General features: G+C 54.0%; 7 protein-coding genes, 1 long non-coding RNA gene and 1 other non-coding gene across 12 annotated transcripts; 6 read left to right on the forward strand and 3 right to left on the reverse strand.

The window, feature by feature from the left end:
- The first annotated feature begins 1,010 nt into the window (after positions 1-1,010).
- On the forward strand, positions 1,011-24,625 carry LOC119928156 (Golgi integral membrane protein 4-like). The gene is given in 18 exon segments (XM_038746138.1): positions 1,011-1,222; positions 1,385-1,638; positions 1,868-1,944; positions 2,105-2,343; positions 6,511-6,585; positions 7,383-7,432; positions 10,912-10,965; positions 11,733-11,883; positions 16,218-16,300; positions 16,687-16,818; positions 17,065-17,208; positions 17,982-17,999; positions 18,001-18,116; positions 18,945-19,108; positions 22,704-22,771; positions 22,956-23,099; positions 23,298-23,360; positions 23,698-24,625. Coding segments are annotated over 15 exon segments (1,566 nt in total). The 5' UTR covers positions 1,011-1,222; positions 1,385-1,638; positions 1,868-1,944; positions 2,105-2,156; the 3' UTR covers positions 23,815-24,625.
- Positions 24,626-39,074: 14,449 nt separating this feature from the next.
- On the forward strand, positions 39,075-42,412 carry FNDC10 (fibronectin type III domain containing 10). The gene has a single exon (XM_038746837.1). The coding sequence runs from the start codon at positions 39,486-39,488 to the stop codon at positions 40,170-40,172; it is 687 nt and encodes a 228-aa protein (XP_038602765.1). The 5' UTR covers positions 39,075-39,485; the 3' UTR covers positions 40,173-42,412.
- A 17,638-nt stretch (positions 42,413-60,050) lies between these two features.
- On the forward strand, positions 60,051-110,196 carry SSU72 (SSU72 homolog, RNA polymerase II CTD phosphatase). Its single transcript, XM_038746916.1, has 5 exons — positions 60,051-60,187; positions 78,776-78,919; positions 104,318-104,457; positions 107,486-107,604; positions 109,561-110,196. The coding sequence occupies exons 1-5, from the start codon at positions 60,108-60,110 to the stop codon at positions 109,660-109,662; spliced, it is 585 nt and encodes a 194-aa protein (XP_038602844.1). The 5' UTR covers positions 60,051-60,107; the 3' UTR covers positions 109,663-110,196.
- Positions 110,197-115,987: 5,791 nt separating this feature from the next.
- TMEM240 (transmembrane protein 240) lies at positions 115,988-121,637 on the forward strand. The gene is made up of 4 exons (XM_038746143.1): positions 115,988-116,072; positions 116,822-116,928; positions 119,802-120,010; positions 121,287-121,637. Exons 1-4 carry the CDS (start codon positions 116,016-116,018, stop codon positions 121,448-121,450), a joined length of 537 nt encoding a protein of 178 aa, XP_038602071.1. The 5' UTR covers positions 115,988-116,015; the 3' UTR covers positions 121,451-121,637.
- On the reverse strand, positions 117,404-124,555 carry LOC119928161. 2 transcript variants are annotated; one of them, XR_005451052.1, is made up of 3 exons: positions 124,502-124,555; positions 122,772-122,939; positions 117,404-117,904 (listed from the first exon to the last, which is right to left on the reverse strand). It is a non-coding gene; the product is annotated as an uncharacterized LOC119928161 (long non-coding RNA). The 2 variants fall into 2 exon arrangements; XR_005451051.1 differs by lacking the exon at positions 117,404-117,904 and adding an exon at positions 121,773-121,856.
- A 949-nt stretch (positions 124,556-125,504) lies between these two features.
- Positions 125,505-187,898, reverse strand: LOC119928159 (ATPase family AAA domain-containing protein 3). Its single transcript, XM_038746142.1, has 16 exons — positions 187,607-187,898; positions 180,125-180,201; positions 179,681-179,782; positions 175,138-175,197; positions 172,186-172,255; positions 170,503-170,668; positions 169,469-169,538; positions 149,640-149,795; positions 149,492-149,548; positions 148,578-148,703; positions 146,889-147,013; positions 143,502-143,553; positions 142,464-142,534; positions 134,725-134,892; positions 133,930-134,038; positions 125,505-127,126 (listed from the first exon to the last, which is right to left on the reverse strand). Exons 1-16 carry the CDS (start codon positions 187,812-187,814, stop codon positions 126,947-126,949), a joined length of 1,797 nt encoding a protein of 598 aa, XP_038602070.1. The 5' UTR covers positions 187,815-187,898; the 3' UTR covers positions 125,505-126,946.
- Positions 187,899-188,069: 171 nt separating this feature from the next.
- LOC119928673 (translation initiation factor IF-2-like) lies at positions 188,070-201,826 on the forward strand. 2 transcript variants are annotated; one of them, XM_038747144.1, is made up of 5 exons: positions 188,070-188,130; positions 191,610-191,738; positions 195,822-196,650; positions 199,974-200,150; positions 201,172-201,826. In XM_038747144.1, the coding sequence occupies exons 2-5, from the start codon at positions 191,735-191,737 to the stop codon at positions 201,542-201,544; spliced, it is 1,383 nt and encodes a 460-aa protein (XP_038603072.1). In that variant the 5' UTR covers positions 188,070-188,130; positions 191,610-191,734; the 3' UTR covers positions 201,545-201,826. The 2 variants fall into 2 exon arrangements, with proteins under 2 accessions (XP_038603072.1, XP_038603073.1); XM_038747145.1 differs by having other exon boundaries at positions 201,169-201,216.
- Positions 201,827-203,746: 1,920 nt separating this feature from the next.
- Positions 203,747-241,397, reverse strand: VWA1 (von Willebrand factor A domain containing 1). 2 transcript variants are annotated; one of them, XM_038746712.1, is made up of 8 exons: positions 241,348-241,397; positions 232,790-232,835; positions 231,128-231,378; positions 227,420-227,977; positions 212,004-212,282; positions 208,827-209,099; positions 208,324-208,593; positions 203,747-204,781 (listed from the first exon to the last, which is right to left on the reverse strand). In XM_038746712.1, the coding sequence occupies exons 3-8, from the start codon at positions 231,351-231,353 to the stop codon at positions 204,750-204,752; spliced, it is 1,638 nt and encodes a 545-aa protein (XP_038602640.1). In that variant the 5' UTR covers positions 231,354-231,378; positions 232,790-232,835; positions 241,348-241,397; the 3' UTR covers positions 203,747-204,749. The 2 variants fall into 2 exon arrangements, with proteins under 2 accessions (XP_038602640.1, XP_038602639.1); XM_038746711.1 differs by having other exon boundaries at positions 232,784-232,835; positions 241,348-241,396.
- On the forward strand, positions 225,949-226,021 carry TRNAK-CUU. Its single transcript has one exon. It is a non-coding gene; the product is annotated as a tRNA-Lys (tRNA).
- Positions 241,398-264,838: the final 23,441 nt, after the last annotated feature.

Genomic DNA, 264,838 nt, shown 5'->3' on the forward strand with positions numbered 1-264,838 from the left:
AAACATACTAACAAAATAAAATAAAAAGAATAGATATGCACAAGTAAAATAAATAAATAAATAAATAGAGTAATAAATATGTACAAACATACATACAGGACATATTTACAGTCTTAACCCCCATTTTACATATGAGGTAACTGAGGCCCAGAGAAGTGAAGTGACTTGCCCAAGGTCACCCAGCAGACAAGTGGTGGAGCCGGGATTAGAACCCATGACCTTCTGTCTCCCAGGCCCGGGCTCTATCCACTAGGCTTAGTGTCCCCACTGGCTCGGTCCAGGGGGCTGGGAAGAGGGGGGGTCGCTAAGGGGAGTGGGAGGGGAAGAAGACAGTGAGGATGCACATGGGAGAGCACGTGGGCAAAATCATGCACATGAATAATAGTGATGGTATTTGTTAAGCGCTTACTATGTGCAAAGCACTGTTCTAAGCGCTGGGGAGGATACAAGGTGATCAGGTCAAAGCCCTACTGAGAGCTCACCTCCTCCAGGAGGCCTTCCCAGGCTGAGCTCCCTTCTTCCTCTCCTCCTCCCCATCCCTCCCGCCCTACCTGCTTCCCCTCCCCACAGCACCTGTATATATGTATACAGATTTATTACTCTATTTTACTTGTACATACTCTATTTTACTTGTATTACTCTATTTTACTTGTACATATTTACTATTTTATTTTGTTAATACGTTTTGTTTTGTTGTCTGCCTCCCCCTTCCAGACTGTGAGCCTGCCGTTGGGTAGGGACCGTCTCTCGATGTTGCCAACTGGACTTCCCAGTGCTCTGCACACAGTAAGCGCTCGGTAAATACGATCGAATGAATGAATGAGTGTGCAGGAGGGCACACGTGGGAGAGCACTCCCCGGGCCGGGAGTGTAAGGGTGTGGGTGTGTGTGTGTGTGTGTGTCTGCGGAGCCCCTCCTCCTTCCCCGCCCCCTCCCCTTTGTCCAGCTCCGGGCCTGGGCCCGCCCCCCGACACACAGACCGACCGACTGAACGACAGACAGATAGACAGACAGGCAGGCAGAGAGAGGACCCAGGCGTCCGGCGAGGCCCAAGTTGGTCCGACAGACAGACAGACAGAGAGAGGACCCGGGCGTCCGGCGAGGCCCATGTGGGTCTGACAGACAGACAGACAGAGAGAGGACCCAGGCGTCCGGCGAGGCCCAGGTTGGTCCGACACAGACAGACAGACAGACAGAGGACCCGGGCGTCCGGCGAGGCCCAGGTAGGTCTGACAGACAGACAGAGGACCCAGGCGTCCGGCGAGGCCCAAGTTGGTCCGACAGACAGACAGACAGAGAGAGGACCCAGGCGTCCGGCGAGGCCCAGGTTGGTCCGACACAGACAGACAGACAGACAGAGGACCTGGGCGTCCGGCGAGGCCCAGGTAGGTCTGACAGACCGACAGACAGACAGACAGACAGAGGACCCAGGCGTCCGGCGAGGCCCAAGTTGGTCCGACAGACAGACAGACAGAGACAGAGAGAGGATCCAGGCATCCAGCGAGGCCCAAGTTGGTCCGACAGACAGACAGACAGACAGAGAGAGGACCCAGGCGTTCAGCGAGGCCCAAGTTGGTCAGACAGAGAGAGAGAGACAGAGAGAGGACCCAGGCGTCCGGCGAGGCCCAAGTTGGTCCGACAGACAGACAGACAGAGAGAGGACCCGGGCGTCCGGTGAGGCACAGATTGGTCCGACAGACAGACAGACAGACAGAGAGAGGACCCAGGCGTCCGGTGAGGCACAAATTGGTCAGACAGACAGACAGAGAGAGGACCCAGGCGTCCGGCGAGACCCTCAGACAGACAGACAGACAGACAGAGGACCCAGGCGTCCGGCGAGGCACAAATTGGTCCGACAGACAGACCGGCAGACAGACAGAGAGAGGACCCAGGCGTCCGGCGAGGCCCAAGTTGGTCCGACAGACAGACAGACAGACAGACAGAGGAGCCAGGCGTCCAGCGAGGCCCAAGTTGGTCCGACAGACAGACAGACAGACAGAGGACCCAGGCGTCCGGCTAGGCCCAGGTAGGTCCGACAGACAGACAGACAGACAGAGGACCCAGGCGTCCGGCGAGGCCCAAGTTGGTCAGGCAGGCAGACAGACAGACAGAGCGAGGAGCCAGGCGTCCGGCGAGGCCCAAGTTGGCCCGGGGGCGATGGGTTCGGGGGGCTGGCCCCGGCGACAGAAGGGGCTGCTGCAGAGCGGGTTCCTGTTGTCGGCGGCCTTGGGCCTGGTGGGCGCGGGGCTGCTGTACGACCACCTGCAGCGGAGGGCCCGGGCCGCCGAGGGCCAAGCCAGCCTGGCCCGGGGGCAGCAGGAGGCCATGGCGGCGCAGCTGCAAGGTGAGGGGACCCCCCGCCCCCCACGACGTGGGGCCCACCGGGCCGCTCCTTTAACTAGTGATGGCATTTGTTAAGCGCTTACTATGTGCCAAACACTGTTGTAAGCGCCGGGGGGGTGGGGGTGGGGTGGGGATAAGAATAATAATAATAATAATGATGGCATGTATTAAGCGCTCACACTGTTCTAAGCGCTGGGGAGATTACAAGGTGATCAGGTTGGCCCACGGGGGGCAGCGCGTACTATGTGCAAAGCACTGTTCTAAGCGCTGGGGAGATTACAAGGTGATCAGGTTGTCCCACGGAGGGCTCACAGTCTTAATCCCCATTTTAATAATAATGGTATTTATTAAGTGCTCACACTGTTCTAAACGCTGGGGAGATTACAAGGTGATCAGGTTGTCCCACCGGAGCTCACAGTCTTAATCCCCATTTTAATAATAATAATAATGGCAATTATTAAACGCTCACACTATTCTAAGCGCTGGGGAGATTACGGGGTGATCAGGTTGCCCCACGGGGGGCTCACAGTCTTAATCCCTATTTTAATAATAATAATGATGGCATTTATTAAGCACTTACTATGTGTAAAGCACTGTTCTAAGTCCCCATTTTAATAATAATAATGATGGCAGTTATTAAGCGCTCACACTGTTCTAAGCGCTGGGGAGATTACAAGGTGATCAGGTTGTCCCACGGGGGGCTCACGGTCTTAATCCCCATTTTAATAATAATAATAATAATGATGGCTTTTATTAAGCACTCACACTGTTCTAAACGCTGGGGAGATTACAAAGTGATCAGGTTGTCCCACGGGGGGCTCACAGTCTTAATCCCCATTTTAATAATAATAATGATGGCATTTATTAAGTGCTTACTATGTGCAAAGCACTGTTCTAAGCGCTGGGGAGATTACAAGTTGATCAGGTTGTCCCACCGGGGGCTCCCAGTCTTAATCCCCATTTTACAGATGAGGGAACTGAGGCCCAGAGAAGTGAAGTGACTTGCCCAAAGTCACACAGCTGACAATTGGCGGAGCCGGGATTTGAACCCGTGCCCGCTGACTCCCGAGCCCCGCTGCTTCTCTAATACAAGATCATCAGGTTGTCCCATGAGGGGCTCACGGTCTTCACCCCCATTTTCCAGATGAGGGAACAGAGGCCCGGTGAAGTGACTTGCCCCAAGTCGCCCAGCTGACAAGTGGCGGAGCCGGGATTAGAACCCACGACCCCTGACTCCCAAGACCGGGCTCTTTCCACTGAGCCACACTGCTTCTCTTTGATGCCCCTTCCCCAGCTTCCCACCCAGAAGACACACACTGGTTGCAGGAACTCCCAGAGGCGGCCCAGGGCTGGAGGGATGGGCCGGGGAGAGGGGTCCCCTTTGACCCGAGCCCCTTATCCACCGGTTGAGCCCTCCCTGTGATGGGCGGCCCCCCACTCCCCTCTGTGCCCTCCACCCCAATCCGATTTCCCTGCCCAATTCGACTAGGATCTGGTGGCCCCCGGGGGGGCGAGGCCCAATATCTCGGGATGTTGGTGACCGGGAGGGGAGAGGTCACCTGCACCTCCCCTCCCAGTTGGGGTGGCCGACCCCAGGGAGCCCCCCGTCTCGGGGGCCTGGGTCACCTGTGGTCACAGGTGAAGGATGACCAGCTGGTTCGGGTTTTAACTTTCATTTCCTCTCCTCTGCCCCTTCCAAGACTGGGGGAGGGAGGACCAAATTTGGGGGACAGGAAAGAAGGGGTGCCCGTGGCCAGCGGGCAGGGCTGTGATTATGCCTGTTTGCTCCATCCCCCTCCCCCCGCCCATCGGCCCCTAGTCCGCGGAGGGAGGGGGCACAAGACAGCTCCAGCCCCCCAGGAGGCAGCAGGGTGAGGCTTTCCCTTCCCATCTGTTTCACAGTGGGGGAAACTGAGGCTGGGGGGCTGGAGAGGGACAGCGACCCCAGGAGGGCCCAGGTGTCCCAGCTCCTTACCCCGCTCCCCCCACTCTGAATGGGCAGACCAGAGCCCCCCCCCCCCCTCAACCTACCCCTCACTCAGAGGAGTAGGTGGGCTCAAGAGATGTGGGAAGGGGCCCTAGGGTTATTTGGGATGATCAGTGAATTTTCCTTCCCCTAAACAGTTGGGATTCTGGCTTATTTGTCTTCACGCCTAGTCACTGTCCATATATGTGTCTAGGCGTGTGGGAGGAGCCCCCCCATTCTCTTGCCCTGCACCCTCATCCCTAGGATAGCAAATCCTTCTGAGCCCAGCCTGGACAACTTCTGTTTCTTAGAGAAGGGGGACTACTTGCGGAGCTAGAAAGAGCCCTCCTTCTCCCCACATTCTGTATAATAATAATAATGATGGCATGTATTAAGCGCTTACTATGTGCAAAGCACTGTTCTAAGCACTGGGGAGGTTGCAAGGTGACCAGGTTGTCCCGCGGGGGGTTCACAGTCTTAATCCCCATTTTACAGATGAGGGAACTGAGGCCCAGAGTAGTTAAGTGACTTGCCCAAAGTCACACAGCTGACGAGTGGCGGAGCCGGGATTTGAACCCTTGACCTCTGACTCCAAAGCCCAGGCTCTTTCCACTGAGCCACGCTGCATATGACTGATGTGTGTTTGTGTGTGCTCATGTGCATAAGTGGGGTTCATTGACACACCCAAGTCTCACTGGGGCTTTGGGCTGGAGGGAGCGGGTGGGGTTTGTCTGGGGGCTGGGGGTCTTGGGTAGCGTCGCTGGGCCATCTGGGACTCTAGGCTGGGGTCCAACAAGGAGACAGCGGGGCTGGTCTACAGACCCAATCTGTGTGCAGGGAAACGCCGCAGTCTCGTCCCAGATTCTTGGCAGGCCCTTCCTCGGACCGGACGTGTTGTTCTGCTTTCTGAAAAGGAACTTGTCTGGGGGACCAGCTGGCCCCCGGCCCTGGCAACCCACCAGCCTCCCCAGTCCTCAGCCAGTTTCATTCGGGGAGCCCTGAGGGGTTCTCGCGCCTGGCCCCCAGTTTGTCCTGCTTCTCCAACCAACTTTCCCCCACTTACAGGGCTCCAGTTAGGTCCATAGAAGGGGGCGGGGGAGAGGGGGTCACGGGCCCCCTGTTTTGGCCAACTCTGTGTTGCCATACTCTCAGACCATTGATTCCTTCCCTAGGTAGGAGGGGAGCACTAGCCCATTTCCTAGCTTGCCGCAGGCAAATGCAGTCTGCAAGCTTAGGTTATGGCCAGGTTCCCTTGGCCCTCTGTGGGATGGATGGGGCAGGTCATTTGGGGGCTGTGGGTGTGGGACACCCTCCCATGAACCTGTGCCTAAATAAGGGCCACCCTATTCAGTCCCGCCTCCCCATTCATTCAGTCATATTTATTGTTTACTGTGTGCAGATCACTGTATTAAGTGCTTGGGAGAGTACAGTGTAACAGAACAGATAGACCTGTTCCCTGCCTACATGGAGCTTGTCTGGGGGAAGAGCCCAGATCCTCCATCTGGTCTGTGGTCGGGAGGGCTCCCGGCTTCCAGCTGGGACATCGACCAAGTTGGAAGTCAGTGAAGTCTGTTTCCTCCCTGCCACCCTCCTCTTCCTGCCTTTCCCCTGACCCCATCCTTCCCACGCTCAGCTTCCAGAGCTGGGACCCCCCAGCTCTCTGGCTGTCCTCCGAGCCATGCCAGTTGGGGTCAGGGAGCAGGACATGGGTGACCGGGCATGGAATGTGTGTGTTTGTGTTGGCAGGGGCGCTTGTGTTGGCAGCGGCTCCTCCTTCCCCCGACTAAGTTCAAATATGCATCGTCCTCATTTTTCCAGCCCAGTGGGGACTTTCCCAAGTCCTGCCATGGGGGTCTGGCACAGGGAGGGTGATCTGAGGGTCTGCCCTCTCTGTTCCCGGGGTGGAGGTGGCGTCGGAGTCCCCTCAGCTCACCCTTCTGTGTTCCCTGTCCAGCTCTCGGCCAGAGGGGAAGGGGCCTGGGGTTGTCCAGGAAGGGAAAGTTCCTTCCCTGCCCCTTAGTTTCTCCATCTGGGAAATGGGTTTGCTTGTCCACGCCCACCCCTCATTCCCTCCAGCTTAGGGCTCGGCTCCTTCAACCCAGTCCCTGCCCCTCCTTCAGGGGTCTCAGCGGCCTGTGACCCCCACCCCCACCAACCCACATCCCTAGCTAACACTGACAGTCTGTCCCCCGGAGTCCACAGTGGTTTATGAGCACCGGTCCCGGCTGGAACGCTCCCTGCAGAAAGAGCGTGGGGACCACAAGAAGACCAAGGAAGGTCAGTGGGGCAGTGGGCGGGGTTGGAATGGGGGGGCTCCTGAAATAAGCCCCCAAACTCCACACTCCTGAGCCCCTGGGTGTGAGAGATGGGGTCCTGGGTAGTGGAGGTGGCTCCCTGGGCCGAAACCCCCAGGAGATACTGAGGCCGGGCCCGTTGGGCACAGATCAACAGAGCTACAGGCAGAAAAGTGCCAGCAGATCCAGAGGGCTTGGGCAGAGCCACAGACAAGCAAACATGCCGGGTTACTGGAGTTGGGGGATGGTGGGGGGGAAATCAGGGATGTTGGATGGTCTGTGTTGGGGTGCTGTGGAGAGTCAGGGGTGTAAGGTGGTCTATGCTGGTCCCTGCAGAGAGACACAGGGGTAGTCCAAGCTTCGTCACTGGAGGGAGAGTCAGGAGTATTAGATGGCCTGTGCTGGGTCCACTTCAGGGAGAGTCAGGGATGGATTCGGGAGAGTCAGGGGTGTTGGATGGTCCATGCTGGGTCACTGTGAGGGGAGTCAGGGATGGAGTAAGAGGGAAGAGTCAGGGATGGAGAAGGGGGGGACAGTGAGGGATGGAGAAAGGGAAGAGTCAGGGGGGTTGGATAGTCCATCCATAACCACGAGGATGGGTGTCCAGGCAGACAAGCAAACAGTTCCTTTAAACATGTCCAGTGTTCCTGTCAGAGATAAGAGGGCTGGGCTGAATGGGGCTGAGCTGGGTGGGTTAGGGGTGGTGGCGGGGGCGGTGCTGGGCTGAGGGAACTAAGGGTAGTGGAAACTTTATAACTAACTGGCTCATCCTGACACCAGATTTCCTGGTGTACAAGCTGGAGGCCCAGGAAGCTCTCAACAAGGAGAAGGTGGGTGGGGTTTGGGATTAAGTACGGGGGTCCAGGGGTGGGGGTGTGGGAGGAGACAGAGCCTTTGGGGGGGGGGGGGCATCTAAGGTTTCTGGGGAACCAGGGGATGGGGAGGGAAATTTAAATGTGGCAAGTAGAGAAGGGACTTCTAACCTCTGGAGGCCCAATGTGGAGAGTCCTGCCCAGGCCAAAAAATCAAGTCTCATGTCCCAGCCCTGACCAGCCCAACCTCACTCCCCAGGGGGATGGAAAGAATTATGGATGGAGTCCTGGCGCCGTGGGCTTTCCCCTGGGACCTCTGGGATTGGTCTCTTATATGAGGATGGACACGTGTGTCGTGGGCTGGCGTGGGTTGCGGGGAGTCATTGATGGAGGGTGGAGAGTCGAGGTTGTTAGATGGTCCCATGCTGAGTCAATCAATAGAACTGATTGAATGCCTGCTATGTGCAGAGAACTGCTCTTGGAAGAGTACAGTACAATGAAGACATGACCCCTGCCCTCAGGGAGCTTTTGATCTAGTTGGCGGAGACAGGTGCAAAATAAATTACAAATAAGAGAAAGACTTAATCGATGGTTTTTTTTTTGAGCACTTATTGTGTGCAGAGCACTGTACTAAGTGCTTGGGAAAGTACAATATAATACAGATGGTAGATATAATCCCTGCTCACAAGGAGTTTACTGTCTACAGGGGAAGGCCAGGATGTCGCATCCATAAGGACAGGGATAAGGAAGGCAGCAACTTTCCCACTATTCTCCCACGCCTCTTTTGGTGGGACTTTCAGAGTCAGAGCCTTGAGTTGGACAGAGCCCGCGTCTGCCCCAGAATGGCATTTCTGATGGCTTTAGCATAATCGTGGAGAGATGCCAGGTAGCATATTACAAGGTGAATAACTTGGGCAAACTGGAGATCTGGGGGTTGATGAAGAAGACATTGGATGTGTGGATGAATAACTGCTGAAATAGTAGAGGAAGGAAGTCTGCTAGATTCGGGAGTGACCTTGGGTAGCTTTGAGCCCATCAGCACAGAGGTGGTGCAGAACAAGTGCTTAGTACAATGCTCTGCACACAGTAAGTGTTCAGTAAATACAATTGAATGAATGAACTGTGACATACAGTGAAGAAAAATGAATCTGGAAAGGCCTCGGGGAGGAGGTGGGATTTCTGAAAGGCTGTGAAGATGGGGAGGGCTGTTGTCTGGTGGGGTTTTGTTGTATTTTTTTAAAAATGGTGTGTGTTATGTTCTTACTGTGTGCCGGGCACTGTACTAAACGCTGGGGTAGATGCTAGAAAATCAGTTTGGACACATTCCATGTCCCACCTGGGGTTCACGGTCTTAATCCCCATTTTACAGATGGGGTAACTGAGGCACAGAGAAGTTAAATGACTTGCCAGTGGTCACCCAGCAGAACCGGAATTAGAATCCAAGTCCTCTGACTTCCAGTCCTGTGCCCTTTCCACTAGGCCGTGTGCTCGTCTTGAAGAGGTTTAAAAATGTCTGTCTCCCCTGTGAGACTGTAAGATCGTTCTGGACAGGGGATGAATCTGTTTATTGTTCAATTGTACTCTCCCAAGTGCTTAGTACAGTGCTCTGCACACAGTAAACGGTCAATAAATACAATTGAATGAATGAATGAAAGGGAAAGAGGTTCCATTTGGAGGAAGTGAGCAAGGGATCAGAGGCCAGAGATAAAAGGAGGTGGCACAGTGAGTAGGTGGGCCACCAAAGTAGTTGGCAAGAGAGAGCTGGAGGGAGAGTCAGAGATGAAGCTCGTTGTGGGCAGGGAGAGTGTCCGTTTTATTGTTATATTGGACTCTCCCAAGCGCTCAGTGCAGTGCTATGCACACAGTAAGTCCTCAATAAGTTCGATTGAATGAATGAAAGAGGGGAGAGTTAGTGGATATAGCCTGGTTCAATCAATTGAATTAATTGATGGTCTTACTGCATACAGAGCACTTTACGAAGAGCTTGGGAGAGTACTTTTTAAGAAGATGACACAAAACTCTGCCCACAAGGGGAGTGAATGGAATAGAACAGAATAATAACAATTATGATATTTATTAAGCACTTACTGTGTGCTTTAACTTACTGTGTGCTGAATATCATGCTGAACCCTTAGGTAAATACAGGACGGTGATAGTGGACACAGCACAGGGCTCACAATTCAAGAGATAGAGAGATCGAGGATCTTACCTCCATTTTACAGATGATTTAGAGATCCAGAGAGGTAAAATCCCTTGTCCAAGGTCACCTGGCGGTCCAGAAATGGGATTAGAACCCAGATCAATCAATGGTATTTATTAAGCGCTTACTGTGTGCGTGGAACGTCTCTGCTAATTCATTCAATCGTATTTATTGAGCACTTACTGTGTGTGTACTCTCCCAAGTGCTTAGTACAGTGCTCTGCACATTTTAAGGGCTCAAGAAATATGATTGATTGAATGATTACAGAACACCATACTAAACTCTTATTAAGCGCTTACTGTGTGTGTGGAACATATCTGCTAAGTCGTTGAGTTGTATTTATTGAGCACTTACTGTATGTGTACTCTCCCCAGGGCTTAGTACAGTGCTGTGCACGTTGTAAGGGCTCAAGAAATATGATTGATTGAATGATTACAGAATAATAATAATGGCATTTATTAAGCGCTTACTATGTGCAAAGCACTGTTCTAAGCGCTGGGGAGGTTACAAAGTGATCAGGTTGTCCCACGTGGGGCTCACAGCCTTCATCCCCATTTTACAGATGAGGTGACTGAGGCCCGGAGAAGTTAAGAGACTTGCCCAAAGTCACACAGCTGACAAGTGGCGGAGCTGGGATTTGAACCCATGACCTCTGACTCCAAAGCCCGGGCTCTTTCCACTGAGCCACGCTGCTTTAGTACAGAACACCGTACTAAACTCTTACTACAGGTTTGGCAGACACGTTCCCTGCCCACATTGAGTTTTCAGTCGAGGGAGGAGACGGGCATTAATATAAATAAGTAATTTATACTGCATTATTTAGAGATAAGTACAGAAGTGCCCTGAGGCTGAGGGTGGGGTGAATACCAGATGCTCAAAAGTCAGAGCTAGGAAACGAGGGCTTAATTGGGGAAGGCCTCATGGAGGAGATGTGACCCTAAATCTTAGATTTCTCAACTTTTCACTTTCTCTTTCCACCAGGCCCTGCTGTCCCCCAACAGACAGAGTTAGTCCCCTAACTGCAAGGGAGAGGTGCACCCCTAACTCTGAAGGAAGTTGGGGGGTGTCCAGGAGTGACCCAAGCTTAAGCAGATCCCTGAGCCCTCTGAGCCCCCCAGAGCTGTCGCTGGGGCCATGGGGATTGAGGCTGGGGGATCTGAGGAGTGGAGAGGGCCCGGGGGCAGGCGGTCTGTCCGATGGGTGTTGGTGCGTTACGCCTCGTGGACTCGTATACGATGTCTGATAGATCTACCCTCTCTTTTTTCTTCCCTTCCCCTCTTTGCCATGGGGGCTGCAGCAAGATGCCATGAACCGTTACGGAGCCCTCAGCTCCCAGCACAAGATCCTCAAGGTGAGGGGTCTCCGGGGCACATCAGCCAGGGTGGAACTCCTGGGTTCCCTCCCTGCCACCCACTGTTGTGAAAGGGGCCTGCTTGAGGCGGGCAGAGGCAGAGGGAGCGCCCTGACTTGCTCGTGCCTAGCAAACCAACTACTGATTATAGAAAAGTTTTTTTTTTTGCCTCTATGGGATCTGGGACTGCTTCTTCCTCTGTTCCCATCTCCTTCCTCCAGCCCCTGCGGAGAGCAGGAAGGGACTGGGGGCCAGGAGAAGCCAGGGGGAGCAGCGGGTGGGGGGAAGGGCAGGGGCTGTGGGTCTGTTTCCCCCGGGAAGGGGTAGGGGGGAGTCAGTCCTGATCCCTTTGGGGCATTCTGAGGGTTGGGGTCTCATGGGGTGGGGGTGGGATGGGTGGGCACAGTGCCCATCTGGCCCTCTGCTTCCTTGGCCCTGCCAGCAGCCCGCTGAGTGGAAGACCGAGTGGGCAGTCACCATGACAACACGGAGGGCCCTGTCTGGGTCACTGACTCGACTCAAAGGGGCATTGGTGGCTGGGGGGTGGTGTTTGGCCAGAGCCCCAGCTGACGGAGCCAGGAGGCCCTAGGAGAGGGGAGGAAGGGGTGGGGGGTGTCCTGTCCCTGACCTCAGCTGGCCTGGGGGAGGGCAGGAACCAGGGTTTCCTTCCTTGTGGGGGCCGGGCAGGCTGGGGGAGCCGAGGCGCTGCCCTCCCCCCTGCTCCCCACCCTTCCGCCTCCCTCCCCCGTGACCCCACGCTACCCCAGAACCAGCACGAGGACGTGAAGAAGCAGCTGCGGGAGCTGCAAGGGCAGCACAACGGACTGAAGCTGGAGCAGCGCCGGACGTTGGAGAGCCACGGCCAGCAGCTGGCCCAGCTGCAGCGGGACCGGGACAGCGAGGTCGCCGGCCTGCAGGGTCAGATTCCTCCCGTCCCCCTCCGGCCCGGTCAACCCTTCCTGACCCCACAAGCTGAGCCACCTCCGCCTCCTCCATCCGTCCGCCCAGAGTGCCAGATCTTTCCCCCAGACAGCCCTACCTTCAGTCAGTCAATCAGTCATCCGTATTTATTGGGTGATTACCACGTGCAGAGCACTCCACCAAGCGCTTGGGACGTGCAGTATAACAGAGTTGGTAGATACAGTCCCTGTCCACGGTGAGTTCATAGTTTAGAGAGGGAGGTGGTCATTAATATAAATAAGTAAATGACCGGTACATTTATAAATGCTGTGGGGTTGAAGGAGGGGTGAATAAAGAGTGCAAATTCTTGTGCGAGGCTGTTACAGAAGGGTTTGGGAGAAGAGGAAAGGTGGGCTTAGTTGGGGAAGGCCTCCTGGAGGAGATGTACTTTCAATAAAGGTTTGAAGAGTGGGAGAGTGATTGCCGGCTGTGTAGGGAGAGGGAGTTCCAAGCCAGAGGCAGGATGCGGAAGAGGGGAACGAAGTGTGTAGAGAGTACTCAGGTGAGGTGGGAGCAGGCAAGGTGATTGAGGGCTTTAGAGCCGATGGTAAGGAGTTTCTGTTTGATGCGGAGGTGGATGCGCAACCACTGGAGATTCCTGAGGAGTAGGGAAATGTGGACCGAACGGTTTTGTAGAAAAATGATCCGGAAGCAGAGTGAAGTCTGGACTGGAGTGGGGAGAAACAGGAGGCAGGGAGGTCAGCAAGGAGGCTGATGCAGTAATGGAGGCGGGATAGGATAAGTGCTCGGTTTAACAGGTAGCAGTTTGGATGGAGAGGAAGGGGCGGATTTTAGTGATGTTGTGAAGGTTGGGCTGACAGGATTTGGTAACAGATTGAGTATGTGGGATGAATGAGAGATGAATCTAAGGTAATAGCAAGGTTAGGGGCTTGTGAGACAGGGAGCAATAAAAGTGACTCAGCATCTACTTCATTCATTCCATCGTATTTATTGAGCTCCTACCGTGCACAGAGCACTGTACCAAGCGCTTGGAAAGTACAATTCAGCAATAGAGACAATCCCTGCCCACACCGGGCTTACGATCTAGAAGGGGGAAGGCATATCAATGCAGAACACTACTCAGCCCTTGGGATAATAATAATAATGATGGTATTTGTTAAGCACTTACTACGTGTCAAGCACTGTTCTAAGCACTGGGGGGATACAAGGTGATCAGGTTGTCCCACGGGGGGCTAACAGTCTTCATCCCCATTTTCCAGGGAACTGAGGCACAGAGAATAATAATAATAGTGGTATTTGTTAAGCTCTTACTGTATGTGAAGCACTGTTCTAAGCGCTGGGGGGATACAAGGTGATCAGGTTGTCCCACGGGGGGCTCACAGTCTTTATCCCCATTTTCCAGATGAGGGAACTGAGTCACAGAGAAGTGAAGTGACTTGCCCAAAGTCACACAACAGACAAGTGACGGATCTGGGATTAGAGCCCATGACCTCCGACTCCCAAGCCCGGGCTCTTTCCACTGAGCCATGCTGCTTCTCTGATAATACAGTACGATAGCATTAGAGGACACAGTCCCTCCTCTCAAGGAGCTTACAGTCTGCCAGAAGAGACAGACGATCAAATAAATTACAAGTAGGAGGAAGTAGTAGAGTATGAAGATGTGGAAATAAGTGTTACAGGGAGTTTTCGAGTACTTAAGCGCTTAGGTGGCCCAGGAGGACCAAATGTCAGTTGGGTCAAGGCAGGGAGATCGATGGGTATCGGGGAAGGCCCTTTGGGAGAGATGTGATTTTTTTAGAAAACTTGAAAAGGGTGAGAGCATGATCTGTTGGATGTGAAGGGGGAAGATGGGAGCGAGAGATCAGTGGCAAGACAAGACTGAGGCGTGAGGGTAGTTTGCCTGAAGAGGGACAAGTGTGAGCTGGGGAGTAGTGGGGCAAGAGAGTGGATAAATAGGAAGGAGAGAGGTGACTGACGTAAAGCCAACGGTCAGGGGCTTCTGTCTCTTGCCGAGATGGGTGGGCAACCCACTGGAGGTTTCGAGGAGTGAGGAAATGTGGGCAGAATGATGTCATTAGAAAAATGATCCAGGCAGTAGAGTGAAGTATGGCCTGGAGTCAGAGAAGCAGCTTGGCCCTGTGGAAGTCCTTGTGGGAATCTGAGGACCTAGGTTCATTCATTCATTCAATCGTATTTATTGAGCGCTTACTGTGTGCAGAGCACTGTACTAAGCGCTTGGGAAGTACAAGTTGGCAACATATAGAGATGGTCCCTACCCAACAGCGGGCTCACATTCATTCATTCATTCATTCAATCGTATTGAGCGCTTACTGTGTACAGAGCACTGTACTAAGCCCTTGGGAAGTACAAGTTGGCAACATATAGAGACAGTCCCTACCCAACAGCGGGCTCACATTCATTCATTCATTCATTCAATCGTATTTATTGAGCGCTTACTGTGTGCAGAGCACTGTACTGAGCGCTTGGGAAGTACAAGTTGGCAACATATAGAGACGGTCCCTACCCAACAGTGGGCTCACAGTCTAGAAGCTTAACAGTAAGAAGCTTACAGTCCAGAGGGGAAGACAGACATGAACAGAGATAATGACATAATAATAATAATAACAATGGCATTTGTTAAGCGCTTACCATGTGCAAAGCACTGTTCCAAGCGTGCTGTGGGGCTGCTGGGGGCGGACGGGGGATGAATAAAAGGAGCGAGTCAGGGCGATGCGGAGTGAATGGGAGAAGAGGAAAGGAGGGCTTATTCTGGCCCTCCCTGGCTGGGGCCCGTTCTTTGCCCTCGGCATGCCCACCTGCCCCCGTATAATAATAATAATAATGATGGTATTTGTTAAGCGCTTACTATGTGCAAAGCACTGCTCCAAGCACTGGGGATCAGGTTGTCCCACGGGGGGCTCACAGTTCCAATCCCCACCTCACAGTCTAGAAGGGGGAGACAGGCAACAAAACAAAACATATAAACCAAATAAAATAAATAGAATAAATATGTACAAGTAAAATAAATAAATAAATAAATTCTAATCCCAGCTCTGCCACTTCTCTGCTGGGTGACCTTGGGCAAGTTACTTCACTTCTCCCGTGCCTTAGTTCTCTTGTCTGCACAATGGGGGTTCAATAGCGGTTCTCTCTCCTACTTGGACTGTGAGAGTCTTGCAGGACCTGATTATCTACCACAGTGCTTGGCACATAGTGAGCCCTTAATAAAAACCCCAATTTATATATGTTTTAATTTTTGAAGTGGAGAGAGACAGGAGGCCAAGCAACCAGTAAGGAGGCTGAGGCAGTAGTCAAACCCAGTTGTGACAAGGACCTGAACCAGTGTGGTGGCCATTTGGAAGGAGAAGAAAGGGCAGACTCTGGAAGTGCATTCATTTATTCAATCGTATTTATCGAGCGCTTACTGTGTGCAGAGCACTGGACTAAGCTCTTGGGAGGGCACAATACAATAACAAGCAGACATGTTCCCTGCCCTCAATGAGCTTACAATCTAGAGGAAGAATAATAGACTGAATATGGGGACTGAAAGAATCAAGGATAATATCAAATTATAGGCCTGCAAGTTCGGAGGATGGTGGTAGTGTTGATTGTGATGGGAAAGTTAGGTGGAAGAGAGGATTTTGGGAGGGAAGATGAGGAATTCTGTTCTGGACAAATTGAACTTGAGGCGCTGTCAATCAATCAATCGTATTTATTGAGCGCTTACTGTGTGCAGAGCACTGTCAGGACAGTGGATAGTGCATGGGCCTGTGAGTCGGAAGGATCTGGGTTCTAATCCTGGTTCCGCCACTTGTCTGCTGTGTGACCTTGGACAAGTCACTTCACTTCTCTGGGTCTCAGTTTCCTTGTCTGTAAAATGGGGATTAAGATTGTGAACCCCATGCGGGGCAGGGGCTGTGTCCAACCCGATTATCTTGTATCTGCCCCAGTGCTTAGAACTGTGCCTGGCACACAGTAAGCACTTAACAAATACCACAGTCCCTGTAGAAATAGCCCGGAGGTCAGAAGATTGGGGTGAAGGAGAGAGGTTGGGGCTAATGAGGTGGATTTGGGAGTCGAGGTGGATTTGGGAGTCATCTGGTTAGAGATGGTAATTGAAGCTGTGGGAACAAACAAGCTCCCCTAAGGATGGAGAATAGAAGGGACCCAATACAGAACCTTGAGGGACGCCCCCGGTTAGGGGGTGAAAGGCAGAGGAGGAGCCAGTGAAGGAGACTTTCCTAACCCTGTGGGGAGGATTCTGCAAGGCAGGTCCCCCTTGGGGTTTCCTGGGAGCTGAACTGGCCCCTGCGGCCCGTGTCGTCCCCCAGACTTGGTGTCTAAGCTGCGGGCAGAGAGCCGACTCCTGCGCCAGGCTCACCAGGAGGTGCACACCCAGCTGCTTGGAGCCCAGGTGCGGTCTGCAGGGGCAGCTAGCCAGGGGGGCCCAGCCCTCCTCTCTTCCCTCCCTCATCTTCCTCCTAGGGTGACTGAACCCTGTCTGTGGTAGTATGGGGCAACCCCGGGATGCAGAGCCACCATGCTGGGCCCCTGCTGGGACGAGGTTTCCTGGTGGAAAATGCCACTGATTCCAGCCTCGGCTCACCAGTTGCCCCCCCCACAGGGACCCCTGATCCATTCAATCTTTTTTATTGAGTGCTTACTGTGTGCAAAGCAGTGTACTAAGCGTTTGGGAGAACAATAAACAGACACGTTCCCTGATGGGGCTGGGGGACTGGATGAGGGGGCGGAGAGGGGGTCTCAACAGCCCCTCAGCCCCACCCCCTGCCCATTCCCCAGGCCCAGGTGGAGGAGTTCAGGCAGCTCAAGGAGGCCCTGCAGAAAATGCCGAGTTTCAAGGACCTGGGGCCGGGTCCCCAAGAGCCCACCTCCAGAGTGGGGGGCAGCCGGGCCCATCTGGAGCACCCCAAGGTAGCGGTGGGCTGGGCCCTGGGGTCTCTGGTGGGTGGGGGTGGGGGGGCAGGGGAACAGGGCACCTGTGACTCAAATGTCTGAGTTAGAAGCCTGAACTCTCAGCTTTGCTCCCTAGTTCCCGATTGAGTGAGGCCTTGGTGGCCTTGGGGAGACTGAGGCCCAGGCGGCCCATTGATGAGGGGCGGAGGGGTGAAGGGAAACTGCTGGCTGTGCCCGGGCCACTTCAATGTTCCATTTCCCCAGGTGATCATCTCCACTGCCAGGATTCCCCGTGAAGCCCAGGCCCCGGTGGCTCCGGCCAGGGTCCCCACCCGCCTGCAGGAGCCCGGCCAGGGCCGTGTGAGCCACCTCGCCAGGGTCGCCAACCCCCAACCCACCAGCCTCCTGGTATCAGCCCGCCCCCTCCCTCCCTGTTTGCTCTCTTTCCCTGATTCCCGATCGGGAACTGGATTTGGGATGGGCCAGAAATCCCTTCCTTTGCTGTGACCCCCTCCCCCTCTCCTCCCAACCCGTGCCCCCTTCTTGACCCATCCCCTAGGGCAACGGTCTGGGGTTTTATTCACCCCAACAGGGAGAAGGGATGGGTTCTCAGATTCCAGCACGGTGGTATAGTGGGTCAGAAGGTCATGGGTCCTAATCCTGGCTCCACCACTTCATTCATTCAATCATATTTATTGAGCGCTTACTGTGTGCAGAGCACTGTACTAAGCGCTTGGGAAGTACAAGTTGGCACCACTTGTCTGCTGTGTGACTTTGGACAAGTTGCTTCAATTCTCTGGGCCTCAGTTACCTCACCTGTACAATTGGGAATGAGACTGTGAACCCCATGTAGGACAGGGGCAGTGCCCCACCCCATTTGCTTGTATCCACCCCAGCGCTTAGTACAGTGCCTGGCATATAGTAGACACTTAACAAATCCATTATTATTATTGCACACACCCCTGCCCAGGGCGGCGGGACCAAGACCAGGGGTCCCAACCCGTGGGATGGGGGTCAGGGGCCCCTTCCTTCTCTGTGGCCCTTCATTCATCTCCCTGTCTCTTTGTTCCCTATTCCCCAGGTTGCAGTAGGGTAAGGGGATTTTAGGCGCCAGTGCTGATCTTCTGGGGGTCTTGCATCACCCTCCCTCCCTCCCCTTCCCACACCCCTTCCTTTCCCAGTCGGACCAGCGGGTGCAGGGGGGGGGCCGAGGCGTGGCTCCGGGAGACCGGGGCCCCCCCGTCGCTGCCTCCTGCTCCGGGCAGGGAGCCCCCGGTCCACCCTGCCTCCAGGACCCCACCGGTGCAGATGCAGAGGTGAGTGCCGTGGATGGGGAGAGCGATGGAGAGAGCGGTACAGGGCTGCCTGTCCTTACAGAGTCTTCTCCTGACCCCTCCTCCCCCCACGCACACCCATACACACTCCCCTCCCCTGGGGACCTGGGGGGGATGTCTCCCTGGCCTTTTCTGCTCACCAGGCCCGGGATTCTCCCTCTCCTCTTCACCACAGACAGAAAGAGCTTCCTGTAATCAAATCTGCATCCCTCCTACTGCAGTTTCTCCCAAATGAGGGTTCCTGGAGTAGCCACCAGGACAACCCCGTGTGGCCCAGTGGGAAGAACAGAGGTCTGGGTGTCAGAAGGCTTGGGTTCTAATTCTGACTCTGCCCTCTGTCTGCTGTGTGAGTTTGGGCAAATCACTTAACTTTTCTGGGCTTCAATTTCCTCGTTTGTAAAATGGGGATTCGATGCCTGTTCTCCCTCTCTTGAGACTGTGAGCTCCTTGAGGGGCAGAGAGTACATCCAAGCTGATTATCTTGAACTCCCCCAGTCAATCAACGGTATCTATTGAGCATTTAATGTGCAGAGCACCGTACTAAGCGCTTGGGAGAGTACACTATAACTGAGCTGGTAGACATGTCCCCTGCCCACAACGAACTTACAGTCTAGAGGGAGCTTACAGCACTTAGTACAGTGTTTCGCCAATAGTAAGTGCCCAACGAATTCCCCGATTATTATTATTTTTTATTATTATCTCTACAATCCTGGCAACCCAGCCCTCTGTCAGCCAGCTATTCGCCAGGCTGTATATCCTGGGCTTCCTGACCCACCATGCCATCCCTTCCCCCCGACCCCCCCAACAAAGCTGGCAGGACATTGTCAACAAAGTGAATGCCCAGATGGGAGAAGAGCAAGGCGGGCAGAATGGCAACGTGCCAGCAGCAAATCAGGACAAGGAGGTGGTGCATCCAGCAGTCAATCAGGGAGGAGACCCCAACGATGGAACGGATGAGGAAGAGTTGGAAATGGGTAGGTATCGGTTCTGCTTCTGTAACTGGAAAAAGCAGGATGGCTCTCCCTCCCCACCTTCCCCTGCCCCGTGCTCAGACTGCGGGGACTTGCTCAATCCCTCCCTTTATTCATCTCCCCTCCCAGCCCTACAGCACTTTCGTCCATTCATTCATTCAATCAATCATATTTATTGAGTGCTTACTGTGTGCAGAGCACTGTACTAAGCGCTTGGGAAGTACAAGTTGGCAACATATAGAGACTGTCCCTACCCAACAACGGGCTCACAGTCTGGAAGGGGGAGACAGGCAACAAAACAAAGCATGTGGACAGGTGTCAAGTCATCAGAATAAATAGAAGTAAAGCTAGATGCACATCATTAACAAATTAAATAGAATAGTAAATATGTACAAGTAAAATAAATAGAGTAATAAACCTGTACAAACATATATACAGGTGCTGTGGGGAGGGAAAGGAGGTCGCATTTATTTAATGCTCACTGTGTGCAGAGCACTGCACTAAGCGCTTGGAAAGTGCAATTCAGCAACAGAGACAATCCCTGCCCACGACGGGCTCACAGTCTAGAAGCACTTATGTCCATATCTTCCCAAGCGCTTAGTACAGTGCTCTGCACACTGTAAGTGCTCAATAAATATGATTGAATGAATGAATTTATTTCTGCTGATGTCTGTCTCACCTGTTAAATGGTAAGCTCATTATGGGCAGGGAAAGTGTCTGTGCATTGTTATATTGTACTCTCCCGATTGCTTAGTACAGTGCTCTGCACACAGTAAGTGCTCAATAAATATGATTAACTGACTGACTTGAAAGTAGGAAGTAGGTGTAATAGGCAAGAACTGGGCACGGGAAAAGAGTAAGCCCCAAACTTACCCCTCCCACAGCACTTATAAGAATAATAATAATGATGATGGCATTTATTAAGCACTTACAATGTGCAAAGCACTGTTCTAAGCTCTGGGGAGGTTACAAGGTGATCAAGTTGTCCCACGGGGTGCTCACAGTCTTAATCCCCATGTTACAGATGAGGTACCTGAGGCACTGAGAAGTTAAGTGACTTGCCCAAAGTCACACAATTGGCGGAACCGGGATTTGAACCCACGACCTCTTACTCTCTGTAATGTATTCGTTTATATTAATGTCTGCATCCCCCTCAAGACTGTAAGTTCGTTGTGGGCAGAGAACGTTCATTCATTCAGGTTAATTCAATCGTATTTATTGAGCGCTTACTGTGTGTACAGAGCACTGTACTAAGTGCTTGAGAAACTACAGTACAGCAGTAGAGGCAATTCCTGCCCGCAACAAGCTCACAGTCTAGATGTAGGGAGGCAGACAGTAATAATAATAATAATAATAGCATTTATTAAGTGCTTACTATGTGCAAAGAACTGTTCTAAGCACTGAGGAGGTTACAAGGTGATCAGGTTGTCCCACGTGGGGCTCACAGTCTTCACCCCCATTTTACAGATGAGGGAACTGAGGCCCAGAGAAGTGAAGTGACTTACCCAAAGTCACACAGCTGACAGTTGGTGGAGCCGGGATTTGAACCCATGACCTCTGACTCCAAAGCCCGGGCTCTTTCCACTGAGCCACGCATACAAATAAACAGACATCAACATAAACTAAATAAAATGACAGATATATATATGCGTATATATATATATGTATGTATGTATATGTATGTATATATATAAGTATATATATATAAGTATATCTTATAAAGTTAAGTACATCTTTCCACTGAGCCACGCATAGACATCAACATAAATAAAATGACAGATATATATATATGTGTGTATATATATGTATGTGTATGTATGTATATATATATATATATAAGTATATATAAGTATATCTTATAAAGATAAGTATATCTTTCCACTGAGCCATGCATACAGACATCAACATAAATAAAAAATATATATATATGTGTGTATATATATATGTATGTATGCATATGTATATATATATATATATATATACACACATATGCTGTGGGGTGGGGGTGGGGGGAAAGCAAAGGGAATGAGGGTGATGAAGAAAGGAGTGGGAGATGATGAAAAATAGGGCTTAATCTGGGAAGGCCTCCTGGAGGAGATGTGGGCGGAGACCATGTCTACCAACTCTGTTGTGGCTCTCTCCCAAGCCCTAGTACAGTGCTTTGGACCCAATAAGCACTCAATCAATCAATCCATCCATTGTATTAAATAACATCGATTGATGAAGTACTTTCTCTGTGTCAACCACTGGTCTTGGCACTGGGGTAGATACAGGGCTGGAAACGGTCCCTGATCCACATGTGGCTCACAGTCTAAGCAGGGGGAAGACAGGGTATTTTACCCCCATTTTAGAGATGAGGAAACTTAGGTACAGAGAAGTTAAGTAACTTGTCCAAGGTCACCCATTAGGCGAGTGGGAGAGCCGGAATTGGAACCCAATTTCTCCAACTCCCAGGCTCATGATCTTTCCACTAGGTCACGCTGCTTCTGAAGCGCGGCTCAGTGGCTAGAGCTGGGCTCAGGAGTCGGAGGTCATGGGTTCGAATGCCGCCTCCACCGCTTGTCAGCTGTGTGACTCTGGGCAAGTCACTTCACTTCTCTGGGCCTCAGTTCCCTCATCTGTAAAATGGGGATGAAGACTGAGCCCCACGTGGGACAACCTTGATTACCTTGTATCCCCCCCAGCGCTTAGAACAGTGCTTGGCACAAAGTAAGTGCTTAACAAATACCAACATTATTATTATTATTATTATCAAATCCCATAGCCCCACCCCTTGTGAGAGCTCACGTCAGTTGGTTTTCACCCAGGGAGGAACCTATAATTTTCACCCCAATAACTCCCTTCCCTCCAGCTTGTCTCATCTCTCTGTTGGAGGGAGGGGTGGGCTGAAGGCTACAGGATTTCTGGGGTGAGGTGCAAGCTTAACCTATGACCTGCTGAGATCTGTTAACTGAAATAATAATAATAATGATGATGGCTCTGTGGAAGGAGCACGGGCTTAGGAGTCAGAGGTCATGGGTTCTAATCCTGGCTCCGCCACATCAGCTGTGTGACCTTGGGCAAGTCACTTCTCTGGGCCTTAGTTACCTCATCTGTAAAATGGCGATTAAAATTGTGAGCCCCACGTGGGACAACCTGATCATCTTGTATCTCCCGAGCGCTTAGAATAGTGCTTTGCACATAGTAAGCGCTTAACAAATACCATTATTATTATTATTACGGCATTTGTTAAGTGCTTACTATGTGCAAAGCACTGTTCTAAGTGCTGGGGGGGATGCAAGGTGATCATGTGGGGCTCACAGTCTTAATCCCCACTTTACAGATGAGGTAACTGAGGCTCACAGAAGTTAAATGACTTGCCAAAGGTCACACAGCAGACATGTGGCAGAGCTGGGATTCGAACTCATGACCTCTGACTCTCAAGCCCAGGCTCTTTCCACTGTGCCACGCTGCTTCTCTGAAATAGCACTCAGCATCTCTGGACCTCCCTGAACACTGCCTTTAACATGGGTCAGGCCAATGCCCAGGCCCGGGGGGGGGGGAGCGGTCAGCATCTGGGTGACCGGTGACAGTGGGTGGGGGTGTCTCCACCTTTCAGATGCCGGGATGATCGAGAGAGAGGAGGACGTGCGTCCGCAGAAGGATCCTGCCACTCAAGAGCTCTTGGTGAGCAGGACCGAGCCTGAGATCTGGGTGGGCATCCTGGGGCGGGAGTGGGATACGGAGCGGGGAGAAGGGGAGGAAGAAGAAGGGGACCTGGCCCAGCGGTGCTGGCAGCTGCTCGGGGGCCGGGGCTGGACTCTTTGGGTGGAGGCTGGGGAAAAGAAGGCCCTCCACCCCACCCTACCAGAGGGCAGCCGGGCAGCCTCCCGCCTCCCCGAGCTGGGTGCCAGCGGAGGACCCGGGCCCCGCCCAGGACCCCAACAACCAGGGGGAGGATGAGTTTGAGGAGGCGGAACTGGAGAGGCCTGAGTTCGAGGGCAGGACTGGCAAGGTAACTGCGGTGGGGGGGCACCGAGGATCCCCAGGGGGTCATGGGCAGGCTGGGGGGTGGCGGAAAGAGCCTGTCTGATCCAAGTCCCTGGGGAGCGAGGGGGTGCTGAGGGTGTACCATATAACTTCGGGGGTCTTGGTCTGGGGTTCTGCACTGAGGCTGCCCCAGTAACTCCTCCCTTTTCCCCTCTCCCCCAAGACCGGCCCCCGACCGGAGAAGGCCAGAGACCTGCTAGACAACCATCGGGACAACCGTGAGCCGGTGAGTCAGTCTAGGGTTGGGGCCGGGCCAGGGTCGGAGGCTCGGGCCAGTGGCTTGGCTCTGCATTCATTCATTCATTCAATCGTATTTATTGAGCACTTACTGTGTGCAGAGCACTGGACTAAGCGCTTGGGAAGTACAAGTCTGCAGGGCCCAGACTGCTCCAGGCCAGCCGCGGGCTGCTCCCTCCCACCGCCCGACCCCTGGCCCCATCAGCCCCCGCCCCAGGACCACCAGGGACGTGCACATCTCAGGAACCTCTGGCAGCTTCCTGGCCGGGGTTAGTCTGGGGTGGGGTTTCTTTTGGTCACCATCCTGCCCCCACCCCTATCTCCAGGAGGACCGTGGTGGTGAAGAGGACGAGAGTGACGACCCACAGCTGGTGCCCCAGGGCGGGACCCGAGTGGCTCTCTCCAGGACCCGCTTCCGATTCCGGAAGGAGAGTTACTACTGACACACGCTCCTCTCCATCAGGGCCCTGGGGGCAAGAGGGAACTGTGCTCAGCCGGGGTCCTGACCACCTGGCCGCCCGGGAAAGGGGAGCTGAGATCTCCCAGACCCCCCAGCCTCCTTCCTCCATCCCTGGCCAAGTGCCTCGGCCCCCCACGGAGGGTGCCCATGCTGCTAGCCCAGTCTGCTTCCAGGTCGGAGACCCCAGTTGGCTTTCCCGCTCCCTGGCAGGGGCCTGTAACCCAAAGGGGCCGGCTTCCCCACAACCAGCGGTCCCTACCTTCCGCAGGAGCCGGACTGGACGGCGCTCCCCGCCTTCAGGGTTGGCTGAGATAGATGGAAACGGCCCCTCCCCTACCCCCCTACTAATTTCTCGTTGACAATCAGCGGCATGGGGAGTGACCCAGGCGGCCTGGCGAGCTGAGCTTGTCCTCCGTCCAGGGGGGCAGGGACCCGACGGGGGGCCCCAGCCCAATCCACGATGCGCCGGTGGGGACAGGGGAAGGCAGTGAGATTTATTTATTGCAGCTCAAGAAGGGCCGTGTCCTGGGCTCACTCTAAGGCAGATTCCTCCCTCCCACTTCTCCACTACTGTCAGTGTGAGGCTGAGCCCAGGCCGGCATGCTGCACCCCCAGCCCCCTTAGCGCTTTCCACAGCCTCTGCTCTCCAATTTACCCCAGATCCAGAAGGAGTGGGTACTGCCACTCCCCCATCTCCCCTACAGTCTGGGGGGCCTGGGCGGGGACCATGCTGAAGGTCCAAGGGGACATTGGACCGAGCGGGACCAGGCGGCCGGCCCTATTCCCCCTACGGCGGGGGCCGAGTCCGGGCCCAGCTCTCGAATCTGCACAGAAGTCTAGCCCCAGAGCCGGGCACACATCTGTTATTACCGATTTTTTTTTACACAGAAAATAAAGTTTTAATAATAATAATACTAATGATGGCATTTGTTAAGCGCTCACTATGGGCCGAGCACTATTTTAAGCACTGGGGTAGATACAAAGTAATCAGGTGGTCCCACGTGGAGCTCACAGTTTTAATCCCTATTTTACAGATGAGGTAACAGAGGCATGGAGAAGTGGCTTACCCGAAGTCACACAGCTGACAAGTAGAACCCACATCCTCTGACTCCCAAGCCTGTGCTCTTTCCACTGAGCCGCACTGCTGTTTTCATGTGAAACAGAAGAGATAATGATAATGGCATTTATTAAGCGCTTACTATGTGCAAAGCACTGTTTTAAGCGCTGGATCAGGGCCGTGGCAGCTCTGTGCGGTCCCTGCTGTTGATTGGGTGGTGGGTTGGGGTGGGCTGGAGGGAGAGCAAGGGAAGAGGCCTTCACTCAAGCCAGGAGGCCTGCCAGGAGGGGGAGAAGCAAGTGGGATGGGGCTAGGGGAGGGAATGGTAATAATAACGATGGTATTTGTTAAGCGCTTACTATGTGCCAGTCACTGTACTCAGTGCAGGGGTAGATACAAATCCCAGCTCCGCCAGTTGTCAGCTGCATGACTTTGGGCAAGTCACTTAACTTCTCTGTGCCTCAGTTACCTCATCTGTAAAATGGGGATGAAGACTGTGAGCCCCACGTGGGACAAGCTGATCACCTTGTATCCTCCCCAGAACAGTGCTTTGCACATAGTAAGCGCTTAACAAATGCCATCATTATTATACAAACAAATCGGGTTGGACACGGTTCCTGTCCCACATGGGGCTCACAATCTCAATCCCCGTTTTACAGATGAGGTAACGGAGGCACAGAGAAGTGAAGTGACTTGCCCGAAGTCACACAGGAGACAAGTGGTGGAACAGAGCTAAAAGGGTGGAGGGGTGTGATTTGGGGGTCTTTCCAGCCCTTGGTCAGAGACTCGGGATGAGGCTGGGATTCCAAACCAACTGTGGGCTGAACCTCTGTGGCTGGAAATTGAGTACCACTCCCCATAACTGGGGCACTGGGGAGATACTGGGCCCCCTCACCCCAAAGCCAGATCTGGCAGGGGGACATTGGCCCCCATTGTTCTCGGAGTTGGGTTCAGGACCCAACTCTGCCACTCCCCCATCTCCCCTACAGTCTGCGGGGCCCCGCGGTCTCCCTTAGTGCTCACTTACCTGTCCTTCATCATCATCATCAATCGTATTTATTGAGCGCTTACTGTTTGCAGAGCACTGTACTAAGCGCTTGGGAAGTACAAGTTGGCAACATAGAGAGACAGTCCCTACCCAACAGTGGGCTCACAGTCTAAAAGGGGGAGACAGAGAACAAAACCAAACATACTAACAAAATAAAATAAATAGAATAGATATGTACAAGTAAAATAAATAGAGTAACAAATATGTACAAACATATATACATATATACAGGTGCAGTGGGGAAGGGAAGGAGGTAAGATGTGGGGGATGGAGAGGTGGACGAGGGGGAGAGGAAGGAAGGGGCTCAGTCTGGGAAGGCCTCCTGGAGGAGGTGAGCTCTCAGTAGGGCCTTGAAGGGAGGAAGAGAGCTAGCTTGGCGGATGGGCAGAGGGAGCAGGGCATTCGTGGCCCGGGGGAGGACGTAGGCCGGGGGGTCGATGGCGGGACAGGCGAGAACGAGGTACGGTGAGGAGATTAGCGGCAGAGGAGCGGAGGGTGCGGGCTGGGCTGGAGAAGGAGAGAAGGGAGGTGAGGTAGGAGGGGGCAAGGTGATGGAGACTGTCCTTGCTGAAGGTCCAGGGGGGCATCGGACCGAGCGGGACAGACCCCCTCACTGCCCCCAGACTGCTGGCTCTTCAAGCTGTGCCTCCCTTCTCCCCCAAGATCCAAAAGTCACCCCCAGGAGAGGAGCTCTTCAAGTCTGATCAGCTGCTACAACCTCTCTTTCATTCATTCATTCATTCATTCATTCATTCATTCATTCATTCATTCAATCGTATTTATTGAGCGCTGTACTAAGCGCTTGGGAAGTACAAGTTGGCAACATATAGAGATGGTCCCTACCCAACAGTGTGCTCACAGTCTAGAAGGTGGGCTCACAGTGTTAGGCACTTACTCTGTGCCAGCCACTGTACTAAGCACCGGGGTTGATCCAAGCGAATGAGGTTAGATACAGTCCCATGTCTCACATCAACCAATCTGTCAATGGTATTGATTGAGTGCTTATTATGTACAGAATCCACATGGGGCTCACACTCTTAATCCCCATTTTACAGAAGAGGTAACTGCGGCACAGGGAGATGAAGTGACTTGCCCAAGGTCACACAGCAGACATGTGATAAGCAGCATGGCTCAGTGGAAAGAGCCCAGGCTTTGGAATCGGAGGTCAGGGGTTCAAATTCCGGCCCTGCCAATTGTCAGCTGTGTGACTTTGGGCAAGTCACTTCGCTTCTCTGCGCCTCAGTTCCCTCATCTGTAAAATGGGGATGAAGACCGTGAGCCCCCCAAGGGACAACCTGATCACCTTGTACCTCCCCAAGCACTTAGAACAGTGCTTTGCACATAGTAAGCACTTAATAAATGCCATTATTATTATTATTCTGTGGTGGAGCTAAGTTGAGATCCGTGATCCTCTGACTCCCAGTTTGTGCTCTATCCATTAGGCCACATCTGGTTGAGTCCTGGCCTGTTGGTAAGTAGCCCTCTGGGCCTTTGTGGGGTAAAGAAAGGGCTGTGTGAGAGCTTCTGGGAACGCCCAAGTAGAGGCATACAGATCCCAGCATCCCCCAGCCTGATTGAGGATGGGCAGTAAGCTCTGCACACAGTAAGTGCTCCATAAATACGTTTGAATAATAATAATAATAATAATGGTATTTGTTAAGCGCTTACTATGTGCAAAGCACTGTTCTAAGCGCTGGGTAGATACAAGGTTATCAGGTTGTCCCACGAGGGGCTCACAGTCTTCATCCCCATTTTACAGATGAGGGAACTGAGGCCCAGAGAAGTGAAGTGACTTGCCCAAAGTCACACAGCTGACAAGTGGCAGAGCCAGGATTTGAACCCACGGCCTCTGACTCCAAAGCCCGGGCTCTTTCCACTGAGCCACGCTGCTTCCCCATGAAGGATGAGCCTCTGGCCCAGTAACTGAGAGGATGGGTCTGGGCACCTGGCCCAGTATTTATTCACTCATTCATTCACTCATTCATTCATTCATTCATTCATTCATTCATTCATTCATTCATTCATTTATTCATTCAATACGAATTCAATCGTATTCTTTGAGCACCTCATGCGTCCACAGCACTGTATTCATTCATTCAATCGTATTTATTGAGCGCTTACTGTGTGCAGAGCACTGTACTAAGCGCTTGGAAAGTACAATTCGGCAACAGAGACAATCCCTTCCCAACAACGGGCTCACTGTCTAGAAGGGGGAGACAGACAACAAAACAAAACAAGTAGACAGGCGTCAATACCATCAGAATAAATAGAATTAGAGAACTACAAACATCATTAATAAAATAGAGTAATAAATATGTACGAATATACACAAGTGCTGTGGGGAGACTGTACTAAGTGCTTGGGAGAGTACAATACTACAATAAACAGGCATCCCCGGCCCAAATTGAGTTTACAGTCTAGAGGGGGAGACAGACATTAATATCAACAAATAAATTACAGATATAATAATTATGGTACTTCTTAAACACTTACTATGTGCCAAGCGCAGTTCTAAGCAATGGGGTAGAAACAACTTGGGTTGGACACAGCCCCTGTCCCACGTGGGGCTCACAGTCTCAATCCCCATTTTACAGATGAGGTAACTGAGGCTCAAAGAAGCTAAGTGACTTGCCCAAGGTCACACAGCAGACAGGTGGCGGAGCGGGAATTAGAACCCATGACCTTCTACTCCCAGGCCCGTGCTCTAGCCAGGACTGAAAGGATGGGTCCGGGGCCCTGGCTCTGTGGTTTAGTGGAAAGAGCCCGGGTTTTGGGAGTCAGAGGTCATGGGTTCTAATCCCGACCCTGCCACTTGTCAGTTGTGTGACTTTGGGCAAGTCACTCCACTTCTCTGTGCCTCAGTTCCCTCATCTGTAAAATGGGGATTAAGACTTTGAGCTCCATGTGGGGCAACCTGATCATCTTGTATCCCCCCTAGTGCTTAGAACAGTGCTTGGCACATAGTAAGCGCTTAACAAATACGATCGTTATTATTCTCTGTGCCTCAGTTCCCTCATCTGTAAAATGGGGATTAAGACTGTGTGCTCCACGTGGGACAACCTGATTACCTTGTATCTCCCCCAGTGCTTAGAACAGTGCTTGGCACATAGTAAGCACTTAACAAATACGATCGTTATTATTCTCAGTTCCCTCATCTGTAAAATGGGGATTGAGACTTTGAGCACCACGTGGGACAACCTGATTACCTTGTATCTCCCCCAGTGCTTAGAACAGTGCTTGGCACATAGTAAGCGCTTAACAAATAAGATCATTATTATTCTCTGGGCCTCAGTTCCCTCATCTGTAAAATGGGGATTAAGACTGCGAGCTCCACGTGGGACAACCTGATTACCTTGTATCTCCCCCAGTGCTTAGAACAGTGCTTGGCACATAGTAAGCGCTTAACAAATACGATCGTTATTATTCTCTGGGCCTCAGTTCCCTCATCTGTAAAATGGGGATTAAGACTGTGCGCTCCACGTGGGACAACCTGATTACCTTGTATCTCCCCCAGTGCTTAGAACAGTGCTTGGCATATAGTAAGCACTTAACAAATACGATCGTTATTATTCTCAGTTCCCTCATCTGTAAAATGGGGATTGAGACTTTGAGCTCCACGTGGGACAACCTGATCACCTTGTAGCTACCCCTGTGCTTAGAACAGTGCTTGGCACATAGTAAGCGCTTAACAAATACGATCGTTATTATTCTCAGTTCCCTCATCTGTAAAATGGGGATTAAGACTGTGAGCTCCACGTGGGACAACCTGATCACCTTGTAGCTACCCCTGTGCTTAGAACAGTGCTTGGCACATAGTAAGCGCTTAACAAATACCATTATTATTATTATTATTATTAGCTACAAGCACAGACTTGGGACTCTGGGCCCAGCCCTCACCCTAGACCCCAGGGCTCTGGCTTTTCCGCTAACTCTGTTCTGTCCTTCCCTCACCCATCCCTGGCGGGAAATCCTCCGGGAGGGCCTTCCCTTGGTCACCACACTCCTATCACTTCCCGCCCGGATGAGAGATCCTTGCTTCCAGAAGCAGGGATCCGGCGGGCACCCAAAGAGTGATGCCCGGACACTTGGGAATGCCAGAGCCTCCTCCTCGCCTAACACACGGCCAAGCCTCTCAGGATCTTGCCGTCCTATCCATCTCCCTGCTCCAAACCAGAGCGGAGATCCAGCAGACGCTCCTACCCCGGGGATCAGTCAGAAAGTGCTACCTACGGTCTGACCTCAGAGAAGCAGTGTGGCTTAATCATCATCATCATCATCAATCGCATTTATTGAGCGCTTACTATGTGCAGAGCACTGTACTAAGCGCTTGGGAAGTACAAATTGGCAACATATAGAGACAGTCCCTACCCAACAGTGGGCTCACAGTCTAAGAGGGGGAGACAGAGAACAAAACCAAACATACTAACAAAATAAAATAAATAGAATAGATATGTACAAATAAAATGAATAAATAAATAGAGTAATAAATATGTACAAACATATATACATATATGCAGGGATAATGGATAGAGCAGGGGCTTGGAAGTAGGAAGGTCATGGGTTCTAATCTCCCCCTCGCCAAATGTCAGCTGTGTCCCCTTGGACACTTCACTTCTCTGGGCTTCTGTTCCTTGGCCGGAAAATGGGGATTAAGAGTGTGAGCCCCATGTGGAACAGGGACTTTGTCCAAACTGATTTCCTTGTATCTACCTCAGCGCTTGGAACAGTGCTTGGCACCTAGTAAGCGCTTAAGATAAGTTCGTTGTGGACAGGGATGGTCTCCCTTTATTGCTGTATTGTACTTTCCCGGGTGCTTGGTACAGTGCTCTGCACACAGTAAGCGCTCAATAAATGCGATCGAATGAAAGTACCATTAATAAAAGAAATAACGGAGCAAGTTCCCCAGTGTCTAATAGGCACCTGTACCCATTTCATTAATTAATTCATTCATTCAATCGTATTTATTGAGCGCTTACTGTGTGCAGAGCACTGTACTAAGCGCTTGGGATGTACAAGCTGGCAACATATAGAGACGGTCCCTACTCAACAGCGAGCTCACCCATTTGCTGAGGGGGCATCTAGGGTGCGGGCCCAGACCCATCTTTGGTCCAGGAGGGAAGCAGCGTGGCTTAGTCAATCAATCAATCAATCAATCAATCAGTGGTATTTATTGAGCGCTTACTGTGTGCAGAGCACTGTACTAAGCGCTTGGGAAGTACAAGTTGGCAACATATAGAGACAGTCCCTACCCAACAGTGGGCTCACAGTCTAAAAGATAATCATATTTATTGAGTGCTGTGTGGAGAGCACTGTATTAAATGCTTTGGACATTACGATACAGGGGACTGGCTTAGTGGGAAGAGCCTGGGCTTGGGAGTCAGAGGTCGTGGGTTCTAATCCCGGCTCTGCCACTTGTCGGCTAAGTGACCTTGGGCAAGTCACTTAAGTTCTCTGTGCCTCAGTTACCTCATCTTTAAAATGGGGATTAAGACTGTGAGCCCCACGTGGGACAACCTGATTACCTTGTATCTATCCTAGTGCTTAGAACAGTGCTTGGCACATAGTAAGAGCTTAAGACTGTGAGCCTGTTGTTGGGTAGGGATTGTCTCTATTTGTTGCCGAATTGTACTTTCTAAGCGCTTAGTACAGTGCTCTGCACACAGTAAGCGCTCAATAAATACTATTGAATGAATGAATGAATGAAAGAATGAACAAATACCATCATTATCATTATTATTATCTTTTCAGTCCTGGATAAAGCCCGGGCTTGGGAGTCAGAAGGTCACGGGTCCTAATCCCGGCTGCTGTGTGACCTTGGGCAAGTCAATTCACTTCTCTGGACCTCAGTTCCCTCATCTGTAAAATGGTGATTAAGACTGTGAGCCCTACATTCATTTATTCATTCATTCAATTGTATTTATTGAGCGCTTACTGTGTGCAGAGCACTGTACTAAGCGCTTGGGAAGTACAAGTTGGCAACAGATAGAGACGGTCCCTACCCAACAACGGGCTCACAGTCTAGAAGGGGGAGACAGGCAACAAAACATGTGGACGGGTGTCATCAGAATAAATAGAAGTAAAGCTAGATGCACATCATTAACAAAATAAATAGAATAGTAAATATGTACAAGTCAAATAAATAGAGTAATAAATCTATACAAACATATATACAAGTGCTGTGGGGAGGGGAAGGAGGTAGGGCAGGGGGGATGGGGAGGAGGAGAGGAAAAAGGGGGATCAGTCTGGGAAGGCCTCTTGGAGGAGGTGAGCTCTCAGTAGGGCTTTGAAGGGAGGAAGAGAGCTAGCTTGGCGGATGGGCAGAGGGAGGCCATTCCAGGCCAGGGGGAGGACGTGGGCCGGGGGTCGATGGTGGGGCGGGCAAGAACGAGGCACGGTGAGGAGGTGAGCGGCAGAGGAGCGGAGGGTGCGGGCTGGGCTGGAGAAGGAGAGAAGGGAGGTGAGGTAGGAGGGGGTGAGGTGATGGACAGCCTTGAAGCCCAGGGTGAGGAGTTTCTGCCTGATGCGTGGATTGATTGGTAGCCACTGGAGATTTTTGAGGAGGGGAGTAACATGCCCAGAGCGTTTCTGCACAGAGATGATCCAGGCAGCAGTGTGAAGTATAGACTGCAGTGGGGAGAGACAGGAGGACAGGGACTATGGGGTGCAGGGACTGCATCCAATCTAACTTGTATGTATGTGTGGTATTTGTTAAGTGCTATGTGCCAGGCACTGTACTAAGCGCTGGGGTGGATACAAGCAAGTCATGTTGGAGACAGACCCTGTTCCACTTGAGGCTCACGGTCTCAACCCCCATTTTGCAGATGAGGGAACAGAGGCCCATGGATTTGCAATGACTTGCCCAAGGCCATATGGCAGACAAGCGGCAGAGCAGGGATTGGAAATTACTCTATTTATTTATTTATTTATTCATTCATTTATTTATTTATTTATTTATTTTACTTGTAAATATTTATTCTATGTATTTTATTTTGTTAATATGTTTTGTTTTGTTCTCTGTCTCCCCCTTCTAGACTGTGGGACTGTCTCTATATGTTGCCAACATGTACTTCCCAAGCACTTAGTACAGTGCTCTGCACACAGTAAGTGCTCAATAAATACAATTGAATGAATGAATGACCTCTGACTCATTCACTCAATCGGCGCTTACTGTGTGCAGAGCATTGTACTAAGTGCTAGGAAAGTACAATTACACAACAAATTCCAAGCCCCATTGCTTAGAACAGTGTCTGGTACATAGCAAGCAATTATTAATAATAATAATAATAATAATAATGATGATGATGATGGCATTTGTTAAGCACTTACTATGTGCAAAGCACTGTTCTAAGCGCTGGGGAGGGTACAAGGTGATCATGTTGTCCCACGTGGGGCTCCCAGTCTTCATCCCCATTCTACAGAGGAGGGAACTGAGGCCCAGAGAAGTTAAGTGACTTGCCTAAAGTTACACAGCTGACAAGTGGTGGAGCCAGGATTAGAACCCGTGACCTCTGACTCCCAAGCCCGGGCTCTTTCCACTGAGCCATGCTGAAGTGGAGACTGAGGCTCCGAGTGGGGCGAGGTTCATTTATTCATTCATTCATTCATTCATTCAATTGTATTTATTGAGCGCTTACTGTGTGCAGAGCACTGTACTAAGCGCTTGGAAAGTCCAATTCATCAACAGAGATGGTCCCTACCCAACCACAAGCTCACAGTCTAGAAGGGGGAGATGGACAACAACCCAAAACAAGTATGGTGGGGAGGGGAACCCCTCCATTCATTCATTCATTCAATCGTATTTATCGAGCGCTTACCGTGTGCAGAACACTGGACTAAGCGCTTGGGAAGTCCAAATTGGCAACATCTAGAGACGGTCCCTACCCAACAGCAGGCTCACAGTCTAGAAGGGGGAGACAGGCAACAAAACAAAACATATTCACAAAATAAAATAAATAAATGGAATAGTAAATATGTACAAGTAAAATAAATAGAGTAAGAAATGTGTACAAACATATATACACATATACAGGTCACACATATATAGTATATACACAGATAGTATACATATATACATATACATATATAGTATATATAGTATACATATATAATATATATATATATATATATAGTACTCCAGCCACCCCTCCCTCCCCTCCCACCTCCCCAGCAGCTGAAGCCTCAAAGCCCTACTGAGAGCTCACCTCCTCCAGGAGGCCTTCCCAGACTGAGCCCCCCCCTTTTCCTCTGCTCCTCCTCCCCTCCCCATCGCCCCGACTCCTTCCCTCTCCCTACCCCCTTCCCCTCCCCACAGCACTTTGTATATTTGTACATGTTTATTACTCTATTTTATTCATGGTGTGTCTATAGCTATAATTCTATCAATCAATCGTATTTATTGAGCGCTTACTGTGTGCAGAGCGCTTGGGAAGTACAAGTTGGCAACATCTAGAGACAGTCCCTACCCAACAGTGGGCTCACAGTCTAAAAGGGGGAGACAGAGAACAAAACCAAACATACTAACAAAATAAAATAAATAGAATAGATATGTACAAAAATAAATAAATAAATAGAGTAATAAATATGTACAAACATATATACATATATACAGGTGAATATAATAATAGAGACATAATTCTATGTCTCTATTCCGATGCTAGTGATGCCTGTCTGTTTGACTGTTGTGTCGCCTGTCTCCCCCTCCAAGGCTGTGAACCTGTTGTTGGATAGGGGCTGTATCTGTTGCCTAATTGTACTTTCCAAGCGCTTAGTCCAGTGCTCTGCATGCAGTAAGCGCCCAATAAACACGATTGAATGAAGAACAGTGCTTGGCACACAGTAAGCGCTTAACAAATGCCATCACTATTATTATTATGAGTGAATGAATGCTGAATTGTCCTTTCCAAGCGCTTAGTCCAGTGCTCTGCACGCAGTAAGCGCCCGATAAACACGATTGAATGAAGAACAGTGCTTGGCACACAGTAAGCACTTAACAAATGCCATCACTATTATTATCATGAGTGAATGAATGCCGAATTGTCCTTTGCAAGCGCTTAGTCCAGTGCTCTGCACGCAGAAAGCACCCAATAAACACAACTGAATGAAGAACAGTGCTTGGCACACAGTAAGCGCTTAACAAATGCCATCACTATTATTATTATGAATGAATGAATGCCGAATTGTCCTTTCCAAGCACTTAGTCCAGTGCTCTGCACGCAGTAAGCGCCCAATAAACACGATTGAATGAAGAACAGTGCTTGGCACACAGTAAGCGCTTAATAAATGCCATCACTGTTATTATTATGAATGAATGAATGCCGAATTGTCCTTTCCAAGCGCTTAGTCCAGTGCTCTGTATATATGCTTCCTGTATATATGCTTCCTGTATATATGTATATATGTTTGTACATGTTTGTTACTCTATTTATTTATTTATTTATTTTACTTGTGCATATCTATTCTATTTATTTTATTTTGTTAGTATGTTTGGTTTTGTTCTCTGTCTCCCCCTTTTAGACTGTGAGCCCACTGTTGGGTAGGGACTGTCTCTATATGTTGCCAACTTGTACTTCCCAAGCGCTTAGTACAGTGGTCTGCACTCAGTAAGCGCTCAATAAATACAATTGATGATGATGATGATGATGCTCTGCACGCAGTAAGCACCCAATAAACACGATTGAATGAAGAACAGTGCTTGGCACACAGTAAGCGCTTAACAAATGCCATCACTATTATTATTATGAATGAATGAATGAATGCCGAATTGTCCTTTCCAAGCGCTTAATCCAGTGCTCTGCACGCAGTAAGCGCCCGATAAACACGATTGAATGAAGAACAGTGCTTGGCACACAGTAAGCGCTTAACAAATGCCATCACTATTATTATTATGAGTGAATGAATGCCGAATTGTCCTTTCCAGGCGCTTAGTCCAGTGCTCTGCACACAGTAAGCGCCCGATAAACACGATTGAATGAAGAACAATGCTTGGCACTCAGTAAGCGCTTAACAAATGCCATCACTATTATTATTATGAGTGAATGAATGCCGAATTGTCCTTCCCAAGCGCTTAGTCCAGTGCTCTGCAAGCAGTAAGCTCCCGATAAACATGATTGAATGAAGAACAGTGCTTGGCACACAGTAAGCGCTTAACAAATGCCATCACTATTATTATTATGAGTGAATGAATGCCGAATTGTCCTTTCCAAGCGCTTAGCCCAGTGCTCTGCACGCAGAAAGCGCCCGATAAACACGACTGAATGAAGAACAGTGCTTGGCACACAGCGCTTAACAAATGCCATCACTATTATTATTATGAATGAATGAATGAATGCCAAATTGTCCTTTCCAAGTGCTTAGTCCAGGGCTGTGCATGCAGTAAGCGCCCAATAAACACGATTGAATGAAGAACAGTGCTTGGCACACAGTAAGCGCTTAACAAATGCCATCACTATTATTATTATGAGTGAATGAATGCATCTGTTGCCAAATTGTCCTTTCCAAGCGCTTAGCCTAGTGCTCCGCACACAGTAAGCGTTCAATAAATGACTCAGTGTAAGAGCCCGGGCTTGGGAGTCAGAGGTCATGGATTCTAATAATACTAATGATGGCATTTATTAAGCACTTTCTATATATATGTATATAGTATATACATATATATGACCTGCATATATGTATATATGTTTGTACATATTTATTACTCTATTTATTTTACTTGTACATATTTACTATTCTAATTATTTATTTATTTTATTTTGTTAATATGTTTTGTTTTGTTGTCTGTCTCCACCTTCTAGAATGTGAGCCCGCTGTTGGGTAGGGACCGTCTCTATATGTTGACAACTTGTACTTCCCAAGCGCTTAGTACAGTGCTCGGCACACAGTAAGTGCTCAATAAATACGATTGAAAGAATGAATGAATGAATGAATGAATGCACCTGTTGCCGAATTGTCCTTTCCAAGCGCTTAGCCCAGTGCTCCGCACACAGTCGGTGCTCAATAAATACGATTGAATGAAGAACAGTGCTTGGCATGTAGTAAGCGCTTAACAAATGCCATCATTATTATTATTATTATTATTATTATGAATGAATGAATGCATGTTGCCGAATTATCCTTTCCAAGCGTTTAGTCCAGTGCTCCGCACACAGTCGGCGCTCAATATTCATTCAATTGTATTTATTGAGCACTTACTGTATGCAGAGCACTGTACTAAGTGCTTGGGAAGTACAAATATGAATGAATGAATGCACCTGTTGCTGAATCAATAATAATAAATAATAATGGCATTTATTAAGTGCTTACTATGTGCAAAGCACTATTCTAAGCACTGGAGAGGTTACAAGGTGATCAGGTTGTCCCACGTGGGGCTCACAGTCAACCCCCATTTTACAGATGAGGGAACTGAGGCACAGAGAAGTGAAGTGACTTGCCCAATGTCACACAGCTGACAGTTAGTGGAGCTGGGATTTGAACCCATGACCTCTGACTCCAAAGTCCGGGCTCTTTCCACTGAGCCACGCTGCTTCTCCTAATTGTCCCTTCCAAGCATTTAGCCCAGTGCTCCGCACACAGTTGGCGCCCGAGAAATACGACTGAATGGAGAACAGTGCTTGGCAAGTAGTAAGCACTTCGCAGATTTCATCAATCAATCAATCAATCATATTTATTGAGCGCTTACTGTGTGCAGAACACTGGACTAAGCACTTGGGAAGTACAAGTTGGCAACATAGAGAGACAGTCCCTACCTAACAGTGGGCTCACAGTCTAGAAGGGGAAGACAGAGAACAAAACCAAACATATTAACAAAATAAAATAAATACAATAGATATGTACAAGTAAAATAAATAAATAAATAGAGTATAAATCCGTACAAACACATATACATATATACAGGTGCTGTGGGGGAGGGAAGGAGGTAAGGCGGGGGGGATGGAGCGAGGGAGGAGGGGGAGAGGAAGGAAGGGGCTCAGTCTGGGAAGGCCTTCTGGAGGAGGTGAGCTCTCAGTAGGGCCTTGAATCAATCAATCAATCGTATTTATTGAGTGCTTACTGTGTGCAGAACACTGTACTAAGCGCTTGGGAAGTACAAGTTGGCAACATATAGAGACAGTCCCAACCCAACAGTTGGCTCACAGTCTAGAAGGGGGAGACAGAGAACAAAACCAAACATATTAACAAAATAAAATAGAATAGATATGTACAAGTAAAATAAATAAATAAATAGAGTAATAAATCCGTACAAACATATATACGTATATACAGGTGCTGTGGGGGAGGGAAGGCGGGAGGGATGGAGAGGGGGAGGAGGGGGAGAGGAAGGAGGGGGCTCAGTCTGGGAAGGCCTCCTGGAGGAGGTGAGCTCTCAGTAGGTACTTGAAGGCCCATCTCATCATTATTATCATTCGTCATTCATTCATTCATCATTCATCATTATGAATGACTGAATGCATGCTTATGCTGTGCCGAAGCAGCTTGGCTCAGTGAAAAAGAGCCCGGGCTTTGGAGTCAGAGGTCATGGGTTCAAATCCCGGCGCCGCCAATTGTCAGCCGTGTGACTTTGGGCAAGTCACTTCACTTCTCTGGGCCTCAGTTCCCTCATCTGTAAAATGGGGATGAAGACTGGGAGCCCCCCGTGGGACAACCTGATCACCTGGTAACCTCCCCAGCGCTTAGAACAGTGCTTTGCACACAGTAAGCGCTTAATAAATGCGATCATTATTATTATTATTATCTGCTGCCGAATTGTGCTTTCCGAGCGCTTAGCCCAGCGCTCCGCCCGCAGTCGGCCCTCGACGAATGCGATTGGATGGATGAATGAACACATCTGTTGCCGAATTGGTCATGAATGAATGAATGAATAAATGAATGAATGAGTGGAGCCTCGCAGCCGGGAGCGGGTTAAGTCGGGCGGGGCCGCTCTCTCTGTCTCTGTGTCTCTGAGTGTCTCTGCGTGTGTGTGTGTGTGTGTGTGTGTGTGTGTGTGTGCGTGCGTGTGTGTGTGTGTCCGCCCCGCACTGGGGAGGGGGAGGCCAAAGGGGGTGGGGAAAAGGGGGAGGGCACTCGGCTCGTCTCTGGGATTGGCCAAGTCCCTTCCCCTTTTCCCCCTTTTTTCCCTTTTTCCCCTCTCCGGCCTTGGGCAGGAGGGCCGGGCCCATCCAGAGGGAAAGGACCTGCTGCTGCTGGCCCGGCCCCCCCCAGGCCTCCAGCCGGACCCCCACCGGACCACGGACCCCCCCCTCACCCCCCAGCCGGACCCCCGAGCCGGGAGGAAGGGTCTGCGGGGCTCGGCCCCCCACTCCCGCCCCACCCGAAGAGCCGGTCCTGCGGAGGATGCTGCGGAGGAGGAGGAGGCGGAGGATGCTGTGGAGGATGCGGATACTTCCATCATCCCACCGTATTGATTGAGTGCTTAGTTACCGCGTGCAGAGCCCTGCGCTAGGCGCTGGGATGCTGCGCGCATGACCTTCCCCTGAGCCCTCCCAGGGCCCTGCGCTGGGATGCTGTGCGCGTGACCTTCCCCTGACCCCTGACCCCTGACCCTTGCGGAGGGGCGATGCTGTGGCCTCCGGTGCTCCCCGCGCTGCTGGGCCTCCTGGTCCCGGGGGGCTGCGACCCGGCGGTGGGCCCGGCGGAGGCCGACCCCCCATGGTGCCCCTACAAGGTGCTGGGCACCGGGCCCGGGGCGGGGGCCTCCCGGCTGTGCTTCCGCGCCCCGCAGCGGGATTTCCGCTGCCCGCGCCGCGGGTGCCAGGTGTTCCGCTCGGCCGGCCGCTCGCTGGTGGCCAACGTCCTGCGCAACAGCAGCGTGCTGCTGCAGTGGGGCCCCCCGCCCGCCGCGCCCCCCGCCCGCCTCCGCGGCTTCGCCCTCACCTGCTCCTGGCGCGGGGCCTACACGCGCTTCCAGTGCGACCGCGTCCAGCTCGGCGCCGCCTGCCGCGACTACCTCGTGCCCGACCTGCACGACAGCGTGCGCTACCGCCTGTGCCTGCGGCCCCTGCTGCGGCCCCTGCGCGGCCGGCCCTCCCGCCCTGACCACCCGCCGGCCCCCGACGCCGACTGCGTGGAGTTCGCCGCCCAGCCCGCCGCCCTGCGGGACCCGGTGGTCGCCGTGACCGCCGTCGGAGGGGCCATCTGCGTCATGCTCGTGGGCATCTGCCTGCTCGTCGCCTACACCACCGAGAACCTCGCCCACCCGGCCGGACCACGCCGCCCCGCCGCCCCCCGGACGCCTAGGACCTGACCCGGGACCCGTCCTGGCCGGAGGATGGGGAGGGGGCCGGGACCCGGCCCCCTGACACATCACCCAGAACCTCGTGCACCCTGCCGGATGATGCCCCGCCGCACCCCGGATGCCCAGGACCTGACCCAGGACCTGCCCCGGCCGGCCGGAGGAGGAGGAGGGGGTGAGGACCCAGCCCCCTGACACAACACCCAGAACCTCGTGCACCCCTCCATAGTCTGCCCCACAGCACCCTGAGGGCCCAGGACCTGACCGAGACTCGCCCTGGCTGGCCGGAGGAAGGGGAGGGGGCAAGGACCCAGCCCCCGACACATCCCCCAGAACCTCGTGCACCCTGCCGGATGACACCCTGCTGCACCCCGGCCACCCAGGACCTGACCCGCACCGGCCCCTGGCCAAAGGAGGGGGAGGAGGGGGCAAGGCCCAGCCTCCCGACACATCACTGAGAAGTACACCCCCTCCACACCCCGGAGCTCCACTCCAGCTCTCCGAGAGCCCAGGCCCTGGCCGGAGGATGGGGAGGGGGTGAGTATCCAGCCCCCTGACGCATCACCCAGAACCTCATGCACCCTGTCATAGGCCGCTCTACAGCACCCCGGGAGCCTAGGCCCTGACCGGGATCCTGAAGAGGGGGAGGGGGCACGGGCCCCGCAACCCCCCCTCTGGAGGTACTCCCGCTGCCCCTCTGGGCACTCCCCGGCCCGGAGGATTCAGGCTATAGGATCCAACCCCCTTCCCGGGACCCTCCATCCCGACCTTCCCAGACAGGTGAGGCGGGGAGAGCTGCCTGGGGCTGTCAGGGTCCTCAGAAGCCACCCCTCCATCTCTTCATTCAGAAAAATCTAGCAGTTGTCTCATCGCTGCCACGGCCAGAGGAGGCAGAAAAAATGCCCGGTCAGAGCTTCCTATTTAGGAAAAGTCCCAGTACCAAGCAGGGCCAGGCAAGGATGCTCCGCGTATCCTGATCAGAGGAGTTGGCCGTCTCGACTTCCTACCATAGGTCTGCCCCTCTGCGGGCACCCCGGCCCTCAAACATTCCCACCCGGCCCCTACCTCACCCCAGCGTGTTTGTCTGATGTCCTGGTTTTTCCTTAGAGGAGCCCCGAGGCATTGTAGCAGCCCCAGGGGTCCTCGCTGCCTTTCCTGGGAGCTTTTTTTGGGTGGGGGGGGGATTTCTTCTGTTCCTGGGAAGAGCCATCTTACCTGTGTACAGCCCATAACCACGGTTCAGACTCAGTCCAGTCCGGGGCAGGAGCCCTGTGGGCGGGCAGGCCTTATGCCCGAGGAGGATCCCGAGTTTCCTGGAAGAAGAAGCCCAAGGCCACAGCTGGGAGCTTGAAGCGCATTCGGTCGGCGGTTGGTGGTCGGTCCATCGCAACCTGCAGCTGTTGGCAGAAGTCCGTGCGGGCCAAATCGGGGAGAGGGGCTGGGCTGAAGTATGGTCTCTTCCTCCTTTCAAGCGTGCAGGTAGCTCCCCCTTCTCTGCTTGCCCCTGGAGTCTCAGGTTTTTTTGGGGGGGGGCGGGCGGGAACGACCATATGGTTTAGAGCCAACCTTCAATGTCTGTGAATCTGTGCCTTAGTGGTGAAAGGTCTCCCAGTCATGCCCACCACCTCCTGCCCCCCACACCGACCCACTCCTCCAGGGGCTAAGTCTGCCCACATCCAACTGCCGCTCTTGATTTCCCATGGGACGGGCAATAAGATTCCAGAAGCTGAAGCTTCTGACCCTCCCGAATGGAGTCCCAGACCACCCCATTCTCCTGGGAGCCTTGGCTGTGAGTGAGTTGGTTGGGGGGTGGGACTCCAGAAGCCCTCCCTCCCACCCCTCTCGGGTTTTTGTCCCAAATCAATTAATCAGTGGTACTTATTGAGAGCTTACCAAGTGCAGAACACTGTACTCTGTCCCAAGCACTTGGAAGAGAACAGTCCAACAGAGTGGGTGGAAACGATCCCTGCCCACAGAGAGCTCACGAGAAGACATCACCGTGGGGGCCCGGGTCCCTTGGTGTTTTCCGAGTTCACGTGAGCCCGAGAAAGGGGGCTGCCGGGGGTGGGCCTTGGTCAGCCAGAATCAAGAGAGGCATTTCCACGCAGTGGAGTTAAGCGGGTTTGTCTCTCCTGGGAGGTGGGAATGGGACCGTCATCATTATTATTGTTAGAGTATTTATTAAGTGCTTACTCTGTGCTGAGTACCGTGCTAAGCACTGGGTAGGTCCAAATAAACAGTTCAGATCCTGACCGTGTCTCATGGTGTAAGTCGGGGAGGGCGGACCGATAGAGAAACGGGAATAAACGGTACCGTGTGAAAGCTACTAGAAACAGAAGTGAGAGAAGATGACGATGGTACGGGGCGGGGTGGGGGGGGGAGTCCTCGGGCTCTTGGCCTTGATCAGCCCCCTCCCGGCACTCCGTCACTGCAGGGATGGGTGTCGGTGGCAGTGAGGGGCTGCTCCGGACCCCCGGCGGGGGAGTCACCCGTCTCTCGCAGCTGATGTTCTGCTCCTTTTCCCTCACCCATCCTCCCTCGCAGGGACCCCCACTGCTGGGTTCTTGTGGGTCCGAGCGGTCGCACTCTGCAGTGGGGCCCGGAACCGGGGGTCCCCGAGTTCTCTGGGGAGGGGCCGGTAGCCCAGAGATCTGGGTGAAGCCAGTCGCACAGCTGGCTCCCGCCTCCCCGTGCCAACTGCTCCGTGGGCAGGAGTACGGAGGGCAGCTGCCGCTCCAGCTCCTCCTCTCCACGGTGTCCTCACCTGACGTCCTCTCCCGACGTCCTCACCCGACGTCCTCTCCCGATGCCCTCACCCGGCCTGCAGGAACTGCTCCTGGTGATGGAAGGGGAGTGGTTGTTGAGCGGCACCCAAGAGGATCAACGCCACAAGCTGGAAAGGACGTACCACCAACTCCCAAGTGGCCACCCTGATGGGGAGGAGATGGGCTGGGGGTAATACAAAATGGTGGATAATGAGGGATCAGGGAGGCGGCTGTGCCGGGAGAGGGCCAGCGGCGAAGACCGCCAGGCCTCGGCATTTGGGAGAACCAGGAGGAAGGGAAAGTTGGGACCTTCCGCGTGGATAAACCACAAAGAGGATAAACAACAGTTGGCTTTGGGGGAGTTGCCCCCCTGCCCCGCAACTCCCCATCTCCCCGAGGGCACAAGCAGCGTGGCTCAGTGGAAAGAGCCCGGGCTTTGGAGTCAGAGGTCATGGGTTCAAATCCCGGCCCCGCCAACTGTCAGCTGTGTGACTTTGGGCAAGTCACTTAACTTCTCTGCGCCTAGTTACCTCATCTGTAAAATGGGGATGAAAACTGTGAGCCCCCCCATGGGACAATTTGATCACCTTGTAACCTCCCCAGCGCTTAGAACAGTGCTTTGTGCTTAACAAATACCATCATTATTATTATTATCTAGCTTCCCTAAATACTGAAGGAGACAATTTCACTCCTCAGGGGAGGGGGGTGACTGAATATCAATTAAGGGTATCTACTGAGTGCACAATTTCACTCCTCAGGGGAGGGGGGTGACTGAATATCAATCAAGGGTATCTACTGAGTGCACAATTTCACCCCTCAGGTGAAATTAAGGGTCAATTAAGGGTATCTACTGAGTGCTTACCATATGCAGAGCACTGTACTGAGTGCCTGGGAGAATACAGTCCAGTTAATAGACATGATTTCTGCTAGTAATGCCGGGATTGGAATCTCCTCATCAAAGGGGGTTCCAGCCTGAATCAATCAATCATATTTACTGAGCGCTTACTGTGTGCAGAGCACTGTACTAAGCGCTTGGGAAGTACAAGTTGGCAACATATGAAGGCAACACCCTGAAGGTGGCTGGTCAGCTCAGAAATGCACCTCTGAGCCAGGGTTAAGGGTGACAGCTAGGTCATGGGGAGGGTAAGGGGAACGGGATCCCTTCCCAGCGTGGTTGGGGGGTGGAGAGGTCCCAGTTTGACTCTCGGGGCCTTAGAGCTGTTGGGCAGCGGAGAGTTGGTCTGCCCAAGGACCCGGATTTTCCCGCTGTGGGGTGGGCATTGGGGGAGCAGAGCCCGGACCCGACAGAGACGTGAGAGGAGCCCCAGAGCACCCACAGAAGCGGCAATTACTTCCCTGGTAATTGCACGGTGCCATCCTGCTGCCCCTGCTCTGCCCGCCCCCCGTCCCACCCAGCTGCTCTGCGGGCAGCTATGGAAACTTTGCAGACCGCCCATGTGGGGAGGGGAAAAAGTGGGGGCGGCAAGGGAGCCTAGCAGACCTCCCTCCCCACCCCCACCCCAGATCTGCAGTGCCCAGGGCCCTCCGGAGGGCCCTCGCCCTCTTCTGTCCTCGCAGCTGGAGCAGAAGTTTAACTCGGGTCACCAACGTGGGCCCATTTACATGCCCAAGTAACACTACTGGAGTGTAGAGACAGCCCATCTGGATGTTGGTGGGGAGAGAAAGGGTTGAATTCCAGCTGTGTGCAGCTGGAGAGTGGCCCCCTTTTCCTCCCAAGTTGGGGGAGATAGAACGTGCATGCCCCCTCCAAACACACATATGTGCGCGGGCACTCGCTCTCTCTATAGAGAACTGAGGAGATATAGGGCAGACGTGGTTCCTGTCTGCGGAGACCGACACACAGTCCTGCTGACCCTCTACAGAGGTTAAGGATCAACGCTCTCCGGCCCTCATCAAAAGGCCCCAACCAGGTTGCCGTCCTCCTCAGCCCCAGGAGCTCCTGGCCCCAGTTCTGGCCCTGAGCAGCCGAAACAGCCTTGAGCTGGGGAGGGGGAGAAATCTATGTCCCGATTAGTCCTGGGCCCTCCATCAGCACATGTTTGTTCTGGGATCCACAGGCAAGAACATCTCGATTTCTCTCCATCAATCAATCGTATTTATTGAGTGCTTACTGTGTGCAGAGCACTGTACTAAGCGCTTGGGAAGTACAAGTTGGCAACATATGGAGACGGTCCCTACCCAACAGTGGGCTCACAGTCTAGAAGGGGGAGACAGAGAACAAAACAAAATATATTAACAAAATAAAATAGAATAGATATGTACAAGTAAAATAAATAGAGTAATAAATACGTACAAACATATGTACATATATACAGGTGCTGTGGAGAAGGGAAGGAGGTAAGGTGGGCTGGGAGTGAGAGCCCCCATCTCGGCCCCAGTCCGCTGCCTTCCCTGGATTGGAGGGTCCTGTCCCTCAGCTGGGCCTCTGTCTGGCCCTCCCCACGTTCCCATGGTATCTTCCTTTTGACCTGATTATCCCTCCCACCTAGTAGTGTTGGTATTTATAAACTGCTTACCGTGTGCAGAACACCGTTCTGAGCGCTGGCAAAGAATACACAGGTCCCTGGCCCTCAAGCGAGTCATAATCTGGGAATGTAAGTAGAGCAGGGGGGACTGGAGGCAGAGACACCAGGAGTGGTGAAACAATAAAACACTAAAACGGCATAAAAGTGAGGACCAAATCAGTAGGGCGCCGTGGCTAGAATAGCAGAATTACAGGCTCCTCGTGGGTCAGATCTCGCCACCGACCTCTCGCCCACGTCCTGCCTCTGGCCTGGAATGCCAGCCCTCCTCACATCAGACTGACAATTCCTCTCCCTCCCTTCAAAGCCTTATTGAAAGTACATCTCCAAGGCACCTTCCCTGACTAAGCCCTACTTTCCTCTTCTCCCACTCCCTTCTGCATCGCCCCGACTTGTTCCCTTTATTCATCCCCCCACCAACCAGGCCGCACAGCACTTACGTACCTGAGTCTAATTTATTTATTTATATTAATGCTTGTCTTCCCCCTCTAGACTGTGAACTCACTGTGGGCAAGGAACCTGTCGGCTATATCGTTATATTGTACACTCCCGAGTGCTTAGAACAGTGCTCTGCACACAGTAAGCGCTCAGTAAGTACGATCGATTGACTGACAAGACCCATCCTTACCATTGGGACCGCTCCCGAGGTTTTGTGGCAGTCTCAGGCTGTGCCCTCTGTCCCACCGGGTTGGTGGGGTCTCCGCGATGGCACGGAGGAGACCCGGTTTCAGGTCCTGGTGAGGTAACGTGGCTGGGCGTCCCGTGGGGAGGAGTCCAAGAGCACCCGACAGCTGGTTTTATCCCCGGCCCGGTGTGCCCGAAGGCCGTCCGGAGAAGGAGCCTTCAGTGGTGGGAGGTGAGGCGGTGGGTATTGGAGAAGTGTGGCCTAGTGGCTAGAGCGCGGGCTTGAGAGTCAGAGGTCCCGGGTTCTAATCCCGGCTTTGCCACCTGTCTGCTGTGTGACCTTGGGTAAGTCACTTCGCTTCCTCTGAGCCTCAGTTACCTCATCTGGAAGATGGGGATTAAGAGCATGAGCCCCATGTGGGACATAGATTGGGTCCAACTTGATTACCTGGTATCTACCCGAGCGCTGAGAACAGTGCGTGGCTCTTAGTAGGTGTTTAACAAATACGTGGCTCAGTGGAAAGAGCACGGGCTTGGGAGTCAGAGGTCATGGGTTCTAATTCCGGCTCCGCCACGTGTCTGCTGTGTGACCTTGGGCAAGTCATTTCACTTCTCTGAGCCTCAGTGACCTCATCTGTAAAATGGAGATGAAGACCGTGAGCCCCACGTGGGACAACCTGATCACCTTGTATCCCTCCCGGCGCTTAGAACAGTGCTTCGCGCATAGTAAACGCTTAACAAATGCCGTCATTGTTGTTATTAGATACCGATTGCTTCTCTCGACCACCTCCTCCCCGCAAGCCCACTGGCAGCCAGCATCAGCCAGGCAGAGGGGTCGATAAATACATAAATGCTGTGAGGCTGAAGGTGGGGTGAGTAAAGGAGACAGGAATAAAGCAAATGTGAGAAGCAGCACGACCTAGATGGGCTTGGGAGTCAGAAGGACCTGGGTTCTAGTCCTGACTCTGTGTCACTTGCCTGCCAGGTGACCTTGGGTAAGTCACAATTTCTCTGTGCCTCTGTAAGATGGGGATTAAATCCGCAATCCCCATGTGGGACACGGAGTGTGTCCAACCTGATTACCTTGTATCTACCCCAGTGCTTAGAACAGTGCCTGGCATTCATTCATTCATTCAATCATATTTATTGAGCGCTTACTGTGTGCAGAGCACTGTACTAAGCGCTTGGGAGTACAAGCTGGCAACATATAGAGATGTGCTGTAGGGCCGGGAAGGGGGTAGGGCAGAGGGAGAGGGGCAGGGGGGGAAAGGGGGTTCAGTGTGGGAAGGCCTTCTGGAGGAGGTGAGCTCTCAGGAGGGCTTTGAAGGGAGGAAGAGGTAGGAAGAGGGAGGGAGGAAGAGGGAGGGAGGAAGAGAAAGAAGGAGGGAGGAGAAGGGAGGAGGAGGAGGGAAGAAGAGGGAGGAAGAAGGAGGGAGGAAGAGGGAGGAAGAGGGCGGGAGGAGGAGGGAGGAAGAGGGAGGTAGTAAGTGCTTTACAAATGCCATTAAAAAAACAAAATCCAAAAACTGTCCTGTTGGATGCACAAAGGAATGGAGGGTGGACTGGCAGAGTCAGTGGGGCTGGAGAGCGGTGAACCAGCAGAGTGGACGGGGCAGACCCGATTTGGGGTCTCCTTAGCCGCTCGGAAGCTCTTGGGTCTCGAAGTGAGAATCCGAGTAGGAACAGTGGCTTTCCCCCTTTATCATCATCATCATCATCAATCGTATTTATTGAGCGCTTACTGTGTGCAGAGCACTGTACTAAGCACTTGGGAAGTACAAGTTGGCAACATAAAGAGACAGTCCCTACCCAACAGTGGGCTCACAGTCTAAAAGGGGGAGACAGAGAACAAAACCAAACATACTAACAAAATAAAATAAATAGAATAGATATGTACAAGTAAAATAAATGAATAAATAAATAGAGTAATAAATATGTCCAAACATATATACATATATACAGGTGCTGTAGGGAAGGGAAGGAGGTAAGATGGGGGGATGGAGAGGGGGATGAGGGGGAGAGGAAGGAAGGGGCTCAATCTGGGAAGGCCTCCTGGAGGAGGTGAGCTCTCAGTAGGGCCATCAGCTGGGGTGAGGGGTGGGCACGGTCCCCCCGCCCCGCAATCACCCTCCCAGCTGGGAATCAGGGAGAAGAGGCCAGACTCCAGCTCCAGGCCCTCTCCCTGTCCTCCCAGCCCCTTTCCATTGCACTGCCCATCCTGCTGGGAGACCTTCTGCGTACTGAATTATTCATGCAGCTGCGGTGAGGGATGGGAGATGCTGTGAGCCTCAGGGAGGCTGGCGTGAAAGAATGAGGCAGGAAATCTCGCTCACACTTAGAGTCACAAGCATCCAGAGCTCCGCCGTGCTCACCTCATCTCTCTCAAGTTCTCCTGCAGGCCTCCACACGCACGGATGAGCCCGTCCACATATACACACACGCTATTCCGGATCCAGCTGAGCTATTTATAGTTCACCTTGCATCTCCTGACAAAAATCCCCCCGGATCTCCCTCCTTCCACACTCCCAACTGAAGGCCTGGGATCAGGCAGCAGAGCCACTGGGCTGGGGGCTGAGCCTGGGGTGGTGACGGGGCTGCTTGGGTTGTTTGTGAAGCCTGGAGTCAGAGGGTCAGAGAGGACCACCTCTCTCTCTCTCTCCATATCTGTAATTTATTTATACTAATATCTGTCTCCCCCTCTAGACCGTGAGATCATCGTGGGCAGGGAATGCGTTTGCTTAATGTTATATCGTTATTTAATGTTGCCAACTTGTACTTCCCAAGCACTTAGTACAGTGCTCTGCACACAGTAAGCGCTCAATAAATACGATTGAATGAATATATATATATGACCTGTATATATGTTTGTACATATTTATTACTCTATTTATTTTACTTGTAAATATTTATTCTACTTATTTTATTTGGTTTATAAGTTTTGTTTTGTTGTCTGTCTCCTCCTTCTAGACTGTGAGCCCGCTGTTGGGTAGGGACTGTCTCTATATGTTGCCAACTTGTACTTCCCAAGCACTTAGTACAGTGCTCTGCACACAGTAAGCGCTCAATAAATACTACTGAATGAATGTACATATATATGACCTGTATATATGTTTGTACATATTTATTACTCTATTTATTTTACTTGTACATATTTATTCTACTTATTTTATTTGGTTTATATGTTTTGTTTTGTTGTCTGTCTCCCCCTTCTAGACTGTGAGCCCGCTGTTGGGTAGGGACCATCTCTATATGTTGCCAACTTGTACTTCCCAAGCGCTTAGTCCAGTGCTCTGCACACAGTAAGTGCTCAATAAATACAATTGAATGAATGAATATACATATATATAACCTGTATATATGTTTGTGCATATTTATTACTCTATTTCACTTGTACATTTTTATTCTACTTATTTTATTTGGTTTCTATGTTTTGTTTTGTTGTCTGTCTCCCCCTTCTAGACTGTGAGCCCGCTGTTGGGTAGGGACCATCTCTATATGCTGCCAACTGGTACTTCCCAAGCGCTTAGTCCAGTGCTCTGCACACAGTAAGCGCTTACTATTCTATTTATTTTATTTTGTTAATATGTTTTGTTTTGTTGTCTGTCTCCCCCTTCCAGACTGTGAGCCCGCTGTTGGGTAGGGACCGTCTCTATCTGTTGCCGACTTGTACTTCCCAAGCACTTAGTACAGTGTTCTGAACACAGTAAGCGCTCAATAAATACGATTGAATAAATGAATGAATACGATTGATTGATTGATTGAATGAATGAATAAATACGATTGAATGAATGAATGAATATCGTACTCTCCCAAGCACTTAGTACAGTGCTGTGCACACAGTAAGTGCTCAGTAAATACAACTGATGACTTCTTCTGGCCCAGGCTCCACTACTCCCCTGAAATCTCACCTCATTGTCTCGGGAGGCTGGGGGGTTTGTCTCTTTCTAAACTCCCAGGGGTCTGTCTTCCTCTCCAGCTGTCTGCTTTCTGTCCATCTCTCTGGGGGGATGAAGGCTGGAGGCCGGGGGGATGAGGTGGGAGTTTGGATCCACGGAGGGGGAAGACAGGAGGAGGCATGAGGTGAGAAAGAGAGTCACATGGACCTGGGGTTGACCTGGAAGCAACGTTGATAGGGAAGCAGCGTGGCTCAGTGGAAAGAGCCCAGGCTCGGGAGCCAGAGGTCATGGGTTCAAATCCCAGCTCCGCCAATTGTCAGCTGTGTGACTTTGGGCATGTCACTTCACTTCTCTGGGCCTCAGTTACCTCATCTGGAAAATGGGGATGAAGACTGTGAGCCCCCCGTGGACAACCTGATTCATTCATTCATTCATTCAATCATATTTATTGAGCGCTTACTGTGTGCAGAGCACTGTACTAAGCCCTTGGGAAGGAGAAGTCGGCAGCATATAGAGATGGTCCCTACCCAACAATGGGCTCACAGTCTAGAAGGGGGAGACAGACAACAAAACATGTAGACAGGTGTCAAAACCATGAGAATAAATAGAATTATAGCTATAGCCACATCATTAATTAAGCGCTTATTATGCACCAAGCACCTCCCCAGCACTTAGAACAGTGCTTTGCACATAGTAAGCGCTTAATAAATGCCATCATTAGTATTATTATATGGGCTAATATGCCTCCCCTCCACACTCCCTTTCACCAGGGGAGGTCTCAGGCTGTCTCAGTGGTCCTCTGCCTGGACCATCAATCAATCATTCAATGCTATTTATTGTGCACTTTCTACGTACAGAGCACTGTGCTAAGCGTTTGGGAGGGTAATGATGATAATTGCGGTATTTGTTAAGCGGTTACTCTGTGCCAAGCACTATTCTAAGCACTGGGGTAGATATAAGCTCCTCAGGTTGGACACAACCCCTTATTCCACTTAGGGCTCCCAGTCTAGATAGGAGGGAGTTGGATTTAATTCCCATTTTACAGGTGAGGTTAACTAAGGCACAGAGAAGTTAAGCAATTTGCCCAAGGTGACACAGCAGACAAGTGGTAGAGCCAGGATTAGAACGCCGGTCCTCTGACTCCCAGGGCCGGGCTCTTTCCCCTGTGCCATGCTCTTTTTCAAATTCATTCAATTGTATTTATTGAGCGCTTACTGTGTGCAGAGCACTGTACTAAGTGCTTGGAAAGTGCAATGCAGCAATAAAGAGAGACAAATCCTGTCCACAATGGGCTTACAGTCTAGAAGGGGCGAGACAGACATTAAAACAAGTAAACAGGCATCAATATAAACAAGCAGAATTATAGATATATACATATATATCCCAGCTCTGGCACTTGTCAGCTGTGTGACTTTGGGCAAGCCACTTCACTTCTCTGTGCCTCAGTTACCTCATCTGTAAAATGGGGATTAAGACTGTGAGCCCCCCGTGGGACAACCTGATCACCTTGTAACTTCCCCAGCGCTTAGAACAGTGCTTTGCACATAGTAAGAGCTTAATAAATGCCATCATTATTAAAACAGTGCTTAGAACAGTGCTCAGCCCTTAGAACAGTGCTTTGCACATAGTAAGCACTTAATAAATGCCATCATTATTATTATATATATATAATAATATTATATATATATATAAGTGCCATGGGGTTTGGGAGGGAGAGCAAAGGGAGAGAGTCGAGGTGAGGTGGAAGGGGGAGCTGAGGAAAAGGGGGCTTAGTCTGGGAAGGCTTCTTGGAGGAGGTGAGCCTTCAGTAGGGCTCTGAAGGGAAGAAAAGTGATCATTTGGCGGATTTGAAGAGGGAGGGCATTCCAGGCCAGAGGTAGGACGTGGGCCAGGTGTCGGCGGTGAGACAGGTGAGATGGAGCCTCAGTGAGGAGGTTAGCAGCAGGTGATGGAGAGCTTTAAAGCCAATAGTGAGGAGTTTTGGTTTGACGTGGCTGTCGCAAATCATATTATTGAAGGCTTACTCTGGGCAAAGAAAGCACCGTACTTAGGACTTGGAAGAGTCCTCAGCACTTAGAACAGTGCTTTACACATAGTAAGCGCTTAAGAAATACCATCATCATTATTATTATTACTTGCCAGAAGGAGACAGATCCAAGCGTCAATCAATCAGAGGTATTTATTGAGCACTTACTATGACATTGAGTGCTGTGAGGTGGGGGGTAGGGTAAACCTGCCCTGGAGTCCCAGAAAAAGCTCAGAAAGTCCCTGGCTGGGCTGGGCATCCAGGCAACTGGGTTCTTTCTCCTTTAGGCCAGCCCTTCCCTGGCTCCAGGCCCCTGAGGTCTTCTCCCAGCAGGTCCTGCTGCTTTTCTTCACGGACTCCATCCTCTTCTGGTTCTCCTCTTATCTCTCCGGCCATTCATTCTCAGTCTCTATTGCGGGCTCCTCCTCCCCCTCCCATCCCCTTACTGTAGGGTTCCTCAAGGGTCAGTTCTTGGTCCCCTTCTGTTTTCTATCTACACTCACTCCCTTGGTGAACTCATTCACTCCCACGGCTTCAACTGTCATCTCTATATTGGTGACACCCAAATCTACATCTCTGCCCCTGCTCTCTCTCCCTCCCTTCAGGCTCGTATCTCCTCCTGCCTTCAGGACATCTCCATCTGGATGTCTGCCCACCATCTAAAACTCAATATGTCCAAGACTGAACTCCTTATCTTCCCTCCCAAACCCTGCCCTCTCCCTGACTTTCCTATCACTGTTGACAGCACTACCATCCTTCCCGTCTCACAAGCCCGCAAACTTGGTGTCATCCTCGACTCCGCTCTCTCATTCACCCCTCACATCCAAGCCGTCACCAAAACCTGCCGCTCTCACCTCCGCAACATTGCCAAGATCCACCCTTTCCTCTCCATCCAAACCGCTACCCTGCTGGTTCAATCTCTCCTCCTATCCTGACTGGATTACTGCATCAGCCTCCTCTCTGATCTCCCATCCTCCTGTCTCTCCCCACTTCAGTCTATACTTCACTCCGCTGCCTGGATCATCTTTGTGCAGAAACGCTCTGGGCATGTTACTCCCCTCCTCAAAAATCTCCAGTGGCTACCAGTCAATCCACGCATCAGGCAGAAACTCCTCACCCTGGGCTTCAAGGCTGTCCATCACCTCGCCCCCTCCTACCTCACTGCCCTTCTCTCCTTCTACAGCCCAGCCCGCACCCTCCGATCTCCTCACTGTGCCTCGCTCTTGCCTGTCCCGCCGTCGACCCCCAGCCCACGTCCTCCCCCTGGCCTGGAATGCCCTCCCTCTGCCCATCCGCCAAGCTAGCTCTCTTCCTCCCTTCAAAGCCCTACTGAGAGCTCACCTCCTCCAGGAGGCCTTCCCAGACCGAGCCCCCTTTTTCCTCTCCTCCTCCTCTCCATCACCCCCCCGCCCTTCTCCCTTCCCCTCCCACAGCGCTTGTGTATATTTGTACGTATTTACTACTCTATTTTATTAATGATGTGTATATAGCTCTGATTCTGTTTATTCTGATGGTATTGACACCTGTCTACTTGTTCTGTTGTCTGGCTCCCCCTTCTAGACTGTGAGGCCATTGTTGGGAAGGGACCATCTCTATCTGTGGCCAATTTGTACTCTCCCAAGCACTTAGTACATTGCTCTGCACACAGTAAGCGCTCAATAAATACAATTGAATGAGTGAATATATATGATACTAATATATATTTTAATACATTCATACATACATATCAAGCGCTTAGTACAGTGCTCTGCATACAGTAAGTGCTCAATAAATGCAACTGAATGAATGAATATATATACTTATATATTTTAATACATTCATACATACATATCAAGCGCTTAGTACAGTGTTCTGCACACAGTAAGCGCTCAATAAATACGATAGAATGAATGAATACGTACATGTATATTAGGGAAGCAGCATGGCTCGCTGGAAAGAGCCCGGGCTTTGGAGACAGAGGTCATGGGTTCAGATCCTGGCTCCGCCAATTGTCAGCTGCGGGACTTTGGGCAACTCACTTCAGCGCTTAGAACAGTGCTGTGCACATAGTAAGCGCTTAATAAATTCATTCATTCATTCATTCAATCGAATTTATTGAGTGCTTACTGTGTGCAGAGCACTGTACTAAGCACTTGGGAAGTCCAAGTTGGCAACATCTAGAGACGGTCCCTACCCAACAGTGGGCTCACAGTCTAGAAGGGGGAGACAGACAACAAAACAAAACATATTAACAAAATAAAATAAATAGAATAAATATGTACAAGTAAAATCAATCAATAAATAGAGTAATAAATATGCACAAACATCTATACATATATACAGGTGCTGTGGGGGGGAAGGAGGTAAGGCGAGGGGGAGGAAGGGGAGAGGAAGGAGGGGGCTCAGTGTGGGAAGGCCTCCTGGAGGAGGTGAGCTCTCAGTAGGGCTTTGAAGGGAGGAAGAGAGCTAGCTTGGGGGATGTGGGCAGAGGGAGGGCATTCCAGGCCCGGGGGAGGACGTGGGCTGGGGGTCGATGGCGGGACAGGCGAGAACGAGGTACGGTGAGGAGGTTAGTGGCAGAGGAGCGGAGGGTGCGGGCTGGGCTGGAGAAGGAGAGAAGGGAGGTGAGGTAGGAGGGGGTGAGGTGATGGACCGCCTTGAAGCCCAGAGTGAGGAGTTTTTGCCTGATGCTTTGCACATCGTAAGCACTTAATAAATTCATTCATTCAATCTTATTTATTGAGCGCTTACTGTGTGCAGAGCACTGTACTAAGCGCTTGGGAAGTCCAAGTTGGCAACATCTAGAGACGGTCCCTACCCAGCAGCGGGCTCACAGTCTAGCAGGGGGAGACAGACAACAAAACAAAACATATTAAGCAATCAATCAATCAATCAATGGCATTTACTGAGCGTGTACTGTGTGCAGAGCACTGTACTAAGCGCTTGGGAAGTACAAGCTGGCAACATATAGAGACGGTCCCTACCCAACAGTGGGCTCACAGACAACAAAACAAAACAGATTAACAAAATTAAAGAAATAGAATACTGATAGATTTATATTTATTTATTTATGTATTTATAGAGCAGATAATGCCATTATCAGTATTATTCTTATTATATAATACTAATAAGTGGGTGACGGCAGGGGTGGTGGCCACACCGGCTCCCTGTCTCCAGCCCAGTGGTCACTTAGCAAAGTCTTAACTGATGATGACGATGGCATTTATCAATCAATCAATCGTATTTATTGAGCGCTTACTGTGTGCAGAGCACTGTACTAACCACTTGGGAAGTCCAAGTCGGCAACATCTAGAGACGGTCCCTACCCAACAGCGGGCTCACAGTCTAGACGGGGGAGACAGACAACAAAACATATTAACAAAATGAAATAAATAGAATAAATATGTACAAATAAAATCAATCAATAAATAGAGTAATAAATACGTACGAACATAGTACGCCATTTTACTATTATTGGGCCTCAGTGACCTCATCTGGAAAATGGGGATGAAGACTGTGGGACAACCTGATCGCCTTGTAACCACCCCGGCGCTTAGAACGGTGCTTTGCGCATAAGTAAGCGCTTAATCAATCAATCAAGCAAGCAATCAACCGTATTTATTGAGCGCTTACTGTGTGCAGAGCACTGTACTAAGCACTTGGGAAGTCCAAGTCGGCAACATCTAGAGACGGTCCCTACCCAACAGCGGGCTCACAGTCTAGAAGGGGGAGACAGACAACAAAACAAAACATATTAACAAAATAAAATAAATAGAATATTTATAGATTTATATTTATTTATTTATAGACTAGATAATGCCATTATCATCATCATCAATCGTATTTATTGAGCGCTTACTGTGTGCAGAGCACTGGACTAAGCGCTTGGGAAGTCCAAGTCGGCAACATCTAGAGACGGTCCCTACCCAACAGTGGGCTCACACTCTAGAAGGGGGAGACAGACAACAAAGCAAAACATATTAACAAAATAAAATAAATGAAATATTTATAGATTTATATTTATTTATGTATTTATAGACTAGATAATGCCATTAACAGCATTATTCTTATTAACAGCGGGCTCACAGTCTAGAAGGGGGAGACAGAGAACAAAACAAAACAGATTAACAAAATAAAATAAATAGAATATTGATAGATTTATATTTATTTATGTATTTACAGACTAGATAATGCCATCATCAGCCATTATCAGTATTATTCTTATTTTATAATACTAATAAGTGGGTGACGATGGGGGCGGGCGGGGCCTTGCTCTTTGAGGCTGGAAAGGCCGGGCGCCGGCGCCCCCTGGTGGCCACACCGGCTCCCTGTCTCCAGCCCGGTGGTCAATCAATCAATCAATCGTATTGATTGAGCGCTTACTGTGTGCAGAGCACTGTACTAAGCGCTTGGGAAGTCCAAGTTGGCAACATAAAGAGACAGTCCGGTCTGGTCGCTTAGCAAAGTCTTAACTGATTTTTTATTTTGTTGGTATGTTTGGTTCTGTTCTCTGTCTCCCCCTTTTAGACTGTGAGCCCACTGTTGGGTAGGGACTGTCTCTATGTGATGCCAATTTGTACTTCCCAAGCGCTTAGTACAGTGCTCTGCACATAGTAAGCGCTCAATAAATACGATTGATTGATTGATTGATTAACTGATGATGTCGATGGCATTTATTAAGCGCTTACTATGTGCCCAGCACTGCTCTAAGCGCTGGGGAGGTTACAAGGTGATCAGGTTGTCCCACGGGGCGCTCGCCGTCTCCATCCCCAATTTCCAGATGAGGTCACTGAGGCCCAGAGAAGTCAAGCGACTTCATTCATTCAATCGTATTTATTGAGCGCTTGCTCCGTGCGGAGCACTGTACTAAGCGCTTGGCAAGTCCAAGTCGGCAACATCTAGAGATGGTCCCTACCCAACAGTGGGCTCACAGTCTAGAAGGGGGAGACAGACAACAAAACAAAACATATTAACAAAATAGAATAAATATGTACAAGTAAGAATAATAAATATGTACAAACATATATACAGGTGCTGTGCCTAACAAATACCACAGTTATATGTTAGACATGCCCGGAGGATTTCTGTGGAAAGATAAATTGGGCAGCAGAGTGAAGTATAGAATGAAGAGGGGAGAGACAGTAGGTTGGGAGGTCAGAAAGGATGCTGATGCAGTAATCTAGTCAGGATAGGATGAGTGATTATACTCACGTGATTAGAACCCATGACCTCTGACTCCCAAGCTCAGGCTCTTTCCACTGAACCACTATTATTATTATTGTCCTAACAAACCCTCCCACCTACCCCATTGTGACCTCATCTCCCTGGGCGGGACTTATTACCCTGATTATCCGGATTATCCTGGGGGCGGAGGGGGAAGTGGTATGGGTGGCCCCCCCAAACCATCCAGCATAATAATCATAATAATTATGGCATTTGTTAAGCGCTTACTATGTGCAAAGCACTGTTCTAAGCGCTGGGGAGCATACAAGGTGATCAGGTTGTCCCACGGGGGGCTCACAGTCTTCATCCCCATTTTACAGATGAGGAAACTGAAGCCCGGAGAAGTAAAGTGACTTGCCCAAGGTCACACAGCTGACAATTGGCGGAGCAGGAATTTGAACCCATGGCCTCTGACTCCAAAACCCATGCTCTTTCCATTCGGCCACGATAATGATGGCACTTTTTAAGTGCTTACTATGTGCTAAGCACTGTTCTAAGCACTGGGGGGGGGATACAGGTGAGCAGGTTGTCCCATGTGGGACTCACAGTCTTCATCCCCATTTTACAGATGAGGTAACTGAGGCACAGAGAAGCAAAGTGCCTTGCCCAAGTTCACACAGCAGACATGTGGCGGAGCTGGGATTAGAACCCATGACCTCTGACTCCCAATAATAATAACGATGGTATTTGTTAAGCACTTACTATGTGCCCAGCACTGTTCTAAGCGCTGGGGGATACAAAGTGATCAGGTTGTCCCACTGGGGGCTCACAGTTTTAATCCCCATTTGACAGATGAGGTAACTGAGGCCCAAAGAAGTGAAGTGATTTGCCCAATGTCACTCAGCTGACAAGTGGCAGAGCTGTGCCTCAGTTACCTCATCTGTAAAATGGGGATGAAGCCTGTGAGCCCCACGGGGGACAGCCTGATCGCCTTGCTCAGCCTGATCGCCTTGTAACCTCCCCAGCGCTTAGAACAGTGCTTAGCACATAGTAAGCGCTTAACAAATACCATCACCATCATCAACCTGATCACCCTGTAACCTCCCCAGCGCTTAGAACAGTGCTTGGCACACAGTATTCATTCGTTCAATCGTATTTATTGAGCGCTTACTGTGTGCAGAGCACTGTACTAAGCGCTTGAGAAGTATAAGTTGGCAACATATAGAGACGGTCCCTACCCAACAGCAGGCTCACAGTCTAGAAGGGGGAGACAGACAAAAAAACAAAACATATACACCAAATAAAATAAATAGAATAAATATGTACAACTAAAATAGAGTAATAAATATGTACAAACATATGTACATATATACAGGTCTTATATATGTATATTCATTCATTCATTCAATCGTATTTATTGAGTGCTTACTGTGTGCAGAACACTGTACTAAGCACTTGGGAAATACAAGTTGGCAGTATAAAGAGACGGTCTCTACCCAACAGTGGGCTCACAGTCTCGAAGGGGGAGACAGATAACAAAACAAAACATGCAAACCAAATAAAATAAATACTTATGTACAACTAAAATAAATAGAGTAATAAATATGTACAAACATATAAACAGGTCATATATATGTATATTCATTCATTCATTCATTCAATCGTATTTATTGAGTGCTTACTGTGTGCAGAGCACTGTACTAAGCACTTGGGAAGTACAAGTTGGCAACATATAGAGACAGTCCCTACCCAACAGTGGGCTCACAGTCTAAAAGGGGGAGACAGAGAACAAAGCCAAACATACTAACAAAATAAAATAAATAGAATAGATATGTACAGGTAAAATAAATAGAGTAATAAATATGTACAAGCATATATACAGGTGCTGTGGGGAAGGGAAGGAGGTAAGATGGGGGGATGGAGAGGGGGACGAGGGGGAGAGGAAGGAGGGGGCTCAGTCTGGGAAGGCCTCCTGGAGGAGGTGAGCTCTCAGTAGGGCCAAGCCCGGGCTCTTCCACTGAGTCACGAGGACGGGAAAAGGGATTCAGGCGGGGTGGAATTCATTCATTCATTCAATCGTATTTATTGAGCGCTTACTGTGTGCAGAGCACTGTACTAAGCGCTTGGGAAGTACAAGTCAGCAACATATAGAGACGGTCCCTACCCAAAAACGGGCTCACAGTCTAGAAGGGGGAGACAGATAACAAAACAAAACACGGAGACAGGTGTCAAAACCGTCAGAATAAATAGAATTATAGCTATAGCATCATCATCATCAATCGTATTTATTGAGCGCTTACTGCGTGCAGAGCACTGTACTAAGCACTTGGGAAGTACAAATTGGCAACATATAGAGACGGTCCCTACCCAACAGTGGGCTCACGGTCTAAAAGTCTATATGCACATCATTAATAAAATAAATAGAGTAGTACATATGGACTTCTTGGGGGAAGCTGCAAACAAATTCCAGATCTGAGTTCGGGGAAATATAAAGTTATTTCAGCACCAACATGATCCCAAATGCTCTTGTTTGGGCCTAAACATTGCGTCTGTTCCTCTGCCTCCTCCTTCTCCATACTGTATCCCTCGCCTCGTTGTCCTATCAGCCTCTCCCAGTTGCTACCTCTTTTCTTACGATTTCAACCAAGCGAGGCCGCCAAATTCGAACCCAGAGCTTTGGGGGCGCGACCAAGGGAGGGTCGGAGGACCCGGATGGAGGTGGGCCGTCTCCCGGCATCCTCCGGGCGCCGGGAGGAGGGGGGGACGTCGCGGCGCGGGGGGTACGTCAGGGACGTCGGCGCGCGTGGCCCCGCCCCGTGGCGTGCGGTGACGTCACCGGGGTCGGAGGGGCCGCGGCGGCCGCCATTTTGGGGGTGCGAAGGGCTGGCCGGCAGGCCGGGAGCGGGGCTGGAGTAGCCGCCGCCGCCATCATCGTCGTCGTCGTCGCCGCCATGCCCTCGTCGCCGCTGCGGGTGGCCGTGGTCTGCTCCAGCAACCAGAACCGGAGCATGGAGGCGCACAACATCCTCAGGTAGCGGGGGGAACAGGGCCCGGGGCCCCCCACGAGGCTCCCGCCCCCCAAACCGGGGAGACCTCGAAGCCTCCCCGCCGGGGAGGCGCAGGTCGTGGGTTCCAATCCCGCCCCCGGCTCACCTTGGGTAAGCCTCTCCGGGCCTCCCTGACCCCGCCCGGAAAATGGGGATGAAGGCCGGGAGCCCCATCACCTGGTGGCCCCCCCCCCCCCAGCGCTTAGAACAGTGCTTGCTACCTATTAAGCGCTCACTACTATTTAGAGAAGCAGCGGGGCCCAGTGGGAAGAGTCAGAGGTCGTGGGTTCTAATCCCGGCTCCTTCACTTGTCAGCCGGGCAAGTCACTTCACTGGGCCTCAGTTTCCTCACCTGTGAAATGGGGATGGAGGCTGGGAGCCCCACCGCCTGATCACCTGGTGGCTCCCCCAGCGCTTAGAACAGTGCTTGCTACCTATTAAGCGCTCACTACTATTTAGAGAAGCAGCGGGGCCCAGGGGGAAGAGTCAGAGGTCGTGGGTTCTAATCCCGGCTCCTCCACTTGTCGGCCGGGCAAGTCACTTCACTGGGCCTCAGTTTCCTCATCTGTGAAATGGGGATGAAGGCCGGGAGCCCCATCACCTGGTGGCCCCCCCCCCCAGCGCTTAGAACAGTGCTTGCTACCTATTAAGCGCTCACTGCTATTTAGAGAAGCAGCGGGGCTCAGGGGGAAGAGTCAGAGGTCGTGGGTTCTAATCCCGGCTCCTCCACTTGTCGGCCGGGCAAGTCACTTCGCTGGGCCTCAGTTTCCTCATCTGTGAAATGGGGATGAAGGCCGGGAGCCCCATCACCTGGTGGCCCCCCCCCAGCGCTTAGAACAGTGCTTGCTACCTATTAAGCGCTCACTGCTATTTAGAGAAGCAGCGGGGCTCAGGGGGAAGAGTCAGAGGTCGTGGGTTCTAATCCCGGCTCCTCCACTTGTCGGCCGGGCAAGTCACTTCGCTGGGCCTCAGTTTCCTCACCTGTGAAATGGGGATGAAGGCTGGGAGCCCCACCGCCTGATCACCTGGTGGCTCCCCCAGCGCTTAGAACAGTGCTTGCTACCTATTAAGCGCTCACTGCTCTTTAGAGAAGCGGAGGGGCTCAGTGGAAAGATCCTGGTTTGGGGAGTCAAAGGTCGTGGGTTCTAACCCCGGCTCCTCCACTTGTCAGCTGGGCAAGTCACTTCACTTGGCCTCAGTTTCCTCATCTGTGAAATGGGGATGAAGGCTGGGAGCCCCACCACCTGATCACCTGGTGGCTCCCCCAGCGCTTAGAACAGTGCTTGCTACCTATTAAGCGCTCACTACTATTTAGAGAAGCAGCGGGGCTCAGGGGGAAGAGCCCGGGTTTGGGAGTCAGAGGTCATGGGTTCTAATCCCGGCTCCTCCACTTGTCAGCTGGGTGACTTCGGGCAAGTCACTTCACTGGGCCTCAGTTTCCTCATCTGTAAAATGGGGATGAAGGCTGGGAGCCCCACCACCTGATCACCTTGTAGCTCCCCCAGCGCTTAGGACAGTGCTTCGTACATATTAACCGCTCATTACCATTTAGAGAAGCGGAGGGGCTCAGTGGAAAGATCCAGGGCTTGGCAGTCAGAGGTCGTGGGTTCTAATCCCGGCTCCTCCACTTGTCAGCCGGGTGACTTTGGGCAAGTCACTTCCCTGGGCCTCAGTTTCCTCATCTGTAAAATGGGGGTGAAGACTGGGAGCCCCACGGGGGACCACCTGATCACCTGGTAGCTCCCCCAGCGCTCAGAACAGTGCTTGGCCCGTAGGAAGCGCTTCACAAGTACCATTATTATTATTTAGGGAAGCAGCGTGACTCAGTGGAAAGGGCCCGGGCTTGGGAGCCCGAGGTCGTGGGTTCGAATCCCGGCTCCCCCTGGGTGACCTTGGGCCAGCCGCCTCACCTCTCTGGGCCTCAGTGACCTCCTCTGGAAAATGGGGGTGAAGACCGGGAGCCCCACGTGATACTTTGTATCTCCCCCAGCGCTTATTATAGTGCCCGGCCCATAGTGAGCGCTTAGCAAATACCACCATTATCGTTATTATTCATCCCCACTCCGAACATGGCCTCGGCGCGGTGGATGTTTTCAGCTGGTTTGGGCCAAGATGCAGCCAGGCCCGGTCACCGGGACTATGCTGGACTCCCCCGGACTCCCCTCTGGACTCCCCCGGCCTCCCAAACCCGCCGCATTTTAGTTGGCCGGAGGAGCTGCAGCCATGTTGATCCCAGGGGCGCGGCCTCGCCACTGTTAAACTCCATTAATCGATCAATTAATCAATCAGTCGTATATATTGAGGGCTTACCGGGTGCCCAGCACTGTCCTAACCGCCTGGGGACACCACAGAAGGACAACAGACACACACATTCCCTGCCCACAACGAGCTGACGGTCTAGAGGAAAAACAGCTCTGTCACCTGCATTTATAAAGCGCTTATTGGGTGCTGAGCACTGTACTAAGCGCTTGGGAGAGCACAGTAGAATAATAAGCAGACCGTGAGCCTGTTGTTGGGTAGGAACCGTCTCCATATGTTGCCGATTTGTACTTCCCAAAGCGCTTAGTACAGTGCTTTGCACACAGTACGATTGAGTGAATAAGCAGACACATTCCCTGCTCACAGCGAGCTTACGGTCTAGAGGAAAAACAGTTCTGTCAGCCGCATTTGTAAAGCGCTTATTATGTGCCGAGCACTGTACTAAGCGCTTGGGAGAGTACAGTAGAATAATAAGCAGACCGTGAGCCTGTTGTTGGGTAGGAACCATCTCCATATGTTGCCGATTTGTACTTCCCAAGCGCTTAGTACGGTGCTTTGCACGCAGTAAGCACGCCATAAATACGATTGAATGAATGAGCTGACGCATTCCCTGCTCACAACGAACTGATGGTCTAGGGGAAGAACAGCCCTCAATCAATCGCATTTATGGAGCGCTTACTGTGTGCCAGGTACTGCACTAAGCGCTTGGAAGAGTTACACACTGAAACAGGGTTGGTAAACCCATTCCGTGCCTGCAACGAACTTACAGTCCAAAGCCAAAATATCGAATTCTCGCCGTTTGTATTCTTATGTTTTCCCCCCTTAGAAGTTTACCAACAATTCGGGATTTAGCCTCAAGAAAGCATTTCTGACCATCCAAGGCAAGCCAGGCCCTCCCTTCCCTAGCCATGTTTATGGATCTCTAAGCCACGCCCTGCCAGTTAAAAACAAACCTTTTCCCGGTAGTTTTGTTGTTTTTTCAGTAATTAAAAGTTTTTAGCAGCCCCTAATGATTGTTTTCAGTTTGGGGGTGTAGATTACCAACGCTGGGCATTCCCCAGGCAAGGCTGGGGAGTCCCTGAGCCTTTGGGTAATTAGTAAACTAGCAGTGGGGGAAGACTTGGGGATTAGACACCAAACACGCCACAAGGTAAGGCTCAGTCGTATTTACTGAGCGCTTACTGTGTACTAAGCACTTGGGAAGTCCAAGTTGGCAACATATAGAGACGGTCCCTACCCAACAGCGGGCTCACGGTCTAGAAGGGGGAGACAGACAACAAAATAGAACATATTAACAAAATAAAATAAATAGAATAAATATGTACAAATAAAAAATAGAGTAATCAGTACGTACAAACATATATACAGGTGCTGTGGGGAGGGGAAGGAGGTAAGGCTGGGGGAGGGGGAGAGGAAGGAGGGGGCTCAGTCTGGGAAAACTGAAGGTAAACTGGAGAAGGAAGGGCAGGCCAAGAGCAGCCATCTAGTATTTCGGGAAGAATCCTACAATCCTCAGCGCGCACAAATTGGAGCGGTTGTTGCTTCAAAAACACGGTGGCCTACAAGACTCGGTGGCAGGGTGGGAGTCTGGACCCAGAAGTCCTGATTAAGATTCGTTATATTAAAAAAAAATTTCAGAGGGGGGGCGGGGGTTTAGCCATCTGCGTTAAGTGTATCCTGTTTGCTTTTTGGTGCAGTTGTGATGCACGGCCATTTAAGAGGAGGGAAAAGCTTGTTTCCCTTTTGCGTTCCTGTCACATGTCACCTTTGGGCCTATTAGGTAACTAGGCCGCCTGCCCTTCCGGAACTGGGACGTCTTATAACATCATCTGAGAGTGCTTTGTGAAGTCAACAGAGAAGATCCTCTCGGTCCCCCCGTTTCCCCCCCCCCACGGCTGCTCCTCAGTGCCACGGGTTCCTTTTTAACAGTCTCTATGGGGGAGGGGTGTAACTGAGGCCGCCCACATTTGCTAAGAACAAGGTTCGTCTTTCTAACCGGGCACATGCTTCCCTGGATTATTTCTCGCAAGCATCCTGTAGAATGCATTCCCCCGAACTGTTTGCCTCGCTTCCCTTTTTGCCGTCGGTTCTGGAAGACTTGGAGTTTTACCAGGCCGGGAAGCGCATCTGATCTCTGAAGTCAGACTTCTCCAAACGTTTGAATGACGCTCGAATGCCGGGATGGGTCACAAGTCATAACTGACAGGTAGATACCATTTTGGAGACTTGAGCGTTGCAGCCGAAAAGCAGCGTGGCCTCGTGGAAAGAGCCCGGGCCTGGGAGTTGGGGAACCTGGGTTCTAATTCTGGCTCCATCACTTGTGTGATCCTGGGCAAGTCGCTTAACTTTACTGGGCCTCAGTTACATCATTTGTAAAATGCGGATTAAGACTGTGGGAGGGGGACTGTGTCCAACCCACTTAACTTTATGTGCCCCGGTGATAAGTACAGTGCTTGGCACATAATAAGTGATCTCTTGATCAGGTTTCTGAAAGCAGAGCCATCCTTTGGGTGGATCTTGGTATCGGGGGCTTTGAAGAACCAAAAGGATGCATTCATTATGACAGTCCTGCTTTCCAGAAGCCATATGTAAATATAGTGGCTCATTGTGCCTATTTTTAGAAGGTAATAAACACTTTCTGGTCCCAGAAACTTCAATGGAAAATATCGAGGCTCCAAATAAAGTTTTGAGACATATAAGCTTACAATTGTTCTGCCTTGGTACACCGACTTTAAGCGGCTGCACATTTTACACAATGTTCTTAGATAAAGGGGTCCTTTTAGGTCAAAGCTACCAATCTTCTAGACTGTGAGCCCGCTGTTGGGTAGGGACCGTCTCTATATGTTGCCAACTTGTACTTCCCAAGCGCTTAGTACAGTGCTCTGCACACAGTAAGCGCTCAATAAATACAATTGATCGAATTAATTTTTGTTTAAAAGGGAACTTCTGTTAGATACGGAGTTTTTTTTAATGGTGGCGTCTAATGCAAGCGGTCACATCCCGTACTGTTTATCTTCTGTGCCCTTTACAAGCTCGAAGACTAAATCCTAGGTTTGAAAGGTTGTCTTCGTGCTCCCACCGCTAGCTAGTGGAGTGGAGGTAAATTTAGAAAGCTGTAGCCCGGCTGCACTTGATCGTGCAGAGACCTCTTGATGTCTTAGTCCGCTCCATTAAAATTTGAGAAGAGCCATGATAAGCAACAGGTCTTCCAACAGCATTGACGAACCCCCAGTGCCCACCAAGGCCTGGTGAAGGGGGAAATCTATTCTTAATGTTCTCTTGGCTGAAAAATTTCCATTTCTGCTCAATGGATTCTGACGACCAAGTTCGGGTTTACTTCAGTTTCTGGAGGGGTGGATTCGATGGGTGAGAAAGGAAGGTGGTTCTCGAGATAGCACCTTGGGGGCCTTAGGGAATTGCGACTCTCCCGAGGAGCCTGTTCATTATCTCCCCCTTCTAGACTGTGAGCCCGTAGTTGGGTAGCGATTGTCTCCGTCTGTTGCCGAATAATACTTCCCAAGCGCTTAGTACAGTGCCCTGCATACAGTAAGTGCTCAATAAATATGAATGAATGATTATCCGGCCTTGAGAGTGGAGTGGAATGAATGACTGTAATTTTAACTTCTCTCTGGGTGTCTCCGACAAACCATTTTAGTGCTTCTGCGGGTTTTCTTCCATTGGCGACTAAGTGGCCGGCACTGCCACGTGACCAGATGAACCGTGAGAGTAGCAGTGGCGGGGCTTCCCATCGGCAATGACGGCCAAGCCCGGGAGGGGTGGTGGGGGTGGTTATTGATTCCAGAGACCGAGGCTGGGGTGGCACCCCTCGCACTCTTGTTCCCATGACTTCTCTTCCCGGGCAGTGCTCGAGAAAGGGTTTTACTTTCAGGACTCATTGGGCCGGGGTGACCAGGGCCGCATTGTGGAGCTGTGATCCGGCCGGAGGCGGTCTTCATTGTCCACGTTAGCTGGTTATTTTTCCGGACGGGGCCCGCAGAACGTCCCCGGGGGGGCTGTCCTTCCGTGGGAAACCTTAGCCACTGGTGGCAGGGCCCCCACGGGCAGAACCAAGATTAGGACCCAGGTGCCGGTTCCCCGCCCTGGGCTCCTCCCGTTGGACCAACCCTCAGGACACAGACTAGACCGGAGGGCCTCCTGCCACTTCATGACCAGGGTGGGCCCTCATCCCGGATTTCTGCACAGGGGGCTGGTGGCCCCTCCCTAGGAAGGACGGGCCCGAGAAGATACGAGTAGGGAAACCCTGACAGTTGGGGGGAGGACGGCAACTTCCGTTGCAGAACGGGCTGGGAAGGATGCTACAAGCAAACCGGGTGGCGGAGGCCGGGATGGCCAGCAGACCGCAAGCCCGGCCGCGTCTCTGTAATGTAGAACAAGTGGGCGCCCAAAGTCCCTTGCCACAGCTCTGCTTCCGTCTACACTCTCCCTACCTGTCATGTCTGTGAGCTTTCTCCTCCTGAACCTAGACGGGGGTCCCCCTTGTATGGTCTGTCCCATCGTGGGTCACCATTGCCACACTCAAACGACTATAAGCTCATTGGGGACGGGGATCGTGTCTCCCAAACTGATGCATTGTTCTTTCCCGAGCACTCAGTACAGTGCTCTGCACAAAATAAGCACTCAATAAATGTCACCGATTGAGAAAACACCTTTGTGTTTGCTCCCCAAGGGTCCTCGACTACTTCTGCTAGCGGTAGTCATCCTGTTGCGACACTCAGATTTCTGGTTGGATTATTTTAGGTCTGCCACTTTAGACTCCCTGTCGGGCCATTGTGGCGACTGGGGCAACAAATGTAGCATTCCACCCCACGGCTGCAAGGGAGGGGATGTTTTCGACTACACTGGTCTTTTTTCACTTGTTTTAATTTTATTTTTCCCCTTCATATGGCTTACATGATTTGGGGGAAATGTTTGGAATGTCCCAGCCCTCCATCTCGTTGTAAGAAGTAGTGCTCAACTCAAGCCTGCCCCTCCCAGAAACATCTAGGCGATCACCACAGAGCCGTTCGCGTGGTTTAAATGGCAGAAAGCTATTTTCAATATTCCGATCTTGCCGCTCACCCGGGCCCCTCGGCCCCAGTGGCTCCCCCGATGCCAATTCTTCTCAGCAGCCATTGGCATATGTCCAGTGCTTAGAACAGTGCTTTGCACATAGTAAGCACTTAAAAAATACCATTATCATCATCATCGTGAGGTGCCTTTCCAAAAGGAACTAAAACCCAGGAGACCTAGTTCAGAAGCGAGTCCCCTGGCCTCAGTTCGGGAGTGGCAGGGATGGAACGTACACCTTCCTCAACCATCGGAACATCTTTTCCTTTTCTCATAATGGTATTTAAGCACTTACTTTGTGTCAGACCCCGTTCTAAGCGCTGGGGTAGATACAAGCTGATCAGGTTGGACACAGCCATGTCCCACATGGGGCTCGCGCTCTTAATCCCCATTTTACAGATGAGGTAACTGAGGCCCGGGGAAATGAAGTGACTTGCCCGAGGCCACACAGCGGGCAGGTGGCAGAGCCGAGGCTAGAACCCAGGACTTTTGGACTCCCAGGCGCGGGCCGTATCCACTAGGCCGTGCTGCTTCTCGGCCCTCTTGTCTGGGCGGAGGTGAGGACTGCCGCTGAGATCCCGGCCCAGCCGCCGTAGGCTGACGTTCTGGGGTCCGAGTTCTTTGCTGGACGGAAAGCTTCATCCGTGACATTTTGGGGCCCCCAGGCAAATTGTTGCCATGGTCTTCCGACTGGCGTGGCATCATTTCCCGGTGGCACTCGGGTGCCCTGGGCAAATCACAGCACGAGAGCCCTTGCTGAAGGGCAGGCAGCCCCACCTCCCCGGCTGATTTCAAACCCACCGCTGAAGAGCCGGCGTCTCCCTGAGGAGCGCCCCGCTCCTGGTTGAGTTACCTTTAAGGACCTGCTTTTTGCAAGGAGGAGAAATGGAGTGGTCGGGGCCGGGGAACACGGGGCTGAAGGGGCTATGACCGGGCGGACCCCTCCGGGTTCTGAAGGGGAGCGGCGGGGAGCGTGAGCAGCAGGGGCTGGCAAGACATAGCCCGGAAGCTTCGTATCAATCAATTAATCAATCGTATTTATTGAGCGCTTTACTGTGTGCAGAGCACTGCACTAAGCGCTTGGGAAGTACAAGTTGGCAACATATAGAGACGGTCCCTACCCAACAGCGGGCTCACAGTCTAGAAGGGGGAGACAGAGAACGAAACAAAACATATTAACAAAATAAAATAGAATAGATATGTACAAGTAAAATAAATAAATAGAGTAATCACTTGGGTCTTTGTTTTCAAGGTCCCGCCTTGCTCCGAAGGGTTTATCACGGGCCGAACTGCTTAACTCCCTGAATGGTGACAGGTGAATGACAGCGCTAGTGTCATCTCTTGTCGCCTGACTTTGCCATCCAAGTAAGAGAGGCCCGCTATGAACGATTGCCTTTTCTAAGTGGAGCCAGCCGAAGAGGCCCCGTCAGTATCGGGGATTGAAAGAGCCCCCTTAAGTTGTGAAAGGAGGGAGGGGTTCGTGATTCTGTCTTCTCCTTGGGCTTCCGGACGGGGTGACCGAAGTTTCGCTGGGCTCGCCCAGGGCATTGCCCTGTTGGGCAGGCAAACGCCACTCCTCCCAGGACAGCCAATGAAGACTTTGTACACGGAACGGGGATCGGTTCAGGCTGCCGTACAGGCCTGCTATCGTGGAGGCTGGAGTCCCCCAAGGGGGCGGGGGTCTTTGTTTAGCTGGGGTACTAAAGGAGAAAAGGGGCGACCCGGTTCTCGGCAAGAAGCTCTAACCCCCAGGGATGCCCTCCCCCGCAAAAGTCCAGTCAATCCCCGCCGGAGCCGTCTAGCAAAGTGAGACCCCAGTTGCCCCTCAGCCCCCAGGCAGCCAGGCAGCGGTGCTTTCACCCTGGATTACCCTGGAGGTGCCCACGGCTGAATGCGGACGATGGCGAGCCTTCCACCCCCGGCATCCTGACCGAATGCCGGGCGGCTGGGGTCGACAGTGCAGCCGGATCGGTTGTCCGGCTGGCGCTCGGCTTTCCGGCCTGGGATAGGGAGAGGAGATGAGATGGCTGGGACATTCCAGACATTTCCCCCAAATCAGGTAGGCCAGATGAAGGGGAAAAATAAAATCAAAACCAGTGCAAAAAGACCCGTGTAGTCAAACACATCCCCTCCCTTGCAGCACTGGGGTGGAATGCTACATTTGCTGCCCCAGTCGCCAAAATGGCCCGACGGGGAGTCTAAAGTGGCAGACCTAAAATAATCCAACCAGAAATCTGACCATCCCAACAGGATGAATACCGCTAGCAGAAGTAGTCGAGGACCCTTGGGGAGCAAACACAAAGGTATTTTCTCAATCGGTGACATTTATTGAGTGCTTATTTTGTGCAGAGCACTGTATTTATTTTTTTTTTTTAATGGCATTTATTAAGCACTTACTATGTGCAAAGCACTGTTCTAAGCGCTGGGGAGGTTACAAGGTGATCAGGTTGTCCCATGGGGGGCTCACAGTCTTAATCCCCATTTTACAGATGAGGTAACTGAGGCACAGAGAAGTGAAGTGACTTGCCCAAAGCCACACAGCTGACAAGTGGCAGACCCAGAATTCGAACCCATGACCTCTGACTCCAAAGCCCGTGCTCTTTCCACTGAGCCAGGCTGCTTCTCCCCTGGCGGCGCCTGCCCACTACTGAGCGCTCGGAAGAGAACAATGCATTAGAGTTTGGGAGACACGATCCCCGTCCACAATGAGCTTATAGTCGTTTGAGTGTGGCAATGGTGACCCATTTGTTGCCAATTTGTACTTCCCAAGCGCTTAGTACAGTGCTCTGCACATAGTAAGCCCTCAATAAATACGATTGATGATGATGATGATGACCCGGAATGGGACAGACTGTACAAGGGGGACCCCGTCTAGGTTCAGGAGGAGAAAGCTCACGGACATGACAGGGAGAGTGTAGACGGAAGCAGAGCTGTGGCAAGGGACTGCGCACAATAAGCGCTCAATAAATACAATTGAATGAATGAATGAAGTGCCTAGAGTCAGCCCTGGAGGACGGACCGAGGGCATCCCGCCCACCGGGACTTGAGGAGGGCATTGCACAGTCCCTTCCGGCAAAATACTGGTGCCAGTGGCGTGGGGACACCGACCCTCGTTGTCCGCACTAACGGCGGGAGATGGTCCCTGGCATGGTATTCATTCATTCATTCAATCGTATTTATTGAGCGCCTACTGTGTGCAGAGCACTGTACTAAGCGCTTGGGAAGTACAAGTTGGCAACATATAGACGGTCCCTACCCAACAACGGGCTCATGGATCTGTGGGCACTCTGTGGCCCCAATCCACCAAGCTCCGAATCCCAGCACTGATCACTCCGGGTAGAGTGGTGGCCACTTGGCAGCATGGCATTGTCCCGGCTGCCCAGGAAGGCACTGGCAGGATAGGACCCGTCTCCACTGGGCTTGGAGGAGCCTAGCGGATGGGGCCAGTCGACCTGCTGGCACAGTTGGCTCAGGCAGATAATAATAATAATGGCATTTGTTAAGCGCTTACTATGTGCAAAGCACTGTTCTAAGCGCTGGGGGGATGCAGGGTGATCAAGTTGTCCCACGTGCGGCTCACAGTCTTAATCCCCATTTTACAGATGAGGTAACTGAGGCTCAGAGAAGTTAAGTGACTTGCCCAAGGTCACACAGCAGACGTGGCAGAGTCGGGATTCGAACCCATGACCTCTTCAAAGCCCGTGCTCTTTCCACCGAGCCACGCTGGCAGAGTCCCCATGCTGCCCACCGCAAAGGGAGTGGTTCTAATACCCAGCCATTCTGCCCTCTTCTTCCCTTTCCTGGTTTCCAGGGTCCCATAGTGATCCCTGCCAGCCTTCCCGTGACTGGCTGCTGCTCAGCATCCCTCTCCGCCCACGGTCCCCGTGCGATCTCCCCGCAGGCCAGGCTGGATGAGCGGCTTTCTCAAAAACCATCCAGGGGTGGGTGGGCTCAGGGGCCAACCGTGCCTGGCATGGCGCCCCACGTGTAGCAGCCACTCGACGGGCATAAGGGGCAGTGAAGTGGAGAGACTGGGTACTGGGTTCTCCTTCCTTCCTCCTCCAGCGCACCTTGATCTCCTTTCCCCTTTGGGCCTCGACCGGGCACAGGGGCTGGCACCCTGCCCGGGCAGACGGGGTGGATGAGGCTGGAAAATGCGGCTCCGTTCGGGGCCCCATCCGCCCCACATCTCTTCTCTGGTCCTCCCACCCTCCCAGCTGTGGGGGTGAGGCCTCTGTTCCCCTGCGGATGTCCCCACCCTGGGGCTCCCGCCAGACTTCAGAGCCTGCTGGGCAGAGCTCAACGTTGGGACTCTTACGCTCCAGTCCTCTTCCCACCCCTAAAGATTGGCTCTTAGGAGGCCAAGCAGTCCGTTCTTGTTCCAGCCGAATGGCGACGGCAAAGTAGCCAAGGACCACAAGAAGGGGGTGCCGGCACCAGCTCCCCTAGCCGGCCGGGACGGCCACTTCTGGGTCACTCCCGGCATCGGCACCCTTATCCTGGCCGCCAGGCCTAACAGTGATGATAGTAATGACGGCGATTGGTAAGTACTCGCTGTGTGCCAAGCGCTGGAGAAGACGTGAGATGATCAGATACGGAGCCTATACTGCTTGGTATTCCGTGTGAGGGAGGACAGATTCTTAATTCCCGTTTTACAGATGAGGGAACTGAGGCACGGAGCCCTCCCAGTTCCGAGACCGGAGTTTGAATTCCCGTTGTAGGTCTGCAGGGCGGGCGAGGAGCCGCTGACGGAGGTGGGCGATCCGAGCGGACAGCTGCATCCCCTCCCGGACGCTGGCTGGGAGGAGGAAGAGCGGTCCCGGGCAGCGGGGTGGCCAGATGGACCCTCTGGTCCGGAGAGGACGTGCTCCCTGGGGAGAGCCGGCCCGGCAGCCCCAGCGGCTCTCAGATCCAGTCAGTCGGTGGTATTTATTGAGGGCTTTACTGCTTTGTACAGTGCACTGTACTATCATCAATCATCAATCGTATTTATTGAGCGCTTACTGTGTGCAGGGCACTGTACTAAGAGCTTGGGAAGTACAAAATTGGCAACATATAGAGACAGTCCCTACCCAGCAGTGGGCTCACAGTCTAAAAGGGGGAGACAGAGAACAAAACCAAACATAATAACAAAATAAAATAGAATAGATATGTACAAGCAAAATAAATAAATAGAGTAATAAATATGTACAAACATATATACATATATACAGGTGCTGTGGGGAAGGAGGTAAGATGGGGGGGGATGAAGAGGGGTACTAAGTGTTTGGAAGAGTGCAATACAACAGTGGTGGTCTCTGTCCCTGCTTACAACGAGCTTATAGTCCAGGGAGGGATACAGACGGCAACATAAATACGTAAAGGAATGTACATAAGGGCTGTGTGGCTGAGAAAGGATGAATAAAAGGGTGGATTTAAGTGCATGGGTGACACGGAAGTGGGGAATGAGGGAGACCTCTTGGAGGAGATGTGCCTTCGGTAAAGCTCTGAAGGTGGGGAGAATCATCATCTGTTGGAGATGAAGAGGGAAGGCGATCCAGGCCAGGGGAGGGGAAGGACAGAGAAGTTTCAACAGCACCTGGTTGATCCAGGACAGTGTCAGCTTCTTGCCCCAGCCAGCGAGCTAATATAGGGCATGTTTTCTCTATCGGTGGTACTTCCTGAGCGCTTACTGCGGGCAGAGCACTGGAGCACTTGGGAGAGTATAGGACGGCAGAGTTGGGAGGAACTGTCTCTGCCCACAGATAGATTGCGGTCAAGTGTAGCAGCGGTGGCCGGGATGGGACACACTGAACAAGAGGGACCTTGTCTGGGTTATGAGTTTGAATCCAGGCTCCGCCACTTGTCTGCTGTGGGACCGTGGACAAGTCCCTTCACTTCTCTGGGCCCCAGTGACCTCATCTGACCAACGGGGTTTGAGACTGTGAGCCCCACGTGGGACAGGGAGTGCATCCAACCTGATTTGTTTGAATCCATCCCAGCGCTTAGTACAGGTGCCCGGCCCACGGTAAGCACTCAACAGATCCCGCAATTGTTATTATTATTAGGTCCAAGAAGAGAAGTCTCACAGACCCGACAGGTAGGGAGGGTATGGGTGGCCTGGCCAGAGACCTGAGCTCTCTGGTGACCCCCATCACTCTTGCTCCTCTCCAGAGCTGGGAGGAATCAGCTGGACTGGGGGGAGAGCAATCAACCAGGCAGTCGGCGGTCTTTACTGAACGCTCACCGTGCGCAGACCACGGTTCTAAGAGCTTGGGAAAGTAGAATACAGCGGAATTAGTAGACACGTTCCCTGCCCACCACGAGTCTAGCGGGGTCAGCTGGTGGCCCCCTCATAGGGAGGGCTGGCTGGAGTGGCAAGGCCAAACCGGGCCCTTCCTGCCAGTCAGTCAATCCTATTTATTGAGCGCCTACCACTGCCTCCGATGGGGCAGCTCTTCCATCACCCTTTTCTCTCTCACCCAAACCAGCAGACGGTGGGGCAAGGCAGGAGAGGCGGTGGGTGGGAAGGCTGTGCCCGAAAGAGCCCGAGGCCCAAGCGGCCCTTTGACCCCTACTCATCCCCCCACAGCCAAGGGGCCAGGGCGCCCGGGGGCGGCTCACGGCCCCTCCTTTCCCGGGCCGCGGGCCTCTGGCGCCGTCAGCCAGCTGGGCGTTCCTCAGGAGGTGGAGCGGCAGCTTCCTCAGTGGGGCTCTTGGCGGGGTGTAATAGTAATAATAATAGTAATAATAATAATAATTAGTAATAATAATAGTAGTAATAATGATAATGATGATGGCATTTATTAAGCGCTTACTATGTGCAAAGCACTGTTCTAAGGGCTGGGGAGGTTACAAGGTGACCAGGTTGTCCCACGGGGGGCACACAGGCTTCATCCCCATTTTACAGATGCGCAGAGAAGTGAAGTGACTTGCCCAAAGTCACCCAGCTGACAAGTGGCGGAGGTGGGATTTGAACCCATGGCCTCTGACTCCAAAGCCCGGGCTCTTTCCACTGAGCCACGCTGCTTCTCTAATATAGTGTGTAGCGTCCACTGGGCGCTTGGTCAGTATCTCCCATACTTCAAGGAAGCGGGAGTGGTGGCTTCTAGAGAAGCAGTGTGGTCTAGTTGAAAGAGCTCGGGTCTGGGAATCAGGATCCGGGTTCTAATCTCAGTTCTGTCACTTATGTGACCATGGGCAAGTCACTTGACTTCTCTGTGCCTCAGTTACCTCATCTGTAAAAACGGGGATTAAGACTGTGAGCCCCACGTGGGACAACCTGATGACCTTGAATCTCCCCCAGCACTTAGAATAGTGCTTGGCAGGTAGTAAGCGCTTAACAAATAGCATGATTATTATTTTTATTTATTATTCTCTGTGCCTCAGTTTCCTCATCTGTACAAAGGGGTTTCAATGCCTTTTATAGGCTGCGAGCCCCTTGTGGGACCTGATTATATTAAGTCTACCTCAGCGCTTAGAACAGTGCTTGACAGGTCCCTGTCTCAAACGAGGCTCACAATCTACAGGGGAGGGGAGCGGGTTTTTCATCCCATTTTACAGATGGGGAAACCGAGGGCACAGAGAAGTTAGGTGAATTGCCCAAGGTCACACTGCAGGGAAGGGATGGAGTTGGAATTAGAACCCAGATCTCCTGACTCCCAGTCTGTGCCAGACTACATTTCTCCTCAGTAACTTCAACTGCCAGAAAGTGTATGTTCCTGTGATGGTCAGAGGGAAGTGGGAAAGAAATGGTGGAATCCTAAGGCAGGAAGTTTATTAAACAATAATTGAAATAACATGTTTTAAGTATTTACTATATGCCAAACACTGGGTAGTTGCCAGGTTATGAAATTGGACAGTCCCTGTCCTATGCCAGTTATTTGTTCATAGTAAGTGCTTAATAAATGCTATCATTATTATTATTACATAGTAAATGCTTAACAAATGCCCCAATTGTTATTTTAGGCCACACCCCCGGGAGCTCAGCAGGGTGTTTGGAGAAGGCCCTCATGGTGCCGTGCTGTGCCCTTGGCTTTCTGAGGCGGGAGATGTGAGTGGCCGTTGGGGATTCATTCATTCCTTCAGTCGTATTTATTGAGCGCTTACTGTGTGCAGAGCACTGTACTAAGCACTTGGGAAGTACAAGTCGGCGACATATAGAGACGGTCCCTACCCAACAACGGGCTCAAGGTCTAGAAGGGGGAGACGGACAACAAAACAAAACGTGGACAGGTGTCGTAGTCAGAGTAAATAGAATTAAAGCTAAATGCACATCATTAACAAAATAAATAGAATAGTAAATATGTACAAGTAAAGTAAATAGATTAATCTGTACAAACATACAGGAACTGTGGGGAGGGGGGGTGGGGAGGAGAAGAGGAAAAAGGGGGGCTCAGTCTGGTGATGCCGTGACCCAGCCGTCTCCTGCTCGTCCTTGCCTCTCACACCGTCTGAAGGCGGGGCTCCCCTGGATTTTCCAGCCGACTTTGAGGATCTGGAGCCCCCGGGAAGGCAGGACCCTCAGGGTTTTCCGTGGGCCTCATAGGGTCGGACCGGCCATCTGCTCGACCCCGGGCCCCGTCTCGACCACGGCCCCGGGGGCTGAGAGGCACAGCATGCCAGTTGCTCTGATGGACGCCGCCCTCCTGATCGGGGCTCGACTAGTCGACGCCTCCCCCGCCTTGGGCCGCCCTTCAGTTCCCTCACTTTATCCAAACCTGTCTGGCACCTTTTGGTGTCTGTGGTTGGCACAACTTCCTCTTACTGGGGCAAAGCCCACATGCCTGCCCGCCCACCCACCTCCACCCTGCCGCTGGCTGCGGAAGTGTTTGAATCTGCCACCCTGGATTTTTGGTGGCGGGACGATTCCTTGGTCCTAGTGTTTTCCCAGTCTGCCCACGTCACTCTTCATCTTTCCAGAGCCAAGAGCTCAAACCTAAGCTCTTTGAGGGCAGCTGTCCTCTACTTCCACTGTCTGTCTGTCTCTCCCTCCCTCCCCGCCACTTCTCTTTCTCGTATCCAGCAGGCTGTTAGAGTAGTGAGAAGTAGCACGGCGTAATGAGTAGAGCACACGGTCGTGGGTCCTAATCCCAGCTCCGGCACTCGTCTGCTGTGCGACCTTGGGCAAGTCACTTCACTTCTCTGGGCCTCAGTTCCCTCATTTGCAAAATGGGAATTGAGACTGTGAGCCCCACGAGGGACAGGGACTGTGTCCAACTCGATTTGCTTGTATTCACCCCAGCATTTAGTACAATGCCTGGCGCGTAGTAAGCGCTTAACAAATACCATGATTATTATTAGTGATTGATTTTTCAGTCGGTCCTCAAGTGGAAGCTGCCCCACGGCCCTTCCCGTCGGGGTTTCCCCTGTACCTTCTCCAGTTTTAGTCCATTCTTTGGAAGCACCCGTCAGCAGCCCGTGCAGAATTTTGGGGTGAAGGCGCACCTTGGTTGTGGACTGGCGGGATGCCCTCTGTCCTGATCTCTGTGCCTGCAGTTGGTTCAGTGAAAGGAGCCCAGGGTGGGGAACAAGAAGGCCCGGGTTCTAGTCCCGGTCCTGCTTTCTGAGGCACCGTGGCCGAGATTTCCCGCCGAAGAACCACGCCAGGCGTTATGCCAGGTGGACATTGAAGACGGCAGCGACTTCCCGTGGCAGCCGATGCCTGCCGGTGTGCGTTTCCCTGCTGCAGTCCTGGCATCGCCCCGCCTAAGCGCGGAGTTGTTAGCTGGGCGGCCGGAAGCGGCATTAAATGGTGTCTCCAGGCAGCTGGGCCCGGGGTTGTACAAGGGAGAATGTTTCCATCGCCTCAGTTTTCCCGTGGCTCCGAGGCTGCGGTATCGCTCTTGCTAGCTTCCAGCCAGCTGTGCCCGAAAGGCTTAGACCCTTTCTCCATGGAGACAGAAGCTAGGTGGGGGTCCTGGGGCAGGGGCATGCTTGCACTGTGCCCTGCTTCTGCTGCCACAATCAATCAATCGTATTTATTGAGCGCTTACTGTGTGCAGAGCACTGTACTAAGCGCTTGGGAAGTACAAGTTGGCAACACATGGAGACGGTCCCTACCCAACAGTGGGCTCACAGTCACAGCCACAACACAAACACAGGAGGCTCTAGCCAGTCCAATGGGGGGCTGAGGGCTGACCAGAAGTCCCTAGGCTCGGCCGGCATTGGGCTGCGGGAGTGCTCAGCTTTCCGGTTCTGGGAGGGGTCTCCAACCACAGGCAGCAAAACACTGACCTCTGCGTGCCCTGAAAAGGGAAGCCCCTCTGTGTCACAGCAGCGTCATCCTCTTCCCCTTTCCCAGTGTGGCCACATCTATGCCCCATCCCCCACCCGACAGAGCTGGTGATGTAGGTGATGTCCCCATCCTGAGCTGGGAGGACAAGCCAAGAGGGAGTGACCCCCCCCTCCTTTTTTTATTTTTATTTTTGGGGGGGGGGGTGTTATTATGTGCCAGACACCGTACTAAGCCCTAGGATAGGTACAGATTAGTCACGTAGGACACAGTCCGTGTCCCCCTTGGGGATCCCAGTCTTAATCCCCATTGTGCAGATGAGGGAACTGAGGTCCAGAGAAGTGACTTGCCCAAAGTCACATAGCGGACAAGTGGCGGAGCCAGGATTAGAACCCGGGTCCCCCTCGGCCCCTGCTCCAGGAAGCCAACAGGAGAAGTTGTCTTCGGGTATCGGAGTTCCATCTATCAACAGAGTCATGGGCGCCGTGGGCTTTGGAGCAGCGAGGGAGGGGTCGGACCCTGGAACACGAAGAGGTTGGGGGAGAAAGAAGGGATGTCTGTCGGTTTCCTTCCCTGGACCCCGTTCTCCAAGTTCCCTCAGCCTCATCCAGTCGAGAACTGGCACTAATTCTCCAGCACGGCCCGCTTCCTTCCGTCGCGGGGGGGTGGTGGGAAGGAAAGGGCGGTCTGGTGTCCAGAGAGCGGGGGGTAGACCTGAGCTTGTCCACTGGCTACCTACAGCGGAAGGAAGACCACCCACTTAACCCCTTCCCTCATCCTGATGGAAGACCCCCCACTTAACCCCTTCCCTCATCCTGATGGGATTGTGGGGCTGCACCTTCTTCCCGGTACTCCTTTCCGGCGGGGCCCAGGAGAGGAGAGAAGAGGCACTTTCCTTTGGGAGAGATGAGGAAGGGGCTCGGACGGCCAGACCAGGAGGGTCCTGGGCCCCTGCCGTGGCCCCCGAGACACGTGGCTCGGGAAGTCTCTCCGCCGCCGCAATTAAGAACTTCCTCCTCCTTGTGTCTTTCAGCAAACGAGGATTCAGCGTCCGATCCTTCGGCACGGGGACGCACGTGAAACTCCCGGGACCAGCGCCAGACAAGCCGAATGTTTACGATTTCAAAACTACATACGATCAGATGTACAGTGATCTGCTTAGGAAAGACAAAGAACTGTATCCCGGGGGAATGTCCTGTAAACCCCCCTCTGGTCATCTCTGGAAGGTGTAATTTGTTCCGTAGCATCTGGGACCTGCAGGCGCCCGGCCTTAGCCTTCCGGGCAGGCCGGACCCGTGCGGGCGGGGGGCGCCGGGCGAGGGCGGGTTGAGGGGGCGGGGGGAGCTGGGCTCACGCTCAGTCTGAAAATCGCTCCCGAGTCAGGGTGCATGTGGTCCAGCCCGCCCGCCCCTCTCTGAGATGAGCCTGTTTCCCTTCTCCAAGCTGGCCGTCCGTCACTGCGCATAAGCCGTGAGTGGTGACTGTCCCGGTGTGGGGGGTGGCTTTCGGGGGGTTTTCCCGGGGTGTTGGGGGGACGAAGGGGGAGGGCCTTTCCCCGGGAACAGCTATGCGAGGGATTACAGGCCCAAGGCCGTGGGAAGCCGTATTTGCCGTAGCCCGGCAAGCGGCGCCCGGCATACCACTTGCCTTTCCGCCGGCCAACGTTCTGCTAGAGCCCTCGGGGAAGTAGGGCGGTGAGGGGGCCGGCCCGGGTGACTCTGGTGCCCACCCCGGGACGCTCCGGATGGCCAGCTGGAGAAGGCCGTGGCCACCTCCATGCTTGATTGGTCCGGAGCCGACGTGCCGGGGACGGCTTTTCCCTCCAGAGGAGCGGAGCCGAGTTGGGCCCGGTGCGGGGAGTCGGGGTTTCTTTAAACCCCCCACCCCCCTTTTCCTCTCCCACCCCCAACAGTTCAAGAGCAGGAAAACTGAGTATCAGTGATGTACCGGGCCCGTAGGTCTGGCTCGTGCCACCCGAGACTGTTGTCGTGCCTTCTGTGGTTTGGATGACTTATGTATGGTTGAAGGACAGCGTCCAGACATTTGGAAAAGTAACAGATTCTAGCCGAAAGCCGTCCATTTGCACAAATATAAGGTTTTTCCTTTCTCGACGTCTATTTGCCGTCCTTAAGTGAATTTGAAACATTTTTCATTTTTGTGTCTCGATGCCTTAGGCCGCAGGCCCGGCCCGGGAGCCCTAGCCCTCACGGGTTTTCCTCCATCCCCCGGGTGGGGGGCTCGGTCTTCCGCAGGCTGCGAGGGATCCCGCTCGCATCTGTCCCTCATCGCCACAGCTGCCTGATCTCCGCCATCCCAGGACAGCGCTCGTGGCTGCTCATAAAGCCCTTCTTAGCCTACCCGAGTCCCGCGGCCCCACCCCCGTCCCTGGGGGCGACTTATATGGGCAGTGGTGGCCTCACTACCGCCCTTGCCCGCTGCCCTCAGCTCCGTGTTCCGGCGAAGCTGGAGAGTCGCCCCCCGCCTTCCCCGCTCCTCTTCGGAGAGCCCTCCACCAGATGCCCTTGGGTTCCTTTTTTCCACCAATCCCGGCCCCTCCCTCCGGGCCCCCCGCCTCGCCAGTCTTTTCTTTTAAGCTCACACCGCAGGGATTTGGACCTTATCCTGGGCCTCGACCTTAGATGTGGACAGAAACCATTGGAATTTCCTGCCTCACCCCAGCAGCGTATTCCCTGCGGTAAATGACGGGGGAGCCCCGGCCATCGTATTGGCTCGGGCCGGGTCACGGGCTGGTCTTCCAGCCTTTCAGTGGCCCGATGACTCAAAACGACTTTTTGAATGGGTTCCTCTTAAAATCGCGGGCGCCTCCAGGGTGGGGAAGTTGAGCCTCCTACCTCAGAGTGGGGTCCAGGTGGGTCACTTCTGGAGGAAGAAGGGGCGGGGCGTCCACCCCCCCCCCGACGCCCCGTTCTGGACAGCGTCCCGAGAGGTTACGTGGGGCGGGCCTGTGGGCATCTCAAGTTTGAGAGAGAGGGGAGTGGGGGTGCCTGTGGGGCTTTAGGCGGGTGGGAAGGCATTGGGTTGAGTTGGCAGGACTAGGCCATTGGCAACCGTGATCCTTTGGGACCATGCTGAACCCAGGGGTAGAGAGAGGCCCCTGCCGCCCGCCCACCCTCCCCAAGATTCAGACAGTAGCCCCGTCACCAGCTCGCGGGGTCACCGCTCCTCACTCCCGGGCTTGGCCAGAGGAGTCTAGAGGTGGGAGGATCTGCCAGCAGTAGGCTGGGGCTGTGGGGAAGGGGCGCCCAGACCAGTCTTGACGCGTAACTCTTTTTGGGGTCTGGGGCGGTTTTGCGGCCCAACCCCTCCCAAGCCTCCCCTGCGGCCGGCCGAGGGGACGACACCCACCCGCCCCCGCTTCGCCAAGAACCCGTTGCCGGCGCTGCCGTGGTGCGGCCGTGGCGCACGGGCCGCTGAGGTGGCGCGGGGGGGGAGCAGCGCAGTGGAAGGGGAGCGGCCTAGGCGTGGCAAGGTGCGTGACAACCTTCTGACTCTTCTCCGTTCCGGCGGGGCGGTGCTGCAGGGAGGGGAGGTATCGGGGACCCCTGCGGCTGCAGGGCAGGCGGGTCAGATCCCCCTCTCCGGGTTCCCGCTGCCCCCGTGGATCCCGTTTGAGCCGGGGGTCCGCAAATGGCTGGGTGGGACCGCGGCGGGAGAGAGGTGGGTTCGAAGAAGGGGAAGCAAAGGGCCACGATCCCTGTAATACCCACCTGAGTGGTCGAGAGAGTTCACGGCAGGAAGTGCAGCCGTGAACAACAGTCAGGCCTTACTGGCCGTTTCTGTTCGCGGAGGAGATAGGGGCAGGGGCAGTCCAACAAGTTGGATTGAAACCCCCCCGGGGGCTGATTTTGCACTTTCCTGTCGTTTGTTATTTTTTCCGCATAACATCCCTTTCGTGGAATAGGCAAGTATGTCCATCCCCCGTTTGGCAGAAGGGGCAACTGGGGCCTAAAGAGGTTATGTAACTTGTCCGGGCTACCCCAGCAGGCAAGTGACAGAGCCAGGTCTCCCAGACCAGGACTGAATCATGAGGGATTGATCTAGTGACTCCCAGACTGGGACTTTGGCCACTGAGTCACGAGGGATTCGCCCGGCGACTCCCAGAACGGGACTGTGGCCGCTGCATCGTGAATGATCCATCTGGGGACTCCCAGATGAGGACTGCGGCCGCTACATCACGAGCGGTCGATCCGGGGACTCCTAGATTGGGACTGTGGCCACTGCGTCGTGAGCGATCGATCCGGGGGCTCCCAGATCAGGACTGTGGTCACTGTGTCAGGAGCGAGGGAGTCGGGAAAGGAACGGCCGAGTCCTAATCCCGACTGGGGGAGCGATAGTTCTAAATCAGCGGGAATTTACCCATAAGCCTAGGGAAGATCCCAAATGCATCCTTCATCCGCCCTGATCCCAAATGCTGTTGGGTGGGGGGAGGAAAAAAAACTTAAAAGTTGGCTCTTTCTAGCAGCTCCTGACTTGAATAGGTCAGCCCTTTCCAAGTTTCTCGCTTCAGGGATCACCGACACGGGGCGCGGCTAGGGAGAACACAGCCGAGGCAGTGGCAGCCCCCGCAGCCGAGAAGAACCACTGAGAGCAGGGAGGTGAGAACAACTCGCCAGCGTCACCTTTCCAAATTCACGTTGGAGGACTGACCTTCGCGTGGCACATTTCTGAGGTAGAGGATAAAGACCCCGAAGATTTGGATAGAGAACCCAGACCCTGGCAGGTAGCCCACCGTAAGAGATTGGGGTGGATTTTCCATTCAAAATGGCCTCCCCCGGGGTGGGTGTCGGAGCACAGTTAGTACGGGGGCATATGTCAAGCGACTCCTTTGTCCCCGAACTCGCGAGTTGCACCGAGGACAAATGTCTCCCATTTACCAGGCTTAGGTATGGTGAGTCTCAAGATTGGTTTCCCTCACCTTGTCCCCGGGCCCGGATCAACATCTTTCATGCTTCCCAGTGACGGAATTTGGCGGGGGAGGGCCTGGCCCGAACCCGGAGTTGTAGTTAAGCAGGGAAGTTCGGGCTGCACCAACCAACAGATCGATGAGACTAAGACGGTTGTCTGAGCGCCGTCAAAGGCTCTCGGATCTGCTGTCTGCGACACGGCCTCCTGGCCGGTTCCCTCTGGCCCGGATGGCGCCCCGAGGGAGCCTGTGGGGAAGAAAGAATGTCATTCATGTCTCAGGGTTGGCTTCGTTGGAAACACCCAAGTGAAAATTGGCAGAGACAACAGGGCCTTGTGGGGTGGGTCTGCTTTGAGGGAAGGGTAGTCCCATGTCCCCCCCCCCCCACCCACCCAAGCCAGAAGACAGAGTGAGTGCCACAGTGGGGAGCTGAGGGGAAAGTGAGGCATCCTTACCCTGGGCCGTGGTGCCCTGGGGGGCCGTCGCCTCCGGGAAGCAAAGGAGAGCAGAGGCCAAGGCCCAGATTTTTACCGCCGAATCCAGACAGGGATTTGTAGCCATGAGTGCTCTTGACGAGGGTGGGCAGGTAAGGCAGGTGTCCTCCTTTCTCTGGGGGTGGTCCCTTAAAGCGGCAGATTTTCACCCAAATGGTAGACAGCGTGGACAGGGTCCGTCTCAGCGAGGGGATACCAGCCACGCTAGGTCCTCTAATAAACCAATGCGGCTCTTCCATTCTCAGACATCAATCCTGGCTCTCGTGCCGACCACTCAGCCTTACACCGGCCTCGATCTGAAACAGGAGGAGGACTAAAGTCCCCTTCCTCTCCCCCTGACCACCCTTGGCTCAAGGGGAAATCTAGCCTGGGATCCCTTAGCTCCTGCCCCCGGAGAAGGAAGGGCATAGTGTTGCTCACAGGCATCTGAGTGATGTTCCTCTGGTGACCACTCTATGGGCCAACGGAGGCTTGGGGGGGATGGGGGTGGTCTCTCCACTCCTGGGGATTGCGGGGTGCCCCTTCTGACCCCAGCCCCAAGCTGTGTAGGGTAAGGGAGAGACCAGACTGTAAGACCCTTGTGAACAACTCTATTGTATTGTTCTTTCCCACGTGCTTAGTACAGTGCTCAAAACTCAGTAGATCCCATTGATTGATTGAGTGCATACAACCAGAGAAGAGGGGACGAAGTGGGGAAATCCAATCTAGACATTCCCACCCCAGCTTCACAATCCATCAAAGCACTTGGAAGGAGTTTACGGATAATCCCACAACCATCAGAAAAGGCCTCAGATTGATTGAGGCCATCACTAGCGAGGGAGGCATGTTGATACGCTTTCTGCTGCAGTAGATGGGAGGATGGATTTCAACTGATGGGATTTGAGTAATAATAATAGCATTTATTAAGAGTTTACTATGTGCAAAGCACTGTTCTAAGCGCTGGAATACTTATTTTGTGCAGCGCACTGTACATACTGCTTGGGAGAGTAAAATGAATAGGATTTGTAGACCCTGCCTTCAACGAGCCTGCAGTCTAGTTCAGGGGACAGGCATTTTTCGTTGGTTTTCTCTTTTAATGGTATTTTTTAAGCACCTACTGTGTGCCAGGCACTGTACTAAGATACAAGTTACTCGGGTTAGGTACAAGCTACTCAGTTAATCCATGTCTCACACATGGTGCTCACACTCTTAAACCCCATTTTACAGATGAGGTAACTGAGGCCCAGAGAAGTTAAGTGACTTGACCACAGTCACCCTCACACAGGAGAGAAATAAAGGATGCGTACATAAGTCGGCTGGGGCTGAGGTTGGAGGAGGCGGGGGATGTCGAAGTGTTTAAGGGTGATTTAGGATCATGGTGGAGAGAGAATTGAAGTGGTACAGACCCAAAATGATGAAGAAGGAGAAGCAGCGTGGCTCAGTGGAAAGAGCACGGGCTCGGGAGTCAAAGATCATGGGTTCTAATCCCGGCTCCGCCACTTGTCAGCTGTGTGACTTTGGACAAGTCACTTAACTTTTCTGGGCCTCAGTTACCTCATCTGTAAAATGGGGATTAAAATTGAGCCCCACGTTGGGACAACCTGATCACTTTGTATCCCCTCACCCCCCGCACTTAGAACAGTGCTCCGCACATAGTAAGCGCTTAACAAGTGCCATCATTATTATTAAGAAAGCAGGGTGAAGAGGTGAGGAGTCAATCAGTGATGTTGATTGAACGCTTACTGTGTGCAGAGCACTACTAAGCATGTGGGAGGGTACTGTGTCATAATGTTGTTGGACACGTTCCTTGCCCACAAGGAGTGTACATTTCTGGAAGGGGAAATGTCGGGTCAGTCAGGGAAGACCTCCCCGGGGAGGTATGATTTAAGTAAGGCTACTCATGGGGTCACGTGGCTAGACCAGGAACTTGCCGTATGGCCATGGAGTGCTTTGCTCACAGTAAAAAAACTTGAGAAATGGGGAGATTGCAGCCACCTTTCTCTCCTCATATGGGGCTGTGCACCCGGTCACTCTCGCGACCTGTCGTTGATCACCGATCGATCGGTCCCGCGATCGGCTGGGTGGCCCGAGGCAGGCGGATCCTAACCGGGGAGGAGCCGGGATGAGGTGCATGGCGTTCAGCCTGCTGTGACATCCTGAGTTGTGGCTCCGTGGGGCCCGGGGATGCTCGACCATTCCCGGGGGAGTCATGAAGCGGGCTTGCGGGGGCCTGGGCTGGTGCTGGGGTGTGAGGCTCCTGCTCCTACAGCAGATGCGCCCCACACTTTGGCTTAAGGGCGTTGCTCACATCCTGCCTTTCCCATGGCTTTTCACCCTCGCCCAGGAAGCGATCGCTTCCATTTCAATTTCCGCCCTAGCCAGTCTGTGCCACAACAACTGTCTATCTCTTGAGGTCGGACAGTTACTTCCTCTTTTTTATTCCTCTTTTAATGATATTAATCGGCGTACCAGGCACTGGACTAAGCGCTGGGGTATATATAAGCTCATCAGGTTGGACACATTCCACATCCCGAAGGGGCTCCTCGTTTTACAGATGAGGTAAGCGAGGCCCAGAGAAGTTAAGACTAAGCTCACTGTGGGCAGGGACCGTGTCTTCTGACTCTGTTGTGTTCTCACAAGTGCTTAAGTCCTCTGACTTCCGGGCCGGTGCTCCTTCCGCGAGGCCACACTGCTTTCTCAGACACTGAGCGCAGAGGGTTTTTTGTGGGTAAGTTGAAGGTAAGAGCTGGGAGCAGCTTGCACGGGAAGGCAGAGTTCAGGAAATCCAAGCCCCCTGATGGATCTCCTGGATTTGATGCTGCCGTCCCCCCTTCTCCCCCCAGTTGGGAATCAGAGGGAGGAAAACGCTCCTTGAGATAGAAGCAGCGTGGCTCAGTGGAAAGAGGGCGGGCTTGGGAGTCAGAGGTCATGGGTTTGAATCCCGGCTCAGGCACTTGTCAGCTGTGTGACCTTGGGCAAGCCACTTAACTTCTCTGTGCCTCAGTTACTCATCTGTAAAATCGGCGCTTAGAACAGTGCTTTGCATAAGCGCTTAACAAATGCCATCATCATCATTATTATTATGGGGGCCTAAGACTGTGAGCCCCGAGTGGGCCAACCTGATCACCTTGTATCCCCCCAGCGCTTAGAACGGTGCTTCGCACATAGCAAGCGCTTAATCAATCAATTAGTTGTATTTATTGAGCGCTTACTGTGTGCAGAGAGCTGTACTAAGTGCTTAGCACTGTACTAACTTAGCTTAACAAATACCAGTATTTTATTATATCACTTGATTGGGAGAGCGGGGCACCAATGAGAAATCAATTGTTGGAATTTATTCAGTGCTTTTGCAGAACATTGTGCTAAGCACTTGGGAGAGTGCAATCAATCAATCGTATGTACTAAGCACCTGGGAGAGTATAATGTAACCCAGTTAGTTGGTAGACGTGTTCTCTTCCCTCGAGGAGCTCTGGCTATGTAGAGTGGGAGATAGAACAATGAAAGTACCAGTAGAGGGAAGCAGCAGAGTAAAACTAGCCTTTCTCAAGAACCAAAAATGTCTAATCCGTATCTGGACCACAGTATTTTTATCATGTATAGACTTCGACCTTGAGCAACCCAGAATTTTGCAGACCGGAGTCTCCTAATTGGACAACCTAGCCAGGTAGGGGATGGTCTTTTTTCTACTCAGGCGGGGAAACGGAGGCACCCGCTCCTCTATAAATGGGAGTCTTTTTTTTTAATTTTCAGGGGTCCACTTCCAGTAGAACGGCCTCCCTCCCCAACCGCTGTACCTCGGGCGCCTGAGATTTGTGTAGGGTCCAAAGCACCGTGAATCTGAAAAGCAGGGTTTGTCTCAGCCAGACTTGGCTCGTCTCTCCTGAAAGTAGACGGTGAGACGCTGCATTGAAATGCCTCTCCGGAGTGTCGGTGTGGACGGGACTCAAAGTTGCCAGCGTTCTGAGCCTAACTGCCACTCTAGAGCTGACCGGTATTTGCTAGGGGAGGGAGGCACTGTGGGGGGGTGGGGGGGACCCCGCATCATCTCTAGGGCTGTGGGGGAGAGGCCCTGTATCCTCTCTTGGGGTTGGGGCCCTGCATTGTCTTGGTGGCGTTTGATGGGGCAGGGGGGTACCCTGTATTGTCTCGAGGACGGTGGCGTTATGGGAGTGGGACTCGGTATCGTCTCGGGGACGGAGGCGCTCTGGGGGTGGGTCCTGCGTTGTCTTGGGGAGGGAGGCTTTCTGGGGGGACCCACATCATCTCTGGGGGTGGGGACCTGCATCGTCTCAGGGAGGGAGGCACTCTGGGGCTACCTGTGGGGGGGTGGCACCCTGCATTGTCTTGAAAGGAGGCACTCTGGGGGGGACCCATCATCTCTGGGGGTGAGGCCCTGCATTGTCTACAGGAGGGAGACACTCTGGGGATAATAATAATAATGATGATGGCATATGTTAAGCGCTTACTATGTGCCAAGCACTGTTCTAAGCGCTGGGGGGACACACAAGGTAATCAGGTTGTCCCACGTGGGGCTCACAGCCTTCTTTCAACATCTTCTTTCAAAGATGTTAAGAAAATTAGGAAATCCTCCAGTGTTTACTGGCTTTACTGTGCTTTACACTGTGCTTTACTGTGGCTTTACACAGGATTCCCTGTGTCTCTGGGGGCAGGGGTGGGGTCCTACATTGTCTTAGGGAGGTAGCGCTCTGGGGGTGGGGCCCTGCATCATTTTGGGGAGGGAAGTGCTCTGGGGGTGCTCTGCATCTCTGGGGGTTGGGGGTTGAGGCCCTGCATCGTCTTGGGGAGGATGGCACTCTGGGGCTGCTCTGTATTTTTGGGGTTTGGGGGTAAGGCCCTGCATCATCTCGGGGAGAGAAGTGCTCTGGGGGTGCTCTGCATCTCTGGGGGTTGGGGGTAGAGGCCCTGCATCGTCTTGGGGAGGATGGCACTCTGGGGCTGCTCTGTATTTCTAGGGTTTGGGGGTAAAGCTCTGCATCATCTCGGGGAGAGAAGCATTCTGGGGGGACCCACTTCATCTGGGTGGGGGGGAGAGGGGCCTGCAACATCTTGGGATGGGAGGTGTTCCGATCAGGAGGCCCACATCGTCTCTGGGGGTAGGGGAGTGGGGCCCTACGTCGTGTTGGGGGGGACCCGGTGTCATTTCTGGGGTGGAGCCCACATTGTCTCTGGGTTTGGGGGTGGGGGCCCTGCATCATCTTAGTGGGCGATGCCCCACACTGTCTCAGGGAGAGAAGGGCTGTGGGGTAGTTTGGCTCCTTTCGTTTCCCAGTTGATTTCCAGCTTGGCTCCCGACTGACTTCTAAAATCTTCTAAAAGGGGAAAAAAGATCTTGTTTTTGGGGTCTCCCAGACTATGACAGAAGCGAAGGGACAGGCAGTGGAAAGCTGAAAGGTCCAGCAGCTGGCCACGGGGGGAGCCCGGAGGGAAAGCAGATTTTCCCGGGAATCCAACACGAAGGGGAAACCCGAACTTCCTTTCTGGACGGCCTGGAGGTAGAGAGCAGCAGCCCCGAGAGGAGGCCAGGGTGGAGTGATGGGTTGCAGTCCGGTCACTTTCTGGTGGTCGGCAGAGCCGGGCCGTGACTGACGTGTTTCCCCCTACCCCCACCCCAGGGTTTAGGGGTCTCTGCTGGGCCTTAGTTAGCTGGCTGTTGTATGTCAGGATTTAGTAGAGTGAATTTCCTCAGCCAGCAGACTATTAAGGCTATTGTAGAGTGCTCCCCAGATGAAGGATTTGTGTCTGGAGCTCGTGCGTATTGTTAACATTGGCTGCTTAAAATTCATGCTGCTGTTTTAAAAAGAAACGAGGGGGATGAGGCAGTAGATCAGTTTTTGCCCAAGCGGTCTGCCAGACTGACGAATGGCCAGCCATTATTTTATCTTTTTTTTTTTTCCTTCCCCAAGGATAGCCCGGCCGACAGCTGAGGCAAATTCTGTATTCCTGTGAAACCGGGGCCTTTCGACAAGGTCTGCAAAGGGGGTAGTTAAAAGGCAGCCCTGCCTTGGCAAGGAAGCCGGCTGGGGGAACGGGTCACCCGGGCCCTTGTGACCTTGACTGTGACTCAGACCTTGAGCTGGGCCCAGAAACCCCGGGGTTTGGCCGAGAGATGCACCCTCGCCTGCCTCTTTGGTGTTGGAGAGCTGTGATTTGAGGCAGTAGATTGAGTTGAGACCAGGCACTGGATGGGGCGAGGGTATTAAACTGGCCTCTTTGGCATCCAGGCAGAGTGGATGAGTTGGGCACTGGGTCATCTGAGCCCCAACAACGTCAAGTGCTTCCCTGGGATGAGTCATTCCTATCCCTCGTCCCCGGGATGGAGCCATCCCTGGGATGCAGCGGCAGTCTCCCAGAGCTTTGCCCCACACCATTCATCCATTCAGTCGTATTTATTGAGCATTTACTGTGTGCAGAGCATCGTACTAAGCGCTTACAGCCGCTCTCCAGATCCAAGATTTTTCTTCCTTTTTTTTTCCGTAAACAGTAGAGAGAGAAGGATGTGGCCCTAGCGGGGCGGGAGGTCAGCTTAAACTGCCGAGACCACACATAGGCGAGAGGAGTGGGGAGGTGGACAGACTCGGCTCTCTGGGCTGGTGTTGCCCTCTTTCCCTTCGGAGGCTCCTCAGGGTTGGGGACTGCCCGTTTGAACGCCCTCTGCCCTATGGCCCTCCATCCAGTGGGCCCGTCTGGTCCCCAGGATAAGAAGGTGGCCGATCCGAACAGTCTTCAACGCCAGGGCCTAGTGTGACCGGGGCCAATGCGTCGTCTGAGGGGTACTGACGACCACCGTTCGAGGAACGGGGGCTGCTGCGTCTGGGACGGGTCAGGGCCATGGCTAAGACGGGAGCTGTGCAGTTGGGCGTCGTGGTACTCTGGAGCAGGTGGAAAGGGAGTGCGACTACACTGGGCATGGGTCTCTGACTGTAGTACCGTTAGCCGTGGAAGGGTCCCTGCCTGTGGCGGTGTTGAAATTCCGAAAGCCGCGCCTTTTCCCCGGTCAATCCCAGCCCCCTAGCTGGTTCTCGGTTGTCTTGCCGCTGTTTCACCTCCACTTTACGGGGCTCTGCCAGTGCCCGGTGCCCTTCAGCCTCAGCCTTGGGAGTGGCTGCCTTCTGCTGAGAATTGTTGACCAGAGTTGCTCTCCTCAAGCTGGGCCTCCTCTCTTGTGGCGACCTGCTGGTCTGGACTCCCCTCTAGAAAGGCAGAAGTCATTTCCGGACTCCTCCGCGTAGACAGCCTTAGCTTAGGACCTACCTGCTACATTCCCAGATAGCCCTACCCCTGCAACAACCAGTCCACGGGGTTTCTCAGAGCACTGTGCCGTCGTCGTGGGCAGCCCACCACACCCTCGGCATTTACCGTGGTGCAGGGGCTAGGGGACGGGCGGTCTTTCCTCTGGGAGAATGAGGTTGTGTGGCGTGGATACCCCCTTAGTTGAGAGGCAGGCCACTATCTGACATCGATGATGTGCCAGGGATCCCAAGGATCTGCCCTGTGTGGCAACTTGGGCATGGGTTAAAGCCGTGGGAGCTTGCAGTTGACTGGGGAGAGCTCAAAGCAGAGAAGTGGCTTCCAGAGTCAGTAGGATTTTGCAACCGGGAGCCCCCCTCTCCACCCAGGAGGGGAAGTCGGGAGAGTTGGGCGTGCTGACTTTTCTCAGGTTCTGCTGAGGGACGGGGACTTCATTCACCGTGTCTTCTCCCGGGTGGATTGGCCATCCGCAACCGGAAGTTGAGGTCCGGATTAGATGTGACGGCCGGGTTTCCAGAACGGGATGCGGTGCCGGAGGGCCTGGGCCCCGGAAACCAGATGTAGCCAAGGTAATGTCCCGCCGGTTCTCTCCCCTCTGTGACTTGGAGGCCCCGGGTCCAGCCAGAAGGCCCAGCCGTCTGGTGGTGTCCAGCATCCGGTGCTCTCGGAAACTTACTCCCACCTGAGCCCGGACCGTGGCAGCAGAGAAATCAGTCAGTAGTATTTATTGAGCGCTTACTGTGTGCAGAGCACTGTACTGAGTGCTTGGGAGAGCACAATTTAACATACACATTCCTGCCCACCCGAGCTTACAGTCTAGAAGACTATAGGGGCCCCAGAACTTGGTCCCTCACAGAGCAGGGACTGTGCAGCCCCGATAGTGGGGCTTATTAAGCAGATTCCCATCTTGGAATTCAGACCTCCTGATGATACTCTTATCAGAGCTCCCAGTGGAGAGAGGTTTTCCTCAGTGTGGGGGGTTAGAGAACTTGCAGGGTGGCTAGCTGGCCGGTGGCGGGTATCCCGTCACCCGTGGCCGCTCTAAAGAGAACCAGGTGCCAAGGAAGCAGTGTGGCCCAGTGGAAAGAGCGTGGGCTTTGGAGTCAGAAGTCATGGGTTCATATCCCGGCTCCGCCAATTGTCCGCTGTGTGACTTTGGGCAAGTCACTTCACTTCTCTGCCCACGGTTGGGTAGGGACCGTCTCTATATGTTGCCAACTTGTACTTCCCAAGGGCTTAGTACAGTGCTCTGCACACAGTAAGTGCTCAATAAATATGATTGATTGATTGATTCTCTGGGCCTCAGTTACCTCATCTGTAAAATGGGGATTGACTGAGCCCCCCGTGGGACAACCTGATCACCCAGCACTTAGAACAGTGCTTTGCACATAGTAAGCACTTAATAAATGCCACAATTATTATTATTATTATGGAAGGATGAACGAGACTTAGGAAGCAACCTCCCTCCAGTGGTAGCCCCTTGGTCTCACCCAAGACCATCCAGGGCACACCCTGCAGCCGGGTGTCCGGAGCCACTTGTGTCCATCTGTGATGACGCGAGAAACGAGAGGTGCAGTGGTAGCAGTGAGGCGGCTTGCGGGAAGCCTGTCTGCTGAGGGGACAGGGCAGGGGACAGCGCTGCCAGGAGGGGACGGTGAAATGGGACTTACCGACTCCTCTGGCCACTTTCAAGCAGTTCAATTCTTCCCCATTCAGGTGAATCTGAAAAGGAGCCCAGGTTGGGGCTTAGTCCTCAGAGAGCTAGAGCTCGGGCACCCCATTCCCCTCCATCAGCGTGCCCCACATGGTTAGGGGGGCCCCCCCTCTCACCTCGAGTCCAGCAGCCCCAGTTGGCTGCCTGGGGACTCCACCAGCCGCTGCTGGGCTACCTGGACTAGTGCTGCCAGAGACCCTCAGGTGGGCCGGGACTGTGTCAGGCAGACCCCGGGGGCTGGAACGCAAGGTTCGGCAGGGGATTGGGAGGACCAGGTTGGGGGAAGCCAGGGGTGAGGGAAACTCTAGGGGCAGAGACTCAGGGTCCAAGCCGGAACCCTCCAATGGGCGCAGTAGAGTCACCGGCTGCAAAGCAGGTGGCCAAAAGCGGCAAGGGAGCCCATCCCGACTGCTGCTGCAGCAGCCCCTGGGCCCAGGGTCGGTGGATGGGGAAGCCCCCCGCGATGCCCGAGGCTGCTGCCGCCGCCACGCTTGAGCTCCACCCCGGGCTGGGGAGCTGAGGAATTCCCAACCGCGATCATCTGAGCTGGGGGGCCGGGACCGGGCCGGCGGCCCCCGCCCTGCCCCTCGACGGGACCCCCGCCCTCCGACCCCTCAGACGCCCGGGAGGTGAGTGTCACCTGGAGTTCCTCTCCTCGAACACCCCACGGATCACCCTGCATGGTGGCGTTGGCCGTCCCTCCAGCCGGGCAGCGGGCAGGAGCGTAGAGGGGAGGGCACCGGGCCGAGAGGAGGGGGGGGAGCCGGCTTTCCCACCCGACCCCACGCGTGCCTCCCGGGCCTCGGGTAAGTCATCAACCTCTCGGGGCCTCATTTTCTCCACCTGCCAAACCGGAAGGTGATGAGCCGGAGTCTGGGCTTTGAGTTTGGCCTCCGATCGGAACCACCCAAGAAATAATAAGCAGTAGAAATGTTTTCTGTGTGCAGAGCACTGTACTGAGGACTGGGAGGGAATACCTGGGGCAAAGTAGACCCGATCTCTGTCCCTCTTGGGGTTTGCAGTTGAAGCCTGCCAGTGAGGGTCAGTTCGGGGTTGTTATCAGTCAATGAATGGTATTTATTGAGCGCTTTACTGTATGCAGAGTACTGTACTAAGCACTTGGGAGCGTCAAATGTAGTAGTAGGGAGACCCGTTCTCCACCCACAATGGGCTTTCGGTCTAGAGGGTGGTTCTGTCTGAAGATGGGGCTGGGATTTGGAGCTGGGTGGTTTCTTGAAGTCATCCTGCCTTTGCTTTGTCTGTAGGCCCATCGTTCACCCGGGACTTTGAACCCTGCAGCGGTCACACCAGCGTGGGGTGGGGCGGTGGACTTTGGCTTCGGTTCCCGGGGAGCGGGGTAGGAGTTGTTCGCATCCCAACAGTCCCTGAGCCGGGTCAGACTAGTTGAGGTCCCAGAGCTGATGCCCGCCTGGGCCGCCCAGGGAGCCGGGGATGGGGAGAGCTGGTTCCGCAGGTTGCACGGGCAGGTGGGCCCGTGGGCTGGGGGGGTTCTTGGCTCCCTCTGACCCCCGATGGGTTCGCCTCGGAAGGAAGCGACTTGGGCACAAGCGGGGTCCTCAGGCAGGCATTGACCCGGCAGCCGGGGTCTTCCCTTCCTGTGGGGGCTGCTCAGGCTGCTGGGAACCCGGTTCCAACCCCACTCCGCACTTCCCCCTTGGCCCACCCCTGACTAGTCTCAACTTGTTGCTTCAGAACCCTTGCCGGCGAGGGGAGGGTCACTTTGGGGACTCTCAGCCCGGCTTGGGACAAGGGGATCTTATAATCCACAGGCAGGAGCCCCAGCCTTCCTCCTCGAGCCCCTGCAGCGCTCGGACGCGGCTGCTCCTTGGCTCACCCGCTCCGTCCTTCCCCTTGTCTCCCTAACCCGACTCCCAGCTGTGGAAAGACTATAGGGGACTGATCCGTGGACCAGCGCTTCCACTGGCATCCAGTCATATTTATTGAGCACTTACCGTGTGCAGGACACTGTCCTAAGCGCTTGGGACAGTACGCTGTAACAATATAACAGACATTCCAGGTCCTTGCTTGCCCGAATAGAGTGCAGGAAGTGGAGTGAGGCAGGCCGGATGCCCCGTCGGGTCTCTGTGCCCTGGCCCGAGGACCGTGGGTCTGCAGGGCTGGCTCGGTCGGTCAGATGACCGGTCTGAGGCGTTCACGGTGCTCACCCCTGCCGACTCCAGCCCTTCTGATTCGGGAGGTCTCGGGGGGGGCTACCAGAGAACCGGTCGGGCATTAGGACTGCCGCACTCGGTAACCATGACCACAGGGACCACGCTTCGGGATCGTGGCTCATGACAGAGCTGCTTGACTAAAGCGGTCCGCTCTCCCTCATGGCGGGGTGCCCCAGCCCAGCATCATCTGGTAGATGCACACCTTTGCAGCAAAGTCTGTGCATTTAATAGCTAAAGAAATCCAGATTCCTAGATGTTTCCCGTACTCCTCCCCTTCGTTCCCAATCCATCAAGGGAATCCTGCCCGCTGAGCAGATTCCTCTTTTAGAGGATAATCGATCAATCAATCGTAGTTATTGAGTGTTTTCTGTGTGCAGAGCACTGTTCTAAGCTCTTGATACTATAATTTGCGGGAACGGACATTTTCTCCAAGGAAATTGCTCTTTTGATGATGGGAACAGTACTGACTCCTCTGCCTTTGGATGATATGCAGGAACCTTTCCCTTGAGAGATCCTTATGGTGATGCCGAAATGCATGGACCATCTCCTTGAGTAGTTACGGGGATGACCACATCGTCTGCCCTGGACTGATGCGGGCTCAATGTGGCTATTTTGCTGTTACTGTGCAGCTGGCCCATGTGCCCAGTTTTCCCCCGGGATGCTCTCCGCCCTGCTGTGGAATCGGAGCTATGTGTGAAGCTGGGCGGACCCCGGGTTGCAGGAGGAGCCTGAAAGGACCCAAATCCGGGCCTCTCTCACCCGTTAGTTCTTTGACACCTGCCGGCCTTTTAACACATCCACTTCCTCTTACCTCTTCCCAACCAGCCTTGCCAGGACTTCTCAGAGGCCCTGTAGGGCACGGGCTGTTGGAAAACTCAGAGCGAGCCCAGCAGTCCCCCACATTTCCTGAGCCAGCCCCAGGTGGGAACGTTTCTTGGGGGTCTTTCTCTAAGGGTGGGGGTCCCTTTTAGGGAGTGCCCCCCAGGGCTACCACATATACAAGATGAGCGTGGGGCAACACAGCTCTCCAGGAGGGGCTCCCGGTCGCCGCTCAGACATCTTCTCACGTAAGGGGTTCCCATCACGTTCCCGTGGCTGGAGCGACACTCGCTCGATCCAAACCACGCTAGGGGAAGCATGCTGGGACTCTTGTATGGGGTTAGGACAGGAGTGACCATTTTGTCCAGGCCTGAAGCCTCAGGCGATGCTGATGGCACACCCTCTCGGCACCCCGCCCCTCGTCTGGACGGCCTACAGCGACGCACTTGAGAGCTCCCAGTGAGGTTCAGGGGACGGGATTCTGAGCCGGTGCTTCTCCATTGGTCCTCGTTCCTGGTCGGCAGTTGTATCCGGGGGACGGAGAAGGGGTAAGTTTCAGGCCCAGGGCCTCTCCGGATCTATGCCAGGCCGGGCAAGGAGTCGGGGAGAGGGGAAGGAAACCTGGGCAGTCTCGGGGCGACCGGGTGCCTCAAACCTCGAGGGTGGCCAGCCACAGCAGGCTGGACTTATTCTCCATTAGTGGTCAGGGCCACCCCCTGCTCAGCAGGCCCCTGGCACCTGGGTTAGAGGGGCAATAGCAAGGGCCACACATTGCTAGTGGGACTCGGTCACCAGTGTAGACCCACCCCAGTGCCCTACAGTGGCAAATCCACGTGTAAAGCCAGGGCAAGCTAGGTCTTGGGCCAAAATCAGCTGTGGCTGGACATGAGGGCCGGAGGTTTTCACTAGTGGATCCCCTCATTCTCTCCTAAGCAGCTGCAGAGCAGGGAGGGAGTGTTGGCTTAGTTCCCTAACCAGTAGGAAAGCAGCTGTCGCCGCCATCAGCGGCCCGGGATGGACAGTAATAGGTGGTACGACGTCTGGCCAGGTCAGCATTCATTGACCAATAGCGGCCGAGGCCTTAGAGGGAAGGTGGAGATCAGGGTTGGGCTACCGCCCTGGCCTCGCAGATTTCTTGTCACCTGCCTTCATTCCTAGCCCCCGACTCACCCGTTCCCGCCCTACATTGACCTTGCCCTTCCTGTTGGGCTTTTGAAGTTCCTCCTCATTCATAAAAGGGCTGGGGGGGAGGGGTGGCGTTGTCTCCATGGCTACTTGAGCTGGACGCCCTGCCTCACTCATCGCAGGACTCTGACAGTGTCGGAGACTTTTCCAGTGGGGCCCAAAATGGTGGCTTTCCAGCCCGTCTGTCAGCTCTTTGAAGCTCCTGAAGCTGTGCCTCCACTCTGGCCCCTGTCTTCACCGACAACAAGCCCATCCATGTTGTTAGTCCGATCTCGGAGGTCAGAAGAGGGGTTCCGCCACACGGGTCGGGGGCGGGAAGCCTCTCTCCTGGCCCCCAGGCACACGTGATCCAGCCACGGGCAAAGGCTGAGTGGGATGGGGCAGGGCCCAGGGGACACCTAGGAGGGTCCCGGGGATGGTCCCGGCTCCAGGCTGGGGCCTTCTCGTTCCTATCAGCACAGCAAGAGGTTTTGTCCCTTTATTGCGCGTGCTAGTTTGGGGCCTGGGCCTACTTCCTTTCAGTCTGTGACATTACAATTATATATCGTAAATTATCTATATGAACGCATACCCCTTCTATACTTAAAGCTTGCTGTGGGCATTCATTCAATCGTATTTATTGAGCGCTTACCCTATGCAGAGCACTGTACTAAGCGCTTGGGAAGTACAAGTTGGCAACATACATGGGCAGGGTCTGCCAACTCGTACGCTCCCAAGCGCTAAGTAGTACAGGGCCCTGCACGCAGTCAGCGCTCACTAAGTAACCATTGACGAAGTGGGCGCCGCGCTGTCTGCCCCACTGAGTCCGGGCACCTGGGGCCTGAACCTTCCCGGGATAGGACCGTTTCCTACCTAGGTCTTTTTGCGGGCGAGCCCTGAGCAGCCCGCAGCAGGTGTGAGAAGCCCTGATCTCCTGCTCATGTTCTTTTCTTCTTTTCCCGTCCACTGGGCAGGCATAGCCTCGTCCTGGCCGTCTGGCCGGCCCGCGGCTGCCCCGTCTCTGCGACGGTCCTTACAGTCCCGGCCGGTGGTTATGTCCGGCGGCTACTTCCCCGACCCGCCGTTCTTCTTTCCATCCTGCCGCGGCTCGGGGGCGGGGGGATCCTGGGCCCTGTGCACCCCCCCCTCGCTCTCGGGAATGGCTGCGAATGCCCACGGCTTCGTCCCACGGGCCTTTCGGAATCGGCCAGGCCTCGTCGTCAGGTCAGCTCTTAAAGAACTTCCGGCTGCAGGCTGGTGTTGGGGCAGATCCCACTTGCCGCTTCAGACTGGCAGGTGGCAGGGGGGCAGCTTTCTGCCACTCCACATTTCAAACTCCTGCTGTTGATGCATTCGTTATCCTTAAAATAGATTTTGGACGCATCTCGCTGCATTAAGTTGCTCTCTTTTGCCAAGCAAAGGGATTTTTTAAGCACCCTCATGCAAATGGTACGTTTTTTGTTGGGTTTTTTTTTTCCCTCCGTGGATCAGACCGTAACCACGGATTCCTCTCTCAGCCTCAACCCGGAAGAATGTGTTGGCAGCCAGGTGGAAGATTTCCTGCTCCTGAATTCTTGTGGCCTCTTTTCCCCCAGGCTGCTGTGACCAAAAGGCGGGTGTCGCACCTAGGGTAGAGCACGGGCTTGGCAGTCAGAAGGTCGTGGGCTCTAATTCCGGCTCTGCCACTTGTCTGCTGGGCAAGTGACTTCACTTTTCCATGCCTCAGTTACCTCATCTGTAAAATGGGGATGGAGACCGTGAGCCCAGCATGGGACAGGGACTGTGTCCAACCTGATGTGCTTGTATCCACCCCGGTGCTTAGCACATAATAAGCGCTTAACAAATACCATAATAAGTAATATTATCGTTATTATTAGGTGACCCTGGCTGGCTTTCCCAATCGGTCCAGCCACTTGTGGCAAGAGAGCAAAGCAAGGTCTCTGCTTGCTGCTGCTGACCCAGGTCAAGGTGAGAGGCCGCTCCAGTTTGAGCCCTGGCTCTCGTCGTTAGTTGGGGGTCAAGGGAAACTCGAGACGTCTCAGGGGCACCCATTCATTCGATCAACAGGATTGATAGAGCGCTTACTGTGTGAAGAGCATTTCACTTGGGGGAGTACGGTATAGTTGCAGTCCCTGCCCTGAAGGAGCTTGCAATCTAGCGGGGAGCTTACTTTACTCCAGCTGCCGGGATTCTGTGGTCAAAGTGCCGTGGGCCCAGACTTTAGAAAGCGCCCTACACTCCCCCTCTCTTGGAGGTGCATGATTTCCTGATTTTTAAGACGAGGTGTGTATCCCAGGCAGGTTCTAAGAGGAGGCGGTTACGCCAACCTTGACCGAATTGCTGGAGGCCCACAGGGAGAGCTGGGGAGAGGGAGCAACAGGGAATCGAGGGCTTCGTGGCTCTGGGGCCCGGGGACCAGGGAGCACCCTAATGGGTTTTGCACGGAGCCACGCTCGCCGAAGGTGGGCCGGTCCGGCCTGGGCTCAGTGACCGGAAATTGGGTCACCTTAAGCAAGAGGTGAGCGATGGGAGGAGCAGGGGAAAGAGTGGGGGGGTGGAAGAGGGTGGCTAACCCCTTACCGGCTCGACTACCAGCCACCCCTCTCCCCCGCTTCCAGCCCCGGCTGGGAGGTCAAACAAGCCCAACCTCAACCACCTGGCTGAACCAAAACTGGCCCTTTGGGACCAAAGACAGCCACACCCTGAATAGGCCTATTGCGCAGAGGTGGTTGTGGCAGTCACCACTGTTTAAAAAAAAGGCCATCCTCAGCGGCCGTCAGAGCAACTGAAGCCACTGCCCTCACTGTTGCAGCCAAGGCAGGCAAGTCTGCCCGGCCCCAGGGGAAAGCAGAATCCAGGGATGCGCTCCCACGTTAGGCCCTTTGAGATGGATGGCACTTTCCGTCTGACCACCCAATGGGAAAGTGGGCCGCCTTCCCCGGGCTGGGCCAGTAGGCTTCTATAGGGTCTCCGGGAATTTGTGTTTTGGGGTTTCTCCTCCAGCAGGGCAATGAAGCAAATCAGTAGCCTGTTAGATTATCTTGGGGACACGGTGACCTATCTGCTGCCCTCAGAGTGGTCCTGAGGTTTTTGGAAACCCACCTGAGAATCTTCCCAGTGCCAGGCCGTGGGCCTTTTATTCATTCATTCAGTCAGTCAGTCGTATTTATCGAGCGCTTACTACGTGTAGAGCACTGGACTAAGTGCTTGGAAAGTACAATTCGGCAACAGATACAGTCCCTACCCAACAACGGGCTCCCAGTCTAGGAGGGGGAGACAGACAACAAAACATGCGGCTTCCCTGGTGGGGGCTGGGAGTGGGGAGGGGCCCTGAGGGGAGAGAACAAGTATTCTCCTCTGGCCTAGTGAATGTCCTGAGTCCCCTAATGTCTCTCCGAGAGGGCAGTGCCTGAAGGTCAGAACACAGATTCTTCTCTGGGGAAGCCCCCATCATGGGCCGTTTCTTGGAGGACAGAAGTGAATCCAGGAGAATGCTAGTCCATTTTCCCAGAGGACCAAACAGAGTTATCCCTATCCGGAGGTGTTTCGAGGAAGGGCTGGATTCCTGACCAAGGAGCCAGCCAACCTCCAGGGGGTTGGAAATGCATTTGGCCTTAGCAGCTGTGGATTCTCTGTGGGCTGTGGCTTAGTCGCCCCCTGTGCCGCTCATCCCGCCCATCGAGAGGTCCCGAGGACCAGCACGGAGCGCTTCTCTCGTCGGATTTGCTGAGGGAAATGGACTCTGGGAGGTTTGGTTTCCCACCATGTTATCCCCGACTCTCTTTGCACGCCCAAAGGGCCCTGGGTTTACATTCACCAAGGGAGGCAGCTGCGGGGCTGCTGAGGGCATTGTGGTAAGCGCTTACTCCGTGTCAAGCACTGTTCTGAGTTCTGGAGTAGATACAAGTTAGGTCAGGCCTCGTCCCTGTCCCACATGGGGCTCACAGTCCAAGTTGGAGGGGAGAACGAGTATTGAATCCCCATTTTGCAGTTGAGGAAACGGGCCAGGGAAGTCAAGTGACTTGTGCAAAGTCACACAGCAAAGTAGCAGAATCGGGATTAGAACTCAGGTCCTCGGGCTCTCAGACCGGCGCTTTATCCAGTAGGCCACGGCGCTTCCCTGCAACTGGGCACCCCCGAGCACAACCGTCGGGCTTTGTTTTTGCAACTCATCACGGTCACCCTTGAGTTCTTGCCCCAGCCTGTGGGCAGGGAATCTGTTCTATTGTCATGCTCTCCCAAGCGCTTAGTACAATACCCTGCATACAATAAGTGCTCAATAAATATGACTGAATGACTGAATGCTTATAGTGATTTTTTTTATAGTATTTAAGCCATCACTATGTGTCAAGCACTGTTCTAAACTCTAGGAAAAATACAAGTTAGGTTAGACACTGTCCCTATTCCACATGGGGCTCACAGCCTAAGGAGGAGGGGAGAACAGGTATCGAGCCCCCATTTTGCCTCGAGGAAACTGAGGCACAGAGAATCAATCAATCAATCGTATTTATTGAGCGCTTACTGTGTGCAGAGCACTGTACTAAGCGCTTGTGACTTGCCTAAGGTCACAGCAAACACAAGCAGGGTGCAGTGGATGGAGCATGGGAGTGGGAGTCACGTGGTCGTGGGTTCTAATCCCGTCTCTGCCACTTGTCTGCCGTGTGACCTCGGCCAAGTTACTTCACCTCTCTGTGCCTCAGTCACCTCATCTGTAGAATGGGGATTGAGACTATGAATCCCCCATGGGACAGGGACTGTGTCCAACCCAATTAGCTCGTATCCATCCCAGCGCTTAGTACAGTGACTGGCACATAGTAAGCACTTTAATACTATCATGGTCATTATTATCATTCAGTGGCAGATCCGGGGTGAGAACCCAGGTCCTTTGGCTCCCAAGCCCCTGCTCTAACCATTAGGCCACGCTGCTTCTGGGGCACCCCCGGACACCACGGCTGGGCTTTGGCTCTCCGGGTTTCCGCAACTCCTCGCGGCCGCCCCCGAGCTCTCGCCCCGGCCCGGTTACGACGATTTGGCTGTGCTGAAGGAGGCTTGCTTCCACAGCATCTGGTTAGCACCGGTCATGTTTCTCCTGGGGCGAACCTGGCCCGCGTTGGATCTGCCCAGAACTCCCGGGAAACGCCCAGCCTGCTGTCTTGGCCTAAAGGGAACGAGCAAGAGTCGTGGCTACCGTCATTCTGAAGCGGCTACTGCCTGACGGGCTCCTCTTTGGGCCGGCCAGAAGCCATGCCCACCCCACGTCGCCCTGGGAAACCTCGGCGTCCTCGGGCCCCTCGCCGGATCTCGTATCTTCCGAAGCTCTTGGGAGTCGGAAGCAGCGTAGCCCAGGGGAAAAGAGCACAGGCCGGGAGTCAGGATACCCAAGATTGGACCCCGGCTCTGCCACTTGCCTGCTGGGTGTGACTTTGGGCAGGTCGTTTAAACTCTCGGCGCCTCAGTTTCCTCATCTGGAAACTGTTCTCTGTTTTGATTAGACTGTGAGCCCCGTGGGGGACTGGGACTGTGTGCGATCTGATCGCACTGTATCTACCCCAGCTTGGCACAGGGTAAGCGCTTAGTGAGCACCACAATTACCTTTTCTATAGCCTCATTAGAACACAAGCTCCCTCAGGGCGGGGACTACACTCTTTCCTCGGCCCGGAAGCCCGGAGTGTGTCGGCGCAACGGACCGACCGACTTGAGTCAGTCCAGGCGCCGGGAGCCGGAGCGTGGATCCAGCTGGGACGGGGCGCTCATCCGGTAACGGCGGCCGAGGCCCAGCGCCTCGACATCCCCGCCGCCCCCTCTCTCCAGCCCCGTCCTAACACTGCCCACTCTCTCTATTCCGGAGAGCTCTGTTAAACGGGGGAGGCAGCCATCTGTCTCGGCTGGTTCAACTGTTTTCCGCCCCAGGCGCAGGACTGAGGACCAGGCTGCGTCTGACTGTGGTCCCTCCGTCACGGATCGGGGGTGCTGGGGACCCTCGGAGGGGCCGAGGGGCGGTGGCCCTCCACTCCTCGCCTCCTTTGTGGTTCAGATTTTGCGGCCCTTCCCTGCAGCCCCGTCCAAGTGGAGTCTGCTCAGTCTGTGACATTTGTTGAGCACTTGCCAAGTGCTTGGGAGAGTGCAGCGGAATTGGTAGACACGTTCCCTGTCTGCACAGGGCATACAGCGAAGCTACACGGGAGAAGCAGTGTGGCCTAGTGGATAGAGAGTCAGAAAGACCTGGGTTCTAATCCCAACTCTGCTACTTGTCTGCTCTGTGACCCTGGATGAGTCATTCACTTCTCTGGGCCTCAGTTACCTCATCTGGAAAACGGGGATTAAGACCGTGAGCCCTGTGTGAGACGGGGACTGCCGTAGTAAGCACTTAACAAATACCGCATTTGTTATTGTTACAGCCTGGAGTCAGGGAAGATGTGAAGGTAAATTAAGGCGGGAAAGTGGATATGTATGAGAGTGCTGTGGGGCTGAGGGGGGAGTGACTATCAAGTGTTTGGAGGGTACAAATCCAGGTTCGAAAGAGAGCGTGGGGGAAGTGAGGCCTCGGTTGGGGAAACGCCTCTTGAAAGAACTGTGATTTCAATCAGACTTTGAAGGTGAGTGTAGTGGTGTGAAGGGAGAGGGGGAATTCCAGGCCAGATGAAGGGCATCTGGCAGTGAGCAGGTTGGCATTAGAGAAGCGAAGAGTTTAAACTGGATTGTAGTAGGAAATCAGCGTGTGATGAGACCGTATACTCGTTGTGGGCAGAGAATGTGTCTGTTTATTGTTGCATTGCCCTCTCCCAAGCGCTTAGTAAGGTGTTCTGCACACAGTAAAGGCTCAATTAATACGATTGAACGAGTAAGGCAGGAAGGGAGAGAGCTGATTGAGTCGGATCTGGCTCCCTGGGCTCTGGGCACTTCAGTGGCACCCCCAGCTCATTTCCCCACTTCTCTGCCTCAACCGAGGTCTTGGCAGGAGCTGTTGCCACCGCCACCACCCTCCGAATTCTCCGTCCGATCCCTTTGCCCGGCAACACCTTTTTCAAACCCACGCGAACCCCCTATCGTGGGTCCGACTCGGCCGCACCCCGAAGTTGGTTTTGTTGGGGGGGTCCCCAGATGCCGCCTCTCCAGCAGGGCAAGGGTTTGAGCCTCGGGTGTACCCCGGGACAGAGGCTGGAACTGGAGGTGATGGGGATGCCACCCCAGCACACGGGCTCCGATCCCGGCCTTGCTTGGAAATTTTTAGAGAGACCCGATCTGCTATTTATTGGGTGAGCAGTTGTGGAGATTTGGGGTGGCTCTGGGACAACTTACCATGAACGTTACCCGAGGGGTGTGCCGGGAGGAGCCGTGAAGGGAGATCCTCATTCTCCCAGTGCCTGGATACCCTAGGCCAGGCCCTCTCGTGATGAGGAGGACCAAAAACCTTGGCCCCAAGGGAATATCGAGCTGGGCCTTGAATGGCACTGGCCACGGGCACGTCTGCAGTGTGGCTAACCGGCCCGTCTTGTGATTGGCAAAGGTTACTTCCCCTCCGAGGTGCATCAGTGGACCAAGCATCTCTTCGCACCGCCAGTCTCCCAGGTTCCTAGCACCAAGCAGACCCGGTTTCCACGTGGCCCGTTTGGGCCTTGACAGGCATGAGATGGTACCAGAAATGATGTACATAGCTTTCATTTATGTATTCTAGATTATTTATATTAATTATGTGTCCCCCAGCCTTTGAACTGTAAACTCACTGTGGGCAGGGAATGTATCTAGCAACTCTGCTGTATTGCACTCTCCCAAGCACTCAGTTCGGTGCTCTGCACGCAGTTAAGCGTTCGATAACTAGGACGGATTGATCGATTAAAGTGCCAGGAAGGTTGAGCAGTGGTGCCGGGGACTCTCTGGCTGGTGAGAAAGGAGTCGGAGGGCCACCACCCCGATTCCCCTTGGTTTCCTCCTTTGACTAACAAGCCTGTCCGCGTAAGGGCTTCCCTCCCACCGGAAAACCCCATTTTCCCTTCAAAGTTCCTTAACTCCAATCACTCAGCTATACACAGAACGGAATCCTGCACATGCTGGACCGAAATAAAAGGATCAAGCCCCGGCCGGAAAGGTTTCAGAACTGCAAGGACCTGTTCGATCTCATCCTCACGTGTGAAGAGCGAGTGTACGACCAGGTCGTCGAAGGTACGTACGGAGACCGGGGCCTGCTGCAGGCGACGGCTGGGGCGGCTGGGAGCTGTGGGTGGAAACGGGAGAGGTGGGTTCTCTTTTTGGGAATTAGGATCCTGTGCCTTCCCATGCAGAGGGGAGCGACCCCGGACGTTCCTGACGAGATCATCCCGTTGGCTTCTTTGAGCAGAGGGTCAGGGTCTCGCATTTGCTGCCCAAGTCGGTCAGTCATATTGATTGAGCGCCTACTCATTCATTCAATTGTATTTATTGAGTGCTTACTGTGTGCAGAGCACTGTACTAAGCGCTTATGCATAGTACTGAGCACTTGGGAGGGTACAATGTAAGAATATAACAGATACATTCCCCGCCCACGACAAGCTTACAGTCTAGACGGGGAGACGGACGCCAGTATAAATAAAGAAATGATAGATAGGTACATAAGTGATGTGGGGCTGGGAGGGGGGGGTGAATAAAGGCAGCAAGTCGGGATAATGCAGAAGGGGGTGGGAGAAGAGGAAAGGAGGGCTTAAGGCAGGGAAGGCCTCTTGGAAGAGATGTGCCTTCAATGAGGCTTTGAAAGAGAGGAGAGTAATTGTCTCCTGGATATGTGGGAGAAGAGGAAAGGAGGGCTTAAGGCAGGGAAGGCCTCTTGGAAGAGATGTGCCTTCAATGAGGCTTTGAAAGAGAGGAGAGTAATTGTCTCCTGGATATGAGGAAAGAGGGTGTTTCAGGCCAGAGGCAGGATGAGGGTGAGAGGTCGGCGGCGAGGTAGATGAGATCGAGGTACAGTGAGGAGATTAGCGTTAGAGGAGCAAAGTGTGTGGGCTGGGTTGAAGTAGAGTAGGAGGTGAGGAAAGGGAAAGGTGGTTGAGTGCTTTAAAGCCAATGGTGAGGAGTTCCTGTTTGATGAGGAGGTGGATGGGCAAACACTGGAGGTTCTTGAGTGGGGAAAACGTGACCCGAACGGTTTTGTAGAAAAATGATCGGGGCAGCAGGCTGCTTTGCCAGGGCCAACAGAGCCTTAGTCACAGCTAGAAATGTTCATCCTTTCCCCAGGGGCTCGCAGGGGAGCGCTTGGTGGCAGAGCGTCCCCACGCTTGGCTCCCACGGGAGGGTTTCTCCATCACTGGGGCGCCGAGTCGGATGCCTGCCCGCCTTCCGTCCCCTGCTTGGGCACATGGGAGCAGGTGGAGAAACGAAAGGCCCAGTCCCTGCCCTTGAAGGGCTTACCGTCTAAGGGAGGACCCAGGCAGGTGCAGGTGGCGAACGTACAATGGAGACAAAAGCTAGAGCCTAGAGATAAATGATAAAAACAAAAATTGAGAAAAACCGAGCCCAGTGCTGCAGACTTTGGCTACGACAGACCAACAAGGGATGGCCCTTTTTTGGGTCGGGGACTGGGAGTCCTGCATCGGCCTGTTTGAGCCACACAGACACTCACAGGTGAACGTCACCATCAGCGGGGTCTGTTTCAAAGGAGAAGGACAATCAATCCATCAGTTGTATCTATTGAGTGCTTCTTATGTGAGAACACGGTACTAAGTGCTCAGGAGAGTAAAATATAACAGAGTTGATAAGACACCTTTCCTGCCCCAAATGAGCTTACAGCCAGAGGGTAATTATGGTACTTGTGAAGCGCTTACTATGTACCAGGCATTGTTCTAAGGGCACTGTATCAAAAACAAACATAGGCGATTAAATAACAATTAAATACTGCCTGAAAACTAAGGGTGACTAGCAGAATGACCTGATTAGGGAAGGTGGGGATCGATCGGGAAAGACCTCTCGGAAGAGGCGGGTTTTAAGGAAGCTTCGATCACAGGGAGGGTGGAAGATTTGGCAGATATGAAACGGGAGAGAGCTGTAGGTGGGGGGAAGATCAGGCGGGATGGGTCGGAGTCAGGAGAGCGGAGAGTAAGGTGCCGAAAGGTTGGTTAGCTGAGGAGGAGTGGGGAGAGAGAAAGGTGACGAGGAAGAGGAGAAGGCAGCAGGTTGAGGGGCCCGAAGCCAACGGGCAAGAGTTAGTTTCCGACGGAGAGCCCCTGGAGGTTTTGGAGGCGTGGAGTGATGCGTTTGAAGGAGGTGCTTATCTGATTAACCGGTCAATCAGTCGTATTTATGGAGCACCTCCAGTGTGCAGAGCGCTATACTAAGGACTCGGGAAAGTACCATATGAGAGTTGGTAGACATGATCCTTGCCCACAACGAGCCTACAGTCTAGAGATCACTGTATCTTTCCCAGCGCTTCGAACCGTGCTTGACATACAGAAAGCGCTTAACAAGTACCACGTCATTTTTCTGTGGTCGGCTGGATCAGTCCGTCGTATTTATTGAGAGCTAACTGTGTGCAGAGCACTATACTAAGCACTTGGGAGAGTACGTGACGTAGTGACGAGAGCGCAAGCCTGGCTGTCGGAAGGTGACGGGTTCTACTTGGCTCTGCCGCGTGTCTATCACGTGCCCTCGTTAACTTCATCAGTAACTTCATCTCCCCCTTTTAGACTGTGAGCCCACTGTTGGGTAGGGACCGTCTCTATATGTTGCCAACTTGTACTTCCCAAGCGCTTAGTACAGTGCTCTGCACACTGTAAGCGCTCAATAAATATTGATTGATCTGTAAAACGGGAATCGGGACTGTGAGCCCCGCATGGGACAGAGACCGCGTCCAATCCGATTTGCTGGTGTCCACCCCAGCGCTGAGCACGGTACTCGGCACCTAGTAAGCGCCAAGTATCATTATTGTTAATTATTATTATTGTTACAATATAAGAAGACTGGTAGGCCCCTCCCCTGCCCACAGCGAGCTTTCAGTCCGGAGAATGCTGGCAACCGAGGCCAGCGGGGAGGGAGGGGCCGCTGGTGCCTGTCTCTTGGAGAAGGGGGGAGCGTCACGGAGCCTCGCCCCACGGCCCCCCATCTCTCAGGGGGGTTGGCTGGTTGGTCCCCAGCCCCGAGGGCGGGCCTCCGGGGGATACGCAGCCCCCGCTCCCCGCAGCGTCTGACTCTTGGACTCACCGCCCGGCCTCTGTCTCCCGTTCAGATCTGAACTCCAGAGAGCAGGAGACCTGTCAGCCGGTGCACGTGATCAACGTGGACATCCAGGACAACCACGAGGAGGCCACGCTGGGAGCGTTTCTCATCTGTGAACTCTGCCAGTGTGTGAGTATCCGGCTGGGGGCTTCCGGCTCCGGACCTGCCGGGGCGGGGGGGGGCCGTTAACCATTCATACATTCATTCATTCAATCGTATTTATTGAGCGCTTACTGTGTGCAGAGCACGGTACTGAGCGCTTGGGACGTACAAGTCGGCGACGTATAGAGACGGTCCCTACCCAGCAGCGGGCTCACAGTCTAGAAGGGGGAGACGGACAACAAAACAGAACACGTGGACAGGTGTCAAGTCGTCAGAACAAATAGAATTATAGCTAGGTGCACATCATTAACAAGATAAATAGAATAGTAAATACGAGAAGCAGCGTGGCTCGGTGGAAAAGAGCACGGGCTTTGGAGTCAGAGGTCGTGGGTTCAAATCCCAGCTCCGCCGCTTGTCAGCCATGTGACCTTGGGGAAGTCACTTAACTTCTCTGTGCCTCAGTTACCTCATCTGGAAAATCTGGATGAAGACTGTGAGCCCCCCGTGGGACAACCTAATCACCCTCTAACCTCCCCAGCGCTTAGAACAGTGCCTTGCACATAGTAAATGCTTAATAAATGCCATCGTTATTATTATTATGTACAAGCCAGATCCCCCCAGGTGCCTGCTGGCCATCGAGGCAGCGCTCGTGGCTCCGTTCCCCTCCTGGGAAACCGCAGAGCGGCTCTGCCCCCGAGAATCAATCAATCAATCAATCGTATTTATTGACGCTTACTATGTGCAGAGCACTGTACTAAGCGCTTGGGAAGTACAAATTGGCAACACATAGAGACAGTCCCTACCCAACAGTGGGCTCACAGTCTAAAAGGGGGAGACAGAGAACAGAACCAAACATACCAACAAAATAAAATAAATAGGATAGAAATGTACAAGTAAAATAAATAAATAAATAAATAAACAGAGTAATAAATATGTACAACCATATATACAGGTGCTGTGGGGAAGGGAAGGAGGTAAGATGGGGGGATGGAGAGGGGGACGAGGGGGAGAGGAGGGAAGGGGCTCAGTCTGGGAAGGCCTCCTGGAGGAGGTGAGCTCTCAGCAGGGCCTTGAAGGGAGGAAGAGAGCTAGCTTGGCGGATAGGCAGAGGGAGGGCATTCCAGGCCCGGGGGATGACGTGGGCCAGGGGTCGACGGCGGGACAGGCGAGAACGAGGCCCGGTGAGGAGATTAGCGGTGGAGGAGCGGAGGGTGCGGGCTGGGCAGTAGAAGGAGAGAAGGGAGGTGAGGTAGGAGGGGGCGAGGTGATGGAGAGCCTTGAAGCCCAGGGTGAGGAGTTTCTGCCTGATGCGCAGATTGATTGGTAGCCACTGGAGAGTTTTGAGGAGGGGAGTAATATGCCCAGAGCGTTTCTGGACAAAGATAATCCGGGCAGCAGCATGAAGTATGGATTGAAGTGGAGAGAGACACGAGGATGGGAGATCAGGGAGACAGTCCCGGGTCTTGACGCCGAGAGCCGGGCAGGGCCGGTCTCCCGAGCTCCCTCTCCCCGAGGGAGTCTCACGCCTGCCCGGGGACTTAGGTGTCCACGGCTGCCCAGCTGGTGGTCACCCTCCCGCCGCCAGAGCCCCTGGGGACTGTCAGCCGGGGATGCCGCTTCCCACCAACACCCCTCCCTGCCCCGACACCCCTGTGGGGTTGGGGTAAGCGGGGTCCCCGAGATGGGGAGCGGAGCCGGGAAAGGCGTGGACACCCAGGTTCCCGGCCACCTCCGTCCCCGGGTCACCAGGATTCTCCCAACCGGCCTGCCGGGGGAGGTGCACGGGCCCGGGACCTCCGGCCTCAGCTTGCCGACAGTGGGAACATGTCGTGCGTCGCGCGGACTTTCGAACGCCCTCGCGCGCACACCGTGTGCACGCTGTGTGCGGCAAAGCTCTGCCTCCTCCCCTCCACCAGACCCCTGGGCCCGTCCTCCCTCCTCTCGGGGCCGGAGAGCTCGACTTACTCATCCGTCTCCCTCCAGATACAGCACACCGAGGACATGGAAAACGAAATCGACGAGTTGCTACAAGAATTCGAAGAGAAAAGCGGCAGGACTTTTCTTCACACCGTTTGCTTTTACTGACGGGCGCTCCGGGGCCCGGACCCTTGCCCCCGCAAGAAGCATGTGTGTCAGGATTCCAGCGCCTGGCCGCCCTTTCTCCCCGAAGACCAGCACCATGGCTTTCTTTTGTTCATATTTTCTTCCTGCCCGGAATCTATTTTTCCTTTCAGGGATCCTGCCCGAGGAAGGCAGCCTCATCCCACGGAACTGTACATAGGAGAATGAGATGGAAAGGTCATATATTTAAGATAAACAAAAATCAAGATTTTGGTTGCCCCACTTCTCCCAGGTGCAAGTGGGGTTTAACTATAAGAGGATCTTTTTTTTTTTTACACCCCCCCTCGGAATGATTAAAGGCGGTTTCTATTGTATTTTTTTTTCCAGCTTACAAGTCTTTTTAGTTGTGCGAGGGTTTATTTGTTCGTTTTTTCCTGTAACCCTAGTGACCGGTTGGACTCTTCAGAGTTTGTGGAGGGAGCCGTGACTTGGGGTGGGGTCTGTATATCGTTAGGGATAAAACTGAGGTGTCCAATAAAAAAGAAAAATATCAACCAATCCCCGTCCTCTCTGTGTCTGATGTGGCAGGAGGAGGAACAGAATCCAGGTCTTTGCTCCAGGATCCCCGGGTTGTGGCTGAGGATGTAGTTTGTGGCGGTTGGTGACCTCTGGCCAAGAAAGGCTACTGAGGGGTCACCTAGACCCGTCTCCTGGCTCCCAGCAGGCAGGGAAAACCAAGTTCCTGGTCTTCCCCAGGTTCCCGACCCACAGACTGGGAACTGTTGGGAAAAGTCCCACCCAACGCGAATGGGGTTTCTGACCCAAGGCGCTGGGGATTAAAGTCCAAGTTAATTTTTTTTTTGGTTTTTTCCTCCCTCGTGTCTCCTAAATGCAGCCATTCACACATACCCACTCTGGAAGCCTGGGTGAGGAACCACTAGCGAGGAGGCCTAGTTTGGGCGGTCGGAGGCGTGTCGCCGGTGGCTACTGGGCTACCGTGACCAGGCGAAGCAGCCTCTCCCCACGGCCCTGCTCCCGGGGTCCACGATGCCCCGGCCACCAGCAAATTTCCAGTCAGGCTCCTGCTTGGTAGGAGAGAACCTGGGATAAATGCCCCCGGCCCCGCCTCCGGAGTTTCTCCGGAACCCACGTCCGTACTCCCACCTGGCACGTACATCCGAGCCCCACACAAGTGCACGGGCATCCCCCGGGGAGCGGGTCTGCAATATTGGGTGACTCTGAGGAGGACAGCAGCTATATCTGCTCGGCCGGACGCAATCAGGTGTCCAGACCCTGGTCCCTGCAAGGTAGGGACCATCTCTATATGTTGCCAGTTTGTACTTCCCAAGTGCTTAGTACAGTGCTCTGCACACAGTAAGCGCTCAATAAATACGACTGATTGATTGACTCCCATTGTAGGTGGTATTTGGCTGTACCTTAGGGGATGCTGAGGCACGAGCTCTGACACCCCTCAGCGCTCCCACTGAGGCCACGAGTGGTGGTGGTCCCCAGGGATCTGGGGACGGGGGTGGGTGTGGTGTGTGAAATGATGGGATTCCTGGACCTTTTCCAACCGGAATCGCAGCCCGTGGGCTCCCTTGTAATCCTGTCTGTTCCCCACTGGCCCACCTGGGGGGCTGCCCAGAGAAGGGAGAGGGTTTCAGGGGTGGGGAGTGGGGGTTAGGGGGCTGGCCTGGGCCTGGGGCTGTAGGGTTATGGGTCCGTCCACCAGTTATCTGGGCCACCCCACCTCTCCCTGGGCCCGCCCAGAATGGGGACAGGGGAGATAATAATAATAATGATAGCATTTATTAAGCGCTTACTACGTGCAAAGCACTGTTCTAAGTGCCGGGGAGGTTACAAGGTGATGAGGTTGTCCCACTGGGGGGCTCACAGTCTTCATCCCCATTTTCCAGATGAGGGAACTAAGGCCCAGAGAAGTGACTTGCCCAAAGTCACCCAGCTGACAAGTGGCAGAGCCGGGATTTGAACCCATGACCTCTGACTTCAAAGCCCGGGCTCTTTCCCCAACTGAGGAGTCTGGAGGGGCCTCCGCTGGCGGGGGGTGATGCCCTCCCCCTATCCTCCCAGGATCCGAGGGGGACCCCACCCCCCAAACACCTCTGTGAGGGCAGGCCAGGCTCTCCCCCCTCCCTCTCCACCCCTACTTGGTCCCGGGGCAGGAGGGAGGAATGGAGAGAGCCCACTGGGGGCAGGGAATGTGTCTTTATTGTTACATTGTAGTAATGAAAGCATTTGTTAAGCGCTTACTATATGCCAAGCACTGTTCTAAGCACTGGGGTAGATACAAGGCAACTTGGTTGAACACAGGCCCTGTCCCACACGGCAGTCTCAATCCCCATTTTCCAGATGAGGTAACTGAGGCCCAGAGAAGTGAACGGCCTTGCCCAAGCTCACCCAGCAGACGAGTGGCGGAGCTCAGGTTTAGAATAATAATAATAATAATAATGATGGCATTTGTTAAGCGCTTACTATGTGCAAAGCACTGCTGTAAGCACTGGGGGGCTACAATGGGATCAAGTTGTCCCACGTGGGGCTCACAGTCTTAATCCTCATTTTCCAGATGAGGTAACTGAGGCTCAGAGAAGTTAAGTGACTTGCCCAAGGTCACACAGCAGACATGTGGCAGAGCTGGGATTCGAACCCATGACCTCTGACTCCAAAGCCCGGGCTCTTTCCACTGAGCCACGCTCTGGCTCGCAACGAAGCTTGTGTGTTTGCCACCGGGCCATGCCGCTTCTCTACTCTCCCGGGGGTGGGAGGGGCGGCCTTAGTAGGATTTGTACTTGCCAAGCGTTTAGTCCAGTGCTCTTCACTCAGTAAGTGCTCGATAAATACGACTGAATGAGTGAACGAATGCTTGGCACATTTCTCTGTGCCTCACTCAGTTCCCTCATCTGTACAATGGGGATGAAGACTGTGAACCCCCCGTGGGACAACCTGATCACCTTGTAACCTCCCCAGCGCTTAAAATAGTGCTTTGCACGTAGTAAGCGCTTAATAAATGCCATCGTTATTATTTTTATTATTACAATGGGGACTAAGATGGTGAGCCCCACGTGGGACGACCTGCTTCCCTTGTATCTCCCCCGGCGCTTAGAAAGAACAGTGCTTGGCACGTAGTAAGCGCTTAACAAATTCATTCATTCATTCACTCACGTGGCGCAGTGGAAAGAGCTCGGGCTTTGGAGTCAGAGGACATGGGTTCAAATCCCGGCTCCACCAATTGTCAGCTGTGTGGCTTTGGGCAAGTCACTTCACTTCTCTGGGCCTCAGTTACTGCATCTGTAAAATAGGGATTAAGACTGTGAACTCCCCCCCCCACCCCGCCTGCCCATGGGACAACCTGATCACCTTGTAACCTCCCCAGCGCTTAGTACAGTGCTTTGCACATAGTAAGGGCTTAATAAATGCCATTGTATTATTCACTCAATCGTATTTATTGAGCGTTTACTGTGTGAAGAGCACTGTACTAAGCGCTTGGGAAGTCCAAATCGGCAACATCTAGAGACGGTCCCTACCCAACAGCGGGCTCACAGTCTAGAAGGGGGAGACAGGCAACCAAACAAAACATATTAACAAAATAAAATAAATAGAATAAATATGTACAAGTAAAATAAATAGAGTAATGAATACGTACAAACAGAGGCTGCTGTTGGGTAGGGACCGTCTCTATATGTTGCCAACTTGTACTGGCGTGGCTCAGTGGAAAGAGCCCGGGCTTTGGAGTCAGAGGTCAGGGGTTCAAATCCCGGCTCCGCCAATTGTCAGCTGTGTGACTTTGGGCAAGTCACTTCACTTCTCTGGGCCTCAGTTCCCTCATCTGTAAAATGGGGATGAAGACTGTGAGCCCCCTGGGGGGTCAATCTGATCACCTTGTAACCTCCCCGGTGCTTAGAACAGTGCTTTGCACATAGTAAGTGCTTAATAAATGCTATCATTTATTATGATTATTATTATTACTTCCCAAGTGCTTGGGCCAGTGCTCTGCACACAGTAAGTGCTCAATACGATTGAATGAATGAATCTACATATACACAGGTGAACAAATGCCATCATTATCATTATGACTTGCCAGCTGTGTGACTTTGGGCAAGTCACTTCACTTCTCTGGGCCTCTTTTCCCTCATCTGTAAAATGGGGATTAAGACTGTGAGCCCCCCATGGGACAACCTGATCACCTTGTAACCTCCCCGGCGCTTAGAACAGTGCTTTGCACATAGCAAGTGCTTAATAAATGCTATCATTTATTATTATTATTACTTCTGAAGCGCTTGGTCCAGCGCTCCGCGCACAGTAAGCGCTCAATAAATACGATTGAATGAATGAATCTACATTTGTACAGGTGAACAGATGCCATCATCATCTTCTAGACTGTGCGCTCCGCACACAGTAAGCGCTCAATGAATACGATTGAATGAATGAATCTACATATGTGCAGGTGAGCAGATGCCATCATCTTCTAGACTGTGAGCCCACTGTTGGGCAGGGACCGTTTCTATGTGTTGCCGACTTGGACTTCCCAAGCGCTTAGTCCAGTGCTCTGCACATAGTAAGCTCTCAATAAATACGATTGATTGATTGATTGATTGATCATCACCATCACTATGATGATTTAATCGGTCGTTAAGTAGGACGGGATGAATGGGGAGGTGGGGGGGGGGTTGGCCGGCAGGGGGTGGGGCGCGCGCTTAGGAGGAGAGGAGGGAGCGCGCGCGCGCTTAGGAGGAGAGGAGGGAGCGCGCGTGCGGGCTTAGGAGGAGAGGCGGGGGCGCGCGCGCGCTTAGGAGGAGGGGAGCGCACCTCCCTTCTGTCCTTCTCCGGCCCAGCCCGCACCCTCCGCTCCTCTGCCTCCACTAACCTCCTCACTGTGCCTCGTTCTCGCCCGTCCCGCCATCAACCCCCGGCCCACGTCCTCCCTCTGGCCCGGAATGCCCTCCCTCCGCCCATCCTCATCAAGCTAGCTCTCTTCCTCCCTTCAAGGCCCTACTGAGAGCTCACCTCCTCCAGGAGGCCTTCCCAGACTGAGCCCCTCCCTTCCTCTCCCCCTCGTCCCCCTCTCCACCCCCCCATCTTACCTCCTTCCCTTCCCCACAGCACCTGTATATATGTTTGTACATATTTATTACTCTATTTATTTTACTTGTACCTATCTATTCTATTTATTTTATTTTGTTAGTATGTTTGGTTTTGTTCTCTGTCTCCCCCTTCTAGACTGTGAGCCCACTGTTGGGTAGGGGCCGTCTCTCTATGTTGCCAACTTGGACTTCCCAAGCGCTTAGTCCAGTGCTCTGCACACAGTAAGCGCTCAATAAATACGATTGATTGATTGATTGATTGATTAGGAGGAGGGGGCGCGCGCGCGCTTGGGGGGGCGCGCGCGCTTAGGAAGGGAGGCGCGCTCTTAGGAGGAGGTCGCGAGCACTTTTAGGAGGGGGGCGCGCGCGCTTAGGAGGAGGGGGCGCTCGCGCGCTTAGGAGGAGGGGGCGCGCGCTTAGGAGGAGGAGGGCGCGCGCTTGGGGGGGGCGCTCGCGCGTTTAGGAGGAGGGGGCGCGCGTGCGCTGGGAGGGCGGGCGTGCGCTTAGGAGGAGGGGGCGCGCGCGCTTAGGAGGAGGAGGGCGCGCGCTTGGGGGGGCGCTCGCGCGCTTAGGAGGAGGGGGGCGCGCGCTTAGGAGGGGGAGGGCGCGCTTAGGAGGAGGGGGAGGGCGCGCGCTTAGGAGGAGGGGGGCGCGCGCGCTTAGGAGGGGGAGGGCGCGCGCTTAGGAGGAGGGGGGCGCGCTTAGGAGGGGGAGGGCGAGCGCTTAGGAGGAGGGGGAGGGCGCGCGCTTAGGAGGAGGGGGGCGCGCTTAGGAGGGGGAGGGCGAGCGCTTAGGAGGAGGGGGAGGGCGCGCGCTTAGGAGGAGGGGGGCGCGCGCGCTTAGGAGGGGGAGGGCGCGCGCTTAGGAGGAGGGGGGCGCGCGCTTAGGAGGGGGAGGGCGAGCGCTTAGGAGGAGGGGGAGGGCGCGCGCTTAGGAGGAGGGGGGCGCGCGCTTAGGAGGAGGGGGTCGCGCGCGCGCTTAGGAAGAGGGGAGCGCGCGCGTCGGCGGCGTCGTGAGAGCGCTTGGGGAGGTCGGACCGGGGGGCAGCGAGAGCCTGCGGAGCGCGCGGCGCGGCCCCGCCGCCGACCCCCTTCCCCCTTCCCCCTTCCCCCCTCCCCCTCCCCGGCTGACCTCGGAGGGCCGGAGGAGGGCCGGGCCGGGCCGGGCCGGAGGAGGAGGGCCGGAGGAGGAGGGCCGGAGGAGGAGGAGGAGGCTGGGGCTGGGGGGGGGGGTCCGGGCCCGGTCCGGTCCCGGTCCGGTCCCGGGAGGCCCCGCCGGATGCCCATGAGCGCCAACACCATGATCTTCCTGATCCTGGGGGCGTCCGTGGTGATGGTGAGGCGCGCGCGCGCGCACACACACAACACACACACACACACGCACACACACGCGCCGAGACACTCCGGGGGGCGGCGCGGGGGCGGGGGTGGTGGGAGGGCTCCTCGTGTTTATCGGGGCTTCTCTGCTGGGGATCTGTGTGCGTGTGTCTGTGTGTTTGTGTGTCTGCGTGCGCGTCTGGGTCTGCGTGTGTGTCTGTGTGTCTGCGTGCCTGTTTGGGTCTGGGTGTGTGCGGGAGAGAGGAGACGGAGAGAGACGAGATCGGGCGGCCGACACTGTGCGGCTCCGTGGGGTGCCCTTGCCCCGTATCTCGGTGTCCTTGCGTGTGTTTGTGTGTGTTGTGTGTGTGTGTCTGTGTGTGTGCGCCTGCCCCCGTGAGGCGACTCTGTGGGCGAGTGTGTGTGTGTGTGTGTGTGTGCGCGCGTCCCTGGGAGTGAGCCTCTGTTTGTGGCGTGCGTGTGCGTGTGTGGGCCTGTGTGTGTCTGTGTGTGTGTCTGTATCTGTGAGTGTCGCTGAGATTCGGTGCGTGTGTGCGCGTGTGTGACTGTGTGTGTGTGTGTGTGTGTGTGTGTGTAGGTAGGCTGTGAGGAGGAGGAGGAGGAGGAGGAGGAGGAGCCCCCTTGCAGGGCGGGCCCGGTCCTGCCCGGTGGCCGGTGGCCGGTGGCCGGTGGCCGGTGGCCGTAGCCGGGCGGCCGTTGCCCCCCGGGCGGGGGTCTGAGTGTGGGCCCGGGGATGGGCTGTTCCAGGCCATCGCCTGCCTGCTGGACATGAACGCGCTGCTGGACCGCTTTCACAACTACATCCTGCCGCACTTGAGGGGCGAGGACCGCGTCTGCCACTGCAACTGTGGAAGGTAACGCCGGACCTTGGGACCCCGGGACCGGGGCCCTCCCCATCCCTCCCCTCCGGGACCCCCCAGGACGGGCGGACGGACGGAGGGAGGGAGGGAGGGAGGAGCCGGGGGACACGGACGGACACACACACACACAATCTCCTCTGGGCTCCTCCGAGAGCTCCACTGGGCTCTGAGCGGCGGGGAGGGGTCTGGGCACGAGGCGGGAGTCGGGGGGCTCGGAGGTTGAGACTGGGGGCCTTCCTCCCTGTCTCCCTCCCTGTCTCGGTCCCTCCCTCCGTCCCTCCTGCGGCAGAGGCCCGGGCGGGGGAAGGACGACAGCCCGCCCGGGTTCCGACTCTGCCTTGGTGGAGCCCTTTTCTTTAAAATGGGGCAGGGGGGGCGTTTGGGATGGAGCCGGGCCGGGGCTGCGGGGGGCCCGAGGGGTGACGCCTCCCTCTCCCCTGCCCCCTGCCCCCTGCCCCTCCGTGGGGCATTTGTGCCCACGCCGCCTAGTCAAAGCGTCCCGTGGGGGCCGGGGCCTGCTGTCCGGGGCCTTCGGACCCCCCACCCGGGATGGGGGAGAGGGGTGGCGAATGCAGGGTTCATCTCCCGAGGAGCTGGGGGGTGGACGGGCATCCCACCCCCGCTTGGCAGACTCCGCCTGTCAGGCTGGGGGCCGTCTCCCAGCTCCTGCTGACCGGCAGGTCCCACTCAAGGTGGCCCGGGCAGTAGGAGAGAGTGGAGAGGGGCTGGGGGGTCGGGGGGAGATATCTGGGTGGCAGAGACCCCCCTCCTGCTGACCGTCAGGTCCCACTCAAGGTGGCCCGGGCAGTAGGAGAGAGTGGAGAGGGGCTAGGGGTCGGGGGGAGATATCTGGGTGGCAGAGGACCCCCCCACCCCGTCTTAGGAGGATGGAGTAGGGCCGGGTGTAAGGCTGGGGAGTGGTCGTCAGTTGTGGCAGGTTCAATCAGACGTCCTAGGAGCGTAGGGCTGGCTGGAAAAGAGAATAATGTCCTTTTCTGCCCCGGTAAACTTAGCAATCAGTCAATCAACCAGTGATATTTACTGACCGCTTATTGAGCAGCAAGGTAGGATGTGGTGGTGGGCCCCTTCCCCGGCCATCCCCTCCCCTCCTTTCGTCCCTGGCGCCGATCAACCCAACGCCCGCCTCCTCCCCCCACCCGCCCCCAAACCCCAGTGACCACTTTGAGGTCATGTGTGACTGGCTGAGCATCCGTCAGAGGCCGTTCTTCGGCAGATCGGGAGAAGGACTTGGTTCTTCTCCCCCATCCCCGGACAGGTGTGGTGGTTTGAGGTGGGGGTTCCGGGGGGGCTCAGAGCTCCAATCAACAGGCCCTGCCTCAATTTTCCCTTCTGTCAGGTCACGGGAAAGTGTGGAAACAGGATGGGGGGGAAATCTCCCCATCCTCGTGGTGGGCCCTGCCCGGCCCAGACTGCCACTGATGATCGTTAACTAGATCGAAGGGGCCGGATCTGGGGGAGAGATACTTTCGAGGGCTGGAGGGGGCACGGGGCCTGGCGGCTTGTGGGACCATGCTGGCAACCCCTGCTCTGTAGGACCCCTCCCCGGTTGGTGGCCCCTGGCCCGGGCTCTCCCCTCCCCACCTGTGCCCTGCCCAGGCTCTTCGGCCCCTCCGGAGCTTTTCCGGAGAAGGTCCTGGGACTGTTTTTGCCCCAGGCCGGAGGCACGGGGGCTCTTATGCAACGGAAGAAAGTCGGGCGGCAGACTAAAGGAAATCTGGCAATAGGGTAATGGTTTAAAAAAGACAGCCGGCTCCAGGAGGTCAGGCAGTGAGCCCAAGATGTGGCTCAGCCTCAGCCTCCCCTTCCCTTTCCGCGCTGCCGGGCCATCCCGGGCCTGGGGGCCGCAGAGCTGAGCAGCGCGGGGGCCTACTGGGCCCCCTCCGGCCTCCATCCGGGGGCTGAAGCTGGAGGAGTCGTAGAAAGGTACCAACAGCAGCCCGGCCTAGGGAAGTACCCTGGGCCTGGGAATCGGGAGACTTGGCCCCTGATCCCAGCCCTGCCACTTGCCTGCTGGGTGACCTCAGTCAAGTCACTCTGCTTCTTTGGGCCTCTGTTTCCTCATCTGTCCTACGGAGATCAAATGCCGTTCTCCCTCTCCGTTAGACTGGGAGACCCTTGTGGGACGGGGACTCGGTGCCATCTGCTTGTACTGTAGTTACCCCATCGCTCGGTGTAGGGCCCGGCCCGGAGCATTTAACCAGTAGAATCATTAGATTTTTATGCCTGGGACCATTGCAGAGGGCGGGCAGTACCTCCCCACCCCCCCGGGACCCACTCCCACTTTCTACAACCTCCGGGAAGCTAAGTGGGGCACCAGGGGGGCTCAAGGGGTGGGGTCCTGACAGGAGTCGCTAGTGACCCTGGGGGTGGGGAAGGGGATGCTCGCCCCCTCTCCCCACTCCCAATCCTTTCCCCAGGCACACCGGTTCCCTCCCTTCCTCACGGGTGTCAACTTAGCTTGAAACCTGCTTCCCCCAAGGTGGGAGAGGCTGGACAAGGTCCAGGCCTGGGCCACCGGGGGTCAACACCAGTAGTGCCCCTGCTCCTAAGTGACCGTGGGTGTGAGTGGGGTGTGTGTGTTTGTGTGCATGTGTGCACGCGCGCATATGGGGGAGCGTGCAGGCTGACTCTGACCAGTCCGTATCTGGATGCTTCTCGGGTTCGATCACCCTGGGGCCGGATGGCCGGTCGCCTGCCGGGGTAGGGGGAAGGATTGGGTAGTGCCCGGAGGATGGGGTGGGGGGGTCCAAATTCCCGTCTGCCTGAGGAGCCCCTCCCTGCCCCGAGCCCCGCGGGCCCACAGGTAGGGTTGGCTCCCGTCCCTGGCCCATTGGCCCGTCCCCCAGGCACCACATCCACTACGTGATCCCGTACGACGGCGACCAGTCTGTGGTGGACGCGTCGGAGAACTACTTTGTCACGGACAATGTGACCAAGCAGGAGATCGACCTGATGCTGGGGCTGCTGCTGGGCTTCTGCATCAGCTGGTTCCTGGTTTGGGTGGACGGCCTGCTGCACTGCGCCGTGCGCGCCTGGAGGGCCAGCCGCCGCTACGGTGAGTCCGGGGACACCCCCCCCCTCACTGCTCCTCCTGCCCCCAACGGGCCCCTCACCTCCCAGGCCCCGGCCCCGGCCCCCCTCAGGCCTCGGAGCTGGGGGAGGGGGGGACTGGAGCCAACTGGGCAGCTCCCCACGGGGGTCCCGCCACCCGGCCGCCCAGAGCGGGATGCTGGCGGTGTGGCGAGGTGGGGAGTTGTTTGCCTCAGGGACCCGCAAGGCTCCTCGGCCCCTTCACCGGGGGACGGTGGGGGTGCCCTCCCTCCCTGGCACCCTGAGTACAGGCAGGGTCGGGAGAGGCCAGGGGTCAGTTCAGGGTCCAGGCGTGACTGGGATACGTGGGATTGGCTGGGGGTGATACTGCCCATGTAGGATTGTGTCTTCGTGTGACTTGGGACATGTCACTGTGTGACACTGGCCACAAAGGCCTGCATCAGTGTGTGACAGAGGAAGAGTGCCCGGGGGTGATATGTGTCTGTGACCGTGGTCACGGAGGCCTGCGTCTTTGTGTGACACGGGAAGAGCGTCTGGGCGGGACGCGGGGCAGCGTGTCATTGGACGTGTGGCTGTGCCTGACACCGGTCATGTAGACCTGTATCTGTATGTGACACAGGGCCCGGGGATGCGTGGATTTTCCGGACCGCCCCAAACACTTCACCCGTCCGCCACCTCATTTCATCTTCACACCATCCCTACAAGGGGAGGCAGAGCGGGATCCCCACCCCCCTTTTACAGGTGGGGAAGCCAAAGCACAGAGACCTCAGGTCAGCTGGCCGACGTCACAGAGTCTGTAGCAGGATCTGAACCCAGATCTTCCCCCTAAAGCCTAGTTCCGCAATTCTCCGCCGCTGTCGCGTGGGTCATCGAGAACGTGAGACTGGGAATGTGAGGCTGTGGGTTCGTCAGTCACTGGGTGTTGAGCCGTTTGGGCAGGGGGCGGTGCTTCCTCTGGCATACAGATGACCGTTGCGTGTGTGCGCGTGTGTGTTATAGTCCCGCATGGCTGTGAGCTGTGTGTGCCGTCCTCCAACCCTCGCCATTTATCAAGCACCCGAGAGGCACCTGGGGCTGGGCTGAAACTGCAGGAGAGACGGATACGGAGGGAAAAAAAAGAATCCAACCCATTCTAAGCGTGTGTGTGTGTGTCCCTCTGTTCCTGGCCAAGGGACGGGCCCTCCGCTGACTCAGGCTCACCCCGTCCCCCGTTTTCCTCCCTCCCTCTCTGCCTCCCTGTGCGCGCCGGCCTTCGGGCCCTCGATCCGTCCGTCCGTCAGACCCCTCCTGGTCGTGGCTGCCCAAGTTCTGCCAGCTGAAGGAGTTTGGGAAGCGCCAGCAGTACGAGGAGGAAGCGGCGGCAGCGGCGACCACCGCGGGAAACATGGTGCACATCAAACAGAAGCTCTACCATAACGGGCACCCCAGCCCACGACACCTCTGAGCCCGCCGCGCCCCGAGGACTCGGCCTGCCCACCGCCCCCAGCCCTGGCCGCCGGCGGGGACCGCGCCGGTGGACCGGGCCGACCCCGGACCTCGGTCCCCACGCTCCAAGTCCCCAGACTTCGGACACTGTACATATGTACACAGGATCTTTGCCTACTGTCCCCCAGGCCGGCCGGGCCCGGGCCCCGGTCCCCGGCCTGGGACTTGTCGGCGGACTCTTTGAGCTGCAGGCCGGTGAAGGTTGGGGGAGAGGGCCAGGCTCCCCCCCTGCAGGACCCCGACGGGCAGTCCCCGCCCATCACGGCCTGGCCCCCGCTCTTCGGCCGCCTGGCTAACCAGTCCACCCTCTCGCCTCTCGCTGGGGCAGCAGTCACAGGTGCTGAGGGGGCTTTCCACTTTTTAAACTGAAAGAGGGGATGGGGGTCGCGGTCGAGACGAGGTGGGGGCGGGGGGGTGGGAACGGTTTGCGGAGGGGCAGGGGACCTCGGGAAACCGTTTAGGAATTTATCTGTCCCGTCTGCCCGCAGCAGGCCCAAGGAAGGGGAAGGACTAGAAGCAGGGTGTATGTGTGTGTCTGTTGGGTGGGGTGGGGTGCGGGGGTCGGGGGACGCCTCCAGGGAGTCTGAAAGAGGGGGGCAGGACCTCGGCTTTCAGCTCGAGGCCCTGCTGCCCAGCGTGGCCCTGGGACAAGCACTTTCTCACTCTGGGCCTCAGTTTCTCCATCTGGAAAGCGGGCGGGCCGGGTGAGGTGCGGTTACCCTAATTTCCCTCCCCGTCCTTGTCCCCCGCCAGACTTTGGGATCAGGGAACCATTCCCGATCCAAAACGGCTGGAACACTGAGTTGGCTCCGCCCACCCCCCAATGATTTCCACGTGGGGACCAAAGGCGGGGCTGGGTGATGAGCAAATACAGCGATGTTCTGTCTCTGGTGCTTGGCGATCAGGAGATGAAGGTGCTAGCAGGGAGCCAGGAGAAGGGTGGGGGACAATCCGGGCCCTCCCCCCCGACCCCCCCACCCAACGGTAGGTATGGTGGGAGAGGGAATTGGTGTTTGAGTGGGTAAGAAGGGGAAGGGGTTGCTGCGGGACGGCCCAGCTCTTTCGCCCCTGCCCACCCCTCACCCTCCCGTGGAAGCCTTATCCACGGCCCTCACCCCCTGGGGCTCTGCCGGTCATGGCCTCCTGTGGTTTCCATGGTAATGTCTGTGTGAAGCCCCCCCCCCCCCCCATCCCCAACCCCCACGTCCGGTTTGTTTCATTTGTCAGGGATCACCTCTGTTCTTTACAAAATAACGAAACACGAAAAAGCCAAACCCTACCCTGTCGTGTCCGTGTGCTCCGTGTCCACTCTGTGTCTACTCCGTGTCCACGCTGGCTTCTGTGTCCTGTCCCCACCGGACTCCGCTGTGGTGGTTGTGTTTCTGCCCCTGTGTCCGTGGCCTGACGGTTGTCCTGCGGCAGGGGTCGAAGGGGGACGGTCTACACAGCTGAAGGGAGGAATTGATTAGCCGGAGGAAGAAAAATGGGAGTAACACCTGTGCTCGCCCGGGCTGGGGCTAATAATGACCTTCCAGGCCCTGGTGAGCATCCCAGCACAGAGGAGGAATTTGGGAGCTGGCGGGAGCAGGGAAAGGGACTTCAACCAAGTCTGGACTCTGCGGAAGGGAAGGTTAGTGGAAACTTGCTTCCCAGTGATCACCATGAGGCATTTTGCTTGTTCAGAACCCTCCACCCGGAATGTCCACTCCCCTTGCTAGCTCTGACCAAAGATGGGCCCAAGATGGCAGCCCAGCCAGGAGGCCCGAATTCAGCCTTCTCTTGGCTGCGGCACAGCTCGGCATGCAGGGGGAGAACCAAGAGTCGGGAGCCAAGTGGATCTTGTGTCTGTGTGTGTTTGGCGGGGGGAATTAAGAGCTCCAAGAGGAAGATGGGCCCTGACCCTCACCCCTCCTGCTCAACCACTGACTAGATGAGAGGGCCCTCGGGCCTGGGCTTCCAGGGACCATCCAGGACTAGGGCAGGGGAGTGGAAGCCGTCTTAAGGGACGGGATTCCGCTTGTCCGCCCCAATTCTCTCCCTGTCCCACTTGAGGGACGATCGGGTCTCCCCTCTGAGGTGTGTGCCCGTCCGGCTGGCGGAGTAGCGGCTTGGGGAGGGCACGGCGATCACTGCGGTCAGGATGCCACAGGCGGGTGGGTTGGGGGGAAGAGCCTCCTCCTCTGCCCACCTCTCAGGCTGCGGACCAGGCCTTTCAGAGGACCCGGTTTCTGGAAGGGGTGCTGAGCCCGGGGCAGGCGGGAGCATGTGCGAGAGCTGTCGTGCCAGCATGGGAAGTGGCAACTCTGAAACCCAACCGCCTTTGTGTGTCAGCTTTCTGGTCTCGGCTCCCTGGGGATGCCCCGGTGCCACTCAACTGCCCAGTCTCCTCCCAGGAGCTCCTTAGGGCCGGGCCCAGCTGCTTCTGTTTTTCCACCTAATGGCGAGAGTTCTCGTCACCACCCCCCCCCATCATTGTGCTGACCCTCTGGGGGCTGGGTTCCTCTGTCCATTGCAATAACATCCCAGACCCCCAGGCCCCTCCCCAGGTTCAACGGGCAGGGGCAGAGGGGACAGGGGGAGCGACAAACGTCTTTCTGATTGGCAGCAAAGACTCCCCAGCGGTTGTCCATCTCGGGCCATTGTCCATCTTGCCCTGTGGGACCATTTTGAGTCCACCTGCCCCTCCCCTATGGCTGCCGCACCCCCACCCCCCCCCATTCCCAGCCACGCACTGTGTGGGCATTACACTGTGACCCCTCGCCATAACCCCCCACCCTCACCAACAGCAGCGGCTGGGCCTGGGCCCTCCCCTCCCGTCGTTGTCAGTAAAATTGTTTGGGGCGACTCGACTCAGCCTCTTCTTAAACCTCCCGTTGTAGCAGGGGGCTTCTCCAGCTGGCAGCCCCCTCCTCGGGCCTCTGAGAATCTTTGGGGGTCTCAGTCTTGCACACACCCCCAACCCCGTTTCCGCATCACAGAAAGGACACCACACCCACATTCACAAACGCACCCTCTGATCCGGTCCTGTGGATGGCACTTCCTTCCAAGAGCCCGCGCTGCACTGTCTGGTGGGGAGGAAGGCACAGCCCAGAGTCAGCTAAAGCAGATCACCCCCACCTCCAAACCCTCTCAGAATTTCTCCCAAGGACCACACTTGTTTCCCCAGGCTGGCTGTCTTTGAGCAAGGAGGGAGCCGCACCAGGTGTGGTGTGGTGTGGTGACTGAGGCAGAGTAGGGAAAATCAGAGGGGGTGGGGGGAGATGAGCCATGCTGGGTCACTAAAAGGAGGGCTGAGGATGGAGAGGGGAAGAGTAAGGGACCTGGGCGGAGGTCCGGGATGGTCTGGGCCGGGCCCTTGGCAGAGTTGGGTGATGATGATGGCATTTATTAAGCGCTTACTATGTGCAAAGCACTGTTCTAAGCGCTGGGGGATACAAGGTGATCAGGTTGTCCCACGGGAGGCTCAGTCAGTCCCCATTTTACAGATGAGGCAACTGAGGCCCAGAGAAGTTAAGTGACGTGCCCAAGGTCACACAGCTGACAATTGGCAGAGCCAGGATTTGAACCCACGACCACTGACTCCAAAGCCCGTGCTCTTTCCACTGAGCCACACTGCTTCTCCCGGGTGTGGTTGTGCTGGATGGTCCACGCTGGGTCACTGAGGGAGCATCAGGAATGGAGAAGGGAGAGTCAGGGGGGAGGGGTGGTCCATGCAGGGTCAAGGGGGGACAGTCAGGGATGGAGAGTCCAGGCTTTGGGATGGTCCCCGCTGGGCCTATTGGAGGGAAAGTCAGGAGCAACCAGTGCACGATTCTTCCCGTGATGCAGCCTGGACAGGCCACTGGCCCGAGGAGGTACTGATGACCACCCGGTGCTCAGGCTGCCCTGACCTCCCAGGGGACCACGAGGCCGCACAGATGCACCCCAGATCACAGCGCAACGCTGACATCTGGAAGCGGGACTAGGGCTTGGGGCCTCACCTCCCTGGTGCTCCCCAAACGCAGAAGCAGGCAGCAGGTTGTTTCCCTTTATTTCATTAAAAAAAAATCACGAAAACCCCCAGATAGGCCTCCTTCCCCCACACCCCCTTCTCAGTTTTGATCCAGTGATTATGGATGAGTGGGCAATGAAAGTCTCTGGGGCTAGCAGCACTGTCTGGCCTTTGGGATGGGCTGGGATCCGGATGCTCCAGGTGACAATCCGGAGAGAGGAGGGGAATAGCTGGTGGGGGAGAAGACGGGTCAGGGGGCTGCTGGCCCCCCACCCCCAGGCTGGCTGCACTCCATCCACTTCTTACTGGCTACTCTACAGAGGTAGCTTGTTGACCCACTCCCGGGGTAGACAAGCTGTGGCCCACTTAGTAGCTGACTACATAGCCCAACTGGGGTTGGGAGGGGGCACCCCCCCAGGAATCGTACCTCAGCGATGGTCCAGTCTACCCATCCGGCTCGGACCGGTACGACACTGGATGTGTCATGTGTGAGCTCTAGCTGCTGTGCCAGCCTCCCCCTGCCCCACAACCACTGAGTTCATCAGGACCCGGAGCGAGGGAGGGGCTCGGGTTTGCCCGGAGACCCGTTCTGCACCCTGCGTTTCCCGGCTGGCAAAGAGGGGCCAGGTACCCTTGAGGGCAGATGTCCTGGTCAAAGCCCAGACCCCCGCCGGCAGCTTTGGGTTCCCTTCTTGCACCCTACGGGGAGGGCCCCGCGGTCAAGATCCAGGATACGGGGGTGGTGGTGGCAGGAATTGCTGAGATGGGGGGTGTGGGAGGACCAGCAGGAAACTGGACTGAAGGGAACGGTCAGTTCTGGGGGCGGTTTCTGCTGGCTAGCAGGCAGTAAGCAGGGCCCAGCCCTGGGCCATTCTCACTGCTCCTTTCCATACCAGTTGTGTGTGTATTGCTCAAGGCCCAGCCCCATAGGGAGATGGCTGTGGCGGAGAGGGGGCGGGGGCTTGGTTCGGCCCCGACTGCCGGGGGGATGGGGGCGTAAACCGTCATCTGTCTTTCCCTCTGCTTCGATCCCACATAAGGATTCCTTGCCCCAGGCCCAGCTGGCAGAGGGTTAGGGAGAGCCAGAGGAGCCGCCCCCTGCTACCCGGCAGTGATATGGGATAGAGTGGGGGTTGGGGGGTGGGGGTTCACAGAGCAGCTCCATCAGGGGGTCTGCCAGGATTCTTCTGTTCTGAGGGAGAGGGGCCGGAGGAGAGGCCAGCGGCAGTTGCCACAGTGGCAGAACCAGGGCCTCGGGGACGAGGCTGGCCGGGACCCACCGGAGGCCCCGCCGCCAGGCTCTTGTAATGCCGCTCGGCCCCGACAGCCCAAGACCCACGCTGGTCGGCAAAGCGGGTGGAAGATAGGGAGGGCCCAGCCAGCGCTGACCACAGGCACCCCACCCCACGTCCCAAAAACCTGCCGCAGCCAACCCTGGGCCCCCGCCCCCTGGGCACCGGGCCCTCACGCGGGCATCCCCTGGAAGAACGGCAGGGCCTGGCTCTTGCCCCCGTCCGTGTCCCGCTCGGCACCCTGGGCTTGGATCCACTTCATCTTCTGCCGGTGCTGCTGCATCGCGTCCTTTACCCGAGCGTCCACCATGGCCTCTGTGAGGACCCCGTCCTCAGACGCGTAGGCCAAGGCCTGCGGGGGGGAAGGGGGGAAAGGGAGAGGGTGAGTTGTGGGCCGCTGCAGCCCAGCCTGGCTGGGGATGCCAATGATCAGGATGCAAGCCACCCACGGGGCTCCAGCTCCCGGGTCCCTTCCCTCCCAGCTCAGGGAGAGCCCAGGCCTGGAGAGGCATGTCACACTCCATTCCGTAAAGGGATCTGGGCCGCTGGTGCACTGGGCAGACCTCTCTCCTTCCCCCCGGGGCCACCGCAAGCCGGATGGGCGGGCTCACAGCCAGTTCCCCCATTCCTGTGCCAGCGCCAGCCATTGGCAAGGCTCTGGGTCCTTGCGGTCAGTGGGAATGCGGCTGGCTCGGCTGGGCCCACTCTGCCATGGATCACACGGGCCCCTGGCGAGGTGCCCACCCCCGCCATTGAGGAGAAAGGTCCATCCATCCATCCGCCCAATGCCACCCGAGACAGACTGCGATGGAGAAAGGAAGAGGCGAAAGAGGAGGTGCTCCCAGACCAACAGAAGAGGAAGACAGCGAGTGCGTGTGTGTGTCTGTCTGTCTGTCTGTGTCCATGTCCCCAACTGATTCCACTGCATTTTGTGGAGAACCTTCTGCTCAGAGGGAAATCTGAACTCTCCAGAGAAGAAATCCAGGTCAGGGCAAACACTCCCTCCTTTGTGGAGGGGCCAGCGAGGTCCTCCGGGGAGTGGAAGGGTGGAGGAGATGCTCAGCCCCTACTCCATCTAGCTGTGCTCCCATGTAGAAAAGGATTCTGTGTTGGCGGGTGAGGGGGAAGCCATGTCTGTGGGCCAGTCTGTGGGCGACCGGTGCTCACCAGACGGCCCGTCCGCGGGGGGACTCAGCCCGCCCGCGGAGCTCGCCGCTCTCAATCCCAGCCCCAGATGGGCCACTCTCAGGGACGGGCTCCCCGGGGGCTGCAGAAATAGGAGAGCAAACGGCTGAGGAGGAAGGAGGGGTTGGGGGAGGATGCCCAGTGGTTGGGCAGTGGCCGGACCCCACCGGACGGAAGGACAGAGACAAAGACGGAGACAGCCTGCCCCGGCTCTGAGCACGGTCAGGAAAGATGGCAGCAGCAGCCTGGGCTGAGGTTAGCAGCCCCAGCCCAGCTACTTGGACATATAGCTGAACACACACACACACACACACACACACACACACACACACACACACACACACACACGTGCGCGCCTCTCTCTAGTCCAGTTCAGCTTTCACTGTGTCACAAGCAACAGCCTTGCAAAGACACAACACACATAAGAACCCCCTCCACTGTCGCCTAGCAACTGGATTTCCACCTCTCCATCCCCCGTTCCCTGGCCAGTTCCTCCCGGCAGCCCGCCTGGCCATCGGGGCTTCGGACACCACGATTCCCCTCCACCACACGGGAAGCAATGGGGCCAGCAGCGGGGCGACAGTCTTGGTGGGGGGACAGAACAGGGAGGGTGAAAGGCTGAGTAGAGAAATGGGCTCTTTTCAGGGAACAGGCAGGACCGGAGAAGCCAAAGGACGAAGCACCATCATCATCACCACCACCACCACCATTACCACTACTACTCACTGGGTACCCACTGGGTACAGAGCACCACGTAGGACCCAGGGTGTATTCTTTCCCAGCAACTACAGTCCATACAGCAAGTGCTTAGTTAATAGCCAGTGAAGCAGCGTGACAGTGTGAAGCACGGAAAGCGCACGGGCTTGGGAGTCAGAGGACGTCGGTTCGAATCCCATCTCCTCCACCTGTCTGCTGTGACCCTGGGCAAGTGACTTAACTTCTCTGTGCCAGTGACCTCATCTGTAAAATGGGGATTAAGACTGTGAGCCCCACGTGCGACAACCTGATCACCTTGTAACAATGCCAGTGCTTGGCACAGAGTAAGTGCTTAACAAATACCGTTATTATTTACCTCACCTGTAAAATGGGGATTAAGACTGTGAGCCCCATGTGGGGCAATCTGATTACCTTGTAACTATGCCAGTGCTTAGAACAGTGCTTGGCACATAGTAAGCACTTAAATACCGGTATTATTTACCTCACCTGTAAAATGGGGATTAAGACTGTGAGCCCCACGTGGGACAATCTGATTACCTTGTAACTATGCCAGTGCTTAGAACGGTGCTCGGCACATAGTGATCACTTAAAAATACCATAATAATAATAGTTAATAGAGAAGCAGTGCGGTCCTGGGTTCTAATCCCAGCTCTGCCACTTGTCTGCTGTGTGACCTTGGGCAAGGCACTTCACTCCTCTGGGCCTCAGTTTCCTCATCTGTAAAGTGGAGGCCCAGGCACACCAGGGACTGTGTTCCACTCGATCTGCTTGTATCCACTCCAGTGCTTACTTTACACAGTAAGCACTTAACGAACGGCACAATTATTTTTTTTCTAAATACACTTCCACTACCTCTACCCAGCAGATCTGGGGCCACCTCTGACTTCACTGATTCCCTTGTGCCACCTGCACATAACTTGGGTCTGCCTGCCTGCCTCCTCCCCTCTGTGAGGGCACCACATTATTTCCACGTCTCCAAGACCACGGGAATAGTGCTTCTGAAGAATCTCGCCCTACTGGAAACTCCCATTAGAATGTGCAAGGCCCGGATCTCCCGCTGATCCCGCCCCGTATTCAGCTGGTCACCCCCGACCTGTCAGTTCTCCACTCACAACATCTCCCCTCCATCCAAACTGGCACCACACGGGGCACCTGTCACACCTCTCCTCGAATACCGCGCCAGCTTCCTCGCTCACCTTCCGAGCCTGCCTCCGGCCTCTTCCCTCTCCAGGCCACTCTTCCCTCTGCTGCTGGGATTGTACGCCTAAAAATTGGTTCTGGGCGCATATTTCTGTTCCTCAAAAACCTCCGGTGGTTGCCCATCCACCTCTGCGAACTCCAGGTTATCGGCTTTGAGGCGCTTCCTTTCCTATCAAACCTCGATCCTCTCCCACTAGAATTAGGTCTGCCCGCTTCACTCCACTATCACCGACCTATGCGCTGTGCTTCGCTCTCACATCTCTTGCTCCTACCCTCCCCCTGGCCTGGAGCCCCCTCCTGCTTCCCACCCGGCAAACCCCAGCTCTCCTGATCTTCAAGCCCTCTGTGAAACCACATCTCCTCCACGAGATCTTCCCCGAAGAACCCCTCCGCCCTATACCCACCCCCACAACTGCAACTTCAGCACTCGTGCCTCCTTGAAGGCACCTGGGGACTCACATCTTCCACTGCAGGCAAGCATCTAATGCTTCAAGCCTGGCTCAGTGGAAAAGAGCCCAGGCTTTGGAGTCAGAGGTCATGGGTTCCAATCCCTGCTCCGCCACTTGTCAGCTGTGCGACTTTGGGCAAGTCACTTAATTTCTCTGTGCCTCAGTTCTCTCACCTGGAAAATGGGGATTAAGACTGTGAGACCCCCGTGGGACAACCTGATCACCTTGTAACCTCCCCAGCGCTTAGAACAGTGCTTTGCACACAGTAAGTGCTTAATAAATGCCATTATTATTATTATTCATTTGATCATATTTATTGAGCGCTTACTGTGTGCAGAGCACTGTACTAAGCACTTGGGAAGTACAAGTTGGCTACATATAGAGATGGTCCCTACCCAAAACTGGGCTCATAGTCTAGAAGGGGGAGACAGACAACAAAACAAACACGTAGACAGGTGTCTAAACCGTCTGCAATTTATTTTAGAGCCTCCCTTGCTAGCTTGTAATAATAATAATAATAATTGTGGTGTGTGTTAAGTGCTTATTATGTGCCAAGCACTGTACTAAGCTCTGGGGTAGATGCAAGATAATCAGGTTGGACATAGTCCCTGTCCCAAACAGGGCTCACAGTCTTAACCCCCATTTTATAGATGAGGTGACTGAGACGCAGAGAAATGAAATGACTTGCCCACCGTCACGCCGCAGACAAGTGACAAAGCCGGTTTTAGAACCCAGGTCCTTCTGACTCCCAAGCCGTGCTCTATCCACAAGGCCACGCGGCTTCTCAACTACGACTAGGAGAGTTGAGGGTAGGAATCGTGCCTAACTCTATTGTACGTTCACAGTGTTTAGTACAGTGCTCTGCACCCAGGAGGCACTCTATAAATGCTATTGACTGTTTATCTATGGCTGATTACCTTTTCTTCCCAGCCCAGAACCTGTGGTAGTCAGACGGACACAGCCTGTGGGAAGAATGTTCCCTGACTCCCTAAGCAAAACCCCCGGTGAAAGCGCTCTGGGTCACCTTCACCTTTCCCATTCCCATTCCCAAGAGCTTGTTCGGCCTCGCCCTGGCCCGGAGGCAGCTCCGGACAACCACTGGCTCAGGGGCTCTGAGGCATCCATCTTGGAGCCATTTGTGGTCAGCCAAAGGGGTGGCCCAGAAGGGCCCACCCGCTTCACTGTGCAGAGAGTGGATGGCCCGATGATGCCAGGCCCACCCGACACGGCGCGGTTGGGACCTGCCGGCAGCGGGAGAAAACCCGGAATTTCTCCCAGGCCACTGTGACTTTCCAGGCTGAGACGAGCCAGCGGTCTCCCCCCACGGCCCTCCCGTGGTCCCCTCACCTGCCCGCATCCCATCACTCACAAGCCCTGCCCAGATAGGCCTCCCTAAGATGCGGCCAGGCTGCCCACCCCTCCCTGCAGCCGGGAGCAGGTGCTGGTGGGGCAGTGCCCAGCAGGATGGGAAATCCTGGCCAGCCCCGAACTGGCATTTTACCCAATGAATTCACAGTCCTTCCCCACTAGTGCAACCACGGGAAGTTCCCACATCCCCCCCTTGGGTTTGGCCCTCTCCCTCTCTCTTCCCACATCAAAATGTTATTTGCTAATCCACCTACAGCACAATGGTGTGAACATAAGTGCATACACACACACACACCCCCAATCACCTTGCCCTCTCCCACCTCACCTCGCTACTCTCTTACTACAACCCAGAAGGCACACTGCACTCTTCTAACATTAACCTTCTCACTGTACCGCGATCTCATCTATCTCATCGCTGACCTCTCGCCCACATCCTGCCTGTGGCCTGGAATGCCCTCCCTCCTCATATCCGACAATTACTCTTCCCCTCTTAAAAGCCTTACTGAGGGCACATCTCCAAGAGGCTTCCCTGATTAAACCCTCCTTTCCCCTTCTCCCACTCCCTTCTGCGTTGCCGACTTGCTCCCTTTATGCATCGCCCCCTCCCAGCCCCACAGCACTTTTGTACATTAACTGTAATTTATTTCTATTAATGTCTGTCTCCCCCTCTAGACTGTAAGCTCATCGTGGGCAGGGAATGTGTCTGTGATACTGTACTCTCCCGGGCGCTCAATACAGTGCTCTGCACATAGTATGGCTCCTCAATGAATACGACTACATACACACACACTTCCCCCTGTCAAACCCTGAAATTCAGAACACAGTCCCTCCTTTCCTGGGCCTACTTGCAAACAAAAGTGGCAAGAGGACTACGGAACAGGGGAGGAGGGTGGGGAACCCCAAAGGTGGGGTGGGAAGCACCTTAGAAGCAAAGGATCCAGAAAACAACACACCACTTCAAACTGCCTTGGGAATGGACGGAGAGGGAGCAGCTACAGGTGCTGGATGGCTCCGGCAGGTCACTGTGGGGAGGAGTCAGGGCTGGAAGTGTTGGACGGTCTGTCCCTAACCTTGACGGTGGGTGTCCAGGAGGACAAAAAGCACACGGCTCTTCAGGACGCTCCGGTCACAGGCCGGGAGGTTGAGCCGGCCGGGGCTCACCTGAAGGTCAGGGCACATTTCGGCCTTCCCTTTTCTGAGTTTCTGAGAGGACATTTCACTTCATCTCATTTCGCTCACGCCATCGATGACGTGCCAGGAGGGCCGGGTTCAGACCCTCTGCGAGTGAGGCGGTCACCTGGGGCGGACCTTCCGGCAGAATGGCCGCGTCCAAAAGTTGGAGAGTGGCCGGTTCCTGTCCACTCGCGTAGGAAGGGGTGCCAGTATGAGCATGGTTGTGGGGGGTGGTGGCTCTGGAGGAAGGGGGCCCCTGGAGCCACCCTTTACCTTCAGGGACGCCTGGGGAGACCGCATAAAGTGGTACAAATGATGTCACTGGTCTGCTGCAAGCCCGACCATGGGGAATGGGAACAGGAATGGAAGTCGAGCTCATCTGGAAATGGCTCGATGCATTAGGTCTTCCTTGGGAAGCCTCCAGGAGCGGTGGCCTCTACTACACCCATTCCAGACATCACACCTAGAAATATGCTTCACTAGGTCACTTGGAGAACAGAGTGGCTTGAGTCCCAACACCGTTCCCCGCTCCCCCAGTCAGAACTGGCTGGCTCCCCCTTTCACCTCGCCGCATGCCCCTGGCACCCCAGTTAGGGAGGCAGGGGAAGGAGGGGGCAGGGGCTCCCCACCCACCGCTAGGCCTCTGCCGCTGAGGAACAAAGAGCGGCTGTGACTCACCACAACTCCGCAGCTGGAGGCTGGCAAGGCTGGGGGAGGGGGAGGGAGAGAAAAAGGGGAGTGGGGGGAACAGTGCCGTGCTAGGTCTGGCCCCGGCCCCGAGGGCTCGGCCCCGGGGGACCCAGCTGGGACCCTGGAGGGCCGGCTCTGCTTCCGGCCAGAGCTTTCAGATCCCCGAGGATCCTAAGACACCTCAGACGCGTAAAGGGTGGGACGTGGGCGTTTTGGGCCGAGCACGGCTCTCTACCACTGTGGACGAGGGGACGCGGATGAGGGCCCCCCCGGGCCAAGCGGCCTCTGTCTCGTCACAGAGTCCAGTTGTCTGAAGGGTTGGGGGTAGGCGATCTCCCGCCCTCAGTGGCTCGGGCCGCTAGACCCCGCTCACCTGCCAGGCCACCGCCAGCTGGGAAATCTCCCGGCCAGACATGCCTTCGGTCAGCTGCGCGATCTCTGAGCACTTTTTCCCGTAGTCGAACTGGGCCAGCTTCAGGCGCCTGGGGAGAGACGGACGGTGAGCGTGTGGGGCCTTGAGCTGGGGATGGGGAGTGGAAAGGGAGAGAAACTGGGCCCCCCGAACCGGTTTGGGAAAGTCCCATTTTGGGGCCCCCACCCCTGCGTCTACCTTACAGAGAGACCTCCACTTTTGAGCACTAAAGGCCCCACCCCCCAGTTCTCTGCTGCCACTCCCCCGTACCACGGCTCCCTGAATTTCAAACCTGCCCCTCAAACAAGGAGAGAGCTGCCACTCCCCCGTACCACATCTCCCTGAATTTCAAACCTGCCCCTCAAACAAGGAGAGAGGGGGCTGTGGAGCAGGTGAACTTCCAACCCACAGGTTGGAGACTCGTCAGACTGAACGTGAGATCCCCGGTAATGCGGCCTCTAAGCGTCTGTGCACGGGTCCAGGCTTCCCGATACACACCCCGGGTTGGCTTTTAGGGGCAACTGTAGCCGCTCGAGGGGGTCCCGGTGTCCCCTTCACCCCCCCACCGACAGGAACCAATCCCCGTCTCCAGCTGCCCGCTCCACGGGGGTGACGGTACCCCTATCGCCGCAGAGCCGGGCGATGCCCGGTCTTCGGGACCTACGGCTTCCGGGCTTCTGAAGAGACCGCGGGGAGAAACGGAAGGTCCGAGGATGAAGGAGGTCTCCGTGGCGGCCCGCGGCAGGAGACACTTACTGCTTGCCCTCGGTGGCCGGCTTCAGGACGTACTTATCGAAGTACATCCTGACCAGGCGCTCGCGCTCCTCGAGCTGCGGCAGGGCGAAGTTGACCATTTCGTCGATGCGGTCGTTGATGGCCCAGTCGAACTGCTCCGGCTGGTTACTGGCGAGCACCAGCATGAACCTGAAGGGCGACCGGGCAAGCGTGAGGCCCGGGCACCTTTACCCCCAGCCCAACCCCACCTCTTAACCTTGGCGGACATCCTCCCACCGGCCCACCACTATGCTTCCGGATTCATTCCCGCCTGCTCCCCTGCCTCTCTGCTGCCACTCAGTACTCACGGATACGTTCCCTCCAGCCCCCCACCAATCGATACACTCCGTCCTGTTCCCTACTGCCGCCCAAACGCTCCCTCCCATCCCCTAATGCTCGCGTATACAATCCCTCATGTGTCCTAATGCCACCTCCACGCTCACCGCTCCTGGGAATGGGGGGAAGGGAAGCTAGTTCGTGCTCTCAAGGCTGCCGTGGGAACTCCTTGCTGCTTGGAAGTCTCTTTCTTAGGTGCTGCAGGAATCGCTCACTTTAGCCCGTCAAGCTCAATCCTCAACTTCCCTCCACCTAACTTTCCCAACCCAGACGATGCCCCCCGCCCTCCCCACCGGCTCCCTGCCTCTCAATTCCAGAACCTCAGCTCGCTTCTCGATTCCTCAAGTCCGGTCGCTGAATTCTGTCGGTGGTTCCTCCACAACATTTCCAGAAGCTGCCCTTTCCTCTCCATGCAGGCAGGCAGTCCCACCCTGCTCTGGGAGGTCATCAGCTAGACCCCCACATGTGCCTCCTCATGGTCTCGCTGCCTCCCACCTCTCCCCTCTCCGGTCACTATTTCTCTCTGCCCCATGGAACAATCCTCTAAAGCATTGTTCTGTGCACATTTCCCAACTCCTCAAAAATCTCCAAAGCTTTCCCTTTCTGCTCAGCAACAGACAGAAACTCCTGACCAATGGCTTTATGGCACCATGAGCTCCCTCCCTCTTACCGCTCAGCTCTCCGCTCCTATTCCACCCCAGCTCACACTCTCTGTTCCTCCCATATGCACCCTCTCACTGGGCTCTGGCCTCAACTCTCCTTTCCATGCCCTATTCCCTTCCTCCTGCCTGGGACTCCTTTCCTTTTCAAAACTGTCTGACCACAGTTCTCCTTTGGAAATCCCACCTCCTCCAGGAGGCTTTTCATGATTTGTTCTTTTCCTGTGTCAAAATCTCTCCATTACCTCTTGAGCACTTTTGCACAAAGCAATTTACACTCTATTTGAGCATGCCTCCCTACTCGTAGTAAATTATTTAGCACTAGTCTCGCAAGAGCAAGCCAATTAGTCTCCATTTAAGCAGGGATTGTCTTCTTCTATCATAGGGGCCCAGTAGAGTACTCTGTAGGCAATAGGTGTTCCATAAATAATAATAATAATGATGATGACATTTATTAAGCGCTTACTATGTGCAAAGCACTGTTCTAAATACAAGACTATTTAGCTCCCTGCAGGTGGAAGGGCCCCCCTCGACCAGCTTCTGTGGGGATGCAAGGCACGCAGTCGCAGCCTCGACACGGAAGGGTTTTCGGCCCAGGGCTGTCGCCAACGGGTCAGTGGCCTAATGGATAGAGCAGGGGACTTGGAGTCAGGAGGTCATGGGTTCTAATCCCTGCTCTACCACTTGTCTGCTTTGTGACCTTGGGCACCTGACTCACTTGTCTGGACCTCAGTGACCTCATCTGGAAAATGGGGATTAAGACTATAAGCCCTATGTGGGACATGGACTGTGTCCAACCCGATTACCTTTGTATCTATCCCAGTGCTTAGAACAATGCCTGGCACACAGTAACCACTTAACAAATACTACTATCATTATTGTTATTAATGGAGATGGGGAACATAGGGAAGGAGAAAAGCTCTCCCGATAATAACCATGATAACACTGATGGCATTTGTTAAGCACTATTTGTCAAGCACTGTACTAACTGCTGGGGAAGATACAAGAGAATTAGGTAGGACATGGTGCATGTCCCCCTTGGGGAACAATCGTATTTACTGAGCACTTACTGTGTGCAGAGCACTGTACTAAGCGCTTGGGAAGTCCAAGTTGGCAACATATAGAGACGGTCCCTACCCAACAGTGGTCTCACAGTCTAGAAGGGACAGAATGCACAGTGCTCAGAATAGTGCTTTGCACATAGTAAGCGCTTAATAAATGCCATTATTATTATTACCAGACACCTTTTTTCTTCCAAGTTCATTTTCTTTCTAACTTTTCTGGTATCTGTGGAACGCTTACTATGTGCCAGGCACTGTACTAAGCTCTGGGGTAGATAGAAGGCAATCAGATTGGACCAAGTCACTCTCCCGCCTAGGGCTGTCTTAATCCCCACTGTACAAAGTAACTGAGGACCAGAGAAGTGAAGTGACTTGCCCAAGGTCACACAGCAGACGAGCGGCGGAGCCGGGATTAGAACCCAGGTCCTCCGACTCCCGGGCCCGGGCTCTATCCGCGGGGCCTTGTTGTTTGCCATATAATCTGACAGGTTGGGAAGTCTTCCTCCTGCTCACTCCAGGTCCCGGGGGAGAGATTATTTTTCCAGTGTCACCATACGCTATCGCCGGGCACCGGAGGTGTGAGAGGCTTGTGGGGCGGTACATGTTGGGGGCTGGAGAGTAAGGAAGTGGGACTTGTGCCAACATAAGGACAGTCTACAACATGACCCAGTGGATACAGCATCATCATCAATCGTATTTATTGAGCGCTTACTATGTGCAGAGCACTGTACTAAGCGCTTGGGAAGTACAAATTGGCAACATATAGAGACAGTCCCTACCCAACAGTGGGCTCACAGTCTAAAAGCATGAGCCTGAGAGTGAGGAGGTCATGGGTCCTAATCCCAGCTCTGCCACTTGTCTACTGTGTGACCTTGGGCAAGTCATTTCACTTCTCCGGGCCTCAGTTGCTGCATCTGTAAAATGGGGATTGAGACCGTGCGCCCCATATGTGGGACAGGGACTGTGTTCAACCTAACTTGTATTGACCCCAGTGCCCAGAAGAGTGCTTGGCACATAGTGACTAATAAGTACTATTATTATTATTATCTAGACTCTACGCTCATTGTGGGCAGGGAATGGGTCTGTTTATTGTTGTGGTTTACTCTCCCAAGCACTTAGTACAGTGCACTACACAAAGTAAGCACTCAATAAATACGACTGAATGAATTAGTTGGTATCTTGGGGACCCACAGAGGGAGAACCAGGCGTTTGCTGCATGCCTGCCTCACCATATGGGCACAGGAGCGGAGTGCTGCCACCGCTGATGCCACCGCCAGTGTCCCCCGAAACAGCGAGAACCATGGTGAGCCACCATTAGAGAAGCAGCGTGGCTCAGTGGAAGGAGCATGGGCTTTTGAGTCAGAGGTCATGGGTTCAAATCCCAGGTCCGCCAACTGTCAGCTGCGTGACTCTGGGCAAGTCACTTCTCTGTGCCTCAGTTACCTCATCTGTAAAATGGGGATTAAGACTGTGAGCCCCCCATGGGACTACCTGATCACCCTGTAACCTCCCCAGAGCTTAGAACAGTGCTTTGCACATAGTAGGCGCTTAATAAATGCCATTATTACTATTATTGCCCCCCGAGGCAGAAGCCCACTGGGCAGCAGGGGCAGGAGCCTGGCATGGGGGGCTTCTGGAGGGGGTCGGCCAGGTGGGGGATATGGGACGGGGTGCAGAGAACGCTTTCCCATCTGCTCCCACGTCTCCCGGAGAGTGCCAACCTGGTGCTTAATTTAGACGCTGACGGTGGCTGCCTCATTGCCGTGACGAAAGAGACTCTACATTTCACGGGAATACAGTGAGTGCCTCCTCCCTTTTCTGTGCCACTCGTTAGGGCTAACGAGAGACAAGAGGGAGCCCGAGGGGCAGAAGAGCCCTCCCCGCCTCACGCCCCTGGGCTATGGTAACCACGGGCTACCGTCTTGGGGTCCACCCCGTTCGTTGGAGAGTCGAGCTGTTATCGGGGGATCGATGTTAGGCCGGCCGGAGCCGCCTCGGCCCCAACCCCGAGCGTGCCGGTCCTGCTTGCGACTGAGTCATCGCGAGGATGCCAGAGGGGATGAGTCTTGTTTCCGGCGGGGCTGGTGCCAAGCAAAGACAGTGACTTCACGAAAACAGGCAGATGGGCCTGTCATCCCAATAACATGCCACCACGAAGCAGCCTGGCCCGGGGGATAGAGCCCTGGCTCTGCACTTGTCTGCCGTGCGGGCCTGGACAAGTCACTTCACTTCTCTGGGCCTCGGTTTCCTCATCTGTAAAATGGGCATTAAGACTGTGAGCTTCTTGTGGGACAGGGACAACCTGATAAAGGGAAATCTGCCCTTTCCTCGCCATCCACTTACCCTAACCCAACTTGGTTACCGCATCAGCACTTAGAACAGTGCCTGAAAGCCCAGGCTTGGGAGCCAGAGATCATGGGTTCTAATCCGAGCTCCGCCAAATGTCTGCTGTGTGACCTTGGGCAAGTCACTTAACGTCTCTGAGCCTCAGTTCCCTCATCCGTAAAATGGGGATTAAGACTGTGAGCCCCACGTGGGGCAATCTGATCACCTTGTACCCTCCCCCAGGGCTTAGAACAGTGCTTTGCACATAGTAAGCGCTTAACAAATGCCATCATTATTATTATTACTAGCTAGTAAGCGTTTAACGAATACCATAAAAACAAAACACAACAAACCGGCCTTCGGGCCCCACCATCAACCTTGGGCAGGGCTGAAAGCCAGAAGCGTGGCCATGATTGCCGGTGTTCTTCAAACCCCAGGGAATTGGTCCCGCCTCTCTGCCTCCACCTAAATCTCTTGGAATCGGGCCTCTTTACTTGTCCACTGGTGTTCACCTCTTTGATTAGCACTTCTACTTTTAATTAGTGCATCACCTTGCCCCCTCCTACCTCACTTCGCCACTCTCCTATTACAACCCAGCCCGCATACTTGGCTCCCCGACTGCCAACCTTCTCACCATACCTCGGTCTCATCTAAATCTTGCCGCCAACCTCTCGCCCACGTCCCGCCCCTGGCCTGGAACGCCCTCCCTCTTCATAGCCGACAGCAATCACTCTTGCCCCGCTTCAAAGCCTTATCGAAGACACGTCTCTTCCAAGTGGTCTTCCATGCCTACACCCTCCCTTCTCCCCCTCCTTTCTGCATCACCCTGACTTTACTCACCTTTATAACCCCCGCCCCCTTGCCCCACAGCACTTATGTTCATATCTGTAATTCTATTTATTTTTTTTTATCAACGTCGGTCTCTCCCTCTAGACAGTAAGGTTATTTTGTTACAGTGAACTCTCCCAAGCACTTAGTACAGTGCTTTGCATGTAGCTAATAAATATGACCGACTCACTGCATTTCTGTCCATACCATCTCCTTGTCTTTCCCATTTGACAATCTTCCCACCCAAATGTCCCACCCAATCAACCATAGGCATTAAGTGCTTACTGTGTGCAGAGCTCTGTACTAAGCACTTGGGAAAGTACAATATAACAGAATCGGTGGACATATTCCCTGTCTACAATGAGCCTACAGTCTAGAGCTTACAGACTAACCCATCACTGTAGATAACACCACCTTCCCCATCTAATTAGACCGTATCCTTGGCGTTATCCGAGTCATCTGTCTCATTCAACCCAGACTGAGCCCCCTTTTTCCTCTTCTCCTCATCCCCCCACCCTACCTCCTTCCCACAGCACCCTTATATATGTTTGTACAGATTTATTACTCTGTTAACTTTACTTATACATATTTACTCTTCTATTTCTTTTGTTAATGGTGTGCATCTAGCTTTAATTCTATTTGTTCTGACGATTTTGACACCTGTCTACATATTCTGTTTTGTTGTCCGTCTCCCCCTTCTAGACTGTGAGCCCGTTGTTGGGTGGGGACCGTCTCTATATGTTGCCGACTTGTACTTCCCAAGCGCTTAGTACCGTGCTCTGCACACAGTAAGCGCTCAATAAATACGATTGAGTGAATGAATGAATGAAATTCAACGCTCATCGGTCACCTAATTCTGTCAGTTCTACCTATACGGCCTCTCTAAAATCTGCCCTTTCCTCTCCAAAGCGCTCAATAAATATGATTGAGTGAATGAATGAATGAAATTCAACCCACATCGGTCACCTAATTCTGTCAGTTCTACCTATACGGCCTCTCTAAAAATCTGCCCTTTCCTCTCCATGCACTTATCGTACCCCACCATGGCTACTGTGTCGGCCTCCTTCCCTGCCTCCTGCCCCTCCTGACTCCAGTCCATGTTTCACTCTGCTGCCTGGATCGTTTTTCTTAAAAAAGTTCAGTCTGTGCCTCCCGGCTTCTCATAACCTTCTGCCGGTTGCCCATCCATCCCCTCAACAGAAATTCCTCGCTAACAGCTTTAAGGCATTCAGTCACCTTTCCCCTCTCCTACTTTACCGTGCTGATCTCCTTACCTAGTCCACACAACTCACCCAACAGCAACCTACTCTCTGTACCTTGGTCTCAGCTCTCTTGCCAGTGACCCCTTGCCCGAGTTCTCCTTCTGGCCTGGAACTCCCTCCCCCTTCATATCTGACGGCCAATCCGTGGTGCTTATTGGGCGCTTACTATGTGCAGAATACTGTGCTAAGCGCTTGGGAGAGTAAAATGCCACAGAATTAGCAGACGCGTTCCCAGCTCAAAACAAGCGGCTCTCCCCAACTTCAAAGCCCTCCTAAAATCACATCCAAGAGGGACTAACTCCTCATTTCCCCACCCTAACTGCCCTCCCTTCTGCATCGCTTTGGCCTTGGGTCTACCTTTAATTTACTTTAATGTCTGTCTCCCCTTCCAGACTGTAAGCTTCTTGTAGACAGGATTTGTGTTGGCCCACTCTATGATACTGTACTCTCCCAAGCTCTTAGTACAGTGCTCTGCACAGAGTAGGTGCTCAATAAATACCACTGGTGGACTGACTGATGTTAAGGAGAAGACGATAGCTTCCTTCTGGGCCACTTTTTGTTTCTTCATCGGTCCAAACACAATTGGGGTGTGTGAGGCAACACACTCCGCTCTGTTCAAGCAGAGTCATCCCAATCACTGCTGGGAACATTAGAAGCTTGAGGATCTCAGCACAGACCCCCCTCGTCCATTCCAACTCCCCTCAGCTGGGAAGAGAAGCAGCGTGGCATAGTGGATGGAGCACGGGCCTGAGAGAAGGTCATGCCAGCTCTGCCACTTGTCAGCTGTGTGACCTTGGGCAAGTCACTTCACTTCCCTGTGCCTCAGTTACCTCATCCGTCAAATGGGGATTAAGGCCGTGAGCCCCAAGTGCAACCTGATTACCTCGTATCTATCCCAGTGCTTAGAACAGTGCTCGGCACATAGTAAGTACTTAAATGCTATTATTACTATTAAAGAGACCCACTTCTTGCCAGTGTTGCCTGTGCCCCCAACTCACTCAGGGAGAAACAGCTCCAGCACATCCAGGAGGCGTGCCAAACTGAGGCAGGCATGGCCTGTGCTCTGCCTTCTTGAGATGCCACCCGCCCCACGCCCCTCAGTCTCAGGCACAGACCCAAGAGGTCCATTAACTTTCCCGGAAAGGGAGAGGCGGCCGTTTTCTGGTCTGTGGACACATTGTCTGAGATAGGTGCCACCCAACTGCTTGGGCTTCTGAAGGCCGATGCCCCCGGCTCGGTCCTCCTCTTACTTGTTGCTGTGCTGGCCGGTCCGATGAAGGAACGCGTTTAATGTCGCCCTCAGGTCTTCGCTGATTTTCTCCTGAGAAGACAAATGCCAGGTGCCTCATGTGCCCCTGCCAGACTGAGTGCTGGAGGGAGGGGTGGCCACTCCCGCCAACACTGCTCACAGCCCAGGACACCCGTCCCTCCGCCCTCTGAAGTCCCAGGTCAGTTCTGGGCCAAAGTGCGGGCAGGACGGGGAAAGGGCAGGGCCACTAAGGATGCTGGTCTCCCCTTTCTCAACACCTGGGGTCTGTTTTGCAAGTCAGCGCCCAGGTGTCATGACTAGACCCCGACACACACAGAGACGCATGGGGATTTCCACTTCTAAACTGGGCCGAACCCACTCTGATCGGTCAGTAACATTTCTCTCCCTTCGGGCTTGGGTAGAACAGAGGGACTGGGCAAGGGGGAATTGGACCATTTCCATAAGTGTCTCTGGAAGAGTGCTCACTGCAGGGGCTAAAAGCAAAATAAAGTGGCAGCATGGAAATGAAAGTGCTGATAAAACAGCTCCTCCAGATGGGGGTTGGTGTGGGTCAGGAGCCACAGGGAAGCAAGGAACCAATCGCTCAGGCGAGGCAAGAAGTGGTCCAAATGGGAGGGTCCCGCTGGGTTGAGGTCTCATCTCTCCCGGGGTGGGCTTCGCCAGCTGCGGACAACCCCATTCTCCCTCCTGAAGAGGGGAGGGGAGGAGGAGAAATCATCAGAGCCGTTTTCACATGGGGTTTATCCCAAACAGCCCAAGGAGCCACTTTCTCCTTCATTGTACTTCCCAAGCGCTTAGTACAGTGTTCTGCACATAGTAAGCGCTCAATAAATACGATTGATGATGATGATGAACCATTGCAATTTCCAATCTGGAGGCATCGGGCGGCCTGGGTCCTCCTGCCTGCGGGGACTGCCTACCCAGGGGAGAGGAGAGGAGGGGGCCAAGCTACTGACCCCGAAGCCCCGGCAGACAGGCCTCCCTCCCCACCGACCCGGGGACCCCGAGAAGGACGTACCGTGGCCCTCTTCCTTAGGAACGCATCCGCTTCATCCACAAAGAGCAAAAGGCTGAAAACGCAACAGCACAAACCCGTCAGCGCTCTCGGGGGAATGGGCAGATCCCCGGGGATTCCGTGACCCACCCTAAGGGTCCACATGCAGCGTGCCTTAGTGGAAAGAGCCCGGGCTTGGGAGCCAGAGGTCATGGGTTCTAATCCCAGCTCCGTCACTTGTCCGCTGTGTGACCTTGGGTAAGCCACTTACCCTCTCTATGCCTCAGTTACCTAAATCTGTAAAATGCAGATTTAATAATGATAATGATGATGATGGTATTTGTTAAGCGCTTACTATGTGCAAAGCACTGTTCTAAGCGCTTGGGGGATGCAAGGTAATCAGGTTGTCCCACGTGGGGCTCACAGTCTTAACCCCCATTTTACAGATGAGGGAACTGAGGCCCAGAGGAGTTAAGTGGCTTGCCCAAGGTCACACAGCTGACAAGTGGTGGAGCCAGGATTCAAACCCATGACCTCTGACTCCCAAGCCCAGGCTCTTTCCACTGAGCCACGCTGCTTCTCTGTATTTAGACTGTGAGCCCCACGTGGGACAACCTGATTACCTTGTATCTACCCCAGGGCTTAGCACACCCCAGGGCTTAGCACAGGGTAAGAGCTTAACAAATACCATTATTATTATTATTCTTATTACATGATTTTCTGGGGCAGGAGAGCAGGGGACTTCGTTGTGGGCAGGGAATGTGTCTGTCTTTTGTCATATTGTATTCTCCCAAGCACTAAGAACAGTGCTTTGCAAACAGTAAGCGTTCAGTATTATTGAATGAATGACCACAGTATTAATGTGACATTTTGTAATTGTTCATTACAGTATTTGTTCAGCATTTACCCTAGGCTCAGCACTGCACTGAACAATGGAGTAGACAGAAATGGGTGAGTCCAACTGGAACTCTACATGGCTCACAATCTAAAGACTAGGGTGAGTGACCGTCTTAACCCCATTTTACAGATAAGGGCACTGCAACTCAGAGGCGTTAAGTAACTGGCTAAACGTCACACAGCAGGGACTGGGCAGAAGTAGGACTAGAACCCTGGTATTGGGATTTCCAATCCCACGCTACTTCTGGGAAGCTCTGCTCCATCTGGGCCATTCTTTCCTGGAAGACGGCAAAACTCCAAAAGGAACAATCTACAGGAAAGCATGACCGCTTGAATTCCCCTGCTGGATGCGGGAACACGAGTGCGTGCGGCCGCTTGAATTTCACCTCCCCCATATTCCGGCCCCTCAGCTGAGCCTGGCCTCCCTGGACGGCTACTGGCACAGAGATGGCAGTCAGCATACGAGCTCCAAGCCACACAGAGGCCGCATGGCCTTGTGGCTACAGCCTGGGCCCGAGAGTCAGAAGGACCTGGGTTCTAATCCCAGCTCTGCCACTTGTCTGTTGTGAGACCATGGGCAAGTCAGTTCCCTTCTCCGTGGCTCTGCTTCCTCATCTGAAAAATGGGGATTAAGACTGTGAGCTCCAGATGGGACGCAACTGGGTTGAACTAGATTAGTTTGTATAATAATAATAATAATAATAATAGCATTTATTAAGCGCTTACTATGTGCAAAGCACTGTTCTAAGCGCTGGGGAGGTTACATTCATTCATTCATTCAATCAATCATATTTATTGAGCACTTACTGTGTGCAGAGCACTGTACTAAGCGCTTGGGAAGTACAAGTTGGCAACGTATAGAGACGGTCATCATCATCAATCGTATTTATTGAGCGCTTACTGTGTGCAGAGCACTGTACTAAGCGCTTGGGAAGTACAAGTTGGCAACGTACAGAGACGGTCCCTACCCAACAGCTGGCTCACACTCTAGAAGGGGGAGAGGTGATCAGGTTGTCCCACAGGGGGCTCACAGTCTTAATCCCCATTTTCCAGATGAGGGAACTGAGGCCCAGAGAAGTTAAGTGACTTGCCCAAAGTCACACAGCTGACAAGTGGCGGACCGGAATTTGAACCCACGACCTCTGACTCCAAAGCCCGGGCTCTTTCCATGGAGCCCCGCTGCTTCACATAATAAGTGTTCAATAATACCATGGAGAGAGAGAGAGAGAGAGAGAGAAAGAAATATGATGTGGAGATCAAGACAGGTGCCAGGACATAGTTGGTGCCCAAAGCCCATGCCCCTCCTCCACCTGCCTTCTCTCCTTAACCCAGAGGGCTGAAATCGAAACACAAGGCCCTGCCATTTGGCTCCTTTTCCATCCCTCGCGGGACAGGCATACATGGGCTTCAAGCCGAGACAGATACGTGCTCTCATTAGGCCAGGATACCAGCTGAACATCAGAAAACAACATAAATGAGGTCAGCTGGTCTCCCAGCTTCGGCTCGGTCGCCAGCAGACCGACCTGCTGTTCCCTTGACCCCTCACATTCTGCCCTGGGCCTTATGCTCGAGAAGCAGCGTGGCTCAGCAGAAAGAGCCCAGGCTTGGAGTGAGAAGTCATGGGCTCAAATCCCGGTTCCGCCAATTGTCAGCTGTGTGACTTTGGGCAAGTCACTTCACTTCTCTGGGCCTCAGTTACCTCATCTGTAAAATGGCAATGAAGACTGTGAGTCCCCCATGGGACAACATGATCACCTTGTAACCTCCCCAGTGCTTAGAACTGTGCTTTGCACATAGTAAACACTTAATAAATGCCATTATTATTATGCTTCTGGAGATATTAACCCCTCAAGCCACTTTAACCCAGAGCTAAATACAGCGTGTGACACCCATGGTGGGAGGGAAAGTTGGGTCTGTCCAAGCCACTTGCTGCTGCAGAAGACTTCTGCAGCTTCTAGCAGCTGACCGCCGGACTGGAGCTCGGTGAAATCGTGTGAGCTCAAATGTAAGTGGCAGATTCATTCATTCATTCAACTGTATTTATTGAGCGCTTACTGTGTGCAGAGCACTGTACTAAGCGCTTGGGAAGTACAAGATGGCTGACCCCTGGAGATGGGACCCCTCAAAATTCACCTTCATCCCCTACCCCAGCCCGGCGGACGTTTCTTCCCTCCAGCACCCTCCACGGTAGAGCCCAAGTCCCAGGTGCAAACAGACTCCAGTGGGGCCCGCAGAGCAAACACGGTCCGGAGAGGCCGCGCCTGGGCAGAACCAGTCTGCACACGCAGAAGTCACCCTCAAGCTCTTTGGACAGTGGAGGGTGCCCATCGGGGAAGTGCCCGCACTTCTCTAGTGAACTATGCGGGTGAGGACAAGAGAGGGGGCTGGCCACATGCAGGGATGGAGGTCCACGGGCCACGCCTACCGCCTAAATGGCAAAGAGGGGCCGCATCGGAGACCGCAGACAGGATCGGACTGAAACATCCCAAGGGACAGCGGGCGTCCTCCACTCACCCCCTCCGGCTGGTGTTGGCCCAGTCAAAAACCTTGTGCATGGCCGTGACTCCCTCTCGCCCCATAGGGGCTACATCCCCTCCGGTCATGATGGCGTAGTCCATACCTGAGTGCATGGCGAGTTTCTGACAGACAGAGGAGGAGGAGAGAGGTGAGAACATTTTCTATGCCTCCCCCTTTGACCCGCCCACGCTCCTTCAGTAGCCTGTCCGTCAACATCATAAAGACCTTTAAAGCCAGGGGACCCAAAGTACATTGGGACCCAGGGAACGGGGCTCCTTCAAGCCCCCTTAGAATCAACCCATCGTACTGACTGAGCGGGAAGTGGCAGAAAGGGCCGGCAACTCATCGGCCTGCCTTAAGGATGGGTCGGAGTTGGGATGCCATCTGACCAGCTCTTGGGGCACCACGGTAACTGCCGTGTGGGCCAAGTGGCCAACACTCCCTCTGGGTGAAAGCCTCACTACCCAGCACATGGTCAAAAGCTCTATGGGGAGAGTCTGGCATGGAGACGGGATGGAGAGATTACAAGGTCCATCCCTGACCCCGGGGATAACCAGTTTCCCCAAGCCTCTTGGTGCCCGTGTCTGAGGCTGGATGACCGGCTGAATGGATCACACGTGGATTCCCATGATGTGTCCCCGGAGGGAACATTCTCCCTTGGATCCAGGGAGAAAAGCGACAGAGACTGGAGTCACACAGAGTTGGCAGCTTCAGTCTCCATGTTTTATGACCTTCACACTCCACTCCAAGGCCTCCCTGACTCCTTCCTCCCACCAAGCAAAATTTAGATTTTTTTTTCAAAAACACCTTTCCAAAGCCAGAGGAGGTTAAAACACAAAAACAAGAGTGGTGAAGATTTTAAAGGATCCTGCTTAATCGTGCCTGATGGAATTCTTCACCTCCATGAGATACACACCACCAATTGAAAAAAGTGACCACCTCCTCATTCTGCTTCCGGCGCGCACACCGGTTGGGCCTCCCGGGAGAATTAGTTTTTAATGGACCGTCAATTCGAACGAGGACGGATTGCTGCAGTCAAATCCTCACCAGGAGCCACTGAGGAAAGCACTGAAAATGACCTATTTCAGCTCTGTTGCGAAAGCTTCCTTCCCTACCAGGATTCACACATCTGACAAAGGCGATTCGTCTGCCGGCAACCGAAACGAACGCCTTTGGGTCTAAAAGACGCAAATTCCCTTGGGGCCCACATTGGCTCCGAGCTCAGCTGTGACCTGCAAAGCCGGGACGGGACGCCCGGCAGCTCACTGGAAAACGAAACTACTGATCGGACAGTTTCACCACTCACCTCTGCGCATCTCTGGAAAAAGCCCTGCCTGTGCCTGCTAAAAATTGAATTCAAATCCATTACTCAAGAGAAACCGGGGCCTCCTTTTGGGCCCTCGCGGGTTTCAAGGAGCCAGGGAGAGTCCTCTTGCTCTTTGAACGATGCAAAATGAGAAGGGCCAGGTTCGTTCTGCTCTCGGTGCTTCGAGATAAGACCGGCCAGAGACCGCTTCTGTCCCTCGGGCAGGCCCCGGTGTCCCAGTGCAAGGCACGCCAGAGCAAACGGCTCATTTCCGATCTCCCTCCCTCCCCGGGGAAACCGGCAAGAGGCCCAGGTGTGCTGTGCTGAGCCACTCTTCGAAGAGCCAAAGCAGCCGGCAGGCCCGAGCCTTATGTCATTACCTTGGCAAACAGGGTTTTCCCGGTCCCGGGAGGCCCGTACATAAGGATATTCCTGTACAAGCTTTTGTTCTTTTTGGTGTTCCTTGTTGCTATGGCGATGTCCCTAACCCTCTCCTCCAGCTTGGGCTGCAAGAGAGAGAGAAGCCGTTTATAGCGGACAAACCCCTTGCTCTGGAGGGCCTTAAGGATCTGGGCCCTTCGGCAGAGGCTGCCCATCAACCCGGTGGCAGGAGGGGGCACGGAGATGTCGTTTTCTCCTGTCCACCGTGGAGAGACCTCGCCTAGAATCTGAGTATTTCAGAGGAAGGAAGACGGAAACAGCTTGGGGCGGGGACTCCTCAGATTTGTTCGGAAGGGCTGAACCTCAGCCACGGGTGGAGTGGGGACAGGGAGAGAGCCACGATACGGCGCTAAGTTCAGTGTACTAAATCCTGGGGGCGCTCAATAAATGCCACCATCCCTTGCCAATCAAAACTGTCTGGGGCTGAGACGACTCCTCCACCGGGGCAGGATATCTCCGTGTCATTGCTCAGGCCCTGCAGTCTGGCAGATCTGTTTAGTCACAGATTCTCCCGTCCTCCCAGCCAACCCCCGGCCCACCCCCTTTTCCTCCACTGCGCTGGCAAGCCCCTCCTCTTCCAAAACTACCGAAAACCCACTTCCTCCAGAAAGCCCTCCCTGCTTGACTCCGTCTGACTCACCGCCCCAACTCCTCCAGCCCCCGGGGGTGGCCTCTCGAATCACCATACGGCCCCGAGACAAAACCATCTGTAAGACCCGGCCTCTCAGGATGGAAACCCACTGGTTCCTCCCATCTCCCGAGGTCGGCTGCTTGGGTTTCCCCCCGGCCTTTGGCGGGAAGGTGGATGGCGACAACTCCTGACACCCTTTAGGAGGTCAATGCTTCTACTTACGCTGAGCACCACGCCTTCGAGGGCATCCTGGGGCTTGCTGGTGAGCCGCTTGCCAACCTGAAGGGGAGAAAGCAGGTCACGACCCGGCCTCGGGCCCCATCGAAGCCGAGGAGAGGACGGACGTGTCCCAGATCGGCCCGGGGCTTACCTTAATAGGGTGCTTGAGGGCCTCTAGCACAGTGATCCGGGACGTCTCTCTCACCAGCGAGGGCTTGCCCAACCGGGCTTCGATGTAGCGGCCCGCGACCCCCGTGGCGTTCTTGGCCGTGTAGATCCCGGCGGCCAGCAGGGTCAGCCCGGCCACCTGAGGGAGGGGAGAGGAGAGACTCTAGCCTGTGGACTCGGTGTGGGCAGGGGATGTGTCTGTTGTATTGTTGGGCGGGATTCTCCCAAGCGCTTGGTACAGTGCTCTGCACACGGTAAGTGCTTAGTAAATACCACTGATTTACTGACTGAAGTCAGGGCCCACACTCTCCAGCAATTAGCCCTGCCATGGATGACGGTGGCCCTCCAAACCAACAGTCACTCTAGGGCCAACGTGTAAATATTCCAGGGGTCAGGGGATGGGCAAAAAGACAGCAGAACCAAGCAGGGGCGGGAAATCTACATACAGGTTTGCCGCTTTCCTGCTCCTCGGTTACGATTGTGTTTTTGCATTTCGATCAATCAACCGTATTTATCGAGCGTTTACTGTGCACGGTATTTTATTTTGTTGATATGTTTTGTTTTGTTGTCTGTCTCCCCCTTCTAGACTGTGAGCCCGCTGTTGGGTAGGGATCGTCTCTATATGTTGCCAACTTGTACTTCCCAAGCGCTTAGAACAGTGCTCTGCACACAGTTAGCGCTCAATAAATATGCTGTACTAAGCACTGTACTAAGTGCTTGGGACAGTACAATGTAACAGAATTGGTAAATTCATTCATTCATTCAATCGTATTTATTGAGCGCTTACTGTGTGCAGAGCACTGTACTAAGCGCTTGGGAAGTACAAGTTTGCAACATATAGAGACGGTCCCTACCCAACAGCGGGCTCACAGTCTAGAAGGGGGAGACAGACAACAAAATGTGTTTGTTCCCTGCCCTTCCCGTCTCTTACTAATGGACAGCAAGGCTCACAGTCTTTACCCACATTTTGCAGGTGAGGTAACTGAGGCACAGAAAAGTGAAGTGAGTTGTCCAAGGTCACCCAGCAGACAAGTAGTAGAGTTGGGATTAGTACCCAGGTCCTTCTGAGTTCCAGGCCTGTCATCATGATCAAAGTCCCCCTAGAAACGTGGCCCACCCTTCTCCCTAACGTGACCCCGGGGGGGAAGAGAGTCCGGGACACCTGTCTGCCCAGTGCCAGCTGGCAGTTGGAATGCTTGGGGATCGCAGCAGGGATGGGACCAACCGTCCATCTTCTGTCAGTACAGGGGGGTGCCAAAGGAGCTCAGACCCCTCGGGTTCGGCTGCCCCCACCAGCCTCGGGGGCCCGACGGCAGAGCAGGGGAGCGGCAGGATCGTTTCTGGGGGTCACGATCTGACCGAGCTGCCGCCGGTCAAACTGGGGAAAGGCCGAGGGAGGCAGCTCTGCCCTCCCTTTGGGAAAAAGCCTGTCAGGCAGCTGAGGGCCTGGTGGGGACAAGCCCCTCGCCCTGGCTCAAACCCGACCCGGCACGTGGGAAGCGGACAGATGGAGGTCTGGAGAGGGGGTTGGGACGGCTGCCAGTTGAGGTAGAAGAGCTTTTTCCCCGCTCCGTAACCCCCTGGATATCCTTCCACAACCATCGTTGATCTCTCCGAGCCCTCCCCGCCACACACACACAAACGCGCGCACGCAAAAACTTTATTTTTAGACATCAGAAAGCAAATCCGCCGAAGAAATGTCAGCTCAAACTGTTCCTCTGTGAGTGCTTTCTCCAGTTTACGGATTACTCACTGCAGGTTGTCGCGGGGCTCACGCCGATGGTGAGCTTGGTTGCCCACCGCTACCCAGAACGCCCCGCTACCGCCATGAGTGGCCCTCGGCCACGTGAGGAGAGGCTGGAGTCCAAATCGGGCACAGCAAATTTGCCCAGGTTGGGGTGTGGAGGGGCGGAGGCAGCAGAAGGCCCTTCAGCTTTCCACTTTGGGGCTGCTGTGGATGCCACTCTCTAGAAGGCCTCCTTGCAAACACACCGCCTGATGTTACTGCAGCCTGGTAAGCCCTTAAGCCCAGTTATTCCTTCTACACAGTTACGATGGGGCTGAAGGATTCAAGAAAAATAGGTTTCCACGGAAAGATTCTTAGAGGGAGAGGCGGAGAGAATCCTTCACCCGACAGCACCAGCATGACCGCGGAGAGAGCTATAAATAGCTCACAAGAAGGAGGAACAAGACTCGACTGTACGGTGCCGTGAGGGACGGGGTTCTTTCACCTGTCTGTTTTGAGGAGGTCCCTTTCCTGCCCACGCTACGGCGACCCCGTGGATCACCGACCCGGGAGTTGCTCAGCTCAAGCGGAATCGCCTACAAGTCGAACTGGCCAGGCTCAGGCGCTGGGAAAAAATTCACTTCAGTGTCTGCACCGGGCAGGGCGGCCCGACAAGTCCGAAAGGCCGACGGCTGCGACGGCGACCTAGTAGAAAGAGCGTGGGCCAGGGAATCGGAGCATCTGGGTTCTAATCCCGGCTCTGCCACTTGCTTACTGAGCGACGCTGTGCAAGTCCCTTCACTTCGCTCCCCCTCAGTTTCCTCACCTGAGAAAAATGGATTCAAAACCTGTTCTTCCTCATAATTAGAATGTGAACTCTGGTTGGGGCGGGGACTGTGTCCAGCCTTAATGCTTGTATCTCCCCCAACACTAATTAGCGAGTGCTTGGCAAACGGTAAGCCCTTAAATAACAAAACTATTATTACTGTTATTATTATTATTAGAAAAGTAGGATGATGGATAGTGGGCCAGGGAATCGGAGCATTTGGGTTCTAATCCCGGCTCTGCCACTTGCTTACTGAGCGACGCTGTGCAAGTCCCTTCACTTCGCTCCCCCTCAGTTTCCTTATCTGAAAAAAATGGATTCAAAACCTGTTCTTCCTCATAATTAGAATGTGAACTCTGGTTGGGGCGGGGACTGTGTTCAGCCTTAATGCTTGTATCTGCCCCAACACTAATTAGCGAGTGCTTGGCAAAGAGTAAGCCCTTAAATAACAAAACTATTATTACTGTTATTATTATTAGAAAAGTAGGATGATGGATAGAGAAGCAGTGTGGCTCAGTGGAAAGAGCCCAGGCTTGGGAGTCTGAGGTTCTAATCCCAGCTCTGCCACTTGTCAGCTGTGTGGCTTTGGGCAAGTCACTTAACTTCTCTGGGCCTCAGTTTCCCCATCTGTTAAATGGGGATTAAGACTGCAAACCCCATGTGGGACAACCTAATCACCTTGTATCCTCCCCAGCGCTTAGAACAATCCTTTGCACATAGTAAGCGCTTAACAAATGCCATCATTATTATTATTATTATTGTTATCACGGGCTGGGGAAGGAAGACAATCAGCAGATTCTCTACAGACGAAGGAATGGGAGTTAAGATGGATCTGTCATCGGGGCTTTCTTTCCTTCATGACTTCCATGACCTTTCTCCTCTCCTCTGCTCTTCCAGGCCATAGAGACCCGCTTTCCCTCTCTTGCTCAGGAACCAAGGAATCAATCAATCAATCGTATTTATTGAGCGCTTACTGTGTGCAGAGCACTGTACTAAGCACTTGGGAAGTACAAGTTGGCAACATATAGAGACAGTCCCTACCCAACAGTGGGCTCTCAGTCTAAAAGGGGGAGACAGAGAACAAAACCAAACATACTAACAAAATAAAATAAATAGAATAGATATGTACAAGTAAAATAAATAAATAGAGTAATAAATATGTACAAACATATATACAGGTGCTGTGGGGAAGGGAAGGAGGTAAGGTGAGGGGATGGAGAGGGGGACGAGGGGGAATTAAGGAATGCCTTAACTCCCAGGAGCCAACAGGACAGTGAGTGCACGGTGGGGAAGCCCAGTCACCAGGTAGTTCTCAACGCTCCGGCCACCGACTGAGCAGGGAAACACAATCCCTGGAATCCAAGGATTGGGCTGTAAGCTCATTTTGGGCCAGGGAAAATTTCTGCTAATTCTGTTGTACGGTTCTCTCCCAGGTGCTTAGTACAGTCCTCTGCATACAGTAAGCGCTCAATAAATATGACTGTTGATGGAGCAGACTGCCAAGCTGCCACTCCTGGAGAATATGTGCTCGGGACTCAAGACAGAGCACATTCGAGCCCAGTTTTCCTGAAGTGAAACTGCACTGTCACTCGACTGCGGCCTTCGGAGTCCTTTTTTGGTTTTAATAATAAAGATGGCATTTATTAAGTGCTTATTATGTGCGAAGCACTGTTCTAAGCGCTGGGGAGGTTACAAGGTGATCAGGTTGTCCCACATGGGGCTCACAGTCTTAATCCCCATTTTACAGATGAGATAATTGAGGCACAGAGAAGTGAAGTGACTTGCCCAAAGTCACACAGCTGACAAGTGGCAGAGCCAGGATTTGAACCCATGACCTCTAACTCCAAAGCCCGTGCTCTTTCCACTGGGCCACACTGCTTAGGTGCTTACTATGTCTCTACTAAGTGCTGGGGTAGATACAAGCTAATTGGGTTGGACACAATCCCTGTCACACAGGGGGCTCACAATCTTAATCGCCATTTGACAGATGAGGGAGCCGAGGCACGGAAAAGTGACTTGCCTAAGGTCACACGGCCGACAAGTGACGGAGCTGGGATTAGAACCCAGGTTCTTCCAACTCCCAGATCTGGCGGATAGCCACATTGCTTCTCAAAGGAGAGGTTATAATAATGGAAACAGTAAGAATAACTATTGTTTCGTGGTGTTTGTTAAGCACTTACTACGTCCCAAGCACTATAATAATAATAATAATAAAGCGCTTAGTACAGTGCTCTGCACATAGTAAGCGCTCAATACGATTGATGATAATAATAATAATAATGTTGGTATTTGTTAAGCGCTTATGTGCCAAGCACTGTTCTAAACGCTGGGGTAGATACAAGGCAATCAGGTTGTCCCACGGCGGGCTCACAGTCTTCATCCCCATTTTACAGATGAGGGAACTGAGGCCCAGAGAAGTCCCAAAGTCACACAGCTGACAAGTGGCAGAGCCAGGATTTGAACCCACGACCTCTGACTCCAAAGCCCGTGCTCTTTCCACTGAGCCACGCTGCTTCCACTATACTAAGCAGTGGGGTAGATCCAAACGATCAGGTCAGATACAGTCCCTGTCTCACACGGGGCTTACAATCTAATCAATCGATGGTATTTACTGAGTGCTTACTGGGTGCAGAGCGCTGTGCTAAGTACTAAGCGCCGTACTAAATGCCGGGGTACATACAAACAAATCAGGTGGGATGCAGCCCCTGCCCCACAGGGCAGGTGGGAGCTCTTGCCATCCCTGCTTCCCGCGCGTTGCTGAAGACGGAGACTTGGGGACAAGAGACCCCGGCTGAGCTGGAGGGGCAGAGTTCACAAGCCCGTTGCCACGGACATGCAGCTCACTTCTCTGTGCCTCAGTTACCTCATCAGTAAAATGGGTGTCCCATGTGGGACACCGACTGTGTCCAACCACTCTGGTGCTTAGTAGTGTCTGGCACATAGTAAGCTCAACACGGGCAGGGAACGTGTCTGCTAATTCTGTCGTATTGTACTCTCCCAAACATTTAGTACGGTGCTCTGGACGTAGAAGGGCCCGACAAATACCAGTGACTGATTAACAAATGCCGTTTTACCAAGGAAGGGGTCTGTGGCCAACCTGACTTATCTGGAGAGTTTCTAGACTGTGAGCCCACTGTTGGGTAGGGACTGTCTCTATATGTTGCCAACTTGTACTTCCCAAGCGCTTAGTACAGTGCTCTGCACACAGTAAGCGCTCAATGAATACGACTGATTGATTGATTGATTGGAGAGCAGGTGAGTGAGGCAGAGGGATTCGAGGCATCGCTCCGGGCTGACCGCTACGAAAGGAATACGGGCCGCGTTTCCGATTCCGCTCCTCAGTTTCACAACCTTCCCAAAGGTTCCGCTCAAAGTCACAACTCCCGCTGCCGCCTCCCGACTGTATCTGGGGTTGGACTACCTCGTTAGCCTGTTTGATACTTCGGGGGGCAGGACTAAGTGCCAGTGACCAACCCTGGCATCACGGAGGGTTTCCCCGAGGCAGACCAGGACCTAACTCGAGTCGTCTTCAAGCTTCTTGTCAGCGCACGGTGCCATGCAACAATCCCTGATCAGCTGCGTGCTTTCGTCTGTTTTCACAGAACTGTCATCTGCGTCTAGCGGCTCCTGGACCGCTGCCTCAGTGACTTTTGATGGGGTTCCCAAGTCTGTTCAGTTGGAAGAGTTTCCTAGAGTTTCCTAGAGGATTGGCAGCCTGCTCTCCCTCTTCCTTAGATGGCGAGCCCCTACCCGCGTCTGAAAGGGACCGTGTCCGACCTGGCTATCCTGTATCTTCCCCGGTGCGAGAAGGACCTGGGTTCTAATCCTGATCTGCCACCTGTCTGCCGTGTGACCTCGGACCAGTCAAGTCACTTCTCTGGGTCTCGGGTGCCACATCTGTAAAATGGGGATTAAGACTGTGAGTCCCGTGTGGGACAGAGACACAGTCCCAATTGCACAGTGCCTTGCACGTAAGTGCTTAACGAATAACACAATATATTATTGTAAGTCTAGATTTTAAAGACCTCCAAGCCCTCACTCCTGGATTGTTAGCTCTGTGAGAGCAGGGATGGGTTCTCCTCACTTCACTGTATTCCCCCAGGAGCTTAGCAGACTGTGACTTCTAGACTGTGAGCCCACTGTTGGGTAGGGACTGTCTCTATATGTTGCCAACTTGTACTTCCCAAGCGCTTAGTACAGTGCTCTGCACACAGTAAGCACTCAATAAATACGACTGATTGATTGATTGATAGTAGAGCTCTGCACACAGCCGGCACTCTGGAAATACTATCGGGGGATGCCTTCGACCGGTTCAGATTTCAGAGGTTTGCCACAACCTTGCACTTTTGTAAAGTCTCTGGAGACGCTGTCTGTCTCAGCAGCCTCTCGCTCTGAGACTGGCTTCGGGAGTCAGAGGCTCTGTGGGAAAGGGGCCTTCCCTAGCGCGTCTCTCACTCGCCATTGGTCCACCAGGCCCCATCAACATCGGGCCGGACATGCCACAACCCTAGTAATAAGAATAGTTGTGATATTTGTTAATCGTTATGTGCCAGCACTGTTCTAAGCACTGGGGTAGATATAAGGTAATCAGGTTGGACACAGTCCCTATCCCACATGGAGCTCAGTCTCAATCCCCACTTTACAGAGGAGGTAACTGAGACCCGGAGAAGTGAAGGGACTTGACCAAGGTCACACCACAGAACTGCGGCAGAGCCGGGATTAGAACCCAGGACCTCTGACCCCCAAGCCCGGTTTCTTTCCACCGGGCCACACTAAACACCGCTTACCTTGAACAAGACGCGATCAGCACAGAACGGACCTTCTCAAGTTAACAAATCACCCAAGTCGATCACTTAAGCTTCACAGAGGACTGAAGGTCTAAGCTAAAGTTCACTCACTCATCTCCTCATTCATCCAATTGTATTTATTGGGCATAGCACTGTACTAAATGCTCGGGAGAGCACAATATAACAATAAACAGACACGTTCCCTGCCTACAACGAGCTTACGGTCTAAATGAGACTGCAGCCTGACTCCCCGGGCTACTGGTGACTGGCCCTCGGGGTTATGGAAAGGAAGGAGAGAAGGGCAGAAGTGCCCCTGAGAGTGAGCGTGTGGCGGTACCCACGTCCGCCTGGCAACTCCAGCTCGGTTCCCGGCGGAGCTCAGCCGCCGCTGTTCCCGAGTCAACCGGCATCTCCCCTCACCAATCAATCAATCAATCAATCGTATTTATTGAGCGCTTACTATGTGCAGAGCACTGTACTAAGCGCTTGGGAAGTACAAATTGGCATCACATAGAGACAGTCCCTACCCAACAGTGGGCTCACAGTCTAAAAGGGGGAGACAGAGAACAGAACCAAACATACCAACAAAATAAAATAAGTAGGATAGAAATGTACAAGTAAAATAAATAAATAAATAAATAAATAGAGTAATAAATATGTACAACCATATATACATATATACAGGTGCTGTGGGGAAGGGAGGGAGGTAAGACGGGGGGATGGAGAGGGGGACGAGGGGGAGAGGAAAGAAGGGGCTCAGTCTGGGAAGGCCTCCTGGAGGAGGTGAGCTCTCAGCAGGGCCTTGAAGGGAGGAAGAGAGCTAGCTTGGCGGATGGGCAGAGGGAGGGCATTCCAGGCCCGGGGGATGACGTGGGCCGGGGGTCGATGGCGGGACAGGCGAGAGCGAGGTACAGTGAGGAGATTAGTGGTGGAGGAGCGGAGGGACGGCCTCACCAGCCACGTGAGGCCGTCCCGTCGGAGAACGCTTCTCTTTTCGGAAACACGTTGCCCAAGATCCCCAGATCTGGCTTTCAACCCACAGGACGAAAGGGCCGTTGAAAGCGCTGGCCGGCCAGCCCAAGGGGCACCCTGCGAAAGGTCCCGGGAAAGCCCCAGGGGTACCAGGGAAGTGCCTGCAGTCCCACATGTTCTCCAGCCCTCCTCCCTCACCACCAGTACTACCTTGGCCCTGGAATCTTCCAGAGAGAGAACGGTTCCCGGCAGAGGAAGACGGACCGGCCTTTCCAGCTTGCCCCGATCAAGCCGAGGGCTCTCCTCTGGTGCCAGTAGCCATCTCTCACTCTCTGGAGGCCCCGAGCAGCCCCCCAACCCTACCAAGCCCTGAAGGGCACAGCTGAGGGCTCTCAGACCCAATCCCAGCCTTCTCAGGGAGAACGGTGGAGAGGAATGGGGATGACTCTCCTCCACCCCACATCAGGGCGGCCGATGGTTCTCCCTCGGGGAGGTTGTGGGGGAAACGGGAGTCCTGGGTCCGGCCCCCACGCTGAGGCAGGGTCCTGCCGGCTCCGGTCTGATTTCCAGAGCAGGCTCCCGGTCAGAACTTGAAGATTGAAAATGCAAGGCAGTGGCACTTTGGTGACATTTCAGTTAGAAGAGTGAACCAGCTTCCTGACTCGGGCAGCGGAGTGCGAGACCCTCAGGAAAGGGTTTTTGTACTAAAAAGGCTCCTCTGGAGCTGCTATTTCTACCCCCTTATTTTAGTCCTTTCACTGCCAACAGGGCAAAGAGCAATTCCTTCGCACTGTGCCCCGATCGGGTCACATCACAGTCACTTATGAACACACTCAATCTATCGGATGTACTGAGCACTCACTATGTGCACAGCACTGTAATAAGCACTTGGGAGAGTACAATATACCAGTCTCGGCTACGGGAGGGAGAGTCAAGCAGGGGCCTACCCACTCCATTCCTAGCTGGCTAGCGAGTGGAAGGCAATCTGCTACAAGTCAAAACTCACCCGTGCTGGGCAGCAGCGGCATGGAAGAGTCAAGGGTGGAGACTCAAGTTTACTGCGCAGAAGGCGGCCATGGGAAACCACTTCTGGATTTTTCCCCAGAAAACTCTACGGATACACTACCAGAACGATTGCAGATGGAGAGCGGGGCGTTCTGGGAGGGATGTGTCCGTGGTGTCGCTATGGGTCGGAAACGACAACAGCGTAAGACAAGAGTACAATAAAACAATAAACAGACACATCTCCTGCCCACAACGAACTTGAAGGGGAAGGGCAGGTGGAGAGCTTGGCTTGGCAGGTGCCAGCTCCTCACTTCTACAGCTCAGAGCCTGGTCCCGTGTGGGCACGTCAGCTGGTGCGGCGTTGTACCCGTTGCCACTTGCCTGGAAGCTCCTCGAGGGCAGGGATCCTGTCTACCAACACTGTTGCACTCTACTCTCCCAGGCGCTTAGCACAGTGCTCTGCACGCAGTAAGTGTTCAATGAACATCATGAACATTACCCTTTTGCCTGCCGGGTAGCCTTGGGCAAAGCGCTTCACTTCTCTGTGCTTCAGTGACCTCATCTAGAAAATGCGGATTAAGACTGTGAGCCCCATGTGGGACGGGGACTATGCCCAACCCGACTTGCTTGTACTTGATTTATTCAGTCATTCATTCAGTCATATTTATTGAGCGCTTACTGTGTGCAGAGCACTGTACTAAACACTTGGGAAGTGATGGTATAGACACCTGTCTGCTTGCTTTGTTTTGTTGTCCGTCTCCCCCTTCTAGACTGTGAGCTCACTGTTGGGTAGGGACTGTCTCTGTTGCCAAACTGTACTTTCCAAGCACTTAGTACAGTGCCCTGCCCACGGTAATTTCTCAATAAATACGACTGAAGGAATGAATTTGCTTAGTACAGTGCCTGGCACATAGTAAGCGCTTAACAAATACCACAATTATTATTACCATTAAACTATCAATTGACTGCACTGCAGCTGGAGTTCTGACTTGGGAGTGGGGGAATTCATCCAATCGTATTTCTTGAGCGCTTACTGTGTGCAGAGCACTGTCCTAAGCGCTTGGGAAGTACAAGTTGGCAACATCCATTCATTCATTCATTCAATCGCATTTATTGAGCGCTTACTGTGCGCACAGCACTGTACTAAGCGCTTGGGAAGTACAAGTTGGCAACATATAGAGACGGTCCCCACCCAACAGTGGGCTCACAGTCTAGAAGGGGGAGACAGACAACAAAACATATTAACAAAATAAAATGACTGGTAGAATCTGAGCCAATAACAATAATAATAATAATAATGGCATTTATTAAGTGCTTACTATGTACAAAGCACTGTTCCAAGCGCTGGGGAGGTCACAAGGTCACAACATATAGAGACGGTCCCTACCCAACAGCAGGCTCACAGTCTAGAAATAAAGATGGGCAACGGAATACGATGTTCTTGCACTGTGCGCAATGTGGGGACCCTGGTGTGCGACTCTTTGGGATAAAAGGGAAATATCCCCCGGGCGTTGTCCACCCCCATCAAATCCCACGGGTCCCTGGTTCTGCCAGGCCTGAGGAGGCTATTTGGCATTTCCACCGCTGCTTCCCCTGCCCTCGCGTCAAACAGAAGTGCTTTCGCTAGGGAGAGGGGAAGGAGGAGGAGGAGGAGACAGGAGAATCAGTGTCGTCACAAACTAGGTCAGAGACTTAAAATTCCCCGAGGACTCGCTCCCTTTAACACTTATTAGTCCCCATTCTCTGTCTTGCAGGTTATTACCGACACCCAGGAGGTCCCTGGTCTGGCGGGGCTGAGGGGGAGGTGGGAGGACAGCAGAGAAGCGAGGAAAACCAGGGGAAGAATGGGGACCCAAGCTTCTAGAAAGGTGATCCACTCCCCAAACCGGAGCGTGGCCTCGTGGATAGAGCACAGGCCTGGGTTCTAATCCTGACTCCGCCATTTGTCTGCTAGGTGACCCTGAGCAAGTCACTTCACTTCTCTGTGCCTCAGTTACCTCATCGATAAAATGGGGATTAAGACTGCGAGCCCCATGTGGGACAGGGACCGCATCCAACCTGATTAACTTGTACCTACCCCAGTGCTTAGAACAGTGCTCAACACATAGTAAGCCCTTAACAAATACCACTATTATTATTAATTCTATTTATTGAGCACTTTCTGTGTGCATAGCACTAGATTAAGCGCTTGGGAGGGTACAACATAACATCAGACACATTTCCTGCCCACAATGAGCTCACAGTCTAGAGGGGGAGACAGACATCGATATAAATAAATAGATAAATAAATTACAGATATATACCTATGTGCTGTGGGGAATGGAAGGAGGACGAATGAAGGAGCAAGTATAAGCGGCACAAAAGGGAGTGCGAGAAGAGGAGAGGAGGGCTCAGTCAGGGAAGGCTTCCTGGAGATGTGCCTTCGATACAGCTTTGAAGTGGGGGAGAGCGATTATCTGTCTGATACAAGGAGGGAGGGTGTACCAGGCCGGAGGTAGGATGACGGCAAAAAATCGGTGGCAAGATAGATGAGACCGAGGTACAGCGAGAAGGTTAGCACCAGAGGAATGAAGCGTGTGGGTTGGGATGTAGTAAGAGAACAGCAAGGTGAGGTAGGAGGGGGCAAAGTGAGCGACTGCTTTAAAGCCAGTGGCGAGCAGTTTTTGCTTGCTGTGGAGGTGGAAGGACAATAATGTTGTTGTTATTATTATTATTATTAGACCCTGGCATGGACCTGGCCCAGGCCCTATGGTGGGTGAGACCTGCCTGGAGAGGCAAGGTGCCCATAGTCGTCCGGTGAGAGATCGCGCCCCCGCCCCCAGCCCAATGACGCCTGCGGAAGGGGGGGGTGGCGCCTCGGAGACATCTATTCTAAGCGTAACGTGTCGATGACCTCGGCGAGGGGCCGGACAGAGCCTCACGCTGCCGCTCCACAACAGAACCCACGGATGGCACGTCTGCCAGCCCGCTCGCGGCATCTTGAAATCTGGGAACGAGACCCTTTGGGACAGCCCCCTGACGGATATTTGTATCCTTGGGAACCTCTCCTCCCCGACTCCCTGGCTCCCTCGGACCCCGAGGGGCCGTTTTTAAACCCTCCAAGGACCCGAGCCCCCCAGCAATACCACAATCCGCGGCGCACGAAGGGCGGGGGTCTTTCAGCGACACTGCCGCTGGGGTCGGGGGGAAGGGGCCGGAGGAGAAACGCAACGGGGCTGAGTGTGGGGCCCAACACTCCCCTTCTAAAGAAAGCCATCCAAGACACTAGATCCAGATTTCTTTACTGTGTTTTGTTAAAATGTTACACCTAAGAAATAAAAAAAAACCAAAACCCCTCAAAGCCCTAAAGGTCTGGTGTCATCACATGGCAGCTAATGAGTGTCACGAGGTCCCAGAGATGGGACAGGGAGAGCAGTGGTGGCAGCTTTTTCTGGTAAAGGCCTGGCGAGCCATTTGCTTGGCCATTTTCTGATCACATGAGGGGCCAGGAATCAGAGAGAAACTGGGGTGTCATTATATCCTTTGTGAGGCGAAGGACAGCAAATCCAAATGTGTGACAAATATTTCTCCATGTTTCTAACGGGAAAAAGATTTGAAAAGTGCCTAGCACTGTACCAAGCGCTGGTGTAGATACATATTAACCACACTGGACACAATCCACGTCCCACACGGGGCCCCCAGGGTTAAGCCCCATTTTACAGATGAGGTAACTGAGGCCTTGAGAAGTTAAGGGACTCACTCCAGGTCACAGAGCAGACAAGCGGCAGAGCCGGGATTAGAACCCAGATAATAATACGAGTAATAACAGCTGTGGTATTTGTTAAGCACTTACTACGTACCAAGCACTGAGACAGGTAAAAGATAATTGGGCTGGATGCAGACCCTGCCCCACAGTCTTAAGCTCCATTTTACAGATGAGGTAACTGAGGCCCAGAGAAGCAAAGTGACTTGCCCAGGGTCAAACAGCATTTTGTTGTCTGTCTCCCCTTTCTAATAAGAATAATGATGGCATTTACTAAGCGCTTACTACATACAAAGCACTGTTCTAAGCGCTGGGGGGGGAGGGGGGATACAAGGTGATCAGGTTGTCCCACGGGGGGCTCACAGTCTTAATCCCCATTTTACAGATGAGGGAACTGAGGCTCAGAGAAGTTAAGTGACTTGCCCAAGATCACACAGCAGACGTGGCGGAGCCGGTATTTGAACCCACGACCTCTGACTCCCAAGCCCGGGCTCTTTCCACTGAGCCACGCTGCTTCTAGACTGTGAGTCCATTGTTGGGTAGGGAGCGTCTCTATCTGTTGCCGACTTGTACTTCCCAAGCGTTTAGTAAAGTGCTCTGCACACAGTCAGCGCTCAATACGATTGAATGAATGAATGAAAATGGCAGAGACGGGATTAGAACCCATGTCCTCTGACTCTCAGGCCGTGCTCCCTCCCCTAGGCCACTCTGCATTCAAAAACCCAGACAGGTTGCAACACTGCTCAGTCGAGACCGGAGAGAAAAAACCATTGACACTTTACATGGGCTATGCCTCCACGAGGCAGTATGATTTTGGAATCAGCCCTGCCTTGATTTGTGGGTCTCTGCTCTCAAAGGCACACCCCTAGTGTCTCCCCTTCTAGACTGTGAGCTCATTCGTTCATTCACTCGATCGTATTTATTAAGCACTCACCGTGTGCAGAACCCTGCACTAAGCCCTTGGAAAAGTACAAAACAACACTAAACCGTGACAATCCCTGTTCACACTGAGTTTACAGTCTAGAGGGTGCTCGTTGCGGGCAGGGAATGTGTCGGTTTGTTGTTGTAGTGTACTCTCCCAAGTGTTTAGACAATGCCTTGCACAAAGAAAGCACTCAATAAATACAGCTGAATTGAATCCTCAGTACAGTGCTCTGCACACAGTAAGCGCTCAATAAATACGATTGAATGAATGAATGAATAACATCCTGACTGGATTACTGCATCAGCATCCTTTCTGATCTCCTAACTGCCTGTCTCTCCCCACTTCAGTCTATACTTTACTCTGCTGCCCGGACTATCTTTCGACAGAAACGCTCTGGGCGTGTCACTCCCCTTCTCAAAAATCTCCAGTGGTTGCCTATTAACCTCCGTATCAAGCAAAAACTCCTCATTATTGGCTTCAAAGCTCTCCATCCCCTCGCCCCCTCCTACCTCACCTCCCTTCTCTCCTTCTCCAGCCCAGCCCGCACACTCCGCTCCTTGGCTGCCGCTCACCTCCTCACTGTGCCTCGTTCTCACCTGTCCCGCCGTCGACCCCCGGCCCACGTCCTACCTCTGGCCTGGAATGCCCTTCTTCCTCACATCCGCCAAACTAGCTCACTTCCCCCTTCCAAGCCCTACTGAAAGCTCACCTCCTCCAGGAGGCCTTCCCAAACTGAGCCCCCCCATTTCCTCTACTCCTCCTCCCCACCGCCCCTACTTCCTCCCTCTGCTCGACCCCCCCTCCCCACCCCACAGCACTTGTGTATCTATGCATGTATTTATTATTCTATTTATATTATTAATGATGTGCATACATCTATAATTCTATTTATTTTGATACTACTGATGCCTGTCTACTTGTTTTGTTGTCCGTCTCCCCCCTTCTAGACTGAGAGCCCGTTGTTGGGTAGGGATTGTCTCTCTGTTGCAGAACTGTACTTTCCAAGCGCTTAGTACAGTGCTCTGCACACAGTAAGCGCTCAATAAATACGATTGAATGAATGAATGAATGAATGAATGAATTCCCAGGCAGTCAGCCCTGCTGCCTTTTGGGGGGGCTCTGCTAACCACAGCGCCCCCTAGTGTCTCGCAGCCACATTCCCAGGTGCACAGAATTAGTGTTTATCACAACACTAATTATAAAAATAACTGTGATATTTAAGTGCTTCCTATATGCCAAGCGCTCTACTAAGCGCTGGGGTAGATCCGTGATATTCAGAACCCACATGGGGCCTCCAGTCTAAATAGGGGGGAGAACAGGGTATTGACTCCCCCATTCTGCAAACAACGGAACTGAGGCACAGAAGTGACTCTCCTGAGGTCACAGAGCAGACGAGTGGCAGAGCTTGGATTAGAACCCAGGTCCTCCAACTCCTTCCACGAGGCCCCGCTGCCTCTCAGTTTCAGTTCCCCCTCTCGGTCCTGGGTTTCCGAAAGGGTATCCCGGGTGGGAGCTTCAGTTGGATTGAAGAGCAGAGCGAGATGGCAGTCACACACATTTAGACGTTCCAGTGCCGCCGAGTCGATGTCCGCGATCCTTTCTTTGAGGAAAACCACCCAACTGGAACAAGGGCAATCTACCACACCTGACTTACTAAAGGTGGCTACTCATTCAACGGTGCCAGCGTCACGCGAATGCCACCGCGGAGGCGGCTAAAGCAGAGCCGTTCTCCGGGAACATGCCTCCTGCCTGCCATGTGCATCCTTCAAATGTGGCACACAAATAGGGCTCATAGTCTAAGACGGAGGGAGAACAGGCCTTCCCAGACTAAACCCCGCTTTTCCTCAGGCCCCCTTCCCTTTCGCGTCACCTCGAATCACTCCCTTTGCCCTTCCCCTCCACTCTCCCCATCCTACAACACTTATGGCATCCAAATTCATTTCCTGGGGAGAGGAATAAAGGAGGATTGGGATGAAAGAAAGAGGGGTCCTTGCCCCGCTCTTAACTGGGCTCCTAAGTGCCATTCAACTAGTGAATTTAGTGATAATAATGTTGGTATTTGTTAAGTGCTTAGTATGTGCCAAGCACTGTTCTAAGTGCTGGGGTAGATACAAGGTAATCAGGTTGTACCACATGGGGCTCACAGTCTTACAGATGAGGTAACTGAGGCCCGGAGAAGTTAAGTGACTTGCCCAAAGTCATACAGCTGACGAGTGGTAGAGCCAGGATTAAAACCCACACCCTCTGATTCCCAAGCCCGTACTCTTTCCACTAAGCCGCGCTGCTTCTCTTAATAGTAATAATAATAGTAGTAATAGTAGGACTAGTATTTATTAAGCACTTACTGTGTGCAGAACCTGGGACTAAGTGCTAGGAAAGAATAAATAATAATAATAATGATGGCATTTATTAAGTGCTTACTATGTGCAAAGCACTGTTCTAAGCGCTGGGGAGGTTACAAGGTGATCAGGTTGTCCCACGGGAGGCTCACAGTCTTCATCCTCATTTTACAGATGAGGTAACTGAGGCCCAGAGAAGTTAAGTGACGTGCCCAAAGTCACCCAGCTGACAACTGGCAGAGCCGGGATTTGAACCCATGACCTCTGACTCCAAAGCCCGTGCTCTTTCCACTGAGCCACGCTGCTTCTATACACAGATGAGCGGTAGATAGGGTGCCTGCCTATATTGTACTCTCACAAGCGCTTAGTACAGTGCTTTACACACAGTAAGTGCTCAATAAATACCACTGACAATGATCACCACATTAGCCTCCCACCCTCACAGCAATTATGTCCTTATATTTAAGCATTTCAATTTGTCTAGTGGAGTCAGAAGGGAGGAAATGAGCTCTAATCCTGGCTCCGCCACTTGTCTGCTATGTGATCTTGGGCAAGTCGTTTCACTTCTCCGGGCCTCAGTTCCTTCATCTGCACAATGGGGATTCGATACATTCATTCATCCAACTGTATTTATTGAGCACTTACTGTGTGCAGAGCACTGTACTAAGCACTTGGAAAGTACAATTCAGCAATAAAGACAGACAATCCCTGCCGACACTGGGTTTACAGTCTAGAGGCGGGGAGACAGACACCAAAACAATTAAACAGGCATCAATAGAAATAAATAGAATTATAGATACATACGTAAGTGCTGTGCGGTGGGGTGGGAAGGGAAAAGGGAGCGAATCGAAGTGATGTGGGAGGGGGGACTGAGGAAAAGGGGGGCTTAGTCTGGGAATACCTGTTGTCCACCCTTAGACTATGAGCCCTTAGTGAGACCTGATTATCTTGGAACTGTAAAATGGGGATTCATTCATATTTATTGAGCGCTTACTGTGTGCAGAGCACTGTACTAAGCGCTTGGCACTGTACTAAGGGATTACAACTGTGAGTCTTACGTGGAACAGGGACTGTGTTCAACCCGATTAACTTGTATCTTGTACAAGTAACTTGTACAAGTAACAAGTAACCTGTATCTATCCCAACACTTAGTATGGTGCCTGATACATAGTAAGCTCTTGTAAGGGCTTCTGCTCCCTTTACCCCACGGAAACTGCTTGCTCAAAGGTGACCGATGATCATCTTGCCAAACCCAACGGCCTCTACTCCATCCTAATTCTCCTCAACCTCTCAGCTGCCTTTGACACTTTCGAGCACCCCTTCTACCGGGAACATTTTTCAACCGTGGCTTCACTTATACTGTCCTCTCCTGCTTCTCCTTCTATCTCTCTGGCTGCTCATTCTCAGTCTCTTTCACAGGTTCCTCCTCTGCCTCCCCCCTCTAACTGTGGGGGTCCCTCAAGGTTCAGTTCTGGGTTCCCTTCTATTCTCCATCTACACCCACTCCCTTGGAAGACTCACTCGCTCCCATGGGTTCAACTACCATCTCCACACGGATGATTCCCAAATCTACATCTCCACCCCTGATCTTTCTCCTTCTCCACAATCTTGTATTTCCTCCTGCCTTCAAGACATCTCTACTTAGATGTCCCGTCAATAACTCAAACTTAACATGTCCAAAACAGAACTCCATCTTCCCACCAAAACCCTGCCATCTCCCTGACTTTCCCATCACCGTAGACAGCACTACCATCCTCCGCGTCTCACAAGCCCCGTAACCGTGCCATCATCTTTGACGTCTCTCAGGCAACCATGTATTCTGTCACCAAATCCTGTCAGTTCAACCTTTATAATCGCTAAAATCGGCCCTTTCCTCTCCGTCCAAATTGCTATGACGGAAATCCAATGGTGGATATCCCCGCTCGATTACTGTATCAGCCTCCTTGCCGGCCTCTCTGCCTCCCGTGGCTCTCCACTCCAGCCCATTCTTCACTCTGCTGCCTGAATCGTTTCTAAAAAACAGTTCAGTCCATGGTTCCCCACTCCTCAACTACTTCCAGTGGCTGCCCATCCACCTTGGCAACAAAGAGAAAATCCTTACCATTGGCTTTAACGCATCCTGTCCCTCCTACCTTATCTCTCCAATTTCCAACTACAACGCAGCCCGCAAATGTCTCTTGTCTAATACCAGCCTCCTCACTGGGCCTCCAACATGCCTATCTCTCCACCAACCTCTCGCTCACATCTTCCCTCTGCCCTAGAACACCCTCCCTCTTCATATCCGACAGAACATCCTCCTCCACTGTCAAAGCCTTATTAAAAGCACATCTCCTCCAAGAGGCCTTCCCTGATTAAGCCTCATTTCCCCTTCTTCCGTCCCTTCTGCGGCACCCTTGCGCTTGGATTTTCACCCTCTATTCACCGCCCCCCTCGCCCACAGATCCATAATTTATTTCTTTATTTATTCATTCATTCAATCGTATTTATTGAGCACTTACTGTGTGCAGAGCACTATAGTAAGCACTTGGGAAGTACAAGTTGGCAACATATAGAGACGGTCCCTACCCAACAGTGGGCTCACAGTCTAGAAGAATGTTTATATTAACGTTTATCTCCCCCTCTAGACTGTAAGCTCACTGTGGGCACGGCATGTAATAATAACAATAATAATAATGATAGCATTTATTAAGCGCTTACTATGTGCAATGCACTGTTCTAAGCGCTGGGGAGGTTACAAGGTGATCAGGTTGTCCCACGGGGGGCTCACAGCCTTAACCCCCATTTTACAGATGAGGTAACTGAGGCCCAGAGAAAGTGAAGTGACTTGCCCAAAGTCACACAGCTGGCAATTGGCGGAGTCGGGCTTTGAACCCATGACCTCTGACTCCAAAGCCCGGGCTCTTTCCACTGAGCCACGCTGCTTTGTCTGCCAACTCCATTACACTGTCCTCTCCCAAGTGTTTAGGGCTTTGCACACCGTAAGCGCTCAATCCGACTGACTGATCGAGTGACTGAGAACGGAAGCGGCGTCCTGTCCCGAACCGCCTCATCTCGGGTAAATTAATTGGGGACACCCCGCAGACTGGCTGTTTGTCCACAGCCACTGGACTTCCCAAGTCAAGCGGCTGCTGTGAGCCCGGCCACCCGTCAACGGGCCGCTCGGTTCGGCTGCTTCAGACTGCCCAGGGCCTGAGTACGCGAGCGCCGACCCCACCGGCTCCTGCCCCAAGTGGGGGCGAGGGGTCAGTCGATCGCATTAATCGAGCGCTCACTGCGGGCAGAGCACCGCACAAACAATACAGGAACAATATAATAGACGCATTGCCTGCCCACAGCGAACTTACAGTCCAGAGGGCGGAGAGCGGCGCCGAGATTCCGGCGGCACAGAAGCTGGAAGCTCGCCTTGAAAACCGGCCCCTCCTCCGACCCACCGCAGGGCCCGGGCCAGGGCCGCGGCACTGATGCTCCGCTGCTTGGGAGCCCCGCTTACCGTGGCTGTGATTTTGTCCCAGTCGGTCACGAAGGCCCGAAATCCTTCGCCGAACAGCGTGCCGGCTGTCCTGTGGAGGGGAAAAGGCGGCACCGTCACGGGGAGGAAAAAGTGCCCCCGCACGAGATGACGGCCCCTCAAACCGGAGATCATAATCCGGCTTCCCAGCCCTCCCCAGATGCCTGATAAACCCACTGTGGGGGCTAAGGGAGGGTCTTCCACCTTGGCTGCCAAGCTAAGAGCCCAGTTATAGCTGGAAGCTGCCACCATGGGCACTAGATTCAAGTCTTTGACAGCTTAGGCGAGCTTTAGATGGGCCCTCTCGACTTTCTCAGGGGAGCAGCGGGAAGTCACAGGCCCCTGAGAAGTAGCGTGGTCTACTGGAAAGAGCACAGGCCTGGGAATCATGAGGACCTGGGTTCTAATCCTGGATCCACCACTTCTCTACTGTATGACCTTGGGTAACTCACTTCTCTGTGCTTTAGTTCCCCCATCTGGAAAATGGGGATCAAGACTGTGACCCTCATGTGGGATAGAGACTGTGTCCAACCTGATTAGCCTGTATCCACCTCAGCACTTAGTACAGCGCCTAGCACATAACAAGCGCTTAAATACCATAAAAAAACATACCCGGTCCAACCTAATAATAATTAATAATAATGATGGCATTTGTTAAGCACTTACTACGTGCCAGGCACCATACGAAACGCTGGGGTGGGTACAAGCAAATCGGGTTCGACATAGTCCCTGTCCCAGGTGGGGCTCACAGTTTTCATCCCCATCTTACAGATGAGGTAACTGAGGTCCAAAGAAGTGAACTGACTTGCTCAAAGTCACCCGGCAGACAAGTGTGGCAGAGCCGGAATTGGAACCCGTGACCTTCTGACTCGCAGGCCCAAGCTCTATCATCTTTGCCATGTTGCTTCTCTCTCTGGGCAACTGAAGGGGACTCTCCGAGACGGCGGGACCGGAGCTCCCGGAGGCAGGTAGGGTGGGGTGACGGCGCCGCGGATGCCCAGCCGGTGACCACGTACTTCAGGGACTCCAAGATGGTCTGCCGGTGCTCTGCGGCCTTGAGGCGGATCTGCTCCCGGATGATGTCGGCGTTCTCCCTCTCGGCCTTGGCCCGGGCTCTGGTCTCCGCCTCGATGCGCAGCATCTCGTTCTTGTGACGCAGCTCCATCTCCCGCTCCACCGTGGCTGGCCGACCGGAGAGGAGACACAGTCGGGAATGGTTGACACCCCATCGGCGACCGAGCCCCTGACCCTTGGGGAGGGAGGGTCATGACCCCTGGGGAGGCAGGGTTGTCACCGGTATCCGGCGCTTGTGGGGGGGACTTCTCCCGGACTCCTCTTCCCCTGACCCACATGTCTCCAGCCTTCACACCAAGGGGCTCTTCTCTAGACTGTAAGCTCACTGTGGGTAGGGAACATGTTCACTAACTCTCTTGTATTATATGCCCCCCCCACCAGTTGATCAGTGGTATTTATTGGGTGTCTACTGTGTGCAGAGCATTCATTCATTCAATCGTATTTATTGAGCGCTTACTGTGTGCACAGCACTGTACTAAGCACTTGGGAAGTACAAGTTGGCAACATATACACTGTAGTAAGTGCTCAGAAGAGTACCACACAATGGAATTGATAGACACATTCCCTACCCACAACGAGTTTACAGTCTAGAAGTTCTCCCATGAACTTAATACAGAGCTCTGCACACAATAAACGCTAAATACACAGCGCTGACCAAATGACTCCTGGGGAGATCATCATCATCAATCGTATTTATTGAGCGCTTGCTGTGTGCAGAGCACTGTACTAAGCGCTTGGGAAGTCCAAGTTGGCAACACATAGAGACAGTCCCTACCCAACAGTGGGCTCACAGTCTAAAAGGGGATTCAGAGCCGATATGGCCCTGACCCCCGTGTCAAAACCGCTCCAGAAGAAGCCGAGTCAACAGGGACCGTACGATCAATAACAACTAATCAATCGTGCTTACTGTGCGCAGAGCACTGTACTAAGCACACTTGGGAAAGTACAATGTAACCAAGTTGGCAGACATGTTCCCTGCCCACAAAAAACTTAAAGTCCAGAAGTTCTCCCATGCACTTAGAACCGTGCTCTGCATATAGTAAGGGCTAAATAAATGCCACTGGCTGATTGATTCCTGGGGAGATTCAGATCTAACCTGGTCCTGCCCCCTCTATCAGAACTGCCCCAGAGAAAGCCATCAGAGTCATCAGGGACTGTACGGTTAATAGTGATCATTGCCTTCGGCAGCTCAGAAATGCAGCAGTCAGGGCAGCAGTGAAAGGATGCGTGGCCACCTAGGCTACAAGCTTCCAAGCCCCGGGCTGAGGGACGCAGCACGCTGCAGAGTCGAAAAATCCCACAGGCAAGTCAGGTGGCAACGTGCCTCCTGGCTCCGGGGCTTAAAGCTGGGTCCTGGGACCTTGCCAGGAGTATCCCGAACTTGGCCATACCTTAGCCACGACCCGAAGGCCTGGCCCCCTTAAATCCCGTTCCAGACCGGGCTCCTCGTGGGTGGAAAGGGTGTCTCTCGGGCTTCAGCTGCACTCTCCCGAGCTCGCAGCCAGCGAGCCTTCAGTTCAGCATTTGGACATGGGGCAGGGGTGGAGAGAGGGGGGACAAATGCCTGGCACCCATTCCTCTTTCCACCTAATCTGGGTCCCGGGGCGTCGCCGAAAGACTCTTACCTCGCCTTATTGCTTCCTGCTTCTGCACGGATTCCTCCTGCTTCCTCAAGTTCTCTTCATTGAGAAGTTGCTGAGAACAAGGGTTAGGTAGAAGGTTAGGCTAGGAGGAGGGCACTCAGCTGATACTACTGACTGATTACATAGTGATACTCTCCTAAATCCCAAATAATGATAATGATGGCATTTGTTAAGCGCTTACTATGTGCGAAGCACTGTTCTAAGCGCTATGGGAGAGGCTGACAGCCCCCAACACCCCTTCTGCCAGGAAAACTGAATCCAACCCCGGCAAAGAGCGGCTCCCCCAGTCCCGATCCTGTCTCCCAACCGCTCTGACCGAGACCCCGATGTGGAGGCTTGAAGTAGGGAAATCGTACAGGTAAAAAATAAAGAGTCGGAGCCTCCTCGCAGTCTCTGTTATGGAAACCCCAACGGACACTGCGTGAGGGCTGCAAGCTAGCCTGTGAGCTCATTGTGGGCTTAGAATGTGTCTGATTATTGTTGTATCGTGCTCTCCCAAGTGCTTAGTGCAGTGCTCTGCACACAGTAAGCGCTCAATAAATACAATTGAATGAATTAGGAAACTCCTGAGGGTGCCGGCATTTAGGGGGGCTTTTGGGATGTGAGGGGGATGGAGGGAAGAAGGGGCTACAGTTAAACTCAGTCCATTGCCCACGTGGGATGCTGCAGTGCCACTGCCCCGGTCAGGTCTGGGACATCCTGACCGGCCCTCACAGGAGAGTGCATTGGTCTCCCGCTCAAGATTAGCCCTCCGATTTGATCCTTCTTCCTTCAGGAGCCAAATGTGACGTGACCCAAGTGTGGTGCCGTTGTGAAGTGAATTGGTGTCACAAAGAAGTCTGCCCGTGGCACAGAAGAGCAAAACAGGCAAGACATCCAAGGCAGCCCACCCTGGGACGCACTGGGAATACTCGTCCCAGCTCCCGCAAGACGGAACAATTCAAGATATCAAAATGCCCTCCTCTGGCAAACTGGAAATACTATTCCTGGGTGAGACAACATTCCTTGGGCACCCTAAAGATACGCCTATTTTCAGGGAAATGTTCATGTTTTCAGGAAGATTCAGACAGCGATCAAAGTTGGCAAGTGGCACTAGAAATAGTCCCATTAAAGGGATGTGTTCTCCATTTTGGAAGTCGGAGGCTAGCTTGCCCAAAGTCACACAGCTGTCAAGCGGTGGAGCTGGGATTTGAACCCATGACCTCTGACTCCCAAGCCCGTGCTCTTTCCACTGAGCCATGCTGCTTCTTGTGGGCCTTTTAAACAGGCCCACGTCTCCCTTATCAAAAAAAGCCCTCCCTTAACCCCATGGTTCCCTCTAGATATTACTTCAGGTCCTTACCATTCCTCTGTAAACACACTGAGTAAGTCTGGCTTCTGTCCCCTTCACTCCTCAGAAACCACCTGCCCTCTCAGGGCGCAAATGATTGCCTTCTTGTCAAATCTAACAGCCTCTCTGGGCAGTTCTCTGGAAAATGAATTTGGAAAGGCTCCTTGCCCACTGGCACATGCAAATACCCCAGAGGATTCTGGTCCAGCTCGTTGAAAGAGGCTCACGTCATGCCTCGGTGTGGGCGATGGAAGTCGCTAATTGGGGAGTAGTAGTAATAACTGTGGTATTAAGTGCTTATTATGTGCCAGCCACTGTACTAAGCACTGGGGTGGACACAAGCACATGGAGTCCCTGTCCCATATGGGGCTCACAGATTCGTTCCCCATTTTACAGATGAAGGAACTTGCCCAAGGTAACAAAGCAGACAAGTGGTGGAGCCAGGATTAGAGGCTTCCTGAAAGAGGTGGTGTTTTGGATCCTCCTGCCCAGACTTGTACATATTTATTCTATTTTATTTTGTTAATATGTTTTGTTTTGTTCTCTGTCTCCCCCTTCTAGACTGTGAGCCCACTGTTGGGTAGGGACCGTCTTTATATGTTACCAACTTGGAGTTCCCAAGCGCTTAGTACAGTGCTCTGCACACAGTAAGCGCTCAATAAATACGATTGAATGAATGAATGAATGCCTCACTCCCCCATTAGAGTACAAGTTCCTCGTGGAGGGAACATATCTTGGGTTTCTACTGTTCTTCTTCAAGTGCTTAGTCCAGCGCACTGCACCTAATGGGTGCTAATACCATGCCTCGTTCTATAGCCACTCATTCATTCATTCATTCAAGTGTATCTATTGAGTGCTTACTGTGTACAGAACACCGTACTAAGAGCTTGGGAGAGTACGCTATAACAACAAACTTACAGTCTAGAAGACGAGCTTTCAGTCTAGAGGACAAATTGGGTTTTTTTAATAGCATTTATTAAGTGCTTCCTATGTGCAAAGCACAGTTTTAAGCGCTGGGGAGGTTACAACGTGATCAGGTTGTCCCACGGGGGCTCCCAGTCTTCATCCCCATTTTACAGATGAGGTAACTGAGGCCCAGAGAAGTTAAGTGACTTGCCCAAAGTCCCACAGCTGGCAACTGGCAGAGCCGGGATTTGAATCCATGACCTCTGACTCCAGAGCCCGTGCTTTTTCCCCAGAGCCAGGCTGCTTCTCGTAACGGGGGCCATCACCTCCACGGCCGTTGGCGTCGGGCTCTCTGACAAGACCCGAGTTTTTGGTTGGGGCTGACAAGACTCAAAATGGCGACTCACTAGCCCCATTGGCTCTCGGAAGCCTATCCCCACCCGGTTCTCGTTCTCCCCTGACCTCAAATTCCCGTCCCCCTTTATCCCCTGTGCTCTCGGTGAAATTCTCGCTGACTTCCACTAGCACCCGTACCTGCATCCTAACACATCCCCCAGTTACCAATCTTGGTTCTCTACTTCCAGGCCTGGACCGCAGAGTCCTCCATCTCTCACAGGGTAGACCGATACGAGTCCCCGAGCCCGAGGCCAGGAGATGGGTGGGTCTGGGCGGCCGGGAGACCCGCCGCCGCCGCTCACCTGCTGCCGGAGCTGGTCGTCGTAGCGCTGCCGGGCCAGCTTGTCCTGGTACTGGGCTCTCTGCGGGAAAGATACGGGGGATTTCAACATGGGCTCCCCCGCCCAACATCCTCCACCACCCTGCCCGCATCACTCCAACCGCCACCCTTAGCATTTATATTGACAAATTGACCTTTATATTGACCTTGACAAATCACTGCTAGGAAAATGATCCGAGCCTATAGTGTGCGTTTGCTTTGAAATTATACCATGGATTTCTGACCTTCGCCGTCTCATGCCACGGAACCACATTTCTTCTGAAGGAGGAGGAAAGTCTGTTTCTGTATGGTATTTGTTAAGCACTTACTATTCTATTTATTTTATTTTGTTAATGTGTTTTGTTTTGTTGTCTGTCTCCCCCTTCCAGACTGTGAGCCCGCTGTTGGGTAGGGACCATCTCTATATGTTGCCAACTTGTACTTCCCAAGCGCTTAGTACAGTGCTCTGCACACAGTAAGCACTCAATAAATACGACTGAATGAATTAATGAATGAATTTATATGGCCATCAGTTTTACGGCCGATTTTCTTGGTTTATTCATTTAAACCACGCTGAGAAACAGCATGGCCCTACTGGATAGAGCACAGGCTTGGGAGCCGGAAGATCACAGGTTCTAATTCCAGCTCTGCCACTCGCTTGCTGTGTGACCCTGGGCAAATCATTTCACTTTGCTGGGCCTCAGTTCCCTCATCTGGAAAATCAGAATTAAGAGTGTGAGTCCTATGTGGGAAAGGAACTGTGTCCAACCCAACTACCTTTATTGCCCTTTAGACTGTAAGCTCACTGTGGGCAGGGAGTGTGTCTGCTTTTTGTTGTACTGTAATAATAATAATAATTATGGTATTTGTTAAGCGCTTACTATCTCTAGACTGCAAGCCCGTTCATTCAGTCGTATTTATTAAGCGCTTACTGTGTGCAGAGCACTGGACTAAGCTCTTGGGAAGTACAAGTTGGCAACATATAGAGACGGTCCCTACCCAACAGCGGGCTCACAGTCTAGAAGGGGGAGACAGACAACAAAACATATTAACGAAATAAAATAAATAGAATAAATATGCACAAGCAAAATAGAGTAATAAATATGTACAAACATATACACATATATACAGGTACCCGTTGTTGAGTAGGGATTCTCCTCCCTCCTCTCAAGTGCTACTCCGGCCACCTGTGCTTCTGACCCCATTCCCTCTCATCTTATGAAATCTCTCGCTCCATCCCTTCTCCCCTCCTTAACTTCCATCTTCAACCGCTCACTCTCCACTGGTTCCTTCCCCTCTGCCTTCAAACATGCCCATGTCTCTCCCATCCTAAAAAAACCCTCTCTTGACCCCACCTCACCTTCTAGTTATCGTCCCATATCCCTCCTACCATTCCTTTCCAAACTCCTTGAACGAGTTGTCTACACGCGCTGCCTAGAATTCCTCAACAACAACTCTCTCCTCGACCCCCTCCAGTCTGGCTTCCGTCCCCTTCATTCCATGGAAACTGCGCTCTCAAAGGTCACCAATGACCTCCTGCTTGCCAAATCCAACGGCTCATACTCTGTCCTAATCCTCCTCGACCTCTCAGCTGCCTTTGACACTGTGGACCACCCCCTTCTCCTCAACACGTTATCTGACCTTGGCTTCACAGACTCCGTCCTCTCCTGGTTCTCCTCTTATCTCTCCGGTCGTTCTTTCTCAGTCTCTTTTGCAGGCTCCTCCTCCCCCTCCCATCCTCTTACTGTGGGGGTTCCCCAAGGTTCAGTGCTTGGTCCCCTTCTGTTCTCAATCTACACTCACTCCCTTGGTGACCTCATTCGCTCCCACGGCTTCAACTATCATCTCTACGCTGATGACACCCAGATCTACATCTCTGCCCCTGCTCTCTCCCCCTCCCTCCAGGCTCACATCTCCTCCTGCCTTCAGGACATCTCCATCTGGATGTTCGCCCGCCACCTAAAGCTCAACATGTCGAAGACTGAGCTCCTTGTCTTCCCTCCCAAACCTTGTCCTCTCCCTGACTTTCCCATCTCTGTTGACGGCACTACCATCCTTCCCGTCTCACAAGCCCGCAACCTTGGTGTCATCCTCGACTCCGCTCTCTCATTCACCCCTCACATCCAAGCCGTCACCAAAACCTGCCGGTCTCAGCTCCGCAACATTGCCAAGATCCGCCCTTTCCTCTCCATCCCAACCGCTACCCTGCTAATTCAAGCTCTCATCCTATCCCGTCTGGACTACTGCACTAGCCTTCTCTCTGATCTCCCATCCTCGTGTCTCTCTCCACTTCAATCCATACTTCATGCTGCTGCCCGGATTATCTTTGTCCAGAAACGCTCTGGACATATTACTGCCCTCCTCAAAAACCTCCAATGGCTACCGATCAATCTGCGCATCAGGCAGAAACTCCTCACCCTGGGCTTCAAGGCTGTCCATCCCCTCGCCCCCTCCTACCTCACCTCCCTTCTCTCCTTCTACTGCCCAGCCCGCACCCTCCGCTCCTCCACCACTAATCTCCTCACTGTACCTCGCTCTCGCCTGTCCCGCCATCGATCCCCGGCCCACGTCATCCCCCAGGCCTGGAATGCCCTCCCTCTGCCCATCCGCCAAGCTAGCTCTCTTCCTCCCTTCAAGGCCCTGCTGAGAGCTCACCTCCTCCAGGAGGCCTTCCCAGACTAAGCCCCTTCTTTCCTCTCCCCCTCGTCCCCCTCTCCATCCCCCCGTCTTACCTCCTTCCCTTCCCCACAGCACCTGTATATATGTATATATGGTTGTACATATTTATTACTCTATTTATTTATTTATTTATTTATTTTACTTGTACATTTCTATCCTACTTATTTTATTTTGTTGGTATGTTTGGTTCTGTTCTCTGTCTCCCCCTTTTAGACTGTGAGCCCACTGTTGGGTAGGGACTGTCTCTATGTGATGCCAGTTTGTGCTTCCCAAGCGCTTAGTACAGTGCTCTGCACATAGTAAGTGCTCAATAAATACGATTGATTGATTGATTGATAGGGATTGTCTCTATCTGTTGCCAAATTGTACTTTCCAAGTGCTTAGTACAGTGCTCTACACACAGTAAGCACTCAATAAATACGATCGAATGAATGTGCCAAGTACTGTTTTAAGCACTGGGGCGGATACAAGGTAACCAGGTCGTCCCACGTGGGGCTCACGCTTTTAATCTCCATTTTACAGATGAGGTAACTGAGGCACAGAGAATTTAAGTGGCTTGCCCAAGGTCATACTGCTGACAAGCGGCAGGAGCCGGGATCAGAACCCACGTCCTCTGACTCCCAAGCCTATGCTCTTTCCACTAAGCCATGCTCCCAAACGCTTAGTACAGTGTTCTGCAACAGTAAGTGTTCAATAGATACAATTGAATGAATGAATTTTACTTTCCCAGCCTCCTACCAGTTAGACCTACTTTCCCATCTGCTCCTCCCGCACATAAACAATGTTGGTCTGCCTGTTTCCCCCGCTTAAACTGTGAGCTGTTTGAGGGCAGGGAGGGTGTCTCTAAGCCAATTCTCCACACACAATAGGCTCAACAAATGTTATCATATGAATGCAAGAGTTAGGCCTGACCCAGCCCCCTTTTTGTGAGACCCCCTTGATGTCTTGGAGACAGTGTCTCATCTAGACACTGCTATAATTGTTATGCTGCTACTGAAAAGCAGTGTGGCCTAATGGAAACAACACACGCTTGGGAGTCAGAGAACCTGGGTCCTGATCCCAACTCAGCCACCTGTCTGCTGTGTGACCTTAGGCAAGTCACTTAACATCTCAGGGCCTCAGTTACCTCACCTAGAAAATGGGGATTAAATCTTCTTCCCTCCAACTTGAACTCGAAGCCCCATTTGGGACAGGGACTGAACTCAACCCTAGAGCTTAGTACACTGAATCTGAACTCAACCTTAGAGCTTAGTACACTGTTTGGCACATATTAAGCACTTTAATACCAGTCATTAATATTATGATGATGACGACGCCTACTACTCTTTCTGCAGATGCAGATGACTGGAGGAAAAAGCCCCCGGAAAAGGGCTTCAAGTTGGCAGGAACCAACCAGAGAAAGGGACAGAGATTTTCTGTCCATCTCATTCCGCCGGCCAGCTGAAACAAACCGAGATTTCTGTCTCTGACCTTTGAGCATTTTAAAATGGTCTTCAAATCAGGCGACGCAGGTCCTAGACCACAGATCCTCATTTCTTCCCAGTGGCCGCCTTTCCGGATCATTTATTTTTTTAATGGGATTTGTTAAGCGCTGACTATGTGCCAGGCACTGTACTAAGTGCTGGGGTAGATACAACTTAATCAGGTTGGACACAGTCCATGGCCCACGTGGGTCTCGCAGCCTTAATCATGGGGGAGAAACTCCATCGCCGGGAGCCCCGGAGCAACCCGGCAGACTCCGAGAGGCAGAGGGACCTCGAGGGTCCTTGGCCCAGTCCCCCCAAGTCACCTGGCCGAGCAGGCCAGCCGGCCCCCTCCCGGCTCCGGCCACCACGGAGCCGCCTTACCGCCTGGTGTTGCCTCGTCTCCTCATTCAGCGTCTTCCTCCTCTCTTCGGCCTGTACTCGGATCTGTTCGTTCTTCAGCTGTTCGACAGCGGCCTCGTACTCCTGAGGAGAAGTCGGAAGAATCCGTCACCCGCGGAAGCCGGGCTGCAGCACAGTCAGTACGGTCAAAGCCCCGCTCCCCAAACCAACAGCCGGACCTCCCCGTCCGCCCAACTCCGGGCCATGAAAGACGCAGCTCTCCACCGGCCTCCCGCCTCCGACTTTCCGGGCCGGGAGCACCTGGGGCAAGAGCAGACAGCAGGAGGGAACGTGATGCTCAAAAGGCATTTCCTCAGCCAGAACCGCTTACCCCCCTCCCCCCTCCTCGTCTTTCGACCCCCGAACGAGGCTGAGAGAGGGATACTTTGGGAAAAGAAACTCTGAATGTGCGAGTTCCTGACTTACTTTAACTTTTGACTGCTGCTCAAGTTGCAGTGTCTGTTCCTGCATCTGGGCGAGGTGCAGAGCATCCTTAGCGTGGCCTGTTGGGGCAAAGGACACGACGGGAGTTGGGCACACCGCTGACCGCAGGTTTTGCAGTAGCATTTCGGGACTGAAAAAATGGACTTCAAGGTTCACTTTTTGCCCTTTTTCGAAAAACGGTATTTGTTAAGTGTTTACCATGAGTCAAGTACTGTTCTAAGAGCCGGGGCAGATACGAGTCAATCGGGTCGGACACAGCCCCCGTCCCACACGGGGCTCACACTGTAAATAGGATGGACGACAGGTACTGAATTCCCATTTTACAGATGAGGAAACTTAACAGTGACTTGCCCACGGTCACAGGGAAGGCAACTGGCGAGGCTGGGATTAGAACCCAGGTCCTCTGACACCTAGGCCCGTGCTCTCTCCACTAGGCCACACTGCCTTTCCTTCGCACTCCACAAGCTCCTTCTCTTCGAAGGCACAAGAACTTCCAAGCCTTCTTCAGAACTGGCACGAGGGCCCTCGCTCTTCACGCTGAAGTCCCCTCTTCCCGAGGCGGCCTGGGCCGACGCGACACCCTCGACACGCGTGATCTTTATCAGGGGAAAGGCCACCTCGTGACTCCGAGCCAGAGAATTTTTTTGAAAAGAGGGCTCCTCGGCAGCCCGGTTCAAGTCGCCTATGTTGGAGCAGGAAGAATCTCAGGACCACCCGTCGACGTGGACGGGAGCTCGCAGAGAAAGGTCACATCGCCGACTCCGCCGGCGTCACTCTTTACCTCGGCTAAGTGCCCTTCGCGGGGCGGCCTCCAAGGAATAACGCTGTCCCGCCAGCTTCCTGCCGGCCCAGCTACGCGAGCACAGTTACGACATACTAGTGATAGAAAGCAGCGTGGTCTTGCTCTGGGGAGGGAGACTGAATTTCCAAGAGGCTCTCCGGAGTTAACGGGAAGCCCCAGGCCAATCCTTGGGGAGCTCGACAGGCAGGTGCCTTCAGGTCACCTTCTCGGCCGGGTCGAAGTCAAAATTTGAAGGGAAACGAGGGGAGGGAAATCGGAGGCGAAACGGAAACGATCAATGGGCAAAAGAGGGAGAATCAGGATTCCAGATTCATTCAATCATACTTATTGAGCGCTTACTGTGTGCAGAGCACTGTACTAAGCGCTTGGGAAGTACAAGTTGGCAACATATAGAGATGGTCCCTACCCAACAACGGGCTCACAGTCTAGACGGTACGCCTAAGAAACTAAAAGCTCAGGAATTCAACACCTGTGGCCAACCCTTCTAGACTGTAAGCTCATTTTGGGCAGGGAATGTGTCCGTTTATTGCTGTACTGAACTCTCCCCAGCTCTTAGAGTGCTTTACACACAGTAAGCACTCAATACACATGACTTGTTTTGTTGTCTGTCCCTCGCTTCTAGACTGTGAGCCCGTTGTTCATTCACTCATTCATTCAATCGTATTTATTGTGCACTTACTGTGTGCAGAGCACTGTACTAAGCGCTTGGGGAGTACTAGTTGGCAACATATAGAGACGGTCCCTACCCAACAGTGGGCTCACAGTCTAGAAGGGGGATTGTTGGGTAGGGACTGTCTCTCTGTTGCCAAATTGTACTTTCCAAGCACTAAGTACAGCGCTCTGCACACAGTAGGCGCGCAATAAATACGATTGAATGAATGAATGATTGGCTGACTAACCTTGATTGGACAGGTCACCTTGATTAAGTGGCCATGGCTCATTAGGGCCAGCTCAGGAGGGCTCTGAAGATGGGGAGAGTGGTGCGTCACAAACGAAGAAGGAATTCCAGGCCAGAGGGAGGGCACGGGCCGGGGGTCGGCGGTGAGAAAGACGAGACGAGACGGAGGTACAGTGAGTAGGCTGGGGTTGTGCAGGCTTGGGGGGCAGTAGATTGGTGAAGTAAGGCAGGAGGGAGAGAGCTGATTGAATGGTAAAGCGTTCCTGTTGGATAATAATTATGGTATTTTTTAAGCATGCTATCATCATCATCATCATCAATCGTATTTATTGAGCGCTTACTGTGTGCAGAGCACTGTACTAAGCGCTTGGGAAGTACAAGTTGGCAACATATAGAGACAGTTCCTACCCAACAGTGGGCTCACAGTCTAAAAGGGGGAGACAGAGAACAAAACCAAACATACTAACAAAATAAATAGAATAGATATGTTCAAGTAAAATAAATAGAGTAACAAATATGTACAAACATATATACGTATATACAGGTGCTGTGGGGAAGGGAAGGAGGTAAGATGGGGGGTGGAGAGGGGGACGAGGGGGAGAGGAAGGAAGGGGCTCAGTGCTAGGGACTGTACTGAGTGCTGGAAGCACTAAGCGCTGGAGGTGGGGACGGATGAGCAATGACTGGAAGTTTTTAAGGAATAGGAGGATGGGGGCTGAATGGTTTTTCAGAAACTGATTCGGGCAGCAGAGTGAAATATGGACTGGAGTAGAGAGACAGGAGGTGAGGAGGTCAACGATGAAGCGGATTCAGTGGTCACGCTGGGATATGATGAATGCTTGGATCAGCGTGGTAGCAGCCAGGATGAAGACTGGGGGAACAGATTCCAGACACATTCCAGAGATGCAATGTGGCCTAATGGATGGCGTACGGGCCCGGGAGCCAGAAGAACCTGAGTTCGAATTCCAGCTCCACCGTTTGTCTGCTGTGTGATCTTGGGCAAGTTACTTCGATACAATACAATACTTTAATTACAATAATAGCACAATTATTATTATTATTAAGAGGGTGACCTCAGGCAGTCACCCCACTGACCACCAGAAAATTCCGCAAGGGGTTCAGGATGCTCCAGAGCCGGGGAACCTGCTAAAGCTGCTGCATTTCCCCAGAATGCAGAAATCCATTACCATGCAGACAGCGCTTGGAGATTTAGTTGGGGAGAGAGGGAGGACTTGAAGCACGGTGGCTGGGGGGCTACGGTGTGTGCATGAATGCTGCATTCGTGCTGGGCTGAACTGCATCCCAGAATTCCCGGGATCAACAGGACACATGAGTGGTCAAGGCCCTGTCCCCCAGGAAGAGGAGCTAAACCCACCCCTGGCTTGGCCTGTTTGAGGTCATCCCAGAAGACTGCTGGGACTTGAACATCAAGAAGTCCTGGGCTCTAATCCCGGCTCGGCCACTTTTCATTCGTTCATTCATTCATTCAATCGTATTTATTGAGTGCTTACTGTGTGCAGAGCACTGCACTAAGCGCTTGGGAAGTACAAGCTGGCGACATATAGAGACGGTCCCTACCCCACAGCGGGCTCACAGTCTAGAAAGGGGAGACAGACAAAAAAATTAAACATGTGGACCAGTGTCAAGTCATCAGAATAAATAGAGGTAAAGCTAGGTGCACAACATTAACAAAATAAGTAGAATAGTAAATATGTACAAGTAAAATAGAGTAGTAAATCTGTACAAACATATATACAGGTGCTGTGGGGAGGGGAAGGAGGTAGGGCGGGGGGATGGGGAGGAGAGAAAAAAGGGGGCTCAGTGTGGGAAGGCCTCCTGGAGGAGGTGAGCTCTCAGTAGGGCTTTGAAGGGAGGAAGAGAGCTAGCCCTGCGTGACCCTGGGCAAATCACTTAACTTCCCTGTGCCTCCATTCCCTCGTCTGTAAAATGGGGACTACGACTGTGAGCCCCATGGTGGGACACGGACTCTGTCCAACCTGATTAGCTTGTATTTACCTGAGCGCTTAGTACGGTGCCTGGCATATAATAAGCACTCAACAAATACTATTTTTTTTTAAAAAGCCCACTGGAGTGACCACACAAACGTGGTCATTCACGTCTGATGGAATCACTGCCACAACATCCTGGTTCTTCTCTCCCCACTACCCGACACATGCACACAAAGCTGCCCCAAAAGGGAAGGGGCAGCTGAACTTAGTACGGTGCTCTGCACACAGTAAGCGCTCAATAAATACGATTGATTGATTGATTGAACTTGATCTAGCCCAACCAGGGTGGGTTTGATCCCAACCGATCGGCTCCCCTGACTTGGGAACCGCCGGGCCACGGGGGAATCTAACGTGTCACTGAGCAAGGTGCAGTGAGTGGGTGGCTGCCTTGATTTCCCCCTTCTAATATCTTGGAATGGGTCTTGGGAGTCTCCCTCTTCCCTGTAAGCTTGTGGTGAACAGGAAAAGTGCCTACCAACTCTATTACAATAATAACAACAATTAGTATGGTACTTGTTGAGCGCTTACTATGTGCCAAGCACTGTTCTAAGCACTGAAGATACAAGTTAATCAGATTGGATACGGTCCCTGTCTCACCTGAAGCACAGTCTTAATCCTCATTTGACAGATGAGGAAACTGAAGCCCAGAGAAGTGAAGTGGCTTGCCCAAGGCCACAGAGCAGACATAGGATGGAGCCGGGATTAGAACCCAGGTCCTTCTGGCTCCCAGGCCTGTGCTCTGTCCACTCAGCCATGCTTCTTTCTAATTATAATAATAATAATGGCATTTATTAAGCACTTACTATGTTCAAAGCACCGTTCTAAGCGCTGCGGAGGTTACAAGGTGATCAGGTTGTCCCATGGGAGGCTCAGTCTTAATCCCCATTTTCCAGATGAGGTAACTGAGGCACAGAGAAGTGAAGTGACTTGCCCAGAGTCACACAGCTGACAGTTGGCAGAGTCGGGATTTGAACCCCTGACCTCTCTTTCCACTGCGCCACGCTGCTTCTCTGCTGCTTAGACTACGCTGTAGTCTCCTAAGCGCTTAGTGGAGTGCTCTGCACACTGGAGGTGCTCAATAAATATGACTAATTGATTGACTGAGCACTGCCCCAGGGTCGGGATAACACCCACCTGACTGCCGGAGCTAAGACAGCAGTCCCAGTGACCCTGCCAAACTGAGCGACCTTGAGCAAGTCACCTTCCCTCTTCGTGCCCCCCTCAGTTTCCCCACCCCCAAATTCACTCATTCAGTCGTATTTATTAAGCGCTTACTGTGTGCACAGCACTGTACTGAGCGCTTGGAAAGCGCAATTCGCAAATAAAGAGAGACAATCCCTGTCCACGGAGAGGAAAGGTCAGCCTGAGGCCCCTCTAGGAGGTCACAAGGGAATGAGGGAGGGAAAGTCCAACGATGGGGGAGAGGGATGTTCGGACCTATGGAAGAGGCCAATCAATCAATCAATCAATTGTATTTATTGAGCGCTTACTGTGTGCAAAGCACTGTACTAAGCAACAGACAGTCCCTACCCAACAGTGGGCTCACAGTCTGGAAGGGGGAGACAGAGAACAAAACCAAAGTGCTTACTATGTGCCAGCGAGGTTGGCGGGGCTCGAGACCCCACCCGCAAAGCATTTGGCGCTTAGAGCAGTGCTTGGCACATAGTAGGCGCTTAAATATCATAGCAATTATTAATTATTACTATTACCCCTTGATCTAGTGGACAGCGCGGGCCTAGCAGTCACAGGGACCTGGGTTCCAAATCCGGCTCCACCATGAGTCTGCTGTGCAACCTGGGGCAAATCACTTCCCCGTGCCTCAGTTACCTCAATCAATCAGTCGTATTTATTGAGCGCTTACTGTGTGCAGAGCACTGTACTAAACGCTTCGGAAGTCCCAGGTGGCAACATACAGAGACGGTCCCTACCCAAGAGCGGGCTTTGGAGTCAGAGGTCACGGGTTCAAATCCCTGCTCCGCCACTTGTCAGCCATGTGACTTTGGGCAAGTCACTTAACTTCTCTGTGCCTCAGTTCCCTGATCTGTAAAATGGGGATGAAGACTGGGAGCCCCCCTGGGGCAACCTGATCACCTTGTAACCTCCCCAGCGCTGAGAACAGTGCCTTGCACATAGTAAGTGCTTAATAAATGCTATTATTATTATTCCCTTATATTCCCCCCCAGTGCTTAGAACAGTGCTTGGCACATAGTAAGCGCTTAACAAATACCAACGTTATTATTATTCTTTGTGCCTCAGTGCCCTCACCTGCCAAATGGGGATAAAGACTGGGAGCCCCACGTGCAACAACCTTTGCATCCCCTCCCAGCGCTTAGAACGGTGCTTGGCACATAGTAAGCGCTTAACAAATACCAACGCTATTCTTCTTCTCTGTGCCTCAGTGCCCCCACCTGCCAAATGGGGATGAAGACTGGGGGCCCCACGTGGGACAGCCTTTGCATCCCCTCCCAGCGCTTAGAACAGTGCTTGGCACATAGTAAGCGCTTAACAAATACCAACATTATTATTCTTCCTTGTGCCTCAGTGCCCTCACCTGCCAAATGGGGATGAAGACTGGGGGCCCCACGTGGGACAACCTCTGCATCCCCTCCCAGCGCTTAGAACAGTGCTTGGCACATAGTAAGCGCCTAACAAATACCAACGCTATTATTCTTCTCTGTGCCTCAGTTCCCCCACCTGCCAAATGGGGATGAAGACTGGGAGCCCCACGTGGGACAACCTTGATTCCCTTGCATCCCCTCCCAGCGCTTGCACCCCTCCCACGTGAAGTAGCGTGGCTCAGTGGAAAAGAGCCCGGGCTTTGGAGTCAGAGGTCATGGGTTCAAATCCCTGCTCCGCCACTTGTCAGCCGTGTGACTGTGGGCAAGTCACTTAACTTCTCTGGGCCTCAGTTCCCTGATCTGTAAAATGGGGATGAAGACTGGGAGCCCCCCCTGGGGCAACCTGATCACCTTGTAACCTCCCCAGCGCTTAGAACAGTGCTTTGCACATAGCAAGCGCTTAATAAATGCCATTATTATTATTATTATTCTCTTGTATTCCCCCCAGTGCTTAGAACAGTGCTTGGCACATAGTAAGCGCTTAACAAATACCAACGCTATTCTTCTTCTCTGTGCCTCAGTGCCCCCACCTGCCAAATGGGGATGAAGACTGGGAGCCCCAAGTGGGACAACCTTTGCATCCCCTCCCAGCGCTTACAACAGTGCTTGGCACGTAGTAAGCGCTTAACAAATACCAACATCATTATTTATTATTAATCTCTGTGCCTCAGTGCCCTCACCTGCCAAATGGGGATGAAGCCTGGGGGCCCCACGTGGGACACCCTTTGCATCCCCTCCCAGCGCTTAGAACAGTGCTTGGAACGTAGTAAGCGCTTAACAAAACCAACGCTATTATTCTTCTTTGTGCCTCAGTGCCCTCACCTGCCAAATGGGGATGAAGACTGGGGGCCCCACGTGGGACACCCTCTGCATCCCCTCCCAGCGCTTAGAACAGTGTTTGGCACGTAGTAAGCGCTTAATAAGTACCACTATTATTAATATTAATCATAGTAAGTCTCCCCCTCACCTCACTTTCGGTTGGAGTCGGGGGGGGGGGGGGGCGCGTGACCCTGAGGTAACCCCGGCCGCCCCCCCCGCGCCCCCTCCCCACGCACGTACGTACGCACGTACGCACGCACGTACAGACTCACGCGCGTGCGCGAGCGCCCCCCCCCCCCCCCCCCCCGCCGTACTCACGCGAGTGTTCGAGCTCGCGCGCCGCCTTGGCCGCGCGCTCCAAGCCCGTGGGGTCGAAGTTGCTCCATTTGTCCTTGGGCGCGGGGCGGTCTCCCCCGCTGTCCCCGCCGCCATCCCCTCCGCCGGGCAGCGACGGCGGGAGAGGCAGCCCCGGCCCAACGCCGCCCTCCCCTTGGGGCCCCTTGTTGATCCCGAAGAGCCAAGACATGCTGATGGCGGCGACGGCCCCTCACACCTGCCCAGCCCTCTCGCACGCGGCCGGCCCCGTCCGCAGGGCGCACGCGCGGGGACCGCCCCCTCCCGCCGGCTCCCGTCGGCCGGCGATTGGCCAGCTGCCCCGTGACGTCACAATAGGGGGCGTGGCCTGACCGAAGCTCGGGCCACGGGAGCCGAGGAGGGACAGAAAAGGGGCGGGGCGCGAGGCGCGGTTCCGCAACCTCACTTCCGCCTAGCAACGGCGCTAGTGTCTGGCGTTGCTAGGGGCCGGCGGCGGACCGGCTCCGGACATGGCGGCGGAGGGGCAGGTGCAGAGGGGAGGGGGACGGACAGACTGCAGGAGGAGGAGGAGAATAATAATAATATGATAATGATACGATGGCGTTTATTAAGCGCTTACTATGCGCGAAGCACTGTACTAAGCGCTGAAGGAGGAAGGGGAGGAGGAGGAAGAAGGAGTCTTCTAGACTGTGAGCCCGCTGTTGGGTAGGGACCGTCTCTAGATGTGGCCAACTTGGACTTCCCAAGCGCTTAGTACAGTGCTCTGCACACGGTTAAGCGCTCAATAAATATGATTGAATGAATGAAAGAAGGCGAGGAGGAAAAGGAAGAGTAGGAGGAAGGGGAGAAGGAGGAAGGAGAGGAGAAGGAGGAAGAGAAGAAGGGGAGGAGAAGGAATCAATCAATCATATTTATTGAGCGCTTACTATGTGCAGAGCACTGGACTAAGCGCTTGGGAAGTACAAATTGGCAACATATAAAGACAGTCCCTACCCAACAGTGGGCTCACGGTCTAAAAGGGGGAGACAGAGAAAAAAACCAAACATACTAACAAAATAAAATAAATAGAATAGATATGTACAAGTAAAATAAATAGAGTAATAAATATGTACAACCATATATACATATATACAGGTGCTGTGGGGAAGGGAAGGAGGTAAGATGGGGGGATGGAGAGGGGGACGAGGGGGAGAGGAAGGAAGGGGCTCAGTCTGGGAAGGCCTCCTGGAGGAGGTGAGCTCTCGGCAGGGCCAAGGAAGAAGGAGTCTTCTAGACTGTGAGCCCGCTGTTGGGTAGGGACCGTCTCTAGATGTTGCCAACTTGGACTTCCCAAGCGCTTAGTACAGTGCTCTGCACACGGTAAGCGCTCAGTAAATACCATTGAATGAATGAAAGGAGAGGAGGAGGAGGAGAAGGAGGAAGATGAGAAAGAAGAGGAGGAGGAGGAGAAGGAAGAAGGAGAGGAGGAAGAAGAAGAAGGAAGGAATGTAAGAGATTAGAGGAGAAGGAGGAAGAGAAGAAGGAAGAGGAGATGGAAGAAGGAGAGGAGGAGAAGGAAAAGGAAGGAGAGGAGAAGGAGAAAGAAGAGAAGGAGGAGTGGGGCAGGGCACTCACCCCCACCGAGTGCAGGAGCGGGCTGAGTGTCCTGCAGCGGGAGCAAGGATGAGGTCCCCCCAGAAAGGGAGGAGAGAATGTAAGAGCCAGATTCATTCATTCAGTTGTATTGATTGAGCGCTTACCCTGTGCTGAGCACTGTCTTAAGCGCTTGGGAGAGAAGCAGCATGGCTCTGTGGAAAGAGCACGGCCCTGGGAGTCATGGGTTCTAATCCCGGCTCTGCCACTCGTCAGCTGGGTGACCCTGGGCAAGTCACTTCACTTCTCTGGGCCTCAGTTCCCTCACCTGTAAAATGGGAAGGGGAAGGAGGTAGGGCTGGGCAGAGATAAGCACTTAACAAATATCATCAGAAAAAAAAGGTTCCGTGGGGGCAGGTGAAAGCAAGTCCAGACAGGGTTGAATAAGGCCAAGGTCAATCAATCAATTGTATTTATTGAGCGCTTACTGTGTGCAGAGCACTGTACTAAGCGCTTGGGAAGTACAAGTTGGCAACAGATAGAGACAGTCCCTACCCAACAGTGGGCTCACAGTCTAAAAGGGGGAGACAGAGAACAAAACCAAACATACTAACAAAATAAAATAAATAGGATAGATATGTACTAGGTCCCTAGTAGAGGAAGCGGGCAAGATACCCAATCAATCAATTCATTTATTGAGTACATACTGTGCGTAGAACACCGTACTAAGCACTTGAGAAAATACAACATGGAGTGGGTAGACATCCACAGATTGAAAAATAATAATAATTACGTTAAGCACTTACAATGGGCTAAGCGCTGAGGTGGATACAAGGTATCCACCTCACGATACGAGGAGTGTGGCTCAGTGGAAAGAGCATGGGCTTTGGAGTCAGAGGTCATGGGTTCAAATCCTGACTCCACCAATTGTCAGTTGTGTGACTTTGGGTAAGTCACTTCACTTCTCTGTGCCTGTTACCTCATCTGCAAACTGGGGATTAAGACTGTGAGCCCCCTGACTGTTGTCCCCTGGGACAACCTGATCACCTTGTAACCTCCCCAGCGCTTAGAACAGTGCTTTGCATATAGTCAGTGCTTAATAAATGCCATCATTATTATTATTATTAAGGTAGTCAGGTGGGACAGAGTGCTTAGTACAGTGCTCTGCACACAGTAAGCGCTCAATAAATACGACTGAATGAATGAATGACAGTCACTGTCCCAGAAGGGGCTCTCAGTCTAAGAAGAGGGAGAACAGATATTTAATATGTTTTGTTTTGTTCTCTGTCTCCCCCTTCTAGACTGTGAGCCCACCGTTGGGTAGGGACCGTCTCTATATGTTGCCAACTTGTACTTCCCAAGCGCTTAGTACAGTGCTCTGCACACAGTAAGCGCTCAATAAATACGATTGAATGAATGAATGAATGAATGAATGAATCCCCATTTTCCAGATGAGGAAACTGAAGGAACTCGCCCAAGGTCACAGCAGGGCCAGCTGCGAAACTAGGATTAGACTTTAGGTCTCCTGATTTCCAGTCTTTTGCTCTTTCCAGTCTGTGTCCTCAGGATTCATGGCTTTTTGTTTTTGAATGGTGTTTGTTAAGCACTTACTATGTGCCAGGCTCTTCATTAAGCTCAGAGGAAGATACAAGGTAATTAGGGTGGACACAGACCATGTCCCACATGGGGTTCACGATCTTAATGCCCATTTTACCGATGAGGGAATTAAGGCAGTGGACAAGTGAAAGAGCCGGGATAAGAACCCAGGTTCCCTGACTCCCGGGCCCAAAGTCTATCCGCTAGACCACACAGTCTACTCAGATCTATCACACTAAAATTGGGAGAGCGACCATCCTGGGATGGCAGTTGAATTCGACCATAAGGCGGAGGGCCACTCAGGGTGCTAGGCATTAAGAAAATTGATTTAAACTGCCCTGCATTCTGTGAATGCAGTCAGCCACATCTTAGGCATAAATCTCCATCTCCTCTCCCCTCAAGGGCATCGTCTAAAATTAAATACCCAGGATAAGAGAGGAGCGAGGTTCAGTGTACCGCGGATTAGATCTTGGTACGGGATGCCCCGACTTGGCGAGGGAGATGAAGAGCTTGGGACACACCAGCTCCCCTGGAGTCAAACTCGTTTCTCTTTCTGGCTCTTTGGTTTCTGAGGACTACGGACTTGGGGATCTCCCTTCTCCGTCTCTCCCTGGAAACCCCGAAATTCCCTTATCGCTCCCGGCAGAGTCGGCGAGCCTCTTCTCGGTGTGCACGAGGACAGATAGAACACGGAGTCCGTTCGCCATGAGATCAGTACGGTTCTAAACCGTTGAAGATTGAACTCTGAATGCAAAAGAAATGTAAAGCCGAAAAGAGAAACACCAATCCTCCGAGGTCCAGTAATTCTGTTTTTTGGTTGTGTGTGTTTTTCATGAAGAGAGAAGAGTAGTGATTAACACTCAGAAAACCACCAGTAGCCATCATCTCAGCTTTCAGGAATTAGCCCCAAACCAGACCCCGTCTGTTGGCCGGGAAAAAGCTCCATTGTTCAAAGAAGAAAATATGGGTAAGTTGCGTTGTGTCTTGCCACCCGTGGACTCATACTGCCGTGAGCTGGCAGCGGCTCTGACCTCGCTGGGGGCGTTGATAATGAGACCTCTTTGCCTCTCAGTCCCGTGGCGTGGGTGGGGAAGGGCCCTGGAGACCCCCCGGGAGGAAGGGCCCGCAGTGGGCTCAGCGTGGGGTGACGCTAAATGGGATTTCGTTGAACCTCAAGCTCTTTCAGCAAAAACCACTTGGCAACTAAACTGAAGCGACCAGCTGAACAGGCAAGGCGGCGGAGTGGCCTGAGAGTCAGAAGGCCATGGGTTCTAATCCTGACTCTGCTCCTTGTTTGCTCTGTGATCTTGGGCAAGGCACTTCACTTCTCTGAGCCTCAGTTACCTCATCTGTAAAACGGGGATTGAGACCGCGAGCCCCACGTGGGACAGGGACTGTGTCCAGCCCAATTTGCTTGTATCCACTCCAGCACTTAGTACAGTGCCTGGCACATAGTAAGTGCGTAACAAATACCACAATTATTATTATTATTTTTATTATGGCTTTTCAAATAATTATGTCTTATCTTTTGTACAGCACTCTTTTCCATTCCCAAAGTATCTTCGCTTCATGGGAAGCAGCGTGGCTCAGTGGAAAAAGCACAGGCTTGGGAGTCAGAGGACCTGGGTTCTAATCCCAGCTCTGCCAATTGCTTGCTGTGTGACCTTGGGCAAGTCACTTCACTTCTCTGTGCCTGAGTTCTCCCTCCTACTTACCCTCCTCAGTTACCTCATCTGTAAAACCGGGGATTGAGACCCTGAGCCGCACGTGGGACAGGGACTGTGTCCAGCCCAATTTGCTTGTATCCACTCCAGCACTTAGTACAGTGCCTGGCACATAGTAAGTGCGTAACAAATACCACAATTATTATTATTATTTTTATTATGGCTTTTCAAATAATTATGTCATCTTTTGTACAGCACTCTTTTCCATTCCCAAAGTATCTTCGCTTCATGGGAAGCAGCGTGGCTCAGTGGAAAGAGCACAGGCTTGGGAGTCAGAGGACCTGGGTTCTAATCCCGGCTCTGCCAATTGCTTGCTGTGTGACCTTGGGCAAGTCACTTCACTTCTCTGTGCCTGAGTTCTCCCTCCTACTTAGATTGAGAGCCCCATGCGAGACAGGGATTGTGTCCAGTGAGTCAGTCAATCATATTTATTGAGCACTTGCTGTGTGCAGAGCACTGTATTAAGCGCTTGGGAGAGTACAATACAATAGTATAACAGACACATTCTGCATCTACCCCAGCACTCAGAACAACGTTTGACACATAGTAAGCGCTAACAAATACCATTAAAAAAAAAAGAAAAGTATCTCATTTGATCTCCATAGCCTCCCGGGAAGTAGGGGGAGGCAGATTTGATTATCTCCATTTCACAAATGAGGACCTGAGTCCCAAGCTCGGCCGGGGTCATAAAGCTAACCAGGCGCAGCTAACCTGGTTAGAGAAGCAGCATGGCGCAGTGGTTAGAGCACGGGCCTCGGACCCAGCAGATCACGGGTTCTAATCTCCATCCCCTAACTTGACTGCTGTGTGACCTTGGGCAAGCCTCTTGGCTTCTCGGTGCCTCAGTTCCCTCATTTGTAAAGTGTGGATTGAGATCGGGACCCCGCGTGGGACGGGGACTGTGTCCAACCCGATCTGCTTGTATCCACCCCAGTGCTTACTACAGTGCCCGGCACATAGTAAGCGCTTAATAAATACCATTTAAAAAAAAATCCCATGGATTCCCAGGCTCACGCACTTTCACTACACCATGCCTCCAACCACTTCAGTCACCAGCTGGTTCGATGAGGCCTGGGGAAAACCTCACCAAAACAGTGGTTTTGTTATTCGGTAATTTGTCATCAAGAAGTTTCACTCTGTGCACTTCTAAAGGGAACCGGGGTAACTGTCTAGAAAGGAACGTGGCTAAGAATGAGGTGACCACTCCCCACCGTGGTTCTTTGCCAGATAATAATTGTGGTATTTGTTTTTTTGTTGTTGTTGATGTTTTTTGTGGTATTTGCTAATTGCTTACTATGTGCCAGAGACTATTAAGGGCTGGGGTAGATACAAGCTAATCAGGTTAGACAGTCCATGTCCCACGTGGGGCTCACTGTTTTAATCCCCATTTTACAGATGAGGTAGCTGAGGCCCAGAGAAACGTAGTTCATTCATTCAGTTGCATTTATTGAGCTCTTACTGTGTGAAGAGCACTGTACTAAGTGCTCAGAAGAGTACAATTTAACAATAAACAGACACATTCTGTGCCCACAATGAGGTTACAGTCTAGAAGAAGGGCTCAGTGGAAAGAGCCCGAGCTTTGGAGTCAAAGGTCATGGGTTCTAATCCCGGCTCCGCCACATGTCTGCTGTGTGACTTTGGGCAAGTCACTTAACTTCTCTGAGCCTCAGTTACCTCATCTGTAAAATGAGGATTAAGACTGTGAGCCCCACATGGAACAACTTGATCCCATTGTATCCCCCCAGCGCTTAGAACAGTGCTTTGCAAATAGTAAGTGCTTAACAAATGCCATTATGATTATGATTATTATTATTATTATTATTAGAAGGGGAGAAAGACATTAATATAAATAAATAAATTACAGCTACATACACAAGTGATGAAGGGCTGGGAGAGGAGATGAGTAAAGGGAGCAAGTCAGGGTGATGCAGAAGGGAGTGGGGGAAGAGGAAAGGAGGGCTTAGTAGTAATTGTGGTATTTGTTAAGCGCTTACTGTGTGCTAGGCACTGTACTGAGCACTGGAGTGGATACAAGCACAACAGCCCCTGTCGCACATGAGGCTCACATTCTCAATTCCCATTTTACAGATGAGGGAACTGAGGCATAAAGAAGTGAAGTGGCTTGCCCAAGGTCACACAGTAGACAAGTGGCTGGGCCGGGATTAGAACCCATGACCTTCTGATTCCCAAGCCCAGGCGCTATCCACTATGCCATGCTGCTTAGTAATAATGTTGGTAATTGTTAAGCACTTACTATGTGCAGAGCACTGTTCTAAGCGCTGGGGTAGATACAAGGTAATCAGGTTGTCCCACGAGGGGCTCACAGTCTTCATCCCCATTTTACAGATGAGGGAACTGAGGCCCAGAGAAGTGAAGTGACTTGCCCAACGTCACACAGCTGACAAGTGGCGGAGCCGGGATTTGAACCCACGACCTCCGACTCCAAAGCCCGGGCTCTTTCCACTGAGCCACGCTGCTTCCCCTAGTGAGGGCTTAGAAGTGACTGGCCCACAGTCACAGAGCAGACAAGTGGCGGAGCTGGGATTAGAACCCAGGTCCCCCTGAGCTCCAGACCCACTAGACCTCACTGTTTGTTCAGCATTTACTATGCGTCGAACACCGTGCGAAGCGCCGGGGTAGACACAAGTCCATCAGGTCCTAACCAGTCCCCACCCTCATACAGCTCACAGTCAACAAAGGAGGGAGGGCAAGTATTTAATCCCCATTTTCCAGTTCGAGGAAACTGAGGCACGGAGCAGTTAAGGGATTTGCCCAAGGTCACGCTGCAGGCGAGTGTCAGGGCTGGGATTAGAGGCCAGGTCCTGTGACGGCCGGGTCCGGCCTCTTTCCACTGGTTCAGTGGAGTTGAGTGATGGTCACTGACCCCTGGGCCTCATTTAGAAGATCTTTGACTTACGAAAGCATCCCGGCCATTGCAAGAACAGACAACATGGGACAGTCTAGTCCTTTCAGGACTACGGGGCAGACTAATCCCCGATCCGACGCTTCTCTGCTGCGTGACCTCGGGCCGGCCGTTTAACTTCTCTGGGCTTCGGTTCCCTCATCTGCAAAATGGGGATTAAGCGCGTGAGCCCCGTGTGGGACATGTGGACTGTGTCCAACCAAATTGACTTGAATCTACCCCGGTGCGTAGAACAGTGCTTGGCGCGTAGTAAGGACTTCGCATGTCCCATAATTGTGAGCGGAGGGAAGGGAAGTTGTAAGGCGAAACCTGAACAACGGATCGAGAGGAGTGAGGTTTCCCAAACAGAGTACCGTTCTGTACAGCGTGTCTTCTTTCTCCCCGCCTCACCACCCCCCGGCAGCCGGCCGTCCACCTTCCGTCCGGGGCAGCCCCAGCGTCGATGACCTCGAAGAAAGTCTGCAGAATCTTACGGTCCAAGCGGACGGCTCGGCCTCCGGCTGGGGTTTCGACAAGGACGGCCCGGCCGCGCCCTGGAGCCCCTCCGTCCCCAAGATGTCGGGGGAGTGGGGCGCCCCGGGTCCGGGGAGAGGCCCGCCTCAGCCGCCGGGGCAAGCCCAGTGGTCTCTAGGCCCGAGTCTCCTGGCCGTGCCAGCGGGGAACTGCCCAACCCCACGGGGCCCGGGCCTCTCCCTGGCGTGGCAGGCGGCCGGGTTCGCCGGTCAGCGGGCCACAGGCGACGGCCTCCAGTCCCCCAGGGCCCCGCCGGTTGAAGCGGCCCAGGCCTTCCCCATGCCTGGCCGCCCGGCCGGTCCTCAGGCACATGGCGTGAGGTCGTTGCTGCCCGTGAGAGTCGCCCCGAGGTCCCGCTCTCCGAAAGGGGTCGGCGCGCCTCTAGCCACGGGGCGGTCCCTGTCTCTCTCCCGCCCGGGGGCCAACCGCTCCCGGTCCTTCTCTCCGGCTTCCAAGAGGACCCGGTGGTTCCGCTCCCGCTCCCAGTCGCCCAGGCACCTGTGGCGGTGCCAGCCCCCTGCTCAGCCGGGCAGGCCAAGGTCCGGCAGGAAGAAAACGGCCCTGACCAGACCGTCTCGATCCAGAACCTACAAGCCGGGGCCCTCGGGGACCGGCTCGCCTCCCGTTGCCGGGGCGCGTGGGGCGCCCAGCTCTTCCTGGAGTCCTCACGGCCTCCCCGCCTTCGCCGCCCGCCCCGTGGCCCAGGACCTCAGAGAAAGGTAAAAACGAGGAGGCCGCTTGATTCCTTTTGGATTGGCTTGAACTTTGTATTTCAGGGCCAGGGCCGGCGCTCATCTGGACTACAGCAGCCGCAGGTGTGGCCACACCCCACAGGCCTTTCTGATCCCATTGTGTGGTACTGAAGCAGCGTGGCTCAGTGGAAAGAGCGTGGGCTTTGGAGTTTTGGATTGTCAGCTGTGTGACTTTGGGCAAGTCACTTCACTTCTCTGGGCCTCAGTTCCCTCATCTGTAAAATGGGGATTTTTTTAATGGTATTTATTAAGCGCTTACTATGTGCAAGGCACTGTTCTAAGCGCTGGGGAGATAACAAGGTGATCAGGTTGTCCCACAGGGGGCTAACAGTCTTAATCCTCATTTTACAGATGAGGGAACTGAGGCCCAGAGAAGTTAAGTGACTTGCCCAAAGTCACACAGCTGACAAGTGGCGGAGCTGGGATTTGAACCCATGACCTCTGACTCCAAAGCCCGGGCTCTTTCCACTGAGCCACGCTGCTTCTCTAAGACTGCGAAGTCCCACGACTGTCCCACGTGGGACAACCTGATCACCTTGTATCCCCCAAGCGCTTAGAACAGTGCTTGGCACATAGTAAGCGCTTAACAAATACCATCATCATTATTATTATTATTACTGTCCCAGGTGTTCAGTACAGTGCTCTCTACATAGTTTGCCCTAGCGAATAGAGCACAGGCCTGGGAGTGAGAGAAGCTGAGTCCTCATCCTGGCTCTGCCACTCATCTGCTGGGCGACCCTCGGGCAAGTCACTTGACTTCTCGGGGCCTCAGTTACCTCATCTGTAAAGCGAGGATTAAGACTGTGAGCCCCAGGTGGGACAGGGACTGTGTCCGACCTGATTAGCTTATATCTACCCCAGCACTTAGAATAATACTTGATCTATAGTAAGCACTTAACAAATACCATAATTATTATTGTGAATAAATACCACTGATTATTATTAATAATAAAAATAATAATGACATTTATTAAGCGCTTACTATGTGCAAAGCACTGTACTAAGTGCTGGGGAGGTTACATATTCTATTTATTTTATTTTGTTAATATGTTTTGTTTTGTCTCCCCCTTCTAGACTGTGAGCCCACTGTTGGGTAGGGACCGTCTCTATATGTTGCCAACTTGTACTTCCCAAGCGCTTAGTACAGTGCTCTGCACACAGTAAGCGCTCAATAAATACGATTGAATGAATGAATACAAGGTGATCAGGTTGTCCCACAGAGGGCTCACAGTCTTCATCCCCATTCGACAGATGAGGGAACTGAGGCCCAGAGAAGTTAAGTGACTTGCCCAAAGCCACACAGCTGACAATTGACAGAGCCGGGATTCAAACCCATGACCTCCGACTCCAAAACCCGGGCTCTTTCCACTAAGCCACGCTGCTTCCCCTAATTGATTGATTTAGGAGGGGCTGAAGGCTAAGAACCCAAGTGTCAATAATCAGTAGTATTTATTGAGTGTCTGCTGGGTGTTAAACGCTGTACTAGACACCACTAGGCACAGAGCTATTATTAATTGTGTTTATTGAGCGCTTACTATGTGCAAAGCACCATACAAAGCACTTGGGAGAGTACAATATAACATCAAAACCATTCCCTGCCCACGACAGCCCCATAAAAGTAGAAGACACGTTTCCTGCCATCAAGGAGCTTACAGTCCAAGGAGAGACAGGCTGATATTCATCAGTCAATTGCATTTATTGAGCGCTTACTATATGAAAAGCACTTACTAAGCGCCTGGGAGAGTACAGTATAACAGAGTCGGTAGACGTGTTCCCTGCCCACAGCGAACTTTTATTAATTTATATTTACAGAAGCAGCGTTGCCTAGTAGAAAGAGCACAAACCTGGGAGTCAGAGGATCCGAGTTCTAATCCTGACCCCACCACTTGACTTCTGTGTGACCTTGGGCAAGTCACTTACCTTCTCTGTGCCTCAGTTACCTCATCTTTAACATGGGGATTAAGACTGGGGGCCTTATGTGGGTCAAGGACTGTGTCCAATCTGACTAGCTTCTATCTATCCCAGCACTTAGTACAGTGCCTGGCGCATAGTAAGCGCTTAACAAATACCATTTTAAAAAAAGAACCGGAGGCAATTATTAGTCTTATTCTTATGTAACGAGGAAAGAAAAGTGAGCAAGTGAATAAGTAGGGTTCGTCAGTCTCTATGCCCAGAACCAGGGGGTGGAGAGAGTCACGACCCAGGATGTTGAGAATCAGGCGAGGCCTCAGTCATCATCAGCGGTATCATTGAGCACTTACTGAGTGCAGAGCGTTGTACTAAGCACTCGAGAGAGTAAATACAACAGAGTTGGTTGGCACGTTCGCAGCCCAGGCCTCCTGGGCGAGGTGGGCTTTTAGGAGGGCTCCGAAGGTCGGGGCAACTGTAATCTGGTGGTTTTGAATGGGGAGGGTGTTCTGGGCTGGGCACCCGGTTTGAATGAGCGGGCAGAGGTGGAGCTGGTGAGGGCGAGGAGCAGTGAGAAGGCGACCTGGGGAGGAGCAGGAAGTACGAGCGGGCCAACAGCCAGGGAGGGATGCCGAGCTGTGGGGTGCGGAGAGCTGGCGGGCAGCCGAAAAGCCCGTGGCTAGCAATTTGGCTTCGCCGTTGTCCCCCGGGCTGGCAGTGCCATGACCCAACCGAACTGGGCTGTTCCCCCCAACTTGGCCCTGAGCCACCTGGGCTTTGGGTTTGAGAGGCTCCAGATTCAGCTGCTCCTATCGGAGCTCTGGCGGACCTTGGCTCTCCCACGCCTATCCAGGGCCCTCCCTGACTGACCCGGCTCGGCCCAGCCAGCTAGCCCAACTTGAGCAGTTTCCCTTCACGCTCACAGGCAGTGACCCCGGGAACTGTAGTTACCAAGGGCCTTGTGTTCAGTACCGTGCTTGGCATCTTCCCTGGCAGGGTGGTAGACCCCAGCCACTTGGCTGGTGGCCCCGGTGATAATAATAATAATAATAATCATAATGATGATGGCATTTGTTAAGCGCTTACTATGTGCGAAGCACTGTTCTAAGCGCTAAAGGGGATACAAGGTGATCAGTTTGTCCCACATGGGGCTCACAGTCTTAATCCCCATTTTACAGATGAGGTAACAGAAGTGAAGCGGCTTGCCCAAAGTCAGACAGCTGACAAGTGGTGGAGTCGGGATTAGAACCCCTGACCTCCGACTCTGAAGCTCATGCTCTTTCCACCGAGCCACGCTGCTTCGCTAATCAGGGGGTGGGAGGTGGGGAACGGGGCACCCAGAAACACCCAAATTGGATGCTAGTGGGCTTCATCCCCTCCAGGCTCTCCGCAGCACCTGTGGGCAGCGGCTTTGGGTGCTCACTGGCAGAAATGTCCCTGAGCCACAGGAAACTGGCATCGCTCCGCCTGAAAAGCCGGTGTGGGGACCAGGGCTTGGGTGGGCAGCCGAACCGGCAGCTGGAACTAGAACCCACTCCTCAAGGCCCAGAGCCCAGGTGGTAAGTCCCCCTCCCCGCGACCTGGCTCACCCGAGCCTCCCCAGTTCCTACCCGGGGTTAATCCACCCACCCTGAGGCCGAGGGGGGATGACAACGCTGTGAAGTAGAGCCCCACTCCCCTGTCCCCCCAGACAAGAGGTTCTTGGTCAGGGTTGCCCCTGTTCCTCCCCGATTCCTGTCCACCTCCATCCCCGCACTCTCAAAGCCCCGGGGCCCAGTTAACATCATCCCGAGTGATGGGAGGGAGGGCTGCATGTGTTGTCCGACACCAGGTACGTTCCTGCTGCTGGGGAAGTTACCTCATGTGTTGGGGGTGGGAGGGTAGTGTGGCTTTCCAAGACCCTTCCTCGCTCCCTCCCTCCCTCCCTCCCCAGTGCTGGGTGTAGCCTGCCATACCCTGGGCTGCGATTTCCTTTCTGTGCTGGGGTTCCCCTCTGGCCTGCCTCGGGGTGCTGGGGTGTTGTTCTGTCGCTCAGAAAAGGAGGCTTGTGGTCCATGAGGCTCCATCGTGTTTCTTGGCTCAGCTTGGTGCTGGGGCCGGCAGGGAGTAGGGCCTCTCAATTGGGGGGATTTCCTGCCAGGTGGAGTCCCCTCCCTGAGGGGCTCCCGGCTCCCCTTTGTGGGAGGCAAGACCCCGGCTGGATCTCCCCCGCCTCCAGCTCCCCCCCCCCACAACCACAAGAAGCCACCCAGGTGTCCTCCATCCAGCCAGGAGGTCTCCCAGGCCCCACCCGAGGGGATGGTGGACCCAGTCCAAAACCCCGACTTCAGCTTCCGACCCCTGCTGCCTGTCACCATCCGCAGTTAAGCCCCCAGTGCAGATGTGGGCAGAAAGGACAGAAAGGAGGTTCGCAAGAGAGTCTGGGGTCCAGCCAGGGCCTGGGCTCCAACTGAGAATGCCCTTTCTCCCCGGTGCATGGTTGGTTCACCATCCTCATCCCCCAGAGGACGACGGGACACTGGGCCATTTGTTCCCGTAGAACAGCGATTGACAGTGTCTCTTGCTCCGTTACCTCAGAAGCAGCCATTCGGCTACCAGATGGAGCCCAGGTTCAGCAGTGGGATGCTTAGTGGGCCGGGGCTGGGACCCGCCTCCGGGTCACAGGCCCTTGGAAACCCAGAAGAGACCAGCGCTGGCCAAGCCCACTCCCGCAGCAGCGCAGAGATCTGTGATCTCCCTCGGACCCCTCGACGCCTCTCCTCCCAGAAGCCTCAGCCCAGAAGGGATCTCAGGGCTTGGAACCGCATTCCGGCCGAACTTCCAGCCGGTGGATGGGCTCAGGTCTCGTCAGTGTGGCCAGATCCAGAGTCCCCACTCTCCCCCGGCAACCCCCGTGCTCTCCTTGCCCGGTTCCCTTCTTCAACACCTGCCTGGGGGCCTGGGTCTCCTATAGAGGTGGCTGCTGGACAGAATTGGGGGCTGGGAGTCCCGCACTGTGGCCCATCTGCAGGGCCTCGAGGCCGGGCTGCATTTCGGCCGCACGGCGGGGCCAATTTGGAGGGGCCGGCCCAGACGTTTCTGGCTTGGGACGAGACCTTCCCGTCTCCGCTGCTAAGCTCCTAAGGAGTCGCCGGGCCGAGTCTGGCGCTGAGGCTGGTGGACGATTCCGGGCAGGAGCTGGCTTCCGTTTCCCAGGCTGGGTTTCCCCAGCTCCCCATCTGCACACCTGGATCTCTGTGACCAGTGACGGGGGATAGGTAGGTGAAGCGGTGATGAAGTAGGCATCCTGCGTGGAAGCATTCAGATGCCCTGGCGGGGGCAGTGACAATATCTCTAGGCTTCCCCAGACTCATTGCCAAAGTCTGGGGCAACCAGAGGGAATGTCCCTCCCTTTCACCTGCAGCAGCTCCGAGGGTGAGCTGAGGCTGGCAGGACAGTCGGCTCAGTGCCAGGGTGGGAACCGGAGGCTCCTTGGCCCCCGGACCACCCGCCCCAACCACTCTGGCACCACAGAGTGGCCTCATGAGGTTGAAAAATGGTGACCTAAAGACCCCCATCTCTGCCCGGTGGAAAAGGGAACAAAGGGGTCAGTCCACTGGTCTGGGGCAATTTCAGTGGCCACGTTGGTCAATAAAGGATTGTGATCCAAGATGTGTATGTGTGTAAAAGGAGCAGAGAGGAAGGGGATTGTTCAAAGCAGCAGTTGGTAATCCTGCCTTCTGGCTCAGGTTTAGGGGCAAACACTAGGGCTGCCTCCTTTGTTCCCCGGACAAAAGACTTCAGAGACTGAATAACCTTCCTATTGGGGAATTTCCAAGATGACTGGTGTCCCGTGCCCCCGCAGTCAGGGGAATTTGAAGAACGTTGTGGACTACCTGGGATTCAGGACAATCTGCCAAACATAAGTGGCTTGAGGGTGCACGGGCAGCTGGCCCCACAGCCCCCCGGGCCAGGCCCAGCCTCAAAGGGGAAAGTCTGCTCTCCCAGCCCCATTCCCCACCCCCCGCACCGGGCAAACCTCCCAAACCACCAGCCTCAACCCACGTAGGTTCCCAGGGATAATAAGAATAATAATTTTGGTATTTGTTAAGCTCTTACTATGTGCCAAGCACTGTTCTAAGCGCTGGGGTAAACCAGGTTGTCCCACATGGGGCTCACAGTCTTAATCCTCATTTTACAGATGAGGGAACTGAGGCCCAGAGAAGTGAAGCGACTTGCCCAAAGCCAGACAGCTGACAAGTGGCGGAGTCGGGATTAGAACCCACGACCTCTGACTCCCAAGCCCGGGCTCTTTCCACTGAGCCACGCTGCTTCCCATGGGATGGAGGTGCTGTCATTGTAGCAACACCCGACTCGGAAATGATCCTGGGGTGTGTCAGTTTCCAGGTCAGAAAACCTGCTGCACACTTGGGATCAATCAATCAATCAATCGTATTTATTGAGCGCTTACTGTGTGCAGAGCACTGTAATAAGCGCTTGGGAAGTACAAGTTGGCAACACATAGAAACGGTCCCTACCCAACAGTGCTCTCATGGGATGAAGAGAGCGGTTGGAATGCCAGTTTGTTTCTGTCTGCCCAGATCACAACCCACCCAGGTTCCACTCTACTCTGCAGCATAGCTCAATGGAAAGAGCACAGGCTTTGGAGTCAGAGGTCATGGGTTCAAATCCCGGCTCCATCAACTGTCAGCTGTGTGACTTTGGGCAAGTCACTTCTCTGTGCCTGTTACCTCATCTGTAAAATGGGGATGAAGACTGAGCCCCCCGTGGGACAACCTGATCACCTTGTAACCTCGCCAGTGCTCAGAACGGTGCTTTGCATATAGTAAGCGCTTAATAAATGCCATCACCATTATTATTATTACTCCCCCGGCAGGAGGCCGCCTGTTCAGGCTGCAGAGTCCCCACTAAGCCCTCCCAGAGGGCTCCGCAGCACAGAACGGCACCCCGGGCCTCAGCCCTGCCACGGCCCACCAGGGATGCCCGCGAAACATCGCCTAGTTTGGGGTCTCCTTCCCCTCCTGTTCTGTTCTGAACGCCCCCAGCCCAGCCCTGCCTCATTTCCCAGAGGCCTCAAGCACACCTTCGGGAGAATCAAAAAGAAATAGTTCTAAAGGGAGGTAGGGCTGCGGGGAAAAAGGGCCCGTGACTCTCGGAGGTTTCATTCACTGTAATTGGAAGTCCGCTGATGGATGCGTTATTTGGGAAACAAAGCAACAGTGAAGCGTTTCATCAGCCCCGAGTTTCTCGTGAGAAAACCGTGCGACGGACCGCCCGCGTGGCCAGTCGGGTGCGTGCACGGGTGTGGAGGGGTGGGCTTTGCGGGCCTCCGGCAACAGTGAGAACAGAAAACAGCGAGGGGTGGGCACTCGTTCCTCCTGCCGCCGGCCCACCTGGTTTACCCCGCGGGGCTGGGGGGCACCGCGGGGCCGAGGGGCACGGGGCAGGGCAAGTAGAGAAGGAAACGACCGGTCAGAGTTCTGAGAAGTGTAGACCCCCTTCGCCCCTCACCCTGGGGTGTGCTGTGGACATGGGCTCCAGACAGACAGATGACAGACAGGCAGCCCATGGCTCCCAGCCTGGAAGGAGGAGCGGGGTCCAGGAACTTGCCCCTTGGCTAGGAGAAGGGCTTCCGGGCTCTGCGCTTCACTACGGTCCTGCAGGCCGGTTCTCCCGTAATGTAACCGCTCGGGCATGGAGACGGTCCCGGCCCAGGAAACCCTGAGAGTCAGATCTTCGGGAGGAAAAGTGAACAACCCAGGGGCGATGCGGCCACACCAGAGCCCCCGGGAAACCCACGCGGGACCTGCCCCACGGGAGCAAGGCCAGGGTGGTGAAAGGGGCGGCGCGGTCTCCAAGGCTCCAGTCCGGGGTGGCCACCGGCCCGCCAACTGCCATACACATCCCACGCGGGACCGGCCGGCAGAACTCACACCCGGGACCACCCGAAGCAGAGGGCCGGCGTGGGCGGGCCGCTGAGCAAGCCAAGTGTGGCGGGCGTCTTTCGGATGGCGGTGGGGAGGGATGCGGGGGATCGGCCTGGCCCTGCCCATGACATGGGCATCTGGTTTCCTCCTCCTCCTCCTCCTCCTTTTCCTTCTTCTCCTTCTCTTCTCATCCACCACTTACGTCTCCTGCTCTCCTGTCCGGGGTGCGAGTTAGCCAGGGCGGTATCCGGGCGCCTCAGTAGCTGGGTAGGGAGGAAGGGAAGGGCAGCCCAGGTCAGAAGGGCTGTGATGGTCGGCACTGACAGGCTCCAGCTGAGCACGTCAGTCAAGACTGGAGAGTCGGGAAGGAAATCTTTTTTCTTTCTTTTTTTTAAAATGACAATAATAATAATGATGGCATTTATTAAGCGCTTACTATGTGCAAAGCACAGTTCTAAGCGCTGGGGGGGTTATAAAGTGATCAGGTTGTCCCATGGGGGCTCACAGTTTTAATCCCCATTTTCCAGATGAGGGAACTGAGGCCCAGAGAAGTGAAGTGACTTGCCCAAAGTCACACAGCTGACCATTGGCGGAGCCGGGATTTGAACCCACGATGTCTGACTCCAAAGCCCGGGCTCTTTCCACTGAGCCACGCTGCTTCTCTGAATGATATTTGTTAAGTGCGTGCCATGTCAGTCAATCGTATTTATTGAGCGCTTACCATGTGCAGAACACTGTACTAAGTGCTTGGGAGAGTACAGTATAACAGTAAAACAGACACATTCCCTGCCCAAAATGAGTTTACAGTCTAGAGGGGGATGTCAGGCTTAATCCCCACTTTACAGGTGAGGTAACTAAGGCTCAGAAAAGGGAAGCCCAAAGTGCCCAAAGTCACACAGCAGACAAATGGCAGAGCAGGGCTTATTCATTCATTCATTCAACCATATTTATTGAGCGCTTACTGTGTGCAGAGCACTGTACTAAGCGCTTGGGAAGTTCATTCATTCATTAAATTGTATTTATTGAGCGCTTACTGTGTGCAGAGCACTGTACTAAGCGCTTGGGAAGTACAAGTTGGCAACATTTACAGACGGTCCCTACCCAACAGTGGGCTCACAGTCTAGAAGGATTAGAACCCAGGTCCTTCTTACTCCCAGTCCCGAGCTCTGTTCACTAGGCCAAGCTGCTTCTCAAGGCGCCTGTTCTTGTTCCTTTCTCTGGACAGTTGTTCCCATTCCCGTCTTACCTCCTTCCATTCCCCACAGCACCTGTATATATGTATATATGTTTGTACATATTTATTACTCTATTTATTTATTTATTTATTTTACTTGTACATATCTATTCTATTGATTTTATTTTGTTAATACGTTTGGTTTTGTTCTCTGTCTCCCCCTTCTAGACTGTGAGCCCACTGTTGGGTAGGGACTGTCTCTATATGTTGCCAACTTGTACTTCCCAAGCGCTTAGTACAGTGCTCTGCACACAGTAAGCGCTCAATAAATATGATTGATTGATTGATTACTCTATTTTACTTGTACATATCTATTCTATTGATTTTATTTTGTTAATATGTTTGGTTTTGTTCTCTGTCTCCCCCTTCTAGACTGTGAGCCCACTGTTGGGTAGGGACTGTCTCTATATGTTGCCAACTTGTACTTCCCAAGCGCTTAGTACAGTGCTCTGCACACAGTAAGTGCTCAATAAATATGATTGATTGATTGCGCAGCTGAGCAAACCGAGTCGAGTGGCGTGGTCATGGGGGCCGGCTGAGGGCCCTGGCCGCTCTCCTGGTTCCCAAATGAGACGCCCCCCACCCCAGAAACGCCCCTGCATTTGACTCCAATATGTCTGAATTTCCTCCGACAACGGGCGAGCTGAAATGGAAATTGTAAGCGGGGCGGGGGCCCTCCATCTCAGGGGCCTCGCTGTTTCTAGCCTGTGAGCCCACTGTTGGGTAGGGACCGTCTCTATATGTTGCCAACTTGGACTTCCCAAGCGCTTAGTACAGTCCTCTGCACAAAGTAAGCGCTCGATAAATACGATTGATTGATTGAAAGAGCAGTTCCGTAGCGGTGGAGTGGAGTGAGGGAGTAGAGAAGCAGCCTGGAAGCGTGGCTCAATGGAAAGAGCCCGGGCTTTGGAGTCAGAGGTCATGGGTTCAAATCCCGGCTCTGCCAATTGTCAGCTGTGTGACTTTGGGCAAGGCACTTAACTTCTCTGTGCCTCAGTTACCTCATCTGTAAAATGGGGATTGAGACTGTGAGCCCCCTGTGGGACAACCTTTGTAACCCCCCCCCAGCGCTTAGAACAGTGCTTTGCACATAGTAAGCGCTTAATAAATGCCATTATTATTATTATGGGGATTGAGACTGTAAGCCCCCCGTGGGATAAGCTTTGTAACCCCCCCAGAGCTTAGAACAGTGCTCTGCACATAGTAAGTGCTTAATAAATGCCATCATTATTATTATTATTATTAGTGGAAAGCGCCTGGGCGTCAGAGAACCAGGTCCTGATTCTGGCTTGGCCACTTGTCTGCTGTGTGATCCTGGGCAAGCCACTTAACTTGAGAAGCAGCGTGGCTTGGTGCAAAGAGGGGTCATGGGTTCTAATCCCAGCCCCGCCTCTTGTCAGCTGTGTGACTTTGGGCAAGTCGCTTAATTTCTCTGGGCCTCAGTTCCCTCCTCTGTAAAATGGGGATTAAGGTGGTGAGCCCCGCGTGAGACAACCTCATTACCTTGTAGCTACCCCAGCGCTTAGAACAGTGCCTGGCGCATGGTAAGCGCTTAACAAATACCATTATCATTATTTCTCCGTGCCTCAGTTACCTCATCTGTAAAATGGGGATTAAGACGGTGAGCCCCCTGTGGGATAGGAGACCGCGTCCAATCTGATTATCTTGTATCTAGACCGTAAACTCATTACGGACAGGGAACTTGTCCGCTAATTCTGTTGTACTCTCCTACGTGCTTAGTAGAGTGCTTTGCACATAGTAAGCCCTCGGTTTCCCCCTCTAGATGGGAGCTCATTGTGGACAGGGAATGTGTCTGTTTATCGTTGTACTGTGCTCTCCCAAGCACTTAGTACGGTGTTCTGCACACGGTAAGCGCTCAGTAAATACAATTGACTGGATGAATGAATACTATCGATTGATTGTTTGATCTACCCCAGCTATTACCTCATTGCCTGGCACGTAATAAGCTTCTTATAAATACCATCCAAAAAAAGGGTGACTTCAAACACCCGGGCAGCAGGCCAAGCCGCTCCCTCTGTCTGCGGGAAAGGCCCCCCCAGGCCCAGGCCGCGCCCCAGTCTGGGCTCCCACCGGAAAGGTTGGAGCCGGGAGCGAGGAGAGGGAAGTCAGGAATGCCGGCGGAAGTGGGTGGACGGGTGGACGCGGGTGGCTGCGACCAAATCGGGTCTTTACCGACCAAATGGTCAGTCCACGACCACTACAGGGAGCCCTCCCGTGTGTTCCCGGAGCCGCGTGCGAGGGCCTGCCCTCTCGCCTTCCCTCGCCCAAAGGTCACCGGGGTCAGGGCCCGGTCACGGGTTCAAATCCCAGCTCCGCCGCTTGTCGGCTGTGTGACTTTGAGCAAGCCACTTAACTTCTCTGGGCCTCAGTTCCCTCATCTGTAAAATGGGGATTAAGACTGTGAGCCCCACATGGGACAACCTGATCACTCTGTATCCTCCCCAGCGCTTAGAGCAGTGCTTTGCACATAGTAAGCGCTTAACAAATCCCCAAATGATTAGTATTATCGTTATTAAGGCCGCCTCCCTCCCGCCTCCGCGCCAGCCTCACCGAGCCACGTGCGGACGTCGCGACACCGACCGCGGCCCTTCAGGCTCCCGTAGATGGGCGTCACGCACACTCTGCTGCGGGCGCCGAGGTTGGGGTCAGCCAGGAGCACGCTGCGCACCCACGGGGAAACGCTCTGCGACAGCCACGGGCCCGCCTGCCGCCGGCACCGCACCCGGTAGCCCCGGACGGCCCCGGACGCCGGGTCCCACGACGCCTTCAGGCGGCCGAGCCCCACGCTCTCCAACCTCAGGTCCCGCACTGAGCTGCTCACTGGCCCCGGGGGGCAGAGAGGAGGTGGGTGTTGACGGGCGGGGGAGCGCGGACGATTCTGTGATGCCGGGCCGGAATCCCGCCCCTCCACCGGGCCTTCCCCATCTCCCCAAGGCTCTAAACCAACCCCCACTGGGGTGACTTTGCCCCCACAGCCGCAACCCTGGGAAGCGTCAGTCGCCATCGCCCGCCGCGCAGTGAAGTTGGGCTCCAGCCGCGCCCCCCACACTCACCTTCCTGAGTGCAGGCCTTGGCCGAGAGGGCCTTCTCCTTCCCCGACCTGTAAGTGGCCACCACAGTCACCAGGTAGGTGGTATTGGGGGCCAGGTTCTCCAGCACGGTGCTGTTCTGGGTGCCGGGCACCTCCAGGACCTGGGCACCGCTCGCGGGCAGGGGCCCGTACAGCAGCTGGTACTTGAGCACCCCGGCCGGGGTGGGGGCCCAGCCGACGCGGAAGCCCTGGGACGTGGAGTTGGAGATGTGGATCTGGGCCGGGCTGACTTCCTCTGCGAAAGGAGAGGGAACCCGTGAGCGGCTTCCCGGGAAGCGGGGAGGATCCCGGCGCCCGGCCGAGCTGGGAGGTGGGCGCCACGGGCAAAGGATCATCCTTCCCTTTCTTCAGCCAGGGCTGGGGGTGGTACTCTGGTGGTTCAGCCGACTGACCAACCAGACTCTACTTCCCTGGGAGCTGGGCCAACCATGCTTTCCCCCCTTCCTATCAATCAATCGATCAGTCAATCAGTCGTATTTATTGAACGCTTACTGTGTGCAGAGCACTGTACTAAGTGCTTGGGAAGTCCAAGTTGGCAACATCTAGGGACGGTCCCTACCCAACAGTGGGCTCACAGTCTAGAAGGGGGAGACAGAGAACAAAACCAAACATATTGACAAAATGAAATAAATAGAATAGATATGTACAAGTAAAATAAATAGAGAGTAAGAAATACATACAAGCATATATACATTATATTATATTATATTTTACATTACATTATATTATATTATATTATATTATATTATATATCATATTTTATATTATATTATATTATATTATATATTGCTATATTACATTATAGTGTATTATATTATATTATACTATATATCACATTTTATATTATATTATATTATATTATATATTGCTATATTATATTATAGTATATTATATTATATATTATATTATATTATATTATATTTTACATTATATTGTATCATTATATTATATTATATCATATTATATTATATTATATTATGTTATGTTACATATTACTATATTATATCATGGCATAGTATATTATAGTATATTATATATTACATTATTATATTATATTATATTATTATATTATATTATATTATTATTATATTATGATATATTATAATATATATATTCCTCTTCTTCCTCCTTCCCCAGCCCCCCACCAGGGCCTCGGGTGGTCAGTTTCTGGATTGGAGGGTCTCCGCCTGACCCCAGGTAGCAGGATGGGGGCTCTCGAGCCCCATGAGCGGCTCCTCGGGAAACAGGGCAGAGCCCGGCCCCCAGACGAGCCAGGAGGTGGGCATCACGGGCAAAGGATAATAATAATAATGATGGTATTTGTTAAGTGCTTACTATGTGCAAAGCACTGTTCTAAGCGCTTGGGGGATACAAAGTAATCAGGTTGTCCCACGTGGGGCTCACAGTCTTAACCCCCATTTTACAGATGAGGGAACTGAGGCACAGAAAAGTGAAGTGACTTGCCCGAGGTCACCCAGCAGACAAGCGGTGGAGCTGGGATTAGAACGCAGGTCCTTCTGACTCCCAGACTCCACTTTCCCACTTCTCTGGGAGCCGGGCTGGCGTGGCTCAGTGGAAAGAGCCCGGGCTTTGGAGTCAGATGGCATGGGTTCAAATCCCGGCTTCGTCACTTGTCAGCTGTGTGACTTGGGGCAAGTCACTTCACTTCTCTGTGCCTCAGTTACCTCATCTGTAAAATGGGGATTAAGACTGTGAGCCCCACGTAGGACAACCTGATCACCTTGTAAACTCCCCAGCGCTTAGAACAGTGCTTTGCACACAGTAAGCGCTTCATAAATGCCATTATATAAAAAAAACACTTCCCCCCAACTTCTTCTCCTCCTCCTCCTCCTTCCCCTCCTCCTTCCCCATCTTCCACTAACAGGGTCTTGTGGTGATCTGTTTCTGGGGTGGAGGGCTCCTCCTGATCCCAAGGCTGCAGGAGGAGGAATCTTGAGGCCCAGAGACTTTTTAAAAAAATGATATTTGTTAAGCCCTTACTGTGTGCCAGGCACTGTTCTAAGCGCTGGGGCAGATACAAAGTAATCAGGTTGGGCACAGTTCCTGTCCCACGTGGGGCCTCACAGTCTTAATCCCTATTTTACGGATGAGGGAACTAAGGCAAAGAGAAGTCAAGTGACTCGCCCAAGGTAACCCAGCAGACAAGTGGCGATCCAGATTAGAACCCAGGTCCTTCTGGGCTCTAACAACTAGGCCGTGCTGCTTCTCTGACTTTGGGTTTGACTCTCCAACTGGACCTCTCTCGCTTCTACCTCACCTCCCTTCTCTCCTTCTCCAGCCCAGCCCACACCCTCCGCTCCTCTGCCGCCGCTAACCTCCTCACCGTGCCTCGTTCTCGCCCGTCCCACCATCGACCCCTGGCCCACGTCCTCCCCCTGGCCTGGAATGCCCTCCCTCCGCATATCCACCAAGCTAGCTCTCTTCCTCCCTTCAAAGCCCTACTGAGAGCTCACCTCCTCCAGGAGGCCTTCCCACACTGAGCCCTCTCCTTCCTCTTCCCCCCCTCCCCCCACCCTACCTCCTTCCCCTCCCCACGGCGCCTGTATATATGTTTGTACAGAATTATCACTCTATTTATTTTACTTGCACAGATTTACTATTCTACTTATTTTGTTAATGATGTATATCGGACAGTGGCAGAGACTGTGAGCCCATTGTTGGGTAGGGACCGTCTCTCTATGTTGCCAACTTGTACTTCCCAAGCGCTTAGCACAGCGCCCTGCACACAGTAAGCACTCAATAAACACGATTGAATGAATGAATGAATGAATCTAGCGTTACTTCTATTTATTCTGATGACTTGACGCCTGTCCACATGTTTTGTTTTGCTGTCTGTCTCCCCCTTCTAGACTGTGAGCCTGTTGTTGGGTAGGGACCGTCTCTATATGTTGCCAACTTGTACTTCCCAAGTGCTTAGTACAGTGCTCTGCACACAGTAAGCGCTCAATAAATACGATTGATTGATTGATTGATTGATTGATCCCTCCCTTGGCGACCCTGCTGCTGGGCCAGCAGTCGTTTCCAAGTTGGTAACTGGAACCTCCAGCCCCGGAGCAGCGGGCCCAACCTCCGCCCCCTCCCGCTCCCTTCAGAAGACCCCAGCGACCCTCCCACTCACCGTCCAGGGTGGTGACGAGGACCGTCTGCGGGGGCAGGTAGTGCAGATTCGATTCGGGGACCAGGGTCACCCGGTAGGTGGTGGCGGGCTGCAGGTCACCCAGGAACCTCGTGGTGTCATGGGCAGGCAGCTGCCAGCTCTGTCTGGCCGTGGCGTCGGCGTCGGGCGTCACCTCCAGCACATAATAGTCGGAGGCGTCGGACAGGAGCGGCGGCCACACGAGGCGGAAGCTGCTCGAGGTGATCTCTGTGGCATGGAGCTGCTGGGGCCACATCGCCTCTGCCCGCCGGGGGCAGGGAGAAGGGAAACAGGTGAGGGACAGAGGTGGGCCCTGGAGACCTTACCCTTCACCCACCAATCCTAGCCAAACTGGCACTTCATTCAGTCATATTTATTGAGGGCTTACTGTGGGCCGACCATTGTACTAAGCGCTTGGGAGAGTACAATACAATAATAGACACGTTCCCTGCCCACAGGTGAGCTACAGACTGGGGAGATGGGGGGAGGCATGTCCCCCCTACATGGACACGCTCTGTCTCTACCCCAAACCCCTATCCTCTTTACCTCCTTGGCTACCCGGCGAACTGGGGTGGGTAACTCGGTACAACTGGCCATGGTGATGACTTCTCCCCTGGTGGTCCCCTCACTATGAACTGGCCCAGTTTGGCTCCAAGCTGCGGGGCCTGTACATCCTCCCTGGGCCCTGATTTTCCTCAGAAAATCCCCCGACACTCGCTCCCTCCCCTTAAATCCCTCTCGTATAGCCGTACTCACAGAAATGGCTGCACTGGCCCTGAGAAAGCCAGCTGGGGTGGGGAGGGGGAAGGCTCTTTTTCCCTCGCCTGCCCAGTCCTCCCTCCACCCAAATCAGAAGTGGGAGATGAACCAGGAAGCATCCTGCCCCACCCAGCTGCTGTCATTCCCCTTCCAGATTCCTGAAGCTGCGGATGCCGCCTGTGCGTGTATATGTGTTCGCTGTCCTCCCTGGATATACACGGTGCATGTGCTCTCCCTTCTTCTCTCACCCTCCATGGACGCTACCTTCCAATCGATCAATTGTATTTACTGAGTGCTTACTGTGTGCAGAAGACTCTATTCAGCGCTTGGGAGAGTACTACACAACAGAGTTGGTTAAGACATTCCCTGCCCACAGTGAGCTAATTTCAACCTCTCGTTCTCTGATGACTCCTTTTTTTTTTAATGGCATTAATTAAGCGCTTACTATGTGCAAAGCACTGTTCTAAGTGCTGGGGAGGTGACAAGGTGATCAGGTTGTCCCACGGGGGGCTCAGAGTCTCAATCCCCATTTTACAGATGAGGGAACTGAGGCCCAGAGAAGTTAAGTGATTTGCCCAAAGTCACACAGCCGACAGTTGGCAGAGCCGGGATTTGAACCCATGACCTCTGACTCCAAAACCCGGGCTCTTTCCGTTCAGATAGAGTAGTAAAGAAGGAAAGTGGCTACCTGCCTGTTCACCGCCCGGGAGAGGTACGAGTGACAAGCAGCCCCGATCCCAATATCACTGTGTCTTTTATTGAGTTACAGCAACATGGGAGTGGGGCATTTGGAAATTTCAGGAATTCAATTGGGACCGGCAGGGTGTTACAAATTCTCTTTGTTCTCCGTTCCTACGGCCTTGTGCAAGATGTTGTCCTTCTGCCTTCACGCATGCTCAAGTCTTCCCCCGCTACTAAAAAATCCTCTCCCCATCTCACATTCCCACTCCGGCTAGTGTCCCGGCCTCCAGCTCCCAGTCACGTCCAGGTTCCTGTAATCGATCATTAGCCCCTCTGCTTTCATTTTCTCTTCAACCGATTCCCCTCTTGATCTGCTATTAAGTTTTCAACTTCCTCCCATCAAGACGGCACTTTGCAAAGTCATTCATGACCACTTATAGCCAGATCCAAAGGCCTCTCCTCTGTCCTGATCATCCCCAGCCTCTCGGCTACCTCTGACCCCGTGGACCACTTCCTTCTGGAAGCCCTATCACAGCACATCATTACGCTGTTTCTCTTCAATTTCATTTGCCAACTCCCCTTTTCCCCCTTTTTTATGGGACTTGTTAAGTCCTTACTATGTGCCGAGCACTGTACTAAGGGCTGGGTAGATGCAAGCTAATCGGGTTGGACACAGTCCCTGTCCCACATAGGGCTCACGGTCTTAATCTCCATTTTACAGATGAGATAACTGAGGCATCGAGAAGTTGAGTGGCTAGCCCAAGGTCACGTAGCAGACAAGTGGCAGAGCCAGGATTACAATCCAAGTCCTTCTTACTCCCTGCTCTATCCACTACACCATGCTGCTTCCCTCTGGATCTCCGGGATCCATCCCTCCCTTTCCATCCAAACAGCAACCCTCCCACACTCCCCCGCTTCAAGGCCTTATTGAGTGCACGTTTCCTCCAAGAGGCCTTAAGCCCCCCTTTCCTCTTCTCCCACTCCCTTCTGAGTCACTCTGACTTGTTCCCTTTGCCCCTCCCAACCCCACAGCACTTATGGACATATGTGCCATTTCTGCCAGGCTGGGGGAACAGCGTGAGTGATGGGTCAGTGGCAGGAGACCTGAGGGCGAGGCATAGGAGAAGGTCAGCTTGGAAGAAATGAAGACAAGAATGACCTGGGAGTTAGCGGGTGAAGAGAGTGGATATGTGAGATGGGGAGAGTTGATTGTGAGAAGGTTTTGCTTGATGCGGAGGGAAATGGCAATTAATTAGGGGTTTTGAAGGAGTAGAGAGATACTTCAAGATGATGAGCTATGCAGCAGTGTGGAGAAAGTGGGAGGCAGGGAGAGCGGCATGGAGGCTGTAGTAGAGAAGCAGCGTGGCTCACTGGAAAGAGCACGGGCTTTGGAGCCAGGGGTTCAAATCCCTGCTCCGCCAATTGTCAGCTGTGTGGCTTTGGGCAAGTCACTTCACTTCTCTCTGCCTCAGTTCCCTCACCTGTAAAAGGGGGATGAAGACAGTGAGCCCCCCGTGGGACAACCTGATCACCTTATAACCTCCCCAGCGCTTAGAACAGTGCTTTGCACACAGTAAGTGCTTAATAAATGCTATCATTATTATTATTACTTCCACCCTCAGTTCTCTTTTATATCTGCCTCTTCAGTTGAGCTTTCAACTGTTTAGTTTGCTTACTTGTAAATATTTATTTCTCCACCCACCCCCACATTAGAATGGAAATTCCTGGTGAAAGGGAAATATGTCACTTTTTTGCATCATGTTTTCCCAAGTACTTAGTACAGTTCCTTGAACCCAGTGGACAACACTTTCCCCCTCCCTTCTTCCCTCCCTAACAGCCATCTTCAGCTGTCCGCTCTCCAGTGGCTTCTTCCCTACGGCTTTCAAACATGCCCAAACCTTCCATAACCTAAAAAAACCCCTCCCTGGAACCCAGAGCTCCCTCCAGTTATCGCCCCATCTCCCTCCTACCATTCCTCTCTGAACTCTAGCCAGTTGTCTACACCCGCTGTCTCAAATTCCTCCCTTCCAAATCGCACCTTGACCCCCTCCAATCTGGCTTCCATCCCCTTCACTCCACAGAAACCGCCCTCGTAACAGTCACTAATGATCTTCTTGCCAAATCCAACAGCCTCTGCTCCATCCTAATCCTCCTCGACCTCTCAGCCATCTTTGGCCCTATTAACCACCCCTTTCTCCTGGAAACATTATTCAACCTTGGCTTCACTGACACTGTCCTCTCCTGGTTCTCCTCATCTCTCATTCTCAGTCTCCTTGGCGGGCTCCTCCACTGCCTCCCACCCCCTAACTGTGGGGTCAAGGTTCAGTTCTGGATCCCCTTCTCTTCTCCATCTACATCCACTCCCTTGGAGAATTCATTCACTCCCATGGCTTCAACTACCACCTCTATGCAGATGACACCCAAAACTACCTCTCCAGTCCCAATCTCTCTCCCTCTCTGCAGTCTCGCATTTCCTCCTGTCTTCAAGGCGTCTCTACCTGGATGTCTTCCCATTACTTCAAACTTAACATGTCTAAAACCTTCCCTCCTAAGCCCCGTCCTCCCCTCGACTTTCCCATCACTGTAGACGGCACCACCATCCTTCCTGTCTCACAAGCCCATAATCTTGGTGTTATCCTTGACTCCTCTCTCTCATTCAACCCATATATCTAATCTCTCACCAAATCCTGTCGGTTCCACCTTCACAACATCATTAAAATCTGCCCTTTCCTCTCCATCCAAACTGCTACCATGTTAATATAATCACTTATCCTCTCCCGCCTTGATTACTGCATCAGCCTCCTTGCTGACCTCCCAGTCTCCTGTCTCTCCCCTCTCCAGTCCACACTACACTCTGCTGCCCGGATCATTTCTCTACAAAAACGTTTAGGACGTGTTTCCCCCCACCTCAAGAAACTCCATCCACCTCCACATCAAACAAAAACTCCTCACTATTGGCTTTAAAGCACTCAATCACTTTGCTCCCTCCTGCCTCTCCTCGCTACTACAACCCAGCCCGTACACATCACTTCTCAAATGCTAACCTCAGCGTACCTCAATCTCTTCTATCTCATCGCTGACCCCTTGTCCACTTTCTGCCCCTGGCCTGAAATGTCCTCTCTCCTCAGATCCGACCGACAATTACTCTCCCCAACTCCAAAGCCTTTTGGAAGAGACATCTCCTCCAAGGGGCCCTGACTCCCTTCTGCATTGCTCTGACTCGCTCCCTTTATCCACCCCCCACTCCCAGCCCCACAGCACTTGTGTACGTATCTGTAATTATTTATATTAATGTCTGTCTCCCCCTCTAGACTGCAAGCCCATTGCAGGCAGGGAATGTGTCTGTTTATTGCTATAGTGCACTCTCCCAAGCGTTTAGTACAGTGCTCTGCACACAGTAAGCGCCCAATAAATACAATTGAATGAATACTAACAATGAAATAATGAGAAGCAGCATGGCCTAGTGGAAAGAGCAGGGGCTTGGGAGTCAAGAGGACTCAGTTTCTAACCCCTGCTCTTCCACTTGTCTGCTGTGTGACCTTAGGCGAGTCACTTAACGTCCCAGGGCCTCAGTTACCTCATCTGTAAAATGGGGATTAAGACTGTGAGCCTCAGGGGGCACATAGACTATGTTCAACCTGATTAGCTTGTATCTATATACCCCAGGGCTTAATACAATGTCTGGCACTTAAGAAATACCACAAAAAATACTATTACTCTTACCACTACTACTATTACCCTCTTTTTTCTATGTACCCAGTATATACGTTATCCTCCCTTGTAATAACAATAATGATGGCATTTATTAAGCGCTTACTATGTGCAAAGCACTGTTCTAAGCGCTGGGGAGGGTACAAGGTGATCAGGTTGTCCCACGGGGGGCTCCCAGTCTTCATCCCCATTTTACAGATGAGGGAACTGAGGCCCAGTGAAGTGATTTGCCCAAAGTCACACAGCTGGCAACTGGCAGAGCCGGGATTTGAACCCCTGACCTCGGACTCCAAAGCCCCTGCTCTTTCCACTGAGCCACGCTGCTTCTCGTTGCTTGTAGGAATACCACCCTCTTCCCAGCTCTCTGCAGCTGCTGGTGGAATCTGCCATGGGGCTGGTAAGGGACCAGGGGGTAGAGGTGGCAGATGTGGGGGGAGCGGAGATGCCTCACGGCCCGCTGGCCCGCTGCCACAAGAGACCAGGCTTTATTCGGCACTCAGCCCAGAGGGGGAACTGTGCCAGCCTCTCATTCATTCATTCATTCATTCATTCAATCAATCGTATTTATTGAGCGCTTACTGTGTGCAGAGCACTGTGCTAAGCACTTGGGAAGTACACGTCGGCAACAGATAGAGACAGTTCCTATCCAACAACAGGCTCACGGACCCAGACTGAGACAGAACAGAGACAGACACAAAGATACAGAGACAAATCTAGACAGAGACCATCAGAGATGGACCCAAACTGAGCACCCCCCTTCCTCTCCCCCTCCTCCCCCCTCCCGCCTTACCTCCTTCCCTTCCCCACAGCACCTGTATATATGTGTATATGTCTGTACATATTTATTATCCTATTTATTTGTTTATTTTACTTGTACATATTTATTCTACTTATTTTATTTTGTTAATATGTTTTGTTTTGTTCTCTGTCTCCCCCTTCTAGACCGTGAGCCCACTGTTGGGTAGGGACCGTCTCTAGATGTTGCCAACTTGGACTTCCCAAGCGCTTCGTACAGTGCTCTGCACACAGTAAGTGCTCAATAAATACGATTGAATGAATAAATGAGAGAGGCAGAGGCAGATCCAGAGACAGACACAGACTGAGAGACAGAGACAAAGAGAGGCAGAGACACACAGAGACAGACAGAGACAAGGGAAGGCATGAAAATAAAGCAGCGTGCCTCAGTGGAAAGAGCACGGGCTTTGGAGTCAGAGGTCATGGGTTCAAATCCCAGCTCCACCAATTTTCAGCTGTGTGACTTTGGGAAAGTCACTTAACTTCTCTGTGCCTCAGTTACCTCATCTATAAAATGGGGATTAAGACTGTGAGCCCCCCGTGGGACAACCTGATCACCTTGTAACCTTCCCAGTGCTTAGAACAGTGCTTTGCACATAGTAAGCGCTTAATAAATGCCATCAAAAAAAAAAAGGCAGGGACAGGGTGAGGCAGAGGCAGACACAGAGACACACAGAGACAGAGATGGAGTGAGAAGGGCACAGAGAGGCAGAGAGAGACACAGGCGGAGACAGGCAAAGTTGGGGCTGGGCTGGGTGGATTTGGGGGGAGGGACCTCAGATTTGTCTTCTGTAAAATGGGGATTTAGGGAAGCAGCACGGCCAAGTGGAGTCAAAAGGACCTGGGTTCTAATTCTGTCTGCTTTGTGGCCTTGGCTCTCCTCCAATCCACACCCCCTCCCCAGTTCTTGCGGGGAGGAGCCCGTCTGCCACGCAACAGGGCATGCAGGTTCCTTGTTCCCAGGCAGAGGCGTCCAGGTGTGAGGGGGCTGAGGGTCATCCCAACCCCTTAGGATGACCCCCCTCTCCCTGCAGTTTTCCTTAGACACTGGGGCTGGAAGAGACAGTATGGGGGGGGGGGGACGTGAGAGAGAGCTGGGGCTTGGGGTTCTAGTCCAGACCTGGGTCAGCCTTGCTGGGCCCATCTCCCCCCGGAAGCCCACCCTGGATAGAACACGGGCCTGGGAATCAGAAAGTCATGGGTTCTAATCCTGACTCTGCCACTTTTTTTTTAATGGCATTTATTAAGCACTTACTATGTGCAAAGCGCTGTTCTAAGCACTGGGGAGGTTATAAGGTGATCAGGTTGTCCCACGGCGGGGCTCACAGTCTTAATCCCCATTTTACAGATGAGGAAACTGAGGCCCAGTGAAGTTAAGTGACTTGCCCAAAGTCAAACAGCTGACAATTGGCAGAGCAGGGATTTGAACCCATGACCTCTGACTCCAAAGCCCAGGCTCTTTTCATTCATTCATTCATTCATTCAATCATATTTATTGAGCGCTTACTGTGTGCAGAGCACTGTACTAAGCGTTTGGGAAGTACAAGTTGGCAACACATAGAGACGGTCCCTACCCAACAGTGGGCTCACAGTCTAGTGGGCTTTTTCCACTGAGCCACGCTGCTTCTCTCTCACTTGTCTGCTGTGTGACCATGGGCAAGTCACCTCACTTCTCTGTGCCTCCTTTACCTCATCCGGAAAATGGAGACTGAGACTGTGAGCCTCACGTAGGGCAGGGAGTGTGTCCAACCTGATTTACTTGTATCCACCCCAGCGCTTAGTACAGTGTCTGGCCCATAAGAAGCGCTTAACAAATACCATTTTTTTATTTTTATTTTTTTGTTTTGGTGGGTGTTCTGGTCGGGGGCTGGAGAGAGGGGCTCTATACAAAGTAAGCGCTCTATAAATACGACTGATTGACTGATTGGGTAAGAGATGGGGACAAGAGAAAGATCGCCAATTCCTCAACCCCACAGCATTTATGTACATATCCTTAAATTATACATTATAAATAATTTGCTTATATTAATTAATTCATTCATTCAATCATATTTATCGAGTGCTTACTGTGTGCAGAGCACTGTACTAAGTGCTTGGACAGTACAATTTGGCAACAGATAGATACCCAACGTCTGTCTCCTCCTCTAGGCTGTAAACTCGCTATTGCCAGGGAGCATGTCTGCCAACTCTGTTGTGCTCTTCCAAGCACTCAGTATAGTGCGCTGCACATAGTAAGTGCTCAATAAATGCCACTGATTGATTAATATTACTGTTATTATAGTACGTGCTCAATAAATGCCACAGATCGATTGATTGGCTAGTGGGAAGCTAGTATGCATATATCTGTAATTTATGAATGTATGTTTGTATATTGTCTGTCTCCCCCTCTAATAAAAATCATAAAGATGGCATTTATTAAGTGCTGACTATGTGCAAAGCACTGTTCTAAGCGCTGGAGAGGTTACAAGGTGATGAGGTTGTCCCACGGGGGGCTCACAGTCTTAATCCCCATTTTTCCAGATGAGGAAACTGAGGCCCAGAGAAGTGAAGTGACTTGCCCAAAGTCACACAGCTGACAACTGGCAGAGCTGGGATTTGAACCCCTGACCTCTGACTCCAAAGCCCGGGCTCTTTCCACTGAGCCACGCTGCCTCTAGTCTGTGAGCTCACTGTGGGCAGGGAATATGCTGTCATATTGTACTCTCCCAAATGCTTAGTACAGTGCTTTGCACACAGTAAGTGCTCAATAAATGCGACTGAATGAATGAAGGAGGGAATGAAGCCTTTCCCAGTTCCCCTCGTCCCCCACAGAGAGTGCACTGTGGCCGAGGGAGCCGCTCTTGGGAAGTAAGGGGGATGAAGACAGGATGAGCTGGGAGCCGGGCCCACCCGGAGCCCGCCCAGTGGAAAGTCTTCATCGTGGCCAGCTTCGGAGCTCCACTGCCCACTGTTGGGGTGGGCCGACGGGCGAGGGGAAGGGCTGGGCAGGCCCCAAGGAGGATGGAGCTTGCTCCCATCCCTGCTGCCCGGCCCTGACCCCGGGCCCTGACCCTCGATCTGACCCCTGATCCTGCCCACCACATGTTCCACTCTTTCCCACTCCCCACCTCCCAGCCCGGGAGCTCAGCTTCCAACTGCTTCAATCAATCAATCAATCAATCAATCATATTTATTGAGCACTTACTGTGTGCAGAGCACTGTACTAAGTGCTTGGGAAGTACAAGTTGGCAACATATAGAGATGGTCCCTACCCAACAGTGGGCTACTCCCTCTGCACATCCGCCAAGCTAGCTGTCTTCCTCCCTTCAAAGCCCTACTGAGAGCTCACCTCCTCCAGGAGGCCTTCCCAGACCGAGCCCCTTCCTTCCTCTCCCCCTCCCCCCGCCTTACCTCCTTCCCCTCCCCACAGCACCTGTATATATGTTTGTACAGATTTATTACTCTATTTTACTTGTACATATGTACTATTCTATTTAGTTATTTATTTTATTTTGTTAATCTGTTTTGTTTTGTTGTGCCTCCCCTGTTCTAGACTGCAAGCCTGCTGTTGGGTAGGGACCGTCTCTATATGTTGCCAACTTGTACTTCCCAAGCGCTTAGTACAGTGCTCTGCATACAGTAAGCGCTCAATAAATACGATTGAATGAATGAATAAACTGCTTCCAAGAAGCAGCGTGGCTCAATGGAAAGAGCACGGGCCATGGGTTCAAATTCCGGCTCCACCAACTGTCAGCTGTGTGACTTTGGGCAAGTCACTTCACTTCTCTGGGCCTCAGTTCCCTCATCTGGAAAATGGGGATTAAGACTGTGAGCCCCCTTGGGACAACCTGATCACCTTGTAACCTCCCCAGCACTTAGAAAAGTGCTTTGCACATAGTAAGCACTTAATAAATGCCATTATTGTTATTATTATTATTATTAACTATGGCTGTCCACGCTCAGAGACCCTGGGGAGGCAGGCCATGGCCCATTTATCCAAGCCCCTCTGCCTGATTTCCTTTTACTTCATTCATTCAGTCAATCGCATTTACCCACTAGACTGTAAACTCGTGTGGGCAGGTGTGTGTCTGTTTGTTGTTATGTTGTACTCTCCCAAGCACTTAGTACAGTGCTCTGTACACAGAAAGCACTCAATAAATACAGTTGAATCAAATGAATGCAGAGCAATGTAATAAGCGCTGGGGAGAGGACGATAATAAACAGATGCATTCCCTGCCCACAGTGAAAATACAGCCTGGGGGGAGACAGATTAATATAAACAAGGTAATTACAGAGCTATACATAAGTGCTGTAGGGCTGAGGTGGGTCGTGGGTGTTGAATGAAGAGAGCAGGTCAGGGTGATCCAGAAGGGAGAGGGAGAAGAGGAAAGGAGGGCTTAGTCAGGGAAGGCCTCTTGCAGGAGATGTGCCTTCAATAAGGCTTTGGATTTGGGGACCGTAATTGTCGGTCACATTTGAGGAGGGAGGGCGTTCCGGGCCAAAGGTTGGACGTGGGCAAGAAGTCAGTGCAAGATGGAGGTACGGTGAGAAGGTTAGCGTTAGAGGAGCCAAGTGTGTGGGCTGGGTGGTACTAGGAGAGCAGCGAGATGAGATAGGAGGGGGCAAGGTGGTTTTACCGCCTGGCTGCTCTAAGCCTTAGCCTGGGCTTCCCTCCCACTCCTCTGTCTCCATGCTGGACACAGAACCAGACCCCGGGGCCCCAGATTAGTCACTTTGGGCTCAGAGGCCGCCCTCCCCTCTCCTCCCCAAGGCCACGATCCCCTTCCCCGGCCCCCTGCCTGGATAATGATTAACCTGCGGACCAGGGAAGAGTTGATGCCCCGGGTTTCTGTCGGGGGGGGGCTTAGGGGAGAGAAGCACTGTCTTCTGATTGCGGCTGACTTTGGTGAGGCCTTGGTCAGAGGCTGATGGGGCTGGGCAAGACACTGTGGCCAACCTACTCACTGTACCACCATCTCATCTATCTTGCCACGACAGACCTCTCACCCACATCCCGCCTCTGGTCTGGGACGGTCTTCCTCTTCATATCCGACAGACAATGACTCTTCCCGGCTTCAAAGCCTTGTTGAAGGCACATCTCCTCCGAGACTCCTTCCCTGACTAAGCCCTCCTTTCCTCTCCTCCCACTGCCTTCTGTGTTGCCCTGACTTGCTCCCTTTATTCATGCCCCTCTCCCCGCTCCACAGCACTTATGTACATAATCCATAATTTATTTATATTAATGTCCATCTCCCCCACCAGACTGCAAGCTCGTTGTGTGTGGGGAATGTGTCTTTCATATTGTTACACTGTACTCTCCCAAGCGCTTAATAATAATAATTATGGTATTTGTTAAGTACCTACTATGCGCCAGGCGCTGGGCACTGTACTAAGTACTTATGTACATAATCCATAATTTATTTATATTAATGTCCATCTCCCCCACTAGACTGCAAGCTCGTTGTGTGCGGGGAATGTGTCTTTCATATTGTTACATTGTACTCTCCCAAGCGCTTAATAATAATAATTATGGTATTTGTTAAGTACCTACTATGTGCCAGGCGCTGGTCACTGTACTAAGTACACTGTTCTGTATTAAGCGGTGGGATGGATGCAAGCAAATCGAAGACAAGCAAATCGAGTCCCACATGGGGCTCACAGTCTCAAGTGCCATTTTACAGATGAGGTAACTGAGACACAGAGAAGGGAAGTGACTTATACAGTGGACTGCACACAGGAAGCGCTCATTAAGTACAATTGACTGACTCCACCCAGTAAGCGCTCAATAAAAACCATTGTTGGACGATAGTCCCTTGTTCCTTCCACTAAACTAAGTTGCCCCTCGCTCCCCTTAGGGGCAGAGAAACTGTGTGCTCTTTCAAGCTCTTACTACAGGGTTTCGCCTGCAGCGGATGCCCCATAAATACCATCGATTGTTTGTTGCCTGAAAGGGGGCTGGGCACCTCTGGGCTGTGCCATTTCACTTGTGAAAGTAAGAGTGATTGAAAGGGGAGGTGTTGGGTGCCAGTGCTCAGTACAGTACCTTGCACATAGTAAATGATTATCGAATACCACAATAACAATAATTCTAATTAATAATAATGATAATGACAATAATAATAACGATAATAAAATGATTATCAAATACCACAAAAACAATAATTCTAATAATAATGACAATAATAATAATGCTAATAATAATAATAACCACCCACGCAGGCCCCTCCAACCGTGCCAGCTGCAAACTGTAAGATCTGTCACGTGGATCTGCTAAAATGCGAGGAGTTTCCCAGCTCAAGTCTATTCTTCCCCAAGGCCCCGCCCACCCAGGATGATGTCATCCTGACCGCACCACCAATCAAAGCCCCGCCCACCCATGATGACGCCATGCCCGCCCCTCACTAAAGCCCCGGGATGACGTCATCCACGGCCCCGCCCTTAACCAAAGCCCCGCCCCGGGATGACGTCGTCACTGGCCCCGCGCCCGGACGCGGCCCACACTCTCAGGATGACGCCACGTCTGGCCCCGCCGACTTTAAGCCCCGCCCACCCAAGGTGTTGCCGTTCCCGCCCACCCTCTATGACGTCATCAAGGCCCCACCCACTTGAGCCCCGCCCCCGCGATGACGTCACCCCTGGCCCCGCCCACCCAGACTGTCGCCTTTCTTACCCCGTCCTCGCTCGTTGACGTCTTCTCGGCCCCGCCTCCCACATCAGCCCCGCCTACCTGGCCCCGCCCCCGGAGGCAGCCCCGCCCTCCCAGGACGACGTCACGTCCGGTCTCACCCACTTCGGCCCCGCCCACCCTCGATGACATCACCTCGGCACCGCCCCCCTGCTGGAGCCCCGCCCACCAGGCCAACACCCGCTCCGCCCTGCCCCCGATGACGTCACATCCGGCCCCGCCCACACCTAAGCCCCGCCCACCCATAGAACGTCTTCCCGCCCACCCTCGATGACGTCATCCAGGCCCTACATATCACTTAGGCCCCGCCCACCAGGCCAGCTTCCAGGCAACCCCGCCCTCTCAGGATGACATCACGCACACCCGCCCCGCCTACATTTAGCCCCGCCCACCCTCGATGACGCCGTCTCGCCCCACCCCCCACTCCAGCTCCGCCCACCAGGCTAGCTTCCGCCCCGCCCCCGCCCTCCCCGGATGACGTCACCCCTGGCCCCACCCACACTCTAGATCCGCCCACCCAGGCTGCCGTCTTCCCCGCCCTGCCCACCCTCGATGACGTCACCTAGGCCCCACTTCAGCCCCGCCCCGACCGCCCTCCCCGATGACGTCACCTCTAGCCCCACCCCATCTTCAGCCCCGCCCATTCAGACCGCCGTCTTCCCCGCCCTTCCCCGATGACGCCATCTCGGCCCCGCCCCGCTTCAGGCCCGCTCACCTGGCCCCTCCTCTGGCGGCAGCCCCGCCCTCCCAGGATGACGTCAAATCTTAGTCCCGCCCACTCTCGATGACGTCACCTCGTCCCCGCCCCCGCCTTAGCCCCACCCGGCTAGCTTCCGCCTTGGCCCCGCCCTCCCCGATGACGTCACTCCGGACCCCGCCCAAAATTTAGCCCCCCGCCCACCCCAGCTGTCGCCTTCCCCGCCCAGCCCTCCCCGATGACGTCACCTCTAGCCCCACCCCATTTTAGCCCCGCCCATTCAGACCGTCGTCTTATTAATAATAATAATGATAATGATGAGGATGATGATGATGATGGTACTTGTTAAGCGCTTACTATGTGCAAAGCACTGTTCTAAGCGCTGGGGGGGATACAAGGTGATCAGGTTGCCCGGCGTGAGGCTGTCTTAATCCCCATTTTACAGATGAGGGAACTGAGGCCCAGAGAAGTTAAGTGACTTGCCCGAAGTCACACAGCTGACAATTGGTGGAGCCGGGATTTGAACCCATGACCTCTGACTCCAAAGCCCATGCTCCTTCCACTGAGCCACCCTGCTTGTGGGTTTCGGCGATATTACAAAAACCCGGGTTTTGCCATTTGCCCGGCTAGCTCAGTCGGTAGAGCATGGGACTCTTAATCCCAGGGTCGTGGGTTCGAGCCCCACATTGGGCAAAAGTTTTTCTTTTAGATTGTGAGCCCACTGTCGGGTAGGGACTGTCTCTATATGTTGCCAACTTGTACTTCCCAAGTGCTTAGTCCAGTGCTCTGCACACAGTAAGCGCTCAATAAATACAATTGATGATGATGATGATTTGGGATTTCCCCATCTTACCATTTCTTTGCTTCGGAGAGCTTTATTTTCGCCCGCCCATCATGGCACGGGTTTTGTTTTGGGGTATTTTTTTTCTCTTCCTCCAGCTAGCCGGGTCACCATAAGAGGGTTGAGATGGCAAACACTTAATGGAGGCGGCCTATACGACTATAATACAGAAACGTCTTTGTTCTACCTTTCGGCATGATGATAATAATGGGAAGTACAAGTTGGCAACATATAGAGACGGTCCCTACCCAACAACGGACTCACAGTCTAGAAAAGGCCCAGAGAAGCGAAGTGACTTGCCCAAAGTCATCCAGCTGACAATTGGCAGAGTCGGGATCATTATCATGATCACCATCATTATTATTATTGTTAATAATAATCATGATGGCATTTATTAAGCGCTTACTATGTGCACAGCACTGTTCTAAGCGCTGGGGAGGTTACAAGGTGATCAGGTTGTCCCACGTGGGGCTCGCAGTCTTAATCCCCATTTTCCAGATGAGGGAACTGAGGCCCAGGGAAGTGAAGTGACTTGCCCAAAGTCACACAGCTGACAATTGGTGGAGCCGGGACTTGAACCCATGACCCCTGACTCCAAAGCCCAGGCTCTTTCCACTGAGTCACGCTGCTTCTCTAAGCACTGCATCTTCCCCTCCTTCCCTCATTCATTCATTCATTCATTCATTCATTCATTCATTCATTCATTCTTTCATTCAATCGTATTTATTGAGTGCTTACTGTGTGCAGAGCACTGTACTAAGCGCTTGGGAAGTCCAAGTTGGCAACATATAGAGACAGTCCCTACCCAACAGCGGGCTCACAGTCTAGAAGGGGGAGACAGACAACAAAACAAAACACCTTAACAAAATAAAATAAATAGAATAGTAAATATGTATAATCAATATGTAAAATAAAATAAAATACCGATGACGTCACCGCGCCCCCTCCCACTCGAGCCCTGCCCGCCCTCCCGGTATGACGTCACCCCGGGCCCAGATGACGTCATTCACCCATTCATTCTATGGTATTTATTGAGCGCTTCCTGTGTGCAGGACACTGTACTAAGCGCTTGGGAAGTCCAAGTTGGCAACAGATAGAGACGGTCCCTACCCAACAGTGGGCTCACAGCTTAGAAGGGGGGAGACAGAGAACATAGTAACAAAATAAAATAAATAGAATAAATATGTATAAATAAAATAAATAAATAAATAGAGTAATAAATGCGTACAAACATACCCGCCCCGACTTACCGAGGATGTGGTCCCTCAGCCGTCGGGTGACGCTGGGCAGGTCGTCGACGTCCACGAAGTGCAGGTGCCTGTCGGGGGGCGGGCTGGCGGCGGAGGCCAGCTCCAGGTAGTTCCCCCGGCCCGTGCTGACGATGAAGACGGTGGCCCCTTGGGCCTTCAGGTCCTGCGCGGGCTGGGCCACGGGGTCCGTGGAGCCGCCGTCGGTCACCCAGAGGAGCACCTTGGGCACGTGGGGCCGGGCCCCGTCCAACAGTTGCTCCCGGGCGAAGGCCAGGGCCCGGCCCGCGTTGGTATCGCCCATGCGCTGGCGGGCGGCGCGGATGGCCTGCTGCGCCGCCGCCCCAGACCGGTGTCCGTCCAGCGGGAACTCGGAGGCCGGCTGCGTGGCGATGTGGACCAGCCCGGCCCGCACCGCCGTCGGGCCCAGCGGCAGCGGCCGCACCAGCTCCCCCAGGAACTCCTTCATGCGCGAGAACTCGTAGTACGACACGCTGGACGAGCTGTCCAGCAGGAGCAGGAGGTCCCCCTGAGGGCCCGGGGACGAAGGCCCGGGGGGCTCTGCAGGAAGGGAAGTGGGGCGACAACGCCATAAGGACTGGCTCGGAGCAGGCATTGGGCTCTGTACTCACCGCCGGGGTGGATGCACGCAAATCGGGCCCGACACGGTCCCGGCCCCTGTTGAGGCTCCCCGTTTTGCAGATGGGGTAACTGAGGCCCAGAGAAGTGAAGCGACTGGCCCAGGGGCCGGAGCCCAGCCCACCTGGCTACCTGTTTTGTTTCGTTGGCCGTCCCCCCCTTCTAGACTGTGAGCCCGTCGTTGAGTAGGGACCATCTCTCTATGTTGCCGACTTGGACTTCCCAAGCGCTTAGTACAGTGCTCTGCACACAGTAAGCGCTCAATAAATACTATTGAATGAATGAATGAAAAGGGCCCGCCAGGCTGACCCGGCCCCCGGGGAAGGAGGGGTGGCCGGCGAGGATGGGGAGAAGGAGCTAGAGAAGGCCGGGGACCCAGGACGTCAGGGGAGAGGTGATGTCCTTGTCTGCTGCGCGACCCTGGGTGAGTCACTTCACTCTGTGCCACAGTTACCTCACCTGGAGAATGGGGATTAATAATGGTGGCGTTTGTTAAGCGCTTACTCTGTGCCAAACGCTGTACTAAGCGCCGGAGTGGATACGAGCAAATCGGGCTGGACACAGCCCTGTCCCGTCTTAATCCCCATTTTACAGAAGGGGTAAATGAGGCCCAGAGAAGTGACTTGCCCCAGGCCACACAACAGACAAGCGGTGGAACCAGGATTAGAACTCATGACCTGATTCTCAGGCCCGCGCTCTACCCACTACGCCGTACGGATTAAGACCGGGAGCCCCACGCAGGACGGGGACTGTGTCCAACCCGGTTTGCTTGTATTGTATAGAGAAGCAGCGTGGCTCAGTGGAAAGAGCACGGGCTTTGGAGTCAGAGGTCGTGGGTGCGAATCCCGGCTCCGTCACATGCCTGCTGTGTGACCTTCAGCAAGTCACTTTTTATAATGGCATTTATTAAGCGCTTACTATGTGCAAAGCACTGTTCTAAGTGCTGGGGAGGTTACAAGGTGACCAGGTTGTCCCACGGGGGGCTCACAGTCTTAATCCCCATTTTCCAGATGAGGTAACAGAGGCCCAGAGAAGTTAAGTGACTTGTCCAAAGTCACCCAGCTGACAGTTGGTGAAGCCGGGATTTGAACCCCTGACCTCTGACTCCAAAGCCCGGGCTTTTTCCACTGAGCCGTGCTGCTTCCCCACTTAACTTCTCTGAGCCTCAGTTACCTCATCTGTAAAATAGGGATTAAGACTGTGAGCCCTGCATGGGACAACTTGATCACCTTGTATCCTCCCCAGTGCTTAGTGCAGTGCCGTGCACATAGTAAGCGCTTAACAAATGCCATCATTATTATTATTATTATATTCACCCCAGTGCTTAGTGCAGTGCCGTGCACATAGTAAGCAATTAACAAATGCCATAACAATAATAATAATAATGATGGCTCGGGGACTCCAAGTTTTGGGGGAACCACAGCCAGCACCCTCTTGCCGTCCCGTCCGCGATGAGGTTCTTGGGTGTAGTGCTTAGTAGAGTGCAAGCGCTCAATAAATAGGATGGAATGAACGTAGCGTCAGCCGGGCCGGGAGCCCTTTCCTCAGCCCGCTTCCCAGGAGGAGATGTGGGGGCTGATCTCAGCTGCATCATTCAAAGGCCTCCTGGCCCCCTGCCCTCTGGCTCGGGCCGCCCCACCAAGTTGGGACCTCCTTTGCCAAAGTTGGGCTTCCAGCTTTTCAGGGTTCTGCAGGGGGGTTTGGGGTGGGGGGACCTCCCGCAGAGAGGGAGTGGAATTTTTCCTCCTCCTATCCTCACCCCCGTCCCCCAATCCCGCCCAATCCTGTCAGCTCCAGTCTTCCTGCCCCGCGGCCGCCAACCGTGGACACCGAGGCCGAGTCGGGCGGAGACGGAGTTGGGGGGGAATTCCAACCCCGCTTGGCCCGCCCAGGTGCTGGTGACTTTAGTCTTTTCACCTCTCTGGGCCTTGGCGTCCCGCTACTGCGCCAGGGCAGAGTAACCAGACGTGAAGGGATGACCGACCAGGGGAAAGATGGAGGGTGCAGGGGGGAGTGGAGGAGAATCCAGCGCTTTGCACATAGTAAGCGCTTAACAAATACTATCATTATTTATTATTATTAATCCCACAGCCTACCCCGCGGCCTAACTCCTCCAGCATCCGCGGGGTCAAGGGATCCTCACGATCCATGCCGTCCGGCCGGCCGCCTGCTGCTCCACGACTTCCTGGTATTGCCCGAAGGGGAGACTCACTAACTCCCCACCATCTGGTCCCCACCTGGCCGCCCTTCCGAGCCCTGCCCTCCCTACTGCCGGTCGGGGCTGCAGCTGGCCGGCCCCGGGGGAGACCCCTCTCTCGTAAACAGGCCGGATCCCGGCGAGCGGAGCGGAGATTCAGCCCTGCCTGCTCCGGCCACCGCCGTCTCCCCCACGGCCTCCGTCCTGCCCCTCTGCGGGCCCCGGGCAGACGGCCGGGGGTCAGTGGAGGCAGGGCCGAGGGTCAAGGAGGAGAAGAGGGCAGTTCCCTCTCTGGCCCGGTCCTCATTCATTCAATCCTATTTATTGAGCTCTTACTGAGCTCTTAGAGAAGCAGCGTGGCTCAGTGGAAAGAGCACTGGCTTTGGAGTCAGAGGGTATGGGTTCATATCCTGGCTCCACCGCAAGGCTGCTGTGTGACCTTGGGCAAGTCACTTAACTTCTCTGAGCCTCAGTTACCTCATCTGTAAAAATGGGGATTAAGACTGCTGTGAGTCCCACGTAGGACAACTTGATCACCTTGTATCCCCCCCAGCGCTTAGAACAGTGCTTTGCACATAGTAAGCGCTTAACAAATGCCATCATCATTATTATTATTACTGTGGGCAGAGCACTGCACTAAATACGAGTTGGCAACATCTAGAGACGGTCCCTACCCAACAGCGGGCTCACAGTCTAGGGCTGCAGCTGCCCCCAAATCTCGGCCCTCCCAAATGTCACCACGTCCCGCCCGTGGGTACCCGTCCCTCCTGCCCCCTTTCCCGGCAGAAACCGAGGCCCCCCAGGTCTCCGGGGGTGGTGGGGGCGCCGGGTGGGCCGTCCCACCGTCCGGCCGCTCCCCGGCCGCTGTCACTCACCTGTCACTGCCTCCACCATCACCCCGTGGCCCAGGCCCGGCCCGGGCACCAGGCAGAGCAGGAGGGCGAGCGGGAGGTGCCGGGCCAAGCCTGGGGGGCAAGGCGGCCCGTTATGGTCCGGACTGGGGGGCCGGGCGGGGCAGCATGGGGCCCGCTGCCGTGGGGAGGGGCCCACAGGCCGGTGCCCGGGATCCCGCGCGCTCCTCCGGCCTGGGTCTTCTCTCATGGTCGGCGTCGCTGCGGCTGCCACTCTGCAAGGGGGAGCAGCGTCGGGAGAGGGGCAGGCCCCTTCACCTGCCCCCAACACACACACACACACACACACACACACACACACACACACACACACACACACCCTCACCAACACCCCCCAAACTTTATCCAATGCACCAAAAGTTATACACACCCCTCCCACACTCTCCAACACACTTGCCCACATAAACCAGCTCACACAGTTACAGACCCCCGACTCAAATAATCTCCCACACACACACACATCCTCACCAACATCCCCCAACCTAAAGTTATACACACCCCTCCCACACTCTCCAACACACTTGTAAACCAACTCACACAGTTACGGACCCCTCAACCCATACACACACACACACACACACACACACACACACACACCCTCACCAACATCTCCCAAACTTTATCCAATGCACCTAAAGTTATACACACCCCTCCCACACTCTCCAACACACTTGCCCACATAAACCAACTCACACACAGACCCCCCCGACTCACATAGTCACACACACACATCCTCACCAACATCCCCCAAACTTTATCCAATGCACCTAAAGTTATACACACCCCTCCCACACTCTCCAACACACTTGCCCACATAAACCAACTCACACAGTTACAGACCCCCCGACTCACATAGTCACACACACACACACACACCCCACACACACACACACACACACACACACACACACAGACACTACCCAGAGCAGCCACCCTCTACCACTTAGCAAGGTAGGGCTCAAGAGTAGGTGTATCCCAACCCATACACAGTGTCACACTCTAATGCACTGTCCCACACATGTTGTCTCACACACACACACACACACACACACACACACACACACACAATTTCCCTCACTCATACACTCCCCCAGGTCACACACACACCCATGTACCCCATGCCCAGGGTCACTCTCCTCCACTGTTCCACACATGTTGTCACTACCCCACAGGTGCTGTCATACACACACACACACACACACACACACACACCCCACACACACAGTCAGCCATACACACCCACACAGTCCCAATCACACACGCACACCCATATACCCCATGCCCAGGGTCACTCTCCTCCACTGTTCCACACATGTTGTCACCCCCCACCCCCCCTACACACAGTCACATTCATGCACTGCCCCACAGGTGCTGTCATACACACACACACACACCACACACAGTCAGCCATACACACCCACATAGTCTCAATCACACACACACACACACACACACACACAAACACACCCCATCACAAACACAGTCACAAACTCAGCCACACGAACACCGCCACTCCGTTCGCACCCACAGAACAGATGCGTCCATTCGTGCACATTCATGCGTAAACCCATCCCCAATGGATACACCCTCTCCCATGGACAGAGCGAGGCACACACTCACCCTCACCCTCTGCTGTAGTAACTAGAGTCTTTCCCACCACCGCTGCAGGCAGCTGAAGTGAATCCAGAGGCGAAGACAAGTGAAATGAGGAAGGAGCAGTTAAGTTGAAGGAGCCAAATCCAAGTGCGACTCCCACTTGGGGGAGGGAAGAAGGAGGAGCAGAAGAGGGAGGAGCCCCTCGACTCCAAGGCTCCACTTTCTCCTTCTCCAGCTCGGGCTCCTCAAATGTCACCTCCTCCCGGAGGCCTTCCCTCATCAATCCCCACTTTCCGGTCCCGCTGATCCCTCGGTGCTCTTGGATTTACCGGTTTATTTATTACTGATTCATTTCTCCACCCTGTTCCATTATAGCTATTCAGTCCCTCCTCGAGTTTGTGTCCCAAACTGAACTACTCATCTTCCATCCCAAACCGTCTCCTTCCTCCCTCCCTCCTCCTCCTCCTCCTCCTCACATCCCCAGCTCAGCCACTATCCCCCCGACCCCGCGACCAAGTCTGGAAGCTTGCCTTCAACCCCTACTCCTCACCGTCTTCCCTGATCCACCCCTTCCTTTCCAATAATCCTGCCTCCTCTAACAAGCCCTCCCTGATTCATTCCCAACACCCCAGATCCCATCAGACGAACAGTCACTGCTGCCGTCTCTTCCATCCTTAGTATTTACAGGTATATGTGGAATCAACTGAACATTCATTCCTTTATTCTGATGTCTACCTACTCTGTTGCTCTGCACTCTCCTCAGCGCTTAGTACAGTGCTCTGCACACAGTAATAATAATAATAGTAACTGTGGTACCTGTTAAGCACTTAATATCTTCTAGACTGTGAGCCCACTGTTGGGTAGGGACCGTCTCTATATGTTGCCAACTTGTACTTCCCAAGTGCTTAGTACAGTGCTCTGCACACAGTGAGCGCTCAATAAATACGATTGAATGAATGAATGTGCCAAGGACTGTTCTCATCGATGGGGTAGACACAAATTATTCAGGATGGACAGAGAGTCCCTGTCCCACCTTCGTGGACTCACACTCTTAATCTCCATTTTACAGATGAGGTAACTGAGGTCCAGAGAAGTGAAGTGACTTGCCCAAGGTCATATAATAGACGTGGCAGAGTTAGGATTAGAACCCATGACCTTCTCCCTCCCAGGACCATTCAGTAAATAGCATTGATTGATTCCACTATTTGTAAATATTTTTGCTTGTCTCCTCCAAAAGAGTGTAAGTTCCTTAAGAGGAGGGAACTTAGTACAATGTGTTGCTCCCAGTGGGTGCTCAATAAATACCATTACTACCACTAATACTACTACTGTCACCCCCATTAGATTGTGAGCAACTTGAGGACAGGGCCCTGTGATTTATTCTTTGGTCTGTTCTCCTAGCACCCGGTAGGCTAGAGAAGCAGCGTGGCTCAGTGGAAAGAGCATGGGCTTGGGAGTCAGAGGTCATGGGTTCTAATCCTGGCTCCACCACGTGTCTGCTGTGTGACCTTGGGCAAGTCACTTAACTTCTCTGAGCCTCAGTTACCTCATCTGTAAAATGGGGATTAAGACTGTGAGCCCCACGTGGGACAACCTGATCACCTTGTAACCTCCCCAGCGCAGCATGAGAAGCAGCGTGGCTCAGTGGAAAGAGCACGGGCTTTGGAGTCAGGAGTCTTGGGTTCGAATCTCGCCTCGGCCAATTGTCAGCTGTGTGACTTTGGGCAAGTCACTTCACTTCTCTGGGCCTCAGTTCCCTCATCTGTCAAATGGGGATGAAGACTGTGAGCCCCCGTGGGACAACCTGATCACCTTGTAACCTCCCCAGCGCTTAGAACAGTGCTTTGCACATAGTAAGCGCTTAATAAATGCCACGATTATTATTATTATTATTATTACAACCTGATCACCTTGTATCCCCCCAGCACTTAGAACAGTGCTTTGCACACAGTAAGCGCGTAACAAATGCCATCATTATTACTATTATTATTAGGCTTAATAAACACCAATGATCATAATGAGGGTGATGATGTGACAATGATAATGATGAGGAGATTAGCTCAGGTACAAATGATAAAAAAGCAGTTTGAGATTAAAAGAAGTGAAGAATAAATTGATCCAGGAAGGCTCCCCGGCCTCCAGCCCACTTCCCAGCCCTCCAACCCAAGAGAGGAAAGAGGCTCCAAGGGAACAAAGCTTGAGATTGTGTGTCAGAGAGACAAGAGCCTGGGCAGAATCAGGGTCCAGTGGTCAGGGGGACTGACCTGGGGTGAGGGGACAAGGGCTGGACCGTATTCCAGGGATCTAGTCTAGGATCAATCAATCCATCGACATTGAGGGCTTACTGTGTGCAGAGCACTGTGCTATGCGCTCGGGACGATACGATAAACAATAGAGTTGATGGGGACTCGCCGGAGTCAGAGGATGAACCTGGGGTCAGGGAATGAACGGCTAAAGGCCCAGGGGCCTGGTCTGGTCCTTTGATCAGCATGGCCTACTGGCAAGGCACGGGCTCAAGAGTCAGAGGATGTGGATTCTAATCCCGGCTCCGCCACTTGCCTCCTGTGTGACCTTGGGCAAGTCACTTCACTTCTCAGGGCCTCAGTTACCTTATCTGTTAAAGGGGGATTAAGACCGTGAGCCTCAAGTGGGACACAGACTGCGTTTGTTGCCGACTTGTACTTCCCAAGCGCTTAGTCCAGTGCTCTGCACACAGTAAGCGCTCCATAAATACGATGGAATGAATGAATGAATGTTCCGTATCAAACAGAGGAGCAGCGTGGCTCAGTGGAAAGAGCCCGGGCTTTGGAGTCAGAGGCCATGGGTTCAAATCCCGGCTCCACCAATTGTCAGCTGCGTGACTTTGAGCAAGTCACTTCACTTCTCTGGGCCTCAGTTCCCTCATCTGTAAAATGGGGATGAAGACTGTGAGCCCCCCGTGGGACAACCTGATCACCTTGTAACCTCCCCAGCGCTTAGAACAGTGCTTTGCACATAGTAAGCACTTAATTAAAATGCCATTAAAAAAAACCCCCAAAACAAACTCCTCACTATTGGCTTTGAAGCAGTCCATCACCTCGCCCCCTCCTACCTTACCTCGCTTCTCTCCTTCTACACCCCAGCCCGTCCCACTTCACTCCTCTAGTGCTAACTTTCTCACTGGGCCTTAGTCTTGCCCATCTCACCACCAACCCCTGGCCCGCGTCCTGCTTCTGGCCTGGAACGCCCTCCCTCCTCAAATCCGACAAACCATTACTCTCCCCGCCTTCTGAAGGCACATCTCCTCCAAGAGGTCTTCCCAGACTAAGGCCCGCTATTCCTCATCTCCACTCCCTTCTGCATCACCCTGACTCTCTCCCTTTTCTCTCCCTGCCCCCACACAGCACTTACGTATATAATAATAATGGCATTTATAATTTAATAAATTTATAATTTATTATTATCAATAATAATGTATATAATAATAATGACATTTATTAAGCGCTTACTATGGGCAAAGCACTGTCATTTCATTTATTTATATTGATGTCTGTTTATTTGTATTGAGGTCTGTCTCCCCTCCCCTAGACTGTGAGCTCACTGTGGGCTTAGTACTGTACAGTACAGTGAAATGCTTAGTACAGTGCAAGCGCTTAGTATAGTGCTCTGCACACAGTAAGTGCTCAATAAAGGTGATTGAATAATAATAGTAATAATGGTAGGTGGTAAGTGCATACTATGTGCACAGCACTGTTCTAAGTGTCCGAGGGGATACAAGGTAGTCAGATTGTCCCACGTGGGGCTCACAGTCTTAACGCCCATTTTACAGATGAGGGAACTGAGGCACAGAGAAGTGAAATGACTCACCCAAGGTCACACAGCTAACAAGTGGCGGAGCCAGGATTAGAACCCATGACCTCTGACTCCCAAGCCCGGGCTCCTTCTATTGAGCCACACTGCTGAATGAATTGTGGGCAAAGATTGTCACTCTTTATTGCTGTACTGTACTTTCCCAAACCCTTAGTACAGTGCTGTGCCCACAGTAAGCACTTAATAAATACGACTGAATAAATGAATTAATAATAATGATGGTATTTGTTAAGCTCTTACTATGTGCAAAGCACTGTTCTAAGCACTGGGGGGGGATACAAGGTGATCAGGTCGCCCCACGTGGGGCTCACAGTCTTAATCCCCATTTTACAGATGAGGTAACTGAGGCCCAGAGAGGTAAAGTGGGTTGTCAAAGGTCACACAGCTAAGTGGCGGAGCTGGGATTCGAACCCATGACCTCTGACTCCCAAGCCCGGGCTCTTTCCACTGAGCCATGTTGCTAACCCAGTGCTTTATAACAGTGCTTGGCACATAGTAAGCACTTAACAAATATAATAATAATAATGGATATGTTGCCAAAATGTACTTTCCAAGCGCTTAGTACGGTGCTCTGCACACAGTAAGCGCTGAATAAATACGATTGAATGAACAAATGAATGGATAGCTATTATTATTATGAATAATAACAGTAATACTAATATTAGACCTGATCTCTGAGTCCCTGAGACCCCCCTCTTCAGACTCCGGGTGGACAAACCTGGCCTGGCTGGACCGACCGTCCATGCAGCCCCTCTGGTCCGTCCTCCCCCCGGCCCTGCCTGAGATGGGGGTGTCCCCTGGCCCCGGGGGTGGGATTTGCGGGGACAGGCCGGGGCAGGCAGAGGGTTGGAGGGGAGAAGGTGCAGGGGGGAGGCGGGAAGAGGAGGGGAAGAGAGGGTTGGGCCGGCACCCAGCGATGTCGCCGTTTCCTTTTTTAGGCAAAATGAGTGGCTCCTGGCCTCCGTCCCTCCATGCTTCCTTCCCGGGCCTGCTCCGCGTCCGGTGGGCATCCTCTGCGGCCGGCCGGACCTGGGAAGCCCCTGACTTGCCCTGTCACCCCCTGAAATCAATCAATCAGTCAATCAATCGTATTTATTGAGCGCTTACTGTGTGCAGAGCACTGGACTAAGCGCTTCGGAAGGACAGGTTGGCAACATATAGAGACAGTCCCTACCCAACAGTGGGCTCACAGTCTAGAAATGTAGCTGCTTCTGGGCAGCCTTTCTGGAGGCCTTTCTGTCCACCTTGTCCACCCTCAGGGCCAGGACCCCAACCACCCCTTCCCTTTATCCTGCCTCTCCCATCCCCCCTCGGCCCCCACCATCCCCGGCAGAACTCGTCCAGGGGTCAAGGGGTGCTGGAAGGGGCGGGGGCCGTCTCTCCCAGGAGCCAGAGTTGCAAGGGGTCTCTATTTGTTGCCAACTTGTACTTCCCAAGCGCTTAGTACAGTGCTTTGCACACAGTAAGCGCTCAATAAATACGATTGAATGAATGAATGAAAAGGGGAGAGGGGTCTAGGATGGGGTCGCTGGGGCTTGCAGGTTCACCGATTCCCCCTCCTGCAAAACCCTCCTCTTATTGGTAATTAATGATGGTATTTGTTAAGCGCTTACTATGTGCCAAGCACTGTTCTTGCACGTGGCCTAGTGAATAGAGCACAGTCCAGGGAGTCAGAAGGACCCGGCTCTGCCACTTATCTGCTGAGTGACCTTGGGCAAGTCACTTCACTCTTCTGTGCCTCAGTTACCTCATCTGCAAAATGGGGATTAATAATAATAATAATGATGATGGCATTTATTAAGCACTTACTATGTGCAAAGCACTGTTCTAAGCGCCAGGGAGGTTACAAGGTGATCAGGTTGTCCCATGGGGGGGCTCACAGTCTTCATCCCCATTTTACAGATGAGGTAACTGAGGCCCAGAGAAGTGAAGTGACTTGCCCAAAGTCACACAGCTGACAAGTGGCGGAGCCAGGATTTGGAGCCCACGACCTCTGACTCCAAAGCCCGGGCTCTTTCCACTGAGCCATGCTGCTTTAAGACTGAGAGCCCCATGTGGGACAGGGGCTGTGTCCAAACCTGATAAGCTTGTATATACCCCAGCGCTTAGTACAGTGCCTGGCCCATAGTAAGCACTTAACAAATGCCATTATTATTATTTCCAGTCCAAAGGCTCAAAGGCCCCAATGAGGCCTGACCACCAACACCCCTGATCACCTCCTTCTCCCTCAGCGACACTTGACCCCGGTGCTACTGTCCCATCCCCCTGGGGTCCCACCTTAGAGACTCCTGAACCTTGCACCCCACTCTAGTTCGGGGGGAAGGGCGGGTCTGGGGTCAGGGTTTGGTGTGGGACAGAGAGAACGGGGTTCTGAGGGATCTTCCCCCCCACCCCCCCAGGCCCATGGTCAGGGCTAGTTTCCCCAAGTTTTCCTGAAGCCCCCCGCCCAGCCAGCCCGTACCCAGGCCCAACTCCTCCCCTGGGCCCAAAGCCCCCAGAGAGTGGGTGAACGGGTGGGTCCTGTGAAGCACACAAAAGGCCGGGCAGGGGTAGGGACAGGGGGACGGCACGGCACGGTCGTACGAGGGAGTCAACCAGAAGCCTGGGTGGGGGAGAGGAGGGACGGGAAGGCAAAGGTCCGGCTCTCCGAAACCCCTCTGGCCTCTGGACAAGGTCGGGGCAACCCCCGGCCCCATCTCCCACAGGCCTGAGGTCCAGGAGCGAGCGCTCCTGCCAGTAACCTCGGGGGAAGAGGGAGGTGGACAACACTCCGGGAAACTGGACACCCTTCCCCCCCGCCCACCTTTCCCATCCATCCTCCTTCCTGCCTCTCCAGCCCCGGTCCTCAGGGCCAAGGCAGGAGCCTGGGCCCGGAAATGAGAACACCGTCGCCGCCTGCCCATTCCAGGCCCGAGGTGAGACCGCCCCCACCTCCTGGGGCCTGGCAGCGTGCGGGTGGCTGGTCACCATCATCCCCGAGCCGTGTGGCGGGGGTGGTGGAGCCTGAGGGAATTCGGGTGTTGTGGGGGGGTAGTCCTGTGGGGGGGTCGAGCAGCCATTCCAACCGCCTCAGCCCCGGGGCGGCCTGGACCCGGGGAAACAATCCACTTCAGTCTCCCGAGAAGAAGAGACTTTTGTCCCGTGTGTGGGGAGCCGTGTCCTGCTCCCTGGGGAAAGGGCGGCCGGACCCTGCTCCCACCCCCGCCCCGGCCCTCTGCCCGCACCCTCAGACTCTGCCCTCACCACCAAGCCCTGCTCTCCCTGCCCACCTCTGCCCCCCTTTCCAGAATCTCCCCTCCCCATCCCCAGCCCCTGCCCGCACATTCCCGCTTCCCACCCTATCCCTCCCACTCATCCCCCTCATGCTGTGTCCCGCCCCTGCCCGCACCCCATGTATAATAATAATAATAATAATGATGGCATTTATTAAGTGCTTACTATGTGCAAAGCACTGTTCTGAGTGCTGAGGAGGTTACAAGGTGATCAGGTTGTCCCACCTGGGGCTCACCGTCTTAAGCCCCATTTTACAGATGAGGGAACTGAGGCCCAGAGAAGTGACTTGCCTAAAGTCACACAGCTGACAAGTGGCAGGGCTGGGATTTGAACCCATGACCTCTGACTCCAAAGCCCATGCTCTTTTCACTAAGCCATGCAGCTTCCCTGCCTCCTGCTTCCCCCTTCCCACCGATCCCTGCTCCCCACACTACCACCGCCCCCCTCCCCTGCCCCATGTGGCCCAGGGATAACAGCTATGGCCAGGGAAAACTGAGCCAACAGATTGACTCACGGCCACTTACATTCTATTTTTATGGCATTTACATCCCGGGGCATACATTTTCTCATTCACCATTGGTCCGGCCACTACTGGGGTTTTCTGGGCTGTGAATAGGGGTGGTGTCGGCCAGCAGAGAGAGGGGACAGCCGAGGACCCACCCTCAGCCACTCCCCTACTGGCTGGTGGGGAGGGATCATGGGGACTCGGTTTCCCAATCCGCAGAATGGTCGTGATTGGGCCCCCAAATTCCTGCTCCCAAAGCACTTTGGGATATCTGCAGGGAGGCAGGGAGCCTAAGGAAGTGGGATGGAGAGCAGTGACCATTCGCTTGGATTCAATTGCCACTCAAATGGGGTGAGGGGGAGGAAGAGGGAGAAGGCCAGGGCAGGAGGCCAGTACAGTGCTTTATTATTATTATTATTACTCATAATTGTGGTATTTGTCAAGCACTTATTATGTGCCAGACACTGTACTTAATGCTGGGCTAGATACGAGGTAGTTGGTTTGGACACAGTCCCTGTCCCACATGGGGCTCACAGTCTTAATCCCCATTTTACAGTTGCTGAAACAGGCATGGAGAAGTGAAGTGACTTTCCCAAAGTCACATAGAAAATAAGTAGCCGAGCCGGGATGAGAACCCCCATCCTCTGACTCCCGGCCTGTGCTCTTTCCACTAGGCCATATTGTCTTGCCCTCAGTAGGCGCTCAGCAAATACCGTACCATTAGAAGAAGGGGAAGTCAAGCAGAACCCCATCCCCTTCCCCTCCCCGTTTCCATGGCAGGAGACATCTCCTGGGGTTAGTGGGGGCCAGTGCCCCCCGGTTCCCATCTGTGGGGGAAACCATTGTTCCCCAAAGCTGTCTGAGCTGGACATCCAACTTGTACTTCCCAAGCTCTCTGCACACAGTAAGCACTCAATAAATACGATTGATTGAATGAATGAATGACTCCAACTTCCCTCACCTGAGTCTCCATCCAGACCCACGAGTGGCTGGGGGCTGGGAAGAGTCCAGATCAGATCCCCTGCCCCTTCAGCTCTGTCAAGCTGCTTGCTCTCCCTGTTCCGGCCCCGAGGACAGGCTGCCCCCAGCCCCAATGTTATGGAACCGGGCCCGTTGCAAGGAGAAGGCGAAATCTCGGGAAGGTCAGTAGGACTTGGGGTGATAAACCAAGAATGTCTCTGGCTCCAGAGCAACTGCTTCGTCCTCCCTGCTCTCCTCCCCGCCAACCCCTACGCCCCGGACCCTCCCCCAGGCCCGGCCCGCATTCCTGTATCCACAGAAGCGAACAGAACCAGGTGGGGGAGGGCCCTGGCTCCCATGGAGGAAGAGGGATCTGGCGCTCAGACCTAAGACTGCCCACCTCCCCTTACAGGCTCGGGACAGGAGCCCAGAGGTGGTTAGGTGCTCCCCCCTTCAATTCCCAGCTGTTCCCCAAGGAAAAAAACCTGTTTTTCCAGGGTGGAAGGTGGGCCTAGAGGACTGGGGGAAGGGGATGGATCGGGCTGGTGGGTAAACAATGGGTGGGGGGCACTGGACACCCACCCCCTCACTCCTTCCTGCTGCAGGCCCATCCAGCTGTGCGCCTGTCGTCCGTTGCCCCCATGCCCTGTCTGACCATCCTGCCCCCTTTTTGACGCAGCAGGGAAATGGAACTAGAAATCTGGATCGGGACAGAGGCAGAGAAGGGAGCAGCTGTTTTGTCAGCCCAGGACTGGGGGGCTGAAATGCCGCCTTGCCCGGAGCCCACCCCTATTTTTGCCCTTGGCCTTCCGCTTTCTAACGGGGGCCAAGACCCCTGATAGGCTGGTCAGATGAGGTTCCAGGTCCTTCCACGGCCCAGGTGGGCGAAGGGTTCCCTCCCACCCTTCTCCCTGCTCTGGGAAGTGATATCCCCTGCTGGGGGTGATGGGTTCAGTCCCTTGTGGAATGCCTGGCTGGGGAAGTGCCTGTGGGGAAGGGAAAGTGGGGGCAGGCCTGCCCATCCAGCTCCTCCAGGCTCTTCCTGCCTTACTTCTCCCTGGGCCGGGCTGCGGGGACTCCTTTCCCAACCCAGCTACGGTGCCAGTCCTCACCACCCGAGCGAGTGTGTATTATAATAATGATAGCATTTATTAAGCACTTACTATGTACAAAGCACTGTAAGCACTGAGTGTATGTGGGGGGTGCCTTCCCAGAAGGCTCAGCTCTGGACCACCCCCTCCGCTGCCTTCTGCAGCGCTCGGTGAGGGGTGGGCGCCGGGGACGGGGGGTGCTCAGGAGCCGGAGTCGGGACCGAGGGTCTAGCTCCCGGAGGGCCGGGGGCAACAGATGGAGCAAACAAGGGGATTGGAAGTCAGGCAGCGCCAAATGTCAGGTCTGGGCTGGCTGGGGTGAGGTTGGGAAGGGTCTTCCTGGGGAGGCTGCTCTGGGTGGGGGGTGGGGGGGGTGACTTTGGGGTGGGCAGGGAGGAGGTTCATTCCTGAAACCCAGTTCCCACTTCCCCTTCCAGTTCACCAGGACAGAACTCAAATCCAGAAGATCCCAGACCAGCCCAAGGGACGCATGGAGGTCAAAGATCATCCTGACCCGGGAAGGACAGACCCTACTCATTGTGGGCCTGTTATTTTGTTAGATTGTACTCTCCCAAGTGCTTAGTAAGGGCTCAAAACATACGATGGACTGACTCCCCAGCAATGCCAGCTGGGAAGTGGGTTAGGGAGACAACGGGGAATGTCAGTGTTCTCTACGAGAGCTTCATCCCCTCCCCACTGCTGCTCTTTGGGGCCAACAGGAAGTCCTTCCTCATGTCTGATTTGAATTTCTCCTGCTTCAGTTCTCACCAGGGAATGCTTGCGAGAGGCCACTGGTCCCAGAGGGTAAAGGGCACTTTTCCACCTCATGGGCAGGGAGCTTATCCTCAATCTCTATCGTACTCTCCCAAGCACTCTGCACATAATGGTCACACAATAAATATGATTGATTAATTGATTTCCCATCTCCAGAGGCAAGGGGACCCTGGCTCTGGGTTGGGGGTGGAGGGCGGTGATTCCTCATTTCTAAACACCATAGGTCCATTAGCCCAGATCTCCTTTGGGGCCACTCCTTCCACTCCCTTTAGGAGGTTTCCATGGCTTAGTGGCAAGAGCCTGGGCTCGGGACTCAGAGGTCGTGGGTTCTAATCCCAGCTCTGCCACTAATCATCTGTGTGACTTTGGGCAAGTCACTTCACTTCTCTGTGCCTCAGTTCCCTCATCTGTAAAATGGGGATGAAGACTGTGAGCCCCACGGGGGACAATCTCATTACCTCGTATCTACCCCAGTGCTTAGATAGAACAATGCTTGGCACATAGTAAGCGCTTAACAAATATCATAGCTATTGTTATTATTAAGCAGCATGGCTCAGTGGAAAGAGCCTGGGCTTTGGAGTCAGAGGTCATGGGTTCAAATCCCGGCTCCACCACTTGTCAGCTGTGTGACCTTGGGCAAGTCACTTAACTTCTCTGGGCCTCAGTAACCTCATCTGTAAAATGGGGATGAAGACTGTGAGCCCCCTGCAGGACAATCTGATTACCTTGTAACCTCCCCAGCACTTAGAACGGTGCTTTGCCCATAGTAAGCACTTAACAAATGCCATTGTTATTATTATTATTTGGCTGTGTGACCTCAGGCCAGTCACTGAACCTCTCTGGGCCTCGATGGGGAGAATCGTGGGATTCTCATTTTTGGGTCCTTTTCTTGGGAACACAGATATGTTGTGAGCACCAATTCGACATGGGGAGCGTATAGGACAGGGGTTGGCTGGGCAAGCTGCACGGAGCTGACCCGATTTTTAGGCTTTCCATAGGCTTGGAAGCACTCGGATCTGATCGGGGAGCTGGGCTGAGTGAGGTCGGGAATCCAACAACGAATGACCTCCCCCTCACGGCTATGAACCGGGGGGCACTGGTCCCAACCCTCCCCGGGGGACTGTAAACTCTCCAAGTACCAGCCCCGTCAGTCCATCGGTCTGATTTATTGAGCACTTACTGTGTGCAGAACGCTGGACTTAGCGTTGGGAGAGTAAAATGTAACAACGTAACAGACACGTTCCCCGTCCACAGTGAGGTGGAGTCCACTCAGTGCTGACTCTCCCCAGGGCCCCATCCCCAAGGAAGCAGCTTTCTTCACCCTCCGGCAGAACCCCCTGCCTCACAAACTCCCCAGCCAGGCCTGCAGGGACCCCAACCTCCTCCCTGACGGGGGCTGGTGGACAGGGTCATTTTCCCTGAAAATCCCAAATCTGCCAGCATCCTCCCACCAGGGACAGAGGACTTACAGAGACATTGCGCAGAGATGTGGGCGTGGGTGTCCTTTGGGAGGAGCAGTAGGGCCTAGTGGAAAGAGTATGAGCCTAGGAATCAGAGGACCTGAACTCTAATCCTGGTTCTGTTACTTCCCTACTGTGCAACCTTGGTCAAGTCACTTACCTTCTCTGGGCCTCAGTTTCCTCATCCGTAAAATGTTCTCCCTCAGTTAACCAATCCATCCCGTGGCTCAGTGGAAAGAGCCCGGGCTTTGGAGTCAGAGGTCACAGGTTCAAATCCCGTCTCCACAGCTTGTCAGCTTTGTGACTTTGGGCAAGTCACTTCACTTCTCTGGGCCTCAGTTCCCTCATCTGTAAAATGGGGATGGAGACTGTGAACCCCATGTGGGACAACCTGATCACCTTGTATCTCCCCAGCGCTTAGAACACTCCTTGGCACATAGTAAGTGCTTAATAAATGCCATCATCATTATTATTATTATTGTATTCCCCCAGCGCTTAGAACACTCCTTGGCACATAGTAAGTGCTTAACAAATACCATTATTATTATTATTATTATTTATTGAGCACCTCCTACATACTAAGCACTTGGGAGAGAACAATACAGTGGAGTATTAAACATGATCCTTGCCCACAAGGAGCTTATGAGTCCAGAAGACAAGACAGACATTAAAATTAGTTACAGATAGGGAGATGGCAGAATATAAGGATATGTACATAAATCCTGTGAAACTGGGGGTGGGGTGAATATCAAGTTATTAAGGGATACAGAACCAAGTGTATGGATGACGTAGAAGGGAGAGGGAGTAGGGGAAAAGAGGGCTTAGGCAGGGAAGGTCTCTTGGAAGAAATGTGATTTTAAGATAGCTTTGGAGGTAAGAAGAGTGGTGATCTTTAGATATGAAAGAGAAGGGAGTTCGGGGCCACAGCGGGGATGTGGGCAAGGGATTGGCAGTGAGATTGAGGAGATTGAGGCAAGGGAGCAAGTTGGCACAAGCTAGTGTGCGGACTGGCCTGTAGTAGGATATCAGAGAGGTTGCTTAGGACGGGGTGAGCCGATCGACTGCCTCAAAGCCGATGGTAAGGAGTTTCTGTTTGATGCAGAGGTGGATGGGCGACGACCGGAGGTTCAAGAGGTGTGGGAAGACGTGGACTGAATCTGTTTTTAGAAAATGATCCGGGCAGCAGAATGAAGTATGGAGTGAAGTGGGGAGAGACAGGAGGCAGGGAGGTCAGAAAGGAGGCCGTTACAGTAATCAAGTTGGGATAATAATAATAATTATAGTAATAATAGCATTTATTAAGCACTTGCTATGTGCAAAGCTCTGTTCTAAGCGCTCGAGAGGTTACAAGGTGATCAGGTTGTCCCACGGGGGGCTCACAGTCTTCATCCCCATTTTTCAGATGAGGTAACTGAGGCCCAGAGAAGTGAAGTGACCCACCCAAAGTCACACAGCTGACAAGTGGTGGAGCCGGGATTAGAACCCATGACCTCTGACTCCAAAGCCCGGGCTCTTTCCACTGAGCCATGCTGCTTCAGGCTCAGCGTGGTGGCAGTTTGGATTGAGGGGAAGGGGTGGATTCTTGAGATGTTTTAAAGGTAGAACTGACGGGATTCGGAGACAAATCCGATATGGGGGTTGAATGAGAGAAATGAGTCGAGGATAATGACAGTGACAAGTTTGTGAGCTGGAAGATGGTGGCTTTGTCTACAGTGATGGGAAAGTTTGAGGACGGACAGTGCGTGCGTGGGTTGGAAGATGAATTCTGTTTTGAAAAGGTTAAGTTTGACGTATCATCAGGACATCCAAGTGGAGATATCCTGGAGGCAGGAAGAAATGCGAGACCGCAGAGAAGGAGAGACATCTGGGCTGGGAATCACCCCTATAAGGATGGTAGTTGAAACTTCCTCTTGCTCAGATTGTGAGTTCCATGTGCAGCAGGGACTATATCTGATCTGATTCCAATGTAATAATAATAATAATAGTAATAGTAATGTGGTATTTGTTAAACTTACTACGTTCCAGGGACTGTACTAAAAACTGGGGTGGATACAAGCAAATCGGATTGGACACAGTCCCCGTCCCACATGGGGCTCACAGTCTCAATCCCCATTTTACAGATGAAGGAACTGAGGCCCAGAGACGTGAAGTGACTTGCCCAAGGTCACACAGCAGATAAGTGGTGGAGCCGGGATTAGAACCCATGACCTTCTGACTCCCAGGCCTGTTCTCTAACCTCCCCAGCACTTAGAACAGTGCTTTGCACATAGTAAGCACTTTACAAATACCATCATCCTCATCACTATGCCACGCTGCTTCTCATTTTGCCACAGTGTTTGGTACAGTGCTTGGCACATAGTAAGCGCTCAAGAAATACGATTGAATGAATCCCCCCCGCCTTACCTCCTTCCCCTCCCCACAGCACCTGTATATATGTATATGTGACTGTACATATTTATTACTCTATTTATTTTATTTGTACATAGTTATTCTATTTATTTTATTTTGTTAATATGTTTTGTTTTGTTGTCTGTCCCCCGCACCCCAGACTGTGAGCCCGCTGTTGGGTAGGGACCATCTCTAGATGTTGCCAACTTGTACTTCCCAAGTGCTTAGTACAGTACTCTGCACACAGTAAGCGCTCAATAAATACGATTGATTGATTGATTGATTGATATATCACTATTATTATTATTATTATTATTATTATTAATATCTCAAGACCACCCTTGTTGTCCACTCACCTCCTCAGCGAGGCTGGAAAAGTCCTGGAAAGGTCATCTGGACCAGCCCCCTGCCTCCAGGCAGCCCGAGGACAGTAACCTGGAGGGCTACCCTGAGTTACTGGAGCCTAAGCCCCACCCTCCCAGTTCCCCCAGCCATGCCCCAAACTGGGACAGGGTCCAAATGGGAGGGCCCCTCTAAGTCGCTTCCAAATCCCGTTGCCCCACCAAGCCGGGCCAGGCCAACGAGGTGAACGGTCAGCGCAGTGCCGAGCCGGTCGAGAGGCCTGCGGTGGCAGGGAGAGGGGGACATGGGTCAGAGAATCCTGGAGCCGGAGGGCTCCCGGACAGAGAAGTCGTTCAGTACATCCCCCTGGTTCTGGGCACCCCTGTCTTCGAGGACTTCAGATTCATTCATTCATTCAATCGTATTTATCGAGCGCTGACTGTGTGCAGAGCACTGGACTGAGCGCTTGGGAAGTCCAAGTTGGCAACATCTAGAGACGGTCCCTACCCAACGGCAGGCTCGCAGTCTAGAAGGGGGAGACAGAGAACAAAACAAAACATATTAAGAAAATAAAATAAATAGAATAAATATGTATAAATAAAATAAATAAATAAACAGAGTAATAAATGCGTACAAACATATATACATATATACAGGTGCCGTGGGGGGGGGGGGAGGAGGTAAGGCAGGGGGGATGGGGAGGGCAAAGAGGGGGAGAGGAAGCAGGGGGCTCATTCATTCATTCATTCATTCATTCATTCAATCATGTTTATTGAGTGCTTACTGTGTGCAGAGCACTGTACTAAGCACTTGGGAAGTACAAGTTGGCAACATATAGAGATGGTTTCTACCCAGCAGCAGACTCACAGTCCCCAGAAGGGGTCAGGGGGTGGCACGGAGGGAGGTGGGAGGGAGCCAGGACCACCAGCACAGGGTGTGAGCCCCTCCAGCAACACCTCCGGCTGCTGCTGGCTGCTGGGCGGAGTCCATCCTTGCCTTGGTGCTTGATAAAGTGCCTAGCACATAGTAGGTGCCTCATTCATTCAATCGTATATATTGAGCACTTACTGTGTGCTTTGTACTTAGCACTTGGGAGAGTACAGTATAACAACAAACAGACAAATTCCTGCCAATGATGAGCTCACGGTCTAGAGCGGGAGACAGACATTAATATAAATAGATAGATAAATGAATAAATTCCAAATATATACAGATATGTACATGTGTGCTGTGGGGTTGGGAAGGAGGATGAATGAAGGAGCAAGTAAGAGTGGCACAAAAGGGAGTGGGAGTCTAACAAGTATCATCATTATTATTCTTGGGAAGGGGAGCTCTGTGGTTGGCGCTGGTGACTGGGACATCAATCAGACGCACTCTCCCCCATGGGACACTGACATCAACGGTATTTATTGAACGCTCACTGTGGGCAGAACACGATACTAAGCGCTTGGGAAGGTATAATACAACAGAGTTGGAAGGCACATTCTCTGCCCACGAGGAGCTTACAATCTTATGTCACTAGCCCTTCGGGCTTTGGGCTATCCCAGGCCCTGGGAGAGAATCCCCCCTCCCACACTGCCCTCCTTCGCTCCCCTAATTCCTGCGGATTTCCTGAAACCGGGAGGGGGGGCGGCTGGGGAGCCGGGAAGGAGACGGCTCAGACACAGGACGTTGCAGTCGGGGTATTCCCACCCCGCTGGGGCAGAAATATCCCCGACAGGAAACCCAGGAGGTGGGGGCCCATGTCCGGCTCTATGGATGGGCGGGGGATGGTGGGGGGACCACAGGGGGGTCACCGAGGCCCAGTGGGGAGGAGAGTGGGGAACCCTGCAGATTGTGCAGGAGGTGGGGATTGAAGGGCCTTACCCCCAATTTTTTTTATGGTTTTTGTTAAGCGTTCACTATGTGCCAGGCACTGTACTAAGCACTGGGGTGGATACAAGCTAATCAGGTTGAACACAGTCCATGTCCTACATGGAGCTCACAGTCCTAATCTTGTAATCACTCTCTCCACCTTCAAAGCATTACTAAGGTCACATCTCTTCCAAGAGGCCTTCCCCGATTAAACCCTCTTCCCCCCGCCCCCCCCCGCCTCCACTCGCTTCAATCTGTGACCTTCGGACGTTTGATATTCATCCCATCCCCAACCCCACAGCACTCATGTACATTTCTTTAAATTATATGCTTTAAAGTACTTATTCATATTAATGTCCGGCCCCCCTTCTAGACTGCAAGCTTGTAATAGGCAGGAAATGTCTGCTAACTCTGTTGTATTATGCTCTCCCAAGCATTTAGTACAGTATTTGCACATAATAAGCGCTCAATAAATATGATTAATTAATCTCCATTTTACAGATGAGCCCATTTAAATGAACACTCAGTAAATACGACCGATTGATTAATCCCCATTTTACAGATGAGCCGAGTGAAGCTCAGAGAACTGAAGTGACTTAATAATAGTAATAATGATGATGGCATTTATTAAGCGCTTACTATGTGCAAAGCACTGTTCTAAGCGCTGGGGAGGTTACAAGGTGATCAGGTTGTCCCACGGGGGGCTCACAGTCTTAATCCCCATTTTACAGACGAGGGAACTGAGGCCCAGAGGAGTGAAGTGACTTGCCCAAAGTCACACAGCTGACAATTGGCGGAGCCGGGATTTGAACCCAAGACCTCTGGCTCCAAAGCCCGGGCTCTTTCCACTGAGCCACGCTGCTTCTCTGACTTGCCCAAGGTCACACAGCAGAAAAGTGGAGGAGCTAGGATTAGAGCCCAGGGTCTTCTGACAGCAGGTGGGTGCTCTACCCATTAGGCCATGCTGCTCCTTACCCTTAATAATAATGATATTTGTTAAGCGCTTACTACGTGCAAAGCACTGTTCTAAGTGCTGGGGAGGTTACAAGGTGATCAGGTTGTCCCACAGGGGCCTCACCGTTTTCATCCCCGTTTTCCAGATGAGGGAACTGAGGCACAGAGAAGTTAAGTGATTTGCCCAAAGTCACACGGCTGACAGTTGGCGGAGCTGGGATTTGAACCCATGACCTCTGACTCCAAAGCCCGGGCTCTTTCCACTGAGCCACGCTGCTTCTCTGACTTGCCCAAGGTCACACAGCAGAAAAGTGAAGGAGCTAGGATTAGAGCTCAGGGTCTTCTGACAGCAGGTGGGTGCTCTACCCATTAGGCCATGCTGCTCCTTACCCGTCTATCTTAAGGTCTGTAGAGGTTTGTGGGCATCACCATTGGGAACCAGTGCTTCCAGGACCCCAGTGAGGTCCCCATCTACTTAGGGTGCTCAAACTCCCCCTTCCTCCCCATCCCCTCATCACCAGAATAGCTGGGGTGAGGGGGACAAAGGGGGACAGGCAGGATCCCTGTTTGTTCCAGACTTCTGCTTCACCCCCGCACCACCCCAACAATCTTCCCTTTGTCTCTCTTGCTATCTCGTCATCTCTCTCTCCCCGTTGGCATCTCTGGCTCTAATTGGCTCCTGGCAGCAGCTGAGGAGAGGGACAAGGCCCTGGGCCCGTGGGGGCGGAGGCGGGGAGGCGCTTGGCTTCCCCTCCACTAGGCCGGAGCCTCTGGGCCTGGCAGCGAGAGCAGGAGAGATTCCCTCCAATCTCTGAGCCACAGGAATGCTCACTCCATGCCACCCCAGCTGTGCCCACCCCAAGCCCTCCCCATACCCCCGCCCCTGAGTCCTATAGAGGCCTGGTAGGGAGGACTGGATTAGCCTCCGGCGCCTGGTTTCTCTTAGACCCTTGGCCCCAGGCTACTTTTTCATTCATTCATTCACTCAATCATATTTATTGAGCACTTACTGTGTGCAGAGCACTGGACTAAGCGCTTGGGAAGTCCAAGTTGGCAACATATAGAGACAGTCCCTGCCCAACAGTGGGCTCACAGTCTAGAAGGGGGAGACAGAGAATAAAACATAACATATTAACAAAATAAAGTAAATAGAATATGTAAAAGTAAAATAAATAAATAGAGTAATAAATCTGTACAAACATATATACGTATATACAGGGGCTGTAGGGGAGGGAAGGAGGTAAGGTGGGGGGGGGATGGAGAGGGGGAGGAAGGGGAGAGGAAGGAGGGGGCTCAGTCTGGGAAGGCCTTCTGGAGGAGGTGAGCTCTCAGTAGGGCCTTGAAGGGAGGAAGAGAGCTAGCTTGAGGATGTGGGGAGGGAGGGCATTCCTGGCCAGGGGGATGACGTGGGCCGGGGATCGACGGCGGGACAGGCGAGAACAAGGTCCGGTGAGTGGGACTGTCTCTATATGTTGCCAACTTGTACTTCCCAAGCGCTTAGTACAGTGCTCTGCATACAGTATGCGCTCAATAAATACAGTTGATTGATTGATTGATTGATTAGCGGCAGAGGAGCGGAGGATGCGGGCTGGGCTGGAGAAGGAGAGAAGGGAGGTGAGAGGGGGCGAGGTGATGGACAGCCTTGAAGCTGAGGATGAGGAGTTGGAAGTGGGATGCCCTTACCCTGCCCTGGACCCAGCCCGAGATCCACTGGACAGTGCTGACTCTTGACGTGGCCAGAAGATCTGGGTCACTGCTGCCCTGCCTGCCTCTATCTCTGCTTGGCTCTTTCCCGAGTCGGCCTAGACAACTCAGATGGAGTAGAGAAGTGGTGTGGCTCAGTGGAAAGAGCCCAGGCTTTGGAGCCAGAGGTCAGGGGTTCAAATCCCGCCTCCGCCACTTGTCAGCTGGGTGACTTTGGGCAAGTCACTTCACTTCTCTGGGCCTCAGTTACCTCATCTGGAAAATGGGGATTGTCTGTGAGCCCCATGTGGGACAACTTGATTACTTTGTATCTACCCCAGCGCTTAGAACAGCACTTTGCACATAGTAAGCACTTAATAAATGTCATTATTATTATTAATGTAACCTCCCCTGCCCTTAGAACAGTGCTTTGCACATAGTAAGCGCTTAATAAATGCCATCATTATTATTATTATGGGTGCCTCCCGGGGACTCTCCTGGGTCAGCCCTAGTCCAGCCAGCGCAGGACTCTGGCTATGATGATGATGGCATTTGTTAAGCGCTTACTAGGTGCCAAGCACTGTTCTAAGCACTGGGGTAGATATAAGGTAAGCCGGTTGTCCCACGTGGGCCTCAGTCTTAATCCCCATTTTACAGATTAGGTAACTGAAGCACAGAGAAGCGAAGCAACTTGTCCAAAGTCCCACAGCTGACATCAGTCAGTCGTATCCATTGAGCGCTTACTGTGTGCAGCACACTGTACTAAGCTCTTCGGAGAATACGCTATAACAAGGTAACAGACACATTCCCTGCCCACAGTGAGCTGACAGTCTAGAAGAGGAGCTTCCAGGTTAGCCTAGAGTGCTGCAGTGGGTGGACCAGGGCTGAAGTTGCCCAGCGGGGTGGGTTTGGACGGGCAATGGATTCTCCTCAGTGAAACCAACACCAATCAGCCCTTCCACCTCCCCACCCTCAAGCCCCACAGCAGAACAGGCCTTGGCCAGGTCGGAGGACACTAGGAGTAGCGTAATTTGGCAAGGAGGCCTGCCACAGGGCGATAATAATAATAATAATAGTATTTGTTAAACATTTACTATGTGCAAAGCACTGTTCTAAGCACTGGATGGTGATGATGGTGGCATTTGTTTACCCCTTACTATGTACCAGGCACTGTGCTGAGTGCTGGGGTGGATACAAGCAAATTGGGTTGGACACACTCCTTGTCCCACGCGGTACTCACAGTCTCAATCCCCATTTTACAGATGAGGGAACTGAGGCATAGGGAATTAATTAATTAATGATGGCATTTGTTAAGCATTTACTATGTGCAAAGCACTGTTCTAAGCACTGGGGGGGTACAAGGTGATCAGTTTGTCCCACGTGGGGCTCACAGTCTTAATCCCCATTTTACAGATGAGGTAACTGAAGCTCAGAGAAGTTAAATGACTTTCCCAAGGTCAAACAGCAGACATGTCGCGGAGCCAGGATTCAAACCTATGACCTCTGACTCCAAAGCCCGTGCTTTTTCCACTGAGCCACGCTAGGGAAGTGAAGTGATCACAGTTTCAATCCCCATTTTACAGATGAGGGAACTGAGGCATAGGGAAGTGAAGTGACTTGCCCAAGGTCATACAGCAGGACAAGTGTCAGAGCCAGGATTAGAACCCATGATCTTCTGACTTCCAGCAAGGGAGGAGTGGAAATGTACCCATTCCTGAGGCTGGTGGGTTTCCTGGGGGAGGTGGAGGCTGGCAGGGAGGTGGAGACATCAGAGTCTTCCCAACACTGACCGTTGACCATATCCAAGTGGCCAACTTCCAAACTAACTGCCCTCAGCTCTGAATTCCTTTTTATTAATGGTATTTGTTAAGCACTTATCATGTGTTGGGCACTGTACTAAGTGCCGGGGTAGTTACAAGCTAATCAGGTTGGACACAGTGTCTGATTCCCACAGGGCTCCCGGGCATAATGCCCATTTTACAGATGAGGTAACTGAGACACAGAGAAGATAAGTCCAAGGACACACACAGCAGGCAAGTGGCAGAGTTGCCTTTTAGAGAAGCAGCCTAGAGTAGGGGATAGAGCAGGGGCCTGGGAATCTGAAAGTCATGGGTTCCAATCCTAGCTCCGCTACTTGTCTGCTTTGTGGCATTGGCACCTCACTGCTCTGTGCCTCAGTTTCCTCCTCTGTAAAATGGGGATTAAGGCAGTGAACCCCATATGAGACATGGCTTATACCCAACGTGATTAGCTCATATTCCCCCCTTAGTAAGTCTTGGCACTTAGTAAGCACTTGACAAATACCACTGTCATTATTATTAATTATTATTATTAGAACCCAGGCCCTTCTGGCTCCCAGGGTCTTTCTCTATCCACTAGGCCACACTGCTTCTCCACTGATGGATGATCAAATGCAGGCCCAGCCCTATCCCTGAGCCACAGTTGTTGCAGTGTCACTGGGCTTCCCCGGCGGGTACTTTGGCTACAGCCCTGACTGCCCCAGGTGAGGGGCAGGAGGTGGGTGGTGGCCTCCCAGTCACTGCAGGAAGGAGCCTCGCCTCGAATTGAGGCCCAGAGAGGGTGGGCGAGGTCCCTGACATCATACAGCAAGTTGGGACTAGAACCCAGGTCTGGAAAATCGGGGTGGGGCTGCCCTGCTCCACTTCCCACAGCCCAGGGGAGTAAGCCAGGGGGGAGGAATGAGGCAGGCATATTCTCCAGGAGCTAAGAACTGGCGTCCAGTTGCAGCTGGCCACTCCTGGTGTGCTCTCCCAAGCATTTAGAACAGTGCTTAGCACTCAGTAGGCCCTTGCTAAGTGCCGCTGATGATGAAGTACCACTGATAATAATAATAATGATGATGGCATTTGTTAAGCGCTTACTATGTGCAGAGCACTGTTCTAAGCACTGGGGGGATACAAGGTGATTAAGTTGTCCCACGTGGGGTTCACAGTCTTAATCCCCATTTTACAGATGAGGTAACTGAGGCTCAGAGAAGTTAAGTGACTTGTCCAAGGTCACACAGCAGACATATGGCGGAGTCGGGATTCAAACCCATGGTCTCTGACTCCAAAGCCCGGGCTCATTTCACTGAGCCACGCTGCTCCTCAGCAGCATGGCCTGGTGGATAAAGCACGGGCCTGGGACTCAGAAGGTCATGGGTTCTGATTCCAGCTCCTCCACTTCTCTGTTGTGTGACTTTGGGCAAGTCACTTCACTTCTCTGGGCCTCATTTACCTCATCGGTAAAATGGAGATTAAGACAATATAGTAATAATAATGATGATGGCATTTATTAAGCGCTTACTATGAGCAAAGCACTGTTCTAAGCACTGGGGAGGTTACAAAGTGATCAGGTTGCCCCATGGGGGGCTCACAGTCTTCATCCCCATTTTACAGATAAGGTAACTGAGGCACAGAGAATGATAATAATAATAACTGTGATATTTGTTAAGGGCTTACTATGTGCAAAGCACTGTGCTAAAAACTGGGGAGGATACAAGGTGATCCGGTTGTCCCATGTGGGGCTCACAATCTTGATCCCCATTTTACAGATGAGGTAACTGAAGCCAAGAGAAGTGAAGTGACTTGTCCGAAGTCACACAGCCGTCTGCCCCTGCCCCTTTGCTGCCCTGGCCCTGACCGTCTGTCCCTGCCCCTCTGCTCCCGACCCTGACCGTCTGCCCCTGCCCCTGCCTCCCTGGCCCTGACCGTCTTCCCCTGCCCCTGCCTCCCTGGCCCTGACCGCCTTCCCCTGCCCCTGCCTCCCTGGCCCTGACCGTCTGCCCCTGCCCCTGCCTTCCTGGCCCTGACCATCTTCCCTTGCCTCTGCCTCCCTGGCCCTGACCGTCTGCCCCTGCCCCTGCCTCCCTGGCCCTGACCAAGAGTCTTCCCCTACCCCTGCCTCCCTGTCCCTGACCGTCTTCCCTTTCCTCTGCCTCTCTGGCCCTGACCGTCTGCCCCTGCCTCCCTGGCCCTGACCGTCTTCCCTTGCCCCTGCCTCCCTGGCCCTGACCGTCTTCCCTTGCCCCTGCCTCCCTGGCCCTGACCGTCGTCCCCTGCCCCTGCCTCCCTGGCCCTGACCGTCTGCCCCTGTCTCCCTGGCCCTGACTGTCTGCCCCTGCCCCTCTGACGCCCTGGCCCTGACCGTCTGCCCCTGCCCCTGCTTCCCTGGCCCTGACCATCTTCCCCTGCCCCTGCCTCCCTGGCCCTGACCAAGAGTCTTCCCTTGCCTCTGCCTCCCTGGCCCTGACTGTTTGCCCCAGACCCATGCCCCCATGGCCCGGACCCTCTGCCCCTGCCGCCCTGGCCCTGACCGCCTGTCCCTGCCCCCCTGCCCCCCTGGCCTGACCATCTTCCCCTGCCCCTGCGTCCTTGGCCCTGACCATCTGCCCCTGCCCCTCTGCTGCCCTGGTCCTGACTGTCTCCCCCTGCCCCCCTGCTGCCATGGCTCTGACGGTCTGCCCCTGCCTCCCTGGCCCTGACCGTCTGCCCCTGAACCTCTGGCGTCCTGGCCCTGATCATCTGCCCCTGCCCCTGCCTCCCTGGCCCTGCCCGTCTTCCCCTGCCCCTGCCTCTCTGACCCTGACTGTCTTCCCCTGCCCCTGCCTCCCTGGCCCTGACCGTCTTCCCTTGCCTCTGCCTCCCTGGCCCTGATCGTCTTCCCCTGCCCCTGCCTCCCTGGCCCTGACCGTCTGCCCCTGCCCCTCAGCCCCCCTGCTCATCTGCCCCTGCCTCCCTGGCCCTGACCGTCTGCCTCTGCCCCTGCCTCCCTGGCCCTGACTGTCTGCCCCTGACCCTGCCTCCCTGGCCCAGACTGTCTGCTCCTGTCTCCCTGCGCGCCTGGCCTGACCGTCTTCCCCTGTCCCTGCGTCCTTGGCCCTGACCATCTGCCCCTGTCCCTCTGCCACCCTGGTCCTGACCGTCTGCCCCTGCCCCTCTGCCGCCATGGCCCTGACCATCTGCCCCTGCCTCCCTGGCCCTGACCGTCTGCCCCTGCCCCTGCCACCCTGGCCCTGACCGTCTTTCCCTACCCCTGCCTCCCTGGCCCCGACCATCTGACCCTGCCCCTGCCTCCCTGGCCCTGACCGTCTTCCCCAGCCCCTGTCTCCCTGGCCCTGACCATCTTCCCTTGCCTCTGCCTCCCTGGCCCTGACTGTCTGCCCCTGCCTCCCTGGCCCTGACCGTCTGCCCCTGCCTCCCTGCGCACCTGGCCTGACCGTCTTCCCCAGCCCCTGCCTCCCTGGCCCTGACCGTCTGCCCCTGCCCCTGCCTCCCTGGCCCTGACCGTCTGCCCCTGCCCCTGCCTCCCTGGCCCTGATCGTCTTCCCCTGCCACTGTCTCTCTGGCTCTGACCGTCTGCCCCTGCCCCTCTGCCCCCCTGGCCCTGACCGTCTTCCCCTGCCCCTGCCCCCCTGGCCCTGACCGTCTTCCCCTGCCCCTGCCCCCCTGGCCCTGACCGTCATCCCCTGCCCCTGCCCCCCTGGCCCTGACCATCATCCCCTGCCCCTGCCTCCCTGGCCCTGACCGTCTCCCCCTGCCTCTGCCTCCCTGGCCCTGACCATCATCCCCTGCCCCTGCCTCCCTGGCCCTGACCGTCTTCCCCTGCCCCTCCCTCCCTGGCCCTGACCGTCTGCCACTGCCCCTGCCCCTGCCTCCCTGGCCCTGACCATCTTCCCCTGTCTCCCGGACCCTGACCGTCTGCCCCTGCCCCTCAGCCCCCCTGCCAATCTGCCCCTGCCTCCCTGGCCCTGACTGTCTGCCCCTGCCCCTGCCTCCCTGGCCCTGACCGTCTGCCACTGCCCCTGCCCCTGCCTCCCTGGCCCTGACCGTCTGCCACTGCCCCTGCCTCCCTGGCCCTGACCGTCTGCCCCAGCCCCTGCCTCCCTGGCCCTGACCGTCTGCCCCTGCCCCTGCCTCCCTGGCCCTGACCGTCTTCCCCTGCCCCTGCCTCCCTGGCCCTGACCGTCTGCCCCTGCCCCTGCCTCCCTGGCCCTGACCGTCTTCCCCTGCCACTGTCTCTCTGGCTCTGACCGTCTGCCCCTGCCCCTCTGCCCCCCTGGCCCTGACCGTCTTCCCCTGCCCCTGCCCCCCTGGCCCTGACCGTCTTCCCCTGCCCCTGCCCCCCTGGCCCTGACCGTCATCCCCTGCCCCTGCCTCCCTGGCCCTGACCGTCATCCCCTGCCCCTGCCTCCCTGGCCCTGACCGTCTCCCCCTGCCTCTGCCTCCCTGGCCCTGACCGTCATCCCCTGCCCCTGCCTCCCTGGCCCTGACCATCATCCCCTGCCCCTGCCTCCCTGGCCCTGACCATCATCCCCTGCCCCTGCCTCCCTGGCCCTGACCGTCTTCCCCTGCCCCTCCCTCCCTGGCCCTGACCGTCTGCCACTGCCCCTGCCCCTGCCTCCCTGGCCCTGACCATCTTCCCCTGTCTCCCGGGCCCTGACCGTCTGCCCCTGCCCCTCAGCCCCCCTGCCCATCTGCCCCTGCCTCCCTGGCCCTGACCGTCTGCCCCTGCCCCTCAGCCCCCCTGCCCATCTGCCCCTGCCTCCCTGGCCCTGACCATCTTCCCCTGTCTCCCGGACCCTGACCGTCTGCCCCTGCCCCTCAGCCCCCCTGCCAATCTGCCCCTGCCTCCCTGGCCCTGACTGTCTGCCCCTGCCCCTGCCTCCCTGGCCCTGACCGTCTGCCACTGCCCCTGCCCCTGCCTCCCTGGCCCTGACCGTCTTCCACTGCCCCTGCCTCCCTGGCCCTGACCGTCTCCCCCAACCCCTGCCTCCCTGGCCCTGACCGTCTGCCCCTGCCCCTGCCTCCCTGGCCCTGACCGTCTTCCCCTGCCCCTGCCTCCCTGGCCCTGACCGTCTGCCCCTGCCCCTGCCTCCCTGGCCCTGACCGTCTTCCCCTGCCACTGTCTCTCTGGCTCTGACCGTCTGCCCCTGCCCCTCTGCCCCCCTGGCCCTGACCGTCTTCCCCTGCCCCTGCCCCCCTGGCCCTGACCGTCTTCCCCTGCCCCTGCCCCCCTGGCCCTGACCGTCATCCCCTGCCCCTGCCTCCCTGGCCCTGACCGTCATCCCCTGCCCCTGCCTCCCTGGCCCTGACCGTCTCCCCCTGCCTCTGCCTCCCTGGCCCTGACCGTCATCCCCTGCCCCTGCCTCCCTGGCCCTGACCATCTTCCCTTGCCCCTGCCTCCCTGGCCCTGACCGTCTTCCCCTGCCCCTCCCTCCCTGGCCCTGACCGTCTGCCACTGCCCCTGCCCCCCTGGCCCTGACCGTCTTCCCCTGCCCCTGCCCCCCTGGCCCTGACCGTCATCCCCTGCCCCTGCCTCCCTGGCCCTGACCGTCATCCCCTGCCCCTGCCTCCCTGGCCCTGACCGTCTCCCCCTGCCTCTGCCTCCCTGGCCCTGACCATCATCCCCTGCCCCTGCCTCCCTGGCCCTGACCATTTTCCCTTGCCCCTGCCTCCCTGGCCCTGACCGTCTTCCCCTGCCCCTCCCTCCCTGGCCCTGACCGTCTGCCACTGCCCCTGCCCCTGCCTCCCTGGCCCTGACCATCTTCCCCTGTCTCCCGGGCCCTGACTGTCTGCCCCTGCCCCTCAGCCCCCCTGCCCATCTGCCCCTGCCTCCCTGGCCCTGACTGTCTGCCCCTGCCCCTGCCTCCTTGGCCCTGACCGTCTACCCCTACCCCTGCCTCCCCGGCCCCGACCATCTGAACCTGCCCCTGCCTCCTTGGCCCTGACCCTCTTCCCCTGCCTCTGCCTCCCTGGCCCTGACCCTCTTCCCCTGCCTCTGCCTCCCTGGCCCTGACCGTCTTTCCCTGCCCCTGCCTCCCTGGCCCTGACCGTCTCCCCCTGCCCCTGCCTCCCTGGCCCTGACCGTCTGCCCCTGCCCCTGCCTCCCTGGCCCTGACCAAGAGTCTTCCCCTGCGCCTGCCTCCCTGGCCCTGACCATCTTCCCTTTCCTCTGCCTCTCTGGCCCTGACCCTCTTCCCCTGCCTCTGCCTCCCTGGCCCTGACCGTCTTCCCTTGCCTCTGCCTCCCTGGCCCTGACCATCTTCCTTTGCCTCTGCCTCCGTGGCCCTGACCGTCTGCCCATGCCCCCCTGCCCCCCTGGTCCGGACTGTCTGCCCCTGCCTCCCTGGCCCTGACCGTCTGCCCCTGCCCCTGCCTCCCTGGCCCTGACCGTCTGCCCCTGCCCCTCTGCTGCCCTGGCCCTGACCGTCTGCCCTTGCCTCTGCCTCCTTGGCCCTGACCGTCTGCCCCTGGCCACCTGCCTCCCTGGCCCTGACCGTCTGCCCCTGCCCCTGCCTCCCTGGCCCTGACCGTCTGCCCCTGCCTCTGCCTACCTGGCCCTGACCATCTTCCCCTGTCTCTGCCTCCCTGGCCCTAACCATCTTCCCCTGCCCCTGCCTCCCTGGCCCTGACCGTCTGCCCCTGCCCTTGCCTCCCTGGCCCTGACCATCTTCCCCTGCCCCTGCCTCCCTGGCCCTGACCAAGAGTCTTCCCTTGCCTCTGCCTCCCTGGCCCTGACTGTCTGCCCCAGACCCCATGCCCCCATGGCCCGGACCCTCTGCCCCTGCCGCCCTGGCCCTGACCGCCTGTCCCTGCCCCCCTGCCCCCCTGGCCTGACCATCTTCCCCTGCCCCTGCGTCCTTGGCCCTGACCATCTGCCCCTGCCCCTCTGCCGCCCTGGTCCTGACTGTCTCCCCCTGCCCCTCTGCTGCCATGGCTCTGACCGTCTGCCCCTGCCTCTCTGGCCCTGACCATCTGCCCCTGAACCTCTGGCGTCCTGGCCCTGACCATCTGCCCCTGCCCCTGCCTCCCTGGCCCTGACCGTCTTCCCCTGCCCCTGCCTCCCTGGCCCTGACCGTCTGCCCGTGCACCTGCCTCCCTGGCCCTGACCGTCTTCCCCTGCCCCTGCCTCCCTGGCCCTGACCGTCTGCCCGTGCACCTGCCTCCCTGGCCCTGACCGTCTGCCCGTGCACCTGCCTCCCTGGCCCTGACCATCTTCCCCTGCCCCTGCCTCCCTGGCCTGGACTGTCTGCTCCTGCCTCCCTGCGCGCCTGGCCTGACCGTCTTCCCCTGTCCCTGCGTCCTTGGGCCTGACCATCTGCCCCTGCCCCTCTGCCACCCTGGTCCTGACCGTCTGCCCCTGCCCCTCTGCCGCCATGGCCCTGACCATCTGCCCCTGCCTCCCTGGCCCTGACCGTCTTCCCCTGCCCCTGCTCCCTGGCCCTGACCATCTGCCCCTGCCCCTGCCTCTCTGGCCCTGACCGTCTTCCCCTGCCCCTGCCTCCCTGGCCCTGACCGCCTGCCCCTGCCCCTCTGCCGCCCTGGCCTTGACTGTCTGCCACTGCCCCTGCCCCTGCCTCCCTGGCCCTTACCATCTGCCCCTGCCCCTGCCTCCCTGGCCCTGACCATCTTCCCCTGCCCCTGCCTCCCTGGCCCGGACTGTCTGCTCCTGCCTCCCTGCGCGCCTGGCCTGACCGTCTTCCTCTGTCCCTGCATCCTTGGCCCTGACCGTCTGCCCCTGCCCCTCTGCCGCCCTGGTCCTGACCGTCTGCCCCTGCCCCTCTGCCGCCCTGGTCCTGACCGTCTGCCCCTGCCCCTCTGCCACCATGGCCCTGACCATCTGCCCCTGCCTCCCTGGCCCTGACTGTCTCCCCCTGCCCCTGCCTCCCTGGCCCTGACCGCATTCCCCTGCCCCTGCTTCCCTGGCCTTGACTGTCTGCCCCTGCCTCCCTGGCCCTGACCATCTCCCCCTGCCCCTGCCTCCCTGGCCCTGACTGTCTTCCCCTTCCTCTGCCTTCCTGGCCCTGACCGTCTGCCCCTGCCTCCCTGGCCCTGACCGTCATCCCCTGCTTCTGCCTCCCTGGCCCTGACCGTCTGCCCCTGCCCCTGCCTCCCTGGCCCTGACCGTCTGCCCCTGCCCCTGCCTCCCTGGCCCTGACCGTCTGCCCCTGCCCCTGCCTCCCTGGCCCTGACCGTCTGCCCCTGCCCCTGCCTCCCTGGCCCTGACCATCTTCCCCTGCCTCCCGGGCCCTGACCGTCTGCCCCTGCCCCTCAGACCCCTGCCCATATGCCCCTGCCTCCCTGGCCCTGACCGTCTGCCCCTGCCCCTGACCATCTGCCCCTGCCCCTGCATCCCTGGCCCTTACCGTCTTCCCTTGCCTCTGCCTCCCTGGCCCTAACCGTCTGCCCCTTCCTCTGCCTCCCTGGCCCTGACCATCTTCCCTTGCCTCTGCCTCCCTGGCCCTGACTGTCTGCCCCTGCCCCTGCCTCCCTGGCCCTGACCGTCTGCCCCTGCCCCTGTGTCCTTGGCCATGACCGTCTGCCCCTGCCCCTGCCTCCCTGGCCCTGACCGTCTCCCCCTGCCCCTGCCTCCCTGGCCCTGACTGTCTTCCCCTTCCTCTGCCTTCCTGGCCCTGACCGTCTGCCCCTGCCTCCCTGGCCCTGACCGTCTGCCCCTGCCCCTGCCTCCCTGGCCCTGACCATCTTCCCCTGCCTCCCGGGCCCTGACCGTCTGCCCCTGCCCCTCAGACCCCTGCCCATATGCCCCTGCCTCCCTGGCCCTGACCGTCTGCCCCTGCCCCTGACCGTCTGCCCCTGCCCCTGCATCCCTGGCCCTTACCGTCTTCCCTTGCCCCTGCCTCCCTGGCCCTTACCGTCTGCCCCTGCCCCTGCCTCCCTGGCCCTGACCATCTTCCCCTGCCTCCCGGGCCCTGACCGTCTGCCCCTGCCCCTCAGACCCCTGCCCATATGCCCCTGCCTCCCTGGCCCTGACCGTCTGCCCCTGCCCCTGCCCGTCTGCCCCTGCCCCTGCATCCCTGGCCCTTACCGTCTTCCCTTGCCTCTGCCTCCCTGGCCCTGACCGTCTGCCCCTTCCTCTGCCTCCCTGGCCCTGACCATCTTCCCTTGCCTCTGCCTCCCTGGCCCTGACTGTCTGCCCCTGCCCCTGCCTCCCTGGCCCTGACCGTCATCCCCTGCCCCTGCCTCCCTGGCCCTGACCGTCTGCTCCTGCCCCTGCCTCCCTGGCCCTGACCGTCTTCTCCTGCCCCTGCCTCCCTGGCCCTGACCGTCTGCCCCTGCCCCTGCCTCCCTGGCCCTGATCGTCTTCCCCTGTCTCCTGGGCCCTGACCGTCTGCCCCTGCCCCTCAGCCCCCCCGCTCATCTGCCCCTGCCTCCCTGGCCCTGACCGTCTCCCCCTGTCCCTGCCTCCCTAGCCCTGACCGTCTTCCCCTGCCTCTGCCTCCCTGGCCCGGACCGTCTTCCCCTGCCTCTGCTTCCCTGGCCCGGACCGTCTGCCCCAGCCCCTGCCTCCCTGGCCCTGACCGTCTGCCCCTGCCTCCCTGGCCCTGACCGCCTGCCCCTGCCCCTCTGCCCTGTTCCGAACCGTCCACCCCTGCCTCCTTGGCCCTGACCGTCTGCCCCTACCCCTGCCTCCCTGGCCCTGACGGTCTGCCCCTGCCCTTGCCTCCCTGGCCCTGACCGTCTGCCCCTGCCCCCGTTGCGCCCCTGGCCCTGACCGTATGCCCTGCTCCTGCCTCCCTGGCCCTGGCCATCTGCCCTTGCCCCTGCCTCCCTGACCCTAACCGTCTGCCCCTGCTCCCCCGTCCCCCTGGCCCTGGCCATCTGCCCCTGCCCCTGCCTCCCTGACCCTAACCGTCTGCCCCTGCCCCCTGCCCCCCTGGCCCTGACCTTCTTCCCCTGCCCCTGACCGTCTGCCCCTGCCCCTCAGCTGCCCTGGTCCTGACCATCTACCCCTGCCCCCCTGCCGCCCTGGCTCTGACCGTGTGCCCCTGCCCCTCTGCCGCCCTGGCCCTGACCGTCTGCCCCTGCCCCTCTGCCACCCTGGCCCTGATCATCTGCCCGTCTGCCGCCCTGGCCCTAACCGTCTGCCCCTCTGGCCCCCTGGCCCTGACCATTTGCCCCTGCCCCCCTGGCCCTGACTGTCTGCCCCTGCCGCTGCCCCCCTGGCCCTGACTGTCTGCCCCTGCCGCTGCCCCCCTGGCCCTGACCGTCTGCCCCTCCCTCTCTCCCCCCTGCCCCCCTGGCCCTGCCTGTCTGCCCCTTTGCTCCTGCCCCTTGCCCCCCGGCTGTCTGACCTGCCTGTCTGCCCCTGGCCCTGACCGTCTGTACCCTGATCGTCTGCCCCTGCCCCCTGCCCCTGGCCCTGACCGTTTGCCCCTGGCCCCCTGCCCCTTTGCCCCCCTGCCCCTCTGGCCCTGGACCCCTGGCCCCGGCGCTGTCCGCCCGCCCTGGCCCAGCCCGGCCTGGCCCAGCAGGAGCTGGACACATCTGGACACGTCCGACCCCCGGGAACAGACCCCCCCGCCGAGAACAGACCCCCCCCGGGGGCTGGAGGGAGATGGAGGCAGGGGCTCGAAGGACTGGATGGGGGCTCGAAGGACTGGGCGGGGTGAAGGGCTCTGGGGCCTTACCCGACGCCTCTGCCCACGTATTTGTCAAAAATTTGTTTTTTTAAAATGGTATTTGTTAAACAGCATGGCTCAGTGGAAAGAGCCCGGGCTGGGGAGTCGGAGTTGGAGGCTGCGAGTTCTAATCCCAGCTCCACCACTTATCTGCTGGGTGACCTTGGGCAAGTCACTTCACTTTCCAGTGCACAGAATAATAATATTGGTATTTGTTAAGCACTTACTACTACTACTAATAACGATGATGGCATTTATTAAGCACTTACTATGTGCAAAGCACTGTTCTAAGCGCTGGGGAGGTTACAAGGTGATCAGGTTGTCCCATGGGGGGCTCACAATCTTAATCCCCATTTGAGAGATGAGGGAACTGAGGCCCAGAGAAGTGAAATGACTTGCCCAAAGTCACCCAGCTGACAAGTGGTGAAGCTGGGATTTGAACCCATGAACTCTGACTCCAAAGCCCGTGCTCTTTCCACTGAGCCACGCTGCTTCTCCATCTTCTTCTTCTGTTACTATGTGACA

This window comes from Tachyglossus aculeatus, chromosome 5 (genome assembly GCF_015852505.1).
Source record: "Tachyglossus aculeatus isolate mTacAcu1 chromosome 5, mTacAcu1.pri, whole genome shotgun sequence".
In the NCBI taxonomy this organism is placed as follows: Eukaryota; Metazoa; Chordata; class Mammalia; order Monotremata; family Tachyglossidae; genus Tachyglossus; species Tachyglossus aculeatus.

Excerpts from the sequence above, each read along its gene's own strand:
- FNDC10 (XM_038746837.1), top strand. The coding sequence starts at position 39,486 with ATGCTGTGGCCTCCGGTGCTCCCCGCGCTGCTGGGCCTCCTGGTCCCG.
- SSU72 (XM_038746916.1), top strand. The coding sequence starts at position 60,108 with ATGCCCTCGTCGCCGCTGCGGGTGGCCGTGGTCTGCTCCAGCAACCAG. Across the intron at positions 60,188-78,775 it reads GAGGCGCACAACATCCTCAG|CAAACGAGGATTCAGCGTCC; the intron begins GTAGCGGGGGGA and ends TGTGTCTTTCAG. Across the intron at positions 107,605-109,560 it reads TCTGTGAACTCTGCCAGTGT|ATACAGCACACCGAGGACAT; the intron begins GTGAGTATCCGG and ends GTCTCCCTCCAG.
- TMEM240 (XM_038746143.1), top strand. The coding sequence starts at position 116,016 with ATGCCCATGAGCGCCAACACCATGATCTTCCTGATCCTGGGGGCGTCC. Across the intron at positions 116,073-116,821 it reads TGGGGGCGTCCGTGGTGATG|GCCATCGCCTGCCTGCTGGA; the intron begins GTGAGGCGCGCG and ends GGGCTGTTCCAG. Across the intron at positions 116,929-119,801 it reads TGCCACTGCAACTGTGGAAG|GCACCACATCCACTACGTGA; the intron begins GTAACGCCGGAC and ends CCCGTCCCCCAG.
- LOC119928159 (XM_038746142.1), bottom strand. The coding sequence starts at position 187,814 with ATGTCTTGGCTCTTCGGGATCAACAAGGGGCCCCAAGGGGAGGGCGGC. Across the intron at positions 148,704-149,491 it reads TCGAAGGCGTGGTGCTCAGC|CCCAAGCTGGAGGAGAGGGT; the intron begins GTAAGTAGAAGC and ends TCTCTCTTGCAG. Across the intron at positions 134,039-134,724 it reads CCGGCCACCGAGGGCAAGCA|GCGCCTGAAGCTGGCCCAGT; the intron begins GTAAGTGTCTCC and ends GTCTCTCCCCAG.
- LOC119928673 (XM_038747144.1), top strand. Across the intron at positions 196,651-199,973 it reads GCCCAGGACCTCAGAGAAAG|GCTCTCCGCAGCACCTGTGG; the intron begins GTAAAAACGAGG and ends CATCCCCTCCAG. Across the intron at positions 200,151-201,171 it reads CAAGGCCCAGAGCCCAGGTG|CAGCCATTCGGCTACCAGAT; the intron begins GTAAGTCCCCCT and ends TTACCTCAGAAG.
- VWA1 (XM_038746712.1), bottom strand. The coding sequence starts at position 231,353 with ATGAGAGAAGACCCAGGCCGGAGGAGCGCGCGGGATCCCGGGCACCGG. Across the intron at positions 209,100-212,003 it reads CCTCGTCACCACCCTGGACG|AGGAAGTCAGCCCGGCCCAG; the intron begins GTGAGTGGGAGG and ends CTCCTTTCGCAG. Across the intron at positions 208,594-208,826 it reads CAAGGCCTGCACTCAGGAAG|TGAGCAGCTCAGTGCGGGAC; the intron begins GTGAGTGTGGGG and ends CCCCGGGGCCAG.